The sequence below is a fragment of the Emydura macquarii genome, unplaced genomic scaffold (assembly GCF_026122565.2).
Source record: "Emydura macquarii macquarii isolate MOO-44397 ecotype Brisbane River unplaced genomic scaffold, CSIRO-AGI_Emac_v2 contig_3517, whole genome shotgun sequence".
NCBI lineage: Eukaryota > Metazoa > Chordata > Testudines > Chelidae > Emydura > Emydura macquarii.
Genome location: NW_027133654.1, coordinates 9,717,229 through 10,000,000, shown reverse-complemented (window position 1 = coordinate 10,000,000; position 282,772 = coordinate 9,717,229). Strand labels below are relative to the sequence as shown.

At 40.3% G+C, this 282,772-nt stretch overlaps 2 protein-coding genes and 1 long non-coding RNA gene across 6 annotated transcripts in view; 2 read left to right on the top strand and 1 right to left on the bottom strand.

Annotated features, from left to right (window-relative positions):
- The window catches only part of LOC137145209 (sulfotransferase 6B1-like), a 29,440-nt gene extending 13,804 nt beyond the window's left edge, over positions 1 to 15,636 (top strand). Inside the window, exon 7 of the mRNA XM_067535898.1 lies at positions 15,617 to 15,636. Coding sequence (XP_067391999.1) covers positions 15,617 to 15,636 — 20 coding nt within the window. The remainder of the gene's footprint in view (positions 1 to 15,616) is intronic.
- Positions 15,637 to 39,411: 23,775 nt separating this feature from the next.
- On the top strand, positions 39,412 to 219,385 carry SMOC2 (SPARC related modular calcium binding 2). 4 transcript variants are annotated; one of them, XM_067535904.1, is made up of 14 exons: positions 39,412 to 39,724; positions 101,729 to 101,900; positions 119,686 to 119,792; positions 121,016 to 121,115; positions 133,434 to 133,481; positions 140,265 to 140,315; positions 141,110 to 141,184; positions 164,735 to 164,921; positions 172,693 to 172,775; positions 206,543 to 206,645; positions 209,730 to 210,004; positions 212,227 to 212,307; positions 214,267 to 214,307; positions 217,738 to 219,385. In XM_067535904.1, the coding sequence occupies exons 1-14, from the start codon at positions 39,647 to 39,649 to the stop codon at positions 217,759 to 217,761; spliced, it is 1,425 nt and encodes a 474-aa protein (XP_067392005.1). In that variant the 5' UTR covers positions 39,412 to 39,646; the 3' UTR covers positions 217,762 to 219,385. The 4 variants fall into 4 exon arrangements, with proteins under 4 accessions (XP_067392005.1, XP_067392004.1, XP_067392007.1 ...); XM_067535903.1 differs by having other exon boundaries at positions 140,232 to 140,315; XM_067535906.1 differs by lacking the exon at positions 212,227 to 212,307.
- Positions 182,845 to 185,075, bottom strand: LOC137145216 (uncharacterized). The gene is made up of 2 exons (XR_010917603.1): positions 184,989 to 185,075; positions 182,845 to 184,689 (listed from the first exon to the last, which is right to left on the bottom strand). It is a non-coding gene; the product is annotated as an uncharacterized lncRNA (long non-coding RNA).
- Positions 219,386 to 282,772: the final 63,387 nt, after the last annotated feature.

The following is a 282,772-nucleotide window of genomic DNA, read 5'->3' as shown; positions in this document are numbered from 1 at the left end:
AGAACAGATCCAAGGACCAACTTGTCAGTTATGTTACCAACAATGGCCAGTCATGGATGCATGAGTGGAAAATCCCAGCTACAATGCCCCTAATTTTGCATTCGTGCATTACAGGGTGGAAGAAAGAAAAAATTCTTGACCACAGCCAATTAGCTTGTGCTGTGTAACGTTAGGTGATAGAAAATGTAATGCTTTATTTTTCTGCCTCTTAGCTCACCCTCGGACCTTCATTATTTTTTAAATCAAAGTATATAAAACTGGGGCTTGAATAAGACTGAATATATTCCTTTCAAAATCAGAGTGGTACTCATTGCTGACTACTGACACTTATTAACCAGAACCTGCTGCTTGACATATGGCCAGGTACAGTAAGGGTGTATCTGGGAACTTTTTCACTCCCCACATTGTGCACATGAGATTTGCCTCTCTGTGGTTCAAATGGACAGTGCTTGCCACAAATACAGAGTCCTTGGGAAGTGATCCTGGGTTTCTCTGAGACAAAGTCTGACAATCAAAAGGAACTCTGCTGAATTATTTGATTCTTTGTGTGTGAATATGTGTATTGAGTTTTACACTACTTTGCACTCCTAAAGCACTCTCTGAAGATCTCAGAGAACTTTCGAAATGTTAGTACAGCTACACTCAGGGCTGTTGTGAAGTTAAGTATTATTATCCCAAGTTTACAGACAGAGCACAAAAAAGTTAAATAACTTGCCCAAAACTACAAAGAAAGATTGTGGAACAGCCAGACTGGCCCCCCACTCCCCTGACTGGTAGACATGTGCTTTAACCACCAGCCCATCTTTTGTTTCCCTAAATACCAGTTTGTGGAACTACTTTCTCCATTTTGGATGAAGCAGTGACTAATAGTCAGTATTCAGTCTGAAAATAAAGGGTTCTCCTTATGGAGTGTGTCTACCACGAAATGTGCCAATGTGAAAATGGAATTGTCTTGCTCAGCAGAACTCCCTTTGAGTATGCAGTAGTATTGCCAATCCCACGCCTTCCAAAATCACGAGTCAGGCCTCAAGAAATCGTAGGATTGGCTTAAAATCATGATTTAAAAAATAAAACAATACATTTGTGGTTCTTTTGTTTGCCTTCTGGTTTCTCAGGGTTTAAGGCTCACCCAGGGCACATTTTCTAGTTTTTGTCTGAAACTATGAGGGCTAGACACGTTTATTTATTTTTTAAATGAAAGATGAAATTCTCACATAATCACTTGACTGGGGGATCTGGGGCTTTAAGAAAATCTGAGACCCACAATCAAATTGCTAGAGTTGGCCACACAGTGCAGTTTCACGTCTCATTTTTGTACAAAGAGTAACATTTTACTGCTGTCAGCCCCCTTGAAATAACACAGAAGAGAGAGTGAATGGGATCCTTTCCTGACTCATGGCTCATTAAGAAAACTGGTATCTAAGTTTCTTAGAAGGACAATCTGTGCAAGCCCATCATTCTCCAATGTTGTGCTCTGTCGCACGTGTGCAACCCTACGGATGGGCAGAATGATGCAGGTGGAACACAGGGCAGAATTCTTGACCAATTAAGTTGAACATGTTGAAATGAGAGCAGCATTTGGCCTGCAGAATCTTTAGGTAGGTGTTGTTACATACCAGAAAGAACATTGTTTGGATTTCAGAACACAGGCTAACCTTGTAGGTCATTTAACACCCGCCCCCCATGCTGTTATTTAAAAACGCTGCAAATTTGATTTGGAGCCACAATAAGGTCGCAAACCTGCAAACACTCACTCTCTTTAAATGTATGCATGTGAGTAGTCCCACCGAAATGACGGCACTACTCATGAAGTTAAGGTTGTGTAATCCTTCATACAGCAACATTTGGTTTTTAAGTCCAAAGACAGGGAAAAAAGCAGTGGGGGGAGGTATGGATTTTTGTCTGAATCCAGGGCAGGGCAACTCAGCTAGAAGAGTCCAGAAAATCTAGAAGTAGGGTGTAGAAGTTATTAGATACGCTCAGTAATTGTTTCGGAAGCTGTGTAGAAGGTTTCCAGTTCTGGTGCTTAGTGTAATAGAAGACAGGGAGGTCTACTAAAGGAATCACAGTCTACGTAAAGGGATATTACCCAATTCCTATATAATAGAGTTGTTCCCACTTTACATAATAGGGATACCCTCCGTTGAAGTAACGAATGGTCCACCATGGTGTATTTTATGGGTGTAGAGGGAGAATTGGAGGGGAGCATTTGTCACACCTTGAGGCTACAGAGCCTATTGAAATAACACTTGGCTTTTAGCTAACTACTTTCTACTAAGATTGTATCTCGATTAAAGAGAAAAAAATTAGAGATCTGGGAGGTGAGCATCTGTAGAGCTGTATCTGACATAGTTGCATTCGTGGGGATAAGATAGTGCCCTATAGAGTGAAAGCCTTATAGACATCCACAGGAAACTGATATTTTACACACTGATCCCAATACCTATGCCACTCGGGACCCAGGCTACAGATTGCCTCTCTTTCCAGTTACCGAGGAGCCAAGGCAACTATTAATCCAAGGACTGAAATGCTGCTGACTGTGAGAATTCCCCAGGCTTTTGTTTGCTGACAAGACTGCAGTGTTTGAGAAAAAAGAATTGAGATGTTGCCACTCTTCTCAAGAGGATCCCGGTGACAGATACTATGTTTTAAGGCCACACTGTAGAGAATTTATTTTCTGAAAGAAGATCAGAGGGAATATATTTATGTACGTGTGCTAGCGTAATAGAAGTGTAAATACTATGTTGGAAGCCTACATGAAATATATGTAATGGGAACAGAGGGAAAGAGTGTTTAAGAAACATCAGTAGATTTACTACTCGATAGCTTTTGTTTAAAAGTTTATCATAAGTATTCCAAATATTGTTTACAATGTTTTTGTGTTTATAAGAGGTTTGTTCACTAATCATTGTGGGGTATTGGCTTGGAAGCTGTTGGAAGCACTTGCATTCAGGGTTCCACAAACAGTAACCCGGAGGTTTAACTCTGTGTAATGCTTTCTGAAAAGTCTTGAAAAGGCAGAAATCTGATCTGTGCTTCAGCAAAGAGTTAAGCTGAAGTGCAGGAAAGGGGAGTGTCATAGAACGATACATAATTTAACCCAAGTACCTGTAACACAAATGGCACCCAAACAGGGACTACCTCTTACTATATTTGCATAAGTGTTTGCAATACGATGACCTGTATATGGAACCCCATGATACTAAAATTGCTGTGCAGGTAATACTGTCTTTTAATGTTAGTAATTTTCATAGCATTGCATTTTTGCCTGGCGTAACAGTGAAGAAACATAAAATAAACGAGAACATACATACTAGGCTCTTAAGGGAACAATCACTAGATGGCACTACAGGCTAAGGTAAAGACTCATTATTAAAACTCAGTCTAAGAATTGCCTTAGTTATGTTCACTTGCATGGGAGAAGTCATTTCTCATTTAAAAATAAATTTGAAATAAAACAGCTACAGTTTTTGCTTATAATACAGAAATAGAAAAAAAAGCTGCTGATTCTAATGCTATTGATTTCTATTTGTTTTTTATAGTATACTCAGTGTTTCTCAATAACTGGTCCATGGACCGGCACCTGTCTCTGAGATCTCTCTGACACAGTTTAGGAAGGCAGCAAGCCAGTCTCTGGTATCAAAAAAGGTTGAGAAACACTGGACTACAGTTTTTACTCAGAAGGATCACAAACAATTAACATTGCAGATATATACCTATTTCAGGATCACCTTTTTTGACAAGCATTTACAGAATTCTCTCTCCTCCGATTTGGCAACCCTTAGCTTCCTTGACATTGCTTGTATCAATAAGAGTTGCTTGATTTACATTCCCCACTTAACATGTTATTTCACTGAACAATATTTTTAAAAATGCAAGCATCTTGCAGCCAAAGGCAGAGGTGTACAAAGGAGCAGGTGCTCCAGCAGGTAGCATGCTCCAGCATAGGTGTTGATGTACATTTGGGAGAAGGGGTGCACTTCTCTACATCACCCCACATTTCCTTTCTTGTCCCATCTTTCTTACAATTCATCTTGCTAACTTCCCTCCGCCCCCCTCCCCCCACACACACCTCCTTAATCGCCTTCCCTTCCCTTTCGTCCAGTGCAGTATAGTTTTAAGTGTGGTCTAAGGTGAGCAGGAACATGGGCAAGATGGAAAAATGAATATGACAACTATGAACTTCTTTGTACACAAAGCAAATGAATGGACAGTAGTTAATGTCTAGATTTTTTTTGTTAATTCACCCATCTGTAATGAAGAAAGGGCAGCATGGATGAAATGCAAAATTTGATCACTTTTGTTGTTGTTGCTTTCTTTTAACAAATAATGGTTTTCTGTCAGTCACCCCCATAAGGCCTCACATGCTTTTCTTGGTGAACTCTTGCTGTGCTACATGAGCTTAGCTGAAATGTAATGTTTTGTATTTACTTTTATATTTATTAAATGCATCCAAATAGTCTTTGGCTGTACAAATTTGAAAACAAAGTAGCTTGTTGATCTATGTCAGCTCTATGTAGAATCCTATCCAGAATAAACTAGACACATTTCCCACCGCCACCTCCGCAGGCAAAGGTCTGAGTAAATAGATGAGCCATGCTCCCTGTCCAGAAGGTCAACAGACGTGCATTCTGTCAGGTCAAGAGAGGAAGTGAATTTCACAGCAGACAGTTCTCCACTGACAATTCCCTGCCACAAGTGCCTAAATCTTCAAAACTAGGGGCTGTTTGACCCAACTGAGCTTGTGCAAAGAAAGAGAGAGGTAGTCTTGAGGTAGTTTAATATCTAATATGCTTTGTATCATTAGTAGGGGAGGTTAGATGCCTTGTTCCGCAAACCCATACTCACAGGAATAATTCCATTGAAACAGATGGGATTATTTATTCTGAGTAAAGATTACTTATGTAAGGAAGGCCTGAAAGATCTGGCCATACATTGTGCACTTGTAGGAAAAGTATGACCTTCTAGATCATCATACAAGTGCTTTTCCATTTCTAACTCCTAGGATCCTATGAGCCAATCTGAGGGAGAAAAGAGAGAAATATTGCCTAATTTTCCTGATTTACACCTGTGTAAGTGACAGACGAAACTCCAATTTCATGAATGGAGTTATGCTAGCATAAAAGCAGCATGAGAGGAGAATCAGACCCCAAGAGTGATTGCACGATGGCCAAAATATTTTGACCCTTATTCAGTGTCAGGTTAACTCCATTGACTTGCACCCACCTACTGAATTTAGCCCATTATGAGTGGTTGCTAGCACGTAACAGAGCCGTAGGTAGATAGCTGTAGCTCTGCTGGATCAAGCCAAAAGAAACTGTGTGATATTTATAATATCAGTTCCCAACAGAACAATCCATCAACTTTGTATGTATTTAAACCATAATTAAGGCAAGCTGGTATATGACAAACAATTAGTCATAAACCATAAATAGAGAAAAGATTGGGTATACAGCTAATATTAGGTGACATCTTTTCCTTGCTGACGTTTTGAGAATACATTAATTTAAAGGTGAGCTGAGGTGAAGTGGAAAGCTTTTTTTTTAAAGGGTTTAAGAGCACGAGTGGAGTGGTTTAAGAGTGTGTATGAGCACGAGTGGAGGAGAGCATATGGTGCATACTGATTTATTTTTAGCACAGTGTAAAAGGTATTTTCCTCTTTTACCTACCTGCCAAGATCTTTGTTCAGGGATGTATTACTCCTACCTGAGCTGAATAAATCACAAACAATGAAAAGCAGACAGACCACTTTCTTGCACTCCCTGTATGGCAATGGTTACCAAACATATTTGTTAAATTGTTACCTTGTGACTGATTGACATTTGGACCTCCCACTGCTGTTCATGTCCCCTCACTCTTGGCCACCATCTCTCCTTTTGTCTTTCCTCTTTCTTCTGTTCTTTCTTTGTTCTCATCTTTTCTCTCTCTCTCTTTCCCCCCTCCCGCTATCTGATTGCCTTTATTTTTTCTCCAACCATTTCTTCTTCATCCCAGCACAAATTCTCCTGCTCCTAGGCCCCCTCCTATTTCCAAACCCTGAAATGTTTTGAGTCTTGTTTAAGTGAAACCCAGGCCTGCTTGGTGTGGTACTCTGTCCCCCTCTAGTAGCATATAGACCAGCTAGAGATTGAGGAGTCTGCTACAGCCTTGGATAGAGATATGTATCCTTTGGCTCATGCATTAAGCTCTCGAGGTTCTAGGTTGTTCTGGCTGACACTGATCAGGGTCTCTCGGTATTACATAAGCATGCACTAAAACAATAACTCTGGCCACTCATATTCCCAAAAGCTCATTCTGACTGCTACACAGAGGTTAACGGGACAACATAGATGCCTCCCAACATGACATCAACAACCATGGTGAGACACACAGACAAGAATGGTGGACATCCTATTTTGAGCTACTGTAAGCACTGATGATGGACAAGCCACCCCATCTTTCCTGCTGTTATGTGACAGCAGCCCAGCAAGCTGGAAGTTCTGAACTAATAACTTCAGAAAGGCCTGTGTCTTGCTTTGGTTTTAGCCGAACCAGCTAGAGCAAGAGATGTTGACCCAGTGTCACAGAGGCCTCTCCCTTGGTATCAGCCCAGTCAGATAGAGGAGCTGAGCCAGTGACCTCACAAAAGCCTGTTGCTTTTACAACAGGCACCAAACCAAAGGTGCTGAGCAAGGACTAAAGCAAGAGGGAGCATGTGTAAGGGCACAGCCCTTGGCAGCCCCCTACCCCCCACATGCTGAGGAACGAGTTCCCCTCCTCTTCTCTCCAGCTTGGGTGACTTCAGGAGAGCTCCCTCACCTTCTGCCTCTTCAATGGCTGGTGAAATGACAGCTCATGAGGTGGGAGAATCAGAGCTGGGATCAGAAGGGGAAGCAGGTGCCTGGCTGTGGGAAATAGCTGTTAGAGTCATTCCTGGAAGTATGTTCTTCATTTCCATGTTAAGTGGCACTCTGGGCCTTAGCATGCTCAACAACCCCCCTGTGGAGTTTATCTTAGGGGGCTACAAGCCTTTCCAACAGCATGTAGAGAAGAAACGTCCAAGGTGGACTCCCCTATCTACATTCATTTTTCTATTCTCCTGCTGGCTTTTCCTCTTGGGGGAAAAGAAGTAGAACCTGCCACCCGTGACTCCCCTTCTTTCCTGGGGTAAAAGGGGACCCTGCTCTCATTTTGCCTATCAGAGCTAGAATGGCAATGGTAGAATGACAATATTAGCTCTGCCCCCTATCTTGGCTTTCCACAATGGGAAGTGTGGATGAGAGCTCCAGTGTTGTCCTCCATTCAGCTCCATAGTCTGTATTCACAAAAACACCCATACTATTGTTTGGATGGCTTTTGAGGGACACAGACTCCCTTCAGACACATTTCCTTGACTCCACTCTCTATCCCATACCACTTCCCTTCGCACAAGACAATGCAATGATATTCACTTCAAGACCTCAACACCCATGACAACATCTAGCACAACCACCGAAACCAGTCACCTCCACACTCCTATTTTGATCTATTTGAACCTCTTTTGCCAAAGATTGGTGAAACTGACACAGAGCAGGCCTCTCCCTTCTGAGGCCTTCCCCTTCTCCTAGCACACTAAGGGTGCAAGTCTAGAGGGAATGATGTCAATAAGCTAATGAGACACGCAAAGAGAAATGCCACATGCTACCACTAATTCCAGTTCTTCCCATTCAATCCCAATTCTTCCTCTCTGGTAAAATGCACAGAGACTCCATTGCCTGTCAGAGGCATGTTTGGCCATTTGGCTGTCCTCTGCTCCCCCCATTCAAGTGCCACCCAGTGCGTCTGCTTGTCGCATTATACCAAATGGGGAAGGAGGAGTCACAGAACATACCTGGTCCGTGGCACAGCTTCCTGATGTGATTGATCTTGTACTCCCCTCCATCCCCTTGCAGTATGTGCACCTTCATTTTTGATGAAAGCTTGAGTTTTGAAACTACAATCAAAATAAAGGAGTGGGAACCCTTGAAAACAGTTTTGCTTAGTCTTCTCCCCTGTTTTTGACCAGCTCTAATTGTTTGTAGAAGTGAGCTAATACTTCACAGTAAAGAGTTTATTTGATGCATTAAACTTTTTTTTTCTCCCTGTTTCTAAAATTTTCACAAGAAGATCACAGGTTCCTCAGTGATAAATGTAATTTGCAGAATATCTTTCTGAACGTTTTATTCTATGGCTTCATTGTTTCCATTCAAAATTTGAGCGGTATTGCCTACTTGTTACTGGGTATTTAAGTCACATGGTATTATTTCATTCCCTAATTCTCACTTCCTGTGTGAATTGTTGCATGTGCAAATTTATAATTCAGCCTGTGTGAGAATATTCACACAGACAACTTTAAAATTCACTTTCTCTCAACATTTATACCAGTAAAACTTGATTCCTTGAATGTTTAAGGAAAGGCTTGCAATATTTAAGGGGAATGCAAAAATTTCAGGAGCTTAGCCAAAGTGAATGCATTTCACATCAGTTATAGAAGATTTTTGCATTATTCTTCCAGCTCTTATATTCTGGAATTTTAAACATATTAATAGGTTTTTTATACCCACCAAGAGGGAATCCAGTTGTAGCTGGTCAAACAAGTTCCAAATGTAATTTTCTTACAACCCTTTTCAAATTTTACATTTTCATCCAGCTCATCAATGTTGGAGTCTATGGGACAGGACTAGGAAAGAAACTGTGGGGCTGATACACAGGGATCGTAACAGTATTGAATTCAGTGGACTTCTCTAATGTATACAAGTGTCCAAATATCTCTATTACAACCATAGAGAGTTTCTCACTCCCGATCTCTATGCTTCTTCCATGATGTCCCTTCTGTATCCTTGTCCCATCTCTTATCTTTGGACCTTCTACCATGTACTCGTCTTTCCCTCCTTCTCCTTGTTTGGCAAATGGCCAACCTCTCTTCATTCAAATTATATGACAGGGTTGCCTGTGATAGCAGGGACTGGACACAGTGATCTGGAAGGTCCCCTCCAGTTCCCAAATCACTTCTTAATATCTACACAGTTTAGAGACTGTACTATCATTTGGTGACTTGATGTATTATCAATTTTAGACCTGGAGCAAATAATGGAACAAATATCTTCAAATATTCATTTGAATCTGACAACAAATTTCAACTCGGTCATTTAATGGCCCTTTTGTCTCTGCCATTTTGTCACTTGAGAGTTTGATGAAATTTGCAAATTTTTAGCCTGAATGTTCACTGCGAGTGAATTTTGAAATTGCACATTCCATTGTAAAATCTGAAATTGGCTGTTCAGATGTGTTGGGTAATTTTATAATCAGCTTGGTACAAATTGAGAAGTGCAAATTGTACAAATGAACTTGCAATTAAAAATCCATGCTCTGCTAGTTAGTTATAAAAGAACATATCTGCAAATTTGCAGATGATTTCCCATCTGCTTTGTTTAGAACTTTGACTCCTGAGGCAGGAGAGACAAAACAATTGGTTACAGCACTTAACATTAGGAACAGAGAAGACTGGCACATAATGGAATGGGGGGGGAGTTCCTGAGGAGTGAAAGCTTTAGAAGGGTATCTGCCATCTCTCTCTTCTCTCTATCCCTTGCAAGATAGAGTGGAGGGAATTTAATGCTCTGCAGGAATATTCCTCTACTACAGCACAAGGTGCTCATCATTCCTTCCTCTGGGAAATTCATTACTGGTGCAACACAATGGTTAATGTAACTTACAGACTAAGTTTGATATACCTAGATGCTGTTTTATTGATGATCCCATTAATAGATGGTGACAGTGGGAGAGTGAACTTCCACAGTTCACAGCCTTTTATAAGACCTCTTCTGGAATATTTCTTTCCACTGTCATCACTCAGACTCCCCCTTTGACCTCTTTATCAGTCAGTGAGTGGTACCAGAGGCTTAAAATGCATACTCACAGCAGTATACCATGTGCACTATTCACAGCAGCACACCTAGTGGGAAGAATTAAAATAGCCCAGATGTATAAAATAGACATCCTTGAAATGGTGCCTATTAAATAACTCATAAAGCAATAATACAATCATTTAGTTTCACAGTCTCCTCTCACGGTTACCATGACTGCATTCATGTTTAAATTTATAGTTATAAGGCCTGATTCAAAACTCTCCAAGATCAATGGCAGTCTTCCCATTGGCTTTGGATCAGGCCCTTAATTAGCTCATGGCATGGGCTCCTATACTTTGTGACACCAAAGGCAGCACTGGCTACTTGCCATGAGACTGAAAAAATGCAACCATGCTTGCTTTGTTTTTATCTTTCTTAAAACAGGAATAGAAATTGCTGCTTGTATGAATTCACCAGCATCTGCAGTTAATCATTTTTTATTATTGCTAGTATCACAAGTGTGCTCAGTGCTATGCAAAGCATGGAAGACATCAGGGCAAGGCGTAAAGGGGCACAACACTAACCAACTTTTTGCTGTTCAGCACAGAGAATCATGTGTATGTACAATGGTTACCTTGACTTCAATTAGCGCCTGAAAGAATATCTGAGGATTTTAAAGCCTGCCAAATGTTTCAGAGCCCTGCAGTTAGTCTTGAGCACAAAGCTATCCAAATAAAATTGTGACACTATTGGTGATTGTAAGAGTGAAAACAGGAGGAAGGGCTGTTGCTCAGTGTGAGATAGGAGAAGACAAGACATTAAAGATCATTAAACTGTCTCTTGGACTTCTTGATTTTGCTCCTTTTGACGCCTCCTGTTTAACATCTTTGCAGTAATTTGCAGCATTTTCTATTATTTAATTTGCTTGCATGTAAAGTCTACATGGGAGTTGTCATACCAGACCTGGCCATTTATTCAACTAGTCAAATATCCTGTCTCTAGCAGTGACTAAGACAAAATGTGCTTTCCCCCTTAGTTTCTAATAATAAATAATAACACTTAGCATTAATATATAGTGCTTTAAATATTCAAAATATATTACAATTTTGAGTTTTTTCATAAAAGTCAAGAATTCATGTTAAACATCTCTTTTCATAATTAAAATAAATCAATTCAGTTACTTTTAAGTCTCATTTTCATAGGAACGATAAGCAGCCATTTTGCAGTCTCTCTATTATTTTTTTTAAGCCTGGTATCATGGAGATTGCATGTGTCACATATTGACATGTTTAGTTTTTTAATGTATATATAAGGGCATCTTTTAAGGTTTTGTTTTCATACCATAAGAAGCTAAGTAATCTGTTTACTTAGTAAAATATGTATATAACCCTTAAGAAAACTCTGAAAGGTTTAACGTGCTCCAAAGCATCTAGAACAGTGGTTCTCAATCAGGGCTACACGTACCCCTGGGAATACGCAAAGGTCTTCCAGGGGGTACATCAGCTCGTCTAGATATTTGTCTATTTAGAACAGGCTACATGAAAAGTACTAGCAAACTCAGTACAAACTAAAATTTCATACAGACAATGGCTTGTTTTTACTGCTCTATATACTGTATCAGTGTTTCTTAACCTGGGAGTCATGCTCTATTTTATAATTATATGGTAAAAATGAGAAGGTAAGCAATTTTTCAGTAATAGTGAGCTGTGACACTTTTGTATTTTTATGTCTGATTTTGTAAGCAAGTAGTTTTTAAATGAGATGAAACTTGGGATAGGAAAGACAAATCAGCCTCCTGAAAGGGGTACAGTAGTCTGGAAAGGTTGAGAACCACTGATCTAGAGCTTCTAATTTAATGTAATGTTAAGAACTTCTCTGGGTTTGCTCATTCTTGCTGTAAAGTTGGATGAGCTTGGCTGGGTCAAAATACATGAATGTATGAACAGCGTTCTTTAATATCTGTAGCACTTTTTGAAAACTCCTGTGCCTGTAGGTTAGTGGTGGCTAGATCATTTAGTAGAGGCCACAATTTGAGATGGGAGTGCAATGATCCTCTCTTTAGGTGTAGGTGTGCTTAGCAGAGGAGGGCACCCTTGACAGTGTCCTTCAGTTCAATTCTGTTACTGCCATGCAGTTTAGTAATAACACCCAACACTTCAAGTCTTTACACTGCCTTGAAAAATGTACCCAGTGGGGGTAGATATAGTTATTACCCCTGTTTTCTGCAATCGGCCAAAACCCCAGTCCCTCGTTCTCTGTCCATGACCACAAAGAGGATCGCCAGCTAACTACATCTCCAGACAGAGCCAGTGGTGTCCTCTCATTCGATATTGCCAACTCCTGGATTCTGGTGAATATATGAGACTCACAGTTTTCGTGAACAAAACCCAAGGGAATAAAAAGAAGCTCTTCAAAACACAGCTCATATTTTTAAGTTAATCTCATGATTTGGGGGGTAGAGGGGAGAGGCTGGTTGGCTCATGATTTCTGAGCGCTTGGGGTTGGCAGTACTGCTCACTGACTGGCAGGGAGAAGCCAGAATGACTCTCTTCGCCTATGTAGTGAGATGGCAAGCAGATAGGAAGGTTCTTCTCAGCAGCAACATTAGGGGGATACAGAGCAGCTGCTCAGAGCACTCCTTGCTCACACAGAATTAGATCCTGCAAGCAGCTGAACGCTGTGGTCCGTTCCAGTGAAACACTTAAGTATATGCTTAACTTAAAGCATGTGAATCCCACTGAAGTCAAGTCCACAGAGGCTATGATAGAAATAGTGGTGAAAAGGAAGTGAGGCAGCAGTGACCCTACTGCCTTTCTTGGGCAAAGGGCCTGTCTGCAATCATCCTTTTGGGTCCTGGAGTAAAACGATCACATAGGTTAACAGGTCAGTGATCTGCTACTCAGTCTCTGGCCCAGGCCCACGCTTGTATAGTTTGTCAGTAAGATGTTATCACCTTTGATAAGACAAAGCTTTGCTTTCAGAAGTTTTGACTTGTGCAAGGCATGTCACATTGTGGATTGTTGGTGGCAAAGGAGTCGCTCCCTGTGTTTCTTCCTATTCCACTGTTCACAGCAGTGACAGGTTTCCCTTTCTCCCTCAAGCTATTGCTCAAAAGATTCCAGTCCCTGGCTCTGCATGTATCAAATATGTATTCCCAAAGTCAATAGCAAATGTGAGGAATAGTTAGAACTGACAGTGTGGTATCAGCAGATAGCATAGTTCTTGCACTTTTCAAGACTCATCTGTCAGAGGAAAAATATCCATCATGATCAGTAACATTAGATAGAAGGGCAAAAAAGATTGCAGAGGCTGTGGCATTTTAGGAAGCTATATAATCAATATTGAGCAAATGAGCTAATCGCCCAATGTTGCCGCCCAGGACCAGCCCTTCCCTGTTACATTCAGTGCCTTTACAACAAATGCTGCCTGGAGCAAAATGATTACACACAACCACCTGAAACCACAGGAGTAATTCCAAAATCACCTCTTCAGTAAGATGGAAATAAAACTGTAAAAAACCTTTCACTAAAAAAAAAATCATTCAAATAGGGGAATTATTTGGAAAAATTGGAATCTGAGAAATGGATAGTCAAGGTTCAGTTAAAAAAAATCCCACAATAACTTGAAAGACATTTTCAAAATGCCTCCTTTCTCTACCTTTTGTTAAGCTCTTTGGGGCATGACCAACTCTTACTGTGTTTGTCTGTCTCTGTCACATGTGTGTAACTCATGGTGAATGTGTGTTACATGTTGCCGGCTGTGCCAATCCACAGAGGATATGAGTTGTTACAGCCCCCACCTATGGCAATTCAATTGCTTAATTCATGCTGTAGCAATGCATGCTTTTAGCGCCGGAGGTCGCCGGTTCACCCCCAGGTGTGTTGACCAAAATGGCAGCTGTCACATATGTATTGCACAATGGGGCCCAGGTGTGACTTTAACCCTTTAGGCTACTGCGGTACAAATGATAATAAATGTATAAGGCATCTCCACTGCATCCCCATAATGAAACTTTGCACTTAAATAAAGGCCTAAACAAGCACCTCAAAAGCACTTTACAAACGTTAAGTAATCAATCCTCACAACGTTCCTTTGAGGTAGATAACGTATCCATTTATCACATGGATAAATTGAGTTACTTGTCCAGCATCATGTACATTGCCAGCAACAGAAGGGAAATGGGCACAGAACCCAAGAGTTTTGACTGCCAGTTTGTTTAACTACTGAACATGCTGCCCGTGTTAGAAAACAATTGCCCTCTGACAGAAAATGACAAAATCCCAGAAACGTGTTATCCAACAATCAGAATGAGAAGTGGTGGGGTCATGTTGACACACTTGTTGACAGTTTTCATTGTACAGGGTTTTTATTGGCTCACAGAACCAATCTTGCACCATACACGTCCACAGTAAAGCTGCTTGAAATATATTTGTCTGAATTTTTTTTTCCCAGATTGAAAATGGCTTTTTGGCCAAATTGAAAATTTTTGTGGGAAATTTTTCAGTTTGGTTGATATTTTGTTTACATATGTTTGTATATATACATATATGTTGGCCTGTCTGTATGTGTTTTAAATGTTTGGCTTTCAAATCCTTCCCCTCCAATTTTTTTTTCAGTTTTGATTTTTCATTGATGAAATAGGAACATTTCACAGGAAATACATTTAAAAAAAATGTCCCAAGAAAAATAATTGACATTTCCTGATTAGCTCCCACCAATAGGAGCTTCTCATGGACTTCAGTGGGTACAGGATTGGGTTTTAGACAGTTTGTAAAAATTCAGACCAATTTTGGTATGTTTATGATAGCAGGCTGGAAAACATTTACTTCAGTGATGAAGTCAGTGATAATTCACCAGTTTGTAAAAAAAACCCATTTCACTGTTTTACCTCCCCTCAGTAGCACATACATTTTTTCTCAAAATCTTAAGTCTTTACAGGTGACCACCTTTTTTGTATTAAAAATGACAGGGTTTTTTGCCAAAAAGCCATTGCACTTTTTGGTAGAAATGGAAAAACTTTGTTCAAGTCCAAAATCTCATATGTTCACAAAATCCTATCAAATTCAGATTTTTTTTTCATGAATAAGTTGATGATTTCATGCAGCTCCAATGAGCAGTTACACTTTAGGTTATTAGCTGACACTTTCAGGAACTATGAAATATATGCTAGGCCAAACGCACATAGTCTCATTGATTTCAGTGGAGCTACCTGTGAGAGTAAGGTGTCCTCTTGTGGAATAAAATAAAGTAGTGGGGTTGCCAACATTTGGTTTCCAAATTGATCCGTGATCATATGAACAAACCCATTGAAACTTTAACAGCGCTCAAAAGCTCCATGCACTTTTCAGCAGTTCCAAAATCCGCTGTGGAACCCAGGCTTCATTAACAAAGAAAGAAAGAAAGAAGTATTAATAAACCATGTACAAAATGTGCCATGACAAGGAAGGATGCAACCTACAACACAAAACCAAAAGAACAAAAGGTAAAGCAACAAAACATGAAAAGATTCAAATAGCCCATTAAACCAAACCCAAATGCTTTCAAATATTGCAGCATCCTTCCTTGTATGAAATTTGATGTCCAGTTTCAAGTAGGAGTGTATTATTGATGAGGTATTAAATAATTGAATATAGAGGATGTTGACTTATCTAACCTTTTGGATTGTTTCAGAGATCACCACAATCTTTTAAATATCATTTTGAATCAACATATATGTTTCAGAAGTGAACACTTGTCCGTTATTTCCTATTTTTTTCTTTGTTATGTTTAAGTTTTGTTGCGAGAGATGTAAAACAATGGGAGATGAACAAACCAGTGTTCTGTAAAAAGTACCTCTGAGCTCTGGAGGATGCAAAAGTGGACTACCAGTCTGTGTATACGGACAACTATATATCTGTCTCTGCAGGTATTCTTCATTCCACAGTATTTCCAGCTGTAAAGTAAAAATGCCCAATAGCCCTAGGACATGCAAACTGAAAATTGACACCCACAGACAAAAAGATCTTAATTTTTCAAGTAAAAGACTATATTTAGTGTCTGTGACCTATTTATTTGTAGCAATCTAACCAACTGTAGTATCTGAGTACCTTATCATAAATGTAATAGTGAAATCTGATCATTTGATTTGTGCCTCTTGTTTCTTCCTCCTAATCTGAGAATGCAGTAAGAAAATTATGTCCTCACTTTCCTCCAGCATCATCTATTGTTTTAGCAGTATTTTTTTAATCTTCTTCCTTTCACTCCTCTTCTCCCACCGCACCTCTTATCTATCTAGGCCTACAGAGAGGATGGACTGGTATTATGGTAGGAAAACTATGGAGATGAGATGTTTCTTATAGTGCAGCCTGAAGGCATCAAGATTTGATACAATTTTAATATCCAGTGGCAGGAGGCCCCATTGTTGTGGGCCAGCCACTGGGAATGAGGTCTGCTGCACTTAAAAATCTCACCTTCATTGTTGACAATTTCATTGGTCTTGATGACCACAATTATCACAGAAGGAGAGGTGTCCCTTGAGTTAGCTTGAGTCCAGGACCTTGAAGGTTTTTTAGATCAAGACCAGGACTTTGAATTTAATCAAGAATTACACTGGGGGACAATGCCGTATCCAGATCACTGGGGTGATGTGTTTGTAGCAGTGCAAGAAAATCCATCCCATTCATTCCCATGTACAGAGCATTGAAACATTTGACCTTGGAGATGACAAATGTTTTCCTTTTCTTATCATCACCTCCATCTGGTCTGGGCTCGATTTCAGCCAGCATCTTCAGCCAGATGCTTGCTTGCTTGCTTGCATCCATCCATTTATCCAAGAGCTGGTCAAGAACTTTTCAGCAAACATTTTTCCCCTCAGAAAATGCTGATTCATTGAAACTGAAATTTTGCAGAAACATATCAGTTTCAACAAACAATTTTTCAGGAAGTTGTCTTGGCTACAGGATGGAATTTCTGGTTAAAACCAGAGAGAGCGGGAGAGAGACCTACCGCAACCCCAGGTACTCACCTGAGTTGTGGGAGACCCACATTTAAGTCCCTGCTCTGCCTGATTCAGAGCAACCCAGGTGAGTACTCTAACTTCTGAGTTATTGGCAATTCCGGACTGGGTCTCTCTCTCCCTCATTTTCCCCCCAAAAGCTTTTTGTTTCCTTCCACAATGGAATACAATCAAATGTTGAAAATTCATTTTTCATCAAATGAAATTCTTATTTTCTGGCGAGCCCTAATATTTATATCAGTGTGTGTTATGGATTAAAGGACTTTACACACCATGAATTTTCATTGTCCGAATAGTTCTGATGAATGGCGAAGCCATGAATGAGTCATGCAGGTCATCCCAAAATCGATCCCAGTAAACCTTTATGACACCAACATGTGACCATGTATTTTGTTTTCTACATTTTAGATAAAATATTTAAGATTATACATTCAGAACCTTTAGGCTCCAATCCTTCAATGAGGAAAGTTTAAAAAAAAACTGGGCTTGTTTAGTCTTGAGAAAAGAAGATGGGGAACCTGAAAACAGTCTTCAAATATGTTAAGAGCTGCTATAAAGATGATGATCAATTGTTCTCCATGTCCACTGAAGGTAGGACAAGAAGTAATCAGTTTAATCTATGGCAAGGGAGATTTAGGTTAGATATTAGGACAAACTTTCTAATGATAAGGGTCATTAAGTTCTGGAATAGGTTTCCAAGGGAAGTTGTGGAATCCCTCTGTCCCTGGCGGTTTTTAAAAACAGGTTGGACAAACACCTGTCAAGGATCATCTAGGTTTACTGGGTCCTGCCACAGCACAGAGGGCTGGACTTGATGACTTCCTGAGGTCCCTTCCAGCCCTACATTTCTATGATTCTATGAAACATACAAGAGGACCCCTATTCCTGCTCAGAGTCCCAGTGACTTTCCAACATGCTGTTCCCATTGCAAATCAGGGTGTTTAACCAGAAGGCCTTAGTTACTAGGTACAGGCCTCCTGAAGTGACAGAAAAGGGAATGTTAGCATGTTTTCATAGTCTGTACACATTCTCTAAAATATATTTGCTAACAGTCATATTGTTGAGATTTTAGGAGCTGATTTCTCCCAATATGCTGGCACTACAAATGGATGTTGTCACTGCAAACAGAGCCAGGCTCTCTCTCTATGGGTGGGATTTTGAAACAATATTTTGCTCTCTCTTCCCTCAGAACATAAATAGCTCCCGTCCACGGGGATGACACACCTGTACAAAGGGTCTGAAGATTTATGGTTAGCAAGGTGATGCATTGGGGCACCCACAAACTCACTGACTTATTTTATCTGTTATGCGCATTTAGTTTTATACACAATGTTCATCACTGTAGTTATCTGAGAAATTCCTTTTACCATGAAAAGAAGTTGGAGGAGGTGAGGACTGGAGCCTTGAGGCAGCCTCAAGCTTCCTGCTTCAGGAAAAGTGAAGCCCAGCTTCTTGTGCTGGGATCTGGTCTTAGCTGCCACCATTTTAAAAAGTTTTGAATGGACAATTGTCCAAAGAAGCTTGAGTTCTGGGAGTCAGAGTTCCTCTGTCACTGGAGAGAAGTGCCTGCACTCTACTGAATTTTAGCTGTTATACAGAACTTTATATATATTACCTAAGTGATCAGAAGAATGCCCCTAAGAGACAAGTACACAGTATTATTACCATTGCAGAGAAGAGAAAACTGAGAAATGTTACATGATCTGACTAATACCACGGAGGAGAGTCAGTATCAGAGACAGGGCTGTTTATAGAACTCTCTTGGGCCCAGATCCTCAAAGATATTTAGGTGCCTAACCAGTTGAAATCAGTGGAAGTTAGGTACTTACATACCTTTGAGGAGCTGGGCTTTGTTCTCAGTTCTGTGCTTAGTCCACTAAACCATTCTGACTCTTTGTGGCCAGGGATCACATTGTCCACTCAGGAGACACGCTGTCTGGGAAGGAGCTTTCAGAACCACCACAACTAACTGGGCGAAACTGCCATCACAATCACAAATCTGCCATGGGGCCAGTGATGATTGGTTGTATGGACCTTAAAGGCTGGCTCTGGGCAGCTGCAGGTGGGAGTGGAAATAATCCATAATCTTTCAGAGAAATTAGGGACAAATTTTTCCACTCTACCAGCCAGTTTACATTTGTAAGGCTAGCTTCACAAAGAGAAGGGCAAGGAACTTAGACAAAAAGCTGAAATGATTCTTGATATTTCTAGTTCCCAAAATGAGAGAGGAGGTGGCAGGAGACTGTGATTACAGAGCCCCCAAATCTGGCTCTGACCTCAAAAACCTGGAATTTCTGCCATCTCTAGGAGTGTAAAGTAGGTTTCAAAATATAAGATCTTAAAGCTGCCAGAGGTAGCAGACTGAACAGTACCATTGCAGTTACTCTTCAGTCCTCGGTTTTCGCTATCTAGTCTGCCTGCGAAGGACTTTCCTTTGTTAGCATGGTAGTTAGCCTGACAAGAAACCACTGATGACTAAGCATACCAAAGGGAGAAGGAAGTGAGGCAATAGCATAGACTAGAGCAGTGGTTCTCAAACTTTTTAAATGGAGCCCCCCCATGGAATTTTGTCTAACAATCGTGTCCCCCCCCTTTCCTCCTTCTGAAAGGAGGGTGGCCCTTTCAGAAAAAACAGGGGAGCGCTTCCTGCACTGTAGGCCCTGTTTTTTTCCTGAAAGGGGGGGGTTTGGGGGAAAGGGGAGCATGATTATTTGGGGGCGCTTCCCACGCAGTAGGCCCTAACAATCGTCCTCCCCTTTCAGGAAAAAAACAGGGCCTACAGCGCGGGAAGCAGGGAGCGCGGCAGCAGCAATGCGGAGAGCAGTAGCAGCGGGGAGCAGAGAGCACTGGCAGGAGCGCAGGAAGCGGGGGCAGCAGCTGCAGCAGCAGTGCAAGGGCAGCAGCAGCACGGGGAGCGTGCCTGGCAGTGGCAGGGGGCTGCTGCTGCTGCAGGAGGTGGGCGACAGAGACTGCTTCCGTCTCTGGGGAGCATGGAGCTGGACCGGCTCTGTCCCCCGCTCCACGTCCCCCCATGATCCGTCTTGCACCCACCTCCCCCAGGGGGACCCACCCCTGCTTTGAGAACCACTGGTCTAGAGGGAATGTATAGTCCCAGAGAACATTCCCTTAGATTCATGCCTTTTGGGATGGAAAGAAATGACACAATTGACATGGATATTTCAGAAAGAATAAGATTTGTCTTTTTGCTACAAAAAGGAGGAGACAGCATTAGGTTTGAGAGAAAAAAGCCATGTTACCAGCATAGGAAAGTCAGCTTTGCCAGTCTGGGGATGCTTTCCAGAGTATTTGTAGAAAAGTGTTCATTTCTACCTCACATTTTTAATTCTTTCCATATGGCTGCATAACAGCTGTTGGAAATGGGTCTTAGAGCCAGTCGCTTACAGGTTTCTCAGAGAGAGAAGCTAAGTTTTGCCTTCTAGTGAGGCAGAGTCAGGAGTAAGCAACTGCATAGAATAGCATAAAGGAGTAACAAGGGCCAGCGTGAGGCCACAAACAACTGAATGATCCTCAAAGGTACAAGACACTGTCGTATCTGTATGCAGCAGTTCGCTGTTTGGTATCCTCTTCATGATTTGATATTGAAGATGCTGATGTATCTCACAGATGCTGCTGCTGTTGGGACAAAGCTTACACAAGCCTTTCACGGGGACTACAATACAAACGTTCTTTTCCAGTTGCGCCATTTGTGACTCTGTTTTCACTTGATACATCGATATAGCAACATGTATCCTCATGACCAAGAGGCTCGGCCATTGTAATTCACTATTTGCAAGGCAGCGCTGTCCCCTGTAGCTATGTTCAGACTACATACAATGACATATTTTCTTGCTCTTTTGTACTTCCATGATTATATCATAGCTGCTGCAATATTCTTTACAGTGGCTTCTTATAAAGTGGTGGATTGGCTTTTAGAACATCACGATTGGGTTTTAAAGACCTTGGTGTTGACTCTAGTCTTTGACCATTCAAGAGCTTCTCCTTGATCATTGTGCTGATTGGATTGTAGTCTCCCCTGTCACTTACCAAAATAAAACATCCCACCATTGGATCAGCATGCAATCACACTTTTCCTACTGGAAAGATCAGTAGCACTGAACTTTTTTCCCATCATTTCATCCCTCCGCCTTATAAAACTTTTTTCATTTTTTTTTTCCAGAATAGCCATTTAATTGTTTCTCTGTTTGTATTTTATTATGTTTCCATTAAACTGTATGTATTCTTTGTGTATTGTATTTATTTTCCTTTGGGTTGTACAGAGCCCTGAGTGCTTTGGCAAGGAATAAATGTTACCTGAGTAATAACAATAGTTCTATAAAGATATTGTTTAGCGTCACAAGCTCTTGAACAGAGTGAGTGATAGACCTCTGTTCAAAATTTAGGGGAAATGAGTATTTCCAAAGGATACAATCTATTCAAATAGCCACATCTCTTTGTAAACAGAAGAGACCTTGTTCAGCAGTAGCTGATATCAGAAAGAGAATATGTTCTTTAATTTAAGGGGAAATCATCTTGCGTGAAGGCAGATATCTCCACATGAAAGAAGGAAAACCTATGAGTTAAAGAGCAGGACCATACAATCTTGGGCCAAATTCTGCTCTCAGTTACACTCTCAGTCAATGTGATCGAGAGGGATAATGGAGAGCAGAATTTGTTTCTCTCTTTCTGAACTGTCATTTGGATACTGGTTGCAGATGGGAGCAGCTGGCTGCAAAAGGGTCTGTAAGATGATTTATTTTGTTGCATGGTTTGCCTCTGTAATTAACTTTACCATCAGCCCAACTCTCCCAGAGCATTAATCTAGGTGTGTAACGCATTTACACATCTTATTTTTAAGGTTTTCTCTGTTTCTGAAAAATTGGGTATAAAACTTCTTGTGTGTAAGCCAGGTGTTCTCAAAGTCTTTCAAAGACCCAGTCAACACTACAAAGAGTTTACTGGTAAACCTGAGCAAAAATTCTCAACCACAACTCTTTTTTGGCAACAAATGCAGATTCGGGTCAATCAAAACATTTCATGAATTTGTGTTGAATTTGCCAATTTTTTTCAATTAAAAAAAAAAACTAAAATGGTTTGCTTTGATATTTTCAAAATGAAATGTTTTGATTTTTCAATTCAAAACTTTTGGTTTTGAAATGTTCTTCAATTTTATTTAAAAAATTGTTTTGTTCACCTCAAAATAATTTTTGAAAAATCTTTTTGGAACTGCCAAAACACCAAAAAAAAAAAAAAAAAAAAAAAAAAAAAAAAAAAAAAAAAAAAAAAAAAAAAAGGTTATTTCAACAACTCCGTTTGCTGGTAGAGAGCTATGCCAGCAATTTCCTCCCAACATCCCCCAGTGGACACACAGTTTATACTGGCAAAAAGACTACATTGGCTACTGTAGTTTACACCAGTTCCCAAAATGAAATAAGCTATACCAGCAAAAGGATTTTTTTGCCCATATAAACTGTCTACACTAGGGTTTTTTGCCTATATAAAAATGCCAGAGTCACATCTCTACCTGACATTGCTATTCCAGCAAAAGTTTCTAGTGTACACCATTGCGTGGATCACCACATCTTATCAGAGCTATTGTCTCCAGTCATCTCCCTTTCCATGCCAGATCACCAGAGCCTCTTCTCCTCCCCCTATCAATCATATGCATGTGGCAATGATTTACATGGAAAAATATTAGGAGATCATTTAATATATTTTAAGCTTATTTTAATGGAATTTAACAGCCAGAAGCAAAGAGGAGACTGAGCAATATAACCAACAGCTCCCTTCAGACAACCATCAGGTTCCATGCAGCCCACCAGGGATCTATGGACCACAGTTTGAGAACCACTGATATAAGACAATCTGAACTGGACATTTGACAAGTATCTGAGATAGTTGCTGAGTCATGCACTCCTCTTAAACCATGAAATTATCTGGCCCCCTTAGAGGGATAGCCTACACTCACAGGCTAAGAGATGGCTGTGGACTTCCTCTGAAGCAGTGACACAGAACAGCTGATGAGATCTGTTGTGAACACAGAGAGGACTAAATGATCTGAGGGAGACAAGGTGCCAGTTACAGATAGTGGTTCCTATTTTTTCAGAGGAAATAAGTCTTGAATGCTTTTTTCCCTTTCTTTTTTCTATGTCTCTTCCATTCCAAAGGACGTTATTCTCCCAGTGGAAACCAATCGTTGGCTAAATATTTAGTGTAAGTCTCTCTTTCTCTCTCTCATGTGGGCCAGTGTTTATACTTCAAAAGCAAGAATCTTCCTTCTCATGCCATAGTCACTCCACAGAAATAAATAGAATCCACAGAACAAACACAAATCTTTGGTAAGGCACAAAATTTTAAACACCTTATGGATTAATGTTTATGGAACCTGTCAGAGAATTAAAACCACAAAGAGAAGAAAAGGTTGAAAGCAACCTTTTGTCTAACATCAAACCAAGCAGAGAGAGACTCTTGGCAGGTTGTTTATCTAAGCAGACAGGTCGTCATTCAATTGTTTCTGACTTTCTTTCCACTTACTGTTAACTATAAATTCTTCTCTTTGCCACCCTCTTTTACCCTTCACCTTGTTGTGCTTCAGAGAAACATACAGCCAGCAGCCCACCACTAATTCTACCAAGAGAAAAAAGCCAATAGTGCAGGCCAGGCAGCCGAAAATGATGACAACTTTCCACTCTTTGCCTTACTTTAAAACAAAATAAAACAATAATATTGTTTTTGCTCTAAAGTGGTAAAACATCATATGCCTAAACAATGTTTTGACATTACGTTACATGGTCTTCAAAAACCTTGGGTCTTATCAGCATGTTCTTTTTAAAATTATTCTTTGTTTTTAACTAATGTCGTGATGGTGATGAAACTGATGGCACTAGGTGCCTGATCCAAAGTTCACTAATGTCAATGGAAAGACTCCCATTGGTTTATCTTTTGATGAGGCCCTAAAGGTTGAGGACCTAGCAGCTGAGGCAGTTGATTAATCCAAAGAGCAAGTACAGTTTAGGAAGCAGAAACAGAAGCTAACTCATGTTTCCCCTGACTAACATGCCTTTATCCTGCCTCAGACGGTCACTGGACATATATTCACAGTTAATTACTGCTGGTCAAAAACAGGAAAACTGTTTAGTGAAACATTTCAAGGTTGTTTCCATCTTGCACAGTTCAAAATCGACCCACTTTCCATTATTCACACAAATGTTCTACTATTTTCTCCCCCCTGAAATGGTAACAGAAATTTTGATCAAAATGGTTTTTCCTTTACCCCGTAAGGCAATGTGGCTCTTGGTGAATGAAAAATGTTGATAACAATTTTGAAAATGATATTGTAAAAATGTTGGTAAAGAACAATGTGGAAAATTTTTTGCAAAACCCAGAACATTTTGATGACGACCATTTCTTGTAAAAAGTTTCATTCGTGAAAAAAGGCCATTTTCAACAAAAAGTGTGTGTGGAAAATTTTGACAAGCTTTTCTACTAATTTAGGTGTACTACAATTTAATTTCTAATTTTTAAAAAAAATAGCCATTAGTTGGAAAAAAATAACAATATAGAGTAACATGTATATCAGAGAAGGAGCACAGAACCAAGTGCCACTCAACAGCTACAATATAGAGCTCTCGCTTACTGTAAATGTATTACAGTACTGTACCTGTGTCAATTCAATACCTATATTTACAATCTCCAGCTAGAGGCCTTTGCAGCCATTGCACATTGAAGGTACGATGGGATTTCCAAAAGCACTCAACATTGCCTTTACTCTGTTTCTATTGAAGTCATTGACTCCCATTGGCTTCCGTAGGAGTCCTACCTTAAATACTCCTCACATTGTCCCCTCAAGATCCATGCATTACACTCCCAAAGGAATGCAGTTATATTGTCTTCTTCTTCATCCTACATCTCCCACTGTCATCATCTCCTCCTGTTGTTCTCATACTTAGACAGTGAGCTCTTTACCCATATTGCATTGCTAAGGGCCTTCATAATGCTATATAGAAATAACAACTGCACAGTCTTTACACATTTTATACAAAGCCCCATGTATTCCACGCATCACATGGGAAATTCCACTGCAATTTAATCGGAATTCATTCTAACTTTCATTTAATTTCATTTGAGGGTTTTAATTAATTAAACAGAAAATAGACAATAAATCAGTTCTGTAGACCATGTGCTATTTATTTTGCTATAACACTTAGTTTACACTGACTCCACATTTTTGTTTTCATTGTGCCACAGATTTTTGTATGGACAACACTCAAAGTTTCAGGGGAGAACAAAGAGGTTTGGGCAGCTGGATAGGGATAAGTTGGCACATTTGACATCCAGGGAAGTATGGGAGGCTGTTTGGGAATAAACACACAAACTCTCCCTGCTAAAGAATGAAATACAATAGTTAACAATGCTGGCATTTAAATAGTCATCTTTAAGTTTCCGAGTTAACATACAGACACCAACTGGGCACTTCACATCTCCCAGAGCTTTACAGGTTTAGGCTGGTTAATTTACCACTATAAGAGGAACAAACATACTTTAAAAGAAATAAAGCCTTGACTTTGCAGCACGATTCTGCCAGAAGGGGTGGAGTCTGGAGCAAACTTCATGGCTGTAAAATGCACAAGAACCCTGACAACACACTCTTTATACTTGAGAAATGGAGGCCAGTGCAAATCCAAGTTTCGCAAGCTCTTCATCCCTTTGTCTTTCCTTTGACACCCCCTCCTTCTCACCCTGCTACTGCGTATTTTTAGAATGCTCAGCTCCTACAGAGATGTGACTAAAATAAAGTGACCCAGTGGTGGATTTTTTTTATTTTTCCTCATTGAGACAGAATTGCTCTTACAGGATCCTAAGGAGTGCACACTGCAGCAGCAGCTCTGTTACCTTTTCAAGGGGTGCAGCTTGCCATTGCTTTGCCTCACATGGTTCCCCCATCTCTTTTCAGACAGCTGGAACCCATGGGGAGTCTAGTAGAGAACAGTGCCTGCATTTCACCCAAAGGATTATGATCAACCTCTGTGCAGGGGTGCAAAGGGTGTGAGGCTCATTCCTCCTCACTTCCCTTGCACACCCTCAGCTGAGCCCATTATTTGCTGTGCCCAAACATGCCTTAAGTTCCCATCTGGCATAGCAGATTTATTTCCACTTTGTTTGGAGAGTCTTTGAGGTCAGGGAAAAGAAAATACAGCCCTACTGTCCTGTCTGACCATTATGGTTAACTATGGTTTTGAGGGGGCATGGCTAACCTTTGTTTGTTTATTTTCTACACTTTTTTTAGTGAATTAGTATTTGTGAAAGGTGCCAGATTAACTGCCCGGGAGACTGAAACCCTCTGTGTATGCACAAAACAGGTACACCTTGGGTAGTGGCAATGGAAACTTCCCGACATGGCTCTGCCAATCTGCCTCAATCCTGTCCTGGGTTGATCTCTTAGTGGTGAGGTTGTACCTCAGTCCCTATCCCCGTATAGACCTTGGCACCTGTGCTGAGATTGCTAGCAAAGGTGTCAGTTGTGGTGAGAGGCTTTGCAAAAGTCCTTGTCCACGTGAGACTGGCTCAAGACCATTTTACAGAGGGCCAATGAATAGCCATTAGATGGTAACGATTTTGGGTTACTGAAGACCTGAGCCAGATTTACAGATCAAAGTAGTGACCAACTATGTAACATGTATGTCAACATTAGAAAGTGAAAATAACAAATATACATGTACATTGCACAACCACTTCATACTCCATGGTTTGGGGCTTCAATAACTTTCTACCACCTAAATGCCAATGTAATGGTAGCCATCTCTGCTGAGCCCCAATTCATTTAATCAATATCCATATTGATAATACATTTACACACACACACACACACCATATACTTTTAAATAACGTGTCCATTGCACCATAAATATGTTCCAGGAACATACAGTAGAACTTCACTAATTTTCACTTTGCTAACCAAGAAATCTGATCCTTTTAAAAAACAAAGAAAAATCTTGTCTATCTCACCCCATTTCTCAGCACAGATTTAACAGAAAAGTGTCACAGAGAGAACTCATTCTTGTAAGATTTCATTATCTTTACAAATATGTGACAGTATGTCCACTAGCATCTAAAAAATACCACCAAAAATAAAAGCAAATAGCTCATCAAAATAAGTTAGTAATCTACATTTAGGTCTGTATTATCCTTGTCTGTTTTTGTGTGTGTTATGTTTGCCTAACAACTAATTTGCAAATATGGTAATCAACAGAGTATCTTGGTAATTAATTAACATAAATTGGATTCCACAGTAGAATTAGCACTATTTTGAGACTGACTGCAAAATAATCCCAGCTTCTTAAATTATATAGCTATCTTTCTCAGTATAATTCTTTTTGGAGATTTGAGGTATGTCTACATTGCCAGTGCTGCACGGATTGATGCAGCAGCATTGATTGAGCTGGCAGTGGAGACCCGCTCAATCGATCCCAGAAGTGCTCTCCGGCTGCCGCAAGAAATCCACCCCCGCCCCGAAAAGAGTAAGGCTGTGTCAACCGTAGGGCATCTCCTGTTGACACAGTGCAGTGGAGACGCCGTGGGAAGGGAACGTAAGTAAGTTGACGGGAGATATGCAAAGTACAGTAGTATGTAGCTTATGTATTTCCCGTTGACGACTGCTGGCAGTGTAGACCGGGCCTTGGGTGATTGTCTGTTTTCAAACAAACTTACACTCTATGTTAGTTCTGGGGCTGTAACAATGAGTATATTTATTAAATAAAAAATGTGCAGAACAAGGAAATGTCTAGATCCTTAATGTTAGCATTAACATACTCATAGTCCTTACGGAAATTCCTCTTGGGGGAGGATGGGAGCCCTAGGGTGCAGTAGCCTGAGGAGAGTGGGAGTTATACTATCAACGGCTGGGTAGGGCCAGGACCACTGCAGGGGCACAGGACCCAACACTGCAAAGATAGGCCTTTGCTACCACAAGATATGCTGCTTCTGAGAGCCAAACCCCCAGCCACCCCCATTGTTGTTGTTGGGAGAGGAAGGCAGAGAGAGAAACTCTGTCTTCAAGAGAAGAAGAATTCTGTGCGAACTCCACAAGTGGAAACTCAGAGGAACTTTGCAGGAATAGCCCATGTAGGGGACAACATGGCCCTTGTTTAACAAAATGTTACATATTAATTCAGAGAGACAAGGTGGGTGAGATAATATCTTTTATTGGACCAACTTCTGTTGGTGAGAGAGACAAGCTTTCAAGCTTACACAGAGCTCTTCTTCAGGACCTCACCCACCTGGTCTCGAATATCCTGGGACCGACACGGCAACGACAACACTGCATACATATTAACTCAGTCATTTCTCACAGCCTTTTCATTCCACTGACTACTTCATAAGAGAGACTGTCTCACTGACCCACCTCCCCTTCTGACACTTCAGCCACCCCACGTATGGGTCTCAAAATGTTTCTTTGTATGGGTTACCAGCAATGCGTGCTTGGAGCACTGGTATTCCACAGATCACTGTATGAGAACCACTGATTTAACAGAAATAGCAAAATATAAAACAAGCCCTCAAACAAGTCCTATCTAGAGACGCTGGGCCATCTTCTCAGCTGGGTGTAACTGAGCATAGCACCACTGTAGTCAGGGGAAATAAGCCAATTTACACCAACTGAAAAACTGGCCCTCCTACTACAGCATTTTAAACAACCCAGTTGCTGTATGGAAATGAAGTAAAGTCAAATGTTTAATGACTGGGTTGGTTATATCTGATGTACATTATCATAGAATCATAGAAATGTAGGCCTGGAAGGGACCTTGATATGTTATCTAGTCCAGTCCCATGAAGTGAGACAGGATTAAATATTACCTAGATCATCCCTGACAGGTGTTTGTCTAACTTGTTCTTAAAAATCTCCAATGATGGAGATTCCACAATTTCCTGAGGTAATTTGTTCCAGTGCTTAACTACCCTGACAGTTAGAAAGTTTTCCTTAATGTCCAACCTAAATCTCCCTTGCTGCAATTTAAGCCCATTGCTTCTTGTCCTTTCCTCAGTGGCTAAGGAGAACAGCTTATCACCCTCCTCTTTATAATAACCTTTTATGTACTTGAAGACTGTTATTGTGTCCTCCCTCAGTCTTCTCTTCTCCAGACTAAACAAACCCACTTTTTCAATCTGGCCTTATAGGACATGTTTTCTACAAGGACTTTAACCATTTTTGTTGCTCTATTCTGGATTTTTTCCAATTTGCCTACATCTTTCTGAACTAGACACAGTACCCCAATTGAGGCCTTATCAGTATTGAGTAGAGTGGAAGAATTGCTTTTCCTATCTTGCTTAAAACACTCCTGCTAATACATCCCAGAATGATGTTCGCTTTTTTTGCAGCAGTATTACATTGTTTACTCATATTTAGTTTGTGATGCCCTATAATCCCCAGGTCCTTTTCAGCAGTACTCCTTCCTAGGCAGTAATTTCCCATTTTGTATTTGTGCAATTGACTATTCCTTAAGTGTAGCACTTTGCATTTGTCTTTATTGAATTTCATCCTATTTATTTCAGAGCATTTCCCAGTTTGTCTGATCATTTTGAATTTTAATCATACCCTCCAAAGCACTTGCAACCCCTCCCAGCTTGGTATTGTCCACAAACTTTATACGTGTAGTCTCTATGCCATTATCTAACTCATTTATGAAGATATTGAATAGAATCAGACCCAGCACAGATCCCTGCAAAACCCCACTCAATATGCCATTCCAGCTTGATTGGGAACCATTAACTATTCTCTGAGTATTCTTTTCCAACCAGTCATACATCCTCCTTACAGAAGGTTCATCTAGGCCATATTTCTCTAGTTTGTTTATGAGACGGTCAGGTATGACTAACATCAAGATATATCACACCTATTACTTCCCTCCTATCCACAAGGCTTGTTACCCTGTCAAAGAGGGAGATTAGGTTGGTTTGACAGGATTCATTCTTCAGAACTCCACGTTGACTCTTACTTTCACCTTATTTTCTTCTAGATGCTTACAAATTGATTGATTATTTACTCCACTATCTTTCAGGGTACTGAAGGTAAGCTGACTGGTCTATAATTCCCTGGTCTTTATTCCTCTTTTTATAGACAGATACTATATTTGCCCTTTTCCAGTCCTCTGGGATCTTTCCTGTCCTTCACGAGTTCTCAAAGACAATTGCTCATGGCTCAGAGATCGGTTCAGCCAGCTCTTAAAGTATTCTAGGATATATCTCATCAGGCCGTTTTGACTTGAAGACATCTAACTGGTCTAATTAATTTTAACTTATTCTTTTCCTATGTTAGCCTGAGATCCTAGCCCATTTACACTGATGTTCATTATGTTAGTCATCCAATCACCGTTAACCTTTTTAGTGAAAACTGAAACAAAAAATGCATTTATCACTTTGGTCATTGCTGCATTTTCAGTTATTGCTTCTGTTATCCCATCTGTTATGGGGCTTCATGACACTGCTGTAATATTAAATAGTAACAATAAAAAATCAGACTACCACAAATTAGCTTCCATAAATGACTTGAAATCAAGTGACTCATGAACGGTTATGAATTTGCTAACGGGTGAACATGTTTTCACTTTTATCAGCCTCATTATAGCTTTGCTCATGACATTTAAACAAATCTCCATGTCTCAGAATAATACCCATACACAACAGTGAAGACATCATCACAAATACATGCTGGCATAATTTTCAAAATTACATTCAATAGTGCAAATTAAATGATACTAAATAAATCGATCAATCTGGCAGTGAAATTTATTTATGATACTGTTTGGTATTTTGCACCTATAGACTGCAGTTTTTACACTTAGATCTATCAGACTGTGGAGCCATCGCCCAAGCAAAGTGGGAGCTGCCCCTTGCTAGGAAATTTTAAAAGTAGACTGTAAAGAGCACTAGAAACTGTATTTTAGAGAACAATCCCACACTGACAGAAAAATGGACTAGACATGGTTCTCTTTCATCTTTGAATTCAATGAGTAAAATCCTTACCCTATTGAAGTCAATGGGAAAACTCTCCCTGACTTCAGTCGGGTGGAGATGTCACCTTATGGCATGGCAAATAAACAACACTTAGATAAATGTGATATTAAACAAAGCACCTCCTTTTTTAATATGCCCTGTTTATACCACATATCTTTATGCATCTCATGTTCAATCAATGTTGACCTCAGTGCTAAAGGAGGAGAGTGAACCAGAATGTTAAGTGTGTGGGCAGCGTGGGGGGAAATGCTCAGTGTAATTGAAAGGTTTCTTTATTACAGTATCACCTTTCATTACTTTTCTGTCTGCATGACTTGCATCTGTGTGGTCCATGCTGCCAAGTGCTCCTGGCAAATTGTGTGTCTGTTGCCATTTTTAGCAGTACAGACACAAGTTGGTGAGACCTCTCAGTAGAATGGACCATACAAAGAGATTTGTTCATACAGAGAAGGATTAAAGGCTGTAAAGAATGACACATTTCTTTAAAGTTTGTCAGGCAGCAATTTGAATTTGGAATGTCCCCCCAATCACAGGTGCTTTTTAAATCACTCACTGACTGATTTTTCAGGGTCTGCGACTGAAGTTAATCACAGTGAGCTTAAGTTTGCACTCAGGTGCAATGAAGGAACTCCACCGACTACAAGAGAGTTAGATTAGTTTTACGCTGGTATAACTGAGAGAAGAATATATCCTATGGTGAATATATTAACAGTGACAAAAATGTCCATCAGAAAAAATGTAGCAAGTATCCCATCTTCCGCTAGGAAACAAAAAATAACATCTCATGATGTTGGCAGAGCACATATTAATATCTCTGGTGTCATATGGGCCAATCCTTCCAGTTACAGAGCAGCAGCAATGAGGTGCTGTGTACCTCCAACTCATATTGACCAAACAGGATCAGGCCCATAGCTTTGTACTAGGACATCATAAAAGTTGTGAGAAAACTTAAGACAACTGACAGGATTTTAACCAATAAGAATGCAAAGGGTTAATAATCTAAAATCCAATCAAAAGATCAGATTTTCAAAAGCACAAAGTGCCTTAGAAGCATAAGACTCATTGAAAATCCATGGGATTTAGGCATATAAGGCCCTGATGCTACAAACATTTACACACACATGCTTAACTTTGTTTCTATGAGGAGTCCCATGAATTCACTAGGTCTACACACCACAGTCAAGTTAAGAATGTGGATAAGAGCTTGCAAGATCAAGGCTTCATGTACCTCTGTAACTTCTGAAAACAGGATTTAAGTGCCTAGGTCACATAGGCCCTTTTGAAAATGGCACCATAAATTTTGTATGTCACAGAACCCAACTCAGCAATGAGCTATTTGGTAACAGCTATCTTGAGAGCAAAACACATATGAAAAGATATCTACAAAGGCCATTTTCCCTATAAAACCAAACGTTTAATATATGATATTTTACACTCCTTTCCCCTCAAAAAATCACAATAAAACCAGTACGAAGGCAAAGAGACATTTGTCTATTCCTCCAGATTTAAAAATTCTGGTTATAATTTGAATTAAATACCCATACAAAATATAAAAACTTATATGAATAAGCTGAGGCTGAGAGTACTTCGTAAACAACTGAAACTTAGGGCCAAATGCTGCTCACATTTCACAGGGAAGTATTCACATGTCATGGGAGCCTTTCCATTGATTTGGAATCATAGAATATTAGAGTTGGAAGGGACCGCAGGAGATCATCTAGTCCAACCCCCTGCTCAAGGCAGGACTAATCTCAGCTAAATCATCCCAGCCAGGGCTTTGTCAGGCCTCAGGTTAAAAAACTCTAAAGATGAGCTTCAGTGCATGTATTTTGTAAGAACCAAATTAGCAGTGCTTAACACAAACCCATCAAGAGGAAGGGTAGTCTAGTGGTTATAGCACTAGCTTAGGCTGTGAGAGGCACCTTAGGTTCAATTCCCTGTTTTGCCTTGTGTGAGCTTGTGCAAGTCACTTACTTAGTCTCTGTGCCTCAGTTCTGCAAAATGGGGTTAATAGAACCTCCCTATCTCATGGTGTGTTGTGAGGATAAATACAGTAAAGACTGTGAGGTGCTCAGATATGATAACGATAGGGACGGGGCATTTAAGTAAGTAATGTAGATAACCAATAGCAGCACAATGTCCTATTCAGTTTTAGAATGTGATGTTATTTATTTGTGCTGGCATCTGTAAATATCGACATATTTTCTAAGTGCCACAATAAGTATCTGTTAGAATGATAATATTAATTCCTCTTACTTCTGAAAATATTGACAAATGATTACACCTGCATTATTCCTCAGCTGAGTCTGCAGAATGCATTTGTTTTTGGAGAAATAGGCAAGGAAGCTGAGCTTGCTTTGGAACTGTTTAAAAGAGTATGCCAGGAGCCTTCATGAAAAAAATAATCTCTTTTGAAGAATTATATTCTCTTCTGCCAACTAAGGGCATGTCTACGCTGCCCTGCAGTTTGGACTAAGGTAGGATGACCACCTTTTCAAACTGCGAAAATAGGACACAGGAAGAGGAGACCCCCTATTCTGTGGCCCCACCCCTGCTCCTCCTCTTCTCCCTGAACCTCCACCCTCTGCCCCTCCTCTTCCCCTGAGGGTCCAACCCCTGGCCAGACCGGAAGCTGGAACCAGGCTGTGGTAAGAGCCGCCTAGGGAGCCTGGGTCACTGTGGGGAGCCCCAGACCCTCCACTTGCCCTGGGCAGGGGGCTGGGAGGCCGAAGAGCAGCCCAGGCCCATGTTCCCGCACCCTGGGGTGCATCCAGGACAAATTCTGTCCCAGAGTCATTCAGAGCGGGACCAGGAGTTGAAGTCTACATGTTGGGACTGTCCCACCCAATTTGGGAGAGGTGGTCACCTTAGACTAGGGGTGTGTGAATGGCAGTGCACACCAAAGTGCTGTGTTGCAATTCCCCTGGATAGACTGTGTGCATGACCTAGAAGGTTCCTAGCTTGCATCAATGTAATCCTGTTTGAAGAGGGCTACATTAATGCAATATAGGAACCTTTTATTTTGTGTCTGTAGCATCCGCACGGAGAAGTTACAGAGCACCACTTTGGTGTGCACCCCCCATAGACTGAACTGCCAGGCAGTGCACACCAGTTCTAAGTCCAGAGTTTTGCACCGAGGAACACACAGTCTGATGCACCCTTGCATAGCCCCAAACAAATCAATTAGACTCTGAACACAGTGGTCCATCTGCATGATTTCAGTGCAGCATTGAGGCGTAAGGTAGTTTACTCGCATGATTCTTAGCCTTTAAGAAATGAACAATTGTTTCCTTTCCACAGTTGGTACTGGTGGATTTCCCATGTCCCCATCACCATCCTTCATGAAACACTGCTATAGAATGTACTAAAGAATGTTAAACTTTCTATATTCTTTTAAACCAGCCCAGAGAATTGTACAGTAGGATTATAATTCCCTATTAATTTATATGGGCTAATTTAAACTTTCTATAGAAAGATTCTCATGCTTTTTAAAATCCTATCAAATTTTAGGCATTTCCTATAGAGCCATATTAGTTTCATTTCTATTACAGTAGACCCTCAGAGTTACGAACACGTCGGGAATGGAGGTTATTCATAACTGAAATGTTTGTAACTCTGAACAAAATGTTAAGGGTTTTTTTTCCAAAAGTTTACAACTGAACATTGACTTAATACAGCTTTGAAACTTTATGATTCAGAAGAAAAATGCTGCTTTCCCCCTATTTTTTAGTAGTTTATGTTTTACTGTACTGTATTTACTACGTTGTGGTTTTTTTTGGTCTCTGCTGTTGCCTGATTGTGTACCTCCAGTTCCAAATGAGGTGTGTGGTTGACTGGTCAGTTCATAACTCTGGTGTTCATAACTCTGAGGTTCTACTGTACATTGTATGGGAAGTGCCATAAGGTATAACTTGTCTAAGCAACGTGCATTTATTTTTTAACACTTTCTGAATGGGCAGTCCTGAAATGACAAGAGAAGGAAAGGGAAAACATGGTCTTGTGGTTAAAGCATGAGACTAGCATTCAGCAGATCTGGATGCAATTTAGAGCTGTGCAACTAACTGATTTTTTGGTTCAGTGGTTGTTCCAAAAAATAATTTAAAAAAATCATTTCGGGTTGACCGGAAAGTAACATTTTTTTAGTGAACTGTTTTCAGTTATTTATAACTTTGTCAAAATGTAACTGTTTGGGCTGAAAGTTTCCATGTCAGGTATCTGACTCAGGCTGATTTTTTTTTTTAATTTGAGCCCAAATGGGTCAGCCAGTTCTAAGGACAAGGCCAGGAACAAATACGTTTTGTCCATGATAAAACATGCTGGTGGCCTCTTCTTTGAAATTTGACATAGGTGGCCTTTGTGTCAGGCCTTTGCATCAGGTAGCCAAATTTGTCCAAGTTATAAATCTTTGAAAAATTTCAGTTTGAACATGCTCAGTAGAGACTACTTAGATTTTGGCAGCTAAATTCCTTGAAGATTCTGTTCACACTGAGCATGCTCCAACCTGGGGCTGAGTAGGACTTTCCCTCCAATTGCAGCTCTGGGCTGTGACAGGTTGTGCTGGGTCTGGGCATCTGAACCGAAAGCAGGAAACCTCTCTCTCTCCTGTACTCCCAATAACCGCCTGGCTGGGCTCAGGAAGTGTGGAGGACAAAGGTGCCTGATTCAAATGCAGAGGGGAAAAGTAGGGAGCTAGAGCAGTAGATTGGGATAAGGAGCCTGGGAGTGAGATGGGGAGCAGAAACTGGGACTGAAGTCTGGCAGCGGGGAGAGAAAAACTGGGACTAGGAGCTATTGGAGGTGGAGACAGGAACTGGGACAGGGAGGTTGACTGGGATTGCATGCTGGAGAGGAGGGAGGGGAACTGCAATTGGCTGATCAAAGAGACTGGGAGACAAAGAGGGAAAGGAGGGAGGTGGGAGCCAGTAAGTTGTGGGGTGGCTGAGATTAGATGAAGAACCAGCGGGAGACTGGGACAGGCTGGGCAAACAGACTGGGAAAAGGATTGGGGGAGGAGCACACACAAATTGGAGGAGCCCAGGGAGGGAGACTGGAACTGGGAGCCCCTGCTGAAGGGAAATGTGGGTAGGGGGTGGCAACTGAAAACCAGAGTTGGGAAGAAAGAGTTGGGAAGAAAGACAGATTGGATGAGGATCTGGGAGGGAGGGAACTGGGACTGGCTGGAAAAAGAGACTGGGAGAGGGGGTACGGAACGGTAAGACTCGGTCTTGCTGGACGAAGAATCTGAGACTGCAGTCAGATGACTGAAGAGTGGAGATTGGGACAGCCTAGGTAATGGATTGGCAGTGGGAGGAGGAGCCAGAAGTGGGAAAGAGACAGGATTGGGACTAGAAACAACTTTGAAGGAGCAGGGCCAGAAAGGGTCAAGCTAGGAGGCAATGGGCAGAAAAGTCTGTGGCCACTAGAGCACGGTCCCCTCCCGAGCCTGGGATGGAATCCAAGATTCCTGAGTCTCACCATTCCTTTGCTGTCAGCCCACTGGAAAAGTGTTTCATCCCTCTCCAGTGCTGGTCCACACGGAGGCCTGGTCTACACTCATGGCAAAATTTGGCAGTAGTCGATGAGAGATACGCAAGCTACATGGAGTAGCTTGTGCATCTCCCGTCAACTTTCTAAATTCTAATTAGCGCGATGTCCCCACTACACTGCGCCGATGGGAAATGCCTTCTTGTCAACGCAGCGTTAATTTTTTTGCGGGGGTGAATTTATTGAGTTGACTTCCAGATTGATTCACTGGGTCTCCACTGTCGCTCAGTCGATCTCGAAGAATCGGTCCAGTGGCGCTGACAGTGCCACCATGTGTGAAGACATACCCTGAGAATGATGAGCTATTGCTGATATCAATTACTCCATTATCTTAAGTGGTTCCAACCCTGCTGATGACCCAAATGGAAGTCAAGATGACACATGATTGAAATTTCTGTTTTTCCATTTGCTTTTTTAAAAATTTAGGTAATAACACACACACATACACACACACTTAAGATTGCAAAGTCAAGCACTCAAAAGTTAGGAAATATCAGAATTAAGGTTGTCGGTGCAATTTTAATTTGGTCTGCATATGCATTATACATTCTTCAGTTATAGCTCTTTTTTCCCCACAGGACCCCTGCTTCATTTAGTGCATGGGATGAACCTGCTCTGAGGATAAAGTAAGTGTAGTAAGGATGGCTGTTGTCTGTAGAACCCCCCATCTCATTTGTTGCAGAAGTGAGAAGGTGTGCAGTAAATGACTTATGAGGAGAGGCTGAGGGAACTAGGCTTGTTTAGGCTTGTTTAGTCTGCAGAAGAGAAGAATGAGGGGGGATTTGATAGCAGCCTTTAACTACCTGAAAGGGGGTTCCAGGGAGGATGGAGCTAGGCTGTTCTCAGTGGTAGTAGATGACAGAACTAGTAACAATGGTCTCAAGTTACAGTGGGGGAGGTCTAGGTTGGACATTAGGAAAAAGTTTTTCACTAGGAGGGTGGTGAAGCACTGGGAGGGGTTACCTAGGGAGGTGGTGGAATCTCCATCTTTAGAGGTTTTTAAGGTGTGGCTTGACAAAGCCCTGGCTGGGATGATTTAGTTGGGGTTGGTCCTGCTCTGAGCAGCGGGTTAGACTAGATGACCACCTGAGGTCCCTTCCAATTCTGATCTTCTATGATTCTATGAATAAAGCAGGGGCCTACAGGAAGGGAAAGGATAGTCTCATAGTTAAGGCAGATGAATGGTGCCCTGAAGAAGTAGTCTCTATCCCTGCCCTTCTCACAGAATTCCTCTGTGATGCTGGGCAAGTTACTTAAACCAAATTTTCCACAGATGGTCACTACTTGTATGTAATATTGAATAGCCACTCATGAATTGAGCACCACCTGTCCTGTACACTGAATGAGGCAGTGTTCTGATGGAAAAAATAGCGTGTGAAAATCTAATTAAAGAGGGTCATTGTTTCCATGCACAAGGGGGCGAAATTAAATTTGCACAGGGAATCTTAATTCTGCCATTCCTTAACTTTTGAGTGCTTGATTTCACAATCTTATTAACGTTCTTTTAAAGTTGTTCTTTTGTGTATCATACCTATGTAGCGTGCCCAGACTGCAGATACTAACTGCAGATGCTAGGATACCACCAACAATCATTATAAATGGCTTATTGTTTCAATTAGCGTCTGGACCATTACACCATGGAGATAGCTGCACGCTGTGAAACTCAGAGACATGCTGCTTGCTACGGGCTCACTCCAGTAAAAAGAAAGATGGTGTGGAACAGTTTCTTTCACCCAAGCCGCAGTAAGGAATCCTCTGTTGGTTTTAGGAGGAGATAATAAACAACATTCCTTTATTCCGCTCCCAGAAGATAACCTACAAGCATGCAAAGCGAACGCTCTGTTAGTTTAATGTAATCATCAGGCATTTCTCGAATTCATACTGATAACCAAGCAGTTATACTGTATTTTCCCCAACCAGGGCAAGAAATGTTTGGTCCAAATGCCTTCTTCCCCTCTATGGTAAAAGGCCTTTCCAGTAAAACGACAGCCAATTGCCGCATTGTTCTCGAACATATTAAGGCCTTGGTTTTGTGTGAGCCAGCCAGAAATATGTCCTCCCCCCCCCCCCCCATGTAAAGTTACAAGCCAAGGCTGAAATATTCCAGCAATGTTGCATTGAAAACGATGCTTTCCAACGTCAGGGTGCAAAGGTTCCGGCAGTAACGGAGCAACCACAGAAGATGCCAGCGGCTCTGAACTGGACAGCAGAGAAGACAATAGCTGGGACACTGCTCCGGGCTCACCCGAACCTTTCTGCATTGCAATCAGGAGAGCGCTCCGCGGCTATAAAGCAGCACACACAGCCGCTCGCCCGTCGGCACGTGTGGCACGCCGAGCCACTGCTGCAAAGCCGAGAACTGAGCGCTGCGCGGAAAGAATCAAATCTAGGCGGCTCCTTCCCCCTGACCCCTCAGCTCCCCCTTCAGCTCCCTTCTTTTTTAAAGGGTCTGGTGGCCACGAAGATGACGGGGGGCGTGTGTGTGTCCGTCCCCTGGAGCTAAGCCGGCTGGGTTAATCAATCAAGCGGCAGAGGAAGATCAGTGGGAGGCGGGGAGGAGAAACTGGCGGCTGGGCGAGGGAGAAAGGCACGGCAAAAGGGAAAGGAGAGATTCGGGGAGGTTCGCCCAACGTCAGCGGCAGCTCCCGGGCTGCGTCCCCTGCAGCTCCCACACCGCCAGCTGCGGCAGAGCTGGAGGGCACGTGTGCGCCCGGCGGTGCTGCGAGCGATGCCTAGGGGAAGACACATCGGAAAGGGGCAGGCTTGTTTCCCGTCCTCTCCTTCCTTCTGATTGCCCCGGCCCCGCGGCGGAGCCAAGGGAGGGAGAACCAAGCGCAGCCGAGAGACCTGGGGCAACATCTGGGCCGCTCCAGGGAAGCCGAGAAGCCACAGCTGCCGCCGCCGCCCCCGGCAGGGAGCCGCAGGCGAAGCAGCTTCCCCGCAGAGCTGCGGGAGCAGCGCGCCTTGTGCGGCCGCAGGAGGAGACCCCCGCATCACGCCTGGGTGGGGAGGCAGCTCCTAGCCAGGGGTGGGAAGCGCCCGAGCAGCCGGCGAGGGGAGGAGAGGAGAGGGGAGGGAGATCTCTGTCCCCCAGCCCCGCACTTCAGGGGGTGGGGAAAGCAGCCCTGGGCGAAGGAACCTCCCCGCAGGAGAGACTGAAAAGGAGCCAGAGAAGGGGGGGAAGCGAGAGCCCAAGGAAATTCCCCCTCCTCCCGCGCCGGCAGAGACTTTGTGGCCGTCCCGGCTCCGGATCAGGATGCGCCTCCCGCTGCTGCTGCTGCTGCTCCCGGAGCTGCTCCTCCTGGTGCCGGCTCAGAAGTTCTCCGCGCTCACGGTAAGGCCCTGGCGGGCTCTCGCCTCGCCTCGCGTCAGGTGTGCTTCCAAAGCAAGCACGGCCCCTGGAGCTCGGGGTCTGCGTCCAGCTCGGGGAACCAGTGTGAACGGTTTGGGGCCGCGCCGGGCGCGCACAGCCCCATCACGGACCCGATCTCTTCCCTCCCAGGGCAGGCGAGTGTGGAGGTGGACTGAGAGAGTGGACAGGTTTTCGGAGATAGTGGGTGGCTCAAGAGGACTCTGCCCCCGGGGGTGCTAACCTGTGCTAGCTCCTGAGATCAAATCTTCCCAGCCTGTCCTCTCTGGACAAGGACTGAGCGATTGCTGTATAGTTCTGCAGTGCGGTGGAGACAGCAAAGGAGACCCTCACCCTCGCTTCCTTTCCAGCTGACGGTCCCTCCTGTCAAGAGATCAGGGAAGCGGGCTTTAAATCATGTGGATAAACACAGCACACTGCATTTGTGTTCACCTTGCCCGTAAAACGAGCACTGGTTTAGACAGAGACCTAATCCGGGTAAACTAAATAAGAAACTGGCTAGTGGGTGATGATCACCCCTCGTTGCGAAGGGCGAAGTGTGCGAGTGAAAGTGATTGAGTCTAATAGGGAAGTATCGAGAGAATTCAGCGCTTGAGTTTAGCCATGTATCAGGTTGAATTTTTGCGAGACAAATTTCTTCCCCTTTGCTTGTAATTTGCTCGGTTAAGTGCTGCTGTGGAAATGCTTTTCCGAGTCTCTCTGAGACAAGATAAAGTGGTGATGGAATAAAACCTCTCCCTCTTCTTGTATCTAGTTTAGATTGAAAACTCGTCAAGGGTTGTTTTTCTGTGAGTATTGTACAACACAGAACACAGTTACTGCTCCATAAAAAATACACCATTTGCATTTTCCAAGGAAAAGGATGAGCTATTAAATTAATTAATTAAATGGAAGTTTATAGTAGGTCTCCACAGAGTTTTAGTCTAATATTATTGCCTTTATTATCCTGCAGTGGAATAACTTTGCACTGAAGGCTGTATTTGGAAAGTGTGGATCATCTTTGGTTGACCAGTTTGTTTATTTTTTTAATTATAAAGCTATATGAAACAGCCCTCCTTAGCTATTCTGGACCCCATGATGCTAAACATGGGACTATGTATGTCGATGGGTGAGCCAGTTCATTAGGATTGTTAAATAAGCCATATCCACTTCTCTAGCCAAGACCTGAGGTTTGCAGCTAATAGTTCAGTTCAATCTTCTTGTAAGAGGTTGCAGTATTTGCTAACCTATAATTAATGCAATCTGTAGAAATAAAAACATATTCCTTAACTGTGTTTTTAAATGAGTGCTTGAGTAAACATCCAGGGTAGCATACCTATTTTCAAGCTGTTTTGGTGAAGGTTATACTGTTTGAAGATTTGCAAAGTGAGATGTATTCTATTTTTATCCTAGTCTTTAAGAAATGGAGCTTTTATATGAGATAGTAAACGTTACACAGTAATATTTTCAGGGGTTTGGGGCTGTTGCTCATACCTGAAATTCTTCAGAAGAGGTCTTGCCTCCCTGTTTAATTTCTTGAAAATTATTTGTAAATTAGAAATTAACTGAAAACCATAAAGCTCACTCCAGGAATTTTATAGTGTGTGACTTTTGCAAGCACAAAACAGATGAAATCAAGTGGATTTTTATCTTTTTTACTCCTGGAATACCATAATACCACTTGGAAAATCTGGTTTTTAAAGTGTTCTCTGATAGAGGAGATTTTTTTTTTTTTTTGGAGGTGGAGGGAGGGAAAGAGCACAAGGTGATTTTTGGCACTGAATTCCAAGTTTGCTTTCATAAGCTCATTAGAATTTCAGTTGGTTAGTTACGTGAACAAGGTTTACCGAGACCAACACATTGTCTTCTTTCTTTGGCCTTTTATAAACATTTTAAATGACTGAATTAGAAAGGCTACCAATCTTTGCTGTTCCATGTAACAGTAACTTCTCTTATAGAACACATTTTGTCCCAAAAGATTCTAAAGCATTTTACCATTAGATATATACACTGCAACTGAAATGCAGCCATCTATGGGGAGATGGATGAGGATGACAGTTCTACAGAAGCGGAAAAAGTAAAAGTTTGGCCAAGGTTGTTAGATAGGGGTGGGTTCTGAGTTATTACAGAGAATTCTTTCTGGCTGGTGAGTCTTGCCCACATGTTCAGAGTTTAACTGATCACCACATTTGGAGTCGGGAAGGAATTTTCCCCCAGGGCAGATTGGCAAAGGCTGTGGGGTTTTCTTGCCTTCCTCTGTAGCATGACTCATTTGCTAGTGGATTCTCTGTACCTTAATGTCTTTACACCATGATTTGAGGACTTTAATAACTCAGTCATAGGTCTCTGACAGGAGTGGGTGGGTGAGGTTTTGTGGCCTGTGTTGTGCAGGAGGTCAGACTAGATGATCATAATGGTCCCTTCTGACCTTAGAGTCTAGAAGTCTAAGAAGACTGGGGCAAATCACGGCCTTACAAAAATGTAATATGTCCATACAAGGCAAATAATACTTTGGTTTCACCTGAAAGACCGCTCCCCCAAATAAACTATATGGTACTCAATTTATATATCTTGGAAGGATGAAGACCTGAGTCAATCCTGATTAATTTGAACCTGTCCTTCCAGAAGGGTATTGGTATTTGAAATTTGACGCTTAGGTCTGATCTACACTGGGGGCTTCTCAATGGTGGCAACCGGCTCTGGGATAGCTGCAACAGTGCTAACTCCTACCATAGACAGTGAAACTAAGCCAGTTCTTCACAGCACTCCCTGGGGATGTGCTCTCACAGAGATGGCCAGCAAACATGTGACTGTTTACATTAGAAACATTTATTCCATAAAATAGGCAATAAACACCTGGATACACACAGTCTGCAAACAAAGAATATGTTAATCTTGTAAAAATTTCCCATAAAAATAAACCCTGGCTCGAGTTTTGGTACCAGGGGGAGGTTTATTCCTCCAAAATATTTGGTGACATTCCTTATTAAAATAAAAAGTGAAATATGACAGCAACAGGTAGCTCAATATTAAATCATTTTGTATTCTTTGCAGCCATCTGGCTTGTAGTTCATAGTGTGTATCAATATGATAGTTAATTTTCTCCATGGTTATGTGTTCTTCCTCTCTTATTTCCTAATACTTTAGGAATATTGACTTCCCTGAGACACTGACACAAAGGGATACATTTTCACCTCTAACACCTGTCAGAAATGTTAATAGATGTTGTGTGTGAGTCAGGGAGAGAACAGATGTTAGGGTGTTTGGTATGAGTGAAGAAAAGTGTTTTTTACCTGCTGCATCATTCTGTAACACTACGTTATCTTTCCCTGCATATAAAACACCCATCTCTTTTCCACATGGCAAATGAAAGCTGCCCGCCAACATCATGGCTGGGAGAGTAACTAACAAAGACCAATATTTTCAAAGTGGCCACAGATTGTGGGTATGTAACTTGACACACCATAATACTGAGTACCAACAATTCCAATGAACTCAGTAGGCGTTGAGTATGCGCAGCACTTCTGATAATCAAGCCTCAGGTGTTTTAGGCAAGAAGTGGAGCATGCAGAATCAGTGGCCAGTTTTGAAAATGTGGCAACATGGATTGGAAAATTCACTTTCCCTCATTCAGATTATGAGCAGCTCTAAGGCTCTAGATTTAGAAGAGAACTTGACAATGTTGAGGGTCAGTTTTTATGTCTGGATCTGGCAAAGTAGGAGTTCTGGGCTGCTGCCTTTTGTTTTAACTTATTTCCCTGGTAGCCCAAGAAGCAGAGCAAAAATTACTTTCAAACAAGAGTCTAGTGTCTGCTTCCATTTAATTAGGAATACATTCTTCAATTAAAATTCCCTTGGGAGGAAATAAAAAGACCATGGCTTAAATTCAAGGGGAAAAAAATGATTTTGCAAAACTTGAAAGGAAAGTGTTCTAAAAGTTTTACACATCTCATAACTCCAGTGGGTTCTCCAGGCCCTGGCAACCAACCTCATTTGTGGCTCCATTGCTGAGCCACAGCTGGCCTATAGTCATTGCGTTAACTATGTGGCTTCCTACTGCCTTGACACTAGCAGCCAAATTGATTTCTGGTGTGCACAGAAGTCAAAGACTCCATAAATGTATCCAAAGTTATAATCTGATCCTTAAAATTATTTCAGTCTTGCAGAGCTTGTGGCCTCTTCTGGTCCTAAGACTGCCTTTGCCAAGGTTGCTCCTGAACTCTTGTTTCCTGTGAAGCAGTATATTGCAATGCCAGCTGAGTATGAATAAATGGAGGGAAAGATCTATCATATGAAAACACTGTCAACTACTAGCTGAGCCACTGGGCTGGGCAGAGATTTTTATGAACAAACATTGAAAGCAGAATGGATTCGATTTGGAGGGTGGTACTCAATTTAACTCCCACATGGCTTTCTCCCCCTCCCTCCCTGTCAAACACTACTATACACAAAGTCCTTACCGTCCAAAAAGAAAAACTAACTTTGTTCTGGAAATACTTCTACGGAAGGATAGATGGGTTTCTGCAAATCTTGCAGTACATCAGTAGAATATTTTCATGGTGTATTACTTTTGTTATGGCATATGTCCATATGATATTTATTTAGCATCACAAATCTCACATATATATCCTTACTGAAATATATTGGGAGATGAAAGAACGGAACTAGATTGGCATTTCCAATAAGGGCAGTCACATGTTATGGATCTAGGTACTTTTATGTTGAAATACAAAGCTTAATGTATACTCACTCTTTCCCTAGTTTAAGTAACACTTAGGTTACTGCACTGATCCTGAACTAAAAACATGAAGCACCTTTTACAGCACATTTTTAGAACTATCAGTGCAGCTTTTATCTCAGCTGTTGTTGTGTGGGTGTGGATTAATAGGATGCAAGTGTTTCTTATTTTAAAACATTTGCATTACTCATAATTTACCATAAATATTTAATTATATGCCCAAAAGACATGCAGAACCATGTTTGTCTTTCAAATGAATATCGATCTTAGATCCTAGCAGAAAATATTTTTATTTTTATTTTTTTTGCGCATCTGGAGAAATCTCTTACTGAAATATACACATCAGCCTCTCAAAACTTCCTTTCATCAGATGCTGAATATTTCAAGGAACAATTGTTTTCTTTTTTCTCCCTTGGCACATGCTTCGTGAGTATTCAATAGCATTAATGCCCTGGATAGGTTCCACAACACTCACCAGCATGAGATGGACCACTAAGGTAGTTGAGTAGAGGGAAGCTAAACACATTCAAAGCTTTCCATTGAATGACGCCGACACAACCCAAACATTTGGAAAAGTTACTTTAATTGCGACTCAAAACCAAGACCATAAATAAAACTGTAAGTGCCTCCAGATCCTAACAGCATTGTTAGAGTAAATGGGCACTGGTGCACAAAGGGTACACCAGTTCCGAAAAGAAAACACTCTCAACAATGCTTCCCTACAATAAACTTTAAAGACACTTCTCATTGTAAAAAATGGCAGTTATTAAAAGAGTCAGAGGAACTTTAGATTGTGTGTTAAAAGTCATAGCTATGCATGCAGCCAACATAAATTGTACCATTTAATGGGAGGTGACTAATGTAGATGTCAGGTTGACTGCACACCAGAAGTGTTTTAAAATTGAAAAAAAGGTATATAAGAAGATACATTTATGGAAGGCCCTTGGGCCCATTTTACTGCTTTCATTCATTCCCTGTTTCCTGAGAAGATAATCCAAGGAGCCACAACACCAGTGTATACTTCTGAACGATGGGCAAACCTCCAAAGCTTTGGAGGCTTGGTTCATTTTGGAGAAGCATTCAAAAATATAAATACTTATTCAAAGCTTATCTGAACCTCAATGGTTTGGAAATCAGTCTAGAAATCACTTCAGGCTCTGGCTTGCTCAGGAGTTTGCTAGTGTTTCCAGTATTTTGGCCAGGCCAGAATTACCACAAGAGCAGCTGTTTTCACGATATTTTAGTATTTCACCTTTCTGTCATGCTCAAGACAAGGAAGTATAGAGGCGCCGGAAAATTAATAACCAACCCAGGAAGTCAAGAGAACTTTTTTTAGACCGCAAATGAAGGTTTGAGTTTGGTTCAGGAGTATTGATTTTTATCTGAACTGCTTCAAATGTTCTTAATGGAGCTGTGCGGAGGACGGAAATTGGATTTCATGAAGTATTTAGAGATTTCAAAATCTGGTTTTGTTCTGATTAGGAATGAAATCTGAAAATTTTGAAATTCTCTGCATAGGAAAACTCTGAAAAAACATTGTCAAGGTCAATCAAAACTTTTCATTTTCATTTAGAATTTTTTAGTTTATATTGTAATATACAAAATAAATACATTTTGAAATGAAAAGTTGTTTCAAAACAAAAAATTGAAGCATTATAGTAAAAAAAAAAAAGTCAAAATAGAATTGTAATAGTGTCAGAATATTTTTTTTTGAGGGGGAGGAGGTTCAAAATGAAATTCCAGCAAAATTGACCCCATATTTCAACGTGTTTTGATTTCAACAGAAAGTCATATTCCAATAGAATATGGGTCCCATCAAAGTTTCTCTTACCAGCACACCTGCCCCCTTCATTTTCACTTGCAGGACTGAAAGCACCTTCCACACACTGTCATTGATTCTTGGCTCTAGAAAAGAAAAAGCTTTGAGAAAAGCCCATGGTCTGTTACATACTGACATTACATGACATAATAGGTACTAAAGACAAAGAACAATGACTGAAAATGCAGGAAACATTTAGAAATGTTTGTGCAGATTACAGATCAGCAAACAGCCCTCACTGGCATATCTTTATTTAGGAGAGAAGAATTGGATTGAAAGTAAAGTTGGTATAGCAACAATAGCACTGCAGTTTTTCCAGAACTGCCTGAACCTTGATCTGGATGCCTTGGTCTATACTGGTAATTTGTCCCAATTATAACCATCAGTGTAGCTGCACCAGTGCAAAACCCAAGTACGAGCAAGGAAAGCTGAAATTCACACGGTGACATTTACAGTGGAGCTCACCCAAAGTGAAAGTCACTGGTGTGAATTTCAGCTTTCCTTGACTGCGTTTGGGGTTTGTACTGGTGTAAATCATGACTTTTGCTCTGTCCCGTTGGGGTTTGCACCAGTGCAACTACAAAGCCAACAATGGCTGGGTTAGGAGCAAATTCTCAATGTAACCAAGGCCAGAAAGGCCACCTCTAGGGAGAGAGGCTAGTGCAATCTCCATGACCATTCATTCCTTGGCCTTGCTGTCAAGTTATCCATGAAGAATGTCAGTTGATAGGGAATTTTGTGTGATGTGGTCAGCTGATTGCTTGGTATTGGACTGAGTTTTCTGACATCACAGCCCCAAATAATAAATATGCTTCAGAGAAGCATAGGTAACAGTACCACTCTTTGGCACAGAATCACTAGGATTAGCTTCTTAGGGCCGTGGGTGAATGAGCAGTCTGAAATTGTAGTCAGCATTTGCAGAATAGATTTCCTCTTTTGTTTTGCAGACATTACACTTAAGTGAGGTCAGTTTATTTTACTTAAGACAAACTGTTTTTTTCATTTTTAGTTTTCAGAGACGATGAGTAGGTATTTTATCAACTGATGATAATTCAAGATAGTAGACAGTGCATCACAGAATCATTGTAAGGGTGGCAAGGAAAAACACTGACTGAAGGTTATCCATGCTAGCTTGCCCTTGGAATTCTAATGCATTGCTCTGCCCAAAAGTTCACTGAAGAACATTACCTAGTATCTAAAACTTCTCTTCCTTTGCTTCAGGCTATTGATCCTTGTTCTACCATCTTCTGAGGCACTGAGTAAAATGTCCTTCCTTCACATGTATTACCTTGAAGGTATTTTGAGACACCAGTATCATTTTTCCTGCCCCTTGGGTATTCATTTTAAAACGCTATCTGTTAATTCTCATTTTCCTCTTAGATCTCTTCCTCTCCATCCTAAAGCACCTGAAGTTACTAAATGTAATTAAAAACAAATGGGAAAATTCTGCTGCTGCACAAGACATTTTGTATTGATGATTTATACCGTGTCATAAACATGCATTGTGTTTTACAGATCATTTCTCCTGGCCAGGCTCGAGTTCAGACAGAAATTATTTCAGGGAAATTCTATGGTCTGTGTTATGCGAAAGAACAGACTAGATGATCACATTGGTCCCTTCTGGCCTTAAAAGCTATGAAGAGCTTACAATGTTTTGTACACTGTAAATGTCTTAATTATATTTTTTGTCTGTGTCCAGCAACTGTCTGAATCTAATGCTCCCTTAAAGGGAGACACCACCACTAAATAAGCAGCAGTAAGGGTAACAAGAGCTCTGTGTAGTTTTGCCCCTGAAAGTGGCAGAACGTGAAAGACTGTTTAAATAAATACGGAACGGTGGATGATGGGAAGATCTTTCTCTGAGACCCACAGTCAGAGGAGCCCGAGATGGACCAGTGAATCAGAGGCAGAGTAGCAGGCTGCTGCACAAAAAACAACTGAATCTTGGTGTGAGGCGTGTGTGTCACTTGAGGAGTTTATTTTCTACTGCTATCTGGGAGGGAGTAAAGGGGTGTGAGTGTAGGGGTTAGTCTCAGCAGAAAAATCTGGGAGTCTGCAAATATTATGGGGGCTGAGGGGAGACAAGCAACACTTTGGTGGATTCATAGCCCATTTGACTTTAATCCACATCTGCAAAGAAAAGTGAATTTACCTAGTGCACATGTACTGAACTGTCACAGCGATGGGAAGGTGCATGTATCCAGTGTAAGCAGTACCGTATTTTCTGAATACTGAATGCAAATGTTCAGTTGCACATACAAGAAATTCTTTGAGATTGGAATTAAGGTTCTAAAATAGGGAATTTAAAAAGTAGAAACTTTTTAAAGTAAAGCCCTTGTAATGTGTAGTGCAGACTGAACTATACTTTGTTTGCTTTTCTCATTTCCTACTGTAATATGAATACATCTATTCTCCCTTTTGAGAGTTGGAAGTGAATTTAGTGCTTTTGAAAGAAAAAAAACAGATAGTATTCAAGCCAGGCATAGCCAAGGAAGATACAGTATAAAGTTTTGCTACGTAGCGCCAACAGGGATTTAAATCCTAATCAACAGCGGCCCTGCTATCCAAGTCTCAGATGTCACTTAAATAAAGACTGCCAAATACACTTAGTTGTGTAATTTTTATTTAATGTGCAAAAATTTAAATTTTGACAGCCAAAGCACAAAAATCATTTGTTTCAGGAAACCAAATAGGAATCAGACAGTGCCTCTTAATGTGAAGGGTTAGTGCATTGCCAGATGGGGCCAGATTTATAACTCATTCAAGCAGTGGCCACTGCAAATCCAAAGTAACTCCAGTGTATCTGGTGCATGGTCTCTGCAGGGTTTTATTTAATGAAATACTGCCCTGATGGACACACTGTGTGGCCCCTTTGCAGTCAATGGTGCTGCACAGTATTGGTCCAGGCAAAATATGCCTATTTGTGCTGAGATTATATATGAAACTAATTACTCTGATCATGTTATTTTTAAGTCATAATTTATCAAATAAATGTTTAGATGAATATTATCCAACCAGTTCTAATTACAGCAGAAAGACAGTAATACACATTTTAAAAAACCTGTACCTTAAAATATGTTTAGAGATAACTATAAAGAGGACTGAGACTGGAATTTAGATGTCTATGTGTTATATTAGTCATCTCTGCTATATTTAATGGGATTTCATTTTGGAGGTAGATGTCAAAGACCTCAGAGACTCAGGATAAAATCCAAGTGGAGTGTGATTTTTGTACACTTCTTTACATTATAAGACACCATTTCCTCTCTTCTTACCCACTGCCTCCAAAAGAGCCACGTGGCATCACTTATCTGGTATCCTAAAGGACAGGCAGGTCACACATCTTCCTTTGAAGCCAACATCTATGGCACTTCATGAATCAGCCACTGGATGGAACCCAAGAACAGCATGATCAGCTCAGTCACCTGTCTGGGTGCTGACAGCGTCCAAATTCCTCTCTCCACCATCTACAGGAGTACCAGAGACACACCTCATTGTGACCCTCAGTGCCCAGTGCTTGCACCTCAACTTGCCATCAAGTGGGACGCAAGATGACAGACACAAGAAATATAGTATTGAAGGAATCTTGAATTTGTCTATTTAAATAGAAGATCTTCTTCTGTAACTTTAGTGCCCCACTTCCCCCTAACACGAACCATTTACAGTATTAAGAAGGAGCTAACAGCACGCTAGCATGAAACACAGGAGAATTATGGTCAGAACTAAGAGCTGTCCCTGATACTGTGCTCCATTTTGAGGTGTTCAGCCTACCAAAAAGGCATTTGTCTGGTTCGTAAAATGTTTATTGCATGTATCATTTTGAGTTCATTTTGAAGCATTTAGTTACAGGACTTTTAGTGAGTCTGGTAAGACAAAGGGAACAATTTCCACACTGCATTTAATAGGATTATGTTTCAAGCAGCATCCTCTCGGGAAGGCAGGTTTCAAGCATGTCAAAATTTTTGATGGATTTCAGTTTGAGTGGATTTAGTTGCAAATCTGAACTTTGCAGAGGAGGGTTTATCTTTCCATCGCTTTTCCAAAGAGGCTTCATAAATTACATTTCTGAAAGAAACAAAGATTTTTGAAAGGAGAGTTCATCTGGCAAATTCTTCTTCTGTTTAAGTTCCCCTTTCCTGTCGTGACATGCACTACACAGATAGCGACATAAGCAGGTGCTGAAGGATTCTTGAAGCAATGCTTCTGTCATTACCTGATGATAGAACTTCATAACACAATTACAGGGCTTAGTCATCCTTTTCATCCTTAAATGAACGCAAATCCCAATCTTTATTGCTGATAGCACCATGTCCTGGAAAGAGGGAGGCATTTACAAGAAGTCCAGGGTAGGAATGACCACCATTGTGGTCCCTCTTTGCCAACGAGGAATGCCATTCCAGATTCTACCAAGTCACCAACCTCCTGCCAATGACAGATCATCTCCCCACTCAGAGGAAATTTTTTTTTTGGTCGTGTGTGTGTTGCTCAATCCACTCTAAGCCTTGAATACAGACTGTGAGCTTCATTTTCTCATTTAGCAGACACCACTGATATTTTTATTTCCAGTGATGACGTTTTGAATATAAAGTTACTGATGGTGAAATGGATTATACCATACTATATAGAATGTATAGATGAAAAAAACCCATAGGCTAAGTTTAGTTCTGCTGAGTCACTACTAGTGGTAAATCTACCTGGACTGGAGGCTTCAACAACTCAGGCAGCCTGTAACCTCTAATCCACTGCTGGCCTGGAGGTGGCCATGCAGGTGAGGTCTGGCCCAGGAGATGACAGTGGGATCCCCTGATGTCGTTCCTCTTCCAGGAAGCTTCTGTTCTTGGGGCTCCTACAGAGTCCTGGCCAGATTTTAAGGTTGCCATCTATAGAAAAATCTCCAGGGCATGAGGAATACAAATTGCCCAGAGATGTAATTTGGGTCCAACATGTTTAAGAGTACTTGCACAGTGTCTTCCGTAGCCAAAGTTGTCTCCTCAAGCCGGAAATTACACCTGCTGCACCAAGTGGAGATGTACACTAATAAAGATCCTCCCAAACTGGTTGTTTGATTTGTTGAGAGATTCAGTCCTGTGCAGAAAGAGTTAGCAAAAGGCCTAGGCACCAATTAAGTCATATTTCAGGCCTAAGTGGGACTTCAGTTTTGCATAAGTCTTGAACGGCCTCCTTCGCACAGGGGCAAATTTCACCCTTTTGGAATTTCCTGACTTTTGAGAGCTTGATTTCTCAACCTTATCACTGCATGGATGTGATCTGTCTGATCTCTGTGAGAAGTCAGGTATTATTAAAAAGCATATTCCTTGTTAATACAAGGACTCCAAAATGACATTTGCTATCCTTTGTTTGTTATGTCATCTAATAGCATGTATGCAAGAATGCCATCTCCTCTCCAGGACAATGATTCCAAATTTAGGTTTGAACATACCGTGTGTATTTTACACCTCTACATTCTTGTGCAAAGTTTTACTACTCATTTTGCTTTTCAAAAGTGATGGTGGGGGCAGGGAGAGGATAGACGACCCACAAAAGGCTCAGAGGTTCCGTTCAGCCAAACATCCAGAACTTAAGATTTTTTCTTTGAAGGTTATCCAAATTATCTGAAACATTTTGGTCTAAGAATCTGTATGGGAATCTCAGAACTGTTTTTATTTGCCAGGATTTTGAAAGTACCTGAGTTTTAGCCAAGGGAAACAGTGAAAGAGCAGTTGTGTTTATTAGTCAATACATTTGTAGAGGTATCTGAAATTTAAATGGAAACTCCTGACCCCATCTTATCACTCAAAACAAACAAACAAAGACTCAGATCAGGTTCACGTCACGATTAGGCTAAGGCAAAAATTTGATTCTTATTATATTAGCATGTTTGTCCATCATCCTACATTTCCAATGAGTGGAATATAGCATATGGTATTATTGGCTGGAACTATACAATGTACAGTACCATAGGTCACACTATAGGAATAGCCAAAAGTTAGAGTCTCTATGCTTGCCTGCCTGCAAAATATGTCATCTCTTGAAAGCTAGTTTGTGTCTCTAATACCCAGCGGGTGAGGAAGCTCCAAAGAGAGGTTTGTTTTACAACTGTGGCAGGAAAGAACATTTATTTAATACAAGCAAGAAGCAATTAAATGTTTTCATTGAAATTAGATGGGTACAAATAGGTCTAATCATAGGTGAAAATTCATTATTTTCATTTGACAGCAATTAAATCAGTGTCATGTAGATGCTAAGTTCAATCCCCTAGGGGAACTTTCTGTAAAACAGAGGGACATATATACAAAAGAGCATGTATGATGGATGGAAAGCCTGAGTGAAATGTCAAGCCCATCAGAGTTTAAGAGGTCATAGTTCATATTCCATAGCTAGTCTCTGGCATGCAGGATGTGTTCTCAGAAAGAACCCTGAAGCAATCAGTGCTAGGCAGAGGGAAAGCAGGTGTGCACTCCACTCATGTTTGAAAGGGGTAGTGCTAATAATATTCTTTACTTCCCTTGCTTGGCCTTTCTTGTTCCGAATTGCTTCATGATTTTTAAAGCAATACACAATTAAAAAAAATTTTTTTTTTTGCAAATGACATTGCAAGTTACTATAGCTACATGTAGAAGTTCTTGCAGATGAACAATGGTAACTAGTTATTTAATCTTTTATCAATATTTTGTAATTATGGCCTGAAGACCAACCCCACCCACCCACACCCACTTCATATGTTAAATTGGAATTCTCCAGCAGTCCGTCAGTGGGCAGTGATAGAGGAACTACAGATGGAGATACTTGAGTTTGAGTGACTGCTGTAGAGTTTACACCATTGCAATGAAATTATTTGAGTTCCTTCCTTTTGTTTAGAATGGACTCAGCAAAACGTTTACACTAGAGTCTGCATTCCTTGAGTACCCCAAGTGCCCATGAAAGTCAATGAGAGTTGTGTGTGTGTGCAAGCCCTGCAGAATCAGTCCTCTAACCATGTGCTTCTGGACAGTAAAAGCTACCCATTTGAGAAGTAAGTGACCTCTGAAAGGAGATAAACTGCTGAGATGAGCTAGTTCTTTCCTCAGCATTACCTCTTCTCAGAGAAACTCTGCAAAGATATTAGAATGTGTAATTCAAATTGGGCTTGAGATGAGAATTGTTCAAATGGACTGAGAATTAGCTGAATCAAATAATCGTAAGTAAAAGTTAATGATAAATGGCAACGCCATTGATTTTTGCAGGGGGGATAAGTCATGGGATAATGATTTTATTTAACATCTTCATAAATTGAAAATCACAGTCATTACATTTGCAGATGTTACTAAGCTGGTGTGTTCCAAATACTAGTGAGGAGACAGAACAATTTTAAAAGGGACTTTGAATGGTATGAGACATGGGAAAGAAAACAAAAAGAAAAATAAGCTAAACCTGGAGATACTCCTACTAAGTCATTAGAGGAGAAATATCCAAAGAGATATTAGGGTATTTGTTGGAAGGAGACACCTGGAAAGTGATGATAGTGCTGAAAGAGACTGAGGAATGACAGTAGACAGCAATTTAGATATGAGCTTCCAGTGTGTTATGATAGGGAAAAAAGACAGATCATAGGCAGAGGTATCAGATCACAGATCCGGGAGGTGATAGCCCTTCTCTTATATATGCAAGCATTGATAAGACTGTACATGGAATAATACATTCAGTTTTGGTCATTTCTTTACTAGAAAGATATTGACAAGCATTGTCAAATTGAGAGAGAATTGAGAGAGGAGAGCACAGAAATGATTAAGTACACGGAAGGGTTAACTTTTGATGAATGAGTAAAATAACTGAACATATGTAACCTGTTTGGACAACGCACACCTAAACAAAGACATTTGTAATATTGAAAGAAAAATAGTTTCCTTCAGAGGCCTAATTTCTAGCATTGACAAGATCTTTACCAATCTGTGTGTGTTATGTAAAATATAGTTGGTGGGTCATCTTACACTCATTTTCTGGAATAAAAATAGAAACCTGCTATCAGCCGCCTGCATTTCTATAGCTGGGAGGCAATATCAATCAACAACAAAATACTAGTCTGGCATGTACTATATGGAAGAAGGGATCAGAATCCTTCACCTTGCTCTGCAGGCCAGCATTAATATTCTGAAATGATTGATGTCTAGTGATATACACTTGGTTTGAATCATTCTTATACCATCTTACTATCTATACACAAATGAAAGGAAATTGAATTGGTTGTCTATTGAAATGAAAGACAAACCCCAATCTGATGAAATTATACTTGATAAGATACTATTATCTACCTTTCCTTCTACAGTGCAAACACGGCTTATTCTACTGCTGCCCAATTGATAAGCCAAGGGTTCAGATCCCACTTCCATTAAAGTCATGATTTCTAAGGTGCCCAGCCCAACTTTCAATGAAGATCGCATTGTTGGTTCTGACAGCAATGGTAGTGTATCTTTGGGTTATGGCCACTCATGAATTTAAGTGCGCCATGTAGTATGTGTTCTTCAGAGTACAATATGCACCACAAATATTGTGAAATATGGGTTTGGTACCTTGAGAGAGAAAGAACAAGGGATGCAGAACCCCCAGGTAGAGATTTTCAAAGGTAAGGAAGCTGCAAAAAGAGGGGAGGAACCAGGGTCTATTGAAGGGAAAGAAGGGAGTTGTCACCAGTCACCCCAAAACGTGGGTAGAAAGCAATCCAGGTCTTATTTTTTTCCAAAGCAGCCAGCTTATCCCTGCATAAACTGAACTGATTTTTACAGAGCTTTTTTCCTAAAGTCAAACTATTACAAGTTCTTTATATTACATCAAAATTATATTAATTCCCCTAACCCAAAAAACTTAGTTAACTTAAAGCTAAGGTTGCACAATCATATTGCATATTAATGCCATACCTAACAAATGTCAAGGAAATCACCCGTTAAAGCATCATGAACACTCAAGCAACAGCTACTCTCAAAACTGCATTATACCCAAGCACACTCAAGACTCTTCAGTTCCACAACAAACTCCGTTTTCAAACCCACATAGAACCAACTAAAATGCACCCATCCATTTCATGGCAATTACACCCAAATGCGTATCCTGAAATCCAGTCTAACCAGATTCTCAACTGAAGTCCACTGAATTCAATGAAGCTATGCCGATTTATACTAGCTCAGAATCCACCCTATGGTCTAAAGGCATAGATGTATATTGTTAAAGTCTATGTGTTATAGTAAGAATTAAGGTGTTGTGTCTCCCCCAGCCTGCTTTCCCCCTGTAACTGTATAATGCACTGAAACAGCTAACAGTACATTATTTAATCTAGCAATGTAAATGTGTCTCATGTCAATTTACTTGACACTAGTTGGTGGAAGCATGAAATGAGGGAAGAGCCTGTTACTCTGAGGGTGACTCATTTTGTGTTCAAAGGTGCACCTCCATGAGAGCTTTGGCCTTGTCTATCACAGATATTTCAGTGTGATCAGTTGCTTTGCCTCTCTCAAAGAGCTGTATAGCATATGCTGTATTTCTGAAAGACATTAATTTTTTGCACAGCTTGCATGTCAAAGGTGAACTCTTGCACTGTTGCCTGTACATCTTCCAGCTACAGTAGGAGATGTGCCATATGAATCCATTTAACTGCTGTGGTGGAACAGAGTTTTTTCAAATGCGCTGCAATTTGGATCAAACAGAGGCAGGTGTAGACTGACTGACTGTGAATCCAGATGTTATCCCTCTCCCAGCTCACCACCTAATAAAATTTAAATCCAATAATTTGTAACCCTTATGATCATATACCATCATCATTCAAAGCCATTGTGGAGCATATCCTGCCCTCCCCTCTCTGTGGCTGTAGATGCTCCCGATTAGCAGGAAACCCAGTGCAGCCCACTGTGCAAAGTAGGTGCTGAATTTGGGGGGGTGCATATGCTCTGCGTGACACAGAGCTCAGCTCCTGAATGCCCAAACACCGAGAACAAGCTAAGACAGGGCCAGAGCCAGCCATGTCAGAGATGGGTCTGGGTCCCGAGGACCTTCTACTAATGAACCCTCTCTGTTCTTCCCTTTCTCACCTCCATAGATCCTGCCATCCTTCCCACCACTCCATGAGGGGCCGTGGAGGCTATTGAGGCTCCAGTAGTGGCCAAAGCAGCTCTGTAACCATGCTAAGGGCTGCATACATGTCAACAGCACTTCATAGTAATAACAATGGATAGATTTAAATGAATGGGTATGGATAAATGATTCTGATCCCGCACTAGAAAGAGGCCATCAGTGATTACCGCCAGCACATTTCAGTCCACTACGTAGGGCTAAAGCCAAACTGATGGAGCTGAAGCAAATCCAAGGTAATGCAGGAGCTGTTTTGTCACCACATGCTCACCTTACCACCTGATTTTGAATTACTTATATTCAGCAGGGGGTCAGAGGAAACAGAGTTGATAATGAGGATGCTCCGCTTACCTAAGAGAATCATCTGTCAAAAGGTCTTTGAGACCTTTAACTGGAGTACAGACGTCTGCCACAGAATGGGCTGAGCAGAGAGAGAAGAAGGAGTCATTCTAGGTGTCAAAAATATGTACACATATACTTGAAGGATCAGAGAGATTCACTAGAAAAACATGTTTTAATTAAAATCATATACAAGATATCCATCTACTTTGGAGTGCTTTGGAAAAGAATGTTCACCTCTTGTTCAAATTCTGTACATGCACTATGTGCTCCCTTTGTTGTTTTAAATTAATACTCTACTTTCCTGGATAAGCAGCTTTTTATTGTCCAGGGTTTAAACATAATTGTATCAACAACATGACAAATGGAATCTCTTCCAACCAATCTGAATAGCTGGACAGCTAAACTTTTTTTTAATGATAACAATTACATAAATAAATCTACAGCTAATCAGAAATCAGATGATCATAAATGCATTGTGAACATTTAAAAAAATATAGTGAACACTAGATAAGCTAGGCACATAAAGCTCATAAAGAGAAATTAGCTAAATCGATAATGGTATAGTATTGAGTATCTGTCAATTTACAGCATCAGCAGCTTCCAATTAAAGATCAAACACATGATTCTTCTTCTAAGTCCAAACAGTCTTCAACAGGAAACAAAAAACAACAAAATTTTGGACAAATTTAAAAAAAAACCCCATTTTTTCATGAAAAATTTGTCAAAATGTCCTTTTTCTTTTGAAATACGAAAAAAAAAAAACATTTGAAAAGTTTCCACTAGTTTGAAAGTCTGTTGAAATAAGTAGGTTATACCATAATGTTGGTATTCTTAAACAAACAACATCAGAATTATGTTCTTTGTACTGTACCCTATAAAGTACAATAACTAAAGGTTTGTTTTAGGGCTGGTAAAAAAAGGGGGGCTTTTTTTTTTAGTTTCAATTTTTCTCAGAATTGAAAAAAATTCAGTCAGCTTCATTATTTTTCATCTTTAATGTAACAAATGGAACTATTGGCTTGTAGAGGTCTGTGGCCACCCGTCCCTGACAGTTTCGGACGGAGGCCACACCCCATCACTATCACATATCTATAACAGGGGAATTAGCAGTCTCTGGCTCTCTGGGCAGGGCAGAACAATAAGCAGTCTGTTGCCTGGCCTCCACCATCAGGTCACCAAAAATCCCACTGAACACGCTGACCAGGATTCTGGCAATACAACCAGACTATTGTCAGGAGTCCCTGGGCAACTTCCTACTTCTTCACAGTGTACCTCTGTCTCGTGGGGTTCCTCCATCTCCCCAGGGAACAGGGCCAGCAGAAATTCCAGCAACTCCTTTATGTTTTTGCCAGTCAGCAGACCTGGCAACTCTTCCGAATCCTCAGCACTGGAGCGTTCAGTCTTGGGCTCAGGGCTCAGCAGTGGGCGACAGGCATCTGTCTCCTTCTAGAACTCTTGCACAACAGAGCTGCAGGGCCCAGCTTTTAAACTTCCTGTCCCTCCCTTCTGCTTCTGGTGGGATGGATGTGGCTTGCCTGGCTCCGCCCACCAGCAGATGGAGAGTGATTCCTCTCTGTCATTCTCAGAGAGAGGCCACGCCCCGCGCCACAAAGCTAATCATAGTTGTGTGTGTGGTTTTGTGGTATATCAGTTACTGTAACTACACTGTAGTTAATATACTTTGAAAAGTTTCATGAACTCAGACTAGTTTTGTGAACCTTTTCAGCTCCAAAAGTATTTCCAAAAACCTGCAAAACCATCTTGTGTCGGTCGCAAACCAGAACTCCCTGCCAGCATGGATAGCATTGCCTTTCCTTTTCCCCCAGTTATTCTCCTTTACTTTCAGAGTGTTCATCCAAAGTTTGATTCATGCTACCACTCTGGTTTTGGATAAAAACAAAGACTAAGTTTCTCTTCCTCTGATAATGGATTTAGCAGACGGCATAGACTTTGTTCCTTAAAAGCCAGTATGTTAGATCAGCTACACATATACTTCAATAGCCTCCATTACTGAGATTTGGGGCCAATTTTTCAAAGTTTGTGTAGTGCAAGAACCACTCCGAAGGCACATTTCACTTGATGTGTAGGTAAAATCCCACTTTTGTGCATGTAATCTAGAGGACTGTGTGAATAAGCAGGATTTTGTGCAGGCAGTTACCCATCTTACATGTGCAGATGAATATTTGTGCACACGGTGTGGGATTTTGCCGGGACTTCAGTTGTACATAATATTTGCATGCCTCTGCCACTGTGCAGCGTTTGAAAAGTTTGGCCTTTGATGTTATTGGTTAGTATTTTTCTGGTGATTACCTTTTGCATGGTAATCATGGTATATAACCTCACTATAGAATAAGAATTGGTAATTTAGTCTACACCCCTTTCCTTCATTTTTTACTTTTCCTTGATTGCAGTTCAAGTTAATAGTGTAGAATTATTGTGCACTCTGCATCCATTGGATGTAAAGAATGAAATAAGGTTTTACTGACCTACTGTAGAAAAGATGCTGGTGGTGGCTGGCACACAAGTCTTTTAGCTATTGTCATCTACACCAGCTTGGAGCAGGGTTAGGCAATGTGGTGAGTTAAATGCCAATAGTCTGCCTGCTCTACTATTCCTGCCATTGAGACGACCAGTGAAGATGCACCAAAGTCAGCCATCGTGTAATGCCAATGGTTTTAGTAGATTTTCATCAGGGATTAATTTGGCCCAAGACGATATTGTTAATTAAACAAAGCTATACCGTGTGGGCCAGATCCTCAGCAGTACTAAAAGTGGAGGTGGTGGGAGAAAACCACTTTTACTTTTTCCTGAGTCTGGGGACAAGGGCAATCAAAATGGCCCGTGGCATATATTTCAGAACAGCTTAAGGGCTTCTCTAAATTATTCCAGCTGGAGGAACCCTAATAATATTGGTCTCCTGGGTGAAGACTGACATGAGTGCTCCTGCCTGTGACAAGCTTCCTCATAAATGTTTCCCCTGCCACCCTTGCAGAACACAGTCCTTTCTGAAGAGCAGTGCTACCTGTCAAATCAGTTCTGCCTGCTCCCCACAACCTTTGGGGGGGGGGTGCCAAGTGACCACAGGGGATTAGGGACAGAGCAGTCACTGCACTCCCTGCAGCACCAGGACTGCAATTCTGCCTGCAAGAAAAGATTTGTCTCCCCACCTAATCTGTCCTAAGATTAAACCAATGGTGTTAACTACAGATAAATAGCACGAGCAGGAAAAATCAGCTCGTATAAAATAAAATCTTTCCCCCTTCCACTTTCACCCCTACAAGCATTTGCCCCAAACTTGATAGAACCTCTTTTGACATTTTAAAAGGTTCAGATAACTTGTAAATGTTATTTCTTATTTTTATACTTCTCAGCACTTCCAGGTTCAGGTCTGGACTAGCAGTAGAAATGCCAAAATGCCATTAGAGAAGCAGAACTGCTCCAGTATTACAGACCCAAGACTTTTTTGTTTTTGGAGTTTGGATAAATGTGGTAATCATGCCAATGTTTGTGTTCTTAAATATATTAAACCTCTGAAATTCTTCTCCCATCACTAATACGAAGGTTGTTTCACTTAATCCAGATCCCCTTTCTCTCCTCTTTCTAGCCTTCAGAATTGTTTTTGGGGCTAGTGGTTACTAGTTAAATTCTCCACTGCTTTACACCTTGTGTAGTCCTTTATACCAGTGCCAAGACACTCCCTGACACCCCCTTCCACGTACCCCAAGCAGAGTTTTGATCCTGTAAAGAAAGAAGGGTCAGAGATAGAGATTACATGAAGGCCACAATGGCTTCATTTTTGATTTTACGTGGAAGGCATTCAGATACTATGGTGACAATCATCAGTATTTAACCCTAAGATACCAACTTTATATACACTTTATAAAGCTGTAAGTGACAACACAATGTGCAGGGTAGTGGTGAATCAAGACCTATTTTATATCCTGTTTTATTCTGGGAGATCTGAAAGTGCTTTATTATTTATTTAATTACTGAGTGATGACACTGTGTTCCAAGTTGTACATGCATAAAAGGGGACGCAATACCAAACTTAAGGAGCTTAAAATCAGACAAAGATAAAACAATTCATATAAACATGCTGCAAGCAAGTGGTGGCACTTTAAAAAAAATTGTATTGTGTACATACAAAACTGCATAGGACTCACCGATTCACTTCTGGAATTCATCCACATCTGGAATAGACAGCTGTAGCCATCTGTACACTCAAGCCTATTCAAACTCAATGGCTAAAAAGCACTAATCTTTGAGGGACCCCACGGCCCATCAAACATATTTCTAAAGTACTAGTCACTGTACTGTTGAACCATCTTAATATGCACGAACACACCCAACTTGCTGGCTAGCATTCAAACAAAGCAGACCCTTCCACAGTTTTATCTGATGGCAGCAATGATCTACAGCAGGAAATGAATAGCTACTCTCCTCTCTTTGGAAGCTGCACCTTGGCTCCATGTCCTCCGTTCCAGTTCTCATGAATGGTCAAAGTCAATAGATTCTTAAGAATTCATGGTAGCTTGCCGTAATCAGAGAAGTTGCAAGCAGGAGATGACCTTGCATATTTTTTATATTATATGTGCATTGTATGGTCATGGCGTGAGCAGGATAGTCTGTATACTGTGCACCATGCTTCAGAAGCCTTAGGCAGCCTTGTTAGCAGTGCTACAGAGAAGCTTTTCAAGCAGGGACACGAAGACGAAAATGGAGGAAAAGACAGACGTTACCAAAAAAAAAAAAGTTTGCTTCGAAAATGTTCTTCCCGTGAATGCCTGAGTAGGACAAATTTCCGAGATCTTGAAAGTCCTTCCCAGGAGTATCTGTAGGACCACAAGCCTCTCCAGGGAAGCTTAAACTCTCAGACTCATGAAAAGATTGAATTTCATACTTCACAGCTGCACTCGTGAAACAAAGTATTCTTGCCAAAACCATCTTTTGAGAGACAACAAGAAGATTTATCAAGACCACTTCCTCCTTCACCACCACCATCAAAAAAAAAATAAACAAACAACAAAAGAAATCCTTTCCAACTTCTTGGCTTATACTCTGAAAAGTGTGTTTTCCCACACTTGTTCTTAGATTTTCTTCACTTTTTTTCCTGCCCTCCACAAGGAACTCTCTATATCAGAAGTATTTGCATCTTAGAATCATAGAATCATAGATTCATAGAATATTAGAGTTGGAAGGGACCTCAGGAGGTCATCTAGTCCAACCCCCTGCTCAAAGCAGGACTAACCTCAGCTATATCATCCCAACCAGGGCTTTGTCAAGCCTCAGCTTAAAAACCTCTAAGGATGGAGATTCCACCACCTCCCTAGGTAACCCATTCCAGTGCTTCACCACCCTCCTAGTAAAAAACTTTTTCCTAATGTCCAACCTAGACCTCCCGCCCTGCAACTTGAGACCGTTGCTCCTTGTTCTGTCATCTGCCACCACCGAGAACAGCCTAGCCCCATCCTCCCTGGAACCCCCTTTCAGGTAGTTAAAAGCCGCTATCAAATCCCCCCTCACTCTTCTCTTTTGCAGACTAAACAAGACCAGTTCCCTCAGCCTCTCCTCATAAGTCCTGTGCTCCAGCCCCTAATCATTTTGGTTGCCCTCCGCTGCACTCTCTCCAACTTGTCCACATCCTTTTTGTAGTGGGGGGCCGAAACTGGACACAATATTCTAAATGCGGCCTCACCAATGCCGAATAGAGGGGAATAATCACTTCCCGTGACCTGCTGGCAATGCCCCTCCTAATGCAGCCCAATATGCCATTAGCCTTCTTGACAACCAGGGCACACTGCTGACTCATATCCAGCTTTTTATCCACCATTACCCCCAGGTCCCTTTCTGCAGAGCTGCTGCCCAGTTCGTCGATCCCCAGTCTATAACTGTGCATGGGATTCTTCCTTCCTAAGTGGAGGACTCTGCACTTATCTTTGTTGAACCTCATTAGATTTCTTTTGGCCCAATCCTCCAGTTTGTTTAGGTCACTCTGTATCCTATCCCTACCTTGCAGGGTATCTACCACTCCCCCCAGCTTAGTGTCGTCCACAAACTTGCTGAGGGTGCAATCTACCCCATCCTCCAGATCATTAATAAAGATGTTGAACAAAACCGGCCCCAGGACCGACCCCTGGGGAACTCCGCTTGTGACCGGTTGCCAGCTAGACATGGAGCCATTGATCACTACACGTTGAGCCCTATGCTCTAGGCAGTTCTCTATCCATTTTATAGTCCATTCATCCAACCCATACTTCTTTAACTTGCTGATAAGAATACTGTGTGAGACAGTATCAAAAGCTTTGCTAAAGTCAAGGTATATCACATCCACCGCCTTCCCTACATCCACAGAGCCAGTCACCTCATCATAGAAAGCAATCAGGTTGGTCAGGCATGACTTTCCCTTGGTGAATCCGTGTTGACTGTTCCTGATCACCTTCCTCTCCTCCAAGTGCCTTAAAATGGATTCCTTAAGGACCTGCTCCATGATTTTTCCAGGGATTGAGGTGAGGCTGACCGGTCTGTAGTTCCCTGGATCCTCTTTCCTCCCTTTTTTGAAGATGGGCACTAAATTTGCTTTTTTCCAGTCCTCAGGGACCTCCCCCTGTTCCCACGAGCTTTCAAAGATAATAGCCAATGGCTCTGAAATCACCTCAGCCAACTCCCTCAGCACCCTCGGGTGCATTGCATCCGGCCCCATGGACTTGTGAATGTCCAATCTTTCTAAATAGTCTTGGACCCGTTCCTTCAGCACTGCGGGATGTTCGCCTCCTTCCCATTCTGTGCCACCCAGTACAGCAGTCTGGGAGCTGATCTTGTCTGTGAAGACAGAGGCAAAAAAGGCATTGAGTACCTCAGCTTTCTCCACATCCTCCGTCACTAGGTCGCCCCCCTCATTCTCTAAGCGGCCCACACTTTCTCTAATCTTCCTCTTGTTGGCAACATGCCTGTAGAAACCTTTCTTGTTCCCCTTCACGTCCCTTGCTAGCTGCAACTCCAATTGCGCTTTGGCCTTCCTGATTTCATTCCTGCACGTTCGAGCAGTGTTTATATAATCCTCCCTAGTCATCTGACCAAGCTTCCACTTCTTGTAAGCTTCTTTTTTATGTTTAAGTTCGCCAAGGACATCTTTGTTAAGCCAAGCTGGACGCCTACCATATTTGCTATTCTTTCTGCACATCGGGATGGTTTGCTCTTGTGCCCTCAATAAGGTCTCTTTAAAAAACAGCCAGCTCTCTTGGGTTCCTTTCCCCCTCATATTAGCCTCCCAGGGAATCCTGCCCATCAGTTCCCTGAGGGAGTCAAAGTCCGCTTTTCTGAAGTCCATGGTCCGTATCCTGCTGCTCTCCTTCCTTCCTTTCGTCAGGATCCTGAACTCGACCATCTCATGGTCACTGCTGCCTAGGTTGCCACCCACTTGTACTTCCCCTACCAAATCTTCCCTGTTTGTGAGCAGGAGGTCAAGAGAAGCACGGCCCCTAGTTGGTTGCTCCAGCACTTGCACCAGGAAATTGTCTGCAACACTCTCCAAAAACTTCCTGGATTGTTTGTGCTCTGCTGTATTGCTCTTCCAGCAGATGTCAGGGTGATTGAAGTCTCCCATGAGAATCAGGCCCTGTGAACTTGATTGGGATTAAGTATTAGCATGTCTGGCAGTAAAGATGACATGAGCTGAGACCCAGTTTCAGAATGTGTGGTTGGACCACCATCCATAGTCCATCTCTGGACTCAGATTGGATGAGTAAAAAGATGGGAAAGAAACTCCCAGGATTCTCCATGAAGTTTCAGTGGGGGTTGTAGTAATTTTCTGCTATTGTAGGCCAGTGTTACCTCCCAGACCAAAGCCTTTAAATTGAGACTGGCTATCTTTCTAAAAGATATGGTATAGCTCAAAAAGAGATTATAGGGTCGATGCAGAAATTACTGGCTGAGGTTCTCTGGCCCATGTTATGCAGGAGGTCAGACTAGATAATCATTATTGTCCCTTTCTGGCTTAAATATCAATCAAAGCATGCTGTTCCATCCTGGAATTGCCCTTGGCAGCATAGCAGTGTGCCACCCCATACTATGGGCTGTACTCTTGTGACAAAATCTAGTTAGCTCCAAACCTTTCAGTAACACATGGTTAAATCTCTTTGAACTTACCCACTGTTGGTTGAGACATTGAATGTATTGACATACGTCAACCTAGGGAGATCAGGCATATGCTGAGGTGAGCCTGAAGATAGGGGAATAGAATGACCAGTACGTGCAGGAACTATAGGTTCCACAGCAGTGGTTTATTATTGATCTATTTTACACTGCATGTGATGCTTGGATTTGATTTGATTTGATCCCAGTGCAATGCTTTTGGTTAGTGATTGTCATCCACAAACTGTCAGCAGCACATGATCTCTGACTACTTGGGTAAGTGTTCAGGTTAGAAAAGGAGTACAAAAAGAATGAGACTTTTAATGGTTCATGTAGAAACAAACAGTTTCTGTTTTCAAGATGGGATTCTTCTTATAATTAATTAGTTTGCTTAAAACTGAAATAGGGACCTCCAACTTTCCCCTCATTTCATTAGACCTTCCAAGAGTTCTTGAAATAGTGCTAGCCTTAAGGTTTTTAGTGATCTAGGCATAATGGAAAGGATCCTCTTCTCGTAAGTCAACTATTTAATGCTTTTGAAAGCTATTTGCATAGTCAATCTGGCACTGCTTCTGGGATGAGGATGGACATGTCTGGAGTAACTCAGTTGATGAGTTTTCCATATTACACTGTTAACTTATCTGCTCTTGGAGAAGCAGTCAAAACTCATGGTTGCCCTGTAACAGCACCTTAACGTTTTGTGTTGAATCAGGACTGCATTTTCCTTTGATAAGGAAAAATGGGGAAGAGATGGAATGATTTTCATTGCTAAACTCCTTCTGCGTAGGTAGATTCATGCAAAGATGATGGTACCTTCCTCATCTCTGATTAACTGAACAGTTCTCTAAGATATAAAAAAGCACCAAACTGCAAGATGAAAAATATGGATAGCTAGTGAACATATCTGTCTGGTGGTTCTTGGGTACAAGAAGTGATGCAAATTATTCACTCATCATGTTCACTAAAGAGAAAGATACATTTCTCTTGGAAGAATTTCAGGGGCTTATTCTAATACTTAACCCTATTTAATAAGATGTATAGCATAGATGTGTGGGAAGATGTGTGATTTATCTATTCTGGGCTCTGCCACCGTCTTGCTTTGTGACCTGGACATATCACTTAAATCTCTGGTCTTTATTTTACCCATTTGTAAAATGCAGATAATACCTACTTCCCAGGAATGTTGTGAAGCTTGCTTTATTGGAGACTATTGATTTATTATCAATATGAGTCCATGGGAGATGTATCCCTCAGAACACAGGTTCTTTAGATGCTGCAGCCTTAATTGTCACTATGCTTCTGTATATACCACCAAATTATTATTCTCCATGGTACAGGACTAGAAAAATTGTGCATCCGTGAATAATTCATGATTGAAGAATTTTCCAGTTCAGTTATTCCTGCTTGGAAACTTAGCCCACTTCTCAATTGTAGCAGGGTAGCTTAGTGATGTAAAAAGCATCAAATCTGAAACAGTGACGCTCCCTGAAAACATGTTGAAATCCTGGCTAGTTTAACTGAGTCCTTCATTCTTCTGAGGTACGTAAACTGACTTACATGCACTCCATTGTGCGTAGGTCTGTTGTGTGAGAACTTGTGTATTCATGGCTTTATAGCTTTATCTCTGCTAGTTAGTGATTGCATGTATTGAATATCTCCATGAGTGTATTGCTGTAACTCTCTCACCACCTTCTCCCTATTCTTTGTCTCCCTCAGTCATTGTCTTTGCGGCAGGGATTGTGCTTACCACAAGAATAAAGCAGGTCTGTACAAGAGACAGAGCTTTCTTGGGTTGCCGTGTAAGACTGTGAAATAAAATTTCATCACAAACCTTACTACCTTCTGCTCTTAATATAAGGTGCACTTTGACCAGCTCAAACATACACAGTCTGTACATATGGGGGAAAAAAAAACAAACCTTTCTTCCAAAACAAAATACTCCACTGTATATAGTATACAGTTCTCCCTCTGGGAAGCTGATGAGAGAAAGAACTATGAATAAGAAGTATTTAGTCACATCACTTAATGCACTCACGGAAGGCACTCAGATATTATGTGATGAAGGTGACAGAATGCAAAGTTCTATTCTATTCTATTTAAGTTGTTTCTTCTAAGAGGCACTTAGCACAAATCCAGGTACTATAAAATCACTTTAAAACCATGGACACATCTGCTCTGCACGGAGGCTAAAGATTATGGAACTTTTCATAAATCAGAACGTTTGGCATTGTTGTAACAATTTATATGTCCAGAGTACTGAACAGACATTAATTCTCACAACTTTCTTGTTGAGAGGTAGGGTGGGTAAATATTAACCCATTTTAGAGTTGGGAAAACCATTAAAGAATGTTGAAGTGACTTGCCCACGGCCATACAGTGAAATAGTGGTATGTGCAGGATTAGAACTCTGGACCTCCTAACCCTGTTAACGCTTGAGTGACTTTGTCCAAAATTGTCTTTCCCCTGACTGTGGTGCAGCATGGGCAGATATGTACTTGGCTCAAGCTGCTGCCATTTACTCCCTATCTGACTGTATTTCATTGGCCCTGTATGTACACTGGGTCATATCATTCCATCTATTTTTCAGCAGAAATACCAACTGGAATCTCTGGGTAGTTCTGCTGAGAAATTGATGGATGATATGGCTCCATCATTTAGATCTTTCATGATGAAAACTGCTCTATACACACATCAATTTATTAATATTGGGCCAAATTCTCATCTCAGTTACACCAGCACAACTTTATTGAAAGCAGGGTGGTTGCACCAGTGTAACTGAGAGAAGAATTTGGCCTATGGTGTCTACAAATGGGCTAAGAATGGTAGCACACGGACATCTGCTATTTATTATTTGCTAGAACTCAACCAGATGAGACTATATTAAAAGGGTATACTCTAAGGAAAACTTCTTACAGTGAATCTTGATGTACCCCCCACAATCCCCAGATTGTTGTCAAAATGTTCAGCTGCGAGAATGAAATCATAATAATAATGTAAAAACACTCTAGGGCATTTCAACAATTCCCCGAAACACTACGGATTATAAGGTGCTTATGATATTTGCCATCTTTTACTGTGGAACACTATAATTTTTTTTTTACATTTCAGGATGAAGTGTTCAGCTTTAACAGAAAGATATATTGCTTCAGGAAAGACAGATAACACATTCCAGCCTGTGTTAACTGCTTTTGAGATTGTGAAATGAAGCCTACAGAGGATTGCATTTCAAATGAGTCCTCAGAAAGCAACACCAGTCCCTTCAGTTTTCTTGGTCAGTTAAAAACGCCACAGAGATGCACATTCAATTGGTTCATGAAGATCCTAGCCATTGAAAAACAAGGCACAATTGTTAACACCACTTTGCTGACTTTTACAAACTGGATTGGCTTCACTAGCTCAGAAAAACACTAAGATTCTGTCCAGCACATTTTTACATTCATAGAATCTAAAGGCTTAGAAGATGGATAAAATAGCAGTTTAAAAAAATTTTCTGGGCTGCAAGTGGAGTTCATCGAGTTATTATTATTATTATTACTATTATTTACTTCTATTGCCACAGCACCTCGGAGCCCTAATCATTGATCAGGACCCCACTGTGCTAGGTGCTATACAAATAGAGAACAAAAAGATGGTCCCTTCCCCCAAAAGCTCACTCTAAGTATGACAAAAGAGAACCTGGGTACAGATGGGGGAGTCCAAGGAAACAGCAAGACTATATTGGTCAGCAAGATAGGCAGTTGTCTCAGCACATCAGTAGCCTAACTACTGTCAAGTTTTCTGTAGGCATCATGGCAAATAAGTTTTTGGTTTGTTTGTTTGTTTGTTTTTTTTGGGGGGGGCTGCTAAAGGAGGATAATGAGTTAGTTTTGTGGATATTAACATTTGTAGCACAGGCATAGCACAAATTCAAATCCACTATAAAGTCAAATCCATTAATACAGTTTGCAACAGTAGGTAACCTACCCATGCTTCATTTGCATTATGTTTACTGCCAAGAATGTTCACAGCAGCCATTTACCTCTTATCACTAATAAATGGTAATAAAAATGTGCAGAAAGGACTTTTTAAAAGCAATATGTAAAACAGAATTAAATATTGTAAAAGCAAAAGTAACACCTATGTTCTGAATTAATAGCACAGAGAAGGACCATAGATGACAAGTTCTTGGCCTCTGCTGTGATGGCCAGCAAGGTTACTGGTGGTGATGCTAACACTTGTCCACCTGGACCTGCAGTAGACTGAGCGCTGGTCCACACTACAGCATTTTGTCAACAAAAATCAGCTTTTGTCAACAAACCAGTGGAGGTGCATGCACTGAAATGCTCCTCTCGCCGATGTAACTCCTCTGCTATGCCGACATAATAAAACCACAGAGCTTATGTCAGTGTGGTTAGGGCAACACCATGTCAGCGTAGACACTGTGTTCCTTACATTGGTGGTTGGCTGTCAATTTCTCGGAGCCATGAAATTAACAAGGAAGCTGGGCAGCTAGAGTGTAGCTGCCCCCCGCTTCCCTGGAGAGCTGAATGGCTGGACCCCACTCCCAACTGGGAAGGGAGAAGTCCTGGGTGGCTTCCCACAGCTCCCTGGTGGGGAACAGGAAGTGGGGGTGGGTCAGCCCGCCAGGAGCCCAGGAGCCTGTGTGGCAGCCGGGCTCCCGGCAGGGCTTACCAGCGAAGCAGAGAAACCCGGCTTTCAGTTCCCCCTACTGCCCCTCTTCGGTTGGTGGAAGTGGACAAGTTGATTTCAGACAAGCCACTAAACAACTATCAGATGGCAAAATTGTCTGGTCACTGATTTGGACTGGAAGATTTGAACATTTGACCCTGAAGTGAAAGACTCTTGAGCTCTCTCAAGCCTCTGAAGCTGGGAGGTTTGCCTTAAATTAGTAAATCATCACAATAAACATGCACCAAAGAACAAAACCATGTATCTGGGATAATTAGCTACTCCTTCACAATGAAGACCTCTAGTCAATTTCCAAAACCAGATTAGCATAGCAGCCAATGAACTAATCTGGCCCACAACACAACTTCATGAGCAATGGGCTATTTCCTATGGTGCTGCTTGGGACTTATGTATTTTGCAAGGAAAAAACCGCCATCATCATTTAAAAGGAATTCAAGCTGTAAAGTACATTTATTTTTTCTATTACGGTATAATTTGTTAAAAAATTCAACCCACAGTAACAATGAATTTTCAGTGATGGGTCATTTTTTGCCCATTACATTTGGCAACGTGTTCTTCAATTTTGACAAAATATCAACTCTTTTGCAAATGACAAATGCCCAAATATATTAGACCCATTTCAATCTGAGGATTCTTAATCAAAGCATGACGATAGGAGTGGCCCCTATTTCCAAAATAAAGAATGCCACCAATTTGCAGTGACACAGAAGGAATATTTCATTTCATCATTGTATTTGTACGCATGGAATACTGATAAAGGTTTGCACAATTTAATTTGTACTCATCAGTCATGAACATGGCTGGGATCCAGCTCCCTGTTTCTATGAGTTATCAGTAATAGACCACAAAAAGGCTTTTGCTCAATCAATTACTGTTAATGTGTGAATTTATCCACCTAGCTCCTGTTGCACAAGAGTATTAAGAGTGTGCCCTTGATGGCAGATTGAAAAATCATTAAGAAACTACTTGGATTTCTTTAAAAATCCTTATCACATTTAAATACAGAAAGAAAATTCCAAACAGCTACAGGTCAGAAATATCAGATTAGTCATTTCCAGGAGACAGTATTTGGTCCGTGCTGCTTTCATGATGTTCTCTGCAGACATGCGCAGGTTGATAGATGGCCCCATTTTGCTCCAATTGAAGTTGATGTCACAATGGCTATGAACTTTCAATATTGAAAGTATTGGATTTTTAATTAAATTCTGTAAGAGTAGACTACTAGTTGCAGCTATGTATCAAGCTTAGATGAATCCAGCTATTCTTGTCTACAAGAAGCAAAACAGCTGCATATGCTGTAATTAACCCATGTGCAGTAGACTCAGATAATTAACTCAGTTTGCTGGATTAACTGCCAGTGCAAAACACATATCCAGCAACCCCACTTCCATTATAAACACGTGCTTAACTTTTCTGAAGATCAGGAGGAACAAGATAAATAAGTGAAAGGAACATGAAGAATTTTTTTTTAAGTTAAATTTACTGATGGGACAAATTGACAGGCTTGGAGACTGAAATCTTCTCTTTAGAGTCGTATAAAAATCACAGCATGATGATATACTGCCTAAATAACATGATTCAACTCTCACTTAGAAAACATACCCAGTATCTGTAGTCCAGTCTCCATGCCTATTCAATCCTTGGCATCTTTCCTGAGATGTCCCCCACAAATGCCATTGTGATGGCACTTTAGTGTATTTCAACACCTATCCACTGGGTTTCCAGTGCAGTGCAACATGCAAGGATCAAACCAGCACTTATGCACATAGACTGATGCTTTAAGTCAATGAAAAGACACAATACAGCTTCCCAGATTTCAAAGTGATCAGTTCATTACTGCGAAAACTGATGAGCATTTGAAGTGATAGATACTGTAATATTTACAAGGCTCTGGCAAAGCAAAGTTTCTTAACATGGATTAATTTGAGAAATCAGATTTAGTTTATGGATACATGGGAACAACTCTGGCTTTGGCAGTTTTCCCATCCATATGCTCCAGGCTCACAAATAACTCTTGCCATTAGTGTGTAAATGCAGAAGAACATGGTTCCAGCTCATTTCCCTCCATTTATCTCCCCTGCAAACAAAAAATTAGGAGGCTTGGTATTGATATGTTTCGATATTCTTATCCAGCACATGTGGCTTTGGTCTTGTGCCATTGTTACAGAATCACATGGCACTTAGCAAGGGAAGTGGGAAGTCCTAATTTCTTTTAGCTTAGTGCTCAAAAACCCAGAACAGCTGGATCAACATAACAAAGAATGAAAGAGTGAATGGAAACCCTTAGAGCCTCATTCAGAACGGTCCTGATTTTTCTGACGTGGATGACAGTAATACCCACTCCTGTCAAGAGAAGAACATTTGCTGGCTGAAGCCAATGGAGTGGACCTTTCACTTGAGGCCAATTAAGACCCAGCCAGGTGCCTGATAAAAACCCTCTCCTCCAGACAGACAGGGCACGAGCTGGAGTGGATGTGTGCCGTGCTGTATGAAGGAGCCAAAAGGAATTCAGAGTTGTGTGAAGGTAGTGGAGGAGTTCAGAATTGTGTAGAGGAGCAGAAGTGTGCAGAGAAGGGTACTGGGCCCAGGAGGAGAATTTTGCCCAAGCAGGACTGTGATAACTGCTCCACTTTGCCCCCCCAGCACAGGGGCCTGGGTAAGGAAGATCAGCCCTAGGTAGCAAGGGGGCGGGGCCTGAGGAGCCAGAAGGACAGAGGGGGGGAAAGTAGCCCAGGGGAAAGACTGCAGCTGTGAATACAGTGCCAGCAGCACAGAGTTGCTACTCATAGGGCCCCTGGGCTGGGACCCGGAGGAGTGGGCGGGCCCGGGTCCCTACCCCGTCCCCCCCGGGGAGACAGGGTAACTGGCGACACTCTGGCCCACTACGAGAGGCAAAAGCACGAGACCCACTAGGGTAAAGCCGGCCATTTGCCACACATTTAATTACCAATACTTCTCACATCAGTTGGTTTCAGTAAGCAAAAAGTACCTAAAAGCTGACAATTTCTTTTATTTATACAGAATTTGTTTATGGCAAGAGGAAAATATTTACATATCCATAGATACATAAGCCTTGATTCATCCCATTTATACTAAAGATCCTGTACACCACTCTGGCAGTGTAAAGGGGACTTAAAGTGAGTTTTAATTTAATTTATGCTTAACACAAGCCATAAAATGTTACCTAGCAATTCCTACAGTGGAGGGAATTATTCTTGTTACTATGTAAGTGAACATTATTGAGTCCAATAACTTGCAGTTGAACTAGAACATCTCTTTTAGAAAGGTATCCAATCTCAGTGGAAAGACTCCAAGTATTAAACTTTTCTCTGGGTGAGGTTTTCCAGTAGTTCATTATCCTCACCATTAAAAAGTTGGGTCTTATTTCTATTTGGAATTTTTCTAACTTCAGCTTCCAACCACTGGACCTTTGCCCAACCCAATGTTAAAGCAAAATCATTAACTGAAAAAACTATTAACTTGTTTCATGTTATGTGAAATATGTCACTGAACAGATATTCTAGGCATGTATCCCATCTATTCTGTATTTGCATTTCTGATGCCTACAGTCGATATATTTCATGAGGTTAACAGAGAACAAAACCATACGTTTTGACAGATAAACTTGAGAGAAATAGAAGTATGACCATGAACTCCTAAGTGTTATTACTGCAGAAATATTTTTACCATGACCCAATGCTAGGTGAATAACTGATTTTTCAGTTTGCTGGCAGTTCTGAAAAAAAATTTCAGTTTGGGTCAACCAAAACTGAAAACTGAAAAATTTCAGCAAATCAACGAGGTCAACAAAAAAATTCATTTTAGTTCAAATGAAACATTTTGTTTGACCCATAGCATTTAGTTTTCAGGCATTTTAAAAACAAAAGCAAAGGAAATACTGAGTTAGATTTGCAAAATGTCTAGAGGAGGAAGTAGTGTCACCTTCTTTGCAATCTTTAGGTGAGTGGTTAAGCCACTCATCTAGGATGTGGGAGATCTGGATTCAATCTGCCCCCTTTTGCCTGACATGCAGAAGGAATTCCAACTTTGGTCTTGTGCATTGCAGGGGGGTGCCCTAACTACTGGGCTAAAAGTTAGAAAGGAGCTGCCACCACGACAAGCTCCTCCACTTAAATCCTAATTTTTTTCTGGCTGAAATTATTCAGCAAACGTGTGTTAAATTTGATAATAGTTTTGGATTGACCAAAACGGCATTTTTTTGTCAAATAAACCATTCACCTGACCAATTTCACCCAGGTCAATACTATGCTGAAGATCTTCATGCTCTATGCGGCAATTCCCAAAGTTCAGCGGTAGAATAATGAAGTTTTCTAATTATTACGTGAATATACTTTTATCTTACACATGAGCATCCACTGCCTCACACACCCAGTGAAAGTTGGTATTGCAGTTGGAAATAAACTGGAAGTTGCCTTTTGACAATCTATTTGTTTTCCATATTTTTTAAACAAGCATTTAGTTATTGTATATTTTTCCACAATCTAATTTACCAGTTACCACAAAACCTGTATATTAACAACTTGATGTTGGCTATACAGTAGGCTATATTGGTATAAATCACAGCATACTGTGAATTATAACAGGGTGCATAGAGGGGATCCACATCAAAACCTGGAACTGACCACCCCCAAACTTTCGAAAAGTTTTGATGCAGATGCAGACTCTGTGGCTTGGGCTTTTCTTTAATCACATGATGTTACTGAAATTAATTTTGTGCACATAAACAATCCCCGCTGTGCAGGGAATTTCTGTGCACACTGTGGGCCTCATTTTACTCTCAGATGGGCATAAATCATAAGTAACTCCATGGAAATCAATAGAATTGGTGTAAAAAAAACAACCTGAGAGAGATAATTCTTTGTGACTTATATTACCATTCAAATGGGGCATATGCCCATTACATAAATTCTGGAAGAAACAAATATTTATGCCTCTTTACAAGCAGCATCCTGGCTGGTGGTTCTCGCTAGATACTCCAGTGTGTGCAAGCCTTATCAGAACAAGAATGCTAGAGATAGATCAATAAACAGGATAAAATATTGAGCTTCACTCCACAACTGCCTCTCTAAGAAAAATAAAAAATACTTTAATTATAACTTCAGCTGAGTTCCAGCCAAAGTCTTTATTTAGATTCAACAGAGTTTGCTTAACTTATTTTGTTTTCCATTACTTTTGCATGCACATCTAATTCTGCCTAAAATGTGACTGTTTTTATGGTATTTCTGTCCTGGCCAGATGCAGGAACTCCTGGAAACTTTGCTAGAAAATCTTTTCTTTCAAGAGCCTTTGCCCAGTTTTTCAGACTCCCTGAAATGGAACTTTGTATGTTTTGAAATTAACACATCACTAATCACAACTTCAGTGAATTTCTCATCCCCTTCATCTATCTCTTTACTTTGGACATAAAAGAGGGAAGTACAAATTATCAAGGAGGGGGCTTGATTCATCATTGTTAATAGAAAGAGTACAATTTTCATCCCTTGGTCCCAGCGGAGAGCAGCTGCGCTCCAGGACATTTCACTTCCCAAGTTACAATAAGTGGCCTTTGCTCTGTTGCCTTCCTCTTGAGTTCTCCCAATGGAGCATAAGAGTTTTAACTTGCACCACTGGGAATCAGCAGCAATGCAACTCTGGTTGCACCAGCCAAAGACAATATAAAATGGGACGAATCAAGGCCAGAATCTGTGCACTACAGGATATGTTACCAGGAGCTGTTCAACAACAATATTTAGTGTGTGAATGAGATTATTCTCCACAAAGGGATAATGGGATAAAACCACAGGACAGGCCACTGAAATTATTTGTTTTGGCATTTTGTCTTCTAGGAAGGAGGCATTACTGAACTAAATAGATATAAGAAGGCAACAAATATAATGAAACAGGAGGCAATGAGGTGTGTGGCGCTCTAGACACTTCTTTCTCAGTGAAGTATGAAAGCGTTGGGACTTGGCTTGGCAACTACAAGTCGTGATCCTCCTCTCAAACTCGCCATTCAAACATGTTAGTTGTTTTGCACAGGGCCAGGATGAGCAATCATGGACTTCCTTCCCTTAGGAACGTCAGGTTTCTGTAGCTTGGACCAAGTGTAAATCTTCCGAGGAATGTTCAGAATCTTATTTTTATTTTGTCAGTAAAACACATTTCTAGAAAAGCCTTAGGATGGCCTGTGGAGAACACAGCCCAATAGTTATCAACTCTCTAAAAAACATCAAAGGGAAGGCAAGTTCCTAGTCTTCAGGTTTTTATCCTTTTTTTCTGTTTCACCAGAGAAATGCTCACCTTAGAACCAATATTATAGTTTATTCTGAAGCAAAACAAATCTGAATACTATAAAAAACTGAGTTAACATACAGACCATTACCACAAAGAGGGGTTTGAGCAGTAAGCCAACTGGGAAAACTCCATAAACATCCTAGTGCCTCTTAAATTAGATGGTTAATTTGTGGTAGTGAGATAATACAGTGCGCTCCATCAGTCCAAGAATTTCTCTTCTGTGGAAATAGTTGGCTAGAAGTCTGCTTTTACTCATCTCATGAATACTGGGGCACTCCTCGTTAAGTCTTACGTTAACTAAGTCCTACCTGTTAGTCAGCCAATCAGAACACTGGGGTTAAGGTACTAATGCTCCACCTGTTTTATAAGAAGTATTCATATTGGATATTCAAAACTCGAGCATCGGGCTCTAGTTTTGCCAAGTCCTAAGAAAAGCATCCTAGTTTTGTCATTTTCTGCACTCTTGCTTTGCCTCCCCTGAAAGAGGTTGGAGCAACCCTGGGTTGATCAGCTTCTCAGCCTGAGAAATGGGTCTTTGGGTGAAGGTCTGGTGACATGGAGGATTAAGTCCAACTTTCAAATATTATGAACATGATGTAACTACCTAGACCAGTGGTTCCCAGCCTTTTTGGCTCAAGGCCCCAGATATCATTGTTATAACCCTGAAGGGCCACCAGTCTCTGCAAACAGTCCTCCCTCCATCCCCCCACTGCAACCACACAGAAGGAGTTCAGCAAAGAGGCTGCTTCCCTAATCACTGATCTACTGTCCCCCTGGCTGCAGCAGGGAAATGGCAGGCGTCCTATAGCCCCATGCGCTCCACCTGGGTCCCTAGGCAGTGGCTCCTTTCTGTAGTCAGGGGGATGGGAGATCAGTGCCCCCCGCCCGCTGGATCCAGCAGGGATATCAGCACCTAGGGACCCAAGCGGAGAGCTTTGCCATGTTCCCTGCTACAGTCAATGGGAGGGGAGCACTGATCTCCCATCCCCTTGGTTGCAGCAAGGAGCCTGCACTGGTCTTTTAGCCCCACGGCAACGCATTCTGCCTGGGTCCTTAGCCAGCGGCTTCCTTCTGTAGCCAGTGGGAGGGGAGCGACGGGCCACTTTGAAAGGCCCCGCAGGCCACTTTTGGCCCACAGACCACAGGTTGGGAACCACTGACCTAGACAGAAAAATACCATATCTGCCTGTTGGTATGTTTTTGTGTACAGTCTGCAGGGAAGCTTGACACAATATTGCAATTTCATATATGCAAGGGTGCAATGCTTTGGAGTATGCTATGTCTTTTCTGGATTGCTCTTTCATAGATATTAGGAATGAAACATACTGTAGCAGAGAGCAGAGTTTTCATTGGACATATTTAACAGTAAGCATGAACTGTTCTTTATCATATTAATATCAGAATTGGCTCAGGTCACTTCGCCTCCCCAAGCCAACATTGGTTGGTTAAAATTATATCCAAACCAATCATAATTCACTAGTGAATCAGTAACAGAATATTTTGGGCTGATATATAAAAACATCTCTTATTCCATATCTAGTTTGCTTGGATTATATTGTGGTTCAACAATATTTTTTAAAACACAAAATTGTCTTAGCTCCAAGTTGAGTCTAGTTTCCTTGATAAAACTTTTGGTACAAGACTGAAGTTGAGATTAAGGCCTCAGCTAATGTAGAGCTGCATTCCTCATAAAGCAGTTAACACAAAGACACTAATTATATACTCTCTGACTGCAAATTGGTGAATAAATGGGGATTTTCCATGGTCATTTATTTTCATTAACTAACAGGCAGTCTGATAGTACAATCCAGGTGCGTCGCAGATAAAAGATAAAATTACTAAATCATTGCTGTGATAGAAAAGAAGAGAAAAGGAGATTAAAATATATGTGCAGGCTAAAGAGTACATCTTCTGAGCTTTAAATATTTTCTACTTGAAATCATGGAAGATTCTTAAATCACCTTTCCATTTACAGGCAGGAAAATGTATCTGAGACATAGCTACCCAGAAGAGGGGTGGTACCATATATAGACAACTTCAGGTGAGCTTTAGGACTTGGAACAAATACTCCTTAAAGACACCTCAAAATAAACCTTCTGCCTCAACATTTCCATAACAGCTGTGTAGTAGTGTTAGTTACATCAAGTCTAGTTTTTGATGGAATGGAAATATTACCAATACTGTACATTATTGTTGCTACACTGCCTTAACCCAAAGACTCCTGAGTGCTACACAAAGAACACAACTGAATGCTGAATATTTCTTAAGGCTCATAAAACCCAATAGCTAAAACAAAACACTGTACTAGGCTAGCATAGAAAATTCTAGTAACTCACCACTCAGCAACTGACAATACACAAACTTCAGTCAAGTCTTTGACCTTATCCAGAGGGTGGCAACAACCTGTGACTTTAGCACTCACGTAAATAAAGCCCAGCTCTTATATAGAATTTTTCCATGCATAGAGTTTACAAACGTGGGCAAATAGAATGATCCTGATTTTACAGGTGAGGAAACCTAGGGACAAAGAGGTGAACTGACTTGCCCATGGGCATTAAGTGAGTAAATATCAGAGCCAAGAAATCAGTTCTTTTCATGTGGACTCTGGTGCTCTGTTTTCAGGATCACACTGGTTCCTACCAAGGAGAAAGTATATTACAGAACACCTATTACACATATAAAATTTATACATTGCTGGTCTCTTATCCTCTTTTAGGGCTCAAAAGTGGAGAAAAATTGTGTGGCCCTGATAGAACTTTGAACCAGGGACCAGGGTGCTGGAATTAGAGGAGCTTCGGGTGCAGTAGAGCCCCCTACGTTGAAATGGTTTCCATCATATACAGGGTTTAAAATTTTGTTCAGTGACTTTCAGCACACCCCCACTATACAAACTGTTCCAACGCCACTGCTGGGAGGCACTCCCTGAAAGATGCAGAGATGTCAAAAAACCAATTCGGAGCTGATTTAAAAAACAAAACAAAAAACAAAACAAAAACAAAGATTCTTTGGCATGCAGATTCACAGCAGCTGAGTTCAGCCCCAGCTTCTCCCTTGAAAACCCAGCCCTTCTCCCATTAAAAACACATTGCTGCAAAGAGATCTTTTATGGAAACCAAAGATCCTAATTTTTGTTTACAAAACATCCCTAAGCTTTTTTTTTACAGGAAAATTTTCATGCCAATTTTGAAAGAGAAACTTTATGAGTCCTTATGACTATTTCTCTGCTTTGCTAATGAGCTGGCCTATTCCAGCCACAACTAACCCTTCTACAGGGAAAAACCTTTGGAACGAGGATCTTGTGGTTAAGACACTAGACAGAGCTTCAGGAGACTGGGGTTAATTTGCCAGTGCTGCCACAGACTTCTTGTGTGACCTTGGGTAAGGCACAGGCTATGTCTTCACTGATGGCAGCAAATTTTCTACCGTCAGATCGACTTATCTGGATCAACTGAGCGGTCAGTGAAGACCCGCTCAGTTGATCCAGAAATTGACGTATTAAGACCATCTTCTCAAGTAGTGCAGTGCAGTGAAGACAGCGCACAGAACAGAAGCAGAGAAGTTGACGGGAGTTACGCAAGTTTTTTGCATAGTTTGCATAACTCCGGCTGACTGCTGCCGAATCTCTGAGGTAAGTGTAGACAAGCCCACAGTCTCTGTATGATCAAATTCCCCATCTGTAAAATGAGAGTAATGGAATTTCCCTTCCTCAAAGGCAAGTTGTTATTTATTATTTGTATTGTGGTACTGCCTGGCAGCCCAAGTCATGGACCAGGACCCCATTGTGCTAGGTGCTGTACAACCAAAGAGAACCAACAGTCTGGTAGATCCATTAACGTTTATGAGGCAGTCAGGTACTCTGGTGATGGTGACCATATAAATCTCTCTTACTGATATATACTGTTTATGGTGGTGATTTTGTTGTTGTTGTTAAAATGTTTGGATCAAATTTATTTTCTCACACTGAATAAAAAGGTAAATAATTTTTTTTGCTTTTGACTGATTTTTTTTTTTAAAGTTGGATTGATCTGAAAATTATTTAAAGCTGTAACCTATTTAACAGATTTTTTTAATAAATGAAGGTGAGTGGAAAATACCACACTATGAATAGATCTATAATAATAATAATTTGCACTTTTGCAGCTCTTTCCAGATGAGGAGCTCAAAGATGTGAATTAAAGTAGCTTCACAACAACTCTGTGAAGTAGGGTAAAACTTGTAAGTTGGGCAAACTGAGGCACACAGTGATTAGGACTTAGCCAATGTCTCACAGGAGGTCTATGCTGGAGCCAGTAAGAGAACACAGATCTCCAGGTTTCTAGTCTTGCGCCCTAACTACAGACCATCTGGTGGGCCAGCATTGGGTCAAGCTCAATTGGATAAAATAACAGAAGTGAATCTTCGCTCAAAGTTCAAATGGATCCCAAACTCAACCCCTTTCAGGTGTCATCATTTGATTAACTTTTCCATACAAAGAAAGACTTTTAATTGGGTATACCACTTCAATTACTGCTTCATGGAGGTCCTGGTTTTCAATCTCTTGAATTTGGCCTCCAGGGCCTCTCTCTTATCCTTCCCTATGTCATTGGTACCTACATGTACCACGACCACCGACTCCAGCACCACACACAAGTCTGTCCAGATGTCACGAGAGATCCGCAACCTTCACACCCGGCAGGCAATTCACCACGTGCTTCTCCCGTCATCACAAACCCAGCTATCTATGTTTCTAATGATCGAGTCCCCCATTACTATTACCTGTCTTTTCCTAATAACTGGAGTTCCCCCTCCCAAAGAGGTATTCTCAGTGTGAGAGAATACCATGATATCACCTGGAAGGAGGGTCCCAACTATGGACCCTATGTTTCCCTCTGCTCCAGTTTAATGTTTTCCTTCCGAGACTTTCATCCTCCTCAACAATACTGAGGCTTTTATACTGGTGGTGGGACCATTCTACTGTGTCCTGGAAAGTCTCATCTATGTACCTCTCTGTCTCCCTTAGTTCCTGCAGTTCAGCCACCCTGGTCTCCAAAGCCCATCTCTGAGGGCCAGGAGCCCTTTGAGTCGAATGCACACATATGCCACCCACCCATAGGGCAGGTAATCATACACGTTGCATTCAGTGCAATAAACTGGACAGCCTCCACTTGGTTGCTGGATTTCTGCCTGCATTCTCTTCTTACTCCTGAAGCTCTTTTATTGTTATTTGTTCTTTTATGGGGGGCATGGGGTGTGGAAGGTTTATTGTCTTTAGTTTACAGAATGTTAATGAAGTATATCTATGTCCCCACTTTTAAACTCCCTTGCAAAACTCCTCTGTTAGATGCCCCTGGTTGCTAGCTCCTTTGGTTGCTTAGGAGTGAGTTTTTTAAATCCTGGTTCTCTTTGAGTAGCCCCGCTCCTTGGTTAAGGGTTGATGGGTATTAAAGGGCATGGGAATCAAAGCCTGGTTAAGAAGCTCTCAGCCTTGCTCAGCAGGTTGCTAGGATCAGCACATGGTCCCCCAAACAAACAGGCCACATGACTGTAGTCCAGGACCTCCATGGTAGTATTCTCTGAAATGCTTCCAGTTCCACACGCAGGACCAGTTAGACAGGCAGAACTGCAGGGTCTCAATGCGTGGATGAGACCAGGGTGTAGGGAGGAAGGGTTTAGATTTATTAGGAACTGGGGAACCTTTTGGAAAAGTGGGGAGCCTATACAGGAAGAAAGGGTCCACCTAAACCAAAATGGAACCGGATTGTTGGAACGTAACATTAAAAAGGTCATAGAGCAGTTTTTAAACTAAGGACTGGGGGAAAGCCTACAGGTGCAGAGGACACATGGTTTGGACAGAGACAACCCTTACGGGAGGATCTATTAATGAAGATTCTCTATATCCTAGTAAGGAGGAGAGGATGGAAAAGGATAAAATGTGGGTAGGATCTGATGAGAAACAATCAAATGAAAAAAAATCCCATTCAATTACATCACATAATGGCAGACACCTAAAAAGTGACTTTTTTTTTTACAGTGCTTATATACAAATGCTAAAAGTCTAAATACTAAGATGGGTGAAATTAAGTGCCTCATTTTAAATGAGGATATAATAGGCATCACAGAAAGTTGGTGGAATGAGGATAATCAGTGGGACACAGTAATACCAGGGTACAAAACATATCAGAAATACAGAATAGGTCATACTGGTGAGGGAGTGGCACTATATGTGAAAAAAATCAGAGTCAAATGAAATAAAAATTTAAATGAACCAAACCCTGTCATAGAATCTCTGTGGATAGTAATTCCATGCTTGAATAATAAGGCTATAGCAGTAGGGATATACTACCAACCACCAGACCAGGATGGTAATAGTGAAAGTGAAATACTCATGGAGATTAGAAAGGCTATAAAAATAAAAAACAATAATAATGGGGGATTTCAACTATTCCCATATTGACTGCATACATGTCACCTCAGGACAGAATGTAGACAAAGTTTCTTGATATCTTAAATAACTGCTTCTTGGAGCAGCTAGTCCTGGAACCCACAAGAGGAGAGGCAATTCTTGATTAGGCCTATGTGGAGCACAAGATCTGGTCCAAGAGGTGACTATAGTTGAATTGCTTGGTAACAGTGACCATAACATAACACTTAACATCCCTGTGGGGGAGGTGAGAAACACCAAAGCAGCGCACCAGGGTAACATTTAATTTCAGAAAGGGGAACTACAGAAAAATGAAGTTAGTTAAACAGAAATTAAAAGGTTCGGTGTCAAATGTAAAATCTCTGCAACCTGCATGGAAACTTTTTGAAGACACCATTATAGAGGATCAATTTAAATGTATATCTCTAATTAAAAAGCATAGTAAGAGGACCAAAAAAGTGCCACCATCACTAAACAACAAAGTAAAAGAAGCAATTGGAGGCAAAAAGGCACTCTTTAAAAAGTGGAAGTTAAATCCTATTGAGAAAAATAGAAAGGAGCATAAACTCTGGCAAGTGAAGTGTAAAAATATAATCAGGAAGATCAAAAAATAATTTGAATAATAACTAGCCAAAGACCCCAAAAGTAACAGCAAATTTTTTTTAAGTACATCAGAAGTAGGAAGCCAGCTAAACAACCAGTGAGGCCAATGGACGATCAGGATGATAAAGGAGTACTCAAGGAAGATAAGGCTATTGCGGAGAAACTAAATGAATTCTTTGTATTGGTCTTCATTGCATTGAGGACATGAGGGAGATTCCCAAACTTGAGCCTTTCTTTTTAGGTGACAAATCTGAGGAACTGTCCCAAATTGAGGTGTCATTAGAGGAGGTTTTGGATCAAACTGACAAATTAAACAATAATAGAGTCACCAGGACCAGATGGTATCCACTCAAGAGTTCTGAAGGAACTCAAATGTGAAATTGCAGAACTACTCACTGCAGCATGTAATCAATCATTTAAATCAGCTTCTGCACCAGATGACTGGAGAACAGCTAATGTGACGCCAAATTTTAAAAAAGGCTCCAGAGGTGATCCCAGTAATTACAAGCCGTTAAGCCTAACTTCAGTACCAGGCAAATTGGTTTAAATTAGAGTAAAGAACAGAATTATCAATCACCTAGATTAATATGATTTGTTGGGGAGGAGTCAACATGGTCTTTATAAAGGGAAATCATGCCTCACCAATGTACTAGAATTCTCTGAAGGGGTCAACAAGCATGTGAACAAGGGTGATCCAGTGGATACAATGTACTTAGATTCTCAGAAAGCCTTTGACAAGGTCTCTCTTTGACAAAGGCTCTTAAGCAAAGTAAGCAGTCATGGGATAAGAGGGAAGGTCCTCTCATGGATCAGTAAATAGTTAAAAGATAGGAAACAAAGAGTAGGCATAAATGATCAGTTTTCAGAATGGAGAGAGGTAAATAGCTGTGTCCCCCAGGGGTTTGTACTGGGACCAGTACTGTTCAATATGTTCATAAATGATCTGGAAAAAGGGGTAAACTGTGAGGTGGCAAAATTTGCAGGTGATACAAACCTACTCAAGATAGTTAAGTCCAAATCAGACTGCGAAAAGTACAAAGGGATCTCACAGAACTGGGTAATTGGGCAACAAAATGGCAGATGAAATTCAATGTTGATAAATGCAAAGTAATGTACACTGGAAAACATAATCGCAACTATACATATAAAGCCCCCTGACTTCAAAAATGATGACAAATTGCATATAGGCCCAAAGAGAGGTAGATATTATAATTGGAATATTATTTATAATGGGGACAGAGGTTAGAGGGATGAGTGTGTGTGTCCATGTCAAAAAATATCTTGAGTAACAGAATCCTTGAATATCAAAGCTAGTTGAATAGTGTTTATTTATGGAAGTTTTACCTATTCCCTACAAAATACTATGAGAAAGGCTGTTTTTATGGTATTTCCAGAATGATTAGAAGCAGGAAGTACCAGTGACTTCACAAGGAGAGGTGGTAGTCCAAAAATTTGCAGCCCAATTTTATGGAATCAAGATGTTCAGATAAAATTGAGATAAACATCTAAGCTCTTTGAGCCCTAATTCTTCACTTCAGGGTGCAAGAAACTCCCATTACAGTTGATTACCTGAACCTCTGATTTCTGTTTCTTTCATTTCTTGTGTTTCCAAAGTGCCTGGCACTATTTATCCATCACTGACTGAAGGTGACCCTACTTCCTGGTCTCCACAGTAATGTTAATAAGGAAGGAAACTGCTCAGACTGCAATTCACATCACCTAAAACCCTATACTTTCTCATGGTGTCTTTGATATTATCAGAGGCTCCCACACAAATTGAAATGGGCCTCGTTCATGCCCATTCTCAGCTCAGGCATGCTTAAAGAGGCAATAAGCCTTTACTCCTGGAGTGCAATACCCTCTTCTGTGTTGGCACTCCTTGAAGCAAGTCTGAGTCTTGTTCCTTTACCAGTGTCTGTAGCATCTACCAGGTTATACCCATACTTTTATCTTCTTGCTGCCATTTTATAGAACTGTAATACTTAAATACTTATTTTTACAGGTGTTATAATATTCTTCACTTACAGGCTGCAGAAGCTGGAGTATTAAGGCCCACCCTTCAACCTTCTTTCTGTCCTGTGTTTGTACAGAACCTATCTCAATGGGATCCTGGTCCATAGCAAGGTTTCCTAGGTGCTACCACAATACATATAATAAATAATAATCAACTCCCCCACATTCTGTTTTTATGGGCAAGTTTCATTTGTTTTGGATCATGATTCAAAAGGAATAGAATAGGCTGACATGATATGTTTCTTTTTCCTTCTTTGATGTCGCTAGAGAACACTTATGTAAGATATCAAAGCCACAGGCCAGTCTGTATCTTCAAGTCTGAAAAGTGCAGCAGAGAGACTCATTTTACCAAATTAGGAGCCCATTTGAAAACCATAGAGCTGAGATTAAGAACACAACTTAAAACTGAGGTATGAAGTCTGTTTGGCTCTGGTAAAATGCAAGTTCTGGCTGCTGCATGTTTTTGTTTTATAACCTCTAGTAGCTCTAGAAACAGGACACAAATTTATTCCAAAGACAAGATTTTGTTGTTTTGCAAAAGCACAGCCTTCAATTTCAGTAGAAATAGATTGCTTTTTAATGACTTTTCCTTGGAATATAATGGTTTAAATTAAAGAGAAAAATGTTTTGTGTAACACAAAAAAGTTCCATGTAAACAAAACTCTGAAGGAAAATAAAACCCCAACCATGACCAGGCTCATGCATCCCTAATGGAAAGGGGGTTATTCGCCAGATTATAGAACACTTATCCAGTGGTGCTGGATTGAAACTGGCTTGAAGTGGTTTCCATCATATACAGGGTTTACAGTTTTGTTCAATGGCTTTCAGCACCCCCATTATACAAATTGTTCCAGCACCACTGCACTTATCTTTCAAGAGTGTTATGTTTATTTATCTATATAGTTTCAGTATAGATTTTTTTCTTCCATAACAAGACAATATTTTACATCTACAGCATATAGTTGTAATTTAACCCACAATACTTTCAGTCTCTTGTTGCTTTGTGTTTCCTGCATTCCAACCTACTTTGTCCTGAGAGAGATGATGGCAGGGCTAAATGTAAGAGAATAAGAACTTGAGCCATCTACAATTATATTCCATGACCTCGCTTTATGGGTGGCCTTCAAGCCTTTAATATAATTCTCTTCTCAAGTTTCTGCCTGCATGAATCAGTTGCTTATTTCTTTTAAACCAATTTTTTTTAAATGCTTGCTTGTCAGATTGGCTTTTATGGGGTCTTCATCTGAGATGCCTTCTCTACCCTCTACTTCCCCAGAGAAGGCAAGCAGCATGTTTAAGGTGGCCTGGCTGTTGCTCAAAGGTTTTGACGGTTAGTAAAGAGATACACAGAAATGAAGGTTTTGTTCCCTGCAGTTCTGCAGCACATTGTCCAGTTTAATTTAATTTTAGTCATGCGATGGGGCTTTCACAGTTTCCACAAGTAAATGATTGAATAGGCTAATATAGCTCTTTAGTAGGAAATTAGGACCAAATCATCCCCTGAAGTTCTCCGGGAAAAGGGAAACACAGTCTAGTAGATATAAAGTCATGAGAGAGAAGGGTATCAGCCTAGTCTCTTCTCCCACTTTTGGAAACCATGGAAGCTCTGGTTATAAAGCTCCATCTCCCCTAGGGAGTGGCACAAGTGGGTGGAGCAGGGGGGCCAGATACTTCCTGTGTCAGCATCTCCTGCTGGTGCTATGGATTTCTGATGACAGACACAATGAGGAGACACTGATGCTTGTCACTAACTCTTGCTGGGTCCCCCTCTTGGGTGGCTACTACAGTGTTACAGGGGACTCTGCCAATGGCAGCATAGCTTCACATTGCCAGCAGTGGTAGCAGGGGGTGGGAAAGAGGACAAATCAGCAATAGGTATGTGAGGAGGTCCCTTCTCCATGGATCCCAGGAAACTGTAGCATTGGGCGGACATTTCTCATGCCTCCTCTTCAGGGATGATGGTTTGAGACAAGATCTGGAAGGTGATCTCCAAGGTTTCCTGGGACCTATGGGACCTTTCAGCAGATAGGGTTGTTTCTGGTCCTTAGTGATAATTTTCAACTTTACTGTTTCCCATGTTCAGTTGCATCCTATTACTCATAGTTGTAACCCCTTTAGGAAAATGTATGGCTATTCCTTTGTTCCAAAATGAAAATTCGATATGTAAATTTTATGTTCTGACAACTGGATTTTTAAAAAAATATTTTAAAATAACATTTTCAATATTTTAGAAATCACAGAGTATGTTTCATTTAAACAGCTTTAGAATACCTTGATTTGGGTAATGCTTAAAAGTCAAGTGTGTCAATCTTCTAGAATCATAGAGGTGGGAAATAGAGAGGCAGCATAAAGAAATTATCCCCCCTTTCAGTAAATTAACTAACAAGGGCTGTTGCGTGAATCCAGTTGTATTCTAAAGAATGGGCCAGGATTCATGAAAAGATTGAGTGAACTAGAGGATAACTCAGTACAAAGACAATATGGCCTACTGTTTCTCGGTTTACTTTCACTGTGTGATTTTTGGCAACTGAGACTGATGCTGCAAATGACAGCAACCTGTCAAAGAAAAAAATCATGAAGAACAATATCACAAGAATGAAAGGGCACAGAATTACCAATATTTGGGGATTATGATTCACAGTGTTCATATGACACTACGCTTTGCTTAGGGAACTAGCATATTATGAGATATACAAACTAGAATACTCTTTTGTCTGAAAACTGTTTTGGCTTGAGTTCCAATATCAATGCATGATGGATTGTTTTGTCTACAGTAGTCCAAAACCCATTTATCCATAGAAGCCAAGTGGCTGCCATGATTTCATTATCCCTAGGTATTTTACTGTTGACAATACTCCAAAACCAAAGTAAGAATGCCACCGATCTAAAAATATATAAGCAAGAACTATATATTTGCCGAAGAAATAAAAAGGTCAGAATCTCCCCAATTAGTGGTTGCTTATTCATACAAAGGACATCACTCTACTGATAAAAATTGGCCTCTTTCTTCACCACATCTATAACAGCGCTTCACTGCAACACTATACTTTAGTTCTGTCATGCTTTCCATCCTAATCCACAGTTTAATTTTACAGACAGCATATCACAGCGGGCTGAAGTTTGGCTGACATACCAACAGTTTGCATACAATTTGGTTATTTTTGAGAAAAATGGTGTAAATCACATAAGCCAATTCTTTGTTACATAATGGCTCAAAATAATAAAATAGATAATACAGGAAAGGAGTTTTGATAATAGAAAAACTGAATTAGATTTTCTGTATGACAAAAAACTTCCAGTCTACAGTCAATTTGTTCCAACATTGTACCTGCTGGTATTTTTAAATATCAATGCTCTAAAAGAATAGGCTATTTTCACCTACTGTGTACACACAAGGTCCAATTTTCAAATATGGGTGACAATGGAATTTGGGGAGCTCTGGTAGGAGCATAGGGACCTCTAACAAATGTTTAGTGTGGATGTAGGTTTTCATCACATTGTGAAACTTGAGTGCCCCCTATATTTTATAACTTGTTCTCTTTCAACAATCTGGGTCCAAGGCCAGCAAACGTCACACAGCATGGGACTGATTTTCAGATCCTGAAGCTCCCATTGATTTCACTTCAAGTGGGCACTCAGAACGTCTAAAAATCATATCCTACAAGCAGAGGACAGGAGTGAGTGAAAGGTCTTTCTGAAAGGATAATACACTGAGTTTAATTCTTCTTCCTCTGAAGCCAATAGGAGTTTTGCCATTGATTTCAGGATAAAGGCAGGAGCAGATCTTAAAACTGTGCTGTTCAAAAGAACAGCACCTTCTGTAACTGGAAGGACTATTAATGCACTAACTTAGAACCCAAACTCAGGACAAAAGCAATAAAAAATAAAGCAGTGGAGACCCCAACTAAGTGTTCCATCGAATCTTACAGATTTCCTTATATTCCTCCCTTCAGATTGCTTATCCACCCCTCCAGAAACAAAAGGGAATCAGTTCTGCCTTAAACTAATCAATAACAAACAGAAGCAGAAGAAACGTGATTAAGTGGCACTTTTGAACCTTTAAAATGTTCCATTTTTTCCTCTGTTGCTTGTGCCACTTTTCTTTTCCTCATTGCAAGGTCTCTCCCATACAGACTGGCAACACTGCTAAGCATAGGTCAGATCCTTGTGTACTCAAAGCCCCCACTGAAGTCAGTGAGAGTTGCCAGTGGAGATTTTGAGGGAAGAGGGAATTCAGAAAGTTGGGTCTGGATTGATGAACAGTTAATTTTTGTCCCTTTCTTGAAGCAGGATTGAAAAAGCATATGTCACCAGGTTTGATTTGGGTACAGCTCCATGCATCTGGTCCACATAGATAAGGAAGCCGGGGCCCTTGCCATTTTTACACATTTGTTGAACAGCAACACAGAAAGAAATGGATTTGCTGACATTCATACTAGCCATACATCCATCAATATAGCATAACACAGCTCACTTAACTAAATGCCTGTTAAAGCAATAAACATTTTTTAAAACAACACACCAAAGCATAACATATCAATCAAAGCAGAGCCCTATTTAACAATCAATTTACTGTGCCGGACTTAACAAGCTGATACTGTAGTTTAGTACATTTTCAAAGCCAGGGGAATGCAACAAGCCTCTCTGGAATCCCTGAACTGCAGGCACTGATGGAGTGAAACAAAATAAGGTCCTAATTGATAGGCAACTTGGAGCTGACCTTGGGCCCAGTGCCAAAGCTGCTCTACAAAACCATCTTGACTAAATGAAATTGCATACTGTAGCTGGTTTATCACTGACACAGCTCGCCTGGAAAAGGGGTTGATGGCTAAGTCACATCTGAAGAGTTACATGAAATGTAATGAGGTAAAGAGGAGTCTGTGCTCAGAAGTTTAAAAGGGCCCCTTTCAGCAAGACCACATTTTAGCAAACATTAGAAAGACCAGTTTATGGAGACCCCTGGAAACCTTCTGTTAAGAGAGGATTCTTCAGGAGTAACTACACATTTTCTGTTTGTCTTCTTGAGATATTAGCATGGAAACAGATTTAACACAGTGCAATTTAAATTAGAACAGCATCACCATGGTGCTAAAGCCATCGCTTTACTTCAGGGACTTCTATGCCAGGGCAATGACTGAGAGGCACATACTACCTCCTCAAGAATAAACAAAAGTGAAAAGCATAAGAAGAGCCAAGAATACTCACTGATTTGAAGGATTGAAGTTAACCTGCAGCATTCATATACAAAATGGCCGACTTAGGCCTGCAGCTGCTTCTCTCTCTTGCATTTAAAGGATCAGCTCTGAAACAAGCATGCTGGGAAAGACTCCTATCAAGATGTTGAATTCCCCTCCACCTTCCTGACAGTTGCGCAGTGACTAGGTAATTTGGGAGTAGCTCCTAGGGAAAGCATTGGATTTCTGTCTTTTTGAGGGCTGGAGATATCCAATGTGGTAGAAAACTAGAGTCTGATGTGTAAGTTCTTTCTCATCTAGCTAACTCCAAAGCCAGGTCATATCGCTGTAATAGGATTTGTATTTCTTAAGAGTTCAGCTGCTGCTGCTTATTCCCCTCTATAGAATCATAATCGGGCTTCCTGCATCCTAACTAGTTGTTATGTAGATTATTATGATGCCATAAACAGAGAATTATGATTTCATTTGAGGTCCTGTATGAGCAGGAGCGGAAAAAAATGATTTTCCAGGCAACAAGTGTTCATTTATAAATATAACTGGACATTAGAGATCAGATTCTCAGCTGGTGTAAATTGGGATAGCTCCACTGAGCTCAATGGTCTATCTTATTAGTCACGTGACTGACGATGTGTGTGACTGGAACTATGCTGATATACATCAGTTGACAGCTTGTTCTGAGGATAAGAGAAATACAGAAATTACTGGTTTATATCAGTGGTTCTCAACTGGCAGCCCAATCAGCACAGAGCTGTGGCCCATGTGACATCCTTGGGGCCATACAGGTCATACTGCATGTTGCCCACAATGGTAAATAGGTTGAGAGCCAGTGGTTTAGGTTCTTCAATAATGCAGCTGTAAATCCACATACACTTCCCTGATTTTACATTGGTGTATAATTCCAGCAGAATTTGGCACATTATAGGTAAGCAGAATAGCTTTTATATAGAATTTCCTATGCGCTGACTTTTTATGTTCCATCACAGAGCCACCTTTTTTAATTGGGGATCCTCAGAGAAGCTGTCTTATGTGTTTGGAGAGAACTGCATTATTATCTACAGTAGCAAGCTCTGAGTTTGCCATCATTGTATTAATGAAGGATTATCAGCTGTAGTGGGGTTGTTTAAGATCAGCTGTTCTGTGGAAGACATATTAAATCCAGCAGTTACTTGGAGCTTGCCTTTTGGACGTTAACTGTGATAATGTGGCCCTAAATCATACAGTAATGAAAATGAACAGTGGTAAAAACAAATCAAACCAATTCTGACTCTAAATCCTGGCCCCTCAGAGTGAATCCTGAATTCAGGGTTTCCATACTGTAGATAATAAATTATAAGACTATTATGGACTGCTCTCTTTCTGGCTGAGACCCATAGGACTTAAGCACCTAAATACCTTTAAGTATCTGGGCCTGAGATGCTACCCTATGTAAAGAAGCAATCTGGGATTGTTTGTTGTGTAAATGTCTCACATTTCATCACCTATCAGGTGAGTGATAAAATTGAGGTCTTGTCTACACTAGGAAAATGAATGGGTTTTGTAGTAAGAAGCGAGAGCTTAAGGCCTGTAAAACAAGCTAAGGCCTAAATGGAAAAAGCCGAGTGAACAGAAGTATAAGGGGTCACTCAAGTTAACTGAGACTGGTATAGGAAAGTGCTGATTCTGCAAGGTTGTAAGACTGCCAAAATATTACTAAAATATGTAGTGGGTATAAGAGGTACCAAGATACTAACTCTCTGAAATGACACTTTCATGGGTAGAAATGATACATGAAGTGGCGGTGCCCAAATCAGCCAATCAATGGAAAAAGGTGGTATTAGACTACGTCAGGAGGGTGGCAACTACCTACGTGAAAGGGGGTAGACCGAAAGTGTATGTAACAGTGTATAAAAGAGGGTGTCAGAGGGAATACCAGTGTCCGGTCTAGGGGATAACGGAAAATCCCGCCGTTGGGCCGAGACCATTGTAACGCCGCCAATATGAAACTGACCCAGAGATACTCTGTAAGTCATTTCTCATTGTGCCGCACGCAATAAACCTCGCTTGGGCGCCTTCGTTACTCAGCTAATCTGTGGTCGTGTCGACTCGTTCGATCGTGAGAGCCGTCTCAGTTTCCTGGCCAGAGCTGGGACAGCATCTACACAGGGACACACGCACACAGCCTACACTGATAAACACCGGTGACCAACACACCGAGTACCACAGGTTTTAAAGCACATTAGCTAAAACAGTTACGTGATCCTGGTTAGTCTCAGAGTAGACCACGACCAGCTGACATTTTTAAACACTACTGTCTTCATCTTCGCTAGAGGCTGAGTGGTGTTTAAAAATCAACTAAACATGCTTGCTAATACATTTTAAAACACTGCTTATTTTGTCCAGTCTAGACAAGTCTAGAATGGGGCTAGGTTGGAGATTCCCACATCTGTTTGTCAAGCAGATATCACACTAAGACTGGTGTGATCACAACAATCCACTGCAGTTTTCAACAGCACAGAGCCCTGAGTTCTATCAGTTTAGAACACACTACTCCATAGTACAAATACAGACCTCCGGTGCCTGGACTGGGGGAGTCAGAATAGTTCATTCAAAGCCCTACAGTAACCAGATGCAGGATAAAGGAATCTCCTTTCAAAACTTTACTACAAAGTGGTTGGCTTTTCCAAGGAGAACAGTGGGTTTACTCCTCTCTCTGTCATGCTTGGTTCTCACGTTTTCTGCCTGACGACAAATTGCCCACCTTTTGGTTAGGCATAGTTGGATTTCATTTTATACCTTAAAGGACAAACTGAATTCCATATAATTGTGCACTTTCAGCTCTCTGTTTTCCCCAATGGACAGGCTCCATACTGATACCATTAAAGACAATGGGGATTTTGATGTCAGTGAGAGTAGCAGCTGGTTCTGTGTCTAAGGCTTTGTCTACATGAAGGGCTTACTTTGAGCTGTGCCACTATCAGTCTGACTGGGTTCTTGTGCAGCCTGTCCACGTGAAGGGTTTATGTTGGTGTAACTAAATCACTGTAGTTATAAATGGGTGCACATTTTCTTAAGGTAGATAAGGCTTGAGAAAAAAGATATTCTTCTTCCCTGCCTTGCTCAGATTAGAATCAGACACCAGCAGCTGCTAAAACCAAAGACATCTGTTTTTCCTAGGATGATACAAAATATATGATTTTACATTATATCACAAAATGTAGTGTAGAATTTTCCCAGTTACAATTTAAAACACTATGAGCCAGATCCTGTGGCTAATCTTTACCCTTTGGTTTACACCTTCCTGTTACTTTTCCTGCTCTGACCTATAAGATGCAGAGCATCAAACAACTGCTTCCATGCCCATAGATTGTAATATTGGCCTCGGCTGCTCTGCCGCCTTGCACATGGGGCTTTTGACAAGTGGATGCACCTAGCTGTGGACTTACTGGCCATGTACCATTTTTCCTCCACTCCAGGAGGTTCTCTGCAACCTCCTCTCTGTTTTACTCCAGAGAGAGGTGCTGCATAGCACTGCTCTGCAGCGTACAAGGTGTGTGAAATCTCCATGCCTGGTCTCTCTAAAGTCTGCCATCTTTGTGCAATGGAATTGTAGTAATTCAACTGCATTTGAATACCTTCTGTACCCAAGAGGTGAGGTGTAGGCCGGAGGTGTCCCTATAGGAGTGAATCAGGATTTCTCTGTAAGTATAGAAAATCTAAGCTAAATAGAGAATATGTGTTATGAGACCCCGGTCACAGTTAATGAGTTTATGAAAAATTGTCTCTTGATAGACAGTTTAATAGTGCAGTCAAGTAATAACCTAATGCCTATACTTGAGATATTGGAAAAATCTTTCTAATGGACTGGAATGCTGCTTGTGGTTGAGGAAATAAGCATCCCTACCTTCCAAAGACCAGCTGTGGGACCACTGCCAAGCATGGGTTACCAAATCAAACTGAGAAACAAAGCAGAGCGGGAATGCAGATGTAGAAATAATTTTCTCAATGTAAACCAAGGTTTAGTGTATCTGCAATTTCATAACCCTACAGTTTTAATGTTACTGAATCACAGCAGTAAAAAAAAAGAAAGAAACATAACCAGCACACTGAAGGAAAGCAATTTACAGCCAACATTAAGATCCTTTAACACAAGAAACAGTGAGAGAGTTATATTGGAATACCATGTGCTGGGAATACAAGATGGCAAATAATGGCATTTCATCATTGCTCATATTTACAAAATGCTTAAATGCAATTTTAAACTAAAATATCCCACTGTGAGTTGATTTATAATGGAGACCATCTGTTGTATTAACTGAGGTACACTAAAAGACTCAAGAGGTCTCCAGATCTAGTACCATCTTCATCATCTCTTCTTTGTAACAAATGCATAGGCTATACTAGAATCTGCAGTTTCTCCAGCACATTGTAGAATATTTGTATACTCGGCAATTTTAAGTTGTAACATACAATGTATTAGAAAGATGAGGCACTATTTTCTGGAAGATTCAGATACAAAGATTTTATTTAAAGAAGTGTGTGTTTTAAAATGTAAATTAAAAATAGCAGCATTAGAAAAACAATAACCTTCATTTTAAGGAGTCAGATCTGTTAACCTACAGCACAAATGACAATGATTATTTCTAGCTTAACACCTCCAGGAACTAGACTACTGTTTGCTTCCAGGCTATCATTAGCAGAACACAGGCTGTTAAAATCCTCACCCTGCCCAGTTTTCTTTATAAAGGGAGATTATCCATAATCACCCATCCAAAAGGATTAAACTCCTTCTCTCACTGGTCAAAAATATAACAACACTTCAATTTGACCAATCAGAAACAGCAAGTGGCCACTCAGTCACCTACATTTTAAGAGGGGTATAAGAATCAAAGCTGAAGTTCATATTGCCCACTTCAAACTATGCATTATATTCTGATACTTGGTTGCCCATTTCATTTCAAGTAACCACCTCTATGTGTTCCCCTACTGCTAAACAATCTGTCTCAACTTGTACTTAGCTCAGACACTCTGCTTGCCTCCCCAGATCTGAAGAAAAGCTCTGTGTAGCTTAAAAGCTTGTTTCTTCCCCCAACAGAAGTTGGTCCAATATAAGATATTACCCTAACTACCTATTTATGTATAGACAGCCCCAGTGGTTGACCATACAGTGCTTCTCTTCTGTTATAGAAAGCTCTAAATAACCAAGACATGCAGGGTAATCAGTAGTTTCCTATATCACTCCTGGCCATGTTATTGCATGAGAAAACACACAATTTATAAATATGCAACCAGAGAAGCAATACAGAATAAGATAAAATAAATACATACATTGGTACATTTTCCATCAATTTACTGTGGACTGTATAATATAGTATTATCTATATAATCAGTCTCTTTTCATTATCCTTCTCTAGACATACCAACTAATTCCTTTTCCAGGGAGAGTCCCTGCCACATGGTAAAATTTGCGAGTCTCAGGAATACTTCAGGTTAAGAAAAATGAAAAAAAATCTATTGGTTATTAAAGAAAAATCCTTTCACACCCATTCTGTCATATCTCTTTACCCTCCACATTGGCAGCGACCTGTATTTTTCATGTATGTTGCTATGTAACCAGTCAATACATGTATCATAATATTTAAAGCAAAAGTTTAAGTTGTGCATCATCAGTACTCAACAAATAATAACTAGTAATAAATTATAAACAATTCCGATCAAGCTAGCAGCTCCCAGGCCTCACAGGATGCAAAGCAATGCCAAAGTAACAGAGAGATTATTGTGAAGGAATCAGAAAAATACAATGCCACATTATCTCACAGAGCAAATTCATATCTTCTCAATCCCCTGCAATCTGAAATGAAGCAACAGAAAACTGTTAGAATTGTACAAATATGGTTAATATATATTCTGAAAACATGAGCTTTTCTTATGAAGAGACTGCCACAGAAGAGCAAGAGTCCTGTGGTACCTTAAAGACTAACGCATTTATTTGGGCATAAGCTTTTGTGGGCAGAAACCCACTTCGTCAGATGCATGGCTTCATGCATCTGAATAAGTGGCTTATGCCCAAATAAATGTGTTAGTCTTTAAGGTGCCACAGGACTCCCGCTGTTCTGCTAAAAACAGACTAACATGGCTACCCCTCTGCCACAGAAGAATCGTTATTTAAAATTATGATTGTCACAAAACTGTTATTTGAGGCTTGTCTTTCAATGCATCACATGATTTTATAACAACTCTTTTGGTTTAAAATTATCTTAAAGTTAGAGGTAGATGATCCAATTGCTTCCAGCTACTGCCAATAATCAGTTTAGGTTGCATTCTGGTCCCCTTGCTCCTATTTAGTATTGCCTTACTCCATAAGATGTTCCAGTGAAATCAACAGGACTGCTTGTAGAGTAGAGTACTGCTTGAGATAAGAGTACCACAATCGAGCACTTTTCACATAAATATGGTACCAGCTTCTGTGGTACTGTCTCACCCATTAAAACAGGCAAACAGGCAGACATTTTAATTTAAGGCCTGATTTTATAGCTCTTACTCACATGAGTATTTCTGTTGGGTTCAACAGTATTTATCAACAATATTTCTGTTGGCTTCTTGTGAGTAAAGGATGCAGGATTGGACCATCCTGCCCTGCTACAGTAACAACTACAGTGTATTCTTTTTGAATGTCTTTGCATTTCTTCTATTGGTTTTCAACCGACAATAAGTAAACATAGTAATCTGCCTCCTCCGTGCTATCTTTTCTGGCAGTTTTTTGTCTTTCCTACTCTTAAGACCCTTAGCTTGCTAGCTTGGTGGAAACTATTTAAATATACAACACAAATTCTCCACTGAGGTTTGGCTAACAAACAAGTTACTCAAGTGGCTTTGTCTCTGCTTTTCCAGGTTACTCCAATATCCTTGAACCTATAATTTATCATAATCTCATCTAAATGCTCTGAAATGACAAAGAGCTTAAATAACACTTTTTGGCTGGATGCCCTCCAAAATGTATCTTCATCAGTGAACACTCAGTATTCCAAGAGGGTGGGTTCTGTTATTCAGAGTTTAAACAGTCTTGGAGATTTTCAGTCTAGTTCAGTGTTGTGATATTGATGTTTGCCCACTGTAATCAGGCATACTGACTTTACCTCTCTCAGCAGGTTGGTTGCTTTGGTCTGCCTTGACGCCCTTTAAGATACAACTTTCCAGTAACATCAAAGTAATTTGCCTTCAACACATTCTCTTGGGCAGTATTCCAGGGACAGATTGTGGTGGTGGTGTTGGGGAAATGTTTTTTTTTCCTGGTTCATTTCTAAACTTTCAGAACATGAAAGGGGACAGGGAGGCACAAGAAAAAAATGAAGTGACAAGTCTAAAAGATTTCACAGTTCAGGTTTCAAATGAATTCAAAGACTGGTTATGGCAAAAAAGGTTTAGCAAAAGCTTGCTAGAAAGGTTGTAAATTATCAGCTTCCCCACTACCTTGAAGCCAAGGCCCAGAAAGTGTGGTAAAACATGAGCTGGGGAGTGCAGAACTTGGGGAATTGGTGATAGGATAATAAATTACTGGTTCAAATCCAGAGCAGGTTGGAAATGACCCAAATGTATTGTAATCTAATGGCTGTTTAGTGCCCATTTTAAAATGAGTTTGGTAGTTAATAGTGGCCAGGATGTCCACATTGATATTGACTCTAATTTTTCCCTTTGTAGGCACTCTCCATAGAGAGGTCAATGACTGAGGGCCTGAATCAAATTATATTATTTAATTTATTTGTATAATTGCAGCATGTCGATACCCCAGCTGAAATGAGGGTCCTAGTGTGCTGGTTACTAAACAAGCACAAAGTAAGAGGTAGTCCCTGCCGTGAAGGGCTTACAATCTTAGCAGAAAACAGAGGGAAAGAGCGGGAGAAGAATGGTCTAGTTGCTAGTGTGGGACTTGGATTCAATTTCTTGCTCTGCCATAAATTACCTGTGTGACCTTGGGCAACTCACTTAGTTTCTCTGGCCCAGATCCACAAAAGTACTTAGGTACCTAAATCCCAGTTTTAGGCTCCACTGCGATCCACAAAACTCCCACTTGGATGTCTAACTTTACTCATCAGCTAAGTTTTTGCAATTAAAGTTACCTTTGTATCAAAGTTTCTGCCACTGGGCATGCACTCAGCTGCCTCCCTCTAGGCCCCTGGACATCTATCTCCCACCTAAGCCGCAGAGCAATTCACAAAGTGGGGGAAGATATGTGTTCATCCACCTAACTTGTGTGCAAGGTCCTGACTGGACCCACCTCCGTGCCCAAACCACCAAGCTTCAGAGTCATTCTTGCCCTCTTTCAAGCTCAGTGACTCTTTCATTCTTTATCCACAGTGCTCAAATCCTTTCTTCCCCACACATGTAGAGGGGGCAATTGAACCCAGGTCTTCCATGCCACAAGTGAGTGTTCTCACTACTGGGTTAAAACTATAGGCTGGGCACCATTTCCTCCTCTTGCGCAGAGCAACGAATAGGTGCCTAGCTCATTCTTCCAAGAAATGGTATAGATGCCCAAGCCACCAGACTCCAAGAGAGGGGGTCCTGGTTGTGGATCACAGAAGCCCAATCTTAGATGCCTATTTTCCTGGGAGGAGTGGGGCTTAGTAAACACCCCTCTTGTAGCATCTCCTATAGGCTATCTTAGGCAGCTTCCCATCTAGTGTTCTGGCCTTTGTGGATCATGTTCTTAGGCACCTCTCTTTCCCAGCCACAGAGCCTAGGTGCCTAACTCCGGCTCGGTGGATTGCAGTTTTGTTCCTGTGATTTTCTAGGCACCTAAAAATTAGACACTGCAACACTCAATAACGCCTAAGTCCTTTTGTGGGTCTGGGTCTCTACATCTCAGTTTCTCATCAGTAAAATGGGGATATAGTACTTCCCTACCTCACAGGGTATTGTGAAGGTAAATATGTTAAAGACTGAGACTTACTCAGATGTTACACTGGTGGGGGCTATGTGAGAGCCACTGATAGAGAAGGGAAGTATTATCCCAATTTTATAGATAGGGAACTGTGGGACAGAGAGATTAATTGATGTGGCTTTGCCAAGGTCACACAGGAAGTCTGTGGTAGAGCAAGGTATTGAATCCAAATCTCTCTATTCCCTCTCAAAAGCCCCAAACGATTCTTTTTCTCTTGGAAAGTCTTGACATTGACTTCAAGGGATCAAGTGCTGGATGAAGATGGAGACCAAACTACCCTCTAACCTGTATCATGGTCAGGGTGGAGGAAGATTGCATTAAGCTTTTGCTGTGAGTCAATAGAGTAAGATTCAGTCTCCACAACTCCCACTCTATCTAGTTATTTATATGACTGTCCCTATCGCCATAGTATCTGAGCACCTCTCAGGAGAAAAGAACCACAAACAACTATTGGAGAAAAAAACTATAGCTAAAATGCAGACACGAGGCATAGGTTTTCGTCTGTCAGCTGACTCATCTATTCCTGAAGCTAATTACCATTAAAAAGGAAAAAGAAAAACAGTGTTGTGAGCAGGAAAAGAATGCTTTCATTGTTTGTTCCTGTGCTGCTAAAATATGAAAATTACAGTCAAATTCCAACCATATGAATATTAGGGTGTTGTTTTTTTAAATTAAAGCAGTAAGGTTGTCTCTCCATTTACAGAAAATGATAATTATCATGTCTTACCCTAAGGCATCTGTATTTCCTCACTTTAAGTGCTAGGAAATGCAAACAGACCACAGTTTAAGCATGAAAATTAAGTGGATTTATGACTATTTTTTCACTAAAATAGAGGAGAGCTATATATAGCCAACACTTTCCTCCTGAAAAGGGAGGTGTGCCAGTCTGGAGGCTTGTGTACTTTGGATGCACAAATTCTGCTTTTATTTCTCTTCCTTGTTCAAAGCTCTCATTAGCTTGGGTACATAATCTAAAGCTTTACACTTTCCTGTATCTGAGATTAATGGTAATGAAGCAACATTGCACAGTTTGTAAAACCAAGGAAGGCAGCATTTCAGCTGGTTGATGACATTTTCTAAGATCCATTTTTCTGAGACTTGTAATGCCCAGGAGAGCGATTATCTACTGGTAACTACATGCCTTTCATACCTTATTGCTTTTTCAGAAAACAGTAAAAGGATAGAGAAAATAGTTTGAGGACTCAGTGGTTTCACTTCTCCCACAGCACCAGCGCTTCTGTTGCTTGGAAAATAAAATGCCTTAGTGCTCACTTCTGGCTGAATATGACAGTAACATAAAAACTAGTTAGGCTTAGGGAAATGTGTTTCAGTGCAAGCAGATCCCACTTTTCCCAGTTCCAGGCACTACAGTAAGTTTATATTCAGCTGGTAGAAGACTAAGATCTGAACCAATGATCATTTAGCATGTTCAAAGTGATGAGGGGAATTAAATTAGAGAGAGAAATATTTTTTCTCTCTAACCTGTTGTAACGCATAACTAGAACAACCTGACAGAGAGACCTCAGTCATAGCCTATATTTGTTCCCGTCTATCTCCATTACTGGAGGAGATTGGATGACACAGAAGCGGGGACCAAATGTTGTTCTTTGTGGTCTCTATCCCAGTGTGCCTGCAGAAACCACTCCACTCCAAATCTGTGGGAATAGACTCTGCAGAGCGGGATAGGGTATGCTTGGGTTGGGGTCATGGAAGAAGCCACAATCCATTACATGCCTCTTTCCAATCCTGGCAGATATATATATCCTGGAGTTCATGCTGCATCTAGCAGGCTGACATTTTACTCTGTGCAGTAAGGCCAGAAAAAGACCTCTGTACCACTTAAGACTCACATAACCTTTTTGAGAACTTATGTTGGATGTTGGTAGCATATAGATCTGTGCCGGCTGCTCTGCAGTGATGAGAGGGTTTTGTACAGGAAGGCCAGTAGTAGCAAGGCTCCCTTGCAGGAGGCAGGTCCAGCCATTACCACTCAGATGCACTAGGAGAGGGGGGGCTATAATTTTGTAATTTTAAACCTAAATTTATCAGTTGATTTACTAAAATACCTATCACCATGGGATCTAAGCATTTTATACACGTCTGCTCTCTAGTCCAGAGTCTTGATCTAACTTCGAATGTTCTCCCTTTATTCAGGCATCTTTCATTGATGCCATTTGGAATTCTGTGGACATAGTTTGAGCAGAACATTGAAATCAAACCTATTAGAGCAGAAATTCTAGCTCATGATTACAGAATGAGTCTCATATTTTAATAGAAGAATCCAGACTTAATCTGAACCTTCCAAAGTTTTGAGGTTCACCCAAGGCTGCTTTAAGTAGTTAATGGATGACAGTAAATCCTCATGTCTGTTTTGAAGGGGGTTTCCATTTTTGCAATATCAGAGTTTTTGCCTGTAAAGTCTCTGAGCAACTTCCTTTCTCTCTGGAGTGATTGTTTAATGTTCAAAGTTTCCCCAGTTAAACTAATAAATTAAAAGTATACTGCCGAGATGTTTTAATTACTGGTATTTCACATTAGTGGCTGAGCAATCCAAAACCAGAAAACACCAAGTTATCTATTATTTAGCATACAATGAACATACGTTTTCTTTTCACTTTTTGGAGCACACCTGCATACATTCCCTGGAGTAGGTGATCAGGAAGTGCTTTTCATGTCATTGATAACAGTTGACTGGCGGAGTGAACTTCCCAAAATTTCATGCCATTTTGTTTTGTGGTTTTGTTTTTTTTCTAGTTTTTGAGAGTGGACCAAGACAAAGACAGAGAATGCAGCCTGGACTGTGCAGGGTCCCCTCAGAAGTCACTTTGTGCTTCTGATGGAAGGACTTTCCTGTCCCGGTGTGAATTTCAACGAGCAAAATGCAGAGATCCTCAGCTGGAAATTGCATATAGGGGCAACTGCAAGGGTAAGCACTGCAAAACCTTGAGTGTTCATAATGTAAACTAAACTAAACTAAACTATTGGTGTTGTACCCTGATAGTCAGTGGGAACATTTTGGTTAAAACCATTCCCTTAAAACCCCACTAAACAAGAATTCACTGGAATATCTCTAGTAAAGTATGGGAGGTCTATCCTATTCTGAACTCTGCCATTGACTTGGAGCATGATGCAAAGCCTGTTGAAGTCAATGGCAGTCTTTCTGTTGACTTCAGTGGGCTCTGAATCAGGCCCATACTGTATGATCTTGGGCAAGTGAAGCTCAGTTTACCCATGTATAAAAAAAAACAGTTAATTGATGTTTGTAAAGTGATGAGATCCTTGTCTGAAAGATACTATTTTAGGGCAAAATATTATTTTTATCACCATCATTTATTATATATAAAGATTCATCAGCCAACACAATAAAAATAAAATAAAACCAACTCCTTACAAAGCAATTGATCTTTATTTATTACATCAGAGGGATAATATAACGTTTGGTCTGGATTCTGCAAGTTGTCTTTTGCAGGTGCAGATGTCCACTCATGCAGTACAAATTTCAGGATCAGGCCCTTTGTTCCAGTGTTTTATTGGCTGATGAATCTTCACGTGAATTATGCTACAATGAAAATTCACTAAGGACCATTTCCATGAGTAAATATGTGTCTTAAGCAACCATTTGAACATATTCCCCATAGTTTCCAATACAAAATGGTTACATGCTTTAGTTGAAAACTCACCTCTGCTACAGTATTTTGGTGGTCCCCTGAGAAGGTCAGGCATCCATGTGTTTTGCAGGGCTGAGCATCATTTTGTTTAACAAGAAAACCTAATTTTGTGAGATTAATTCAAATGTCTTTTTCTTAAATCCCTAATTTTAAGAGAAAGTTGTCTTCTCCTAGAGTTGGACTTGCAAAAGTACCCAAATAACTTCGGCACACATATCCCATTGAAAATGTACGGTACTTGCACTCCTAAATCACTTGGGCGCTTTTGAAAATAACACCCACAGTCCCTATGTGGTCACCTGTTTAATCATGTGGTCATTTCTTTATCTAGGGCCTGATCCAGTTCTCATTGACTTCACTGGGAGTTGGATTGGATCCTCACTGTTACTCTCTTTGGCCTGATGCTGCAATATATTGTGGGTGGGTGGACTGCGGTGCCTGGAAAGATCCCTGTGGAAGTTGGTAGAGCTCTGGGCAGGTGCAGCAGTTTGCCTATATGCAAGAAATTTAGGATTGAAGCCTTTGTTTATTTCCCTCCAATTCTTTGAATTTTCTGGAGCAAGTGTTTTTACACGCTTTGCATATTTAGACATATAAGTGCACCTGTCTTCAAGCCTGATTCTGTGAGGTGATGAGCACCCATAATTCCCTTTGAAGTAAATAAGAATGGAGAGTGAGCCAATCCTTGCTGGACTGGGTCCACAGTTAGGATTCTCCAGCGTTTACCTTCGAAATAGCAACCAAACAGATTCCTGTTTGAGGCTTCCTGCCTACTGCCTTCAGTACTTTCCATTAGGGGTGAGCAGGCTTGTTCTTCTACTTCCTAATTACATTCCTTTCCCTAGGAAAACATTTTGGTTAGTTGGTTGTTTTGTTTTGTTTTGCTTGCTTGTTTGCTTAATTGAATCACCCTGGAAGTAAATCCATGGGTTTAAATTACAGGAAAAAAGGCTTTTAAATTTGTACTAGTTTTGAAATCCAACGAACTAGTTTGCAAAGGTGGCAAAACCTCATTCTCCTTCCCTAGGCACTTCATTTGTTCTTTTAGTTCTCCTTCTGCCCTAAGTTTAGAGACACTGCACAATGGGATGTCTTAACATTTCAATTCCATCATTTATTGATATAAGACATGCACATTTTCATTCCCCCAAATGCTACTCATAGAGAATGTGGGCTGGCATGCTTAACAAAATGTTGACATGCTTCCTCTCTTAAATGCAGAGCTTGATTTCCTGCGCAAAGCTCTGCTTTTTAAAATATAAGTATAATGGTGATCACAAAGATTTACCTTCCCTTACTCTCTATTTAAAAAAAAAAAAAAGATGAGACCACACAGATTCAACCTCTAGGAGACAATTTTCCACTTCATCTCTCTCTATTAGCTCCAACAAGCGTCTAAAGCACCAAGATTGCTTTAAAGAGACAATCTGTCTGTTCCTCCTCCTAGATGAAACATCAGGCTAGTTCTTCATTTCTTTCATAATGTGCCATTGTATTAGCTGATGGATCTACTTCCTTATATGAACGAAGATAACAATGTACTTACTAGAGCCAAAGTGCCTGTTGCTGCCACTGACAACAGGAAACATTATTGTAAACACTTTGTGTTAGTGCACTGTACATATTTAAAACACCGTGCACTCGGTGAAGTAAAGTGTTATGCATACTTTTTTCTTGATTATTTTTTGTTGCAATCTACCAAATGCACTGACAATGGCAACTCCAGAATATTTTTTTCATAAAAATAGATAGCATTTCCCAATGCAAAGCCTGTGGGCATCAGTTCTAGCAGTGCCTGCAACTTTTGCTACGATTGATTGATATATAAAGTTTGCTGAGGTATTCTATTGCTATGTAACCTATAGCATTTTAGCACAATTGTAAACCTGGCATCTCACCTCCCAGCTCTGCTTGGGCAGCTTAAATGTTACTGTTAGTTGCCACACACAGCACAACAGCTCTCATGTGAGCACTAAATTCACTCACAACTTGAAATTTTATGTTTTTATATAGGTGGTATATTGTTTTGAGGTGCAAGTGCCGGTTGTACACCTGATGAATATTAATGAGAAAGAGACTAATCCTATTTTCATATATAATTTCATATTTAATTTAATCAAAACAGCCTTGGCATACCACTTCACTCCTGCCCATGGCAGCAATCCTCTGAAATAACGCAAGCTGTGAAAACCAAGTTTGAGAGCAGAAAAAGGGAGACCAACTGGTCTCACTGTAGTTTCAATCTCTGCCTCCCCTCCTGCTACTCTGTCATCTTTGACAACCCCAATCAAACATTCTGCTGCAGGTGCTGAGGAAGACTCCACTTCAACCAACTTCCTATGAGGAGTGGTACTTGTTGTTGCAGGTGGTAGATTGATTAGTTAAAGAGCAGAGGTTTTTAGTAGAGCTGACTGAGAAGATTTTTGTGAAAATGGAATTCTGTTTAAATGTCTGTTTTAGGATCAAACCCTAAACTTCTGGATTCAGGAAGGGAGGCAGGTAGGCCTGGACAGTGGTCTGAGATTTGGGAGACTCGGGTTCAAATCTTTATATTACCTGATTCAGAGCAGAGATTTTCATCCCAGATTATGCTGAATCAGGCAGAGTCGGACTTTGAACCTGAGTCTCTCTCTTACCCCCTTGGTCAATAACTTCCCAGTTAAAACTTTGGCAAAACTGATACATCTCCATGAAATGTTTTGCCTTTGATGAAACTTCATTTTGTCCAGAATTCTGACCAGCTCTAGTTTTCAGTTCAGCATACAAACTGAAAATCAAGTCACTATAGCAGTTTATGCCATATAGCGTCTCAGAATAATTTCTAGTCAGTATTTTTTCTCAAGCCTTTTACATGCCTGTTTACACATTCATCCACTTGGGTTTCTTTACATACATAATAAAGTTTGAAAGAAATTCAAACTAATGTCTCGTCACACTCCTTTTTCCAAATATTAGCCCAGATACATCTCTACTCCCACAAAAGCCAAGAGTTCACAGTTACTTTTTTCTTTGGCCAATTCTGTTATCAATATTTGCTTGATATATTTATTTTGTGACTGTCAAAAGACTGGAATTACAGAGATATCGTTGTCTTAAAGGGCTAATCATTTTCTCTGTTTTTGTTAATTGTTCAGGTTTCATTTACCAGGAAAAGTTGACTTTTAAGGGAATTCCTTAACACCATAGGGGAAGCTACTTTTAAGATTTGGATTTGAAACATGACAATAAAATCTACTGACAGAACTTCAGTCCCAGCCTCCTTTCTCCCACTCCTATCCCCTGAGCCCGCATGGCTATAATAGGCATTTAAATAATTGTGCGTGAATTTTTGTTTTTTAAGATGATAAAGTTAAGGGAGGATGAACTGGTCTGAAAACAGGTATCTTGTAAGCCCCAAACCCACCTTTGACCAAAATTAGAACAAGTCTAATGGACTCTTTTAATGTTACAAAACAACAGCCCTGCAATTCATTTTATTCTCTATTATTTTTCATTTTTGTGCACTTACGCTTCCAGCAAGGCTGGAACTAGATGCCAAAGTTTTGGAAACATTATGAGCATTATGAGTCTGATTCTTGTAATATTTCCAGCCCACTTTTGTAGCTTCAAGAGGTTCAGCTAGTTTGAATAAACTTTAGATGAACAGCCACATTTTTTGGATGCTTTTCCAAACTAAACCTAAACTCTGAACCTCCCTCACTAGAAACAGACATTTGCTTGTGCAAGAAAATTTCAGATTTAAGAAGTACAAAAAATGGTGAAAGTTGAAAAGCATTATTATTTGGGTTACAGTTCAACTGAGAGGCACTAATCATGATTGGGAACCAATGTATGTATACATAGCAGGAAACAGCCCCTGCTCTGAAGAGTTACAATCAAAATAGAAAATATAGATGAGGGTGGGTGAAAGGAAGTTTATTATCCTTATTTAACAAATGGGGAACTAAAACACAATGAGATTAAGTGACTATCTGAAGGTCACATGGGAAATCCGTCACAGAACCAGGGATGCACCTAGATTTCCTGGGCAGTAGTCCTGGGCCTTACTCACAAAACTGTCCTGGTGTACTTCAGTTAAGCCTACTGTTATGACCAGTATAACACAGAACTCTAATCTGTTGAGGCTTGATCCTGTGAGGTTGAGGTGTCTCAACTTCTATTGAAATCAGTGGGATTTGGGGATTCTTGGAAACACACAGACGGGCTCAGTGCTTTACAGAATTGACTCTTGATGCTCTGTAGGTAAACATGAACAATATGAACTAAAATTTCCTGACCCCCCCAAAAAATGAGTGCCTAAGTACACACAAATACTGCACTTAAAAATAATTGGAATAGAAAAGTCAAAGTGGTTTACAACCAACCCCCCAGATCCTGTCATCTGGACCCCTGCGTCACGCCGAGCTCCTTTATAGTTAATGGAAATTTGAGCAGCACAAGAATCTGTTGTCTCGGCCCAAGGCTGCAATTTTATAGTTAATTGGCGTTTTGCTCAACTAAGAACTGAGCCCAGATCATCCCATAGGGTTTGCACTTGTGGAGGGATCAAAAGTGAAAATGCGGAGTTGTACTGGCATAATCTTTAATCCCCTCATAAACTTCACAAAGACCTTGTGTTATCTTTGGAGCTCTGTGGTGCCTGAGGAGTGGAAATGTGCTGTGGAGGAAGGTGCTAGGGCCATGCAAAACATCTCTATGGCTTTGTTCTCTGCCAGTTCTGCACAGAACTCCTTTGCGTTAGATTGCATGGATACTTCTTCCACCCACTGAAGCCCCCCTGAGTGTTGCAGGTGGGGCTCCCGTGGCGTCAGAAATCCACCAGAGCCATGCTGCCATGGAGGGTAAGGAGGGAGCCCGGGCTAGCCTTCCTGCACGCTTGCCCACAGTGATACACCTTTCATCTTGGCTGAGCCCTCTATTTCTCTCCCCCAGGTTTTTCTTTGCATAACAAACAAACACTGAACATAAATGTGTTTTGCCTTTTATAAATCAGAAAATAAGCATACATTCCTCAGACTTAAGTGATTCATGATAACGATGGATCTCCAGAGTTCAAGTGCTGACTTCTTTCCAGGCTGCTTGGAGAGGACCTCTCTTTCGAATCCTGCTTTATTCTGCTCAATAGCATTTTCACAGTTGAAGCACAAAAATCTTGAGATTTTTGAGGCAGACTCAGGGGGATCAAGAGCAGTCCTGAAAAATCTCATGAGAGGCTGATATTAGACAATAATGCCCTCCTTCCAATCCCCACACCTGCGTGGGCTTCTATCTGGTGCTCAAGTATGCTCTGCACTCCAGCCTTTTGAGACCAAGCTCCCATTTCTTCCTGTTTTATATATAAAGGAAGGAATATTGTCTAGTAATTAGAGCATAGGACTGGGAATAAGACTTCTATATTTTGTTCCTGGCTTTGCATCTACTCTGAATATGACATTGAGTAACTCAGTGTGTCTATGCTTCTTTTACCCATCTGTACAATGGACACCTACCAGTATCTAATAGAGATGTTGAGACTTCATTAACATGTATAAATTGTTTTGAGAGTCTTGGATGAAAGATTCTGTATAATAATAAAATAATAATGGGTCATAACCTGAACCTTTTAGTCCTTACTCAGGCAAAACATCCATTGCCTTAAGTGAATGTTGTCTAAGTGAGGACTTTGTGATTGGTTCATCGACTTCAGTGAGTGTTTTACCTCAAAAAGAATTGAATAAGTACTTCAGAGTCTGGAGCACAGAACCAGCTAAACAATCATGTTTTTAATTACAAGCATGTGAGTAGTCTCTTTGACTTCAGCTATAGTGCTCACATATTTTAAGCTAAGCATGTGCTTACACGCTTTGCTGGATCAGGGCCTTTTCCTTGATATTTAATTTGTATTTATTTATCTGTCTGTCAATACATAAGGCTGTGTGTTTGTGGCAGAAACCGTGCTGTATAATAAAATGTGACACAAGATTTTTTCATAAAAAGTCATGGCCTTTTCCTTATAGAAAAGTCCTAAGGGAAATTATACATTTTCTACAGGTTTTTAGAACCATCCTGTAGCATTTAGTAGATAATCATATTTCTGCTGTAAAATTCTATTACCTGATTCAAAAATATATTTAAAGGTTATGCAAATTCTCTAATAAATTCTTAAGGGTTTTAGAAAAATTTCTATAGAACCCTATTAGTTTCATCTCTATGAAATTTTATGGGACTTTTGCAGTGGGCTTGTTACTCTAGTTAGCCCATTACTGAACATGGCTCCATCCATGAATTTTGAAAATGTGGGTTTATATATTTCTAGTATCATAGTTTTCTAATGGTTTTAGGCTCTTCAAACAATTTATACTGTGAAATAAATATTTGACTTTTCACAATTTCCCATGATAAACAATAAACATATAATAATTTTTTTAAAACTAAAGTTGTGAGTGGGGGGTGGAGGCTTCTGCTGCAAAACCTTTTCTTCCATTTTTTGGAGATGTCAAACAACCAGCCTTAGTCATAAGTAGTTTAGTGGGACACTTTCTCTATTGTGAGAGGATCAATGCTTTATTTTCCAGAGTCGAGAAACTGTTAATGTCAATTGAGAGTGAACATTTTAGTACTTGATGGACATCTCTTCAACTGACACCCCAGCATCTTCAAGTTTCAAGTCTTCAAACACTGCCAGTCTACTGTATCTTGTCTCAAAGTGAGCAATATCTAAAACAGAACTGTCTAGTGGAGAAAAAGCAGATTTTTCTTTCTGGTGTATTGTCAAGAGGATAATGAATAAGTTGACAGCAGCAGTTCATTTCTCAGTTTTACAGATGCTGTAAGGGTGGATTGGAACAAGTAGCACTTTGCTAAACTGATCAAGGCTGAAGTGTTCTTTAACATTTAAGGTCTCTCTACATAAGTTCTTGGAGGGTCAGGGAATTGGACGCGAGGAAGCTGAAGAGAATATGCAATGTTTGCTTTTGAATTTTGGACACCAGCAGAACTCTCATCTTGGTTGTCAGTGATGGTACACAGAAGCTCATATTGGGCCAGATTCTGCAGTGCTTACTCAGACAAACTTCCATTGGCTCTAATAGGAGTTTTGCCTGAAAAGGAGCTGCAAGATTTGCAGGGTGATATCATCACCATCATCATCATCTTGCATGTAATAATAAATAATAATAATTGTTCTTCAAAAATAGCAAGAAAATTCTCTCTTTTCCTCTTTCAATTTATTTTTAAGTTAATGTGATAGACAGAGATTGACTAATAGTATATATCAATTAATCAAGTTCATTCTGGATCATAGCAAAGCGAGTGTGCCTATACAGTCCTGCCCATGTGCCTCAACCCTGTCCTAGACTTCCTCGACACACCATGGGTGAGGCGGTAGTTTGGGCTCCAGGCATAACAAGTATAGCTCTATTCATTCCTTCCAAAGGCTATACCTGTAGTGTCTTACTGCTAAATAAGCACAACCCAGACAGCCATCACATATAATACTGTTGCTATTACCCTGTAATGATGTAGAATCCTTTCTCAATGGGAAACCCTATACAGCTTATGTTTGGCTTAACTAATTTATGGTATCTTAAAGAGCCTTGCTGTTTAAAAATGCCATCCTTTTATGAGCTATCATAGACATAACAAAAGGTACTCTCTTCATTTTCAGATTCATATAAAGAATGGGAACACATAAAAATATGTGTGGAATTTCACATAAAATATGTTGCTGTTTTCCCTGAAAGAGGGACATATGGCATTTCAAGAACCTTAAAAGAGTTAGAGATTTTGGAAGTGGTGGAAAAAAGTTTGTCACTCTTACTTATTAAACTATTAGTTGTAGGATGCACTTCTTGCAAGTCTCCAAAGACAGGGACATTTGCAGCATACACTTCAGTTAGGAATTAAGGTAAACTTTTCTCCTCAGATGCTAATGCTACTACTCAGTTGTGGCACTCCCTGTGTAACAGGGCTGCACTTACCACACTGGCACCTCCAGCTGGTCACCTTGGGGATTAGCTCTGCAGGTCGGTATGCCCTCTCCTGGTGGTGCCTTGCCCTCTGTCACTTCTACCCCTGGACCCACATCACTCCAAGGACTGCGGCATCTCTTTTTATATGGCCCTTCTCATAGCACCAAAAGCAAATCCTTTGACTCTCCTTGGCCATGGGATTCCCATTGTCCTCCCTTTGTTCTGCCCTTTTCCCTGAGCTAGCCTTGACCCTCCCAACTCCTGTTTGGGCACTCCCTCTTCAGATGCCCTTGTTGCCCACAGGCCCAACACATCCATCCCCTCCCTGTTCTCCTCACAGGTGGGACTCTCTTGGGTGCTCTCTTCTTGTCCCTATCTGGGTGAGGCTCCTGTCCCCCAGCCCCATAGGGGCACTCCTTCCACAAGGGTCCCAGTCACCCACAGGCGTAACATGGCCCTATCCCAGCCTCCGGCCTCCTGGCCCCGGTGCCTTGCTTCCCCTCTCGCTTTCTGCAGCTTCTAGTTACCTCTTCCTGCATGAGTTCAAATATATACAGCTGCTGCTCAGCGAGCTGGGCCAGGTAGGCCTGCAAGTACTCCTGTGCCTCCCACTGTCTCTGTTGTGTTTCGAGTAACTGCAGCAGCAGGGACTGAAGCCTCCTTTGCTGCCTGTCAATTCTTTCCACAGGGGCACTGACTCTGGAATCCAGCCCAAGAGGGCACAAGAACCCTCTGCAAAAAAGGCCTCTGCCTGGCTCCATTGTCTGCACCTTCAGTATCTTTCAGTCCCTCAAATCCCTGGGATGAGCAATCATCCCCACAGTCCTCTCTTCCCCTCATATCAGGGAGACCGTGTGCCCGCATTTTTTTCCACCGTGTGTAACGGGGCCTCACTCACCACGCTGGCACCTCCTTCTGGTCACCTTGGGGATTAACACTGCAGGTCAGTATGCCCTTTCCCAATGGACCCTCATCCGCTGTCACTTATGCCGTTGGACCCACAGCTCTCCAAGGACTGCAGCATTCTCTTCATGACACAGCCCTCTGGCCGTGCCACGATCTGTGCGCTTTCCTTTCAGGGGCGAGTGCTGCAGTTCAACTGTTCCACCACTTCCCCAGTGGAGACTGGGGTGGTGGGATCTGGACCCACCCACTTCTCTGGATCTCAGACCAGGCACCCTGTAGATAGCAGCCACGTGATGCATCCTCTCCAACTCCTCAGTACATTTCCTGGAGCCACTTCCCCATGGCCTCAGCACCTTCTTTACCCTTGCCTCAGAGCCTCAGCCTGCCAATCCCAGCAGCCAGCCAGAAGCTCATTCTAACTAACCTGGCCCCTGCTAGTAGCACTGCTTTGTCCAGGATGCTAGCTGCTGCTTCCTACTGCCTGCCAGGCACCCAGTCTTCCCTCCTTGAGCTCCAGGGAGTAAGTGGTGCTGCTCTGCGGCCCCTTTTATATGGGCCTGCTGGGTCATGATTGGCTGCCTCCTGCACAGTCTCGCTAGGGGTCTGTTAACCCCATAGAGACCAGAGTGGGGCTAATGCCCCATCACACCCTGCTTGTAGGGAAAGCAGGATATCCCTACTGATTTCTGTGAGAATGTGAATTTTATGCTACTACTTTAACATTATGACAAAATAAATTTGGTCGGAGCCATTCAGCCTTATCAATTCTCCACCTTCTGCTAACAGCCTGACTAAAAAGATAAAACTTGCTTCTTGGCTTGGTAGGTCAAACAAGTCAGGCTTTGCTGAACCAATAGGGGAATTCCAAGACTGAGGGCCCTCCAATGAAAATACTTTTGTCTGTAGTCCCACGACAATCAAATGTAGGAACTCTTAACTGAAGTGCTGCTGTTCCCTGTTAGCTGAAGAACGAGGTAATAGGGAGAGGATTGGTCTTTGAAGATCTGATTCTATTACCATTGAACTGACTGGACATAGGATGGGGCCCAGATAGGGCTTGGTAGGTCATAGCTATCACCTGGTATATCAAACTGGAAGCTTAGCATATTTTACCAAGCACAGATGTAATATACTTCACATCTTGCCTTTTTCCCTTCTTTTCCCCCTCTGTTCCTTTTACTTTGTTTCTCTCTCCTTCCACCTCTACCCTGCCCCGACACCCAGTATTCTTGGGGGGGAATCAATTTTTAAAAATGACTGGGGGAGAAAGGAAAAATCAGAAAATGAAAAATATATTTTAAAAGTTTCATACAAAACTTGAAAACAAATTTTTGGGAAAAAAGATTTTTTAAAAAGGAATATTTTTATATGAAAAAAGGTTTCATGCATAAAATGTTGGACAGTTCTTTCCTATTTTCCTATTGGAAATAACTTTCATCTGTAAGTTGGGGGAAAATTATGGAATTCAGATTCTGATTCAGATGCAGAAACTTCTCTGTATTTCAGGGGTATCCGGACTAAATTTTGATGTTGGTTCATCTCAAATATGTCATCTTTTTCATAATAGTATAATTCTATGCAGAGATTGTTAAAGCCAATCAGAATGCACAGGAAAAGGGAGTGAAAAAAACTCTCCTTTATAGTCAAATGAACTTTCAGCTCTAACTACAGTTCTGCAAAGTTCAACAGTTCCACTTAGTAGAGGTTTGTGCTAATACTTTCTACTGGTTTCAACTCCTGTAATTTCATTTTGAATTTCTGGTTTTGTACAAAATTAAAATCTCAAAGCAAAACTAAAATGAAACTATCAGGACTGAAGACACAATGCAGCGATGAAGACTTGAAACCACACATAGCTGTGAATTTTTCCTGATTTTTAGATGTAGAATCATAAATGGACCCATATTCATATTAACCTGGGTCATGCTCATACAAAACATTTGTGAACCTTTGCATCTTTTTCAGAATGCCTCATCTGTGTTTTGCGTTTGTAACAAACCCCAAATCAAGATTGATTTCTGTCATTTCAGTTTTTACTGTGAATACTTGGTGCGGCTCTAGGCACATTGTATCTATTCAAATGAGACTGCTACAAAAGAGAAATGGATATTTCTCTGCCAAGGAGGATTCCAGCACAACATTCCTTATTTTATCTCAAAGCTTAACTATCTAAGTTGCTGGGTGGTTGCAAATGTGAAAAACACAGTGCCTGCCTCCATTAGATGCCAAGAGAAGAGGGTTTCAGTGAAGATAACACTGTCTTCTTGTTTAGAACCAGAATGCAGCAACAAAAATGAAAAGACAGAAATCATCAGATGATCATTACCAGCAAGTAGAAAGTCTTTATATTGTGAATGTTTTATATTAAATATGTCTGCGGCCATCCATTCCAACCCCATCTCTACCCTCAAAATATGGATGGTCTTCAGTTCTTTGAAACAAGGAGACTGAGGCACAAGTGACTTGTTACACATTTCCTATCACTCGAATACCAATACATATGCCTTTTAGCCTAGTGGTGATCTGCTCTTAGGGCTACATACAGCCCTAGAGCCAGTGTCATTGGCGATTCCTGCATGGACTAAGGGCAATATATACCTTTACATACCAAAGACAAGCATGTTACACTGAAAACACTTTGAGCACAGAACTATTACATTCACTGATTAATGCATTTAGTCCCAAAATTAGAAGCATATCAAACACAAAAAATACATGCACTCTACCAATTAGCAAAAGAAAATTATAGCAGGGGGAAAGAAAGGGGGGGGGGAGGGGGGAAGAAATTCAGCGAGATACATAAGCATATGGCTAACTTTAAGCATGTGAGTAGTTCAATTAACTTCAATGAGCCTCTTTGCATGCTTAAAGTTAGGCATGAGCTTAAGTACCTGGCTCAATCAGGGCCTCAGTGGCTGCTGATATCTATATAGTGATATACTGTACACTTCCAGATGACAAACAGGGGACTATTTATGGAAAAGTAAGATTATCTGGGCACTCTGCAGGATAGCAAGGGCCAGAAATGGGAACCTTTGATTAAAAAAGAATTGTCTAGATTATGTGTTTCTATGCTAGATCTACTTGTTCAAATCTGCATGGATCTAGGAAAGCTTTCTGTTCAGCACAAGAACAGCTAAACATCTGTGCAAAGCCCCGGTGATTTTTCTCTTCAAATAATTAAGTTTAACCATTTTCTAAGTAGTTTTAAGAAAGTGATAAATGTTACCATCTGTTCTGTGGGATTTTCAATCTATAATAAAATAAATAACAAACAGTTATAATATTTTATGCCTAAATATGTAACCTATGTCAAATACAGTAAATTCCCCTAAAAGAAAGTGAAGGCTGCTCAGTGGATTGGGGAAGTTACATGTATAAACACACACATTACCATCCAACAATGAAGAAAAAATACAGGATGGACTAAATCAAATCCTCTTTGAAGAAGATGTATTTATTTACTTATTTTGGCAATCTGTTTAATTTCCAGTGAGGGAATCTGGATTAGATCTTCCTGTGGAGCCCAAAACTTGCTGTAAATTTAATTCATATTGGATGTAGTTGTAGAAATAGTGTTTGCATCCCTGTTAAGATTGTGTCATTATTTCCATTATAAACCTCATTTTTTCTGGCAGATTTTTTCTCCCCAGGATAGATTATAGCAGAATTAGCCAGCTGTATTAATGGTAATAATTTTCCCCTTCTTCTTAAACTGCTGGCATTGAACTGTAGTGTTGGAGGCAGGACAATGGATTAGATGGGGGTAACAATCTGTTCCAGTCTGGGCAATGCCTCTGTTAACTATGACATTAATCCTGTGTTAAGAAAGTCCTTGCATACTCCAAATTCTCATTGATTTCAGTGGTATTTTGGTTGCACAAGGAATGCAATAATATAAGGCCCAGTGTTTCTAATTTTCAAGAGTTTATGAGAATTTGGTGCCAGATCCTGTAAATATGCACATGCTTTACTTTACTCACAGCAGTAGTTCCATTGAACCCAATGGGTGAACTTCTGTGCTGTGCCTTTACCGGTAGGCCTACACTCCATTATAAACCTGGGTCTGTGGGACCTGGGCTTGTGGACTTGGGGTTTCCAAGCCTGTGCTTGAGCATCCACATTGCATAGTAAACTTGGGTTAACAATTGCTAGACCTGGGTCTTACAGCCATGCGAATACGTCCATATGGCAATACGCAGACCTTCTGATGCAGGTCTGCAGCTTGAGCTGCGTCCACACAGCAAAATGACAGAGCTTGGACCGGATTCTCAGTGAGACTTGGGCTGTGACCCACACCCCTACCAGGGTCCTAGGAGCCAGGTCCTCAATGGTTGCTGACCCCAGTCAGACCGATCTGTGTGTGGATGAAAGGGGGACTTGGACTCAAACCTGAGTCAAAGCCCAGGCTTAGTGTGCAGTGTAGACATATCCTGAGAGGCTCATCACAGAATTGGAAGCTTGGGGAAATAGTGGCTAATGTGGCTTTAAGCCATCTGTGCAACTGTGGGTTGCTCCATGGGCTAGAGTGGTCATTGGGGTAATTTAGACAGCACTGGGGGGCTAAGTTATGGCAGCTTCCATGGTCTGCCCTATGGATTACACCACTGCCTGGAATCTCTACAGCACTGTTTGCTGCTGCCCACTCCCAGCTATGCTTGCAAAGGGTTTCTCAAAAGACAGTTTGCTGCTGTCTTTCTCAGCTCTTGTGCCAGGAGAATTCTCTCCCGGACAGAACCAGAGATTTTAGGCACCCTTTATGCTGCTGCGGCACACTTACCTAGTATTCAGGGGCCAGAGCAGAGATAAAAATCGCCCCCAATGACACAACTCACATGATTTAAAATTACACGTATGGAAGCTGTTTGCAGTATAGGGGTTTCAGATCAGTATTATTGGTCCAAATCTGGTCAAGTAAGGTCTCAACATTTGACAAGTGCTAGAACCAAACGATCTTTCATCCACTCCACATACTGGACTCCGGGTTGGGCCTGTGTATTACTCTTGGATTGATTCCCAATCCATACATGAGATATGAGCTAGACTGAGTTCACTGGGAAATCACTCACGAACCGGCACCTGATTCAGGCCTTTAATGTTAAGAGAGGATTTTTCATTAAATGTTTTCAAAAAGTTTAAATGACAACAGATTCTTTAAAAAAAAATGTTTCTCTTTGTAGAGCTGGAAACTCAAATACAATAGCATTGTGAGGGTGTGAGATTAGTTTAACAACGATACTTAGCATTATATGATGCTTTTGATCTTTCAAGTGCCTCACAAACATTGACTTGATTCTGGTCTCACACTCTTTTACACCAGTAGGATACCATTCATGTCAGTAGAGTTGCTTCTGGTTTATACTGAGGTAATGAGTAGAACCAGGCCCATTACTTAATTAATCCTCAGAAGACACCTGTGAGGTAATTGCAATAGTGTTTGAATCTAGGTTCACAGTCCAAGATAGGTGACTGCTTAAGTCCAAAATCACCCTGTTGTAGCTCAAGAGAAAGGATGATTTTGAGTTTAAGACACTGGACTGGAGGGGCAGGAGACCTCAGCTTTGCCACAAACTTCCTGTGTGATCTTTGGCATGTCATTTGACCTCTCCGTGCTTCAATTCCCCCTTAGTAAATTGCGGATAAAAATACATCTTTGCTCCCACTTTTTGTCTGTCTCATGCTGTGGCAAGGACTGCCTCTTACTATGTATATATACAGCACATTGCACTTTGGGAACCGCTTTTTGGCCAAGGCGTCTAAGCTCTACTGTAATAACACTTAAACAATTTAATAATAATATGACTCCAATGAAGTTGCACTTGAAATGAATTTAGCCCACCTGTTTTGATAAAATAATGTGTCATTGGTAATACAGATATGATATTTTTATATGATTTTTATCTTGACTGTCCTTTTATATTTCCTCACTTTTATCACTTTGTATCACATCCCAAACTTTACCTGAATCACATTTTATTTTATGTGCTATAGTAAATCTTGATAAATCAATAAAGCAGAATAATTTACAAGGATGTATCTGGAATAATATTTTGACTGTGCATTGTTTCAGCAGCTTAACTTGATAAGAGAGCTTTCTACCAGGTTTGTTTGGAGTTTGAATAGGCAGTGTAATTCCATGCTACTAACCTTCAAATGCTTTCTATAGCTAAATAATTCAAGAAACACTTGACTTCAAACCTGAATTTTCTATTCCATTAAAGCTGATCGCTGTAAAGTCTAGCAGTATTAGTTTGACTGCAAATATGAAGGATTTAGAAGACAGAGATGTTCAGGAACAGGGTGGCAGACAAGTTGTTTGGAGAATTTATCTCTCTCTGGCATGCTTCAATGATAATTCAAATATTAAAGATAATTTATAACTCTATCAGTATTGTAGTAAAGACCTTATGTGCTGGAATTTATATCACTTTTCCTTTTAGACATTCAAACCACATGTTGTGCTAAAAAAATGAGGACAGAATTCCACCAAAGGAGTGATTTATTTTCAGTTAAAACACTGGCTACATTAAAACCACATGTAAATAAGCACTGTATAACCAAACCAAGTTCATAATAAGGCTTAAGGCACTGAAGATTGGTAAATATTTTTGATTTTTAATGTTGGCAGTGCATAGACTAACAAACTCTACCTAAGCTACACAGTACATTAATGAGAATGGAGATGCAAATTCCCTTGGTGAAAATCTAACAAATTATTAAAGTACATGTACAAAATAATTTAGTCTCTTTTTAACTAACTTTTCCCATGTATCTGTGGATGGTGGAAGGTTTCTGTCCATTTTTAGGTAACTTATTGTGTCTCTGCAGATGTCCTTTCTGAAACATCATAACGATTCAATGTTTAATCTTAATACTTAACTGTTTACAAAGTCATAGTGATTTGCACTTCTAGTAACTTTAGAAACTTGAACTAATTAATCCTCCCAACACTCCTGTGATGTAAGTATGATCATTTCCATCTTATGAATAGGTAAACTAACGCACACAAGGGAAGTAATTTGTCCAAGTCCAAAGAGTAAGTCAGTATGAGAGCTAAGATTAGAACTAAGAGACTCTTAATTTCTAGGCCAGCACTCAGATAACTGCTATTACTTTATACTTATTTAGCACTTTCCAGGCCAGATTCTTTGGTCCTTTTATAGCAGTTTTGTGCTAGTGTCTCAGCACAGAGCTCCCCTAAACCTGGTGGATCTGGCCCAGTGAAGAATCTGCCCTGTGTTCAGGAATCCTGCAGTTGCATAGAGCCTCTGTAATGGCTATAATGCCCATCCCCCACACCAGCCTTTAGTACAGAGGGTGGGTCAAGCAAAAAGGGGACCTGGCTAGGGTATCCCAGTTTGCCAGAATGGCTCCTGGAGAACTGTTGGATGCCGGGGTAATTAAAGCAGGCTTCATTTCTCTCTAATCCCATAAACCACAGCTGATTTATTAGATATATTTTAGCATCATAGAAATTAGAAATAGAACAATTTATTAATTATTAAACTCACCCCTTGCAAGTGCAATAATTACTCCACATATTGAATACTAGATTATTATTATTATTTATTTGTATGACAGAAGCACCTAGAGTAGTGGTTCTCAACCTATTTATCACTATGGTCTGCATATGCAGCTCTCTATGTGTTATGTGGGCCGCATTCACACAATATATATACTACCTGTGTGACCCTGAGGATGTCACATGGGCCACAGCTGTGTGCTGATTTGGCCTCAAGTGGCCTGTGGGTTGAGAACTACTGACTTAGAGACACAACTAAGATTAAGGCCCAGTTGTGATAAGCAATGTAGCAATGTGCAAACACAGTATAAGAGAGTCCCTGTTCCAAATAGCTTGCAGTCTAAATAGACAAAGGTTGGGAGGGAAAACCTAGTAGTAGATGTACAGCTTGTAGACATACTACCCTTGATAGAAAATAGATACATTTGTTAGATAGATGTATTATGCAGGATTTTAACCAGAGAAGCAGCCATGGTAGAACTCTTTTGATTTTCTTTCATTTTTCCTATTTCTAAACATTCAGATAGCAATACATCATCAGGGATGAAAGGACCTATTTCTTTATTTGGGTCTCTGATTCTTCTTCCTTATGTATACTTTGGGCTATCACCTATACTCTCTTTAATGTTGCATTATCAATCTTGTTTGTTTTCTCCCTTTCCTTAGATGTTTCCAGGTGTGTGGCAGAGAGGAAATACACTCAGGAACAAGCCCGCAAGGAGCTTCAACAAGTTTTCATTCCCGAATGCAATGACGATGGCACATACAGCCAGGTTGAAAAGTTTTGGCTCAGTATTTGTATGTCTTGTTGTTCAGCATTCTTGTGTGTTTGTGATGCAGTGAGGGAATTACACTAACATGGAAGTTTAGAAGTGAGAGGATAGTTCACTTTTTCATACCAATTTAGTCCTTGGCTTCTCTTCAGAAATGATCGACAAAATAGCTGAATGTAATGTTGGTTATTGTGATGTGTACCCCATTCCACTAGGCTGAGATAACCATGTCACTTCTCATAGCTCTTTGACGAGTCATCAGCTGGTATAATGTGCATAATTTCTGACCTGTTCCTGATCCAAACCAGTAATCTTGTGGTAAAAGAGTCCATATCTTATTGCCAATGTCGTGAGTCATATAGTAATCTTTCCTAACCCAGTCTGAATCTCGCTGTTCAGGCACTAAAACTGAGTTAATCTGGCTAGGATTTAGAATCCAGGGAGGGGTGCAATTTGAAGTTTATCACAGTCAGATAATATACTATGTACTAAGATATATACTAAGCAGGATTGTTGTTCGTTTCCATTATAATAATACGTTTAAAAGGTAGAGCCATGCAGAAAGTTACCTTACTCATTTTTAAGTATAGCTAATAGTTCACATTTACTGTATAAATATCAGTATAGTAGAAAAAGTGACAGACTCCAGGGGAGATGTTAAAATGTTTGTATTTATAAAGCAGTTAATTTAAATTAGGTATTCCAGTAGTTTGCTCTTTGAGAGCTTGGGACATGAATAATGCTGGAAAAAGAGGTGTATCCTTTAGTTACTGTGCATGAGATGATACATTGTCTATCTGGAAAAAAGCTAGAGAGGGCTTACTTCAGAAACAGAGACAGTCAAATCCATGTGTCCCCCTAGGGAGCTTTTATGAGCTTTGCATAATGCCTGTATCTTATTCTGTCAGTATAGAACATAAAACAAGCAAACACACATTAATAGCTTTCTCTTCAGTTCTCCACAGAAGCACCTACAGCACAGTGCTTGAGGGAAGCTCTGCTTTTATGCTTAATGGATATTAATCAGACTTGAATTATGATCTATTAGTGGATTGTCTCACTAGACACAGCAAAATATGTTTGATATCTTTAAAATATGTTCTATTGGAGGACTCCATTGTACTCAAGAGACATCTCAATATATATCGTATGTGCCATGAACATTTTGAAATGGTCAACATATGCCTCATAGATTTCCCTCACTTGATGTCATTTCCTGACAGGTTCAGTGTCATAGTTACACAGGATACTGTTGGTGTGTCACTCCCAATGGACGTCCAATCAGTGGTACAGCCGTAGCACATAAAACTCCACGGTGTCCAGGTAAGTCATTTACTTGGTTACATTAAAACACTGTTATAGAAGTAACGATTTAGTTTATCAGTGACATCCATCTATTTTATCTACCTGTCTCGGTTTTTAGGATTTTGTACTGTGCTCATCAACATGATACCTATGCACCAACATATGGTGCCATGCAATAGCATTGCTGAAATGATTATTCCTATAACTTCCTTGTAAACTCCCTGAAAACATTCCATAGAGTTTTACTTTTTAAACATTATAAGAATTAAGAATAAGTTTGAAAAGCCACACCATTCAAGTTATGGTATTGTGAAAAAGAAATTCTCATCAGTGGCCAAATCCAGAGGGAGGAAGGGAGAGAAACAAATCATCACACACACTTTTCAATAAAGATGAAAAGTAGCATTAAAATCAAAGTTAAACCATTGTTTGTAGAAAATGAACAACCACAAAACCAAATAAACAAAAACTGCCATTCCCACAAATTTTACCTTAAACCAGTGCACGTGAACACATTAACTAGTTTTTAGAGACTGCCTTTTAGCCTCATTTCAAACATGTCAAAAAGGTATGATAAAATCAGAATTGTACAAACAGCTGTACAGATTATTCTTCCAGGTGTTTTAGTTCAGTACAACTGCTCCCTTTCTACAGAGAGAGCACTAACAATATTGCAGCTCCGTGACCTGGAGCAGCACTACCCCCTGCTCTTTTAAATTTCTTTCAGCTGGGATTAATTGACTCCTTGGTTCCCTGGAAGATAGGCAGAGCTGAAGAAACTGAGCTAAGGCTTCTGGTGGGGTTCCCTTACTTGAACCTGGCCTGTAGTGAAGCAGTATTTTCAGAGCAGAAAACCTTTATTGCATGAAAGGAGAAGATCAGAGTAAAAGTGAATATGTAAGAACAAAAGAACATCTAAATGTCAGGCTGCTTTAATCCCTGTATGTTTTAAATTGTGTGCAAGTGTTCTGTCCTCGGGTGGATTTTACCCCTGGATATATAAAGTTAAATTTAGTCCAGTGATCTAATCAATTTAGCATAAATGCTGAAGAATCACTTGGGAGTGAAACAGAATTGCCAAAAGCTACATAAAATGTTCACAAGTTTTAATATTCAGTAATATGCACAGAAGTGTATCTTAGTGTCACGACTGATACAAACTCTGACTCAGGACCACATTTAAGTGCGTAAGTGTTGTCCTGAATAGGGATGGACTTAAGTGGTGCTTAAGTGCTTTATTTAATTGGAGCCTCCATCAGTAGTTTTGCAATATCAATGATATTCATGAAAGGTAGTAACTCCCTCAATTTCACTAACCTCAACAAAAAAGGATTATGCATGTACTGAAATCTCAATAATGGTCTAATAGCTCTGTCACAATGTGTGGCATTAATTTCTGGTCCACAGTTCTGCTGAATTACTTACTGGACATGTAAATTCATGTGATTTTTCATGTTCAATATAATCAAGAAATAGATGTAGTTAGTTTCAGATGCTTTAACTGATGATTCAAGACATAGAAATTGTTCAGTTTCTTCACTAACACTGGTAAAGTGCTTGCTTTGTTCAAACAAACTCATAATGTGAGCCAGAAAGCCATCTTTCTTCTGTATTCAGGACCAAAGCCCCGATTTTGCAAAGACTCATGCATGTGCTTAGCTTTACACACAAGAAGTAGTCCCACTAAAGTAAATGAGACTACTCACAGTGCATAAAACTAAACGTGTGCAAATTTTTGCAAGATCAGGGACCTGTGTACAGGACTGGATTCTACACCATTAAAGTTAATGGTTGATTTTCCATTTATATCAGTGGATGCAGAACTAGGTTTTTAGTGTCTCAAACATCTGGGAGAGGATTTTGAAATGCTAGTGATCAAGAACACAGTCTTACTTAAAGAGGGCTACGCAATTACCTACTGCAGTTCAGGTGACAGTGCTACAAATTGTACAAAAAGTTACGAAGCGAAATAACACAAAACCCTGTGCTAATTTTGCAGAATGACATTCTTGCTGAAGCAGAGCTGCAGCTCTAGTCTGTTTTCCAGTCTGCTTCCAGGATTGCCATCTGTCAGGACTACAGATATTTTTTCCAGAAGGAACATTGAATTTTTCCATGACATCTATTATTTGCTTTTATGTTTTTTTCCTTTTGTATCATTATGCACAGGAATGATGTCCAAAATATTATTTCTTACACAGAGTTCATACGTGCTCCTGTCTTGATTAATTCTTTTGGGAAATTATAGACTCTTATTCAAGCCAGACTAATAAACTGTGCAGCTTCTTGCCTGTTCTCAAAAATTCCCTCACTTTTACTTGATATTGCAAGTTCACATCTTACAGCAGTGGAATCTGACAACTGAATGTTCATGTATTCTTCAATTGCCTGGGGACAGAATGTTGTGGCCATTTACAGGGAGGTCTTTGATTATTTCACCATTTACAGCTTCATCATTTTGACTTTCATATGAGAGCTTCTATGATATCATTGTTATCTGCTATTTCATGTGACTTACTTTATGGAACTTTTGCTACAAGATGTGTTTCTTCTTTATTTAAGGGTATGGATTTATCTGATATGTGGATTTACTTGCATATGGATATTTGGCTTTCAAACAAAAATACTTAATATCATACAGTAAATATCTCTCCTAGTTTGATCTTTTGTGGTAGAATATTTCATACTGAGTCCTGAAAAAAAGAACACTTTTTCCCCCATTAATTAGGAAAAGTCTTGCATTCCTATTCATATTTATATTTCATCAAACTGAGCCTGGATTTTGAAGTCTTTGATGTTTGCTTTTTCACATTTTTTTTGCAGCTTCTATTTACATGTTTAACCATTTCACAACATATAATCAGAGAAGTCAATACTCAGGCATATAGTATTCTAGATGCGACCTTTGCCAGTCCTGAGCTGCAAGTGCCATTGCTGCTCTGTGTTTCAGTTATTCCCCATTTATGCAACCCAACGCTCCAGTGGCTATCTTTGAATCAGCCACAAATTGCGACCACAGTTTTATGGCATTCCTCATCACTACTCTTAGAGCCTTTTTCTTCTGTCTTACTTAACTCAAATATATAACACATATTTCACTTATTTTTGGTTCTCCCCAGGTGCATCCCCTTGTTTTGCATGTAACAGTAGAGAAGACCATCTTCCAGTCATCTGCACAACTCCTACCCTGACTACATCTATGTTCTCGTTTCTTATTATATCTTATTATATACCTTTTTCCTTCCCTCCATAAATGAATATGGTCTCACCAATCCCTTTATTTCCTTCTCCCATGCTCCTCTTCTGCATGCTTCAGTGTCACCAGTTAAATTTGGAACACATTCCCTATCCCAGTGCTCCAGGGGTGCAATCTCTGCAATAGAAATCCTTTCAGAAAACTTACTGTATTTCTTCCAGAAGGCCTAAAACTCTAACCAACACCTCACAATACAGCCATCACCACTCCCCTCTGTAGCTAGCTAAATTCGTTATGCTATCACCATCTGAGTTTTCTAATGGGTTCTTATCTGATCTTTGTCTGTTTGTTTTGATTGTAAATTGCTTGGGGCAACTACTATTTCTTTTTTCATTTTTGTACAGTGCTGACCACAATGTCAGTATAATAACCCCCACCACATATGATCATCAGGGTTTATACCTGCTACCTTCGACACCAAGCCACAGACCTTTATCATTAAGGGAGTAGCTCCATTAGCTGGCAACAGTAGTAGGCTATTTTCCTCTTTGTGCACTAGCTATTGGAGAGAGACAGGATACACACTTTACATGGGTGTTATATCAACACTTAACAAATTATTAATAAAAATGCAGCTAGTTTAATCTTCCAAATCCTTAATAAATATGTAAATTAGGATTAAGCCTGGTAGATTTTTTTTTATTTCTTTGTATGAAGATTTATTGCCATTAATATAACTTCCTGGATACTTTCTGTTAATGTTTAATTCTTATTCTCCCCATTTTCATTTTTTTAAATCTTTTGTCTTCCATTACATGTGTGGTACCCTATTTGAAATGCAAGTAAACCATATTCATTATAGAGTCTTTGTCCACATTATTTGAACAAATCAATCAGATCAGATCTTATACAAAATAAACAGAGGTGCACAAGACTGTAGAGATGGCTTTTTTCAGGTCAGTGGCAAGTGGAAATAGATGTGGTGATTTGGGTTTAGATAAGGTCCAGGAGAACTTTTGATCTCCAAGCAGGTAGAACCTGAGTAGAATCTCAAGGTGACAAGTACAACTGGTTTGGAAGTTTTCATCACCATAGTTTTCCAACAGGCACTGCATTTCTGGAAAATCAAATTTTTGCCAAAAATTTCCAACGTGCAGCCACACTGTAAAAAAGGAGTAATAGAAATCTTGTACTAAAGACGAAGAGTCAGGTCTCATGGGTTCATTCCAGTTCAGTGTGAACCCAATTTACTGTTTGATCTTGGATAGGTCAATTAACCTCTTAGTTCATGCATATGTTAAATGGGTATATTATTATTTCCTATCTCACAAGGTTATTAGGAGACTGGCTTAATTATTTGATAAGCCGTTTGACATCCTTGGATAAAAGTGCTATATAAATGCAAGTTGTTATCTAGCCATGGTATCCATCTACTCATTTCCATGCACACCTCTTATTACAGCTGCCTCATTTACTGTGGGCAAAAGACATGGAAGGAAGAAAATGCTAGGAAGAATTTCAAAATGTCTGACAATGCCAAAAAACCAAACAAAGCCCAAACACATGGTGTTACTAAAACATACATGACACCCTAAAAAGCTCCTCACCACCACAGAAGCAACTGCCACTATTGCAAAAGCACTGGGCAACTTGGGAGTTGCAGAGTACATCAAATGCATTTGCATGATAGCACAAAGAAGAAAGCGCCTTAAAATGATGAATGCCACCCCTATATTCCATCCCCTAAAGAACACCAGATGCAAAACTAGACATTTTTACAGCTTCCTAAGTCTGTTATCAGTTCTGCAGGGAACTAAGGTCATTCATAGCCAGAGAGACCTGGGAAATGGGTCAGAAATTTAGAAGCAGGTGTTAAATTATTATTATTATTGGAAAATAAAGTGTCCTCCTATTACAAGCCTAAAGATTTGACTACAGATGAACACTACTAAGTTGCTACCTAACAGTTCTTTTATCATACATTTGGAATTGCAGAGATGGAGCCTTTTGCTTTATTGTGCTCCTAGATCTGTTTGCTACCTCTCAGTTAGGGTACCATAATCGTCTCAAATCCAAAACACAGAGAACACCTTTAGAGATTGTGAACTCTTCTCATTCATCAGATAACATAAGGAAATGTAAACAAACTTGATAAGGCACTGTTGGCAAATGTTTTATTCTGGGCTTTCTTCGGTCAACATCTGTGCTAGGAAAGCTTAGTTTCTCAAATGTTTTCAGAAGATGAACAGACAAGGGCACAAGCATGTCAGAAGCAAATTCATCCAAAAATCAGAGTGAATATTACAACAAAATTTCCACCAATATGGACTCAAATGAGCTAAAAATTGCAAGCTGTGGTGGAAAAAAGAGCAATGATTTCATGTGGCAGGAGGTCCTGTGAACAGTGTTTTTGATTTTCTATACTCATCAGTTTTGTTTTAAAATTCAGGCTCAAAAATCAATTGAAAGAGCTGAATTTCATTTGGCTTTTCATCAAAATCGTGTGAAACTACACATTTCATATTGTAGGGATGAGAGAATCTGAGGGTGTTCTGATGTTTATGAATCCTACAGAGCCTTTGCTTTTTTAGGTTTCGGGATGTGCAAGGCTGTTACAAATTTCACAAAGTACTTTTTCTCTTCTTTTAAACTGCCTTGATTTGAACACACGTTTCAGTTCCACGTATGAAACGGATTCTAGTAGAGGTAAGGAATAGACAGAGGGTCTCATTCTCATTTACACAAAAGCCCCACAACATCACCCTTACAGTGTAAAGGGGCCTTATAATGTATTTACATTGCATTTACATCCATGTCAAGTCTCTTTTATACTGCCAGAGTGGTGTAACTGGAGTTTAGTGTAAATGAGAATCAGGTCCAAAGACTCTGAATGAAATCTGCAAGGCATTTTACTGTTGCAATCCTATGTATCAATATTAAAATGGAGGAACTGCAAAGCAGGCTGCAGTTTTATGAAATCTGGGGCTAAATCCTGCTCATCTTGCTCTCATGAGTAATGGTCTTTAGTGTGATTAAAGAACTCTTTAACTGTACACATGATATTTGTTATTACTGAAGCAGCTCACTTGAATCCAAGGGAGGTCCAAATCCTGTAAACAGATTCATGGAGAAAGATGCTTGCTCCCATTCTAAATCCCATTGACTTCAGCCCCTTTGACTACCACAGGCATGGCATGGAAGTGGGAGTCTGCCTTTACATATTCAATAGCATGGTCCTGAGCCTTGGTCAGTATTTCACCCTATTTAGAGGAGATTTTTCCAAACTTTCTTGGCTATGCCTGCTACCATGATGGTGGAGTCTTTTTCTGTGCTTATGTTTTATTGAGGTAGCTACTGTGAAACCCATAGAGCAGAGATCCTCAAACTGTAGGATGCGCCCTCCTAGGGAGGTGCAGAAGGGCCTGGGCCATCCCCCCTGAGGGGTGGGAGGGAGTGCCACCCTGCCCTGCTCTGTCCTGGGCTCTGCTCCAGCCCCCCAAATGACACTCCCGCCTCTGGTCCCAGCCCCGCCTCCGAGGTCTGGCCACCGGCCGCTGTTCCCGGCTTGGCCTGTGACCCCATTCCCAGCCTTGGCTGCGTCGGCCCCAATTGTGGTCCCACTCCCAGCCCCAGATGGGGGGGGGGGGAGGGAGGGAGGTAAAGTCAGGAGGGGCATGGACAGAGGTATTAAAGGGTATGACAGAAAAAGTTTGGGGACCACTGACATAGACCTTATTCATTCACCCATAATGCTGGAAAAATACAGTACCAGAAACTCCTGCTAATTCCTAAAATATACCAGTATTCCTCATATGAACAATTAAAACTGTAGCTCTTCAGAACCTAGTGCCAGTTTGCTGCTCAGCCATTTATTTTCTGTTTTGGAGGCTTTCAAATCTGCATGCCAGATTTGTGACGTCAGATGGTTTTTCTCAGGCAAACTTCCTTATCTAAACTTCATGTTGAAGTGGTCATCAATTCAGTATGGTAAACAAGACGTTTGACACAGTGAGTTCACTTATTTAAATCCTTATTGTAGATCAACAAAAACATGCTGCAAGATTTTTTTTACTTAATTTTAATATAAATTCTTGGTGAATTTAGCACTTCTGAGGGGAACTGAACGGAGACAACCAACTCATTTCACATAGGCTGCTGAACAGCTGTTAGATGGCAATGGTTTTTCATTAGTACAGGCCTGGGTGACGAGATTGTAACTGGTGAGAACTGATAGGCTTTATATTTCTTTAACAAAGGAGACTGAGAGGGGAATTTATCACAGAGCATAAGTACCTTCACAGGGAGAAAATACTATGTACTAAAGGTCTTATTGATCTAGCAAAGAAAGGCATAATAAAAACCACCAGCTAGAAGTTAAAGCCAGACACATTCAAATCAGAGATAAAGCACACATTTTTAACAGTGAGGGTGATGAGCCACTGGAACTAGCTACCAAGGGAAGTGATGGATTCTCCATTTCTTGGTGTATGTCCACACTGCACTCGTCTTTTAGTGTCCCGTAGAGAACATACTCGCGTAGCCCCCTTAGCAACATGTATAAACAATACATAGCCAGGAAGGCACCGCCTAGGCAAGTGCAGTAAAAGATGTGACTTAAGGGTGTGGGTATATATGCAAGTACATACCCTACACGGTCTCTACTTTCTACTCACCCAAGCCATGCCTCCCCATCTACATGGCTGTTTTTAGCCGTGTAGTGTCCAACTGCCTCCCCACTGTTGAATCCTTTTCTTTCCACAGGAAAAAACTCACCCAGCAGGGAAAGACTATGGCAGGTGAGAGGCAGTGGAGGGAGGCGTGGGCAGCTCCCCACTGTGGTATCTTTCCCTACTACAGGAAAAGACTCTGCCAGCTCCCTACTTCTGGAATCCTTCTCCTGCCACAGGAAAAGTATCTGACAGTGAGGAAAAGCTCTACCTGCCTTTCCCCACTGTTTCTCCCCTACCAGAGCCTTTCACTGATCTACATTTAGTACTATATTTAGTAATCTACATCTATTTACTACTTTAGTAAACTATTATCCTTGTGTGTACTAAGATTTAGTAATCTACATTTAGCTACACATGGTATTGTGGACGCTTTTCACTGTAGCGTGCAGCTACACATACACTACAAAACACTAGATGTAGCCTTGATGTCTTCAAACCAAGACTAGATGCCTTTCTGGGAGATATTCTTTACCCATTCACAAGTTATTAGGCTTAATACAGGAGTTATTGGGTGAAATCTAATGGTCTGTGATATACAAGAGGTCCGACTAGATGATCTAAAAATTTTCTGTCCTAAAAATCTATGAGCAAACCTCATAGTTGTCTAGTTCACTTCATATTGCTTTTTGCAATCACAATAGCACCACTAGTAATAATTGTTAGAAACTCCAGCTGGGATTTTGAAAGATGCCTAAGGGATTCAAGTACCCAACTCCCATTAAAATTCAGTAGGATTTGAACATCTAATTCCTTAGGCAAATCCCAGACTCCAGTCTTAACAAACAAAACAAACCAAAACAAACCAAACAAACATTAAGACAAATCTCAGAATCTCTGTAAATGAATCAGCAACAGGCAATTCTTTCTGAAATACACTTAGATTGGCATCATGTTTGACTAATGCAGCATCACATTCTGTTGCTTCAGAATGACTGAATTGAGTAGAGTTCTTAGTCAGCTTTGAAATGGTACTAACTTTATTCAGAAATTCTAGTTTGGTTAGGGAAAAAAATCGACATCAGAGCTGGTCAGAAAAAGAGTTCTTTCACCATTGAAAATTTCAATGCAAAAAAAAGAGAAAAAAATGTTTTGGCAAAATTTTGGCTTAAAATTGAACATTCCTACTGGGAAATGCCACTATCACCATTTAAACCAACTGAGGAACTGTCCCTAGTGTTGTAATAACACCCCAAACTAGACAAAAATCATGTTTTAATCTTGGGGTTTCTTCGCTATAAATTTCCAACTAATCCACTTTTCAAGGCTTTTTATTAGTGATCTATAATATTCTGTCACTGTTTTTTGTGGTATGACTTTCTGAAAATGCATGGTTTCTCAGTGTTTTCTGCTAAGTAACAAGACAATAGATATTTAAGTTGCTAACTCCATCAAATCATAACTTAATTTAAATTGAAGTTGTCCCCACTTGTATAACATTCTAACAGAATAAGACTGCATGTTATGATAATGACTCTTAATGGACTGCTCCATTTCTTGTTTTTAATGTATGTTCAGTCTGACATCAAGAAAAAAAATCAGATTGAACCCTCATTTTATTCTGAAACTATTTTTATAGAAGAGCAATAATAAAGCATATAGTAATCTTCAGCAGGTGTTTAATGACTGATACATTGGCTCAACTAGGGCATGTTTCAAAGCTCTTTGAATTAATGGGATTTAAAAAAAATATATCATATAGATAATCTGTTTAGTTTAGGGGTCTTACTGCTGCCCGTCACCGTAGTATCTAAGCACCTTCCATGTAAAATCAATAACAATAGCAAAGTCTGTAGTGGACTTCATGGAGCTTCTGGATTGCCTCTATTTTCATGGTAAAAACTCTGCTTAAAATATTTTTGTTTGCTTGTTTGTTATTTATTTGGGCTCTTTTAGTTAATTTGTTTGTGTTACAGGTTTTTACTTCTATTTTTAATTATAAAAACCCAAGGGATGTTGTTTATTTGGGTAGAGGGGGCTGTCAGTACTGTTAGTATCATTCTTGCTATGGTAGGAAGGCTTTTTCAGAGACAAAAGTTTTGCAGTGTTTCTTAAAGCTGGCCAGATTCTTGATTTACCTAATGTGTGCAGGAAGTTTGTTCCTTAACCAGATCCCCTTGACTAAAAATGTGATGTCTCTGGCTCTCACATGCTTCATGCTGGGCTTTTTGATGCCGAAGTTAGCTTGTACACAGGTCTGCTATTAATTCCTTAGAGGACAGATCACTCTTAGGTCCTCCTGCTTCTGTTAAAGTCAATGTTTATCAATGACACTACACTAACATGCAGGAGCAACAATTTTGAGTTATTTTGTTAATTGCTTGCAGTTTAATTGGGATGACAGAATTTGCTGTAGCAGATTACATCCAGTCATTGAGATACCCTTTCTCTGGCAGTGGCTGTTATCTGATGTTTCAGAGGAATCTGGAACTGTTACCCTAATGTGAACCTGGCCAACTATAAAAGGCTGTACATGTGTATGGGAAAAATTCTTCCTGACCCCTGTGGCTATCAGTTAACACTCTGGAGTATGAAGTTTATCTTTATTTTATATATTTTAATAGTAACAGATGATACGATTTTTTTATACAATTTCACAGTCACAGGATCTGATTAAATTTTCTTTTACTTATGATTAAGTTTATGATATGGTTATTTTAGATTTCTCTGAGCAAGTTATTTGCAATATTACATTAAAAAGATGTTAATGTTATTTAGGTTGTTATTTAGGACGCAAAGTCAAGCACTCAAAAATTAGGAAATGGTAGAATTAAGGTTGCCTGTGCAGCCTTAATTTTGCCCCCTTGTGTAAGCATTACGACAATCTGTAATTACATGATAACATACTAGTTTTCCCCTAGCACCTATGCCTCATTCAGCTAGCAATGAGGTTTAGTTACGGTTGGCCTGGGCGTGATTTCAAACATTTTTCTAGGGTGAACGATTCATAAATTCATAGATTTTAAGGCCAGAAGGGACTAATTGTGATCATCAAAAGTTTTCATATCTTATTAGCAATCAGTTCTTCAAGCCATCGAGTGCCACTATTTCTTTTTAAGAGGAAGGACTTCCTCTCATTTTTATTACATGGATGTTTGATAAAAAGAACTTTTGCCTGTTTTAATCAACCAATTTTTCAGTTTTATCAAAATTTTGCTATCCCAGAATTTCCATGACAAAGATCAAGAACTGCACTCCAATTTAAAAAGCCTACACTGGAAATTAAAACAAACAAAAGTAGTTGCAACATAAAACATAATTGTGCAGTACAATTTATAATTTGCTGTTTCTTATTTTTTCAGTTGTGCAGATCATCACCCTTTGATCCATCAAGCTACATAATTTGCAAACACAATTTAAGTGCATTTATATTTGAAAGTATAGCTGTAAGTGTGTTGTATAGGATTATGGACACTGAACAAGAAGAAACCAGACTAAATATTAAATGCCACAACAATGAACACATCTTTACAAATATTTTGTAAAAAATGTTGTATTTATTTTTTCATTCTGTTTCCTCCTTTACATATATTAAATGTGATTTATGTGAAGTATTCAACTACTGTCAATATGGGGTCCTGGATTCTACAGTCCATCAAATTCACTTTGTGCTGGTTACGTGGTACCAAGTGAACTTAAAGCAGCCAGAGATTTGCCCTTTAGAGTTCCCCCTGTGTAGGGGGAATCTCCACTGATGAAAAGCTAGTGGAGATGGCTGCATTGAAGGGCATGTCGGGATCAGAGTGGAAGCAAGGCAGAGGGGAAGAGAGATGGCATGGTGAAGCAGTGCTCTGCTATGCCCATTTCTCCACCAGCATAAAGTCCCTGGGAGGGCCTTACATCAGTGATATAAGTTAAAGCTGCCTCTTGCTACTTTAGTGTATGACAGGGCTGGTGGATGAGATCAGGTAGCCTTGACTGGCTCTTATCAGTCTCCCCTCTCTGCTGTGCCCAGGCACAGCTCAGACACCATGGACAACAAACTGTCTATATAAAGGGTTTGATCTTGCAAATGGAGCCACGTGTGGGGCTTCTATACCCAAGCACAGACTTATTGAAATCAATGGAATTTCACACAGGTGTAAAGGTCTGCTGCATGGATCTGATTGCAGGATATGGGTCTATGATTGTGCAGCACGAGTGTTTTCTTGCATGTGTACTCATCTATTGTGCATTGATTCTTCCTTGCTTAGGTGAGATGGTGATCAAAAACAAACACCTCACTCTAAGTTGATGACGAGTAAATGTCAGTAGCAGGCCAAGCCAATATCCATTGGTTTACAAAGGGAAAAGTGTCTAGTATTTATGGCTGATATAAACAGAAAGGAATCATTTAAACTAATGTGTGTTAGTATGAAGGCAAGTTGATAATGAAAATAATTTTTTCTGGTTTACACTTTTTCCCACTTCTAGGTTCTATTACTGAGAAGTTACCACAAAAAGAAGGTGCAGGAAATACAGGTAAATATCTTAGAATGTTGTGAGATTTTTAAACTATGGAAATTAACATACTTGCAAGATTTGAAACCTTGGTCTTTCACAAGTTTTAAATGTCAGTGCATATATATATTTTTTTTTTACTTGTCCAGACTTATCCCTAGAGATTTTGTGCTCTGAGTTAACTGGAAAATAAATTCCTTTCACAGCCCTCTGCCAGCCTTCCAGTAAACTATTGTTAAGTTTTTCATTGACTCTAATATTCTCTTGCCCTGAATGGCAGCCTATTCTGTCTGTCTGGTAGACCAGCACTGTCTAGCCCTGAGATCCAGGGAACTGGTGCCATTGCTTCATCTCCATGACAACCAGGACTTGACTCGTCTCAGGCCTGGCACTTTTTTCTCTACAGTGATGAGTTCAACTGATGGCTCACATTCATAGCCAAACAGTTGCAGCTATTAAAGATTCATCCTCATGTATGTATGCTATAATAATTCATATTCCTGGAGCAAATTAATATGTGATGTGACTCCACCATGGTTGGTGGAGTTATGTCAGGGATGAATTTGTGCCTTTGACTTTATTTAAGATAAGACCAAAATAGTCATTCTAAAAGCAAATGACCAAATAATATTGACCAAATTATATTTGACCAAATTATATTCTGTGTAATGCTGGTGTAAATGGACTTCAGAGGAGTCCCCTCAGATTTATGCCAGAATAAATAGAAAGATTATGTGGCCTAATGCAGCTGTAGTTGATTTCTGATTTTACAGGAATTTTAGCAACTTTATATTGTACCCTGAATTTAGTTTGACCAAAGTAAGTGGTGCTATTATATTGAGAAAATCAATAGCTGTTTGAAAGTTAGTTATTAAAAGATACATTAAAAAACAGAGGAAAATCTTTCTTTTGTATGTTTACTAGATAACCTCTGGGCTCCACTGACCTCCAGTTATCCATACACTTCTAGGGAAGCTTGCTGTGGGCCATGAATTTCATTCTTGGCTGTGAACTACATGAACTACATGAACTGTACCATGTAAAAAAAACTTGCCTGGGTCTTGGAAACCTTTATTTTTGTTTGTGAGCCTTCCTTTGGAGAGTTGAGCAGTGATGAAGATTAAATAAATGAGTCTTCCTGTCTATATTCAGCTCTGCCTGATATATATGGGCTGAACCCAGGCATGAAGGGAAATGATTTAGAACACTGAACCATCAAGCCGTTATTTGCTGTTGATGCCAACCAGCTGCCAGTACTTCTCTGGCTAAAGATGCTAACTCTTTCTTAGTTTACATACCTTATTATAGACATATCTTGGGGTCCTATTTCTCAATCATGCCCAAAGTGTTCTCCTCCTGAGGTCCCTTTTTTATTTTTTAAGATTTTTAAAGATTTTATGTAAGTCAGCCTTCAAGAGTACCTGCTGCTTATCACCACAAACTCTGAAAAGACTTCTCAGCATGGGTGAGATCTTTCCCTTCAGAGATGAACTTATTCTCTTCATAGCTCTGAGGATGGGGTGGGGTGGGGTGGGGTGAGGTGGGGAGAGAGAGAAAAGTGGATCTTCATCTGAGGTGGATTTTGATTTGCGGACACACCTTTGTTTTAAATATATATTTGCTTACTTCCCTCAAAAACCCAATGCATTGATGGGTATTATCATCACTTGGGAGATGTTCTGTTGTGAGGTGGCAGTCAGATTTTAAGTTCCATGAAGCCAATGCCACCGAATGCCAGAAGCTTAATGATTATGGCTGAGGATGTGTGTGAGAGCTAAGTTGCTTGCAAAGCCTGAATGAACAACACCTATATAACCAGAGGTCATAGATAAACAGTGTGTATGTGTTATGTTGCCTTCCTCATCGAGAATGCTTATTTGCTTTTACCATTACACAGTTACTGTTCACTTGTGCCTGTTTTTGTTCACCAGCACAATGTCAGCACAAAGTGCAGATGTTCTATTTCCCAGGTGGCTTCTGGTTCTTCCTTCTCAGTAGCTGAGTCATTCCTTTTTTCTCCTACTTTCAAGCTGTCAGTTCTTTGCATTTTGCATTAAGTAGCATTGTCAAAAACATCAGAAGAGATCTAGAGAGCACTACATAATTTTACCACTGGATGAGCTACAGGAACTTCAGATCCATCTTTGGTTTCACAATCCATATGATAGAAATATTGTATAGTTTAAGTGCACTATAGCAATGGAGCCTCTGGGACAGTCCCTTCCTCCAGGAATTCCTTTATAGAATCATAGAATCATAGAGTTGGAAGGGACCTCAGGAGGTCATCTAGTCCAACCTCCTGCTCAAAGCAGGACTAACCTCAGCTAAATAATCCCAGCGAGGGTTTTGTCAAGCCGCAGCTTAAAAACCTCTGAAGATGGAGATTCCACCACCTCCCTAGGTAACCCATTGCAGTGCTTCACCACCCTCCTAGTGAAAAACTTTTTCCTAATGTCCAACCTAGACCTCCCCCACTGCAATTTGAGACCGTTGCTCCTTGTTCTGTTATCTGCCACCACTGAGAACAGCCTAGCTCCATCCTCCCTGGAACCCCTTTCAGGTAGTTAAAGGCTGCAATCAAATCCCCCCTCATTCTTCTCTTCTGCAGACTAAACAAGCCTAGTTCCCTCAGCCTCTCCTCATAAGTGTTGTGCTCCAGTCCCCTAATCATTTTTGTTGCCCTCCGCTGGACTCTCTCCAACTTGTCCACATCCTTTTTGTAGTGGCGGCCCCAAAACTGGACATAATACTCTAAATGCGGCCTCACCAATGCCGAATAGAGGGGAATAATCACTTCCCGCGATCTGCTGGCAATGCTCCTACTAATGCAGCCCGATATGCTATTAGCCTTCTTGACAACCAGGGCACTCTACTGACTCATATCCAGCTTCTTATCCACTGTAACCCCCAGGTCCTTTTCTGCAGAACTGCTGCCTAGCTCATCGGTCCCCAGTCCCCAGTAGTTGCGTATGGGATTCTTCCGTCCAAAGTGGAGGACTCTGCACTTGTCCTTGTTGAACATTATCAGATTTCTTTTGGCCCAATCATCCAGTTTGTTTAGGTCCTTCTGTATCCCATCCCTACCTTCCAGGGTATCTACCACTCCCCCTAGCTTAGTGTCATCTGCAAACTTGCTGAGGGTGCAATCTACCCCATCCTCCAGATCATTAATAAAGATGTTGAACAAAACCAGCCCCAGCACCGACCCCTGGGGCACTCCGCTTGTGACCGGCTGCCAGCTAGACATGGAGCCATTGATCACTACACGTTGAGCCCTATGCTCTAGCCAGTTCTCTATCCATTTTATAGTCCATTCATCCAACCCATACTTCTTTAACTTGCCGATAAGAATACCGTGAGAGACCGTATCAAAAGCTTTGCTAAAGTCAAGGTATATCACGTCCACCGCTTTCCTCACATCCACAGAGCCAGTCACCTCTTCATAGAAAGCAATCAGGTTGGTCAGGCATGACTTTCCCTTGGTGAATCCAGGTTGACTGTTCCTGATCACCTTCCTCTCTTCCAAGTGCCTTAAAATGGATTCCTTGAGGACCTGCTCCATGATTTTTTCAGGGATTGACGTGAGGCTGACCGGTCTGTAGTTCCCTGGATCCTCTTTCTTCCCTTTCTTGAAGATGGGCACTATATTTGCTTTTTTCCAGTCATCAGGGACCTCCCCCAATTGCCACGAGCTTTCAAAGATAATAGCCAATGGCTCTGAAATCACATCAGCCAACTCCCTCAGCACCCTCGAGTGCATTGCATCTGGCCCCATGGACTTGTGTATGTCCAATCTTTCCAAATAGTCTTGGACCTGTTCCTTCAGCACTGCGGGACGTTCACTTTCTTCCCATTCTGTGCCACCCAGTGCAGTCGTCTGGGAGCTGACCTTGTCTGTGAAGACAGAGGCAAAAAAGGCATTGAGTACCTCAGCTTTCTCCACATCCTCTGTCACTAGGTTGCCTCCCCCATTCTGTAAGGGGCCCACACTTTCCCTAATCTTCCTCTTGTTGGTAACATACCTGTAGAAACCCTTCTTGTTCCCCTTCACATCCCTTGCTAGCTGCAACTCCAATTGCTTGAACTCCTTGAAGAGTTAGAATCCACAGACCAGACTAGACTAAACTAGAAAAGCTGGCTGGCCATATATAGATGACCAGCAGGAGTCCTGTGGTATTTCTAAGCCCCACAAGAATGAAGCTTCTCTTCTGCTTTGGCTGTCCCAAGAGTGAAGCGTAAAAGGAGCAAACTTTCAGGCCTTTGAAGGTTAGGATCTCTACTGGACGGAGGTTGTGTTTCTGTGGTGCTTTTAAACTGTGTGTTGGAAAAAAGCTTCAGGAATATTTCCTAGTCCACCTTCCTACTGGCCTCACAATCCAGAAATGTAACCTTTTTCCCCGCTCAGGGGAAAAAAAAAGTCTAGCTTATCTGAAGAACACTTATCTGAAATAAGGCCATATCTTCTTCCTCTGATTTAGCTGAGGGCATGGCAATGTTTTAGATAAGTGAGATTTGAGTAACAGAGCAGTGTTTAAAGATACACATTCACCATGATCTGTATGAAATAGCGTGAATTTTATACACTAGTTAATTTAACTTAAATTAGAACATCTCTGTATTTATTCAGTGGTGACACCATATGGTTCTTAGTCTGAAGAATTAATGACTACATATCTTCATTCCAAACACTAAACGTTTTTGCAAAAACAGGTGGATCTGAAAGAGCGAAAACAGGAAATTACTGGTGTCCCAAGAGTTTTTTCCCATTCAAGTTAGATATACCTCAGGTATGCCTGTTGCCTTTCCCCCACTTCTGGGGAGAGCTAATCTTTTTCAGATATACTGCCATTCTCAAATCATAATCTGATTCACTAATTACCAGCAATAAACTTCTCTCTTTTCCTAACCTGGTGCCAATTTTTGGACAAGGCCTTTTTAACCCCTTAGCTCCTGTAAAAATATTTTCATGTACTAACATCTTAAATGCCACTTGAACAAAGATATTCAAACAATGCTACCACGAGAATATTTTTCACTGGACTGCTCATCTATAAGATTTCCAGTAATATAGCTGAATTTAGGCAATATCAGTTCCAAGAAAAAATGCCCTATCTAATGAAAGTGTATGGTGTAATACAATTAGAAAAATATAATCAAATTAAATTAATATCTTGGTATTATTTATTATTCACTCGCCACTCCATAATCTGGAGATTTTTCTGAATCAGATAGTGGTTGACAATCGGATATTAGGTCTTGTTAAGTAGGTCTTATTCATATGTAATTACATGCATTTGGTGGCCTCTCTGAAATGAGCCTGTGGCTTCAGTCCAGTTCTCAGAGAACATTACAAAAACACTGGTAAAACTGACAGTAACATACACTTTTGTGATCCATTTCAACATAGTGGCCAAATATTGAATGGATATGGAAAATGAATGGCTATCTCATCTAAAGAGAGAGTCCCCCACAAGTTTGGGTTGAAGCTTATTGGTTGGGAAGCTTCCACTGCTGCTGCCTTGCGTTACCTGTTCTGTGGAGAGAGGAGTTTAGGATAGCATGGCTATCAATCTTGTATTTATCAGCAGCACTGTGTTTTTGAGGAGTAAACTGTGGCCTCATATTGGGAAGGGACAGATTATTTTTCACTCCTTGCATGATTTACATAAAGGCAACAGAGAGTGGCAGCCTGTGTGGTGTGGACATGGGACGGGAGCAGGAAGAGGCCACTATTGAGTTGCAGTAGCTAGGAGGTGAATGGTATAATGCATTTTCACTGCTTCCTGAAATCATCCTAGTAAAAATAAGTGCATGAAAAAGCTCTGCAGTTCTATTCTGTTATAGCTTCTATGCAAAATATTGGGAAAACAATCTGGAAATGAGATTGGAATCCAGAAGTGATGACTTTAAGGAATTCTAGCCAAATGCCTACACAAAGGATATTGTTTCTGGTGGGGCAACATAATCTTGGAGGTAGTTCTACTTCACAGGAAATGCCAGCAACTAGCAGATATGTACTAAGAAGTTATATTGCGTACCAAGACTCATTCAATGTATTAAAATATATAAAAAGCCCATCCGTTCAAATAGTTAAAAATTGAGTTTTGGATTGAAAGTATGTACTACTGTTTCCCAAAGCTTGCTAATTTGAACTATTTTTTATAGGGAGATTTTCTAGCTACCTGTGTTACTTGCAATGCTTTTGAATAAATTGAAGAATTATCCTTACTGTATCATTTCTGGTACATTTTACTCCCTCTTCTCTTGCAGTGATGATTGGTTATAGAGGATGAGGATGGCTGACTGAAGTATGAGAGCAATGCAGACAATTATCTCGTTCTTTAAACTAAGGATCTTGCTTGTGAAAACAGCTGGTATATCAGATGAATTTTGCTGTGCAGAAGAAACTCTGATTTTGTTTTAGGCTGTCAGAAGGACTACATCCACTCACTTGCCCAAATTGCTTTTGCTTTCACAGGGCTTACCTTTTCTATGCCTATATCAATTTCTTCTTTTCAAAATATTTGTTAAATTAGTTATGTTCTATAGGAATCAATGCATGATGTCTCAAAGACCTTGCACTCAGGTCGTTCATATACATAAACAGTAACAAATGCAACAGATTTATAATCTGCAATCTGTGTGATATAAATATGCTATGTATTGTATATTAATAATACTTATGTTGTTTTTTAACGGGCCGGGGCTATGTGCAAATCATTAGCATCAGCCATGTATGTACACTTATTTAGTTTACTCTCATAATTGTAGTCTCCTTGCAAATCTTTTCCATTCTGAATTCAGATGATGCTTCAGCTCCCGCGCTGGAGACTCAGCCTCAAGGTGATGAAGAAGGTGAGCATCTTTAGGAATGGTAACAGAGTAACGCTAAAACAACATATTATATACTGTATACTGTAGCATAACTGTTACGTTAGAGCAAGGATATTCAAACATTACAGGATTGAGCACCCTTTTGGTGATTTGCCAAGAGGCTGGAAGCTGCCGTACCTGTTTCCAAGTGGGACAGCCAGAGTACAGCAACCTTACTCATAAAATGAGCAAATTTCATATGGATGTTACAGAGACACAATAACTATGGAATCCTGCAATGGCATTTTCACTGTCACCTTTCAGAGTGGAGATGCACTTCAAACTTGAGCTTCTGTTAATTTTAAAGCATAAAGGGCCATATTCAAAAGTTAAGGACCAAATTCTACCCTTGTTATGCCCCAAACATCCCCTCTGACAACAGGGTAAGGTCCGTATTCTGCCACACTTACTCACCTTGGGTGATATTCAGCCCTGTGCAGAAGGCAAGTACAATGCCTACATGCCACGTCAGCCCTATTCTGCTGTATTGTGTCTATACTCAAAGTCAGTTAGTACTCACTGTGCGTAAGGGTTGGCAGAATCTGGTCTGATGTTATTAAATACGTAGATGAGTATTATTTTTCTCACCGTTGCTATATGCATGTATTTAGCTGTTCTAAAGTACCGCAGTGTGTCCTTTTCTTCATTAGACATGTTCCATAATATGTTGTCAGCCTTATCTTGTTCATTGACCACTTAATGTTTGTTTGCTACAGGGTTTTTTTTAGTTTTTTAAATGGTACTAATGTAAATGTTGTCCTGCTTGGTTTTTCTAGATATAGCTTCTCGTTACCCTACATTGTGGACTGAGCAAGTAAAGAGTAGGCAAAACAAAACCAATAAAAATTCAGGTAAGAATATGGGGGGCCCTTTCTTTGAGGGTGGGGGGGCCTGACAAATTCCGTGAATGGTAAGGAAGGCACGACTGGAAAAGTTTGCGCACCACTATTCTAAGCAATTGCTTTCCATGCTGGAGGTTTATTTTATTGTTTCTCTATCTAACATCAGCCAGAGAGAGCAAAATTCTTCTGGAAGCGTAAAACAAAACAAAAAGAGTCTCTAGGAGTACTTCATTTTTAGGGGTATTTATTTCATTTTGATGATATTGGAGACCAACTAGGGCCAAAGCAAAAGAGTTACGGAGTTTGGAACAAACTGTAGTGATTCAAGACTCGGAGATGAAGAGGAATGGGAATTCACAAAAGAAAAAGTTGATGAATGTTACTGAATGTTAATGAGAGTCCTTCATGAACAGTGAGATCCAGTACATCTAAATTAGAAGGAAATATTGCTCTCTCTCTCTATTTGCTTCTATTACCTGTACAATTATGATTGTACTGATGAGGAAGCTTCAAACTGTTTAAAATTAGCATACTTATTAGCTGTGTTAAGTATTGTCATTGTTCTAGCCTCCACCTATAAGCAGCACAGCACAGGTATGGCTTCACTGCAGAATTAGTCTGGGCTATAGACTGTGTGTTGCCCTTCAATAGAAAATATCCTCTAACCTGGCTTTGAGAGTGCATTAAGCCCAAGCTGGCAGACAGGACTGTCGGTATAGGATGAACACAGGTTTTACTTCAGCCTAGGCTAGCAACCCACCTACTTGCAGTGCTTTTGGTTTTCCAGGCCTATCAATTCCACCTGGGCTGTATTTTCTTGATTAACTCTTTCCTTCATCTGCATTGTGTTTTAGCCCCACGTTTGGCAGTTCCATTTCTTTTATACTTCCACAGCACTTGAACAAATGCCCTTCAAGAAATCTCTTTCCTGTGCTGCCAGTCAGTCCAGAAGCTGACACCAGCCTTCTGGTAAAGCTATGGTGTACCCATAAGAGCATTTTCACAGAGAAGTCCTGGAAGGACAGACAAGTTCTCCCACAATACACTGCAAATGAATTCATAGAGTGGCCCAGTTTAATGCATCAGTAAGAATCATGCAATATCCTGCTAGAAATCCAACCCAGAACATAGGCTAGTTCAGCAGCATTGTGAATGCAGCCATATAGGTCTGGCCAAGATAGGGCTTTGGAGTGTGGACATTGCACTTGGACTAGACTACCCTGGAATAACTCTACAGTGAAGACATACCTCAGAGGTCACAGCATTTATGTCTTCTTTTGGAGGCTGTCTCTATACTACGCTTCAGTAATGAGTTTTTTTTCAGATCCCTAGAAATATAGATTAATTTGCCTCCCATCCCTGCTAAGATACCAAGCCTATTAACTCCTTGACTGGTCTCAAACCTTTCAAACCTTTTCAGGTTGAACTTGCCTCTACACTACTAAATGTACTGCATATGGCCACATGATTGAGTCCAATGTGATGTAAATGAAAAACAGCTGCAGCATAAGATTAAATATAGATCTCTTATTTAGTTGGTTTGTTTAGCAATCCCTGGGAGTCCAAACCTGTTTCCCTACTTATCTGAGGAATCCTGTTGAAATCCTGCTGCAACCTATTAGTCTAAGAAAACTGAGCAGGATTTAGGCCTAGATACCTATAATTTACGTATAAAACAAGAGGTGAAACCCGATTTATGGATAATAAGCCAAATATCTTTTGTTATACCAGTGTAACTCCAATGGCCTCAATGAGATTGCTCTGCTGTAAATGACAGAATAATCTGTCCCCCTATGTGAAAGTTTAGCAAAATTGTAATCAATGCGGGATGCAAATATAAATATCTGGTAAAACCCAAGTTTGTACTTACAGTCTGCGTGGGACAGTGGTCTGTGTTGTTTTGTCTCTTTTATATTTTGTATTTACTTACATGTTTTGATGTGTCATGGTGGAAGATCTATGGCAGTAAACAAACTTGCCTTGACAAGAGAAATATATTCATACATTTTGTTACTGTAATGTAAGCATATGTGATTTTAAAATTATGTGCCATTCTCTGCGAGAAAGTACTGACACTTTTGATTGGTTAAGGACTACAAATGAATACATTGTATTTATTGTACATTACCCATAACTGGGTTGTAAAACATAGGCTGTTCTGTAAGTGACTTGCCACTTACAATGAACCAATAAAACCAGTGTTGGCTTTTAGTAATTGGGGGATTTAAAATAATGGCTCAGGAAATTCCAGTTTATGAGTTACTCAATGCTATAATTTGATTTAAAAATGCCTAAATGAATTTAACACAAAGATTTGGAAGATTTAGAGATTCAGGGCATGAAATTACTGGATTACATTTCAGTATTATATAACAGTTTCTGGAGCATCTTCAGTCTATTGGTTTGGGGAAATAGACCTTAGCTAGTTAAAAAAGGCGTTTGCAAAGTAGTGTTTCATCTATTAACTTTTGATGACAAAATGCTACTCCTGGCAGCAAACCATTAACATCAGGTTTTATGATGATGACTGTGATTAGAATGATTTCTGCGATTAGAAACATCTGAATATTTCCATTTTAGTTGTGTTATGTTGAAAATGATTTTCAAAAATGATTTTCTTCACAATTTTCCTTCCTGGTGGCAGAAAACATTTATCTAATTTTTTAAAAGGCTTGTATGTGCTGAGGTTATTTGTTTTTGAGATTCCTTTCTATGGCTTAATAAAAAGGCCAAGAAAAGGGCTTTTCATGTGTTTTTTTTCCTACATTTATTAAAAGTAGTGTTTTTTTCCATGTGAGATTGACCAAAATATGAAAGGTCAGATCCTCAGCTGGTGTACACTAGGGTAGCTGCACTGAAGACAATTTACAACAGTCGAAAACCTGGCCAACAGTGTTTTACTATAGCTATTCATATTCTGTAATGTGTAGCTGTCAAACAGCATATTCCAAGACATTTTGGGTCAGATCCCCAGTTGGTGTAAATCAGAGTAGCTCTATTGACTTTTTATGAAATTATGCCAGTTTACATCAATGGAAGATCTTACCCTCATCATCATTAAACCAAAATCACACTCCTCGTTTGAAGTATGTAGTTTTGTGTGCAAAAATACAGAAGAGTGACTGAAAGCCTGTGTAACTGAACAGTGAAGTTTAGCATACATTTTGTTAGAGTCATGATTGTTGTTTAGATTTATTTTTTTCTTTTTTTTTTTTTTGGGGGGGGGGGGGGGGATTTTCCATAGTCTGTTTTGGAAGCAGTTCTCTGAGAAGGTAGCTAAGGTGGATTTTGTGGAAGATACTACTATTGCCTAGAAAAAAAAACCCTCAAATTATTAAGTAATGTAGATGTACTGTACCACACACACACAGCAGTAAGTATAAATGATTCCCAACTGCATGTAATTTCACTGGCTGCAATTCAGGAAAACCTCCCTAATCGAGGATGCACTTAAGCACATGTTTATGTTGTTTGCTGAATCCTGACCATCGATATCCATGTACTGTAAATCAGAACAGTAAAGCCCAAACAATAGGTCACTGAGTCCCTACATGCAAAACCACAGCCTGATAAATGTATAGAATTAATTTTATTTATGTATTAATAGTAATAACTTTGTATTGGATTTCATTAAGAATTAAATAGTTTATTGTTAGCATAAGCATTTGAATGTACCTTAGTCAATAGCATAATCTAGACTTTTTATAGAGTGATTTTAAATTATTTTTGTTGACAGTTTGGTACTATCAACAAAAGAGATGCCTGAAAGAAATTTTATTTCTTTACCTGTTAACGAACTTGTCATTGATTTACATGCCTAATTTTAAGCACATGAGTACTGTCATTGAAGTGAATGAGTGAAAATGCTGGCGCCATTGAAATTAATGACAAAACTCTAATTGAATTCATTGGAGCTAGGATTTCACCTTATTTGCTTAACTTGGGGCCATTGTTAGTTTTGCATATGCACAGGGAGAAAAAAACACGTTTGACATTTTATTTCATTTTCTGAAATAAAGCACTGATATTTGATCAATACCATTTAACATCATATTGTCAAATTCAAAGCTATAGAAATCTCTTATTTATAAGGCAATATCAATCATTCATCAATCAATCCAAGCAGCTTCATTCACAAAATTCTGTCACATAGTGCAGCTACAGGGTATATGGCCTGTAGTAGATATAAAAGTATGGACTGTAATTAAATACAATATACAGTACATAGAAGGTGTGGTATCATATCTACTGTAAATAGGTTTTTACATGTAGAAAAATAATGTTTTTAACATAAGTTGATGCATCTCTCTCTCTCTCTCTCTATATATATATATAGGGTAAGATAGTTGCTTGTCTTACGTGCCTGTCCTGTCTGAATCTATCAGCAGAGGCTGTGAGTGAGTGCTTAACGTGATGAATGGGTATTAGTGTCTGACGAAAGCTTTCTTTAAAGGGTCATTTCTCCAGGATTGAATAACACTTATGTAACTGGTTGCCAATGAATTTTTTTTTGGTGGTGGTGGTGGTGATTATTATTACAGAAAAGCCCAAAGGCCCTGATTCCACTTGTAAAATTCACTCTGGTACAAATGGCCCCACAAAACTTATACTACATTTAAGTCCTTATACTGGCCCCCTCTGTACAAGGCTAAAACTTTCAAAATGAGTTTTGCAGGTCTGAGGGCTTCAGGATAGGACCCAAACTAACATTGTATTTCCTTTAAAATTAAGAGCTTGTTCCTCTACCCCATTTAATCATTTCCAATGGCCACTCCTCTAGAAAGACCAGGAAAATAAGTAGCTAGTAGACAGGAAAATGAAAAATAGTTCTGTAACTTTTTACTCATTCTCACATAGTTTCCTTTTCCAGATGTGGCTCGTAATATTAATTCAAGAGTAGGTTTGTGCAACTAAATATGTGTGATTTAGCAAAAGAAAACTAGATCCAGACAGCTGAGTACTTCCAGTTACAGGTGTCAAGAATTCATTAGGAGTGTTCTTGATCTATTTGGAATCTAATATTTTCAGACTAATTTTGCACCGTGGAGAATTTAGGTGTGTAACTCTGGTTAATGTGAGCAGGAATTATACATGCACACCTCGTGAACTGATATAAGAACACACATTGGAAAGGTGAAATGGAATGTTTTCAAATCCATATATGATTTAAAACATTTTTTGAGTTTCCAAATGGTTACAACTGACTACAGAAATGGAACCCAGCTGCAAAATTTGCATCCAGATTCTACCTTCCCTCAAATTTGCAGCATGGTTCTGGTTTAGTTTAAGTCCACCAGAATACACATATTTAAAGGGCCAGATTTAAAGGGCTAGATTCACCAATATAGTTGGGAGGCGTTGTGCTGATCCACTGAGACAAAGCAGCCATAAACCCAGTTCAAATGACCTGGGTTAACGGGATTCATATAGTTGCTTTACATCACTGGAGCAGTGCAAAACAGCCAGAGTTGTACTGGTGAATCTGACCCATTAATTGCAAAGGAATATATTTTATATGTAAAATAAATTGGTTTTTATTTTTTTGCTTTGCCACTACCTGGATTTAGGACTTCGGGGTTTTGTGTTTCCTTGCAACAGTTGAGGACATCACTGACCTCCAAAGCAGGGAGCTGCATTCTCTAAGCTGTATTATTATTGGTGCCATCAACTGTAGCAGGAGAAATGTAGAACCCTGAGGGCCTGAACTCAGGTCTTGGCAGGTAAATAGAGGAAGGAGATGCTGATTTTAAACAATTTCCTTGTAAAACACATTTGTCATTTTTTAGCCCACAGATGTATCCTGTTAGTGGGATCTCAGTCCATTAGAGATGAGCCTGAGCCAAAACCTAAACCCAGGATCCAAACAGTGCCGAACTTGGGAAAAATTCAAATCTAGAAACAGATCTGAACTTTGAAGCTTGGGCCCATATCTAATTTAAACCACGCACACAAAAAACATGACTCTTTTCTACATGATATGGCTGAAATAAGAACATTTTGTGACTGCCACAAACCTAGCTTTAGGGACTGGTGAAACTCATGGCTCTTATAAGACCATCCATTCATGGAATACCTAGCTTGGGCTGCCGCTGTCTGTGCAAATTTATGGTGGAGGGAAGAGAAAGAGATTTTGAGGGGATCTGTGGAGGAGGAGAGGTTGAGATGATGGAGAACTGGAGGCTCCCAGGAACAACTGCATTGAAGCCTTCCCAAATTCCTCACACTGTCCCTGATTGGTAATTTACTCAGTAAATGTCCATCATGGTTACCTTGAATTAACTGATCTCCTTGGAGTGCACTGTAATTTATTACTTTTATTTGTTGTAAAGTCAGCATTTTAAAGAAGCTGTAGTGGCGTGTATGAGCCATCCTCATATTTTCTTATACCTCAGACCTTATTTTACATGTTTATGGTGAGTTATTTTGAAATTCTAGGGATCTATTTTTTTAGCTTTCAGTCAAGAATCAGAAGGTTTTCAGAATAAAAATGTTCAGTTACAAGTCATGTCCTTCCAGCTGAAAGACAAGCTGCTTGGTAATGGGTTGGGAATGGGTCAGCAGAAACTTTTAATCGAATATGCCATTAAGGAAATGCAGTATATTGGCCAGCATGGGTTCTTTGTGGTACACCATTATCCCGGTTGACACTGGTAATTTTTTAATGCAGCCGTAGCTTTCGTTTAGTTTATTACACAAATGGGACATAACGTTCTCCAGCTTCCTGATCAGGGAAAACAATTAGTCTTCGTCCTTTTTTTTTTTTTTTTTAAGTCCTAAATTGGGTAAAGAAAAATCAGTGTTTTCTTTCTTCTCTCACAGCCTCTTCCAAGAAGATAAACCTTTCCAGACCTCCCCAGAGAGCTTGTATACTATGACGCATTCTTAAATTACAGTCTGCTGGATTATACTCATTACAGTATTCCCTATCTTAAATGAAAATGCTTGTAAAAGAAGGATTATTAATCTTCATTTTAATTTTACATATTATCTAAAAACCCTTGTAAGCCCAAAGTTCTGGCATCTCTAGCTTCTTCCTCCCACCATGGAGAAAGACCCTCCTATTCTAAGCCATTAAAAAGAAGCAGAGTTCTGTTTGACATCCAGTTGATGTCCTTTATGTTCAGGATGTTCCAGTTTTATTGGACCCCCACAGTGGGGGAAAAAGAAGTCTGCTTTATGCAAGGTTGATAATTTCTGTTTTACTGCATATGTTAAAATTTGGTGCCAAAAGATACTAATCTTCACTGAACTATTTTTAATTATGTCATATTGCTTTCTGCAGCAACTCTTGACACAACAGCCATGTCTTCGTTCTTTCATTTTCAGATGAACGTCCATTCCGCCCCCACCTTGCCCTGACAAAGCTAACCAGACATCAGATTGAATAACCATAAAAGCCTTGTTAGGCAAAATAAATCCAAGCTGCATGTCTGTCTAGCTGTTTATGTTTTAATAGAGACATATAAAAGGTGCATGTTAATGCAGAGATATGTATTTATCCATGGACTGTATTGTATCCAAATAGGTTAATTTACCTCATTGGGAGATGGCTTGATCTACAATAGAGAGAGTTTGGTTCTGTCCCTGGCTCTGCTAAAAATCTGTTGTGTGTTCTTGGGAAAAAGACTTAGGACAACATTTTCAAACTGTTTGAAACAGCATTATGTTAAAGCACACTAGGGAACTTTTAGTGAACACCAGCAGGGTCTGCACTGACCAATTAGTGTGCAACACATTAGTGAGTTTTAGGAATCACACGTTCATAGTGTGCACTGCTGTACTGGGTAGACAAGCCCTGAAACTGCTTTGAGATCTCCAGCTGGAAGGTGCTATAGAAGAGCTAAGGGTCATTATGTTATTATAAGCTTTCTTTCTCCTCCACTGAACCCACTCCCTCTCCCTCTCTTCCTTACAACTGTGTTCCACATAAGTGTTAGACTCTGAGTTGCCACTGCATTGTACAATGCCTGAAATATTATTAACTGCCATTGTCAGGATGTACTGGCTGAAGAGTAAAGCTAGTGTTTTTCATTAAGCTGTTTCTCGTACCTGTGTTAGTTTAAAAAGGGCAATCCAAATTGCTACATTCAAGCACAAATAAAGTCTTGTTTATGTGAATTAAACTTCAGGTCTTAATTTCTGTTGTACAAAAAATACAAAGAAAGAGAGAGAGGAAAAGAAATTAACATCTAGAGTTGGTCAGAATTTTTTTTTTCTTAATTTTTAGTGAAAAAATTAAAATAATACATTTTCACTGAAAATCTACATTTTTTGGCCTAAAACCTAAACATCTGGCTGAAAACCAAAAAAAAATTGATTTGTAAATGTAACAATGTTGCCTCATGGAAGTTGTAGTTTGGATTCCTCATGCCCATATCCTCCTCTATGGGCTGGGCTGTTTAGTTGGACTACATCTCCCATGATGCATTACAGTTTTCAGCTAAAAAACAAAAACTTTTTGCTATATACATTAACTATTTCAGAGAATCAATTGTTTTCATGGAAAGCAGACACATTTAATGAAAAACATTTAGTTGAGAATCCAATTTTCCATTAAAAACAGTTTTAACAAAAAAAATTCAGCTAGCTTTATTAATATCACTAACTATTTTTGTGTCATTTAGGAGAGATTATGAACCTAAGTAACAAATTTCTTTGGGTTTTTTGGGTTCTAGTCAGATACTAAACGTTATTTAAACTCTAGATTTATTTTTCACTTTCATTGTCTTTTATTAAAAACATCCTTCTTGGGGTCTGAAGAGATGCTAAAATGGATTGAAATGCTTCTGAAAATGTAAGCCTCAAAACCTGTAAAATTTTAAACCATTAACATAACACATTTGAAAATGTCACCATGGTATGACATTTGTTTTAAAAGAAAGCCAAAAGGTTTTATTTACCTGCTAATGTAGTTCTTGCTTCTTTTGGAAGACCTGATGGTGTCACACAAGCAACTAAAGCAGCACCAAGAGCTGCTTTCCATACACTGCTTCAAGTGTTTGGGACATTTATCAATTTTTTCAGAAGAGAAGTAGCCCTGAATCTCCCCTGAATTGAGGTTGCTTTCTGCCATTCCACTGGGGCAGCTGTAAAGACAACAAATGGGGATCCACCAGTGTAGCAGAATTGACACTGTGGCCCCTACAGTATTCTCATTCCAAGTGGTTGGCACAGAGGACATTCCTGTGTGGAGGGTGTGCAGCCAGGACATCCCTGTGCCCCAGTGATTTCTGGCAGCCATAACTGCCCCCCTCAGATCCTTGCCAGCCAACATAATTTAGCAGTTATGCTGAGGGACTGGATCGGTGCAAGACCGGTCCGGCATCAGGGGAATGTCCAGGTGGAGTAAAGCCTTTCCTGAGACGCACTGAACACTTCTCAGCTAGAGCTGAGGACCTGAGCCAGCAAAACTCGAACCTCAGTCCTGGCAGGAACATAAAAGAGAAAACGATTTGGGACCTAGTCCTGAAGGTCTTACTCAGAGCCTAATCCTGAGAAGTGCTGAATGCCTGCACGCCCACTGGAGTTAAAGGCGAGGTTCAGCCCCTAGGCCAAGGACAGAACTAGTGGCAGTGAGTAGCTGTACTGGCCCAAGAGTTGCTCTGGGGAAGAATTGTGTCTCAAAGGGGTATCAGTGATTCCCTGCTGCCCCCTTCCTCTCAGGACAATTAAGTTACTTCTCCCTTTTTCAGGATGCATCTTACTGTCCCTTAGGTTCCTGGCCAGCTATTCCAGTTATTGAGGGGTTTGGCTGTAGAACCAGCGCTCCTCACACTTTGCATTCCAGACTGTCCCTTCCTCTCCTACTTGTTCACAGGGGATGATACTGAGCAAATAATTTCTGATCTCACTCCCCTCCCCCCCTCCCCCCAGCTGGAGCCACAATCTAGGTAGCAGACACAGGGTGAACAAGGTAATAAGGGGGAGCCTTGCTCCCCACTTCTTTGTGTGGAGGCCATAGAAAAAGAGCAGAGCAGAAGAAGTCAATATGATTATCAATTGTTTGAAGAGTAACTTCTTTCCTTTCACGGAAACATCACAAGGATGGAGCAAAATAATCACACATCCCTTAGTTTATGCCTTTAAAGTAAACAGTTTAGCGTAATAATAGCAAATGACTATTAGAGAGGACTGTTTAGTTTCAATAGACTTGATTGCCTTCTCGGTTATGCCAGTGTAAAATAGGACTAACTCCACTTGAGTCAATGAAGTTATTCCACTGTAAAATTGATGACATGAGAAGAGAATCAGGCCCCAATTTTTTGTAGTTTCCATTCGCTTTTCCTTTGAATAAGGATATTTAAAATATTAAGTATTAAAATATTCAACTCACTCTGAGTACTTATCGGTGCTACCAAAATGCATATTGGGCAGACTAACTAATTTGCAGTCTGAGAATGTTTGTTTCCCAGATACCTTTAATAAATCCTGAAAACGTTTATGAACCTGCATATTCTGTGATATGCAGTTTTTGCATTATCAGGAGCAATTAAGAAGCATTCAGCATCAATGCTTCCAGTAGAGAAAGAAATTTATCTATAGCACCATTGCTAGGAAGAGAAACAAGAGCAAAGCTGTGAGAAATAAAAAATGAGGCTTCTTAATGATGCTTTGTCTGTCAAATGGAGTCAACCGAATTTCCCTAAATCAAGTGACAGCAGTGCATATAGCTCAGTCCTGCAGCCACTGCATAATAAAATTCCTTTTGACTTTAGTGGGAGTATTGCCTACATCCAGTTTGACCTTTAGCTTGTGTATCCAGCAGAAAGAGAGAACAAAGACTGATATTTTCCTCTTCATTGCCTTCCTGAACACCTTTATCCTCTGATGTGTAATAATGTGGAAGTACATTAAATATGCTTGGATACTTTTGCCCCACCTCTGATGCTGATATTTGTTTTTAAAAATTTTCCCCATGTAATATATTTTGTTGCTGGTGGTTCTTGTTCTAGAGCTGTCAGTGTGAGTAGAGCTGGTCAAAAATGTTTTGACGTAAATTTTTTCTGTCAAAAATTCTGTTTTGGGGGAGTATGTTGTGGAAATGGATCGGTTTAAACAAAAACATTTTGTGATTTTTGTGGGGGGATGGGGAAAGGTAGTGTGTGAGAGAGTGCAGACCCTCTCCCCAGTTCCAGTTGCAGAATTGCCCAACCTCCTAGGAGCGTCATGTGCTGTGTGTGCTTCATTTTCCTCTTATTTTCAAACAATCAAGAAAATCTTTAATCTTCCCAAATAACAAAATGGTTTGAGTACTTGCTTGGGAGAGACCCTACTTCAAGTCTCTACTCCACTTGAATCAGCACCTTCAAATTTTAACTTCTTAGGGTTAATGACCCTTTCTGTTTATTCCTGTTAAGTGCTATGCAAACTTTTATGATGTCATATAAATATGAAATAGAAATCATAAAATTAGTCAAAATGCCCATCACTATCACAGCTTTGACATATATCCTATGCCCATTTTTTTTCTTCATCAGGAAGTCATTGATGAGAAAGTTTAAGCAGCTTACAAAGCATGGTATGTGAAAGCATCTGACATTAACTACTGCAGAGAGACAGTGTGGTCTAATGGCTTAAATGCATGGCTGGTAGCCAGGCACTCCTGAGATCTAATCCTGCCTCTACTTCTGGGAGGGCTGCTGGAGTTTGGACAGATTGATGAAGGCCTGAGTAAAAGTTTCAGCAGAGGAGTGGTTGCGATAATATCTGGTATAGGAGATGTATCAAATACAACAGTAAGCAGATTTACAAACCTGGATAATATAGGACGCACAAGAGAGTGTGAAACTGAGTGAAATGCTTAGGTTCCTAGCAGCAGAGAAGAATGTGAAATCTGAAGGTAGTAATTGTATTTTGATTGTGGATGGTCTTGTACTTTCTAATTAATATGAGGAGGAGAGGTGAGGAGAATATACCTGTTTTTTCCTCTTTGTGTTTCTCAGGCCTGGTCTACACTTACAACAAAATTCGGCAGCATTCCTAAATTCTAATTAGCTCAATGTTCCCATTACTCTGCGCCAATGGGAAATGCCCGCCCACTGATGCAGCGTTACTCTTTTTCGGAGGAGGGGGGTAGGGGGGTTATTGAATGAGCTTTCAGCTCGATTGAGTGGGTCTTCACTTTCACTCAATCGATCCTGGAGAATCGATTCGGCAGTGCCGAATTTGCCGCCATAAGTGAAGACATACCATCAGTCTCAACTTCTCCCATCTACTCTTTCACCTTTTTTGACTTGCTTCTTTTTTTACATTCATATAAATAATGACAACGCGTTCACTCTTTTCCCTTGCAACTGACTGGGTGTTTCAAAGAGCCCACCCCCAGAAAACTTCACAGTGTAGAGTAGAGGTAATATGTACATAAAGTCTGATACAAACCAAACAGTGGATGTGGCTGTGATGTGAAAGAGAGACTTTGCAAAGGCTTGCAAAGGCTCTCTTCTGTGCTATCCACTTCCAGGTAAAATCGGATGAGTAAGGCATACTCCCAGCTAATCCAGGGCACTGGCTTCAGGTGGAACTGTAGTTACCCGCACCCAGGATCAAAGACAAGCAGGTCTGCAAATACACAGGCTTTTGCATCCCACTTTGGGCTCATGGAAATAGTCCCACTGCTAAAGATCTTTGCAAGGTTCATTAATCATGTCAGTGGCTAATCAGTCTTGCACAGAATGCTTTATAACATTATGCAGATTTAATCTGCAACAGACTGGTTTCAAAACTGCCCAACCTCCTACAAGTGTCATCCGCTGTGTGCGCTTCGTTTTCTTTTATTTTCAAACTATTAAGCAACCTTTAATCTTCCCAAATTAATCAGAAAACAAAGCACAAAGAGTAATATATAGAAAGAACAACAGAGCTGTCTTCACATAAACTGTAATAAAACGTTGCCTTATTAGGTGACTGAATGCCAGCATCACTACTTCCTGTGATGCTGGTTAGCTGGAAAAGTTAAATATTTAGAATCTGTTTTATTTGAACAGTTCTGCCAAAACCAGCCTTTTGGATTTTCTCTCCTTGTCACAAAGGGCTTCAAACTAAACACATGACTCTGAGTTCTGAGGTAGGTGGCGGCGGGGGGGAGAGATGAAAATATTTGTGGGAAATGTGCTCAGCAAATACGTACAGAAACAGCACTTTCTGAAATATGCTCCCTTCCCTCAGACACCATGGATTATTAAGAAGTATTTATTTATGTAGGGCTTTTTCCATTGATATAAGTTATTTCCGTGGCTGGTTAAACACTTAAAAGTAATTATCCTCTGAGCGGTTAGTGTAATCATATGAAACACTGGGCTGTAAAGGATTAAGGATAGTAGTTATGCACCCTTGAAAGCTATGATTTAACTGATTCAAGAAGCCTTTAACCCTGTTACTATGTCTAATCCCAGACTCCTTTGAGAAATAGTTCAGTGCATGCCAGGGGCCAAATTTTCTAATTGTACAAGTTGGCATAGCTCCGTTGTAGTCAATGGAGTTGCACCAGTTTACACCACTGAATGTGGCCCAAAATCTTCAATAGGCAAGTGACCTGACATCTTTCAAAAGGATGTGGGAGTTTTACTGATGCACTATATTCAACATTACCCAGGCTGCAGGGAAATGTTCCTTCTTTTCATCAGTTAAAGATGACGGTAGGGTGGGTTTGGGTTTTTTTATTCACATGGCCCTTGTTTTACTCACCAAGTTTTAAGATAGAGCCAAGCCAAGGGTCTGGCTTTGCTCAGGAAGCCAAAACACAAGACGAGCCATTTGAGCTGACTATAAACACATGAAAAATAGACTGCATAAAACTATATTAAAAAGATGCTGGAGCTGAAAGGAAGTAATCTTAGAATATTCACACTGGTTTTTCTCGTCTCTGGCTCATCCTCATGCCTGGACACAGAACTTTGCCAAAATCAGTCACCCATCCCTAATCGGGTTTCAGTTTGTGTTGATTTTCCTACCTCTACAATTAGGGTCACTAACTTCCTGTGATCTGGATAGTGCATTTTGAGTGAAATTCGTCCCTGTGCAGAGGGCCAGCATGAGACCTCTGCACCACTTAATCTCACATAAACCTTCACAGGATGCATAAGCTTTGTGTTGGTCCTCTTCACAGGGACAAAATTCACCCTTTATACAGAATCCCCCACTGATGGTGCAGTGTTTCAGAGGGAGCATTGAGAGGCTTTGTGCCTCAAAGAGAGACGACGACTCTCAGAGCTCCTTGATTGTACTGTGGAGGGAGGGTGAATCATTTGCATCACCTGGCTTCTCACGACAGCAGTTGGTGTGCCCATTCTAGAGTCCACCCAGAGAGGAGTTGTGAGGCAAAGCACTCACAATTTCCGCTCCACCAGGGCCTTCAGCATGCCAGCATAGCCCCCAGAATTAGCAACTTTGAGCAGAAAGTGTATCCAGGGACAGAGTATCCATGTTGCGTGCTGAACCAATGCAGCACTTAGATAGCCTCTGCTAGCAGTAGAACTGCAGCCACAGGTTGGAGCTGTTCTGCCTGCCATTGGAGGTCCCATGGCAAAGGATGGAAATGAAGACACTGTCTGTCCTCCCCCAGAGCTCCCTTTGGGTTCAGTAGAATTTCTCTCCTATGCCAATGCAATGAGTTGAGACTAGTTTCTAGATTGCCTAGACTGACAGTCCAGTATATTTCACAAGCACCAAAATGCATACTGAAAAGTGTGGTGAAATAACCACAAAATTTAAAATGATTATTTGATTATTATTTTAGTCCCGTCTTGCAGGCTGAATCAGTAACTGCCTGTGTAGAAGAGCTGTCTGCAGTGTAGTTGGAAAGCAGGTGGTGGTTAGAAAATAAAATGTAGATGGAATGCTACCACCTTGGATTAGAACTTCAGCAAGAAGGCTGGAAAATATTGAGTAGTGCCAGAACCCTTAGCATTGTGGAGTGATGGCAGGAATGTGGCACCAGCTACAGTAAGTGGTGCTTCTAGGCAACTTTGAAATTAAAATAGTTTAGATGCCTAAAGTTAGGCCCCAAATCCGTACTCAGGCCAGATTTCTATTGATGCTGAGCACTAACCACTCTTTTTGTATTGAATAGAAGCTGTGGCTGCTCAGCATTCCTGTAAGTTGGATTGCTTGTGTAAGTGCCTAAATATGGGCATAGGAAACCAAGTTTGAACATTTTGGCTGTGTTTTTTGGTAGAGCTACTCAAATAAATTCTCACTACCAGCTCACCTGGCAAAGAATTCTGGTTTCACTTCTAAAATGATGTACAAGAGCACCGGGAGATTATAATTCTGTCTTTGCTTATCTTGGGTCTGATCCCACTGAGTGATGGGGACTAAAGGCGCTCATCTCCTCAGAAGAAAGAACCTTTTGTGACAAGAGCTTTTCAACTACTTTGGATAACTGTTGAGCCTGATGTCACGTCATTGACCAGTGGGCTAGAAGAGTGTATTATTATTTTATTTTGTATTGTGGTAGCACCCCAGGGCTTCATTGTGGTGGTGATGTGTGAATACACAGTCCTTGTCCCCAAAAGTTTTATAACCTAATTAACACTGATTCTGTTTTACCAAGAAAGCTTTCTTTAGTTTGCAATTTGTATTTCTATAATTTGCAAAAAAAAAGTTTGGCAAAAATGAACTATTGCCTTTAATTTCTCAGATGTTATATGAAAAGTTTGATCTCAGACCTTCAGGACATAAGATTTACCTTAATGCAAAATGGCTTTTTGAAAGAGATCAGATTTATAAGCTAATTTATAAATACTTTGAAGTTTTCAACTATTTGTATTAAAGTATCAAATGATAATATTTCAAACCATCAGAATCAAGTTATGCCAACCTGTAAGGGATATTTAATTCCACATGGATGAGGAAGGTGCCAGAGAAGCCCTTTGAGCAGGGCTAGCCCCTCTCTCTGCAGTTCTGTCAGTCATATTTGATAGGGAGGAGGCCTTCAAAAGGGAGGAAATTTCAGTTATCTGGGGTGGGGACTGGCAGGATTGCCTTAAACAGCAGACTGTGGGAGTGACTACTGAAGCTATGGAGGAACCTTCTAGCCTGGAGACCTTCACCCTGACCCTATAGAGAGTGTAGTGAACTCCCAGGGTAAACTGGACAGACTAAGCCTGACTCAAAAACCCAGCCAGGGAGATTTCTTAAAACCCCTATGTGGGCACTGTATTGATGGCAGTAGTATGGACTCCCCCCCACTTTTGAAGGGGCCTAGGAACGGGGTACCCTTGAATGTGTAGGGATTTGTGACGTTCCTTTTGATTCCTCATCTGAAGAGACTTAGGGAAGGCCGATGAGGGGCAGGTCCCTCTTATAAGTAGTAGGGAACTGGGGTGTGTGCTGGAACCAATCAGAGGAAATAACTGATCATTGTCAGCATCTCCCACCATCTGGGTAAGGAATAGCAAGGGGCTCTGTTACATATCCTTACTCTCACTGAGTAGTTGCTTATTTTGTGAGTGGTTCCATTATTTTCAGTGGGACTATTCACAGAATAAAGGTTTACTCAAGGTAAATAAGGATGGCAGAATCTGGCTCTGATTTTTTTGTTTAAGAAGAGAGTCAGTGTAATAGATAATTTGGTCTCTTACAAATTGTAGTAATATATGATAGTGTGAAAACTCTGGAAAAAATAGCAAAAACCATACTTTTCAAGGGAAGTGCAGATCTTTAAAATTAGTAATTTAAATTAATTATGGCTGGTGACAGATAAACTTCAGATGTTTAGATACTTATCCTAATATCTTTGATCTAGAAATGGAGCTGAAAATCTTGCAAAAACAGGCATTAAATGTATAGTGTGCCTTGCTCCCTCCATTTCTCACAGTATTTCTGAAATTTCAACTTCTAGCTGAAATTTTGAATTGCAGTTGTATGCAAAAAAGAAAACAATAGATGAGACAAACCCTTTTAAAAATCCCAGTAGAGATGTGGGCTTGGATTATGGACAAAGAACAAGCTGACTTATTCTCATTTAAGATTTCTGTTTTAAGGTCCCCAAAAGCCTTGACCATGGGTATTACAGGAATTCATATAGCATGAACATTTTGATTTGATCTACTGCCACTAGATACTCACACAAAGTTACACTAGAAATAAACACTGTTGATATGGGAAGTCTCCCTGGCCTGTGGGGAGTGATTATGTGATGTCAACAGAAGGTTAAAGTGGGTTATGAATATCCTGCTTTTAGCACTTTGTTTGTATAGGCTCAATGCATTTCCAGATGATCAGCCTTTATGTACTGCACTATCACAGCATAGGAAACCGCATAGATAAATGACATCTGTATGTAATTTAGCCCCCTTCATTCAGTGGAGTGAAGTAGTACACAAACCAGTCTTCACAGCTGTGTTCAAGCTAGAGCCCACAAGTATGCCCCTAAATTCCAAAAGTGCAAAATAGTGACCAGCGATACGGTGGGAATACCCTGTATACACAAACAAAAGGGCCTTGAAGGTTTGTTTCCCACATGTTCTCATAAGGAATAATGAGCAGGGGTAGGAAAGCATCCAACCTGCTACAAGACTGGCTGGATATACATTTCCATTGAACCCCATTGCTGATGTCTCTTTGAGCATGATGTAAATCAAAACATGGCACCATATGGGTATTAACTCTGTAATTCAGTCTTAGAATTTGGTTGTCATTCAGATACTGGACTTGATTGTTTTATCTATTTTTCCATGATTTAAAAAGAAAAAACAACAACCATCCTTCACAGTTGACACTTGATCCATGTACAAATATAGGGCCTGATCCTGAAAATACTTATGCACGTAGCTTTACTCACTTCAGCCTTGATCCAATGCCCACTGAAGTTAATAGGAATTTTTCCACTGACTTGAATGTATGACTGTGCCTATGAGTAGTCCCCATTCAGTTATAAATATAAGGTTTCAAAGTAGTTTCAGTAGGGACCGTTCATGAGAAAAGTTGGTCATGCATTTGTTGGAAGCATTGGGTTGCACTGAGTTCCACTGTGGGCAATTGTATTTTCACATGGTCATAAAGGTCCATGCAAGCAAATGCTTGCAGAATTGAAGACATAATTCTTAGGGAACAGATTGTGCAAAATGCCCATATCTTGACCAAAGGTAGTCAGCAGAGAATTTTCCCTGCATAAAGGAACTCTCCACTGGTATAAAGCTGGCAGAGGCATCATAACCACCTCCTATACTAGCTGTCTGCTCCACCTCTGACAGAGACGGCATATCGGGGGAGGGAAGGGGCATACTGGTGGTAGGGAGTGGGTCTTGGGGAATGGAGGTACTCCTATCCTTCACTGATGTAAGAGCATTTAGGGACCTTATGTGAGTACCATAATTTAGGGCAACTCCTCATCTTATGCCAGGGCCAGGGCCACATGCCACTGTTTTTGGGATATGCAACTGGCTGAGTTGCAGGACTGAATCTACACTTCTGTTCTGAGGAGACATTTTCTGGAGTTAGGAATAACAGTCAAGGAAATTATTATTTGGAGTGAGAACCCTCTTTCTCTCCCAGATCAGCAATCCAATCAACATAGATTCATCTTTAGGAGGTCTATGGCTTGTATACAAAGCATATTGAAGCCAATTGCCCTACTGAAGTGAACATTTTAACCAAAGGTAGAAATAAGATTTGGAAGATTAAGATATGAAACTGAAATGGAAATTAATTCAATGAAGGATGAATAACATGATAAAATAAAAAGAAAAATACATTGTAATCAGCTTCAGCAGTATATGTTACCTCTATCAATTCAGAGAAGGTTAATTATAAATTAATAAGCCACATTTTTGTCCCAGTCCCACTGGTGTAAATGAAAAGATTACTTGGACCATCATACGCAAGACTTTAGAAATATACAAGCATCAAATCAGATGTAAACATACAAAAAGCATTCTAAAATATTTAAATTAAATTAGGTTTAATGAACTGGGATATTTTGATTATTTTTATACCATTTTGACTAGTAGAATTTAGTTTTCATGCCATTTGACGTGTCAGTATATTGAAAGTTGTCTGTGAATATCTGACTTCTGTATATCCCCAAATAACCACCAGAGCACTACAAAATTCCCTTTCTTGAATGCTAGACATACTAATACTGCTACTCGAGAGTTGCTATCGCGTATCAATTTGCAGGGCATTTTTGTTCATGGGTTTCTTGTTACTGGCTTTCTGTGGAGCACATTGAGTGTCAAGGCCCCAATAAAAAGATCCTTTTGCTCTGGAAACCAGCCCTGTCTAATTGTCTTTTCATGGCCCATTAAAGTAATGAGAAAAGGAGGGAGGGTGATATGAACTGAAAATAGAATTTCTTGATGTGGATTCTGTTTGTCATGTATATGTTGCTGGGATCTAGGAATTGAGAGAAATTTTCTGTCATGGCAGAAAATGTAAAAGTAGCACACCGGCACGCCTTTGTAGTCTTCTGCAGATTTGAGAACTCATCTCTGCAGAACACACTGAACTTCAGGCATATGGGCATACAACATTTCACATTCAAGCAGAAGTAAACCAGGCATGTTTGAAACTGGGAGAACCCCATATGTTCAGAGAGAACTCTGATGCGGTATGGTTCATGGCCAATGAAAATTTAGGAAGTGAAGGATTGAAATATCCAATATTACAACGGTAACATGTTGTGTTATGTAAACATCTAGATAATGTGGTGATAGGTGCTTTACAACTACTAAAGACTGATGGACAGATAAGTATTTCTCCAGGGTTGCTCTCAGAAATGAGGCACTGCTCATTTCCCATCTTAATATCTGATCCTGAAAACAGAATGTGAGTAATCCTTGCTTACATGAAATAGACTCATTGACTTCAAAGTGACTAACTCACATGAATAAAGATTTTGCAGCGTTAGGCTATGGAGATGTTTGCATGTGAATGCTGACTACATTACTTTGACTGCAGTCAGCTTTTAGGTGTTTGAAATTAATAATTGGCAACAAGAACTAACCCATTTTGACATTGTCTGATTTATTTTCCCCCACTCTTCTTTGCTTTTCCATTCAAAACAAAATTCTGGCAAAATCAACCTGATTTTGCTAAGGCTTTCTGTCTCAAAAAAACTACATATTTCAATGGAATGCAGTTCTACTGAAGCTTCTCTGACCAGCTCCAGTAATGATTAAAGTATTTACATTACTTTTATCATGGTATAGATTTTGTTGTGATGTTCTTTTTATGATTTTCTGGCATCCATCAGCTGCAGTCCCTAATCCCAGTTGTTGTCAGATTGTTTGGATGAACTGTCAGGAGCTTTGTAAACAACTACTGACATTTATCTCTGATTCTGCTAGCAAACTAACGTTTGTTGACCGATATTCTTCTGACATTAGAAGAAGAATTAGCTGAAATATGTTAATTATATGACAAAAACCCTTACCAATCATGAGGGAGGAATCCTTCAAGTTCTCCTGTTCTAATAGCTACAATAACTGGAGAATGAGTTTGGATGAGAAATGAACAGTTAACTCAAAGACGAAATTAAACTGAGGTGTAAAGCTGTGGTCCTGGGGAGAAGGGCAATGAGTGAAAACTTTCACAGTGCTATTGATTTCACTTCTGCAGCACTACTTGGAGGGAGGACAGGTGAAATAGAAGAAATAATGGTAGCAACAAAGTCTTTTGAAGTGTCAAAGCTACACAACCATAAGAACATCCATACTGGGTCAGACCAATACTTCATTTAGCTCAGTACCCTGTCTTCCAACAGTGGCCAATGCCAGATGCTTCAGAGGGAATTAACAGAACAGGGCAATTATCAAGTGATCCATCCCCTCTTGTCCACTCCCAGCCATTGATGGACCTATCCTCCCTGAACTTATCTAGTTCTTTTTTGAACCCTGTTATAGGTTCATCCTTCAGAACATCACCTGGAAAAGAGTTCCACAGGTTGACTGTGCGTTGTGTGAAGTACTTCCTTTTGTTTGTTTTAAACCTGATGCCTATTAATTTCATTGGGTGATCTCAGTTTTTTGTCTTGTGTAAAAGAGTAAATAACACTTATTCACTTTTTCCACATTTTACCATTTATGATTTTACATACCTCTATCATATCTCCCCTTAGTCATCTCTTTTCTAAGATGAACAACTCTAATCTTTTTAGTCTTTCCTTGTATGGAAGCAATTTTCCATATCCTTGATCATCTTTGTTGCCATTTTTGGAAACTTTTCCAATTTCACTATATCCTTTTTGAGATGGGGAAACCAGAATGAGACATGATATTCAGGATGTGGATGCACTATGAATTTATATAGTGGCATTTGGATATTTACTAATTGAAGTCAGTGGAATGATTCCAAGTTTACATTAGTGTAAATGAGAGGAGAATTTGGCCCAGTATATATCAGGGGAGTGTTAGCTCTTCCTTTACTACAGTAGCACCACCCCATTTGGTTATTTTTACTTTATCATACGAAGAGTTTAAAATATAGAAAGAAAACAAGTGAACACCCAGGCTAAGCAATGTGTTTTCCCGGGGTGCACCATCTAGTAATGCAATAATCATCATGATCAAGATTCACTGAGGAAAAGACTTATTTTGATTTTATCAGTGCACATGCTGGTAATGGATTTCAAGTCAGTGAGACAGTAGCTATTTTAATAAGTATTATAAAAGTGAAAATAATTTTCTACTGCAAAGTTTTTAAACAGAACCTCTGTCCAAACCATATAGATCCTCTAATTATAGTGTGATGTTCGAGTTTCAATACTTTTAAAACTATTTGCTATCAATTTATCTTAGAGCTTAGATCTCTTAAAGGACATTGCAAAATTAATCAGAGCATCAGGAGGCTCTTGCTCTCCTGTTCACATGCCATACACACCTAAAGGGACCTTAAACATAAGACTGAAATAAACATAAGTATTGTGCAATCAAGTTGGCAGCTTTAGCTTTTCATATTTGCTGGAAACAATTCATAGTATTTTTGGAAGTGGCTCTCTCAAAGCTAGACTTGCCTGCTAAATGGGGTATCAAGGTGAGATATGAATAGAATTTGCTGCCTTCTTTTTCACCATGCCAAAGTCCATCTTCATGGTGGCTGTTCTAAGCCTGTCTCTGAGCAGCAGGAGGGCAGTGATGGTGTTAGAAGGATAGCATTTTGAACCATAAGTGCCAATTTTCTCTAGATTCTGCATCCATTTGATAAAGTTTTTCATTCACACAATAGATGACACTAAATAAGATTAGGTTGAAGCCATAACCCATTGTAGGCTGGCTCAAAAATCCAGTCAAGGATAGTTAACTACAGCAGTCACAGGTTAAATTGTGAAAAGTAGTTAAGTTTGCCATAGATTGAGAGAAGAAGTGTGTCCTTCAGTTTCTTAATTCACTTGAAAAAGGAAGGAAAATAATTTACTATGTATTAGATTTCTGTGGCCACCTGGAATAGTGACTGGATATTTCACTGGACATAATTATTAGTTAGTTTAGGACTGTTAGAATTTCAGTCTGTTTTATCAGGAATTCCTATGATTGTAGTGCACTTACTATATATGTTTTGAGCATTCTAACTTATTCATTGTGTTTAAAGTGTTTTTAGTTTTTGTACACTAGATTAAGGCAGGAATAGCACAGAGCTAATACTTTATTAACCCTTTAAACTTTGTGGGATCATGCTCCCAAATACAGCAGGACTTTAAAGCTCCTGGAGGACTGAATAGCTCAAGTTATTGGCAATGAGATATTTTGGTTCTTCAAGTCTGAATCTGGAGCAGTTTGGTAGTGATGAAATATCATCATGTAATAGCTCTGTAGTGGCAAATATGAAATACATTGGTTACATCAGTCCATTTTCTAGTGGGCAGCTGTCCACAAACCACACCCACTGTTGACCCCCTTGTTCACAGTTTCAGCAGAAAGGCCAAGGACTGAATGGGTATGAAGACAGAGTTATCCTCATACTTGCCCAAAGTGTAGTTTCTCCAGAGGAGAATTGTTGCTGGTGCAGTGTGGGAGGTTTGTATTGCCTCTCCTTCTTATGTGGCTAAACAGCAGTATTTGGTCTCCAGGACTACTAATACATCACTTTTCACCAACAAGAAAGAAAGGAAAATAAATCTGCAATTGTTTTTAAGTATCTTTTTTCATTCCTTAGCTGAAAGCAAAGAGCAGAATATAGAAGTGGAAAAAAAGTTAATTCATTTACTTGGAATTTGAAAAATTGGATTCTTATACACTTCCCACTGATCTCTAAAAAGAAAGTTTTACCCACCTTCACTACCCTTTCCCCCCAAAAAATACATTCTAAAAGGTTTCAAAGAATGCTGCAGTAATTAAGAATCCAAGGATTCCCCTAGCAAAGGGGAATCCCAGGGTAATGTAAAGCTGTCCTGGATTTGGGGTGGGGTGAGGGCATGCCAGAGAAGAGGGGGGACAAGGCAGAGTGCAGAATGCAGCTGAAATTTGCATCCAGTAAGTAGAAAGCATTATTGCAACAAGTCTTATCAAGCCAAGTCCTTAGATGCAATAGCACATAGCTAGGGTTTTATCTAACAATCACTCCATCAATCCAGAGCGCACTTTCGATGTCCTCATTAATATTTCATTTATTTCTTTCCAACAGCATCGTCATGTGATCAAGAACTTCAGTCAGCACTGGAGGAAGCTAAACAACCCCAAAAAGACAATGTGTTCATTCCAGAGTGTGCTCAAGGTGGCCTTTACAAGCCCGTGCAGTGTCATCCTTCCACAGGATACTGCTGGTGCGTCCTTGTAGACACAGGACGTCCCATCCCTGGTACATCAACTAGGTAAGGCATCAGGGGTTGTGATGTTTTAAATTGTCCCCAGATAGGCTTATGGGGCCAGCAACTCATCTGTTGTATCTTGGCATCACTCCACTGGCAATGGAAATATGCTGATATACACCAGCTAAGGATCTGGCACTGTGGACTATGAAGATTAAATAAGACATCTTTAAGAGCTGTCAAAGCGTTAGATGAGGTGTCCAACTGCTGACTCTGACTGTGTCGTGGGCAGCATGTGGGTATCGCCAATCTTCCCTTCCCCTTCTGTCTTCTTATCAATGCTGAGAAACTACAGGCTGAAAGCTGGGAACGAGTCAGCACAGAGCAAGCCCCACTTTCCAGCTGTATGATGATGAAAGAGCCAATTGCCACTGTCCACTGTAAAAGCCAACATCAGAAGGGTTTCTTATGTCCCCACAGCCATTTTCCTCTGACAGGCTTTATTGGGACAACTGCCTTGAAACCAGTAAAGAGAGGAAATACCATTTTGGTATGTTATTAATAGAAGCTTGGAATTCACCCATCCCAGCTGAGCCGAATACATGGTAAAGCGTTCTGAGCCACATTGAGCAGATGCATGCACAGTAAATATCAGATTCCAAAGGAAGTTATTTAGGCCAGTTATTGAGGTTTGGCTCCTGTAGGAACACTATAGAAGCTCATTTATAAACAGGGCAATGTGTACAGCCTGATGCAAGCACTGATCTTTTCATGGCTTGATCAAAAGTTATTTTTTGACCTTTACATAAGATGTGTGGAGAACAATGTTTAGGAAACTGCTTGCATTGCATTGCATTCTTAGGGGAGCAAACCTTTCTGTGTTCTTGGAGCACTGATTTATTGACTATGTATTGAGTTGTTTTGATGTCTGTTTATGCAGTAGACTGCACCACGCCTGCAGAGTGCAGACTCTTAGCCTATGTGGGAGGAACCTACGGTCACTGGCAATCTCCTATTTCTCATCCCTCGCAAACTACGATCCTTAAACTGTCAAATCGAATTACCAAGATTGGCCCTGGAACCATGTGATCAGCACTTATAATGTTCCCACAGAACCTGTAAACACGTAGTCTGCTCCGAAACAACCCTACTCCTGCTCTCTCTCTCTCTGTTTCTTGTTCTCATTAAAAATCATTTTGCCCCAGTCCACTTGTTGATGACATTTGTGTTTTATTTAACTTTGGGGCCAATGCAGCTCTCTTTGCCTCAGCTCATACACGCCATTCATTTCACAGGACCTTCTTTATTGTGCTCTCCAGTCAAAAACTGAAGTTTCTACACAGCTTTGGGTTCAATTAATCAAACCTAATCCTTCCTGGATCTTTCTGGCAAGGCTTAATGGGCCTTCTGCTTCACAGGGTAGCCCTTACATTTTATTCATTTTGCTTCCTTTCATACTATATTTTTCCTGTAACCAAATATTTTATGCAAATCTCTCCTCTTCCCCCATCCATGCACCTGCTGCAGGCTCACAGTTTTGGTAGGAAATGTGCCTTTTGTATCTTTCAATGATACACCTATTGCCTTTCTGGGGGAACTGCACTGGCAAAACTGACAGTTTGCAAGGTGGGGATCCTTTTCCTCCATTGGTTTGTGGGGAATCTTCAATGAAGTGAGCACTATGAGTGATCAGGAAGAGCTGAGCAGTAGGGTAGCTTTCTTTATCCCATGATTTTCTTTCTATAGAGTGGAGGGGGTTCAATATTCTTGTAACTCAGGAAGGAGCTTTTTCAGGGGCACACAATTAGGTGGGTCGCAAGGAATTGTGGGAAATGGTGCATCTTATCTTCCCCTCAAAGCTTTCCATTCAAAATGCAAATTAGAGGAACAACTATCAGAAAGAAAAAATAGACATCCAAGACAAAGGACTAATACCAAGGATAGCAGGCAAGAAAGAAAAACACTCTTTGAAAATCTGTAGCATTGTCAGTGGAGAATAACACAGAATATACAGGAGCCGGCAGTTGTTGACATGGCAACTTGGGCCTGTGCTTATCTGTGATCTGAATACAAGAGCATGTGAGTGAGTGCTAAAATGTCTTGCCGCTAAAGCACCTTGTGTACTTTGGTGACCACAATAAATAATAGTCCCATGAAATCTGTCAGACAACATGAAGGGCTGGGGGTGGACGCACGATACTCCCAATGATTGTAGCATTGTTGGCATTGGTAGCTAACTAACTGGTAGCATAGGTAGCATTATTGAAATAAAACAAAGATGGTGGAATCAGTAGTGCCCTGGTAAAAAAAAAAAAGGGAGGTAAACTAACCTACCCTAAATTCCATATTCCCCAAATTTAGATAAAGGGAGTTTGCCCATTACTGATTTACCCTTGACTACGCTAATGGGTGGAATGGGAAAGTAACAAAAAACATCAAAGACAAGAGCTTCCTGGTAATAACACCAGTAAGTCTGCTGTAAAGAAATTCAAAGGAACTCTGTGAAGTTGAATATGTCCTAACTTTTAGATTTTGTAAAAACAAATTTTTACAAAACCTAAACACCTGTGGAAATGTCTCTGGGTTAAAAATAAATAAATAAACCCAGTGTAAACAGGTTTTTTAAACAAATAAACATTCCCCTAAAGTTCTTTTAACCCAATCATTAAATAAATTGTGCTAATGCCTGAAAACCTGAAATGAAAGGGATAACAAAAGACTGTAAGCACATGTGGAACTGACTACACTATTACATTTTCTACATTGAGTGAAATTCACATAAAAGAAAACAAATATCAACAGTGAAAAAAGACCCTGATCCTGCAAACACTTACTCACGTGCTTAACTTTAAGTAACAGAGTAGAACTTCTAATTTATGATTTTTAACCTGGCAATGCCCCTTTCCAATATAAACCTGTCATTCTTTCCCTCTGTCAGCCTCTTGCCCTCAGGTGTTGTAACTAATATCTTTCATTGGGTCTCAGTGCAACTCAGCTTTTGGTGATAGAGTGTCGTTTGGTGATGGAGTGTCATCTTCTTTTGTCAATTTTCTTGTCTTTCAGGGTTCAAGTCAGACATTTCATGCTACAGTATTTTAACACCTATTTTGCTTTATAGATTTAGGTTCTATGCGAAGAACTGCATTTGAATTTAACATAAACATAAGCCAACAGGGCAAACGTGCAGATGCCAGAAAAGAAAGTGTAGGCACAGAGCACTAATAATAATTGGGCGGGAGGAAGAGGGAATGCAGAGTGGGGTATCAGATTAATTAGGGATCAGGCTGGTTGCCAGGTACTACATTAGTGTGCACCACACAAAGATTTCTCTTTCACTCTTTCCCTGGCCGATAGAAGAGGTCATCCATCAAATAGGTGAATTCTAACTTTGCCATCAAAGCAGCTTCTATTCTCATTGTTCAATAAAAGGTGCCTCTCTCACTCACAGGACACACACTCATAGGGGCATGAAATTGCATTGCACTTTCCTGGAGCAAACACTTTATCTGATGGGCCACTGGACAATTCAATAAACTTTCATCAGAACTGTGAAGATAAACTAAGCACTGAAGGGGAAAAAATGTCTCACTGTTTCATCCTGTCCTATTATTAAGAGTCAGAATGGTTGTGTGTTGTTCCCATGTCTAGCAGAGCATCAGATCATTGCAAAGTGTGTGATACTTGATGAAAATCAGATAAGTGCATTTCAATATATGACTGTGTATATATGGTCACTGGGTGCATGTGTAACATGGGTATTTCTAATAAGTTAGGGAACCATATGTAGTATTAAATTTAAATTCTAGGGAGGCAAAATGAGTGTGTGTAAGATGGACGGGAGAGATGAAGGAGAGATTTTTACAAAACTTCCTATGGAAAGACATGTTTGTTTGTTTTTTAGAATTTATGCTTTCCCCTGAAGTACTGTAAATTCAGATGCTGCAGCTTTGAGCTAATGCATGAGAACCTGAAAGTGTAATTCCTCAGCAATAGCCCCACTCTAGTTTCTAGGAGCTGAGTGAAATGCAAAAAATTAAATAAAAAGAGAACACAATAAAAGATGAAAAGCATATTACATTTTAAAAATTCTTTAACTTTGTCATCTATGAACCTATTAGTAATGATTTTTTTAGAATATGACCTTCAACCTTACCATGTCTCCTTAAAAACAAATAAAAATAAATATAATGAGATGGATGGGATATAAACTAACAAAATAATAGAATGTATGGGTTAAGGCTGAGCAACCTTAATATCAGCCTAGTTATCCCTTGTAATTGCAACCTATGGCCTTGATCCTGCAAACACTTATACACATGCTGGCATTTACTCACATGAGTAATCCCATTGAAATCTATGGGACTATTCACATGTATAACTACTTGCAAGGTTGAGGTCTATCTGATAACTATTGAGAGCATCTAACATGATCAAAGGATTTTACCAATTTTTGGTGATTTTTACAACTAGACAATAGTGAATGAAACTCAAAACAGTTTGTGGGTTCAATTCAGACAAACACCAGAAGGTTCTTTGATCACAAAATGGTGCTGAAAAATCTACTGAGAACAGGATGGAAATATCACAAGAAGAAAGTTTTTCGCAGTGTTTCAGTACAGGAGAAACCATTAAAATATCAACATGTGCCCATTATCACACAGATACTAATGATGCCTCCCATATTAACTATGGAGAACAAACGAGGTGACCTCAGACACACCCAATTGTTATAAATGCTAACTTTTTTTTTTTTAAATGAGGACCACTGTACTTCCTCCTCCACGTCCCAGCTGAAACTAAGAACTGAAGAGGAGCATAAAAATGAAAAGAAACCCATATAGAAAAGTCCTCTAGAATACAGGGATGAAATCAATAGGAGTCTGTAGAAGTGTAATAAGGTTCTACAGAAATTACCCTATTACCCTATCAAATTTGATAGATTATATATTTATTTTCTAGAGGTTTTGTGAGCTATCCTATCAAATTGTATAGCCTGAGTATAGTTCTCTACTAAATTTAATAAGATGATGCAAACAAAAAATATAGAAAAGTGATCGTTATCTATTAAATTCTAAGGGATTCCCACAAAAGAAAAAAAGTCCCAGAAAATTTTTTAGCTTTTTATGAGCCTTAATAATGATTCAGTTTCGGTTCAATTGAAGGCCTGTTTTATTGTACCACAACAGATTTTTTATGAGTGGTTTATACTTCAACCCAAATCTTTGGCATCAGAATAATCTATCACTGGGAGGAATATGCCTGAGAAGCAAACCATAAAGTGGCATGAAATTAAATTATTAGACTTGGTTGGGCTGTTAGAGCCTCTAGCATCCTTCATTCCTATTTCGGCCACCTTTGCAAATCAATACAAATAGGGCACCAGACAGCTGTAGCTGTATCACTATGCAGGTGCTGGTAGTTTCCCATGTGCTATGGAACACCCAGCAGAGCTGAAATGCCCTTTGTTAGGTACTGCATGTTTGTGGGAAGCTGGCTTTTTAAACTGTTGGAGCAGCTTTGGTCCCAGTGGTGCTTACATTGTGACTGTTTGACAGGTATCATTCCACCCGATTAATTAGTAATCAGTCTATGGTAAAAGCAGTCGTCTTTCTTGTCACAGCTCACATTTCTTGGATTGTCATTTATGAAGGGAGACTAAATCTCACAGTAAATGCTAGTGAATCAGGTCTGACACTGATATGTAATCCACAACCAGCAGCATGATCAAAGCTCCATTTTCTTATATTGTCTATGAGCTTTCACTTATTAGGATTCCAAGGGCACTTCAAGAGTTAAAGACTGGTAAAAGAGAAGCAGAAAGAGAACATCTTTTAAATAGAACTTAGATAAGATTCTTATCTGCATTTTGTTTAATGCAAGTACAATGGAGTGATGAAATCACACAATCAAAACCAAAAAGCAGAGGACCCGATTCTCCTCCGCCTTGCACCCAGTACAAAATGGGTGTAAAATTCTACTTTTCTGATCTAGTAGGGCTTTACATCCACTTTCCACATGTATAACTGACTACACACCGTGCAAGGTAATGGAAAATCAGGTCTAGTTTCTTTGAGAGAGAATCAGGAAATTGTAACCCCAAACCTGCAGAGTGCTCAGCTAGTACCATATGCTCTGAGGCAACAAATAAAATAGCTTTATTGTAAACTCCACAGTACAACCACAGTTTTTTCTTTAAAAAAACAAAACCTAAAGATAACAGCGCTAGCTTTCGACATTCAATTCTTGTGGCAATTCCTGTAGCACAGGAAGACCCTTATGAACGGTTACAGAGACCCAACAAACGTAGTTTTCCTGTTGAGTATGATGGAAATTCTTTTCCTGTTTGATATTTCAGCAATTGTGTGCCCCGCAATCCACGTACTGGGAGTGTCTTAAATCAAGGCACTGAAACTCCATAGGGAGGTTCATAAAATACAGACTTTGTTTATCATAATATCATATTCACCAAACTGGCCTCGATACAAAACACTAGGTGGATTTATTAGTATTGATTCTCCATTGCCTTCCCCTTGTGTTGTCATTTACTTTCCAAGCCGGTATACAAGGCTAACAACTCAGAATAGTAATGAAAGGTGCAAGGCAGGGGCGAATCATGCTTTGCATCTTCTTTGCTTATTCCAGTGTTTTGGTTAAGAATCACCAGAGGTTGCCCCCAGGATGTTATTCTGAATTTTTGCAGGATGTGAGCAGGGTGAGAGTGAGGGCTGATAACATCAAGTGGACTCAATCTCCAACTGAGTCAAATTTACACTCAGTACAGCTTGGGATGGAGAATTGGAAGGTGGTTCTTTGCCACTGCCACCTTTCTGCTCCCCTGATTCTGGATTCTGGACTACAGAGGTGCTCTAAGTTATATCACCTGCAAGTAGAGACTGTAGTGGCTGAGAATCTGCTAGTGGGCTTTGCCATGCTTCTTCCTATCATTGGCATGCCCCTCCCTACTACCTCTGCAAAGGTAATGGTGGCAGAGGCATAGATTCAGCTATAAGTAATTAAGTACAAAGGAGCCATCACATTGACAACCCAAATATTGTTGACATTACAAGGCAGTGGGAGACACAGCACAGTCAGTGGCATTTGATAAAGCTATTTGCAGAAGTGATACAAATAGCACAGGGTTTCTTGTTACCATCTGTGACAAACATACTTGCTTTAATTAAATGTCTAAGAGTCAAAGATGCATCGCACATAAAGCAGTACCCGAAGATCAGCTGAGTCCATTCCATTCTCCAGTTTAAACCATCCCAGCACATCTCCTCCTCCTCCAAACTTTTCTCTAACTGCTAGTTATTAGTGGTCAGCCTCTCTTACATAAGCTAACGTTTGTTCCAGTCATGATACAGTAATATACAATTTTAGTACTGTAATATTTAGCGAGCATAGTAGCAGGTTGTTGGAGATGGGGAAGAAGGAGTTAAAATGGATTTTCAGGAACATCACAATCTGAATAACATGCCTGCTGCCAAACTTGTTATATGGTTTATAGTTTTCTACATGTGTTATGGCAGGTGGGAGGACCCTAACTATCTTTTTGTATTGGGTTTCCTATTGTTTCTTCGCAGCCCTGTTTCCTTAATTCCCCGATCTGTATAATGGGCTCACTAATACTTTCCTGGTGTTGTGAGGATTAATTAATTAATGTTTGCAATGAAGTCTTTGGAAGATAGTCAGTGTATCATTTCACTTCTGTCTATATCCTTGTGTATGACTGAGAAAAAAAATGACACAGCTCACACAGAGTTTGAAAGAAAAATAAAATATAAATTAAATTGGTTTCAGCTTGTTTTTTCTTCTCTCTTTGCTTTCTGTGTAGGTATGAACAACCTAAGTGTGATAACAGTGCCAGAGCTCTTCCAACCAAAACAAAGGATTTGTACAAAGGACGCCAGCTTCAAGGTCAGTGTAAGATGAGTTTTGCAGCATATGTTTCAGTGCTGTTTAACCACAGCAATAAACTAGAAGGAGTTTCTTACCCTTGGTCTAAATAAATAAATAAATGTCAGTGTGTTACTATGCTGATTTGTCATTGACTGACACCCAAGAGTAGAGTTTTGAATTGAGGTGGCTGTAAATAAGGGTATAGACATGTTGTAAGATGCAGTAAGATTTGCTTTCTTAGATCCTGATTCTGCTGATATTGACATCAATACACATTTTCCCACCGATTCAGGATCAGGCCTTTATTGTATTTGTGTAACCATAGGTCTAGAAACTGGTTTTCACAACACAGATGCTGTAAATGGAAATTGTGAATCATTCAAAAGTAGGAGAATCAGAAACAAGCAAATAATTTGGGGGAGATTTATTTTTGTGCACGCACACGTGCATTGTGAGAAACTTCTCCCTTCACCACCCAGAGAAATTTCTCAACATTTACTCTGAGCTAACAGTGCCATTCAGTGTTGAAGTTCATCTTCAGTGAAGTGTGCATTAATACTGTCTGTTGAGAAAGCAAATGTAATTGCAAAATATAATTTGAAAAGAAATAGGAGCAAGAAATGCAAACTATATCTGGTTAGACTATAAGTAATTATATGTTATGTTCTTTATGGAAGAGAGTAGAACGTGTGCTCTTATAAAACATGCATGGTATCTCTCTGTGGTACAAAAACCTGATCTGCACTGCACTGAAATTTCAGCCTGGAGTATGAATTTCATGACTCCTTGCAAAACACTCCTGCTCTGTTTCTTTTACGAAAACGAATACTGCATGCCCAGTTTTTAGATGGGAGCATCTATATGTCACATAGAATAAAAACACAGAAATTCAGCACAAGGTCCTTGCATGGGACTTTAGTGGAATTACACCAGGGATGAATTTGGCCCTACAGATGATATTCACCACTGTGAAGCTGGTCAGCCTAAGGCCTATTCACCACGTAAGTCAGTAATTACACCAGGAATGATTCTGACCCATAAAACTCACTATCCTGCCTCTGTTGAAGCCAACACGGGACTGGTCATTGACTTCAACGGGGCCAGAACACAGATTAGACCAGTGACTCAGAAGAAATTAAATTTGAAATAACATCACACTCCTCCTTCTCTGCTTGTAGGTATAAAACTAGAAAAGTTAGTAGATGGTGTGTGTTAGCATACTTTGTTTATGTGTAAAGAACATATTTCTGGATAGCTAAGCTGAAGAAATGGATTTTGTATTTAGTTCTCTGTATTGTGGACTTTGGTCATTCAGATCTCTTGCAAAAATCTTTGAAGAAACTTTTGCCAGGGGGGATAAAGCCAGGTTTCACACTTCTCTTCTTTACCCAAATCAGCAGTGTTTTTATGCAGTGGAGTAATAAAGATTCGACCAAAGACAGGAACTTTCTGCCAGTGAGGCCATTTAAAAGTGCTTTCCATGCTGTACGCTCCTACCTGGCAATTTCATTTTGGTTGAGTAGTCAATGAGCTTTTGATTCTTTCCTTCCACCCTACAGTATTTTGCATTCTAATAACTTTAATCCCACAAACCACTGCTGCAATGTGAACTCATAATTACTATGGATTGTACGTGACAGAGATTTGGTCGCCTATATTTATGTTGCTTACCCTTAAATAACCTTTGACTTCCAAGTGCTTTGTCCTATTTTAATCCAAGGCAAATAGTCCTGGTGAAGTCAGTACAACTACTCACAATGTAAGGCTAGCAAGATTTTAACAGTTGCATTGCTATTCATTTTCTCTACTTTTGTCAGATAAATTAGCAACAATTGGCCTCATCCTCAGCTGGAATAAATCCAGATAGCTCCATTGACTTCAGTGGGGCTATGTTCTTTACACTTGCTGAAGATCTGTCCCTCTATTTTTTGGGGTCAAATATTTCTAGCAATAATTTAAAAATCAAAATCCAGTCCTTCATAAATATTAATCACTTTTCATATAATTACTAGAGAGCAGCAAAATTTCAAGGGCAAGGCACGAACTCTTGGCTTACTTGAAGTAAGTAACAAAACTCCCACTGAATGCAACAGGGCCAGGATTTCACCTAACACCTGAAGTGTTGATTCAAAGATCCTGTATCTATAAAAGTGGACTGGAAATTATATGAGAATATTTTGTCTCACTAGATTTCTGGTACTTCTTTAATTTTCAAACTGTTTTTATGAGATTTCTATTTGAAGGCCCTGATTTTGGCCGGAACCAGAAGATGCATGAAAATGAACTCCAAATACTTTATGCTAATTTGGAGGGACTTCCTCTGGTTCACCAAGAAGAGTTAAAGCATACCACATAGCTACCTCTCCCATTGCCCTCTGTTTCCCTTCTCCCCACTCCCCCCTGTTTTCTGGGTTTTCCACCACTTTTATATTCTCCTTTGTTCTCCTGTGTGCTATGCAGCACAGGGCAGCATCCAGTATTTTACTATCAGTGATAAATGTGTGTGTTCTTCTTGGAAGACTCTTGAGTGCTGAATATTTTGAGGCTACTTTAAGGACTGTGTGTGTTAAACAGAGATCATTCAGTTCTCCATGCAGATCCATTGAGAGCTGTTAAATGGGTACAAAATAAAGCCTAGCCAAGGCCACACTATATTGTGATGGAATGAGCAGAAATTCCTTTGGTAATCTGTCACAACAAAGATGTAATTATCTGGCCTGTACCTCTATGAAAGTCCTACTTCTTGGCAGCAATAAATCAAAGTTAGGCAAATTGCAGAAATGTCAAAAAATCACTTTCTGTAATTGTGCCTCTTCCAGGTTGTAAGTACTGAGGTAATTTCAAGATTTAGATACCACAATAATTCTTAATAGGGAAAAAAACAATTATATCTTAAAATAACCAGCTTAAACAGTCCATTTTGGCCAAGACTTGAGTACTTTCTCTACCATCTTTTCCACAATCTTGTAAAAGGCCATTTCTGCTCACCTGTGAGTTGAGATTTTTGAAAGGGCAAAATTCTCGATATTTGAAATAGCTGAGCATCGGTTTGTCAGGGAGTTATTTTATTTAATGTGCTCATCTGGCAACATGTACAGCATTTGAATGGAGGAAATTACAGACAGCCTGAATTCTTAGTGTCAAAGTTTTATGCAGATCATATGTGGAGCTACGCAGTGATGTTGTAGCCATGTTGGTCCCGGGATATGAGAGAGACAAGGTGAGTGAAGCAATATCTTCTATTGGACCAACTTCTGTTAGTGAGAGAGACAAATTTGCACAGAGCTCTTCTTCAGGTCTGGGAAACATACTCTGGCCAGGTCTATATCAGAAAATTAGGTTGGTTTAACTACATCACTTAGGGATGTGAAAAAAAACACATTCTTGAGCAGCATAGTTAAGCCAATCTAAGTCCCTGTCTAGACAGTGTTAGGGTGATGAAAGAATTCTTCCATTGACCTTGCTACCGCCTTTTGGATTACCTACGCCAATGGGAGAAACCCTCCCATTGGCGTAGGTAGTGTCTACATTGAAGTGCTACAGCCTTGCAGCCGTGCCACTGTAGCATTAAGTGTAGACAAGCCCTCTCAGAGTCACAGCTAAATACAAGGTGGAATAGATTGTTTAGCATGTGTACTTAAAACATTTCAAGGGACTATTCAAGGTGAAGTTGCCTGTTAAAACCCCTCTAGTCATAGGGGGGAAAGGAAGAGAAAGATAATGAAAAAAGGCAGCTTATGGGAGGGGGAGGTTGTTAGTGGGGTACAGATTGCTGTAATAAGCCATAAATCTGGTGTCTCTATTAAGTCCATGATTTTTAGTGTCTAGCAAAGTTATGAATTTAAGCTCTTCAGGTTGTCTTTTGAAGATGTTGTGCAGATTTCCTTTGACAATGAGAACTGAGGGTTGCTAACTTTGTAATATTTAAGAACCGGACACTCCAGGAGGAGTGCCGGAACCTCCTCTGCCCCACTTCTTGCCCCAACTTGCTCCTCTTCCTCCTTCCCTCCAATTCTGAATTGTACTTTCTGCTCTTCCCTGCCCCCCACCAGGTTGGGAGGGACTTGCCGGCTGGGAGCTGCAGCTGTCCGACACAGGGAGGAAGTGGCCGTGTCTGAGTAGGTGCCTCCCCCACCCGCAGTAACGGGACTTTTCGGGTCCTGTCTGTAGACCTGACCAGATACTCAGGTCCCCTTTTCTACTGGACTTTGCAATAGAAAACCAGGCAGCTGGCCACCTTAACTGAGAGGTGTCAGCAGAATGCAAGCAAAAAACTGATCTGGTGCTTAGATACCAATGTTTTACGGTTCTGGAATCCTATGCATGGGTTGATAAACACTGCAATTGAAAGACTTGTACTTAATATTTGTTTTTAAACATGTAGATCACAGGGATAGTGGATTTTTTTTTAAACTAGCCACTCCATGCAGATCTGAAGTTGCCTGACCTCCAGTTGCCTGCTGACTTCTATGCAGATGCACCATTCCAAAGCAGGGGTTGCCTCAGAGTGGCGAGGCCATGCAACAGTATAAAGCTGAGGGGATCTAGAACTAGGGCTTTAGTTCAAACTTTCTTAAAAGAATGCCAGTTTTTACATTTCAGCGTTTTCTCCACCCACTGTTAAGGAACGTCTATAGTGTACCTTGACCAAGCATAGAACTTACTTAGGCTCAGAGTTCATGTAATTAAGGGAGTGATGATGTCCTTGAGATTACCACATAGGCCTAGGTTGGTCAACTGACCAATAGATACTTTTGCTGTCCCTAATCTATTTCTAAAATCAGTTCCAGTAGGCAACAGCTCTCCACAACCAGCCCCACAACAGAAAAAGAGACTCTCTTGATACCAGCTGTCCCAGAGATGACTCGAAGAAAGACACTGCTCACTTTTGCCAACCTTCCCAAATTTGCCATCTTATGTAGCTGTCTATTCACAACGCTAGCCCTGTGTCTGTGCCTACCAACATGAAAAAGGAATGTACTTAGATGAGACACAAAGTTGGACCTTGTAGCACATGGAACTAGTGCCAGATCATTGCAGGCAGCTGGCCTTTAAGGGCCTAGTTCTGCTATCCTTTCCTTGCTGAGAATTTACACAAAAGTGTACTCCCATTGAACACAATGGAATTATTCTTGGAGAAGTGCTATTTGGTGAGAGTAACAACAGTAGAACGGGGCCCTTTGTGAGTATCAGAGAAACTCTAATCCTGTGTACAATTTTGTAAGATGTATTAGTTTCATCGCACAATGTTCTGCCTTTACATAACTTGTATTGATGTCATAGGGGCCTAGGACTGGCAGGAACCTCCTGGCTCACTAAATCCAGTTCCCTGCTATCACAGGCAACCCCATTGTATAATCCCATTCATAATTTTTCAAACTCCATTTTAACATTAGTTAGGTGTTTTGCCCCCACTATTCCTACTGAAAGTTTGTTCCAGAATCTCACTCCTCTTGTGGTTAGAAGCCTTCTTCTGATCTCCAGCCTACATTTATTCATGGCCAGTGTATATCTATTTGTTCTTGTGACAACATTGTCTTTTAGCTTAAATAGCTCTTCTCCATCCCTGATGCTTGTCATTACATGTGCCCAAAGCCTTTTGATACAAAGGCTCCAAATGTGACAAGTTAACTTTTCAGAATCTGATAATGAAAGAAAAAAGAGTAACTATGATAAACCATATAGTTGTGTTAACTTGCTAACTCATTCAGGATGAGTCCTTAAGTAATCTCATGGACTAGTGCAGCAGCAGTGTTGTAACTTTCTATATGCGGAAGATTCATGTTCAGTGTGTTCTTCACAATATCATAGGAGTTGCAGGAGTGGAAGCATCTATCATTTACTGGAGCTGGGAGAATGTTTGAGCAGCAATATAAAGCTGTCCAAAAAAGTTGTGTGGCAGATTCCAGTACCAAATAGTCTGGGCTTTCAAAGTTGGCAGATGTATGACATTACAGCTGAGCATTGCTATGGGGAATGAGCCCTCAACGTGCTCATTACCAAAATGTGAGTGGCAGAAGCCTTAACAAACTTAGAACGGAACTCAAACCTGAAGTGCTTTAGTTTTGCCTATCTGCCAGTCTCAACATGAGGTCAAGTTTTATCTTCTTCATATGGATTTATGTGGGACATAAGATGTGCATAGTTTTTGTAATGATCCTCAGTATAGGAATGAATTTTGTCCTATGTGAACACCTACTAGCTTGTAATAAAACACACGATAATGTGGAAAGATGCTTCTGAACACAGTGGATTGAAAATTTTCCATCAACACTGGTTTTATGTTACAAAATTGGGTCTGACTACTTGCCCCCTCACCCGCCCCCACCCCCCCCCCTCCAAAAGCAACTGCTTTCTGTGGAAATTTGACTTTTCATCATTAGCATCTGAAAACTAACAAGCAAAAAGGTACATCACAGGAGAGAGAGAGTCTGGCCAGGATTACATTTTTTAGCTAGAAGTACCACTATCTGATGAAGGAAAAACAGTAAAATTCATGGGCATGAACTAGAAAATGTAATTAGCCTAGATTTTCAGATTACTCTTAATATCTATGGTTTTGTGGCTTTAAGTCAGACCATTAATATTGTTTACATTTAATTTTGGTTCGTTTAAATTTCCATTTTCTTTAACACTATATTTTAAAAGTTCCTATAATCATGATACTTCCTCTCATAGCAAGGGCTAATGGGGGGATGGGTGGGAGGAGATTTTAGTTTGAAAATTACTGTAACTGTAATACTGCATCTGCACATGCACTCAAAGATTGTAAATCCATATGCTAAAAAATCCTGAAGGTGCCTATTAGATTTGTGCTTTAATATTTTAATCTAATTCTTCATCTCCAAATATTTCCTTAGGGCCAGATGATCTCAGTTACACCAGTAGAAATGAAGAGTAACTCACCAACTTCATTTCAATTAGTCTGGATTATTACTGGTGTAAATGAAATCAGTATTTCACCTGTAATAGTTTTACCCTTCCTGCCTGTACCTTGGCTTTCCTAGAAGACCAGCTCCAGATGCTTCCTGATTAGGTATCAGGTTAGTTTGAAGAAAGGATCCTATGACAATTCTCAGAAAAGATCAATATTTGTCTCTAGCTAGAAGTGGATTAACTGGCACCTGAACGATTTAGTTTTTAATATGCAGAGTTCATGCAAAGTCACAGTATAAGAAGGATCTGATCTAGTAAAATTTCCATCTCTGATTAGTTCTCCCTTAGATTAAATACTGGATTCATAGCTGGGAAGTGAAATGGGGACAAGGGAACATCATCAGGGCTGAAAAGCTGTAGTTCATATTAATTAAAAAGACAACTCTTGGCATACAATTTCAATCATGCTAAAGATATGAAGCATTCTGTGATTTAATTGAAACCTCCTCCTAAAGCATCTTGATTTTTTAAAAAATATTGAATAAAAAATGCTATTTACAAACTCCTTTGAAAAAATTGCCTTGCTTGAGTTAGAGCACAAATGTTTTCCTACCAGAAGGATTTTGGGTTATACATGTATATCTCCAAGTCTTGTAAGTCCTTTAAAAACAAATGTGACAAATGGCTTCACCTTTACACCTATCTTAAATTATCTGTATTCAGTACTTTTACTGCTATTGAAAGGACATATGGTATTTGTTTATACAGAATATAGTCCACCTGTGTCTTATGCATCTCCTCAACAAGCCATTGAGATGAATGCTGTGCTTGGATTATCTGATGAGCTTTAAAAACATTTGAGATGAAATAAGGATAATCAAATCTCTTGCTCCAGAGTGTAAATTGATCATGAACGAAATTGAAATCCCATGTATAACATTACATAATGGACAATGCAGTACTGGTTGTTTTTCATTTTTTTCTGAAGTATCAGATATTGACCACTGCTGAAGGCAGAATACTAGCTGTCGGATATGTAGAAGAGAATTTGAATCAAACTAACCTGTTTCTGATGAGCTTAAACAGGAACCTGCTAAAAAGTATTAACAGAATCATAATACTGATATCTGCCAGAATTTTAAAATTTGCTTTATACCTGCAGTGCTACTTGTTTACTTTGAGTGTTTCTCATAGCTGCAGAGTTTATTCAGAATTAAAATGTATGCTTTGACTACATGACCTTTTTCATAACAAATTAAATATTAAAATTCAAGGATACATTTTAACAGATCATTATTATACTCAAAGATGAGGGATTAAAATAATTTGATGTCCCTTGGAAAATACATCAGATGTGTAATGAAAAGTTGCTTGACTATCTACAAACACACCCTGGATCAAACTCACTGGGGGAATACATTAGCATACCAAAGCAGCCATAACCTCAGGTTAAATGGCTTGTTAAACCAAGTTTATGGCTGCTTGGGTCACAAAAGTGGCACAAAACAGGTACAGCGTACTGGTGAATCTGGCCCCATATGTTAATTTGTTCTAAAGATTACTACAGGTTCCCTTTGACCCTAGTTGAGCTGTGGATATGGCATCCAAGGATAAATATTTCCCCATATACTAATGAGAGCTATTCTGTCATACTCTTTGTTACATGTTCACCTGATATTTAAAGTAGAAGTGACTAATGGCTTAATTTTCTTAACATTTTAATGGTTTAATTTGCTTAACATTTTTCACTGGATCTACTGTACTAATATGGTGCTTCATATCCTAGCCCTGAACAATTTAAACTGCGCAGAATAAAACTCATGATTTGAGTTTTGTAGGAATGCTGCAGAGCTAAGTACAGCTTGTTTTTGGTTGTTGGCAATTCATTTTCTTCTTTAATTCAAATTTTTTTTAATTTGGAGATTCACAAAGACAGCTGATGCAAGATCCTCAGTCAAACAGTCCTCATGTAAAATCAAACACCCTATAGTTCTGTTGAACAGGAGGAAAGGCCATTAAAAATAAAAGACTAACTGAATTTGAGGTATTTTTTCCATTACAACCACACCAGCATGGGATTGTGATCTCATCAGATTTCACAAGACATTAGACCCTGTTTCCAGGCCAAAATTCTAACGTACCCCAGAATTTACTCTGTCAACCTAACATTCCATCATGTAGTTTCACAGGGATAAGTTAGTCTTCACTTCCTCTCCACGTAGAGTGGTGCCAGCATTGAGTGGCAGTCAATCTTCATACACATTCTTAAATATTTTAATGCTTAATACTTTGCTTATTTTTAAAGGCATTAAGTGAATATTTCTGAACATAAAATATAGTATATTCCTATATTCCCATGAGCCTCTGATTGTCAAGGCAATTGCTCAATTGGCACACTTCTTTCTCCACTGAATTGTGAATTTAAGAGGATTATATTTTTATGATGTAACCAACTTTTTCACTGAATGAGTTAATATTTAAAATACCCCTTTCTGTTACTAAGTCTTAAGACTGAGGGACCCAAAGAAAAAGTTCTCTGGCAAAACAGCCAGTAAATTTTGAGGAGTGTTTTGCCTGAGCCCTCTAGCTCTCTTAGCAAGAGAAGAACAGATAATTTGCATAATTGCTAAATGCTGTCTGTGTTTGAGTCCAGTCTATTCATTTAGAAATTGAATCCATATCTATAAAATGTAGTGATACAAAGTGAAAAGCTCTACCCTTTACACACATTAAAAATGGAAACAAAAATCATATGAATGGCAAGTTTGGAACCCAACACAGTGGACAAAAGCAGCAAGATAGGTATGAAATATATGGTTTGGTTGCAGAGGCATATGAGGGCTGTGGAAATTATGAATGCAGCAGAATAAATGATAATTCATTGCACAGGGCGGGGAGAACATGCAGAGCCTGCACAGAGCATCCATACTTCCGGGTGGGTGCTATGAGCATTGCTCAGCAAAGCTCCATATACTCTAGTACAGAAGGTTATTTGGAGAGGGACCAGTGATGGGGAGGGGAAGTGTGTGGCCTGAGGCAGGTGGATCTGTGATTACATTAGGGTGACCACTTTTCAAAAGGCAAAAATGGGACACATGCAGGAGCCCCACTCCCCTCTGTGGCTCCACTCCTTGGCCAGACCGATGCTGGAGCCATGCAGTGGTAAGAACCACACAGGGAGCCTAGGCTGCTGTGGGGAGCCTTGGTCAAGAGCTGTTAATGCTTCCAGTTTATTGACAATTTGCTGAATAATACAAAGTGCAATTTACAGTAAAAGCAATTCAGCTACCAGTAAGGCACCATTGGAAGACATAGCTGTGCCAATGCTAGCAAAAGAGAAAAGCTGGCTAATTAAAATGTGATATTATTGGCTTGGCTACAACATTTCATTCACTGCTCAGTTAATATTAACTTTTAATGTCATGTATATTTTAAAGGGCTAAATTGGGAGCAATAAATTCTGACTGCATTTGTTTTTCAGCATATTTTTTAAAACTTTAATCTATATGGAGCGAGGCAGAAGCTTATAAATTCTGCACTCCCACCTACCCAGAAGAGCTTTTCATACTTGACCTCCGGCTGAATACTGCGGTCTTCCCAAATGTGCCGCTCTAGTCCATAGTTACTATGTCTATTCTGGAGGATAACAATGAGTTGCAGGAAAGTGACCGCACAAACAGATGAGTGTGCTCATAGAGGAAACCTTCAGTCATTTATTTCTCCTTTAAACAGGATGGTCTCCCTGTGAAATCTTGTATGCACCAGGTCTACAGATGTGATCCCTCACATCATCCTCACCCCCAGCCTCTGACAAATGCGTTTCTGGTTGTATTTTTGGCATAGTAATCAAATTATGGTTAACAGAGTGTTATTCCTGAAAAAAGAAGGGCCAAATGTACCTCACTGATGCTCCATTGAAGTAATGGGTGCTACGCTGATATACAGCAGTGGAATGTAGCCCCACTGAAATCAAGGGGAATTTTGCCATTGAGTTCAGTGAGGCCTGGATTTCATCCCCAATATCTTTTGGGTAGGGAGAGGAGTTAGTAGCCCTGGACTTCTATGATAAAAGGTCTTGTAGCGATCATATGCAGCTTATTGCTTTTTTCCTTGGTGAGAAGCACGGACTAAACCCAACAAAGCCTCTTTTGCAATAAAACTGAGGCATAACTGCCAAAAACCAAAACCCTGAAACAAAACAAACGTGGTTCTGGGAAATTTCTCTGTGAATGTAATACATTTAACTCCAGAAACTTGAAAACAGTACAGGAACAGATTTCTTGTTATCATTTTAGATGAGCACAGGCTATCTTCCTGGAAAACAGTATGGGGATGTGCATTTTTAGAGCTGGTCAAAAAATGTGTCAAATTTTTCCCTTTTTTTTTTTTTTTTTTTAAGGGGGTAGGGAGTGGGGAAGGGGAGTAATTGAAATTTTGAAACTTTCCAACCATCTCTGTTAATTTATCCATCATATTCTGCAGTTGCCTACTTACACACAACATAATCCTGTTGTATGAATGAGTTTGGGTAATCTGATTTACTTGTTACATCTAAATGAGCACTGCCATTAACATCTATAAAAACCAGTATTTTTTTCCAAATCAGATAATGGCACAGACGCATTATTATGTCATGGCAAATCAATCGCTAACAGGCTGTAACCAGCAACCCCCACAAGCTGTACCCACGCTGTACATCACTAGTTTAGCAGCACACAAAAAGGTCTGAAAATACCATCAAACAAATGAAAAAACAAATGCATTCATTCAAGAAGTAGAGAAAGGAGAGAAACACCTACACCTGTTGAAAAGGGGTGAAAAGTAGCTTTCAAACTATGTAACTGAATGATCACTAAAGGTGGAGATCATCAAAACTAACTTCACTGTACTCCACAAGAAATGAGAGAGAGCCTGATGGTGCTCCTACTGAGATCAGTGAACTTCAGGTGGGAACTGGATTGAAGCCAATGTCTCTTCCTGCAGCACTCCAGTGATGAAAAATTAACAGCCAGCTCTCCAATGGAGGGTTTTTAGTGGAGAAATAGTTCCAGTAAACCTAAAGAGGCCATTAAAGTGTCTATATATAAAAAACACACTACTATAACTGTGGCTCTTTAAAAAAGCATATTGCCTACACCGTGGGTATGGGGGGGGAAGGGGAAAAAAAGGCCCAAAATACCAGCTTAGTCTAATGAAGTCTTGGATTTCACTCCCCCTAAACCAGCACTTCATGGAACCCACTTGGCACTGTGTGCTGATGTCTAATACTGAGCCTTAGTGCCTGTAAAAATACTTTTGACTTTAAAAAATTCCTGTTCCTCAGCATTCAGCTGCCTAAACGCAAATAGCACTTACCTCTTTCTGGAGATAAACAAAGATACTTCTGAATTCAGGACACTGATCCCCTCACTTGTCCTGCACATGAAATTTGTCCTCATCATTGTCTATAATACAGAAAAAAAAAAGGAAATGAATCATGCACACCTGTTTCTATAGGAAAAATCTAAAAATTAAGGACTCCTAGGGAGAGGAGAAAGTGCAAAATAGTTCGGTTTTTTTTTTGTTTGTTTTTTTTTAAAGGGCTCAGAGGAGGACATCTGTGGTTATGGGGAAAACCAAGATAACTCTTTTTCTTTTTTTAAAGAAGTCTGTACTAGAGAGTTAAAGGACCATGGAGCCTTTAGAAACAGCTTCCTGGAAATATGACTGTATATACCAGGGCTCATCTGTGCTGGGCATAAAATCCTAGTGCAATCAGAGTGAACGTTTGAGCACACTGGAACCTAAAGGAAATTAAAATATTTCCTCCATCCACTGAACAAACTTCGACATTCTTGAGAAATGCAGAAAAAGTTGAAATAATTTCTGGTTCAGTGAATACATGGGAGAGGTATCTGATAATAATCAGGGGCAACTAGACTGCAATTCGTGGGTGAAGAGTGGAAATACAGTGAAAGAGAAAAAGATGCTGTCTAAACAGAATGTTTTCTGCCAAATAGATTGAAATGATTACCATTGGAGTCTGGAGAATGGCAGGGAAAGGTGGTGTGACTTGAGGGGAAAATACAAACATTTAAATCAATCAGTGTGGTAATCATTATGAAAAATGACCCCTGCAGCCTTGTCAAGACTTCTTGAGAGTCAAAAAATAAGAGGTTTTTCCTTTTAAGGGGCAGGGAATGGGGCTTCTTCATATCGGATAGTTATTACAATGTGCTTTATAAAAATAAGTCATTGATTGATTTACAAGGCTGTTGTCTGCCCATCAAATGCTTTGAATTGCCTTGTTTTGATACTACAAGTCCTGTCTGCTGTGACACCTTATGCCAATAATTAACGTTCACCTAAACTGCTTACGTCAGTGTTCATCACACAACCAAGTTTGAAAATCTTGGCTCAGTATATTCTTTTTTGAAACGTTGAATCATTGCATGATTTTTCACTTCCCCAGCACTTTAGCTAGTTTAACACCTAATGCTAAAATGACCTTGATTGTGTCTCTTGACTAATGACATAAAACATCATGCAATATGGTTCGGGAAGTTCTGTGTTAAGAGAAATTAACTAGACCATGTCCTAAGTAGATAGCGTTCAGAATTTAGAGTAAGTGTATTTTTCCAAATGAAACTTTTGGATTCTTACCTGTTGTCTTAATTTTTACATACATTCATAAGACCTCCATCACTATAGTTTTTGCAGCAAAAAGCATTTTCCCAAAGAGAGGGGAGCATATACGGTGCTCCCATTCTCTACAGACCAAAACAACTAGATTGAGGGTATGTCTATGCTGCCGACACTGGCGGCAGTGCAGGATCAATTCTGAGGGATCGACTGAGCAGCAGTGAAGACTCACTACATTGAACCCAGAAGTCAATGCCGTTAATCCACAATTACTGGTTAGTTAGGCAATTCAAAATTAGCTTTTGGCAAATTTTCAAATGCAAATCAAATACTGATTAATCAAATTAATTTCAAATTTGGAATAAATAGATGATATTTTTCCATTAAGCCCAGCTCTGCCAGAGTTTTCATGATGGTGGAAAGAACCAGTGAGCATACCAAACCTAGATTTTATAGCAGTTCAAAGTTCTGATAAGGGGATGTAAACTTGAGTGGGGCAAATTTGTTCACACAAAAATAAGACATTGAATTTATTAATTATTAGCCAATATTTAAAATCAAACTTTTGTGCAAAAGCAAAGTCTTTATATAATTCTTGACTATTGCCTATGTATGTATTTAGCTATATCACATGTGAAGGAGGTAGCACTATAAAAAATCATGGAGCCATGTGATAAACTGCATTATCCCAAACCTCTGACCAGTTCACCTGCATTCTGGCCATTATTAATCTATTCTCCCTGGATTTATTCCACCATTTCAAACCACTGAGCAGCTTCAAAGAGTTGCCCAAAACAAACCAACCACACACTATCAAAGATATCCTCCCCACCTCAACCGGGCAATATTCAATCCTGCATTAGTGACAGATACAAAGTCTGAGAATTGACTGGAAACAGGAGCTTTATGCCACTGGAAAAACAGTGATACAAACAGCATTCATTCCCCCTGGAACTTCTCAACATATTGGACAGTGAAGACATGAAGTTTTTAATGCATATAAAAGCTATTTTAAGTCATTTTTACACATTACATTAATTATACTTTTTCTCTGCCTCTGAGCCCTACACAGTGGAACTCACAAAAACTGGAGGATTCAAAAATTGCCATGATAAAATGCTTTAAAACACTCTCAAATATTTACACAGTAGGGTTTTCTTTGTTCAAAATGTGTGGCATGTACACAGTACGAGAGGATAAAATAGTATAGTAGTAGTATAAAATTTGTATTGGCATTTGTTTGAGATGATCTATACTTGTAACTTCAGTACTCATGAGTAGTATAGCCATTGCTGATTTAAAACCTTTATATCACACTATACGTATCATTGTGTGTGTATATATTTGTTTACACACACGTAGACAAAAATACACACACAGATTGTTATACGTCTTAATTCATCCACAAACGAAAAGACCCTCAAATTCTTAAACCTATTCTGATAATTCACAAACAGAAATCAGTCTAATAAAAAGGAATTTTCTCCTGAACTTGACTGAATTCATTATACTGTATTAACTGATCTACTTTATGTACTGACCTATGAGAAAAGATTTAAAAACTGGATATGTCTTGAGAAATAAAGACTGAGAGTTGGGGGGACTGATAAATTGTCAGATATGTTAAAAACTATTATAAAGAGGACTGTGATCAGTTGTTCTCCATGTCCACTGAAGATAGGTCAAGAACTAATGGACTTAATCTCCAGCAAGGGAGATTTAGGAAGTTTTTCCTAATATCTAACCTAATTATAAGGGTAATTAAGCTCTGGAATAGGCTCCCAAAGGGGATTGCATCATCCCTATTGTCAAACCTGTTCTTAAAACCGCCAATTCAAACACCTGTCAGGGATGGTCTAGGTTTACCTGGTCCTGCCTCAACACACAGGACTGGACTTGGTGATCTCTCAAGGCCCCTAGCAGCATTACATTTCTATGATTCTATGTTATTTCTCCTCTTTATCAAGTAGAGTTGTGACATGCTTTCCAGAAAGATATCTACAGATTTTCTTTATCTTACTCAATTTCTTAGCTGAACGTATCCATCCAGATTTACATCAGCTTTTTACAAAAGGGCTTATATATAGGATTTTTTTCCCTTATCAAGCCTTATTTTGTAAAAAATAGGACTATTTCCTCTAAATCTACTTAACATAATCCACTTCATTTCTCAACTCCTTTTCCCTGTTTTCACAGGATCAGTGTCCATGATTTTTTGCCACTAATCATGGCATGGGTCCATAGGTCTTGGAATTCCAGTCCTTTTCTCGTCAAACCTCTCTTGGCAGAGCTTTTCCACCTTATTTTTGGTCCTCCATGCACTTTCTTGCCATCTTCTTCATCCCATGCTTTCTTTGCTTGTCATTCTTATCACATATCCATCCCATCTCAAACGTGCACTTTTCAGCCTGTCATTCAGAGTCCCAAGTTTCTCTTCCCCCTAATTTCTTCCATGCCCACTCTGCTTACCTCCATTCTTCTCAATATACCATTGCATACTACTGTATCTTCTTTTCTTCCATCTCCATAAAACCCACCATTTCCAAACCATAGAGCAGGTAGGGACAAACACTTTATCTTTCAGTTTGTTACTTAGTTGCAGGTCCCACAGTACTCCTGCCACCTTCTTCACTGCCATGCATGCACAATTCTCCATGAATCTCCAATGGCACTAAGTGTACTTTCCAAGTACGCACATTTTTTCTTATGACTCTGCTTCTCTCCTGAATCTTTAATCAACAGCTCTTCTTCCACCTTCCCTACCTGCACAACTTTGGTTTTCTCTGTCTTTACCTTTAAACCATGATCTTCAAACACAGAAGCCCACTCCAATGCCATATTTACCTATTCCTCTTTGCTGTCAGTCAAAAGGGCCAGATCATCAGGATACATTAGTTTTCTCTCCCTCCGCACAGGCTCAGTTCTTCTACTAATTAACTCCACAATGAGGTTGGAGAAAAGTGGACACAGCACCCTGCCTTATTTCAAACCAACCAACACCTTGAAACTCTCAGAAATTCCATTAATTGTTACCACCTTAGCTCTTGACCTTATGCCCTAAATCCAAATGATTATAAAATGTATAGAAATGTGTGCATCGTGCATGTTTGTGCATAGGCTTAACAATACCTTTGTAATCAGCTCACTACATAGTGGTTTACCAGTATGCTTGCTAGTTACCTGCTTTCAACAAGCTTTTTATTTCATATAATCCACCCAATTTGTATAATCTTCTTATTCATTTCCACAGCTATAAAAATGTAAGAAGTATGGGCTGACTGCTGCTTCTGTTTACAATACTCTGAATTGAGAATAATTCCATTATAGTCAGTGGTGTTGCTCATGCTTTACACTGGTGTAAATGAAAGCAGAAATTGGCCCAATATATGCAGCCCTCCACACCAAGAGCCAATTATAAACAGCGGAGTTTGCTGAATCCGCATCTTTTTTAAACCGTTAAATATTCACAGGAGGCCAGGAATAAAGGGGATCATTTTGTGCACCTCCAATGGCAGCATTTGCCCAGAATTAGACGTATACAAAGCAAACAGTGCCTTAAAAAAGACTGTTTTTTTTTTTTTTTTTTTGTGGTGGTGGCAGCAGCGGCGGCATTTGGAATATAAACTCAATTTTCCAAGATTTAAATATACTGGGCCAGATTCACACTCAGAGTTCTGCCAGCTTGTCTTAGCAGAAATCAGCAGACTGGCCCCTGACAGTGGAAAGTCTGCCTGCAGTGGGATTATAGCAATACAAACCAGCCACAGCTCCTGCTCCAGCAGGGGGCTTGGAGCCAACCAGCACTTGTTCCAAATATGGCTGAAGCCAGCCTGGAAGTGAGCAAGGCCAGGCTGGTTGAGAGATGCACTGATTGCGGTGTGTTTTCCTGGGAGCCTCAACCAAAGGGGCTCCTTGCAGCCCTAACTTGGGAATTTAAGATGCTTCCCCACCAGGGAAGACATGGGAATATCATAGCTTTCCTGCAGATGCCATTGGGTGCACATTGAAACCACTTGTTTCTGAAGGGATGAATCTGTCCCAGTAGTGTTTATCCTCTCCAAAGTACAGCTTGAGTGGTAGAGACCTCTTAACAAATACAGGCACATTTAAGTGTGAAGGTGAATTTAACTTTCCAGTCCTCACTGTGGCTTTTCAACTTTTTTTGGTTAGAAGCCAGGACCATGTTCCCTAAAAATAAGGTTTGATGCTTCTAATAATAATCGGTACGTTCTGAAGGAAGAATTTTTATGTTCAACATGAGGCCTAGTAAACTCTTGGCTCTCAGCTAATTAGGAATGTATCATAATGATAACCCTCCCTCTCTAGTCATTTAATGGGATCAAAGTTTTCATAACTGCTTGGACAAAGCATATTTCAGTATAATTAGAATGCCAGCTGGAATCCTTGAGACAGAGATTATCTGAATGACATAAACAGCACCTAAGGAGAGTTCATGCTCTAGATGTCGTTGACATTGCCGTATTGATTTTAACCAAAGTCATGGATAAAAATAATTAGCATTGAATATACAGTCCTGATGTCAGCTTGATTCAGCTCCCATTGAACTCCAAATCCATTCCTAGGCTTTCCTACCAAAATCAGTTTTTGTTCCCTTAATTCCTTTTTTCTCTTAATTTTTTTCAGGAAAAAAAATGTTCTCACTCTAAACAGTAGGGTTGACCTTCTTACTAGTTTTGAGTGGGCAATAAAGGATAGTGAGAATTGTTGGAATATATATTTCTGTGTGTCAGCAATCCTCCTCTTTCTCAGATATGTTATATATTGTCTTCCTTCATCCCTAGTTTTCTCCTCATTTTTGTTTTGGTTTCTTTTTGTTTTTTTAAGAATTGGGGAAAACAGAGCCATCAAATTCATGCATCGCTTGTTTATGTGGCCAGTTCATTACTTTTTAGCATTCTGCATGTCTAGTTTATATGAATGCTTTAGAAAGGATCTATAAATGTTTTATTGGCTGGCGGAAGGGTCTGGGGAAAAGGACAGATTAAGCACACTGGATATGGAAGATTTTGTTCAGTAAATATGTTGTCTTTGGGAAACGTTTAACCCAGTTGGGACTGCACAAAATATTTGTCTGAAGTTCCCATAAGAATGAATCTCTTGAAATACATATTTTGACTCCTATATTAACATTACACACAGTTCTATGGGAGTGAAACTGCTGCATCAAATCCTGTATTACACAGACTTGCAGCTAACGTGGCAGCTGAATCTATAAAAAAATTAATGGACATTACAGTGGCTGTGAATGTAAGGTCCAGAAGCCATGTTTTTACTTATAGCTTTCATTATGGCTTGTTTAAGAAAAAAATGCAGTACTGTGGTGCTGGCATTTCCAATGTTTATAAAAACAGAGCTTGCTGTTCATCTCAAGTTGTATTTACTTTTGAAGTTCATTAATTTCCCTGACAGAGGCAGGTGGGTTGGTGAAACCAGGGTCATATGGGAAGTGAGAGTGTTCTGGGAGAATAAAAACTGGCTGCTTATTTTACAGTGAAACCTTGTTTTGTCAAATTCCTCAGCTGCTTGTGCTTTGAGCTTGGAGACCTCACTAAGCATCTGGGTGAATGCTTTATTGTTGCTATCTATCATTCATCTCTAGCTGTGGGGTGTCGTGCAGGCAGACTTCACTTAATAGTCACTTCATGTGGAAGGTTGGAGGGGGAAAAGGCAATGTGAACAGATGCACATGGGTCTAAATCTCTAGGGTCAGCCCAAGCAAAATCACCCCTGGAAAGTAGAGAATAAAACCACAGTATACTGGAGAAAAGCAGCATGTATTTCTTTTAATACTGTTACCTGAATGGATCTCTTACATCTGGACTCCTGATTCCAAAGAAAAGCTTTGCAAATCAGGACAGAACTTCATGAAAAATTTGACCATTTGGGCCTGACTCTATAAAGCTTAACAAATTCCTTAATGCACAAGGACTGTTCAAATACATAGGAGGCTAGCTCACTGTACATTAGGTAAGGTGCAGTACGTGCCTTCCCCTGTATATAATCAAATACATTCAGACGTGAAACCACAACAAAAAGTGGGGCTCTGTAGTGAGAATTGCAGCAGCCTTGAGGGAAAACCAAGATGATACATGTTCCCCTCATCTCCTCCAGCAGTTGTGCCAATGAATACATCTATTTGTCTTATATGTTTGCGTGTAAGTGAACTTTTTGTTTAAAATAAGAACTAACAGCATCAGCTTGTGCCATACTTGGTACAAGCAGGCATGAGGCAAATTTTCCCTCAGAGCACCTGTGCCTCAGACCTCACCTATTTACATGACTATCTGCTATTTGACTTCTGTGCTTTTTTTGAGCAGAGCCCAGTGACACCAAATTGTGTGGGTCTGGGAGACACTGACAAATGGGAATTAAGATTACACAACTGGCTTGTGGCCAAACCAGAATTTGAACTCAGTCCTCCAGAAGTGAAAAACTGCTTCATCAACTGCCCACCACAGCCATCCACAATCTGTTTTCTCTCTAATTATACATAAGGCAGGCCACTTTAATGTAGCCAAGATAACATAGTCCCATTTTATACCATGATTAGTACAACGTGATATACAGGTAAACAGGTAAAAGATTTGTAGAACAGAAGATCCATTTTCGATTAAGGTCTGCTTTAGAAGATAAAGATACAGCACTTGTGTAGTGCCTTCCTTCTAAGATTTCAAAGCACTTCATAAATACTAATTCAACCTCTCAAACTCTTGAGAAGTAGGTCAATGTTATCCTCATTGTCACAATTTCCTCATTTGTGTAAAAATGTAATTATTTTGCCCAAGGTCACTAGGAAAGGTTCTGGATGAGTTGGATTTAGAACCCAAGTACCAGTCCTGTGTCCTTGTTACTAGGCCATGCTGCCTCTATTTTTATATGCCAAAAGCCCCACATTGGACTCCAATCCAGCAAAGCAATTAAGCAAATACATTGGGACTACCCAGGTGCTTAATATTAATCATATATTTAAGTACTCTGCTGGATCAGGCCATTTAAATTCAGGTTGGGTGAAGCTTATGAAGTTGGTTTTGCAAACCATTTTTTCCCTGAACTCTAAAACCATGAATACTTTTCCAAGATTGATTCAACTAAATAAGCCCAGAAGGGAATACTGTGATCATCTAGTGTCACCTCCTGTATAACACTGGCCATAGAGCTTTCCCAGAATAATTTAGAAGAACATCCAATCTTGATTTAAAAATTGTCAGGATGAGAATCCACCACAATCACTGGTAAATTATTCTAATGGTTAATTACTCACTGTTAAAAATATATGCCTCATTTCCAGTCTGAATTTGTCTAGTTTCAGCTTCCAGCCATTGGACTGTCTTTCTCTGCTAGATTGCAGAGCACATTATTAAAATATTTGTTCCCCATGTAGGTACATGTAGACTGTAATCAAGTCACCCCTTAACCTTCTCTTTGTTAAACTAAATAGATTGAGTTTATTGAGCTTGTCAATATAAGGCATGTTGTCTAATCCTTTATTCATTCTCATAGCTTTTCTCTGAACCCCCTTCAATTTTTCAACATCCTCCTTGAATTGTGGTCATCAAAATTGGACACAGTATTCCAGCAATGGTTGCACCAGTGTCAAATACAGAGATAAAATAACCTCTCTACTCCTACTGGAGATTCCCCTGTTTATACAGCCAAGGATCACATTAGGCCTGTTGGCCTCAGAATCACATGGGAGCTCATGGTCAGCTGATGATCCACCACAACCCCCAAATCTTTTTCAGAGTCACTGCTTCCCAGGCTAGAGTTCCCCATCTTGTATCTATGGCCTGCATTTACATGTAGCCATATTAAAACATTCTTTGCTTGTGCCCAGCTTTGCATCAGTGACCTATCCATTTCATTATTTATCACTCCCAATTTTTGTATCATCTGCAAGCTTTATCAGTGATTGTTTTCTTCCAAATCATTAAATAAAAACATTAAATAGCTTAGAGCCAAGAACCAATCCCTGCAGGACCCACTAGAAATGACTCCTCATGAAACAGGTGTCTTATCTAAAATTACATTTTGAGATTCATCAGTTATCCAGTTTTTAATCCATTTAATATGTGCCAGGTTAATTTTATATCTTTCTAGGTTTTTTAAAAATCAAAATGACATGGTACCATGTCAAATGCCTTACAGAAATCTAAGTATATTATACCAATACTATTACGTTTATCAATCAAATTTATAATCTCATAAAAAATAAAGTTAGTCTAACAGGATTTATTTTCTATGTTGATTGGTATTAAATGGGGGAGGAAGGGGTAACAACTCTTTATTAATCAAGTCCCATAACAGCTGTTCTATTAATCAAGTCCCATATCAGCCTGGGATCAATGTCACACTGAGATGCCTTCAATTACCTGGGTCATCACCGTTACCCTTTTTAAAATATTGGTACAACATTAGCTTTTTTACAATCTTCTGGAACTTCCCAGTGTTCCAAGAGTTATTGAAAATCAAGTCCAGTGAGCTCCTTAGCCAGATCTTTTAACACTTAGATGTAAATTATCCAGACCTGTTGATTTGAAATTTTCTAACTTTAATAGCTGCTGATTAACATCTTCCTGAGACACTAGTAGAATGGAAAGAGTTATCATGACTACATCTTCTGTTTTCTTCCTAAATACAGAACTGCACATTTCTGTCTATTCAGCATGATTATTGATAATTCTATGTTTTTCATCTCGTAATTGACCAATACCATTATTAAGACCCTTTTTGTTCCTAATATACTTAAAAACCTCTCTCATTGTCCTTAACTCTGCTGGCCATAGATTTCTTCTTCTGTCTCCTTTCCTTCCTTATCAATTTTCTACAATTCCTAGCTTCTGATATATGTTCATTACTGTCAAATTCCCCTTTCTTCCATTTGTTAAATATTATTTTTATTCTTTTTAGCTGACTTCACTTTCTCTCTAAACCAGATTGTGGGTTTTTTTAAAAAAATATCATTCATATTTTTCTGATTAAGTTCTTCCTCCTAGTTGATTGAGTTGAAAGGATTAACATGTTATCAACGTTCACACAGCCAAGCGTGTCTGTATTAGAACACGTCAGTCTGCTGAAATTCACTTGGAGCTCACAGCACTTCTCTACCTCTTTTACTCCTCACTCTTGCTTTCTATGCATGCCTCTCTCTCTTCTTTTGTTCCTTTGTCTTCCTACTTCCTCCTCTTACTCTCCATCATCTCGCTTTCATACTCAATTATGACACACCATTCTCTTCTCCCCTTAATTTTAATCTGTTTACAAACAAATCAATTTAAACCATTCAAATTCCTCACACACTCTTATATTGGTTTAAGATTGACTTGCCTCTAATTTGCAGGCACAAGCTAAACTAAACTAAACTAAACTAAAATAAGTCAGGCTTAAACATGTTTAAAGGTTTAGAGGTGTTTTCCTAATTCTCTATTGCTTCTGGCACCTTCAGTTTTTGACCAAGGAGTAGTTATCTTTTGACATTCCACAATCTTGGGTGTAAACATTCACTGCAATTTAAACCTGGTTTATATTGGATTAGCATGCTCTTGTTATTTAGGGCTTATGTACAGGTTGAAAGTAACATCAGCAACAATAACCAAACTCCAGCATGCAGATGGTTGTGCTGTAGTTGTATACCCAAAGGAGGATCTACAAATAGCCCTTAATTGCTTCTCTGAAACTTACAAAAGCTTAGGGCTAACCTTGAACATCTGCATAAACCAAAGTTCTCCACCAGCCTGCTCCCAGTCAATCATCAGATCCAGCAAGGAAGATCTACATTGACAAAGAGGAACTGGATAATGTAGAACACTTTGCCTACTTTGGCAGCCATCTCTCACAGAGGGCAAACAGACATCTGAGATTCAGCATAGAATCCTCCACTCCAGTTTTGCCTTTGGCAGATTGTCTTGCTGGGTGCTCAAGAACCACGACAAGAATTGGGTGACGTACAGAAAACACCTGAAAAACCTGGAACGCCAGCACCAGCACTTTCTCTGGAAGATCCTCAATATAAAGTGGGACGATCGCCGCACTAATGTCTTCAGTGTTGAGGCCCTGATTATCCAGCACCAGCTGAGGTGGAGTGGGCACTGCATGCACATGCCTGATACATGCCTACCAAACACAATTGCTGTACACCACTTCAAAGGAAAAAGGAAAGGGAGAGGCCAAAAGAAATGCTTTAAAGATACCCTCAGAACGAACATCAAGAGTTGTGGCATTGACATCACATACTGGGAGACTATAGCCCACGATAGGGATAATTGGTAAAGACTTGTCATAAAAGAAATGATCACTTCTGAGGAACATTGCCTTGTCCTGGTAGCAGAAAAACACCAGAAAAGAAAGGACAGACAACTGTCATGTTGCAATCATGGCCCAACCCTGCCTCCCAACACCACTTGCAATGTCTGTCAACGAATCTGTGGCTCAAAGATCGGACTCCTCAGTCACCAGAGGACCCATATAAAATAAAACCCGTGAAAGAGATCATCCTTGACCACTGCCACCACCACCACCAACAAGCTGAATGGAACCCAAAATATCAGTTGTAATTCACACCCTGAATTATTTCAATTTAAGTGTGTGTGAATACTAATTTTGGTATAAAAATGCCTTTATATTCATTTAGTTAAGTTGGTAAAGGGTCAATGTCAACTAAATGAAAAGCATTTTGTACCAAAATAAGTGTGCCGTTCTTTCATGATTTCTTGGTCCTCCACCCCCATGCGGAAGGCCCAAGTTAATTTTCTCCTTCTTGCTTTTTCTTCACTTCCTTTCCCTCAATACTGTTGGATTTTGTACCTGCCCAATAGTACCGTTTGAAGGTGCCACCAGTTTTAAAACTGCTACTGTTGCTGAAATTGTTGGGAAAGTGCTATTGTGAACACATGCAGGGATAAGTGCAACGATTGGTATTTCTGTAGGACATTCCCTTTGAGACAATGCAATTTGAGGCACGGTTAAGATGAAATACCAACTATCTTGTGCTTTAAGCAAACATACAGATTAGTTCTCCAATGGAGAAAGCAACCTAGTAATTCATAAATGGATCACCATCATGTAATCGGATCAGCCTACTGTAATACTATCCGAGCTATTTAACAAATAAACTACACACAGTAAACGACTTCACAGTAAGTCAGCTGCACTGCAGCCTGGCTGGCATACACTTAAGAACCATAATTACATTCATCTCCATCTTTAATTTACTATATTGTACTTCTTTCATTGCAGGATCTTAGCTGCCTAATAGTATGTATCCATTTCCTTATTACTTCTTGTACATTAGCCAAGTTAAGGACAGTGTCAGATTTAACTCTGAATTTCCCTTCTTTTTGTGGGTTGAAGTCAGACACTCAAAGTGATTGGAACGTTAGTTTATTGTTTAATAAAATACACTCTATTACATTTGGCTGCAGGGATCCAGTCCCCACAGATACTAATTTTCAAAGGCTAGTTTGAAAACCCAACACAACTACCCTGCAATACCCTGTTAGGGCCCTGCAATAGTGACTTCGGTGCTGATGGGTTAGAGTTGATCTTCCATTTTTTCAAAATGAATTATCTACTGATAAAGTCACTGATCCCATAGCATGCCAAGGCATCCTCAAGTCCCTCTGATCTCAGGAAGGGTTGAGGTAGTCTCAGCACTGCATAGGATCACATCCTATAAAACCACTGCCCTGAGCGATCGTAAGACTCTTTTTGTTCCTTTGTTTTAGTCATATCACAGTCTCTTTTCTTTAGCTAAAGGTTAGCTACTGAGATCTAAAACCACAATCTGTCAAATTTTAGTGGCAGGTATCCCTGAAGGTAACAAATGCCAAGGCTATATATATATAGAAAGATTTTCATTGCCCCTGGTTTCCAAGGATTAGCTCATTCCATGGTATTAAAGTAACGTTTTAGCAATTCCTGCTAGCTCTTGCTTTAGTTCAGTTTCTGTCAGCATTTCCATTTTGTAAACCTCTGTTTTAATCTGGGCTGTAAAAATCCACTCTGGATTGAATTCAGTCTATAACTCACTGGCCTGAGAGCAGTGTCCCCCACACACCCTGCCAGCTATGATTGAAATCCAATTTCCAAATGTATCATTTGCAGAACATGAGGGGAGTGGAGGATTAAGTTTCAGATGTCTTTTGGTCTTAGAAATGGTTTCAATTAAAAAAAAAAATTTGAGGAATAGATTCATAATGTGAATGAATTACTTGGACTATTTTAAACATTTTAAAATAAATTAAACTTAAATACCCTAGCCAACTTTTTGTTTATCAAGTGACTGATGGCTGTCCTTCCCTTCTTCCTCCCACCCCTGTCACTGTGTGGCTAACATATTTCCTGTCTCACAGCTCTCCTCCCCAACTCCTACCCCAGCTCACCACTACCCCATTCCTGACTATTCCTGTGCAATAGTATGCTTGGAACCCACTTGGCACAAGGTGTGAACACTTCGTTGTCTGCTAAAATCCTCCTTTCACTTTAGCAGCAGAAATGCACCCATTTTGCTGCATCTGTGAAACTCTCCATTTGTGGGGTTGGGGAGGATTTGCCTCGTATCTGATTTGTAGTCACAAAAAGGGCAGTTCATATATAGGTCTGAAAAAAAGTCTATAAAACACACCCAACACTGCTGAGGTATTGCGAGGTTCTTTAAATAGTGGCTGATCTTACATGCCAGACTGTACTGTGCTGCAACACAGGGGGATCATAGTCTAACGGGAGGCTTCAGTTGACAAGTATTTCTAGACAGCACATCTTGAAAAATAGCTGCTATATATGCAAGTGTTTCTGGGCTGAATCACTTTGAGAACTTTACTCTCAAGTTCCTTCATTTTGTTAGTTTAAAGTCAGAGGATTACTAGTATCTGAATACATTCTTTTGTAGCTTGTGTTAGGTAAAGGTGGGTGCTTTTGGGATTCTCAACTGCTGTCTACAGTAGGAAAAAAAGTCTCACTTAATCAGAGATATCCAGGAAGGTAAAAATATATCAGTTTGCAGCAAAGACCACATTTTTCCTGAAGGTTTCCAAGGAGTAGTCTGCTCAGTCTAATTAATTAATGTGAAAAACATCCCAACTAAGCATTTCCTCACAGTTCCATTTGTCCTTTTCCCTACAGAACTGTGCACCTTGCTATTCATGTCATTTCCAGAATTACAACATAGTGTTTTATAATTGATTTTCTTCCTCAGTGGACATTTAAATTGTTGTAATTTAAGGTGGTTATTTTGTACCTATCTCCTAAAAATAACTGCATGAAGAAAATAATTTACTACTTTCAAGTTGCTCAAGTAACTAAATTTTAATTAAAAACAATGCATTGTAACACCCAAAAATAACATTAACAACCATAACAATTGTCACTTAGGATGTCAACACAGAGGCTCAGATGGTGTGGTGCTTTTAATTAAACTGAATTTAGCAAGCTTTTAAAGAAAGTGTGGTTATGGTCAGAAATGGCATTTGCATACTTCAGTGAGAGATGATTTTGAAATACAGTATATCAGACAAATGTAATCCTGTAAAAATGACACCTAGTTATTTTTCTTTTGGGGGCCTTAAGATTCTTCTGTATCACATTTGCTTAGTTTACTGACCTACTTGCCAAGCTGTAGCTTAAGAAAAATAAACTGCAGTCCCAATTGTGCAACTGGATCCCTGTGGTAGATTGCAGTTTATATTCCATTTAATACTGGATGAACCTCAAAAGGTTAGGAGTTAGGTTTAGCCAAAATGAACCCAAAGCATTCGAAATTTCAGCTGCTTTGTCAAACTATCCAGACCACTTGGGACTACAAAACTGGGCGGGATACTGTGTGGGAAGTGACTCCCCCAAACAATTTCTAACACACCTTGTTTCTGATCAGGAAGAAAGTACAGCAAGAACATTTTTTCCTCTGAGTAGGTCAGTTCTTTTCCTTCCATTCCAAACTAGAACCAAGGAGACAAAAGTCCACAAAAAAACCAACAAAAAAAACCCCCAAACAAATAAAGTCAGCCAAACTTTTTCAAGTTTTGCTTTGAGTTTTACATGATGGCTAAGAAGATTCTTATATTCAGCTCCATTCACCTATACCGAATCTTCAAAACTATATCCCTGAAAAAAGTCAGACAGTAGCATTGCTAACCTTCCACAGCTTATAAGGCAAGAAAACAGTTTCACTCTCTTTATTGTATTTTAAAGATTCTTCTTTTATTGCATAACCAGAATAATAATAGCACTGAAATACTTTTTCAGCAAACTTCTTTTGCCATTATCAAAAAAGTCCTAGTCCAATTTAAGCATTTTATCACCTGCAAAAAAGCTATTTTAGTGGCTCATGGTCTTCTGCTATGTCCTTTACCCCTTAATTTTAGTGCATTCACCCATATAAGCAACAATTAGACTTAGGCTACTACAACTTGGATTTACAAAATTTGACGTACACACACATGCACACACACGCGCACGCACGCACAGAATAACCTCTAAATATTTCTTATTTTAATATATGGGTCTGAATGACATTTCTTTTACTACCTCTTGCTTACTATGCTCTCTGATTTTCTTAAATTAAAACAAAGAAAATTCACACAAAAAATTCCACATAGGTTTTAATCGAGTGTTGAAATCTACATCCCAGACCAGGGTCAGAAATAGCCATCCAGCCTGTCTGCACCACATGTGGGAGGTACTGGGGCAACTGGATTTATGGAACAGTGGACCGGTAGCCTTCCTCTGGCTCACCCCCATTCTATCTCATTGCATCCTTCTGCACCGGGCCATGCGGGGCTGCCACAGGACCCTTTCAACAGTGCCCAGCACACTTCTAATGTGGTCCCTCTACAGGGCTTAAGTGCTGAGGATGATCTTGTCCTGGCCCTCTGCACCACCGCCACAAATGAACTTCACCAAGAGGGAAGAAGGATGGTTTTGTGGCTAAGACATTGGATCAGGACACAGAAAATCAAGAGGTGCTCAAATACCAGGGATGAAAGTCATACAAAGTTCCTAGACAGACAGGAATTTTCCATGACTTACCTGAACAAACGCAAACCTCCAATCTTTTATACAAAACTACCAACACTAACAAACACACTCTGCTAAATTGTGCTCTTGGTTACACTTGTGCAACCCCTCTGAAGTCAAAGGGGCTACACAGGTACAATTGAGAAGAGAATATAGCCCATTGTTTAAGTCTTGTCACATGAAAAGTATTTATAATCTTCAAAGGGATTTCAGTAAGTGTTGGGTAGTACCTTCTATGGGCAAGATTTAGCCCTATGTTAATATTAACAAACAGAAAGGAAATAAAAATCCACATGCTTAAGTTAAATGCTATCAAACTTAAAATAAAGACTAGAGACAGTTTCTTGAGTTGCTGACGCAGAGGGAGGGTTAGTGTGAATACAGCAAATATCTCCTCTGGCTAATTATCCTTTTTTGCTGTTTAGTCACTTTTACAACAGTGAATGAACAAACACTTTTCTACTCATTCCTGTAAGTGGGCTGAAAAAGACTCTCTTTTGAGATTGAGAATACTCTTAGCTCACTAACACCAGTGCTCCACAGAGCTAATTCTAAGTGGAGATATATTTATATTGAGATGTGTGTGTGTATGCATAAATATAAAATGAAGTTTGCTTGATTGCTTTTACATTGTTGGGTATCTAGCTGAAGTGAGGTGTTTGTGTGTGTTCCTGTCATGTGTGGTATGTATTTGATGGTTTAAGGTTTCTAAGGCCTATTCTATGTTTGACTGGAGAACATAATTGTGGGTAAAACTATCCCTAAAGTAAACACTTAATTCTGTGTTACATCTCTGAACCTGCAGTGTAACACCGTGTGGTTTCAAATTTAACAACAAATTATTTATGTAAGCTGTCAAAGCCACACAATATAGGCAGCTGTACGAAAAGAAACTGAAGCAAGTATACCATAGTAAAAACTATAAGAGCTTCATAACAAGTTAGCCTTCCCTTTCTGCATGCAGTCTCCTGAGAGTGAATTATTCATTACAATCCAATTAAAGCTCCCCCTAGCTCTGCCGTTTTAGCCACAAGCTTGTGGAAAATTAGAGCACAGCATGAGGCTGCCAGAGAATTATTCTGAGTTGATAACACCTGCAGAGAACAGAGGTTTCACTATGTCATAATTACGGTGTAACTGCACTCATGTCAGCAAAAGTTATAACTGGGAGAAACTGAATATTTGCTCTGTGCTGACAGGGTGAGGATTGTGTGTGGTTTTGATTCACAGTAAGTTGCAGAGAGTTATAACTGAGAATGTTTCACAGCAACAGGTTATTTGTTTTAATAGAACTTGTTATCAAGAAAAAATATCTTGTTACTATCCAACAGCTCTTGCAACTTTGTGAGACACATAATTAGGATCCCCACCTAATTTTAAACAAGATTTCCTGTAACTATAAGAGATTTAATTTTTTGGAATTTCTTGTGAATTAAGAAATTGATTTATTTTCTTGTCTGGCTTGGTCTCACATGACTTGTGAACATCTGATTTTTAACATTTTTATGGGTGTACATTATGTACATCTGACAGCTGGATGGACAGCCAGTGGAAAATACGCTCCTTCCAGGTCTATCAAAGTTCTTACTATGTGACATGACAAATTGAAATGTAGCTCCTAATTTGGGTATTAAAAATAAGCCAACAGGAGAGAGAGAAAAAGTCACATCATCTCAGTCCATGGTTTACTGTGCTCATTTTTATTCCTCAGGTGATCTTGTTTGCCACAAGCTCTGCAGCAGTTCTCAGCTTGTTTTCAGTAGAATGCTCAGTGAAACTCAGAAGTTGAGAGGTTCAGTAGGCATTCAAAAGCAGAAGGACAAGAAAAACTCCCCATTACAAATTAATGGGGCAGCAGGGGGAAAAAAAAAATAGGCATTCCCAAACAGAGGCTATTAGAACAGGATCCAAGTGCAGATTTTTGATCCCCCATTCTCTGAGGTTTGGGGTGATTATAGTCTTACTCAGGTTTTTTTTTTTTAAATGCCTCCATACTTATAAGGTGGGCAAGCCCAAGGATACCAAACAAAACAAGATCATAATGCAAAAAGGGGAATACCTTTGTCTGCCACCTCTCTGAGGTGCTGCCTTGTTATACTAGCCGGGGGGGGGGGGAGCAACCCTTCCCCAAACAGTCCATTGGTATGCTTGCTTCCCCTTTCTACAGGGGAAGCAGCTTTCCACTCAGGAGAAGCCTCTTTGGCTTTGCTGCTCCTACTACAGTTTATCTCCCCTTTCTTCTTTCAGGGGGTGGGAGTGTTAAAGGTCACTGGAAGCCCTTAATTGGCCACAGGTGTCTCTAATTAACCTGAGGTAACCCTTTTCCAGCTCATAGGGAACAAGGCCTTTACCATTCTATGGCTGATACATCTGTCAGGACTGAGTTTGTCACAGTGGATTAACTATTCTTGATTAGTTCCCTGTGTGGATAATATTATTCTGGAAGAAGAGTGCTTCATTTCAAATTAGCTTAATCCACTTCCAACATTATTATGCTTAGCCAAACATTATTTGAGTCTTTTGTGTCTGTAAAATTGGGCTGAAAATCTTAGGGAAACAGCTCTTCTCCTGACATTTTGATACTTCTGCTTTTGACCTCATACCGAAGCTCAGAGACTTGGGGGAATGATAGTTTGGTGATGGGCATATTAAAACAATCCCCGAGAGATGAATAATAAAAGTAAATATAATGGTATGTATTCAAACCTCATAAAAGGTTCAGGCTGAGATTTAGTTTGAGTCTTGGGTAGTGCTTTGGGTCAGTTCTTATTTGATCTGAACTTGCCACGTTAGAAAGTAGAGTGCAGTGGCTTGAGGGAAAGAATTGCAACATTCCTTCCCAGGCTTTGCCGATTGACGCTTGTTCATTTATGGTGAAATTCATGTGCGATACACAATGCAAGCACACGGCTCTAACTTGAGCCCTTGATTGGGACTATATGGAAAACCAAGGAAAGAGCAGACAGGCAGGCAGGCCTCTGTGGTACCTGGCCAGGACAGAAGATTGCAATGGGATGGGGCTGCAGTATTTGTCTTCATGTGGATCCACTGGGATCAAAAACTCCTCAAGTGGTACTGAAGGGCTCTAGGTATTATAGATCATAGGCAGGCATACTGGCAGCGGGGAGAGGAGGAGAGCGGTGGGGGAATTGCACTGCAGTCAAGAACTCTAGTCCAAGGCTGGGAGTGGACTTTGCTGCCCTACCCCACTGCACTTCTCCTAGACCCCATCTGCTCTGTCTTTATGTAACTGAAGCGCATCTAGCCTTAGAGTGTGCAAAATCATATTCAGCTTTGTGTGATGTATTTAAGATTTGAATTCTCAGGGAACAAGAACCAGGATTCAATGTTCTGTCTGATCAGGGTTTCTCACCCCAAACAACAAATGGTTATGACTGTGCTGATTGCCTCACTCAATTGCACTATGCAACTCACATAGTTACTTGATCTAAGGTTGGTGGTTCTGAAATGCCAGCATCCTCTTTTCGCTGGAGAGTGCCAGCACTGCTAAGTTCCTAGTGAACACTGTCATGAAGAGCATGTCATGGAAGCAACTGATAGTCTGTCTCCTCCACACACACCTCTTTTAATATAACTAGAGTGCTAGTCTTGCTGCCTTTATGCTTTGGACTTACGCTTATAGTCATGTTTGCTTCCAGTTTTCATTCAAGCAAAGTGGAGAATGACTGAAGCAAAGAGGAACTCTTCTAGGAGAGTCACATCTGGTTTTAGATCTTTGCCTTTAGTAGAGCGGAACTTGCTTCAGTGAATTCCTGTTATATGTATCTGACATGAGTAAAATGGTCCCAGTGCTAAGGGGAAATATATGAGACAGGGAACTCATAAATGTGTTAGACATAATAATGTGCAGTGGCTTCTGCTTCTGCACACAACAGTCAAACAGCTTAACCCATTCTGACTGGGCCACAGCTCAGGGCTAATATCACAGCAGCTCATTTCCTTGTAGCAACAAGGGACATGTTAAAGAATAACTTGCGAGGCAGGTTGAGCTTTTCAGTCTTAGATAATTCCATCTCCTTCTGGAAGAGTCATTGTGAAGTGTAATAAAGTAATGAATCCCTATTGACATGCTAATCTTTCTTCCCCACAAGCTTTCTAAGTATGTCCCTCTTCTACTTTGTGGAAGAACTCCAGAGTAACTAGGCCTCCATTAAAGTATTTTCCATTAATATACTAATGACAGGTTTGAGTTGCAAAACACAGATTTCAGCCTCCTGTCCCCTCTGCAAAGTTTGTGGGTATTTGGATCATGCTGGAGTTTAGCTCAGCCCTTTACAGAGATAGGAGAAAGCAAGAAATTTGAATCAGGATCCGGGGTGTGTGTGTGTGTGTGTGTGTGTGTGAGAGAGAGAGAGAGAGAGAGAGAGAAACAGGTGGACTGTGTAAGTGGAAAATCAACCTGTCAACAACTGTGAGATTATCAGCTGAATCTCTATGGTCCAGCTGCATTGCTTTGAGATTGGATTTTTCAGTGTATATTTGCCTGGTGTTTTATGTGTCTGAAGTTCTGAACTGTGCTCTCAATTCATTTTAGAGTATTAGCTCCCTGAGGCAGTGATTGTATTTTTATTAAGTAGTATCACAGTAGCACTTAGAGGTCCCAACCAAAATCAGGGCCATGTTGTGCTGAGTTCTATATAGGAGACAGTCTATGTCCCTGAAAAGTTTACAATCTAAATAGGTGAAACAGACAGAGGGTGGGAGAAAAGAAGTATTGTCCCCATTTCACAGATAGTAAAGTGAGACACACAGAGTTTAACTGCAGACCGCAGTGATGATGATCAATACGTGTAAGAGTAGCAAAAGAGGGCATCTAAAACCAGGGTCATGCTGCTTGGCTTGTACCCTGTATTGGCAAACTGTCTGATGGACAAACTTCAGACAACTGGTTTTTTTCAATGCATCACACTAACAGAGAACTTACATTACAAAACAGAAAAAAAATCTTGAGATTAAAGGAGCTGCATTGAAATTGTGGGGGCTGGATCTGAATCCAGACTCCCCCGATTTCAAGGATCATTGGATCTGTTTTCTGATTCTGATCCATCATACAGAGATGGACCTGAGTCTAGAAGTTTGGCTCTAGACCAATATCTGAACTTCCTTAAAGTTTGCAGAGGGTTTAGCTATGGTGTTCTGGTTCAGGTCCATTTTTTAACAAAGAAATATTTTTGGAGTTAAATTACTATGTGGAAAACAAATCAAAACACACAAAAAAAGAAACTTTTTTGCCCTCCTAGGTTGTCCAGGGGCCAAGAAGAATGAGTTCCTGACCAGTGTACTGGATGCACTCTCCACTGATATGGTCCATGCAGTCTCTGATCCATCGTTGTCTTCCAGCAGGTGGGTTCTTTTTGGGTGATGGGAAATGGATCTGGAGTGTGCACTTTTAAAAAGAGTTCTGATTGCATTTGGAAATTTAAAAAATAAAAAAAGCTTTCAAGCAGCAATTCTATTATTCCATGAAATGCAAACAGATTCCATTAGAATTGTTAGGGAATGTCTCTTGCAAAAATATCATGGGCAGAAATCCACAGGGCAGAAACTTAAAGCCTTTTTGTTTTGGTGTCTGAATTCTCACCAGCAGTACAGCTACTGGTCACATAAATCACCCCACTACTAATTTTTGTTTTCTTACTAAACTTCACTTGAAGAAAGTGGGTGATTTTCCTGCTTTCCATTCTGCCTGTTTTTTGTCCTAAAAATAGATGTCTAAGTACTATCAATCTTCATGCTTCTGGATACAAGCTGCTTGCCTACTAGGAGTCAGGAAGGAATTTACAGTATTGCACTATTCAAACACATTATGGGGATTGTGTGCTTTATTTAAAAATGTCCATCATGTGTCACAGCTGGAGTCAAGATACTGGACTACACTGACTATCTGATCCAGTAAGCCATTGTGTTTTGATGTTGCACTCCTTTCCATGGTGACTTCCTTCACCCTTTTATTACTATCTTCAGATTTTCCTTAGTCTGCTTCAGACTAAATTAGTGGATTAGGACCATATCTTGCTAACCAAAGTCTCTTAAGCAAACTAACCAGTCATTAGATAAGAGGGAAATTCCTCTCCTGGATCAGTAACTGGTTAAAAACTTAGGAAACAAAAGGTAGGAATAAATGGCCGGTTTTCACAGTGGGAAGTGGTAAATAGCGGAGTCCCCCAAGGTCTGTCCTGGGACTTGTGCTGTTCAATATACTCATAAATGATCTGGAAAAGAGGGTGAAGTGTGAAGTGGCAAAATTTGTATGCAATACAAAATTACTCAAGACAGGTAAGTCCAAAGCTGACCACAAAGAGTTACAAAGGGATCTCACAAAACTGGGTGATTGGGCAACAAAATGGCAGATGAAATTCAGTGTTGCCAAATGTAAAGTAAGCCATATTGGAAAAAATAATCCCAACTAGACATAAAAAGCGATGGGGTCTAAATTAGCTGTTACCACTCAAAGATCTTGGAATCATCCTGGATAGTTTCCTGAAAACAAATGTGTGGTATCAAAAAAGTTAACAGAATGTTAGGAACCATTAGAAAGGAATAGATAATGACACCACAAGTATAATAATGACACTGTATAAATCTATGTTATGCCCACACCTTGAATGCTGTGTACCATTCTGGTTCTCCCACCTCACAAAAAGTATATATTAGAATTGGAAGAGTTACACAGAAGGACAACAAAAATGAGTAGGAGTATGGAACAGTTTCCATAAGAGGAGAGATTATAAAGACTGGGACTGTTTAGCTTAGAAAAGAGATGATTAAGGTAGAATATGATAGAAGTCTATAGAGTCTTGAATGAGGTGGAGAAAGTGAATAGGGAAGAGTTATTTACCCCTTCACGTAACACAAGAACCAGGGTCGCCCAATGTAATTTGTAGGCAGAAGGTTTAAAACAAACTTAAGGAAGTGTTTCTTCGCACAATACAGAGTCGATCTATGAAACTTGTTGCCAGGTATGTTGTGAAGTTCAAAAGCATAACTGGGTTCAAAAAGGATTAGATAAATGTATGGAGGACAGGTCCATCAATGGCTAGAAGCCAAGATGGTCAGGGAAGCAACACCATGCTCTTCCAGGTGTCCTTAAATCTCTGATCGCCAGAAGCTGCGATTGGACTACAAAGGATGGATCAGTCGAAACTGCCCTGTTCTGTCCATTCCCTCTGATGCATTTGGCACTGGGCACTGTCAGAAATGGGATACTGTGCTAGATAGACCATTGGTCTGATCCAGAATGGCCATTCTCATGTTCTTGGTTATACCCTGGCAACTCCATTGACTTCAATGGGGCTTCCAAAATGTAACTGAAAGCAAAACCTGACTTTCAGTCTAGAATTTAGCATGCAGCATCTTGAAATAGCAATGAGAGTGGGAGATGCTAAAAGAATATAATGCTCAAAAGCAAAAAAGTCAGTTAATAAAGCACCTCATTTGAATCTCTGAGGTGGGGATTTTAAAATAAGCTATGGGAAGAAAAACGGTAACTTCCATTTTTCACTGTAGCATTTGCAAGTGTGAAGTTTCAATTCATAAATCTTAAAAGCGGCTTTTATGCCAAGTGGAACACTGTTTCCTTTCTTTTAATACAATGTAATCTCCTGCCGTCCATACACCTCAGATGTATTTTTTAGCAAAGCAATCATTCTATGACCATTCCTCTTCTCTCTGGAGAAGCCAGAGCTATTCTAAGACACCATGGCTTCCAGCCTCTGGATTCCACAACACACTCATTCAATATTTTTCTGCGGTAACCATGTGTCTTCTGTGATTGTATACTGAAATCATAACAGACAAGAGTTAATTCCTGTACTTCTCCTTCTTTATGGTAGGAAGATATTTTAGCAGCAGCATCTTTCCTAGAGAAACAGGAAATTATGTATATTTCTCTTTATTCTCATCTGCCTGTCTGCATTTTCTTTCTGACACTGGCTCCTGTTAGTGTTCTTTGTATCATTATTGGCTTTGTGTGTATTTGTGTAATGGTGCCCTCTAGTTGCTGCATCACAGAATATAAGGGACCTGCTATTGTTAGCCTCTGTGGAAGTTCTTCTTTAGTTTAAGTGGTAGAGACTTGGAATTTTCAGCAGAACCAGAATTCCAGTCCCAGCTCCCCAATGTGTGATTTAAAGTGGTCATATTTACAATGTTTGCACCAATATGAACATTTTTACTGGTATTCACCATCTAAGAACTTTCAAACCACCAAAAAATTTAAGCGTGATCACTGTATAATAATGGTGTTCATTTGCAGTCCTTGTAAAACCTGCACTTCTCAGGACATCAAGAGCTAGTCACAAATGATTTCTCAAGTCACTCTACCTCACTAAAATACTCTTATCCACTAATACTAATCTAACAATTCATAAGCCACATAAGAGGACTGTGTGATCAAATGTAACGCTTAATGTTCTGTTTGCATTGCAGGCTTTCCGAACCTGATCCAAATCATACTCTGGAAGAGAGAGTGGTCCACTGGTATTTCAAACAACTTGATAAAAATTCCAGTGGTGACATTGGCAAAAAGGAAATCAAGCCATTTAAGAGATTCCTGCGAAAAAAGTCAAAGCCCAAAAAGTGTGTGAAGAAGTTTGTAGAATACTGTGATGTGAACAATGACAAATCCTTATCAGTTCAAGAATTAATGGGTTGTTTGGGAGTAACAAAAGAAGAAGGTAAAGCAGACACAAAGAAACGCCACAGTAAGAATCTTTTTTAACTATCCTTTTAACTAGACTTTTTAATCAGGCAGAGATTATTGCTGTATTTGATAGGACACGGCCCTTGGAAGCCCTGCAAAAAGTATAAAAAGTGCTATGGCAACAATGACTTGCTAATAGAGGTTCTTTAATTCATGTGGTAGGGTTGGCGCTTTTGTATCTGATGGTCATCAGTTCAAATCTCATCAGAAGCAATAGCCTCACTCTCTGAAAACTACATACTAACTTGTTGACGTTATTATTGCATGGTAGGAAGGCAAAGAAAGTAAGTTAGTGCTAGATTCCACTAGAAGGCCAGTCCAGCAGAATAACAACAGCATGTTCTAAGTTGAAAATACATTTGCTTGTTCTTTGGTGCCTTGCTATGGAAGGAAGTATATTATTTCACTTTCTAGAAGCTATTCAAGCCATTTCTAGAGCACCACTGAAAGGTTCTGAAGAAAGTGTGTCCATTCCTCCATCAGGGAAATGGAATGGTTTCTGGTACACTTTGAGAATTGATGGAGAGAGAATAAAATAATTGAAGATCCTTGGGGTGCTGAGGAATCATCCACAGCATGCCTGAGGATGCTGGAATGTCAGAGAGAATGTCTCTATTGATACTTATTTTGCATTGTAAGAGGCTGTAGTTAAAAGGTGAATGGGGGTGTTTATACAATTTGCTTAATATTTTTAAAAACGTAGAAGAAGGACCCCTGTCAAAGACCGTAAACAAAGCTCTTACAAATGTGATAAGGAAAAAGAGGAACATGCTGAATGGGAAACTTCTGTCAAAAACAAATTTTTCCCCATACTGTTTTTATTCGTGACCAGACACTGTAGGTCAGAGAAAATAGGGTAACAGCAGTAGACTGCACTCATAAAGGAAACTGACTATTAGCTGACAAATGGGAGTTTTTAAAACATACCATATCCAATATGTTTTCTCTGGGTTTAATAAATAAATAAATAAAAATGAGGGCTTTTCATCTGTACAACAGATCGAAAAATCGCTGAGCAAAGGTGGAGAAGTATCATTATCCCAACCTTACAGAGGTCCAAATTGAAATATGTTAAAGTTAACAGTCTGGTTCTCATTTACACTAAGGATGCTATACACTCCTCTGGCAGTGTAAAAGGGCGCAAATGTAACAATTTACCCATTTACATCTACTTTAAGGCCCCATTGCACTGCCTGGCAGTGCACAGCAGCCTTAGTATAAATGAGGATCACTAAAGCCAGGTCTAAACTATAGACCTATATCGATATAACTGAAAAATCCACACCCCTGAGTGACGTAGTTATACCGACCTAACCCCCCATGAAGATAGTGCTTTGTTGATGGAGAGCTTCTTCTATCGACATAGCTACTGCTTCTCAGAGAAGTAGATTAACTACACCAATTAACTACTCTCAAATATAGAAGCATCTTTATTAAAGTGCTACAGATGCATCAGTGCTGCTGTAGTGCTGTACATGAAGACAAGCCCTAAGTGATTTGACCAAGGACACACAGCAAGTCCTTGACAGGGCTTGGACAAAAGCCCAGTTTTTCTTATTCAGTCTCCTATGCTCTGCCTAATGGACCACTAAAGACCAGACCATCAGTAGGTTGCCTATTTTAGCGTATAACAAATAGTCTAAATGTCAGAGGAGACAGATATGAGATGAATGAAATTAACTATATATCACATATATAGCCAAGCTCAAATTTATGCCTATAAAGAATAAAGATTTTTCATAGATCTCTCCAAAAATCCTCATTGAAAAACCAAAAATGTTAATGAAAGAAAAATTCCATTGCTATAAAAGAAAGTTCACTTTTGCATTAGAACACTGAAACATTTCCATTTTAAAACCATATATTTTTGGATTTTGGTTGCTGGAAACTGAAACTGTTGGTTTTCTGTCAAATCCAAAATGCCAAAGAAAATTTGACAAAAAAAAAAAAAGCTGAAATTTTTCATGGGTGAAAAATAACTTCCCCACTAGCTCTAATTATCTTAAGTTTTTGTTTTTAAAAATAGGTTCACCCTTAAAATTAAAAAAAAAATTAGTTTGCACAATTTGGGGAACATGTCCTGGCTGATAAGCCAGTGGCTTCACTGAAATCAGAGTTACACTGGCGTAAGAAAAGGGAATCAGGCCTGATGTGTGCAGGTGATTCCATAATTCTGAATGGGAGCTACATATGCCATATGGGGGCCATTTCTTCTATCAACAGATATAAAACCAGAGAATCACAGTTCCTATCTTGGTTCACCTTGGCTCCAGAAGGAAGCAACTTCCAGCAGCCATTTACAGGGTGCATGTTTCTTCCCTCTTACACCAGCTCAGCTCTGTTGGTCATCATGTTGCGAGTTAAAACCAAGGTTCCATCTATTCCACACCCTTCTCCATCTACTCACTTCCGAGGTTGGGGGGAGTTGAGGTCCCATGAAGCTTTTCTCTCTGCATTCAGATCAGCAGTCTGGATATATGCTTCTGCATTGGCACTTAAGGGCAAGTGACATAATTGCCCTTTATAAATTAAATCATAATAATCTCTGCTGGGTGGTAGGGCAAACACTGTTGTGTAGTGTTTAAAAGTAAAAGGAAATGGCTCCAGACAACCATTACTTTTCCGTGCTCTTTGTTCTTGAGGGAGATTAGAATAAAATTCAGAGTAATAAATAAATGAGTTTGAGATGTCCAACATCAAGTGAGTAGATGACAACATTCACTAAACAAATATCAGATAGTTACTGGGAAGGAATCCAGTTATTCAGCTCTCAAGTCACTGCAGTAAAGAGGCAGCTTTGTTATTTCTCAATAAGGAAAATAAGGGAAAGAAGAAAATGCACTTTGTAGTGAGATGTTGGAAACAGAGGATCTCACTTATGAAAAAATATTAAGTTATATTGCTCTTAAGTATGACATTTCATAATGAGGGCTTCCTACTGTCTTAGAATGCTCTTATTTTTGCCATAAGCAATACAAGTGAAAATACAAGTAGGCAAATGAAAGGGAAAACATTTTCATGTAACATTATTGAACTAGCCCAATGGAAGTTCACTGATTTATCTCCATATGTCTGAAACTAAACGTAACCTTATCACTAGTCATAGTATCAGTCAAGAGAAAAGTCACCGCATAATATTGTGTAACGAAAACTAGGTGCTTTGTCCAAGATCACACAGAGTTAGAGTTAGCAGTGGGATTAGTAATCAGGAGTCTCCTGCTGCTGTGACCACATTGCTTCTCTGTCAAAATCCATCTGAACAGAAAATTAGTGATCAAGTCTGTCTTGTAGCCAAAACAGTTGTTCAGCCACCTGGAAAGTTTGTGATGCAGAGCATATCATTAATGATTCCTCATTGCTCATAAACACCAGACTATGGCCCATTTCCAACAGTTCCTATTGGTTAAAAATCAATGATTCTACAAAGTTTTTCTAGGGTCTCGTATGTCTTCACTGCCGGTGGCAAATTTGCCGCCGTCAGATCAATTCTTCAGGATCGATTGAGCGGAAGTGAAGACTCGCACAATTGATCCAGAAGTCGATTTAATAGATCCACCCCCAGAAAAAAAGTAACCTGTGCCGATGGGAGTGCATTTCCTGTCGACGCAGCAAAGTGAAGACACTGCGGTAAGTAGAAGTTAGGAAGTCGACAGAAGATATGCAAGTTACACAGAGTATCTCCCATTGACTGCCACCGAATTTCCCAGTCAGTGTATACCAGGCCTCTGAGGAGATGCCAGGTTTCTTCTCCACCCTATCCCTCCTTCATCTGTGTTACTGGGTATTTTCATAGTGCTGCCAGTTTAGATGAGACATTCCACTACATTTTGGTTTCGTCTTTGAGCCCTGTTCCTGTATTCCAAATTGTTGCATTGGAGTGGACAAGAAATACAGGATTGGAGTAGGTGTTTCAAAGGCAGCAACTAGAATGGATACAAGATTTTGCACTGTGGTGACAATTCTTTGATCAAATTTACATTGCTGTACATTGTAGGCAGACAGCCCAGTAAAATCTCCATTCCACTTCAGCTGCATTCTCTAGCCCTTATAAAGCAACCATTGCAATATTCTGCAGGAATGTGCATCACACTGCTGATTACCATGTTACTGTGGTGGTTTTAACTGGAGAGCACCTTAGGGTGTTATTTCTGTAATAGGAGAACATCATTTAGCAACTAACAGTAAGTAAAATGTACTCAATATTGCACAGAAACAACATGTATGCCATTTTATGACTTTTTTTCTCTCTCTCTCCTCTACCAGCCCCAAAAAATAATCCTGAAAGCACTTCCTCCAACAGGCAGGTCAGTAGTGAAAAGAGCTGTTTCTGTTCTACCTCTTCATACTGTATTTTTCAGCTGTTATCGTTTCAGCCTTAATGCTACAAATACTAGCCAGTGTCATCTGACACTGTGACCCGGTTGGAAGGATTCCCCATGGAACTGTTCAGCAAACAGCCTTGTTAATTAGACTGGTTGAAATTTTCACTTGTGCAGTGAGCCCACACAAAGCCTATGCACTTAAGCCTCATTTAGGGCTTATCTTCACTAGCAAAAAGGTGTGTTTTTAACCCACCTAATGTAGCCAAGGCAGTTTTAGTTTTAACACATTTGCTGGTTGAGGTAAGCCTTAAGTGGGAACTGTGACCAGCTGACACGTTATAACTACAGCTTCCCTTGTCTACAGTAAGATTGTAACAAACGCCAATACCACACTTTTTTCCTAGTGAAGAAAAGACCAGTCAGGGAATAAATGAGGCCTTGGTCTCATGAGTTCTTAGCACCAGGCTGAATTCTACTGCCAGTGGTCTGAACACCAACAGCTTAAGTTCTTAAGTTCTGACAGTGTGCTTGGTGTTGTACAGGAAACAAAGTTATAGACTCCCTGCCCAGCAGACATTACAGTCAAAACAAGACAGACATTGAACAAACAGAATGCACTGGAAAGGCCAGGGGAGGGAATAGAAGGTTGCTTTTATGTATTTGTTTTTTGCATGCATTTATATTTATATATAATTTAAAATTAACAATTCACTTCTTGAGGGCATCATGGATAGAACTGCCAGATACTTCTACATCAGAACACCACAAGACAGAAGCCATGTAACCATTTTTAATGCACACAAGACAGAAGCAGATGATGAACTGGCTTTTAAATTACTAATGAAAATACATTATTTAAAGTAATGATCCAGGGAATTAAACAACAGCATTAAATCAGACATAATGATCATTGTCCAATAAAAGGGGCATAACTGTGGTTAATTAATGACCACTTGCCATCTATTAGAGAGCTAGATTTGTCAAAAAACAAAACAAACAAACAAACATCGTGAAATTCCTATGGCATTCTCCAAAGCTATGTCAGATCTCTTTTATTGCTACTAGCCAATTTGTTGCTTATTTTATCTCTTGATTTGTTTGATGTTAGGCGCGCACTTCCTAAGGCAAGCTCCACATTTGCTGTGGGTTTTACCAGAGATCTCCGACTCCTGCCTTTGATGGAATGTAAAATGTTCTCACAGCTCAAGAGATGTGATAAGCTTCCATTTGTTTAAACAAATGTTCATAGTCTTAACTTTTTAAATCCTGCCCACAAATCACTTACATTTTAAACAGGGCAGCCTGAAAACAAGGACTATGGCAGAACTCAAAAAAATGTTCAAAGGGCTATTTTAATTACATAATAGCAAATATTGGCACGTGTGTGACACTCAGGGCATAATGTGCCTTGCTCTCCCCTTTTCCTGTAATTTGATTCTAACATGTAGCATCTATAATGAAAGCCCTAATGTTTCTATTTTAAAAGCTGCTGGTGAGAAATGATAGTCTTGAATTAAGGTTGCCCATGCAAGCCATCTGTTGGCAGTTAAACACTACAACAATGCAAAGCTACAAATGCACCTCTTATGCAAACAGCGGCTTTCATCACAAAAGCTTGCACTTGAAAGGAAGCCATTGGAAATGAACTAATCTGGTTAGGAGCTGCTCAGAAGAAACCAACTGCCTAAAAGGGAATGATCAAATCAGCCACTTGGGAGATGGGTAATTGAACAGGAGCCATCATGGGAAGGACCACATCATTGCCCTTCTTAGTTTTTTTTTTTTTTTTTAAATTAGAAGAATGAACAAAGCATTACCCTATATTCAGTAATATACATTGTGTGTAAGATACAGGCACATACACCAAAATCTATGTAGTTTCATGTGTGATTTTTCTATCTGAAATAAAATATTAATAGATCTCAAGGAATTAGCTTAGTGGCCACATATCACTTTCTTTATTCACATTACTCACACACACACTAAAGTCAAATATTCTGGGGTGTATTAACAGAGGTGTCATATGTAAGACATGAGATAACTGACCTATTCTACTAGGCACTTATAAAGCCTCAGCTGGAGTATTATGTTTAGTTTTGGGCACTACACTAAAAAAGATATGGATAAACTAGAGTTGGTCCACAAGAGAGTAATAAAAATGATTGAAGGTTTAGACGACCTCCCCTATGAGGAAAGGCTAAAAAAAACCCTAGGTATGTTTAGTCTTGAGAAAAGAGGCCTGTGTGCGCACCTGATAATTTTCAGAGATGTGAAGGGCTGTTATAAAGAGGACCATGATCAATTGTTCTTCATGTCCGTCCACCCAGAGTAGTTCAAGAAGTATTTGGCTTAATCTGCAGCAAGCAAGATTTAGGTTAGATATTAGGAAAACCTTTCTAACCATAAGGGCAGTTAAGCACTGGAATAGGTTACTTAAGGAAACTGTGGCATCCCTGTCACTGGAAGTTACACAAACACCTGTCAGGGATGGTTTAGAATAGATATACTTGGTCATGGCCCAGCACAAGGGGCTGGACTAGATAACCTCTTTAGGTCCCTTCCAGTTGGACATTTCTATGAGTCTATATCAGTTAGAACCATATTAGGAAAATATAAACATTACAACTCCACATTTTCTTTAAAAGGACACATGGAGCCTACAGGAATTTACAGTGAAACTGCAACTGGTACATAAGGCACCTGCCAGTGGTCCATTTCCTATGTGGCACATGCCACAGAAAGCAAATTACAGGGATCTGCAACTTGCATTGGTGGGAAGATTCATTTCCAGCTTGTAGTCCTGACTTACTAAACTCTTAGTAGGATAGGCCCACACTATCTCAGAAGTCGTGTCTTCTTCCAATGTGAAGTTGACTGGTTAATGAAGCTTAGAGAAGAAACTCAACACCATAGCTGTATAAAAGGCAGCACAATATAACAGATAAAAATATGGGCAAATAACCAAGAGAAGCTTCTAAGGAAGAAACCCAACAGTTCTCTCATTTCTAACTCTTGCTGCACTTGCTCAGAAAGGAGTTCTCCAGAGCTCTTTGCAAGAAGAACAGCAGCCCCTTAGCCATGTAGTATCCATATAAGGATCCAGATTTATCCCACCATGACAGCTGTTATCTAGAATTTTGTGTTTAGCAGAATCCAAGGATGCCATAGATAGAAAGTTGTGAAGATGTTGCTTTTGCCACTCTACAATATCTGCATGGACAGCAAGACAGACTGTTAACTCTTTGGAGTAGGGACAGTTTTTTCATGTGTGTTTGTACAGCATCCAGCACAATGGGGCCATTATCCTGACTGGGGACTATCACTGGAATATAAATAATAAGTGTTTGTATGTGAATGAAATTACTTGCAGGCATCACTAATAATATAATCTTTTAAAAAAATATCTTTTCAGCAAATCTCTAAGAAGCAAGGGTGAACAGCTTACATATCCAAGGCAGATCTCTTTGACATGTGGGAGATTTCCTCACCAAAAGGCAATAAAAAACAACCATAGTATTTGCACTTTGTACTTTAAAAATGTAAATTCACCTTGTAGAAATGAGGTATTTAAAACAGACTTTTTTTTTTTAATCTGTGAAAATGTAACAGCTAGTTTTGAAAAATTATCACATACAATGTATGTGTCTTCTTTTGTCGTATGAAATCTGTATGTGTTGGAGATGTAAAAGTTTGCATTTAAACTTTTTTTTTAAGCATCTTTCTTGCAAACACTAACATAGAAACTTAACTCTAGGTATCTTGGTTTCAATAGTATGCCTTGTTTTTCCTTACCAATACAGTCATTTAAACATAGCTATGCTGAAAAACTGCTTAATTTAAGATCTGCTGTATTCACAATTTTGTCCAAGCAGTGTTGTAGATTTTATGTTTCCAAGTTCAAGGGAAGTGTGAAAATTGCTGTCAACTCATTTCTTCAGCCTCTAAGTAAATGGATATTTCCCACTGGTGACATTTTTTTTTTAATTATCTTGCTTTCCAAAGGTAATGCAATGAGAATGCAACCACTAAAGGAATCCAATAGCTATTCTACAGTTAGGACTCTTGTAGAAAAATGTATTTAATCCCTTTGAGGTGCCTTCCATTATAAATTTTGTTACGGTTTTTGTTTGTTTGTTTTGGGTGTATGTGATGGTGGGTTGGGGGAGGGGAGAGGTATACCTTTTGCCTGAATTAGTCATGCAACCAACTGAAATGCAATATGATGGATCATCATGTCACTCAAATTAGGCTCTGCAAACATGTCAAAATAAGGCAGCAAAGGGGCATATTTGTTCAGTATTGTAAATCTAATTATGAAGAGACAAGGAAGGCTAAACTGACTTGTCTGTCTTTTGTTTTCCTACACCTGGCTGAGCTCCCATCCGCTCCTTGGGGTGCCACAGGGGCCACTAGAAGGTAAAGTTATCACTCAACAAATTATGAATAGTTGCCTTGGGCATTCTCCTTGCTTTCTGGGAGAAGTTCCTACAAGTTTCCATACCTTTTCTGTCATGTTTTCCTCTCTCACTCTTCTTTCTTTATTTTGGAGTGCCTTAAGGGAACAAGAACTTGCAGATGTGAACTAACAGGGAAGTTGAAAAAGGCTCAGACCTTGAACAATTAATTATAAGTAATTGAATGGATCAGTGTGTTGGTAAATGGACTGCTGGGCATCTAAAAAACTTAACATGGAGGGGTGGCACATTTCAATGAGCAGCAGTTTTATTCCATTTTGTTAAAATAAGTTGTGTGGGACCTGCCTTGTGAGCAATGTGTAGATTGGCTCGTCATAACGATGATCCGACTCAAACTCACATTTGAAAATTCTTTGTTGCAGAAACAAATGTTTCTTTTAAATTCATATGTGAATATATGCTGAAATATTGCTGCAAGACTGTGCATTAAGAAAGTGCTAAGGTGGTTTTTTTTGGGGGGAGGGCAAAATGCAAATGTGTGTTATCTTTGTAAAAGCATTTTTTTATTCAAAATTTGATATTCTTTTATAAGGCTAAACTTTGAATTTAATCTTTTTTTAGATTAAAGCTTATTATGCTATCAAACCTGTTCTGCTTGTTTTTCTTCTATGACATGAATAGCCTTCATCTTAAGAGACAACAGAGGCTAATGAAGTAAATCATTTCAAATCTTTCCTCAAAACCCACTTCTTTTCCACCATTGACCCACACTCTCTACCTACCAATCAAGATTCTCAGACATTCCCCATCTCTGTGGTTTCTACACACCTTCTGATGCAGCTTAATAAGAACACTTAATGATTAAACAGAAATATAGATCAAACACATTGATGTTTGGTGTATAATGTTGACATTATATACAAACATCAATGTGTTTGATCTATATTTCTGTTTAATCATTAAGTGTTCTTATTAAGCTGCATCAGAGTTTCCATTTCAACTTCCTTTTTGTTCCCGGGTTCCTTGCGCTTTATTGGTTCATGTCTTATTTACACTGTAAATTCTTCAAGATAGGAACTTTTGGCCAGATCTTCAGCTTGTCTGTAAAATGCACACTTGAGGCGGTGTATAAGTAAAAATAATAGACTCAGTGCTGGAAGGTTTTAAGTACTCAACAACCCCCAAGAAAGCTCTGCAAGTTTGGGCCCAATGCTTCTAACAATAGCATTTGTAAATAGGAATCTGAAACTACATCACTGCGCTCTTTAGAAGAGATATTATGTGTATGTAATGGAACAATCTTCCATTAAACTTTCCATGACATGACTTTTTTTTTTTTTTTAACAAAAACAGGGGTGAGAATTTTTCACTAGCCATTTAAGTCAGCTTGTTTGCAGAATAGTTTTAGGTGCTTTTAAAGTCTTAAATAAATGTTATGACTGTTATTCTAAATATCCAAAGAGTAGTATGGGATCTAACAACATGACTCTTATGAAAGTCAGTGACTAAATCCTCAGAAGATATTTGAAAATGTAAGGGATTATAGTCATGTAAATATTCGCCTGCCAGAACCGTAGTTTGGTTTCAGTGCCCTGCAACTGAGCCATTATAAACAATACATAGTTCTTAAAATTGTATTTAGAGCTCAGCCCAAACCAAAACCCATGATTGGTAAGATACCTGAACATCAGGGAAATTCACTGCTGGTCCCCCATATATCTGTTTGGAGACAAGCCTAGACCCTTAATGTATACATTCACAAACTGGAGTAATTCAGTGTTGCTTGGGCCCTCTAGCTGTAACCAAACATGTCCTTGATCCAACAAAGGGATCCATGTGGATAGATTCTGAGGCCCCCACACAGCATCATTGACTTCTATGGGACCCCATGTGGCTCTGCGGGGATGTCTACACTTTGAGCTGGAGGTGTTATTTCCAGTTTGAGGAGCCATACCCGCACAACCTTTCATCAAGATAATGTTATAAAAACAGAAGTGTAGCCATCCAGTGCAAAGGGCTAGCCTCCCAAGTATATGCTTAGCTTGTGGGATGGGTATGTATTCAGCTACCACAGAGCTAGCCACCCGAGTCCACACCCATCCAAGATGCTAGTCATGTGCTGGGGAAGCTAATCTCTCCCGTCATTTGCACCATGGCAGCTGAGTACGTCTGTCCAAGATGTGAGGTCTGTACTGGGGAGGCTAGCCCCTCCCATTGCTTAGGGGGCAGTGGCTACCTTTCTATTTTTAGAGCATTAGCTTGATCAAAGTTAGGATGGGTAGATCTCCTCGAGCTGGAATTTACACTTGCAGCTCAACGTCTAGATAACCCTAAGAACCTGCCTGCATGGATCCTTTTGCAGGCTTGGTGACTAGATGTTTGCTCGGAATGATAACCCCCTGTAGCAAGTGCAAGATTGGGCTACAAGACAAGAGGGGCGAGAAGAAACATCAAGGCACAACTATAGGTAGCAGAAGGAAGAGAGGTTTTAGGACAAGATTAAAAATTAAGACTGAAATCCTGCCCCCATTGAACTCAATGGCAAAACTTGCATTAACTTCAGTGGAACCAGGGTTTCACACTAAGGCTATGTCTGCTGTAGCTGACAGCATGCTTCCCTGTGTGGGTAGAAAGACATGCACTAGCTCAGCTTGAACGAGCATGCTACAAAGAGCAGTGTGGCTGCAGTGGCATGGTCTGGCCACCCACATACATACCCAAGTGATTGGGTGGGTCTATACTCGGATGGCAAGCCCGAGTCCCTGCCCATACTGCCGTGGCCATTCTGCTATTTTTAACATGCTAGCGCGAGTAGAGCTGTCTACACACATGGAAAAGCATGCTCCCAGCTTCAGTGTAGACATACCCTTAGTGAATGAGAATAGCAAAGGGAGAGGGAGGGATTTCTAAACAGCTGCAGATGGAAGAAAAATAATATTAAAGTCCATTTGGAACATTGTTAGAGACATTGAAAAGTGTCTGGGGTTTGAAAGATTAAAATAAGCAATTTAGATAATGGGTTCCTTTACCAGTAGGTAATAAGAGGTGGATTAGTGGAGGTTAAGAAATCTTTGTTGACAATGCTAATTTAGATGTCCATCTTAAATATTTACACTAGGGTATTATGTAACTAGGTTTTATATGAACTGGTGTCAGGCTCTCTAATGTGGGAAATGAAAGGTTTATTACTTTGTTTTCTCTAAAATGGCAAATCGATGTCATTTGGGAGTAATTACTTTGACATTAAATGCAAAACAATTAAGTTTATTGAAGTCTGAGGCATTAGACTGATTGCAGTAAATTACTGATACAAATTGTATTCTTTGCCCTTTTTAATTGTTTCAGTTCAAGTGAAAATATGTCCTTTGTTTAAAAAACTCAACTATTTGATGGCATTTTTTTCCTAAATAAAAGTTTATGTGGAAAGCATTCAGCAAATAAAGCAACATATTTCTCTACCTCAAGCCATAGAGCAGGAAAAACAGCCTTCAATTTTTAGCTGTAGCAGAAACAAAAATATTTGCACAACGACCCCCTCTCAAGTTCCTTCCTCCACATCTTGACATAAGTCCTATCCTATGGCTAGTGTCACTGCTGAAATACAACCCGCTCATGTGAAGTGTCTATTGTCAGATGAATCCATTGTGAGTACATGAATGATGCAATACTTCCCAGTAAAATATATTCAACTGTAGGTATGTTTTCACCAGAGAGCATCTTTTTTTTTGGATATCCGTGCTGCACATAAAGTTTCTTACTGGTTTCTGTGTGTTGAATGATTCTCTGCTCTGATGTAGTGTCCATTCCCTCACTCCATGGATAGTCTTCAAGACCAAGACTTTCCTACAACGCAACCCATTAAATAAGATTAATCTATTTTAAGGGAAAAGCTGCAACTTTATTAAAGTGTAAAATTTCTAGTATACAACATGTAAAAATATATCAGTATCTCCTAAAACATTTCATAAATATAGGGGGTAATTCACTGTCCTGAGGTCCACACCATTACTAGAAGTACACCCATGACGATGCCTGTCTTGCTATCCCAGCGATCTTTATGGCCCCTATTACTCTAGTATCTGAGCACTCATTTGCTTCAATGTATTTTTTCCACATAACAGCCCTGTGAGGTATGGAAATGCTATTATCTTCCTTTTACAGATAAGGAACTGAGTTACAGAGAGACTAAGTGGCTTGCCTCTGTTCACACAGAATTCTGTGGCAGAGTAGGGCATTGAACCCTATCTTCCGAAGGCCAGGCTAGCACCCTAGCCACTATACCAACTTTCCTTTCACCAGTCAGACTTTACCCAGACTACTGACTGCTGTCTGACAAACTCTTGTCTGACCACAGCACAAAGGAGCAGTTCTGCACCCGTAAACTGAAAGCTGATCTACAGGAAGTGTTTCTGTACCCAGGGCTTTATGCTGAGGCCCATACGTGGACCCAACTATAAGGGACACGGGGAGAACAGTGTTGTGAGCTGTAAACAGGAAATTATTCCATAGCATGGGTTCTCATCATGGGAGGTTGTGACCCAGAGGAATCGCAAACAGCTCCAGTGGGGGGACGGGTTGCAACCATCCTTCCTTTCTTTGTGGCTAGGTGGGAGTGGGCTCCTAATACTTTGTTGCAACACAGGCACTTATGGCACGGCAAAAAGCTCGAGAACTACTCTTTCGTAGTACAAGTGACAAAGTCTAAACTCTCAGTTTCATGGCTCCACATTTCTGATCCACAAGATTTTCAAGAGAGGTGACAGAGCTCCATGTTTGAATGGGCTGGAAGTAAATATAAGTCTCAGCTGATGGGTGCTTGAGAGATACCATGTAAGTTCTGACGTTCTATCAACAAATGCACTCTGCTCATGTCAGACACTGAACTATCCTAACAGCTATTCCGTCTTCACAGTACCCTTTGATTGCATGCCATCTGCACAGAGCAGTCTTTTCATATCCCACAGCTGGGAGCCTTGTTCCTTTTATCTCTCTGTCTATATTACATATTTCCTAATGTTACGGAGCTAGCATAGAAAGCAAGGAGAGGGAGCTCATGCCCTAGCTCAAGGTACTACCCAGCTTAACCATGGAGATGCTGCATTGTAAATAGTTTGTTATTTTTGAATGTGTGTGTGTTGGGGGGGGGGGGGAGTGAAATAAGTAAATCAGAGAGCAATGGGTAAAGTGAATGACAAAAAGAATGAGAGTGATAGAAACCAAGGGGACAGGTGGGAGAGAGGTTTAGAGATGAGGAGAAAAAGTCAGGCAGAGAGACAGAAAGAGGGCGGAGCCCAGAGAGGGAACACACAGTCAAGTGGAAAAAGGAAAACGGAAAGAGCGAGCAGGAAGAATGTGAGAGTGAGAGAGAGAGAGCCAGAGTGAGAAAGACAATAGGTGAGAACAAAAGAAGATCAGAAGGCAAATAGAGACCAGAAGGCAGAAAATAGAGGAAAGAGAAAAAGAAATGAATAAAGAGCAAGAGAAAAAGAGGGAGAGCAAAGGGGAAAGCAGGGCAGGAAATGAAAAGTGGCAGTGGAAAGGGTAAGAAATAGAGCTCCAAGAAAAGTACAGAAAATGACAGAGAGAGTGAGAAACAGAGAGGGGGAAAGCCGAAAGAAAGGAAAAGAGAGTGAGAGACACATAGGAATGGGTTGAGTCCCAGGAGTTCACATCTCCTAGGTCCAGAAACTTGTTCAGTGGCCACACATCTACTTCCTGATCTAGCCTAAGGGGTCCAAACGGACTTCACTGTCTGTACACCAGGAATAGATTTGGTCCCATGAACTACAATTGGCCGTGGCTCTTAGTTTGAAGAGACCTTTGTACTCGTGGCCAATTCTGAGCCATCCCTGGATCCAGGAAGTCTAAGCAATATTTAATGAAAATTTGAATTCAGAAACCAACATATATTTCTAAATTAGGAGCAGATTTGGATAGGATGAGGAAATCCTAACCACAACAAAGATGAATTTCCTTTTGTGTTTTTTTATGCAGTAAAGCTTCAAGCAAAATGTAATTAGATTTTTTTATTTAATTCATTGTACCAATAGATCCTCTCAAGGGTTGGCTGATACCCTACAGTTTAATATTTTCTTCAATCAACACACTGACAGCAATAGATTACAACAGAGCACTGGTGTTTGTGGTTGCCTTTAAGTTCACTCCTGCGGTGGCTGAAAACTAGTGATTTAAAGACTTTTCAAAATCTTTAATCTAGGGATTGCAGTTCAGAGTGTGTGAAATGTGTTCAGGGAAACTTTGGAAGCCACTGAAGCATCAAAGGCTTCAACTGGAGCTCTCTGGAAGGTACTGGATGCCGTGATAGTTGGACTGTACCAGCCAAACATTGTTATACTATCCTTCACTGCTGGCATCATGCAAATGATCATGAAAATAGCTAATACCAGGAAATGCCTCCCATTCAAGATTTTCAATAGTGCCATGGAAGGTGTGTGTTATCTATAGCACACAACACATGCAGTTCTAATGAGAATAGTACACTGAGTTGTGTAAGTGCCCGTGTGTCAGAAATAGCTGGGAGAGGGCCAGAAGGGGAAAGGCAGGCTTGGAAGCATGCAAAAAAAGACAAAGACACACATCCCCATTAAAGGAGGATGAGGTAAAAGAGAGATACTGCTAAGGGTCATCAGTTGAAGGTATCCTTTCTAGAAATCTCAGTCCAACCAAGCTGTCTTAGAATCTTATATTTCATTTTTGAAGAGAGATTTTCATTGCATTCTGATAAACTGTTGTATCTCTTGCCCCAGTGTGTCTCAGAGACAAGTGGTTGAGGTAATATATTTTATTGGACTAACGTTTGTTGGTGAGAGAGACAAGCTTTCGAGCTTACACAGTCTTTCTCTCCAATAGAAGTTGGTCCAATAAAAGACACTACCTCACCTACCTTGTGTCTCTAATATCATGGGACTGACATGACTACACCACGCCATATGACACTTTATCTCGTTAGTTTCACTAAAAGTCTTGCTGAAAATGTCTAGAGCTCCAGTTAGAAACCTATTAAATATTTATATCCTGGCAGTGTCCAAAAGCCCTGGCTTGGCTTGAGGCCCCATTGGGCTGGGTTCTGTGCGAGCACAAATCAGAGACAATCCCGGCGTTGTGGAACTCCCAATCAAAAGACAGAGATTAAAGGATGTAGATACAACCCCCAGGTGAATGAATATGGTAAGTTGGTACAGCTTTGTTAATTATATGTATTATGGGGTTGGATTTTTAAATTTTTATTGGGGTTAGAGGTAAGGAGGAAGAAAAAAGAAGGTGGCACAGCTTGTCACCTCTTCAGCTGGTCAGCCAGCAGGGTTTTGTAGGCACTGTGGAGGAGGTGAGTCTTTAGGAGAGATCTGAAGGAGGGTATGATAATGACTGACTCTTATTAGGGAGCTTTCCTCATGCATTAGGGGTCATGAGGAAGAAAGGGTGGGTTGGTTAAGGAAAAAGCTGACTGATGGGCAGTAAAGGCAGGGAATATTGGCAGAGTGAAGATGGGGGTCAATGTTGCAATAGGTTACTCAATCAGCTAGGTAGGGTGGGGATAAATAATGAAGAGTCTTAAAGCAGAAAGCTTCTTTTTGATGCAGAGGTGAAGGGGAGCCAGTGGAGGGACTCAAAGAGGTGATGTGATCAGAGCAGTGAGCCAAGATGATTTTAGCAGCAGCATTCTGAATACGCTTGAAGGGAGCAAAGTTGCAATAGTCAAGACCAAAAAGTGGTAATAAAGAATGAGAAATTTCCATCCCAACTTAAAATTAAGTAGGCCTTCATCCTTCTCTGCCTCCCACACCCATGCATGCAGAGAGCTCGCCTGTGCGGCAGATATGCCTTTCCAGGGCTATGCATCTGCTCCATCGTGAGGCAGGGACAGAGGCACCATGAAATATGTAGAAATCAGGTCATACAATCCCCACCTAAGCAGAACTTTGGGCATAGCTGGCTCAATGCCATAGACCCTCAGCTAGATTAACTGAGCCCGTGCCCCCTATATACATTTCTCACCCAGACACCATGGTGGCTCTTATTACATATCAGATGCTTTCACAGTACTTTTTAGTGATTTGAAAATACACACAGTTCAAGACCATGAGTTCCATATTTCTCCTACAACAGAACTAAAGAAATGTTTCAAAGGGTGGCCACTGAAAGACAACAGAAATTGTTCTAACTTTGGCTTTAACTAGCAACAGATATATGATACCCAAGAATAAGAATTGTATTATCATATTTTCCTTCTTAATCCTAGTATGATTGTTGATGTTATTTGCTTCAAAAATCAGCCAGCATCGCATGAGCCATAGAAATGAAACAGTGATGATGTCTGCTTAATTCCAGAGATATTTCCACATATGTGTTGTTTTAGCTTGAATTGGGTCTCCAGTGGAAAATGTAGATATTGTCACAAGGGAGATACATATACAGCCTTGGCTGATTGCATCGATTAGTGCAACTTCCCTTACCCTCTACCCACTTCTCTCCCTCCACCCTCTTTTTCCACTGAGGTCCAAATAGAGCCTGTGATGCTATGAAAAACTGAATTCATACTAGTTGCCGCCTAATGAATGATACTGCCATTCTTCCTTTGCATAATAGAAAGCAGAGCTGGAAGAAACCCATTAAGTCTCATCCATCCTTTTGAAGATCCAGGATTGTTCCCTCCTGTATACTTCTGGCAAAGCTTTGTGGAATGTACTTTCACATTTTATGCTTAATGCATGCATAATACTGAGTTTCAATTATGTTTCAAACAATCACTTTATTTTAATTAGAGGCCGTGGAAAACCAAAGGAATTCCCTTTGTTACAGGAAGGCTAACAGTCACATTCTGCCTTGAAAGTGTTCAGAAAATGCACATCCTGTGAAGCCCCATTGACTTTAATAGTACTCTGCATGCACCTCCCTGGGCAAAATTTGGCCTTAGCTGGTAAATATGTGGTTTAGTTGTACTCCAGAACATTACAAATTCGCTTTTCACCTCTAGAGTGCCTGTCTGAAAAGGCAAATGAGTTTACGGGTTTCATCTTAATCCCCATTTGTCCATAACATCACAAAACCAGGAGATCATTTGCCATAACTGACAGCCTTTGCTTGGAAGAGACGAAGAAGTGGAATACAGATGGTGTTGTCGGTCAAGATGGAAGTTGCAGTCTCAGAGCTATCCATTGCACAATGCCTCCTAATGCATAATTCCTGGGCATAACGTTCACACGGGGAAATCCCATTTTTGAAGCAGCTCTCACACACCAATTGTGACGAAGTGGGAGTTTCCTTTAAAACTGTTATGAAGCCTATATGAATGCCTCAATTTCCCTCTGTACTTTGCATTGCTACCCAGTGAGAGAAAAAGCATTAAGTCTGCTGTAAGGCAGTGCAGGAGACATGAGAGGTGTGTGTCACCTTGCTGTCTGGGCTGCAATGAATGAGTCGTTCAGAAACTGGCTGAAAGCAACCTAGATCAATACAGAATCCAAAAGCGACAATGGGATGCCCCAATGACCAGAACGTTAATCAATGATTAAGAGGAAGGAGGTTCCCTTCCCTCTCTTGCCACCATTTTAGCAGGGAAGCTGAGTAGAGACCAGCTTGAGAGCAAAGGACTGAGAGGTGACTGGCAGGGGATAAAGGGTTGGCTTCTGGAAGAGGCAGGTTACTCTCATCTGGGACTGACAAAAGGTCAGAGAGAGACAAAACCTGGAGTGGAGTCCTTTACAGCTCAGCTGGTGGATTGCTGTGGCTTGGCCAGATGGACCATGTCTTTACGTTTAATTATCTATACTAATCTACAGGACTTCCACTGCTGCGTTCCAACTGACTAATAAACCCTACTGGAAAATGCCGCTTGGTGTCACTGCAAACCTTTGCAGAAGTGCGTCTCTGAGGAGTGCAAAAGTCTTTGACTAGGCATCTATATCTGTTGGACTCACTAGGCAGAGCTCATGGTGTGAAGCTGGAGGTGCTGGAGCCCAGAGGCTCAGTTTCAGAGGTGGTGAGAGCACATGATACTACCCTGAAGGAGGAGCGAGACCCCTTAGTGGTCTGCACACTGAGAGGGTTCCTCCAAGACACTGTTTAAAAGTGGGGCATAGCACAGGTCCTATGGACCCATGATACTCATATGTTACATTTACCTTACGTCTTTTCACTTCCAGACTGGGTCAGGTAGAGGCATGAGCAAACAGAGGGGCCTTACTCTGTACTTCAAAGTTGTGAACAGAGAGGAGACAAGTGATGGTAGCCACTCATAAATTAGGGCAGCCACTAGACTGCTGTAATTTACACCAAAAGACCAGACCAGTGCATAGCTGGCCCCAGACACAAGTGCATATATAGTTGTGCTTATTAGCTAATTTCTTGGGGGATTGAGAAATCAGTGAGTCTGAGGTAGGGATTTGAAGGACAAGAGAATAATGGCTTCAATGACCAGATTTTTTCTGTGGGCGTGGAGAGGATCAAACTTCCGATATGTAATCCAGACACCAATACTGATGTAATGGTCTGGATGATCATCAGAAGGAAATACATGAGGATCCACATATTGTGAAAAGTCAGCAGCTTGGCTGATTCTGTGATGGATGAATCAAGAACAAGGTCAAGATCCAAAATGTAAGAATTAAACAACTCCGTATATGTTTGCTTATACTGGGTAAAATTCACCCTTAAGCAGAGAGCCCACAGAAGATATAGGCACCACCTAAATCCCATTTGAGCCATTCTGTGGGCTCGCTGCACAGGGAGTTAATTTCACCTTTATTGATCATGACTTCTGAAAACCTCTATCCAGTAAGGAACAAGTTTGGCAGCACAGACTATAAAAGCAGGATTTGGGCAAATCTGCAATTCATATCAGGAAGCTGTGGTGGCTTATGTGTGTTCCAGTAACCCGTGGGTAGTAATTGTGAAGAGAAATTATTAGTGTAGAGTGCTTTAAAAGGGATTTGAATCTTTATTTAGTTATTTCCTTCAAAACCAGGATTCTTACAGAAATCAGATAGAAGAGATGGAGGGCTTGCCTGTGAGAGTTCTGACCTGTGAGTGAAATTCATGTTGCAGGAAAGCTAAAGTTACCCTTTGCTCATCCATTCTAATAGTGACTAATGCAAGATCCGTGGTAGTGAGTCATTTGTGGCCTTACAGATGATATGTGGTACACTGTTATTTTAAAATGAAAAGTAGGGTTCAAGCTGTGTACAGACAACAATTACAGCAGGGAGATCCTACTTAAAGAGACAGATATACATTTTTCCTAGCGTAAGACTTGTTTTTTAACCCACTAATTTTGTATAAAATCATCTTTCATATCACAGCAGCTTTGTAATTCAGGCTGTAATATTTCCCTCAGTTACACTCAAGCCTCTTTACACTGTGAATGGAATTTACTCCCACTTTAAGGTATTTCTATTACACTCCCAGAGCAGTGTAAATAGACCGCTGTACCACTCAAAATCAAGCCCCAAATCTTAGTTTTCCACATGGGCTGTATCAGTTTTTAAGCAGAACTTCCTGGTGCTGAATGTTATCCCTTCCTCACCCATTGTCTTGTCTCCTTAAATTGTATGCTTTTTGGTGGCAGGAACTGCCTGTTATTTGATTTGCACAGTGCTTAGCACAATAAACCTCCATATACTACTGTAATACAAATAATAGCGACAATGTTTAATGCTACCATTTATCACTTTACCACTCATTTTCATTTGTTAATTTGTATTCTGTACTTTGTACTCATTTCAAAGTATTTATGTACTTCTAATAGCTGTGAACTTTAGTTGAAGGTATGCTAACATACTTCAGGTCTAGTTTCTCCTCACTTACAAAATATTGAATCATCAGTTCCTCATACAACCAAGCAAGTTTGCTTTCTTCCTTTATTATAGCAACAGAGATGTTGGTTATTGCTAAGATTACATTTAGTCTCAATCAATCTCTTGTCTAACTAATGCATTACTCAAAGCTTTGTATAGTGACTGAGTCATCAACCAGCATAACTTGGGATGCCTAACACAAAGATATGCAGACAATGTCCTGAAGTATGTCAAACTCTTAACATTACTACTTGAAACTCTTCTCAGACAACTGCTTAGCAAACTTACCTGGAACGGGTACTGTTTGGGTAGTAGGGATCTGGTTAAACTTTGACATTTTCTTCAATATTGCTAGGGTTTCACCCTTTAAATCAAAATTGGGTTTTTTCCTATGCACTAGCTCAGCCACAGATATGGGCATGATGCATAATTCTTTGATGATCATAATGGTCCATTCTACCATAAAAATCTATTAATTCTAAAATAAGATTTTACATATACAAGATGGCTTTTGCACTGGAGATGACGGAGGAAGGTGGATTAAATGCAAATAGCTTCAACTGCACCCTTAGCTGTAATTTTAAATTGTAAGTCGAGACCTATCTCTAGTGTTCAGCTCTGCCACTGGAGCTAAACATTGCTAAAGTGTACTTTTTGTTTTGTTTTGAGGAGTGGGAAGGAGAGTAGGGAAATATTTGGATGCAGGATTTTAGTTCAGTCCATTATATAGATTAGGGGCTCAGTTTAGATTTCAGATCCAAATTTCCCCCGTCTTCAAGTAAAGTGAAATAAAATTCACAGTCAACACATCATAGAATCAAAGAATCGTAAAAGATTAGGGTTGGAAGGGACCTCAGGTGGTCATCTAGCCCAACCCCTGCTCAAAGAAGGACCAACCCCACCTTAATCATCCCAGTCAGGGCTTTGTTAAACCATACCTTATCAACCACTAAGGATGGAAATTCTACCACCTCCCTAGGTAACCCATTCCAGTACTTCATCACTCTCTTAGTGAAAAACTTTTTCCTAATATCCAACCTAGACCTCCCCTGCTGCAACTTTAGACCATTGATCCTAGTTCTGTCATCTACTAGCACTGAGAACAGCCTTGCTCCATCCTCCCTGGAACCCCCTTTCAGGTCGTTAAAGGCTGCTATCAAATCCCCCCTCATTCTCCTCTTCTGCAGGCTAAACAAGCCTACTTCCCTCTGCCTTTCCTCGTAAGTCATGTGCTCCAGCCCCCTAATCGTTTTCATTGCCCTCCGCTGGATGCTCTCCAATTCATCCACATCCTTCCAGTAGTGGGGGAGCCCAAAACTGGACACAATACTCCAAATGAGGCCTCACCAGTGCCGAATAGAGGGGAATAATCACTTCCTTTGATCTGCTGCAATGCTCCTACTAATGCAGCCCAATAAGCCATTAACCTTCTTGGCAATAAAGGCACACTGACTCATATCCAGCTTCTTGTCCACTGTAACCCCCAGGTCCTTCTCTGTCAAACTGCTGCCTAGCTAGTCGGTCCCCAGTCCGTAGCAGTGCACGGGATTCTTCCATCCTAAGTGCAGGACTCTGCACTTGTCCTTGTTGTGCTCAGCATCACAACACCTAACTGATTCAGGAGCCTAAATCTCAGTTTCAAAAGGGATTTAGGGCTTGACTACAGTAGAGAGTTTTGTCAACAAAAGTCAGCTTTTGTCGACAAAACTTCACAGCTGAGCCATGAAATTAACATGGCTGCCCTGTTCCTGAGGAAAGCGGAGAAGCCCTGGACAGCTTCCCCAGCTCCAGGTGGGGAACCAGGAGGGGAGAAGTTCTGGGCTAAGCTGTGAAATTGACAAGGCTGCCTGGCTCCTAGCAGGAAGCAGATGGGGGGGGGAGGGGTGAGGGAGAAGCCAGGGCAGCTGGACCCCACTTCCCAGGGGCAAGAACCCCTGGGCGGCTTCCCCCGGGAATGGGTATGGGGGAAGCCACTCCCGGCAATGAACAGTAAGGGGAGAAGCTGAGGGCTGGCTCCTGGTAGGGAGCAGGGAATGGTGGGGGGCAGCTCACCGGGAGCCCATGGGGTTCCTAGACGGGACCTTTGAGGGGATCTCTTAGGTCAGTGGAAGTGCCCCTCTTGGGTCCATGGAAGTGCTTCTGGTGAGGACGCACACCACCAGCCCAAGGAGGGAGTGTGGACACCAGCAAACTATTACTGTGGTGGCTGTAAATCAACCTATGTTAGGGTGACTTGTTTTTCTAGTGTAGACAAGGCCTTAGACAGATGATGGGATTAGATTCCTAAATGCCTTTTGAAAATGAGATTTAGGCCCTAAATCAGGAAGGCAGTGCGATGCCGAGGGCAGCAATCCCTAAATGTCTAAAAACCAGATTTTTAAAGCTATTTACTTAAGTGTTTTGCTGAATCAGGGCTTGAATCAATATGGAAGACCTAGTGTTTCAAAGCTAGTCAGGCCCTATAGTTGTACTCAATGGAGCAACACCACAATATGAGGCTCTGGTCCAATGTCTAATACTCCTTTGTTTTAGTCATTCCCCGCATTTGAATGCAGAATGTTCCTGACACTTGATAGTGAGATGAACCAACTTTCATGATGTTACTGATAGAATTATGATAAAACAGAGAATTCTGATAGGCAGTGGGAGGGAAAGGATTAAGGGGAAAAGAAAGAAAAAAAGAAAAATAAATCACATGAATGAATAAAGGCTAAAGTTTTCAGACTTGGGTGCCTGAAGTCAGGCACCTAAATAAATGGTCCAATATTCAGAGATTTAACCATATGTACCGCCCATTGACTATAATAGCACACACATCACTAGAGATGGGGAAATTTTTCATCAGAGTCATTTTTTGCTAAAAAAATATAGATTCACATCCACCAAAACAATTCATTAATTGGGGTCATTTCAGTGACTTGTTTCAGTCAAATAAAAACATTATGGAAATGTCAAAACAGTTTATTTCAGAACTTCTGAAATGAAACACGGACGTTTCATTTTGGAAAGCTGTTTTGTTTCAGAATTCCACTCAATTTTATTAAAAACATACTTTAAAAAGGTTAAAAACCCTCAAAAATAAAATAAAACATTTCATTTTGGATCAACTCAATCCATTTCCCTCCCCTCTCCCCTCACATACACACACACACACACACACACACACACACACACATTTTTCCCCCCACCAAAAAAGTGAAAAGATTTTGTTTCTGATTGTCCCAAACCAAATTCTTCTTCAATTTTTGGGCTCAGACCAAATGGAAAAATTGGTTATTTGCACAGTTCTACTCAACATTCCTAAATTCAGACGTTTTATTATATGCCTAACTTCAGGCACCCAATTTTGAAAATTTTGGCCTAAAATTTAACTCATTCATTGATTGATTTTGTAGCAGTATAGTATTACTCAAATAGTCATATAGTGCTAATAACAACATTAGTAATACTGCTTTCTGGGATTCCTTCCAGCTGAAGCATATGGCTTTTTTCTTAGTCCTAATGACCATAAAATGAGCCATCAATCACAGGCTCTTATTCTCACATATGAACTTCATAGATAAAATACATGCAAGCTCTGATTCTGTTGTGGTTCAGATTATTGTTTTAGTTATTGCTATTAAGTGTTATTTCCCAAAGAGGACTATGAAGCAACAGTTGGCTAGGACGCTATACTGTTTAACATGCAATTGTTAGTGGGATATTCAAATGATAACAGCAGTTCCTCAAAGTTTATTTTTAGTCAAACTGTGCAGGATCTTTTACATTTAGCTTATGCTATAACTGCAGAGGCTTCTTTAAACTAATGTCTAACTAGTTGTAATGTAAACTAAGAATTTTTAAAAAGGCATCTTCAAAGAGAAAGCCTACTGCTGCTGCTGTTTGAATGGTTGGGAGCAACTGGATGCTCATAAAGCGCTTGTAATTTTTTTTCAAGACAGTAGAGCATTCAGTACCTTATGATTTTGCTACAAAAAGTCCACCCTTCGCTCCCTGCACCACATATCCCCTCCGCACACACACCTATAAATTTAGATTTGTGACAAATTCCTTCCCAATTTTGTTTATTTCAAAATTTCAAAAACATCTCTACATTCCAACGTTCTTTGTGAAACTCCTTTTCAAATGTTGAGGAGGGGTTTTGCCCTTGAAAGTGGGGAAGATCTCACTGGTGGATGACTTTAACATGAAACATGCTCTGCAGTTATATCTTCGTGGTAAGATTCAGTTCAGAATAACTGGACACCTAACTTCCCTAATTTTTAATGAGGCTGTTCCAGTTCCTAAGCTGGTGTTAATGGAGTTATTCTGATTTACACCATCCAAGACTTGAACATCATGGGTGGAACTGATCCCTGTTCAGAAATGCAATACATCATTTAAATCCTATTTTAAAGATTTAAGTGAGACAGGTAAATGCTTGTGCTTTTCCCCTTCACATCAGTGAATTTCATGTTGTGGGATGAAGGGCCTGATCCTTTTTCTCATTAAAGTCAATGATTGACTACTGATTTTAATGGGAGCAGGATCTGACCCCAAATTCTATTTGCCTTACTTATGCAATGCAGTCAGTGGGGTATTTTACATGGCTAAGGTGAGCATGCTTTGGCTGTACATGGTATTTGCCAGTCTAGTCCTGACATTTTGCACACTTCTATTGTGTTCACCTAAAATATTTCTTCCAGGTGCTAATCTATTGTTGCAATTTCTTGTGATGCTTGAGCATACTTGATTTCCCCTACCCGCCACACTTGAAAATTCAATAAACATTTAACAATAATAAAAAACATAGAGTTTTAAAGTAGCTTTTTTTATCATTACAGTAAAATGGAAATTTTCCCTGAACAGCTCATGAGATGCCAGTAACTGAAGAGAAGCTGCCTAGCTAAATTAAATGAAACAAACAAGCTACAATGGCATTGTTTTAATTAAAGATACTGAATCAGGGATGCAGCCCACAAATGCAACATAAGGGTTTTATTCATTTGAAATGATCCATGACCTTCTATTCAGCAGAAGTTACTGATCTCAGCTACAGACCAAGCTGAACAATGTATCTGATGCTGAGCTGGTCTCTTGTATTATTTTTATTTATGTTTAAATTTGAGTGGTGGGTCGCTCACCCTTACTCGATTCATTCATGAAGACAGGATTACCAACTCAAGAGATCAGAAATCATGAGTCAGATCCCAACAAATGATGAGAATTTGAAAACATCAAACCATGTGTGTGTGTGATGATTTCAGGTTGAAAAGTCAACCTTTAAAGCACACAAAAATGCACACCTCTCTGGCTGCTCAGATGGAGACACTATGTACCCTCTCTTCAATCCTAAAAGGAGGAAACTATCATCCATTTCCTATTACTGCTGCAACCCCCAATCCTCTGCTTCCATTCCCAACATTTCTCCTCTTCCCTGGACCCAGAAGCAGCACCTCCCCAATTCTTCTCTTTCCTCTGCCATACAGCCTACCAGGGATTCTCCTCTGCCTTCTCACGTCATGGCCAGAACTCCTCCTGTAGGCACCTAAATCCCCTGACTCATGAACAGCTCCTGAGATTTGGCAACACAGCCTCACCCTGGCTGCTAGTATGGGATTCCCCCTTGCCCACTCTTGCCCCCTGGCTCGAGGAACTGCCATCCCATCCCCTCCATCTCTCACCCCACCACTATCCACTGCACCCCTCAGCCTTCCTCCTGCTCCCAAATATCCCTGAACTCCCCAAATCTGCCCCCTCACTCTTCCCTTTCACAGTGTCTATGCGCTCCTCACAGCCAGTGTCCTGCCTCGCCCCCACATTTTGCCTGTGGGTGTGCCTTCATCTTATGGAAAACAGCAGGAGGTGGCAGTCAATGTCATTAAGGGCACTCTCACTCCCACATACAGATGGACTGTAGTCATCTTGCCAGCTTTAGCCCCATTGACAGTAATAGGAGATGGGAGCCATTTTGAATAATGGAAAATTTGTGAGTTGGAACCTTTCATCATGTTTTCAGGAGTCAGGTTAAGAAAACGCCCCAAAAATCACTCAACATCATGATAAAACATCACAGGCATTGGCAAAACTGTGAAGGCTACAACCAGGCCCTCTGGCTACGAAGAACAGCTTGTGCACCAAGTATCCCTCCGGCACAAGGGGAATTCCAGTGCAAAGGAAAGTACCTATATCCATCAGTCACTTTCACTCCAATAGGAGCTTTTTGCATGAAGAAAAGCTGCAGGATATGGAGCTTTCATAGACTGGATGCATACAGCAACAGCAAGGAGACTTGTGGAAGGAGAACCGACAGCAGGACATGGCAAAACAAATTTGTTTTGAATGTAATACTCAGCACGGATTTGAAAGTCACTGGGTTGCTTTAATCGCTTGGTTGTATTGTGTTACTACTTTCACCAAGGAAAAACTATTACTACAAATAACCCTCTGCCCCCTAATAGAAGAAGTGTTTCATTCCATTCTGAGGGGGTGAGGGGGCTAAGGATTCTCCACACAAACCTGCAAGTCTTGAGCGCTTTAGAGGAGCAATATGCACAACCTGCAGGGAAGGGAGGAGAGAGAGCAGCTAACATCGCTCTAGGATGAACCCCTCTTGCCCAGGACTAGTGGCATTGATGAGCATCAGAAATGAGCCACAACCAGACCTCCTCGGACAAAGATGATCATGCTATGACAATGAGGAGCATCTGCAGGGAAGTGGAGCAGTTATGAAGTGAACACAAAAGTGCTTCACTCATATTTTTGTAATAAATTCAGCCAAATGAGTGTATCAGGTCTCTGCTTACAATGGACCAAATTCAGACCTGATGTTAGCATCAGAGAGTTGCATCTACTCATACCTGAATTTGGCCCATCTAAGCTAGGTGAATTTTGTTTTTGTTTATTTATCTATCCCTCTTGTAGGTACACTAGATACATATGAGAAAATTCGCAGTTCTGCAAAGTCTCAAAGCCCTTGACAATGAAAGTAAATAGGACTACACACTAACAGGGTGCTCTAATCACCACTGGACTGGCAACTCTTGCTGGTTATCTAGGGATTAGCTCCAGGCTGACACCTGTGTCCGGGGTTTGTGTGCCATCACTCTCCTGCTGCCGTTGGCCTGCAGTTCTTCCTGCAGCCGTTCTGGACTGCAGCCTCCTCTTCCTAACTCAGCCCTCCAGCTGAGTCACAATCTGTGTTCCCCCCTTCCAGGGGAGGTTTGGTTTCTTGGTAGTCCAGCCACTTTCCCAGTGGCAGCTGCAGTCTCATCCTGCCATTCCCTCGGTGGTACCTGCAATGACTTGTTCTGCCACTTCACAGAGGCAAGTGTGGGGTGAAGAGGGACCCCGCCTGCCCACTACTCCTGGTCCCATGCCAGGGACCCTGTGGATCACAGCCTTTTCCTGCATCCCAAGTTCCTCTTCCTGCTGCTAACTCCCTGGGCCACTTCCCCCCAGCCCTAGCACCTTCATCCGCTCTCAAGGTTGCCATTGCCTCTTTTCAGCAGCCTGCCAGGAGCTCCTCTAGCTCCCCCAGTCTCTGCCAGCAGTAGCTCTGCCTCAGTTGCCACAGGCCTCTCAGCCTGCAGGAGAAACAGCCTTCCCCACTCAGGCTCCAAGCCCTGTCTGGCATGCTTTACCCTGAAGCTCTTCTTATATGGGCCTGCTGAGCCCTGATTGGCTGCCACTCACAACCCCTCTCCTATTAGCTGCTTCCCATGCAGCCTCCCCAGGGCTCTGTTAATCCTTTCTCTGAGGTTGTCGGGCAGTTGGCTCATCACACACACATACTGTGGGTAGGTAAATAAATAAAGAGGCCAAATGACTGCAAGTGGTACAGTTGGGTCTAAACTGTTGGTTCTCGTTTACTTGCTCTAGCCACTAGACCATCCTCCTCTTATCCATTGATCAACTTTTAAATCATATTTTGGTACTTGATTTTGTCTAGAGTTGGGTCCCCCTCTCTGCTCGTCCCCCCAGTGTTTTTGATATGCTCTTAATAGTGCTGTGATGTTACCTTTTGTACTGTGCATAGAAAATACGATACGTACATGGAAATAAATGTAAAAAAATGCCTTAAGTCTATGGAGGACATAGTACATACATTTACCCCTTTTCCAGCCAAAATAAACCACAGGAAATTGTATAAGTTTATGTTTTGTTGAGGCAGATGGTGGACAGTCAACTTAATGGTTCTTTCCCATGCAACAACACTTTTTTTTTCCAGACCTTCTATCAAGCAGCTTTGGCAATTCCCAAATTACTTTTTTTAAATACAACTTCTAAAAATAAGATGAATTTAATGCTCAGAAAAGTAAAGGCCTGTTTGCATTGGTGACTGTAAAGAGCCTGTCAAAGCATTGACAACACTACTAATCTTTTCCTATCTTTTCTGAATACAGGATCTTAGATGTGTTAGTGTTATACTAATAGTAATGTTTTTCCATCATGTGTGCTCTTAATTTTCAAGCCTGGATTCCATAAAATATATTGAGTTGTATTCATGTGCTGTGTGGTGATTTATGAATTATTCTACCAAGAAAAGCTATATCTTTATAGAAATACACTATGCCTGTGAAGAATGTAGACCTGGAATAACCAGGTGTATATTATGAACATGTGTTGCACAACCTTACAAGGTTGATTACAGATGAGACTTCAAAACCAGGCTGTTTTTCAGTCCCAAGAACCCAAATTCATGATTAGTAAAATCTGAACTTTGCCAACAAAGACATCTACTTACAGGAAATAGGTTGCTCTGTGTTTTGATATTAAAAAAAAAAAGAAGTCAACCAACTACAAACAGTATTTAGCATGAGTTATGGCAGTGTTAGTTGTAAATGGGATAATACCTGACTCCCCTTCCTGTTCTTAAGACTTGTGTTACATTAGATAATGTCATTATAACTCAAGCATGGGAGTGGATGCCTTCCTTGCTGCATTCAAAAAAACTTTCATTATTGATTTCTTGTGTAACAATCCAAACATTCACAACACATGAAACAAGGCAAAAATCCAAAGGAGCTGCAATAAGCTAACTAATATATTACCAAGAGTATAACATCAGACAGAGCTCCGTTACCTCTTCCTAAGCAAAATCCCTAAGGAGACCCTGCTAAACCCTGTGCTGTGTTGTGAGAATGTGCTGGGAAGAGAAAGAGGAGAGGATGCATACTAGAGCTGTGCAAATAATGGCTACCTTGGTTCACCTATTTCTGAAAAATAGAAAAAAATATGTTTCATTTCAAGTTGAGCCAAAAACAAATCATTGATTTGAAAAGTAGAAAAAGCCATTTTTATTTTAAGCATTAATCAATGGTTTTAATTTTTAAAGAATAAAATTAAAGGACATTTTCAAACAAAAAAACCCCTACGCATTTCATTTAAAAAATGTCACAATAAAATTTTGATTTTTTTTCCAGACTTTTTTTTTGGGGGGTGGGGTATTTCCTGTCCCTCCTAACTTCAAATGAAACAATTTGGCAAAATCCATAGGGCCATTTCCCTCAAGTACTGCCCCCCTCTCTAGGGGCCCATCTCAGAAGTTAAACCTGGCTCCTGTAGCTTATTCCTCTCTTTTCCCCTCTGTCTGGGTCCTCCTTCAGTCTCTCCACCCAGAAAAGAAGTTTCACCCTGCCTCACCCCTGGGCCTTTTCTTTAGGAGGGGACATAGGACCTCCTCATCTCTCTCAGTTTCTTCCAACTACTATTCTGGGTTCCTTCCTTAATGACTGCCACCCAGCTCCTCTTCAGCTGGGTCTGAAACTGAACTGAGCCTGCCTGCCCTCCACGTGCAATAAGGTGGGTTAATTAGGCTCTCAGCCCCCCCCCCCTTCCCCCCAACTCTTTGTTAGCCTGTATGGCATTTCTACACCCCATCATAGGCAGAAGAAAACAATCCTTGGCTGTACTCATTTTATTGGGGGGGGGGGGGGGGAGACGACTCATAAACATTCAACATTTTGAATAATGGCAGGGGGGGTTTGAAAAGTAAATAAAAAATTGTTTCATTGAGATTCTCAGAAATAAAAAAAAGAAAGAAAGTGACATTCCATGCAAAGTGCTTGACAAAATCCTTTTTTTTTTTAAACAGAAAATGTTCAGTCAAAAGATTTTCACCAACTCTACCCAACCGCTTGAAGGTGCCTCCAGCCCAGAGTTCTCTTGCATACATATAGTACTGGAATTAAGCACATACTGCTCCTTTTTGAGTGTGTTCTAGACTCTACATTCTCACATTGGCAGCTACTCTATGCTGGCAGGATGGCTCAGGGAAATTTTATTGAGCCACACTGTCCTCTCACCACACCTTGAGTCTTTAGCAGGATTCTGCTCTCCCTCCCTCCACCCCCACCACCAGGATCTGGGGGAGGTGTTTGTCAGTAATTAGTTAGGACACAGGAATTCTTTTTGTGATTCTGCTACTAACGCACTGTATGGTAGTAGGCCTCATCCAGTACAAGTTTTTGTGTGTCTATTCATCTGCGAAATGGGGAAAATAAGTTTGAGCTACTGCACAAGGTCCAATGAATTCTTGCTTGTAAAGTGCTTTGAGATGCTCACCCTGAGAGGTGAGACTAAGAACATTTTACACAAATGTATTAATCAATATATAAAATTCCATAGCAAACTCCCAAGGATGATCATGAAATACCACACAAGAGCTGTACAGTGAGTATCATTCTGGAATCCCTCAGAGCCAGAATCATCATTTGTACTGCTGTGCTGCATCGAGTTTGGAAAAGATAAATTTACTCCTAACATGGGGCAGGCTGTGTGCCTAAAGCTCAGCTCCTTCACAGATGCTTGTCAGAAAGTCAGCTCACCTCCCTAGCATCACAGAGTCAGCTCATCTCTCTACCTTCCAGTGTCAATACATTAACTCCCCCATCCCTTTCCTCTCTCAACAAATTGGACTTTAGCCCCCAAGAAAAAGGAGAAGTCTTCCCCTTTCAAAAGAAGCAAAGAGCCAATCACAGTCCAAATGAAAACAAGACAAGCAAATCTATCAGCCTGCATTTGCAGGGCGTCTATAGTCTGTTCTCTCCCTTGGGGCAGGGACTCTCCCTTTAATAACAGGTCTAGCTGTTTTTCACCACCCCTAAACTAAGTCCTTCCTCTTACCTTGCAAAAGTTTCCATAATCCTGTCTATTCCTATCAAAAGATCACAGCACTACCTGCAGGAGGCAACAAACGGAGGCCTGCACCATTCTTCCACTACACACTCCAGCCTTGGGAGCCTAAATGATCTACCCTAATCTCAAGACTACCTTCCTCCACTATTTCCCAGAGCTCTGTAAAATTTCAACCCCTAGTCAGGCCTTATCCTTGACTTTCCCAGGCTTCCTTAAGGAGAAGGAGAAGCCAAAGCCACATCCACAGCTCCCTCTATATCCCAAAAGGCCTGGCTCTCAGTCACATGCTCTATCGTGTGATTCCTGCTTTCCAAGACCTGTGACCTAGGAGGAAACCAAGCACAGGTCACATCTGAGATTTGAACCATTTTAAGGCCCAAGCTAGCTAGTAAAAACAGCTTTAATACAGACCACATATGTTCAATATGCTAGAAAAAGGATTAGATGCCTAGAATTTACATGCATTAAAATCTATATTAGAATACATGCATAGAAATTATATTTAGACCCTTTATACTGAATAGCTTTCAGAATTATGATGGATTCTACAGTACATCTACTAAAGTCAAAGAAAAACAAGCCGTCTTCACACTAGAATGATAAAAATAAATTAAGATTTTACAGTCACATCCAAAACCTAGACAAGGTTGTAACTTGCTTCCTGGTGGTAGTTCACTAAATTAGATGAGCATAGCTTTAGTGTTTCCATGTGTGGCAGCAACCTGGGAAATATTATACTTAATTAGCGCTTCAGAATACTCAGCCTTTGAATACACTTCACTTTCACTAAGAGTACTCCATCAACCTGACCCCAGTGACTCCCTGATGCCAACTCTCTCATACATAAAGTCTAGAGACGCTTCAGATGTTCGTGGAGCGCAGTGAGCAACGAGCCTTCTTCTGTATCCTGTTATGGTGGCTAGGTTTGCAAATCAATGCGTCTTTTTGTACCGTTTCTGGCAGAAAAAAATCCTGAGGACATCACCTCTCACTGTATTTCTTAGTTTCAAGTAGATGGTTTTTATTTTACGCTCTTACAAGAACACTGCTTCTCTCAGTCTTTCCAAATGAGAACCACATGCTGGTAAATGGGATCACTATGAGAACAGGACTCACAGTTTCTTACTTAGTACGTTTGGCTGTTTGCACTGACAGCTATCTCAGGGGAGCCGGAGAAGGAGTGAAAAACTCAGAATGACAACTGCTGAGCCACAAACATTAGGAATTTGGGAAAGAGTTTGGAGGGGAACAAAATATGCCGGGTGAATATAATTTGGGCCCTTTTAAAACTGCTTTTTATTTCAAAGAATTATGAGCAGTCAAAATATATTAAACAGACATAAACCAAAACATTGTTTGCAGTGTTGTTCTAGCCATGTTGGGCCCAGGATATTAAAGAGATAAGGTGGGCGAGGTAATATCTTTTATTGGACCAACTTCCAGCCCAATAAAAGATATTACCTCACCTACTTTGTCTCTCTAATAGACCAGAACAATAATTTACATTCCAAATATATAAAATATCCAGTCAGAGGTGAGAGACAGAGCTGTTTCATGTTCACAGAAGAGGAGTGGCAGCCAGGATGCCTGGGTTCCATTCCTGATCTGATTTATAGAATCATAGAATCATAGAATATTAGAGTTGGAAGGGACCTCAGGAGGTCATCTAGTCCAACCCCCTGCTCAAAGCAGGACTAACCTCAGCTATATCATCCCAACCAGGGCTTTGTCAAGCCTCAGCTTAAAAACCTCTAAGGATGGAGATTCCACCACCTCCCTAGGTAACCCATTGCAGTGCTTCACCACCCTCCTAGTAAAAAACTTTTTCCTAATGTCCAATCTAGACCTCCCGCCCTGCAACTAGAGACCGTTGCTTCTTGTTCTGTCATCTGCCACCACCGAGAACAGCCTAGCCCCATCCTCCCTGGAACCCCCTTTCAGGTAGTTAAAGGCCGCTATCAAATCCCCCTCACTCTTCTCTTTTGCAGACTAAACAAGACCAGTTCCCTCAGCCTCTGCTCATACGTCCTGTGCTCCAGCCCCCTAATCATTTTGGTTGCCCTCCGCTGCACTCTCTCCAACTTGTCCACATCCTTTTTGTAGTGGGGGGCCCAAAACTGGACACAATATTCTAAATGCGGCCTCACCAATGCCGAATAGAGGGGAATAATCACTTCCCATGACCTGCTGGCAATGCCCCTCCTAATGCAGCCCAATATGCCATTAGCCTTCTTGACAACCAGGGCACACTGCTGACTCATATCCAGCTTTTTATCCACCATTACCCCCAGGTCCCTTTCTGCAGAGCTGCTGCCCAGTTCGTCGGTCCCCAGTCTATAGCTGTGCATGGGATTCTTCCTTCCTAAGTGGAGGACTCTGCACTTATCTTTGTTGAACCTCATTAGATTTTTTTTGGCCCAATCCTCCAGTTTGTTTAGGTCACTCTGTATCCTATCCCTACCTGGCAGGGTATCTACCACTCCCCCCAGCTTAGTGTCGTCCGCAAACTTGCTGAGGGTGCAATCTACCCCATCCTCCAGATCATTAATAAAGATGTTGAACAAAACCGGCCCCAGGACCGACTCCTGGGGAACTCCGCTTGTGACCGGTTGCCAGCTAGACATGGAGCCATTGATCACTACTCGTTGAGCCCTATGCCCTAGACAGTTCTCTATCCATTTTATAGTCCATTCATCCAACCCATACTTCTTTAACTTGCCGATAAGAATACCGTGAGAGACCGTATCAAAAGCTTTGCTAAAGTCAAGGTATATCACGTCCACCGCCTTCCCTACATCCACAGAGCCAGTCACCTCATCATAGAAAGCAATCAGGTTGGTCAGGCATGACTTTCCCTTGGTGAATCTGTGCTGACTGTTCCTGATCACCTTCCTCTCTTCCAAGTGCCTTAAAATGGATTCCTTAAGGACCTGCTCCATGATTTTTCCAGGGATTGAGGTGAGGCTGACCGGTCTGTAGTTCCCTGGATCCTCTTTCCTCCCTTTTTTGAAGATGGGCACTATATTTGCTTTTTTCCAGTCCTCAGGGACCTCCCCCTGTTGCCACGAGCTTTCAAAGATAATAGCCAATGGCTCTGAAATCACCTCAGCCAACTCCCTCAGCACCCTCGGGTGCATTGCATCCGGCCCCATGGACTTGTGAATGTCCAATCCTTCTAAATAGTCTTGAACCCATTCCTTCAGCACTGCGGGATGTTCGCCTCCTTCCCATTCTGTGCCACCCAGTACGGCAGTCTGGGAGCTGATCTTGTCTTTGCTGTGTAACTTGGGGCTAGTCATTTTCACTTCTCTATATTGAACTTTACAAATCTGTAATAATAATTACATAAACAAAACAGAAATAAAAAGATTGTTGTGGTTGCAAAGTCAAGCACTGAAATTTAGGAAATGCCAACATTAAGGTTAGTTTCCAATTCCTTAATCGGGCCTTCTTGAGCATAGGCATTATGATAGTCTTGCTCAGCATCATACTGGAAGTATATAGCAGAGCCAGAAACAGAACCTAGCTCTCCTGAGTCCCAGTCCAGTACCTTAAACAGAGTAAAACACCCTTTTTCTTCTCGCAGTCCTCCGTCTCCTTCCATGTGGAAAGTTTCGACAAACACCTTTTTTTCCCCCTCATTTAATCAACATTTTCCACAGAAGAAAATCCCAGTTTCTGACCAGTTCTAGAAATTGATATAGCTCTGCACCCTTCGCAGGCAATAGCACCAGTAGCTTTCAAAAAAACTCCACAGGCAACTGGAGACACCATGAGCCCACATAATATTAGGGGCCCCACTACAGAGAAACCAGAATATGTTACAGAATATGTTACAGGTATTTCTCCAACTGTCCTGCTGGTGATGTGGGGTTCCTGACCACACTCAGCAGGAAACATTGAGCCCACAGGCATTAAGAAAGAAAGATAAGAGATAGGCAGCTATCTACTACTCAGTAGTGATCTGGGAAATAAATGAGGTGTGTTAAAAAGAAGAGATCCTTTGAGAGAAGCAAGTTTCAGGAATCAGCTGACAAGTTAAGTGGCCAGTGAATTCCAGTATTAACAAATATCATCCTGCAGTGCTATGCCCTGTCAATAGGCCCCATAGCAGCCCTCACTGGGCTGGTATCGCCTATGCCATGGAAACTTCTGGAAACACACAAGACACAAAAATGGCACAATAAAACTTTAATTAAAAAAAAAAGGCACACAGGAAAACAAATAAACGTTGAAATGTAAACAGGGTGTGTGGAGTTTCCTGTTCAACTCCTGTTCCAACAAATCCCCCGTAATGTTACAAAACAACAAAGGAAAAAAGCAATAGGAAAAAGAGAAAAATGAAAGAAACGGAAGGGGGGAGGGGTGGGAAGCATGCAGTCCTAGTGGGCAGGATTAGCCTAGAGCTGCACCAGATGAAATCCTGGGCACCACTGAAATCAGTGGTAAATCTCCCATTGACTTCAGTATGGTCAGTATTTCACCCCTAGACTCTGGGCACTTGTGAGAGAACAACAACAGAATATACAACAATAAAAGATCCATTACAGTGAAAGCCACTGAAAAATCGCAAAAGCAGAAGATGTGTCAGTGATTAGGAAATTAGGAATCATAACACCAGATCAGACCAGTGATCCATCTAGTTGGGTATCCTGTCTCAACTGTAGCCAGAATAAAATACTTCAGAGGAAGGTGCATGAAACCCCGTCATAGACAATTTTGGAACAAACTCCCCATACGGGAAGTTTCTTCCAAAGCCCTGACAGTCAGTGGTTGACTAATTCTGAGAAGCATGAGGATTTATACCCCTTCTACATTTCTAATGTTTTATCTTCTCTTGTGTAACTGTAGGTGTTCTCATTATCCGTATAAACATCCAACCTGGTTTTGGTACTGGTAAACTCTTGCCCAGTGATATCCTGTAGAAGGAAGTTCCATTGGTAAATTAAGCTTTGTGTAAAGAAGAATTTTCTTTAAATTTGTTGCATTTTATTGAAGGTTCCCTTGTTCTTAAATGATGAGAAGCTACATATTAATTCAGCCACACAGTTTATAATAATGTCTGATGACCTGAACATCTCACAGCATGTAGTAAGTAGGCTGATTCATAACTCATTTGTTTCCACATGCACATAGCATATTAAGCCTACATACACATACGATCAGAGGAGTAGATGCTGACCAAGTCATGATGTAATTATACAGCTGGCTGATGCAACTGCAAGATGGAGCTTGCTTTCATCTGTGAGAGGTGTGGTTTTGGTGGCCCGATTCAGACTGGACACATTGAATTTTATCACTAGCAAACATAACTGCCTTGTGTCTTGCTGAGCAATGGTATGACTTTCCATGCGGATTAGACCAGGAGCCAGGAGCCAGGTCTTTAAGAAGTAAGCACCATTTCTTGCTGCATAGGAACACTAGCCCAGATCCACAAAAGGGACTTAGGTGTTGTGATGCTCAGCATTGCAAGTCCTAGCTTTTCGATGCTGAGAAAATCAAAGCGCTTGTGGTATAAACTAGGCCTCAGGGCATGCAAACTCCACTAAAGTGCAGTTATGTGGCATACAATGATTGAAAAACTTAGTGATTTGTTCAATGTCACAGAAAGGAGGTCCATATCACAGTCCGGAAGAGAACAAGGTGTTCTCACTCTGACTTCCCCAAACCACTCAAACTTTCCTATCATCTCTGTTTTAGTAAGGAGTGTCTGCTGTTTCCCACTGGATGGGTTACCAGCATTCAATGGTTCAGTAAATAATCATCTTTGCATACACAACTGTGTGGTAAATGCTTTGTCTTAACTATGAATGTTGTTCTTGAGGCACAGACAAGACAATGAAAGCTAGACAGGAAGAAACAATAGACCGCACAAGAAGAATATTACAGTCTGCTCTCTACTCAGCATATTTGCTGCTGGAGTTTCAAATATTTCTCTCTCTTTTCTTTGGAGCGGTGGGGTGAGGGTGGGAGCGACTCCTTTGAAAATATAACATATTTCATGAATAGAGACACCCACAGATATTTAGTAGAGTTGATAAACAATGGAAAACCAAGGGACCAATCTCAATTTATTTTTATAAAAATAAAAAGCTCTCCATGTTTGCCATTTCGGGAGCCTCAGGCCAGCTCAATTAAAGCTAACAAAGGCATCATTAGGATAAAAGGCACTTGGAAATGGTGTTTCAGAGCTTGTCTACATAGCAACTTATGCCCATTTCACTAACGGTATGATTTTTAAACCACTTTAATTAAACCAATGCAAAAGGCTATGTGGACACTTATTTCATAGCTGACAAACAACTGAACATGAGCTCCCCGTGCAATTCTATGGCACAAAGGACTAATGCAATCCTTGAATGTATAAAGCGGGGAGTAGTGAAGTAATTTTACATCTGCATTAGGCACTCTGAGATCAGAACTGGAATACTGTGTCCAGTTCTGGTGTCCGTATCTTTAAAAAAGATGCTGAAAAATTGGAAAGGGTGCAGAAGAGAGACAAAAATGATTTGAGGGCCGGAAAAATGCATTACAGTGAGAGCCCAATCTATTTAACTTTTCAAAAAGAAGATTGAGATATGACATGATTACAGAATATAAGTACTTCATGGGGAGAAAATACCAGATACTTAAAGGCTCTTTAATCAAGCAGATAAATAAGGCACATATTTTTAATAGAAGCATGATAAACCATTGGAATAAACTACCAACACAAGTGGTGTTTCCATCCTTTGAAGTCTTCAGATCAAGACTGGATGACTTTCTGGGAGATATGCTTTAGTCATGATGAAATTCTATGGCCTTTGTTATATAAGAGGTCAGAAATGATGATCAGATGGTCCCTTCTTGTCTTAAAAACTATGAATCTATTAATCTATTTTTGTTTAAACCAGAATTATTTTAATTTAGCCTAAATCAATTAGGACTTTTCCACATTAGGAATGGATTTTAGCTAAACTGAAATAAAACACTGAAACTAAAATAAGCATCCCCACAGGTGCTTGCAGTAGTTAACTAAACTAGTGCAAGTTTTTGTGCACATGCGGACTCAGTTATGTTTTAGGCTGAAACTAAAAGGCCTTCCAGGTGACATATCTTAACTTTTACTGTGATACATTCTCTTCTGCCCCCTTGCCCAAGAATTCCAGCAACAGTTAAGTGAAGCAAAAAAAAATTTAAAAAAAATTAAAGCTTTTTTCTGTGTTTTTTATTTGTTTACATTGTCCATGTGACAAAGCTTCATACGTCAGTTTAACTGTTTCCCCTTACTGGTCAGTTAGTCATTTCCCCCTTTTGTCTGTGTGGGTCAGTGTTTCTTAACCTGGGGGTTTAGAGGGGTCGCAAGTGCAGAGCTGGTATTGGGGGTGGCAAGAAAGGCAATTGCCTGGAGCCACAGGGGCGCCATGAAACTAAGTTACATGCCTCAGCCCTGTGGGGGTGGGACTCAGGCTTCAGGGGTACAGTAGTTTGGAAAGGTTAAGAACCATTGGTGTGGGTCTTTCACTCAGTAAGAGACAGGAGTCAGAGAGGAATTAGGTGGTGTTTTCTATTTTTCCATCAGGAAAATATGGTTGTAAACTGACAAAAATTGGCAGAGGAATTCAGGGGAGTGCCTGCAAGTTTTTCTAATTCATATGTTGAATGTGACTAGATTTCAAATTGACCAGGTCCCTTTAAACATACTTTTTGGAACTTCAAAAATGTTTATGGTTCTGGTCTGAGTTTTGACAGCAGTGAAGGTTGGTTCTTATTTTATCTGAACTAATTCATTTCTCCCTATTTAGGCCCCCAGTCCTGCAACTGATTTCATATGGGTGGATGTGTCCAGAGTTGGATGCAACATAGGTGCTGTAGACTTTACCTAGAGCACCACTTCTAAATGTCACCAATTCAAAATTTTCTAAAAGTTAGTCCACAACACTAGGTTCTCTCTAAAATGTCCTCCTCATTTCTGTTACAGACATAACCATGGGAGTGCTAATGTGGACACAGCCCCAGCGCTGGCTGGTGTTTTTAACATCTGTTATATATGCATCCTCTGAGCAGTGTTAGACAATGTGGCAGCCACTTATCATCTACACCAGTGCTCCCATGGCTGCTGGCCTCTGTGGAACTAAACCAGCGATAGCAATGGTGGGAAATGTCAAGACTTGGTTTATATCCACTGCTACCAAACTTAGAGCCTTTTATTTTCCATGACAGCTATTTTTCATAGTAATTAGACCTTTTTTGGGGGGAGAGAAAACATCATGTTTCCCCAAAATACAATGAAGTCTGTTTTTTGATTTATCATTCATTTAAAAACATGCTCCAGAAAAGACGTAGGACAAATGAACATGTTTCAGTTTTATCCTCCAAAATCTTAACTGGTCAAAGTATATTTTAACATGTGGACTTTGTGTGCTGGGAACCTGTCCAGATCAGGAAAATTGCCTGGGAAAATTCCATTCAGAATTAAGAAACCTGTGCCAGCACAGTGGCTTAACATAAAATAGTGTTGGCACATTCAGCTAGTTCGCTATGTTTGAGAGGCAGTGGTTTGACGTGCTGAATTCCCGCTTGGTTTGGGAAACATGGGATCTACACGTCAGCGAGGTCTATTTCCAAAAATAAGAGTGAATTACTCAGGTGCACACATTTTTCCCTCACAGGCCTTAAGCAAGGGAACAATGGGAATGGCATAGTACACATGAGCTTACACAAGGCATTAGGCAAACATGTGAAACCAAATATGGGTCAAAAAGTTGCTGCTCACGTGTTCATACCTGGAATTTATAGAAAACCATCTTACATTTAAGTGTGTGCCTTCTATTTCTGGAAATCCTGTCAAAGCGGGTAGTTGCCATGAGTTTGCGACGCTGCCCAAGACAATTTCTACCACCCTCTTCACCTTCATCTCTGGAGCCTTCAGAAGGCTGTTGAGATGGTGCTGCCTTGTTCCCACCATGTGCCCAGTCAGCAAAATGAGCTAATATGGAAAAGCAGAGCAGGGTCATGCCTTTGCCTCCTTGGTGCCTACTTTAGGGTGCAATGTGTGAGTAGAGGTTGACAGAGAAGTGAATTATAATCACAAATTCCCCATTCCCCAGAGTGGAACAATGCTCCTGGCAAGGGGAAAAGAGGGTGGAGGGACTAAAGGCTTCTTGTGCTCTCACTCACCCATTCCCACAAGGAGTAGGGAAAATCTGATGCTCATTCTATGGCTACATAAAGAGTTTACAGTGGCGCAGCTGCACCAATGCAGCTGAGCTGTTGTAAGCTCTCTAGGATAGCCATTCTAAGCTGATGGGAGAGAGCTCTCCCATCGACTTAATTAAACCATTCCCAATGGGCGGTGGCAGCTCTCTACCCAACATAGGGCTATCCACATCAACACTTTGGTCAGTGCAATTTATGTCACTCAGGGGGGTGTCTTATTCACATGCCTGAGCACCATAAGTTATACCAACGTAAGTGGTTGTTTAGGCATAGCCTAAGTATCTGCCAGGAGGAGATGCTGTTCAGCCCTCAGAAGAGAAGGCAAAGTTGTGGCAAGAAGGCAAATTTCAAACTAGAAATTTCTAGAGGTTGACATTTCATTTCTGCTTTCTTTTTAAGAGGCACATTTCTTCCCTCCCTGCCTCTTTGCTCTGTTCACCTCCACTGAGTCTGCTGTACGCAGCTGCCTAAAGCACTTGTGACCCCATAGAACACAGGAGAAGGAGTCTTAGACATGATGCTACTTGAGGGGAATCTTGAGGTGGGCATTATTGATACAGTAAACAGCTATGGGGGACATGTCCCCCTTATCCCTTCAAATGGTTACATCCGTAACTCTGAGGCAGGACTGGGGCACATTGGCAGGGCATTGTGGGAACCTGGTCATGTGCTGGAACCCATTAGCCCCACCACAGACCAAGTGCCATGAGCATTCTGAGACTTGGAGCCATGGATTTTTCTTTGCAGTGTTGACATACCCTTAATGAAGATTTCAGTGGAGTACATGATGCTTGTCTTTAAGATAGCGCATAGCTGCTACTTTTTTAAGATTCAAGAATGTCCTTTAGGTGGTATTACATTCACTCTGTGTCACTTTGGTAGCAAGCAAAGAATTCAAAATCTTGAAAATAAGAGGGCCTCCTTTAAGATCTGTTTTAGTTTTTCTTGTCATGCTGAATTGTCTTTTCAAGTTGCTGGCTGGAATAAAGAGGAGGTCCCTCAGGGTAAGCAAAATACCTTTTGATAAGAAGTGGCGTTGCTCATTTGCATTACAGAGAAGTGGCAATAACTTTTCATTCCCAGCAGACAGCCTTGGGACTGGTGAATTGATTAGGGGGGGTTGCAAAGAATTGTCTAGCAATACAAATGAGCAAATATGTGCTTATACTGGTAACAGAAGAAAGGATGTAAGCCAGTGTGGCAAAAATCAAAACTTCTGTGACATTCTTAATGAGACAAATGTTCTAGACAAACTACATTTATCAGACAGCATGTGAAGTTTGTGAATAGGCTGGAAAGTGGGGGAGCTTTTCAGACTAAAATATAGAGATACCACCTTCCTAAAAAGCTTGCCCCCAACTTAAACTCACTGTTGAGGTTTGAAGGCAGTTGATATACAGAAGGCTGCAGTTCCATGAGAAAACGTCTACATGTGGTATTTTCAGGCCTGTCAGGAAGCAGAAAGTGCTAGGATACCATGAGGAAGCTTGTTTTTATAAGATTTCCAGCCCAGTTCTACAGAAAAGACATTTAGATAATTCAGAAAAGTTTCAGCTAAACTTAAAAAATGTAGAGCTCATATTTCAACTAAACCTGAATCCCAAATCTTGTATTCTACCCTATGTGGGAGTTTCAACTTGTAGTTTCCTCTTGATTTTGTTTGGTGGCTGGGATTTGCTCCACTGTGGAAAAAACCAGAAGCCTCGGAAGAGTCACCCCTTAAACTTGGGAGATCCACAGGAATACAGAATTTCTTACCTCTTCTCAACTGCCAGGCCCCAATGATTCCTGAAGAATAGGCGTCTTGCATGAGGCATATTTGCAGGAGCAACATGCCTTCCCCCTGAGTCTCATAATGGGAGGTTCCCAGCCTGGATAGAGAAGCCGACAATACACATTGTTAGAGCCTCAGCTGGCTCCTCTGCTTTGCCACCAACCTACCCACTCCAGGTCCACAGAGACTGGACTGCACAGAACTACAGAGAGCCTTCTGCAAGGTCCAGTCTGAAGGGGAAGCATGAAAACTAGTCAGAACTTCTCTCTTTAAAGAGTGCAGACTAGCCTCTACATGTGAGCACAGAAGAGAGCAAGGGCTCTGAGTAGAAGTTGCCTCCTTCCTTTTAATGGTCACTGTTTACTTATTGTGCATAGATAACCCTGAACAGTTCCACATAAAATCCATTCTTTAGGACATCAACCAATCCTTGGAGAAGGTGGGGAATCTGGTAGAAGTTTTACTTTTTATCTGTAGGCTTAACATCATATTCCTCGTTGATGCATAATAGTTATATCTATCTGTATTATGTAATAATACTAGTCCCAATCCTATGAAACTTTACTTAGATGAGTATTGTAGTCCCTAATCATGTAACTAAAACTACTTATTCAATTGGATTAATAGGAAGAACTACTCCTGCAAGTAAAGATTTGCAGAATCTGCTCCTGAGAATCAGTAATTAATATTGATAACATTCAGCATTCATATTCTTTAGGAAGATGTCTACAATCCTATCTTCCTCATGAGTCTTAACAGGATACAGATCTATCAAGATTTGATTCCATTCAGTAATACCAAATCTTGAACTTAAAATGTGTTCAGAACAAAATATCTAACGCTTAGTAAATAAATAAAACACTGTTTAAAAATATTTCATTTGTAAAGAAAGCAAAGCTAAAGTATGTTTTTTAAAACATACCAAAATAGGAATATGTTAATCACAACTAAATTAATTTTCTTTCTTTAAAAAAACCAAAGATGAAATTGCCTGCAATAAAGGAAAATCTTCTAGGAGGGCAATGCAAGTGCAAGCCCCTAAATAAAGGGTGCTTTGCCAAGAAAAACTACCTTTGAGCTAATCCAGCAACAACAACAATAAGCACAAACCAGTAAGAAAACAAATACGGGCAGAATAGTGTAAGGAAAAACCTTCAGAGACTCAGAAAACGCAAGGGTATAAAATAAAACAAATGACAGACTAACTGCCATTTTATAAATCACTGTGCTTGAGAAGAATGATCAAAGGTAACAGCTGCTAACCATATTCTAACATAGTTAGTTAGTCCCTCATTGGAAATCCATTGTTACACAGACCTACAGACAGTATGTAACAAATACAGTGAAGGAAACAGCAGTATATTTAGTCCCAACTCCTGCAATTACATAGGAGATGATTGGGTCACTATGCAAAGTTCCACTGAGTTGCACTTGTGAGCATCCAATTGCAGGTTTGGGTTCGTAGTCAGATACCTGATCCTTTGTGGGGATCCTATCTGGTACTAACAGCTTCTGACCTTATCTGCAAATAGATTCCAACTATGTTTGCACGGGTAAGTCATATTGAACCCACTTTTGGCTAATGCATGCAGAACGCACACAATAACTGAACAGTATACATCTCTAAGCTGACATGCCTTATTAATGTATATTATTAAAAGGTGGTCCTTCTGGGCAGGGTGCAACCTCAACAACTTTTAACCAGCACTTCTGATACTGCAGTCACTGAGTGTTGCCAACTCTTGCAATTTTATCACAAGTCTCGCAATATTTGGTGTTTTAAAGCCCCAGGTGCCTATAGTCCTGTGATTACATGGGAATCACAGTTGCCATTTAAAAAAAAATTAAAGTTTCTAGCCCTTATGGTTGCAGAAGAAAGCTTGAGAACATGAATGCTAACAAATGGGTCAAAGATGGAACCAGAGAGGAAGATGACCCAGTGGTTAGAGTGCTAGCCTCAGATTTGAGAAGCCTAGATTCAGTTTCCTTCTGTGTTTCAGGCTTCTTGTGTGAACTGTGTAAGTCATTTAGGCTTGGATCCACAGAGGGACTTAATATTGTGACACTGAGTGCCTAGAACAGCAACAAGAACGTGATCCACAAAGCATGAGTCAGGCACCTAGGCATGGGACAGATAGGCATCTAACAATAGATTCCACAAAAGCCAGCCTGCATGGCAGGGAGCTGCCCAAGGTAGCCAGTGGGAGATGTTGATGAGAGGGGTGCGTTCTAAGCCCTGTCCCTCTCACAGAGCTAGGTGCCTATCTCTGCTTGCAATCCACAGCCAGGAACCTCTGTCTTGGAGACAGGCTGTTTAGGTGTCCAACTCATTTCTTGGCTTATTCACACTCTTGAGCTACATAAATTATACCAAAGAAAGCGCTAGTGTGTACAAGCCCTGGGGTTCAATTCCCCCTTTGCCTCAGGGCAGAAGGGATTTTATCAGGCACCTCCCACCCCTTGCGAGTGAGCCCTAAGAACTTGACTATGGGACAGTCTGATGTGGGACTCTCAATCTCTCCAACTGAATTTGTTCCATTTTAATTAACTAATTGACTATTAAGTGAGCCAGGGAAAGAGTTAGACTCACTCTGTAGTGCACTAGTTAGGACAGTCACCTGAGAGGTGGCAGATCCTTGTTCAAATACCTTCTTTTCATCAGGTAAATGAGCACTTGGACTGGGGATCTCCTACATCCCAGGTGAGTACCCTAACCACTAGGCTTAAGATTATAAGGGAGGTGTGTCTCTTATCCCCTGGCACTGTTTTGGGTAGAGCTAGGCAGCCTCTGAGCACCCCTATTGGTTCAGGCCCAACAGGGAAGATGGGTGGGCAAATGCCTGTCCTTTCCCAGCTCACGGATCATGCTAGGGCTTAGGCAGGAGCTCGGTGTTTGGAAGCCTGGAGGGAGGCAGCCGTGCTCATGCTCAGAGGTGGAAACGTAGTGAGCTAGGAAACTTCTACAGCAGAAATGTAGGCACTGCATGAGTTCAGGCACTTAACGGGGTAGGTGGCAGCCAAGCAGGGGTTTTGTGGGTCACTGTGGAGCCTGAATCTGCATCTTAGGTACCTAAATCTGGAGTGTAGGTGCCTAAGTATCTTGGGCCTCAATCTCTCTGTGCTGCCATTCGCTATCTGGAAAATGAGGGTAATAGACCTTCCTGACCTCACAGGGTCTTGAGAAGATAAAAACCAAAGATTAAGAGGTGCTGAAATATTATCCTAGTGGGGGCCAAACAAGAAATGAAGTTAAAAATAAAATCCCAGCTCTATTACTTTAAAAAAACAACCATAATTAAACCAATCTCATGATTTCTGAATTCTTCGGGTTGGCAATAAAGCTTTCAAAAGCACCGGTGGGGGAATATTAAGGGTGCTGCTTCTGTCACGCCCAAAGATTCACTTTGGATGCAAATCGGCCATTCTTAGTCATCTGAAGTACTACCTTACCCTGCCAGTCCGGTTCAACACGAGTAAGAGAGGGACAGAAATTGACGCATGCTAGATGGGATAAAATCCCCATGATGAGCAGGACTCAAATCTTTGGGAAGGTACCACTTTACCCGTCTACACTCTTTATAGTTTCCATGTTTTTCTTTGTCTTTTGCATTTTAGATTTGAACAGTCTTTCCTACTTTAAAGACAGTCAAAATGATTCCCCCGTTTCTGATTCCACGGTCTTATAACCAAAACCAGGAAAAATATTTCTTCCTGCACACAGTAGTATATATCATATCATTTATCGTTTGGTTTTTTTGCTAGCTAGCAAAAGAATAATACAGTAATAATAATACTTAGCATGTATATAACTCTTCAGTGTAAATGTTGGATAATTCAGTAATTCCCAGAGTGTGGTTAATGCATCACCAGTGGGTCCACAGAGAGCTGGCCAGTTGCATGGTGCTGACTCTCCTTCTTTGCAGCTGCTGCACTACATTAAAGACAGATTAATATATATATATTAAGTAGTTTTGCATGTGAGTAATTGTTGTGAGGTTGTATGATCATGAATTCTGAGGAGAGAGAATCTGAGTGACTACAAATGGGAGGACAGAATGAACCAAAATCTCCCTGTTAAGATGCAGTCTACTCTGGAAAAGCTGGTAGCCCCTGAACCACTCAGTAATCCTGTGAAACTTGCAGATATTAGTCATCCTCCTTTTACAAATGGAGAAATTTAGCACAGAGATTTTAAGGGTCTAAAGACTTGTCTTGATTTTGACAGGCTTTGGATTGGGCCCTTTGTGATTTGCCCAATTTTCTCAAGTGTAAAATGAAATAAAAATATTTTTTTGTTAACTAGAAAATTCAAAAGATAATTTTTAGAGCTGCACAAATACTACAAAAACAAACAAAAGATACCCACAAATATTCAATTATTAAAAAAAAAAAACCCAAGTCATTTTGATGATGTTCATGCCTCTTTTGTTTTTGTTGTCTACAAGTATTTTTGCACAGAAATATTTACTGGAACAAATACTTCAAGAGAGCAAAACTGAAGATAAATTGGCTGAAGATTGCCTGAGAATTAAGTTTGAAATGCACTACTAACCAACAGTAGGGCAAACTCTGAATTGTAATTTTTCCAGTTGAAAATTCTATTAAAAATTCATGATGTTTTTAAATATATAAATCACCCAATCAGAGCATGAAAACAATACTGTCTGGATTTTGCATCTAATTAGCAGTGTCACTTTTAAAGGCTTAACATTTATAATGAACTATTTGTAAATGAGCTGTGGACAGGAATTGTTAGCTGATTAAATTTGTGAACAATGATGTAAGGATCCAGGGACAGAAAAACGTCTCTGCAGAGTTTGGATCAGCTGACATTCCCACAATGCCATCATGAGGACATACAGCACTACAGCCAGGAAGCACTGTCCAGAGTAGGCACCACAGGAAGTACCATCCAAGAGCCCAGAGTACAACATTCTGTGGCACTCTGATTGGCCAAGCATCCTATTTAACCCCAAACAGTGCCCCAGGAAGTTGTCTGGTCAACCACACAGATTTTGGGCCTGCTGTGACTCTAGACACCATCTTATCTTCTGACCTCTGGCTTCTGATCCCAGCTTGACTCTGACTCTGACTCTTTCCGGCTACTGCCTTTGGTCTCTAACTCCAGCCTGACTCTGGCCCTGATTCCTAACTCCTGATTCCCACTTTGTACTACATCTGATATCTGGTCTCTGACCCTGGCTTGACTTTGATCCTGACCCTTGCTTACTGAACCTGGCTCTAGCAATTACTCTGACCACTGCTCACCAACTACTATCTCTGATGCGTGGACCCCAGCCCACTTGGAACTGCTAGGTTGGACTGCTCATGTGCTGGTCCCTTAGAAATTTTGAAAAACAGTCTAATTTAAAAACTTTAGTTTGCTTACTATGTGCAAATGGAGACAGGTGCAAAATTCATCAAAATAAGTTACTCGCTATGAATTTTTCATTCTACTAATTATGCAGCATATAATATTTGCTAAGTCGCAGAGAAGATAGTATCCTCTTTCATAGAGAAAAATATAATTTGTTTCCCTGCAGCAATCATTGTGTGAAATTCTATGGTCCATGTTATGCAGGAGGTTAGACTAGATGGTCATATTGGCCTGAAAAATCTATGAAAATGAATACATCCATACACTGTGCTTGACACTCATTGGAATATGTTCTCCACAGCATAGGTAGCTACATTTCAGTGGTGGCATAAGTACAGAGTTTACTAAGCACATTGAGATCAGTAGGGTCACAGGACGGTATAAAAACTAGAACCTCAACTGTGGACAAGTAGTGCACAGTATTTCTTAGGAATGGGAGTGCAAAGGCAACCTTTGTACTCTCCTCTCAGCCCTCTCTGTACTGGATCAGTCCCTTTGTGTATGATGGCTACCAACAGGTGGTGCTAGTAGGACATAGGGATGACCCAGCCACCACACCGTGAGTTAAAGTAAGGGAGCACAGAACAAGAGCTCCCACTCCTCTCCCTGGCTTGGAAAAGAAGAACACACTGACAATTCCTCCTCCTCCTTGAGTGGTGCAGTGAGAGCTTCCCCTTCTGCTTCAGTCTACTTCAATCAATGTTTCCATGTAAGCTAACAGCGGAGTGGGACGAGCTGCAATGCTGATTCTGGGACCACATAGGGTACTCCCCTGTGGGCAGGACTCTGTCTTCAAAACTATAATTTGCCCATGGTGCAGTATTAAGCTGCCAAATCACACTGGAATATTAGAGCCCACACATTTAAAATACTCATTTTATGTTTAATATTTTTGTTTACAAAACTACATTACCTAATCTTGCAGTCTGAAATAGTCCTTTTAGTCTTTTGGGTAGAGAAGAGCTAACAACTTGGATCCTCAAAATTAGGCCAGAAATCTCATGAGAACCAGCTCTTTTGTGAGATTATTAATACTTTCATTCAGGCCAAAAATACCACAAGAGCAGTCTTGGTCATGATATTTCAGCACTTCTGATACCAACCAAAATCTCCGAGGGTGAAAGATGTATGAAAATGAAAACCAGTTACAGAAGAACTCAACTATCAAAATTGGTTCCAGCTCTCAAACATCTTAATGCTCAATGGTCTTCATAAAACGTATTTTATTCCAGTGGCTACCATTATAGAGGTGTTTGAATCTGGGAATTGGTTTATGACCATATCTAAAAATAATTAATTTTGAAATTCCATAAAATTTAGTATAGGCTTGTGATTTGCAGAAAGTCTTTGGAGATGTCAAATTTTATCTAAGTTGATTTGTCCAACCCCACAGTGGATAGAAAATGTTTATTACCTATATATTAAAGCTGCTCATAAAATTTCCCCTTCCCCACCATGGAAGTTTTTGCCTTTCTGGTGAAAATACAGTAGAAAGTGGTTTTTCATGAAAGCGAAAAGTTTTAGGTTTTTCGGATGAAATGCCAAAATTTTATGTGGAAAATTGATGCTTTCTGCAAAATGTATTTAATTAAAAATCCAATTTTCTGTCAAAAAAATTGACCAGTCCATATTTTATATCTATATCTACAGATATATATCTTTCAATCCTTTACAGAAATTTTGCAAGCATATGATTAATTGAAATCTGAACTATGTTTGAATTCCTTACTATAATAGGCAGCCAATTTAGCAGGGCTTAGAAAAACCCCTATTGACAGGTGTGGAGACTTGAATGGATTAAAACCATAGACAGGAGATGGTGAGGGTGGGAATACATTGGGGCTGGATGGAACCTTCTTTGTTTTCAATGGTATCATTTAGCACATTACTATTCAAAAAAAGCTGCACCTTTAAAACATCTACTTCAAGTCTCTCCTCACCCCTGGAGTCAGTTCTTTTTAAACCCTGGGATTAGGAGGCCAGCAGCCTCCTGGAATGCGTTCTAGGACGCTATGCTGACAAATTTGCTATGGCCATCTGGCCCTATGGGCAGGTGCAACAGGCCTTTATTTGATTTTTTTTTTAAAGTCTGTTCATTGTTCACTTTGATTTAAAAAAAAAAAGACATCTCAGTTTTGCATCAATAAAAGTACTGACAGGTGGATAAGAGCAAATGTTCTAACTATTTAATGACATAAGGCAATTTTTTTGTAGAGGTGAGGGGGGCACTTTAAGGCAGAAATGGAAACAACCAGAAAACGATAGACGCTCACATGATATTAACACCTGGAGAAGCAAATCAAGTGAACTTTGCATTTACTCATCTATGTATTGAATACATCACCTGAGGTCCTCTATTCCTGCTGGAGGTTTCTATAGAGGAATTTCAGGGCCAAGCACATTATTTAATCTAATAATTTATGAGGTTTGTTTTAAACCATGGTTTTTCACCTTCCTCTGTAGCATCGGTTATTGGCCACCACTGGAGGCAAGATACTGGTTTAGGTGAATTCCTGTGGACTAGATGATCTACTAAGTGCTTTTCTATCTCTGACTCCTCTGATTCTACAGTACAAACTATTAGTAGATCAGTGTTTTGCATTTGAATCTGAGCCAATCTCTCACTTAATCCAGTTACTCAGGGAGTTAATATCTTGGCCTGGTTTCAGACATGAATATGAACTGAATCCAAGTATGAAATGAATACAAGCCAGGTGGAAATACTTTTTTTTATAAGAACACATAGAATCCCTTAAGGACAAGTCCTATGTGATTTAACAGACAGTTAAACATTTTGGAGAGGCTTTTTGAACTGTCCTATATAATGTAATAAGGAATTATATGCCTACAAAAAAATTCCATACAATGATTTAAAACACAAATCTTTAGAAAGGACATAATTCAATATTAAGTTCTATATGTTTCTCTGTACATAGGCTATCTCTATGCATCTTGTAGTGGTAACTATTACCATAGCATCTGAGCACCTTCTCCATAAAGGAGATTGACCAATAACTCATGCTGCAGAAGAAGATGAAAAATGGGGGTTTAAAACAAACCCCATAGGTAACTGGATTATATAATGTTAGTTTGCCAGACTGACTTGATTGACAGACTCAGAGTCTCTGGGGAGTTATACGGGACAATGCAATTCTTTTCTTTTAATTAAACTAACAACTGATTTCAAAACACAAATGCCTTGTCTACTTTCATAGATGTTTTTGCCTCACACCATATGCTTGACCCTGAAATCCCTCTATAGAAACCTCCAGCACAAATGGAAGATGTTAGGGGATATATTCAATACATAGTTGAGTAAATGACCTCATGGAGTCTCTTGTTCTTCTTCATTAGATTATGGAAAGATATGCTTGGGGAGGGTGTATTCCTCTTCCTCCCTTAATATTTATAAAACCCTATTACATTTCTTTAGAATTGTATAGGTTCCTAAAATCCATAAGATTCTTTCATATGGGAATTTCTGTAAGCTAGGTTAGTTATCAAAATCTATACTGAGTAGACAACATTATTCAGAGGGCAATTACCCCCATCGCACACATACACAAGGATCAGTCTTGTCCCTTGTGCACATCGCTCCCCTTTGTCCTCATATGAACTTCTTCATTTTTTTTAAAGCCATGTTAGGCTTCAGTGGATGTGCAGTACACTGAACAAAATGGCATTCCCAATGGCCCAGAATGAAAATGATCATATTAGTACTTTGCACTTAAAATAATAAAATTTGGCATTTGTATGTCACTTTACATCTCAAAAGATCCCAAATACCTTAAAACTTACAGCACAACTAAAATGCAACCATCTTTGAGGAGAGGTGAGTAACCAGCTAGACAACCAGTGCACAGCAAAGTGGCAGAGATTATCAAAGTATTTATAAATATTAAGCAGATTATCCTCACAGCATTCTGGAGAAGGTGGTGTTATTTATCCGCATTTTATGATTGGGTTAACTGAGGCATACAGGGATTAGTAAACTCATGGCAAGTCAGTGGTAGAACCAGGAATAGAACTCACAGATGGTGTCTTCTAACACTCTTGTCTATCCACTAAAGCAATGGTTTAAGATAGTTACTCTTTGAAAACAAATGATGACACCCTAGAGTCTGATTCAAAGCCAGTTGAAATCAATGGAAGTCTTTGCACTGATTTTAATGGGCTTTATTTGGATCAAGCCCTTAGAAAGTAGGAACCCTCAAATTGGTTCCCAAGGAGTTAATTATACAATAAGAAGGAAAAATAGGGGACAAAATAATATTTTCCTTTAAATGTCACAATTAAAAACCTCAACATGACTCTCATATTTGTACTCGTATAAAAAAAAATTGGGTGGGGGGGGGGAGGAAGACGGGCTGATGGAGACCCCAATGTTTAGGCTGCCTAATACTTTCCATTCAAAAGGAAAAAAAGATTGTTGTATTTTTAAGGCATTGTAGAATCATTTAATCATAGAATATTAGGGTTGGAAGGACCTCAGGAGGTCACCTAGTCCAACCCCTGGTCAAAGCACTTATTGGTTTTGCAGCAGGCCTATGGAATAACCTATAATTGTAACACCTATAGTTTTTGCAGCAGGCCTATGAAATTCAGCAGGGACAAAGTCCTGGGGCTGGAGAACTGTTTTTGCTGTATCCCATAAAATTCCATCCATGTTTGACTGAGCTATAAACTATTCAAAAAAGCCATTTCACTTCTGTCACTTGTAATTTCAGCAAACATTTGGTAGCATGCCAAAATAACACCACAAATATTCTAAAGCTGAGCCCACTCTGCCCCCCTCTGCAGCAGTGTACACTGTGCCAGGACATCTGGGTGGGGAGGGGGGCTGCCAGAGAAATTATAACAGCATGGGCAGGGCAGAAGGATGGCAAGCACTGATCTTGGCTCACACCCCCAACTCCATCCCTCTCTATGGGCACCACTGGTAGAAGCATCCTTTTTTCCCCATCCCCTCCTTGGGAGTATGAGAGAGAAAGTTGGTTGGGATTCCTCAATCAGCCCGCGGAACCCAGCATGTGACACTAGTGGCCTATCCCCACTTCTGGGCTGAAAGCACTCTACTGCTGCTAGTTAACAGAGTTAGTCTTGGAGCTCACATGATAACAGCCTGTGTTGAAGGTTTGAATCCTGATTGAGAATGTATGATGGCTTGTTACATTTGATTTCTTTTTCACTATTTTCCGTAAAAAAAAAACCACACTGTTCAAAAAATTATTTAGGTTGCGAAGTCGAGAACTCGAAAGTTACAAAATGCCAGAATTAAAGTTGTGTGGGCAACCCCTCCCCTTTGTGCATATGCATTATAATACAGTCTTTAATTACATGATGGCATGTACTTTTTTCACAAGACCCCTGCCTTATTCAGTATTCAGGAAGAATACACAGGTGGGAAGAATTAAGGTTGCACAGGCATCTGTTAATCCGCCACTTCTTATGTCACCTATTGCTCACAAACAGCAAAAAATGTCACATGATCTACCAGTTCCTAAAATAACCAGTCATTTTCAGAGAACAGCATAATGCTGTATATACACATGCATAAAATATATATAAATTGCTGTGGTAGCAGTGACACATATGTCTTCACTTTTATTCAAAATGTTTAGAATAATTCATATATGCCAGGGTTTAGACCACCCTGGCTTTTTAGCAGTTTCCGTAACTTTGTGGTGAATATTAGTTCCAGTCTATGCAGTGTACAAGATAAAAACATTTTGGTGAATCATGGGAACTGTTACAGCATACAAGAAAAGTTTATTTCTTTTCTTCCCCCCTCTACCTCTATAATTGTCCTAACATTATTGTCCCAATCTGATTTCTTTTTACATAAACAAAAGCTTTTGTGTTGGCTTATCATTTTCGTTTCCAAACATTTTCCCTTACATTTATGGCCATATAAATGGATGTAGCCTGGAAAATTAGAAGGATTTCCTAAATAACTCCATCATGTCTAGAGGGGGGGAAATAATCATTCAGAAATCAAGAACTTTGTTCATTTTATAACTTTCAAAAGCCACCTATTTTCATCATAAATGAGGACTTTACAAACAGTATATTAGAGGACAGCTAGAGGCAGGGAGAACTGTAGATCTTCTTTGGAGAACTCTAGATTATTGAAAGGAGATTTCCCACAAGATATTTTTGTCTGTGATATGTATTGGATGGGGAATTTATTTGTGTATGTGTACATATGCGGGCATCACACACAAACACGATGGTCTCTGAAGAATTTAGGCCTTATATAATGTTGGTGCTCCTTTTTTCCAAATGGATGAGTATCTGTTGAAGATAGACAACATGAATGGCTGGCCTCAGTACGCTTCACCTGACTCGAGGTATGTATCTGGCATTTTGCTGTCTTCTCTACTGACAGTATAATACCAGTGGCATCTCCAAGATTAACATTACAGCCTGTGAGTTGCTATTCAAGCAGCATAGGAAATACTGTCACCTTGTCAATCAGCTTGACTTTGTGTTTTCCTTTCATCTCCTTTGCAGTTCTCTTTGAAAATAAAACCCAATATCTCTTTCATGATTCACAGAAATGGATTATCTCTGCTGTGACAACGTGTGAGTGTTCTTTCAGATTAATCAGTCAGTGATAGCCCAGTTCCCATAGTTACAGCAGAATCAGCAGTCCTCTGGGAGTTCCAAGTGGACCTGTGTCTTACACACACTTTAATGCTCCCTGTATAGTGGAAGGAAATATCTTTGTGTGTGTGATGATTAATACATTTTTCAATTTGGAAGCCGCATAAGAATATCTGCCTGGTGCTCTTACTAGATGCAAAAGAAAAAAACAATTAACAACAAATATGCTGTGTAAGTAGTAATGATGATCAAGTAAAAATCACAACTATCACAGTAAGCATAGTATTTAGGCCTTCTTAACAAGATACAACACCCTACATGTATTTATGTAGTTCTTTTCCAACACTCACAGTCTTCTCAATTCCCCTTTTCCTTTATGTTATAACAATGAAAAAAACACCATGCACATGAATAATTAGGAAAATATAGTGGGAAAATCTGCTTTAAAAAAATCACTAAATTTTACATCTGCAAAAGATTAGAAAAATCTGCAGGCTCTTTTTTGTTTCTAAAGAATGTATCTCTTTGTGTACTTAGTCATGGCACAACTTGAGAAATGAGCCATGCCATTTTCAGAAGTCCAATGATTTCAGTGGAGATAGCTTTTGTTTTATGAATAGGTATACAATAATACTAATATTGGGCATGAAGGAAAAAAGCCAGTACTTTCTGGAAGTATTGTTACCCTTTCACAGGTGTATGGATACCATTTACAGCAGCCTACCAATCTACAGATTGATTATGCACATTGCATAATATCTGTATTAAGGTGGGATTTGATTCACTGTATATAAACTGTTAGGTTAAATCACTTGGCTCATCTAGGGGAGAGAGAGACATCTGAAAAGAAGTAGAAAACTAAAAATATCTAGGAATGCTAACTCTTTCAGCATAAGGAAAAAAGATATCAGCAGGGAAAAAAGTATACTTACTAAAGCTGGTTAAAAAATAGAAAAAACAACATTATGAAAAAAAATTGAATTTTCAAAGTGGCTTCCATTTTGCAGAGATTGAAACTGAAGAATTTATTTTCTCCCAAAATATTTTTTTGTAAATTGAATTTTTTCCATGTTCTCCATTTTTTTCCTTTTTGCTTCTCTGTGCAATATCTGTGTTAAAGCTTTTTTTCATCACTTTTTCCTTTCACTGTTCTGTAACTTTTCACAGGATACAGAGTTGCAAAAAGAAAAATGAAGCTTCAACTCTGCTACTATGCAACGTTTCAAAACTTCTTCAATTTTTGAAAAGTTACAGACTGTCAGGTAGAGTTTTCTTTTTCCATCCTCTAATTTTGCCAAATCTGAGAAAGTTTTGAAAAAGTAAAGTCCCAGAAAGAAAAGGTAAAAAGTAAAGGGAAATTTAAAAAAGGACATAATTTATTCTGCTGAATTTAATGGAAAATAGGAATAAAAGAAAGAGTAGGAGAAAAATTCAAAATTTCAATTATTTTTGGGTTTTTTTATGAAAAAAATTAAAAGCTAGAAGTTTTTCATGTGAGTTTTCAGTTTAGAAAAATAGCCATTTTAATTGAAAAAACTTTTTAATAACTAGCTTCAATATTTAGTATATCTTGTCAATTCTGACGTTAATGTGCAGGTGATAAGGCAGTCAATGGCTGCACTGGGAATGGTTATCAACTGTACAGCTGCCCTAATAAGTGAGTTTTTGATTTAGCCAGCCAACTGAAAAAGCAGGGGAAATATCTGATTTAGTTCCAAAAGCATTCAGAATTTGTCAGCAAATTGGAGAAATCCATTTCAGGCTAGCAAACTGACGTTCTATGACCCGTCCTTTATAACTTTTAGACCAGTGGTTAGGACACTTGCTTGGAATGTGGGAGACCCACTTTTGAACCTCCACTCTGGCACAAACACTTGAAACTCAGGCCTCCTCCGGCATTGTTAAATGCACTAGCCACCAGGCTATAAGGTATTCCAGGGTTCCACTTTATATAAATACTTAAATATTCTTTCGGTCAAATAGCAAGTGAGAATGACTTGATAGCTCGGTGATTAAGACATTCCTCTGGGAGATAAAGGTGGGATTTGAATCAACATTTCCTGAATCAGGCAGAAGAAAGGCTGTTGGCCTCTCCATAACATGATGTTCGCCATGGCTGAAGTTTACCAGATTGCAAAGGGGCCAGAACACAGTCTATGCATTAATTAAGATCTTTTCAAGACCTATTTCCAAAGCAAAAATAGGTCTTAGTTGGTGAATAGCTCTTGTCTATGCAAATGGGTGAGATATATTACCCCTGCAAAGAAAGATGTCTGAAGGAAAAAGGAAAGATACAGGCAGCCTACTCTGTAGGTATGTCTCTATGTTTTTCTTTCTAAATTCAGTTAAAAAAAAAGTATAAAAGCAACTTCAATAATACCATAAGCTTCAATTATTTACTTAAGAAATCCTCTTTAGTATCAATTTTTACATCATTATATACTTGGATATCAGAAGTAAAATTTGTCTTTTTCCTCTCTGGAATTACTGGAATGGATTTCTAGAGCTGACACCATTTATTTGCAGTCAGCCAAAAAGCACTGGAGCACTTCCTCTCTCCACATCTCTTTCTTTCTGGATAATCTATGGTTAGATTTTCAAAAATGGCTGGTGCTTTTGGGTGCCAAACTTCTGACTCTTTCCTGGGTCCTCAAGAGAGGGTGCTCAGCATCTTCTGAACCTCTGGCCTTTGGAAGGTATCAAGCTCAGCACCCAAAATTTCTAGTCATTTTTTAAACTCTCGGTGTGTACCTAAACCTTGTATACATGGGGATACATATGTACACATATGTGTGCCTGTGTGTGTGTGAAGAGAGAGAATACATGATGGTGTAGCATAGAAGAAAGGTTTGAATCAGCTCCATTATAAAGGCAACCTAAAATGAGAACCAATAAGCCCTTTATATCACACCCACTGTCACAACCCCTATTTATATCATTAAAAAAATTAGAAATGTTCTAGTACAACAAAAATGTTTTTGGTATTATTTTCCACATCTGTCTATAAGGCTAGGTTACAAAAGGGAAGAGGTTTTAAAAAGGAAGAAAAAGTTAGAGCTCACTCCTGCCACTTTCCACTTAGAACACTGGAGGAAATCATGGTACCAATAAAGGCTGGCAAACTGGTTTAGAAAATGTGAGACTCTGAGCCCTTCATTTGCCCTCCAGATTGTATCCAGGTGTGCAAGTCTGTGCTGTGCCTCTAAGAGGTGCAGCTCAAACCTCACAGCACTTGGAAGCAGGAGCTAAGGTGACGTAAGATCATCCAATCATGGGCTGCTCAGGGGTCCATAGCCTAATTTGGATAGCCCTGGAGGCATAAATTACAGCAGCCTCCCAGGCCTGCCCTAAAGGCCACAGTGCAGCTTGAAATGTCTGCTGCACATCTTGCTGCAGCCCTATCGTTGACATGCTCCTCCCACTCCAACCCCTGCTCCTAGCATGCCTTCTATCCAGGGAGGGTTTGCCACAGGGTCCTCAAAAGGAAGCCTTACAGCTGTCTTCTGCAGTGCCTTTGATATGCAAAGCCTTCCAGAGCTGAAACTGTGGTTGTTAGGGCCCCTTGACACCATTCCGGCCCTTTTGTGCCACATAAAGGGGATGGAGTTGCAGTGGGGATCTGATCTCCAAACCTTTTGCAAGTTCTTATTATTGCAAGTAAGAATCCAGCTCCCAGAATCCCTCCTCTTCCTGTGGTTTCTTTATTTATTTGTAATTGTCTCATTGCCCCTTCGCTTCTATCAACACTTTCCTTATTTGCAACTTTCTAATAGGCCCTAGTTCTTTCCTTCAGAACTCTCCAGTAAGCCCAGATTTTAACCTCCTGCAATTCTTTCACCTCCTCCTCCCCTCACAGAGCAAACTATTCGGTGTTGCAAGATTTCTTGAACAAACATTTTGTAGTTATAGATACATATTTTTAAAAAACAAACGTTTTGATTGATTACATGAAAAACAGGGACATTTCAGGGGCTGTGAAAATGTTCTAGTGTCACCAGGGCATCATATGAAAAACCAGAAAATATGGCCCATTTTAGGCTGCTGAATATTAAAAATGAATTGTGCAGAAGTTCTGTCCCATTTATATGAGTTAGTGTGCAACAGGAATGCCTACCTGGAGCACAAAAAGAGTGCACCTTTGTGCATTGGCATGGGAATAATAAAATGAAATAAATAATAGCACTTCTATCTGAGGATCATAAGGTGATTTCATTGTCTACTTCCATTTGTTTTTATAATAGAAGTGCAGGCAAAGAAAACATAGTTCTTCCACTGTGATTACAATGGTTTCTTTGGAGAATACTTGATCTCAAATGGAAATATAAAATACTTTCATTATAGTAGAATCAAAACATTAGAGATGGAAACAAAGTGTATAAGCCATCACACACACATACTACGATGAAGAATGTAGCATATTTTCTGATGGTTTGTCCTTTCTAGTTTCTGAAGCCTCAGAGGGTTCAAACCACTGGATTTCCACCATTTCCCTTGAAACCCTACTCCATAATCCAATAGATCTCCTAGTTAGGAAGGTTTTTCCCCCTAATATGTAGTCCAAATTATCTACAGATCATTAATACAGACTTTAAGAACCCTTCTGAAGTTATCATCGAACAGTGCTTATTTAGAAAAAGTAGACTCACTGCACAGAAAAGTATGAAGGGCTAGTTTCAGTGTGCCTAATTGCTTTATTGAGCTTTGCAAAAAAGTAAGGAATTCATTTTTTCAAAACTTCACACAACATATTTTTCTATTCCATTTTAAGTGATTTTGCTCCTCTCAATTTTGCTTTACCACACATACTTTGTGGCAGAGGAACAAAGGTTATTAAATATTTAATTATTGGAACGGCACAAATAACTGATGGATTCAGTTGGACCAGCCAAGCTGCATTATTTCACCACACTGTGGCTGAGTAAGATTGACATTTGGCCTTCATTCAATGTTTTTCATCATTCCACCAGAAATAAACACAGTGGGGCCTATTCTCAATATGTTTATGCATCAGTAACTTATATTACTTCTGGAAACTGTGAAATTTTTGCCAGTTGGTTGTAAAAGAGAGTACAGTTTGCTTCCCCCACCACCCTATTCCTGCAACCCAGAATCAATATGCACACAATTTTCCTCCTTCTCACACACATGTTATTCCAGGGATCATAGTCCAAGAAATAAATGGACATAACCTCCCCTCACTTACAACCCATCACCATAATGAGATTTTCTGTCTCATTTGTACAAACTAGAAATGGGCCTACAAGTAAAATTAAGATGTAAATCTACACTTGATCCAAACAAAATGTGCTAAGGTGAAGCATTTTGGTTCAATCTAAGATAGAGATAGGGCCCTGCCTCAGCATTTGGATCTGGATCCAGATGTGAACTTTCACAAAGTATGGAGGTATTTAGACCCAGGCTTTTGGTTTCAAATCATCTCTAGTATAGATATAGTTGACATGTTTTGATTATGTGTTTGTGTGGTGCTAGTTTTTAAAGGGCTAGTATTTCTAATTGTGACCTTTGGTAGACTGAGAATTACTAAGGCCACATGTAGTTGAGTTTTTTTTTCTTCAAGTTTCCTGCCACTTGACTATCACCAGTGCAGCTCTGCCAGTGAGTAAGTAGGAACACTAGTGTACAAAAGGAAATGGTGCTCACTGACATTCTTTCCACAACATCATCTAGACTTATTCTAAGCAGGATTAGAGTAGACAACATGCTGGCAAAAGTACCAGTGCCTTGTTACACTGGAGTTCCCATGATCGCTACCATTGGTGAAGATGTGCCACTGTTGGAGCAATACGGGGAAATTTTAGGGGGAAAAAAACTTAGTGTGCATATAGTCTGCATGAAACAGGTTTTGAGAACAAGTTGTATAATAGTGAATAATGTTCATGGAAACGTTTTTGAAAGTGGCTGAGCTCACTCACACTCCTGCTCCTTCTCTGCAGGGCAGTAGTGCAGAAACCTCATTAGAGGCTAAACAAATTTAAGCTGAGAATGTTTTGTAGTATGGTTTAAAAATGGTAGTACAGACAAGGTCTGATTCTTCCTATAAAAGAACCCTTCTTTGAATAGACTCACATGAAAAATCTGAGGACTTTTAATGTGAAGGTTACACTCATGTTTTCACTTTATTCATTTCCTGAAAGCTGAAAGGGGTCTAGTATATCCCACACACCTGCTAGTCCCTGATGAGATGTATGCCTGTGCCTGTCCTGGCATAACGAAGTAATTTTCATAGCTGCTTGATCTATTTACTTACTACTCCCAACTGGCATTCTATCTGTGCATATTGTTATTGGAGCTCCTCTGTCAAACTGATTAATATTATGTGTTCTATTTGTCTGAATATTGAGTTGTTCATTGTATGCGTATAAAGGGTTAATTCAAGCAGGATTTGGCTGCATTTATGCAGGAGAGAGAGAGAGGCCGGATAACACCTGATCTGCAAGTACCTGAATCAAGGCAGAACAAACTGCTTCAAAGCCTATTTTTGAGCCTGGTGAAGCACCTAAACTGGTTTCATAAGGCTAAAGAAACACAGGAAAGAACAAATGACTTCGGCTGGTTTTAAAAGGAAGCACACTCCCTGAAGAAGGAGGCAGGGTTTGGGGCAAAGCTGAACCCAGACTCCAGGGTTTAAGGGTATCTGGGGTAAGTTAGAGCTACCTAGGCCTATAGCTAAGTGTAGCCGGAAGGGGGGGTCCCCCTCTGAGAAGGACCCAGAGGGGGAGCCAGAGCCAGACCCACCCTGGCTGATAGAATGCCAAAGGAGAAACCCTGACCAGAAGCAGGTGGGCTTTAAAAGCCCCAGGGACACCACCTGACCGGAAGCGGGGGGGGCGGAGTCAGGCCTTTAAAAGCCAGGCCTGCGAGCCCAGTCAATAGAGGATGGCTGAGAGAGAAGGATGCCTCTTCTCCTGAGTGCCCAGCTAAGGCCAGGCCAGACCAGAGACCCATGCTGAAAGGGCCCACCGGGGTTCCCTGCGGCCTGGGAGCCGGAGGAGGGCCCACCAGGGTTCCCCGCAGCCTGGGAGCCAGAGGAGGGCCAGCCTGAGCAGTACAGAGCCTGGGACCTGGAGAACTTACCAGCTCTGCCTGCAGCCTGGGGGCCGGAGGACCTGGAAGTGCTGCCCTCTGAGGACAAACCCATGGAGCTGCTAGAGCTGCCACCCATGGATGAGGAGGGCCTCGTAGAATTACCATGCCCCAGCAACCCGAAGGAGGCAGGTACCGGGGGTTTCGGGGAGGAAGAAGCCCAGGGGTAGCCACAAGTTCGTGGCTGAGTCTGGGGCAACCCGGGTGGCGTGTTGCGGCAGGAGCCCCACCGACCCTGTGGCAAACACCTTTTGCCACTGCAAGGGCCCTGGGCTGGGACACAGTGGAGACGGGTGGACCTGCATCCCCCTTCCCTAACAGCCTTGAGAGATCCTCACCCTCCATACCGCTCCGGAGAGTGGCCTGCTTGCCCTGCCAGCCCTGCCGGAGGGCCAGGCCCTAGACTGCTTGCCCTGCCAGCCCTGCCGGAGGGCCAGGCCCTAGACTGCTTGCCCTGCCAGCCCTGCCGGAGGGCCAGGCCCTAGACTGCTTGCCCTGCCAGCCCTGCCGGAGGGCCAGGCCCTAGACTGCTTACCTGGGAAAAGGGCTCAAGACTGCTCCCAGCGGGAGGTAGCCGGGAGGGGTGGTCCCCTCCCCCCCCGAGAAGGACCCAGAGGGAGAGGCCTGGACGCTGCTCCCTGCTTCCAGGGGCCCATCCACAGTAAGATAGACGTGAATAGCCTTTTCTCGTGTTAAAAAAAAATGATTTCCTATACTTTACCGTATCCTTACTGTTAAGATTAAAGAATAGTGTTTTTTTATGGCACCTGGCAGGTTACTATATTAACCACTGGTCACAACTGCTGGTTATGACAACATATCACCAGAGTTCTTGGAGGACCTCAGGACTCGTGCTCACCAATGGCTGGCGCAGTTCTTCATGTGAGTGGTCAATGAAGAATGACTTCCGAAGACATGACTGCTCTCCTGAAACCAGGGAAATACCCACATAATGCCGCAAGCTATCGACTGATCTCTGGTGTCTATGCCATTTAAGGTGCTGGAGTGTCTCATTCTTCAGTGCATCTCCTCAAAAGTGGAGTCAATACACTGAATCAAGTAAGCAGACTTGCAAAGAGGTTGGAGAACCTGTGAACAAGTGCTACTTTTGAAAACATTAATCAAAAATGGTTTTCAGAAAAAAACTGAAGACGGGAGTAGTATTTCTGGACCTGACAGCAGCATGTGACATGGTCTGGCACACAGGGCGCTTAGTTATATTGTCAAGAGCACTCCCAGTGCTGGCAGTCAACCTTGCTGACCTTCTCCACAGCAGATGTTTCCAAGTGCACATGGAAGACAGAGTTAGCGCATGGAAAAGGCAAACCAACAGTATACCCCAAGACTCTCTGCTGGTACCAATGCTCTTCAACCTATACACAAATGACTTTCTGCTTCCCCAGTCCTGCAAGTTCACATATGTAGATGACATTTGCTTAGGCATCCAATCATTCCCAGAATGTCATTCCCAGAACTTTAAAACACCCTAAATGTCACCTTGATTAAGATGGCTGAATACTGTGGTCAGTGGTATTTACAACCAACTGTGACCAAGACAGTGTTGAGTGTGTTCCATCTTTACCACACTAAAGCAGACCAAGAACTGAATATCTTTCTCAGTGGACACCCCTTGAAACATGAATCCCACTCATCAATCTAGAGTTACTCTAAGATAGACTATCTTATATATTTTAATCACCTGAGGAAAACTGTGGCTAAGATGAGGACATGTAAAAACCTCCTAAGCAAATTGGCTGGCACTTGAGGAGTAAACACTCAAACTTTCCAATCATCAACTTTAACCCTGTTATTCTGCAGCAGAATACTGTGCTCTGGTCTAGCTTCATTTGTCTCATGTCAGGTTGGTTGACACACAACTACATTCAACCACGTACACTGTAACTGGGACAATTCGACCCACACCAGTACTGTGGTTCCCTGTATTAAGCAATAGCACTCCCCCCACATCTGTCGTGAGGAAGATACAGCCAGAATGGTTGAGAAGATCAGGATAAACCCAAGCCTACCACTACAGTCCTCTTCAACCACCCAAGTGTATGCTTGTCATTGAGGCACCCATTGTGGGCCCATTTGCCTTGCCCAGATGTTGATGTGGCATAAAGAATGGTCTGCACCTTGATGCCAGAAACCAGTGTCTTATAAGTGACCTGACCATGCAAGTGTGACATACAGTCCAGACAAATGAGTGGCTGGGTCACCCCTCCCTTCTAACCAGGAGTGCCCTTTACAGTGCCATGCTACTGTAACCTCCAGCCTGGACTGTTCATAACCAGTCTCCAGCACACAAGTCACCCTCAGCTATGTCTGGGTGTGTGCCGCAGCCAGCCAGCCACACCTTGGCTATTTCCAGCCTCGGTGATATTGCAGGATGACCCAAACACACCCTCAGTCTTATATATTCCCTCAGATACATATATCCTGTATTGCCCAGCTCTCTTTTTTTATAGTTCCAGTCCCCCTCTTGAAAAACAATTCCAGCTGAGATTCAGAAGACAAAAAGCGTATGTGGAAGGATGTTCCCTGCTGGCTTTTTCCCCACCTGTTTGAACTTCTTTTGTCTCCCCTTCCTGCTTGATGACACTGTTTACTGCTTAAATGAAAATTAAGCAGAGCACACTTTGTGTTTTAGGACAGACCTGTTTGCCAGCTTCTGCTTGGGTAGGCCTGTGAGGTTTGGAACGTGTTAATAACATCATACAGGGAAATCTTATAACTTCACATACAATGTTGCCATACACATTTTGCCACGACAATAATGACCAGCAAATTATAAGTTTTCAAATGATATTTCACAAGATGTTCTTTGTACAAAGATTATTACAGTACTGTGTAAGGTGTGAATATGGGGGTACATTCCATCATATCATGTATCCAGCTTAGATTTGCCACATCGCTCCTGGGCCCTTCTGAATGGCTTTTGAATGGGCCAGGGTCATTGTGCAGCCAGCCTTCACACCTGGGGCCAATGAATAGACACCACATGTGGCTGTGGCCAAAGACTGGCAATGTCACACATCACTGACAACTGCCCCCTAACCAGATTTGATGGTAGCCTGAGTTCTGCACTTTCTTGATGAGGAAATTGGTTTGGCAAGCTCCACATCCAATAAAAAGAACAACTGGTCACAGATCCCAAATGGGAGACTTGCAGGTGCCAAGCCAAGTCGGGCCTGCTGAGTTCTCAAGGTTAGTACACAGGGGTGTGTGGCCTGGGATCCAGTCTGAGACTGGGAGAATTGCGGGATTCCACAGGTGAAGGCAGGAGGCCTGACATCTGAGGGGGTGCACTTAGAGACCAGAGGTGCAGCTAGCCCTGTAACCATGACACATTTTCTTTGTATCAATCATCTTCAAGCCATTTCTTTCTGCAATGGATTCATTCAACAGACACTCAAGATAAAATTATATATTGTTTTTAAAACTACTTACTTCGTGTAACTAGTGCAATTACAAATTGCTGAAGCTATTTTTTTACATCCAGTTTACTGTAACTCAGAAATGATGAAAGTTTGTCATTTCACTCACCTGCAACAATTAAACACAGATAGTCAATTTCATATTAAATTTAAGCCTTGATTCTGCAAACATTTACATATATGCTTAACTTTGAAAGCACTGGTACTCTCATGTGCTTGAAGTTAATATGCATCTATGTAAGTGTCCACAAGTTCATAGCCTGCATCAGTCATGTATTAATACAGTGGTCTTTGATTTGGGTTTCCAGCACTGCTGAGGAATGTTTAAAAATCTGTTTCCATTGATCTTATTTAAAAAGCCAACCACAAAAACATATGTTATTACTATCAAAACAATACTTCCCCTTAAAAGAATCTGAATTTTTGGTTCCAAGCTACTTGACGGCACGTCTCCCTTTCAGCACTAAAATAGTGAAATCATAAATAAGAACAGCTGATACCACTTACTGCATTTAGTTGCATACCCACTTTAAGGAGGTGCCACTAAGACTCAGAGAGTTCAGAACTAGGAAACACATAAAAAATAAAAAGCAATAAACACAGGATGTTCTTGAAACACTAATTTATTACAGCAAAGAAAAGCTGTAGAAATTAGGACTGTTAATATTTTAGAATGCTTCAGAACCTAAGTGTGGCTCACAAATATAGGAAGGATATGACAATAGAGGTGCTCTATGTTAAAAGTGAGTGGTGAAATGTTATGGTAATGCTCATCTTTGCATGCCACATTTTACAAAAGATAGCTATGATATTATACAGCAAAACTTCATTCAGTATATACTTTATGTGCATCAAGTCTTTGTTCCCACAGCTTCATAAGTTCTTATCTCTACAGATTTATGATGTGTTCCACCTTGTGCTTCTTGCTCCATCGCAGTGCTTTTTTTTTTTTTTAAATGCCACCATTCCAGTCTTGTGCTCTCTCTGTCTCATACAAATGCTGGGAATAGCAAAGGTTAAGAGGTGTGTAGCTAATGTAAAACAGCTGAGAGGGACACTGTGAAAATGGAATATAGGATGAAACAATATATCCCCAAGATATTAACAAAAATAATTGACTAGTTAGTTTGTTGTTCCAGCTTGTCCTTCTCTCTACACCTGACACTCCTTTGGAAAGTTCAGTTAATGCGAAGTGCTAACTTCAATCTCAAAAACAAAAAGATCTGTTCACACACACTGCCTCTGATCACCTCTTATTTAGGCAACACTTTTCTTCACAAACTATCTTTTGTGAACTCAATATCTTATATAAGAATCTACAGTGCAGCCACTGTAATTATTTAATGAAAATAACTTCTTTTAATCCCTTTATTACGATTTCCATTGAATCACTTCTCTGTGGTAGTTCATAGTTTTAGTAAAATCCTAGAATTGTATCAAGAGCACAAGGAGTCTCTTTGGGGACACAGTTCTTTATTCCTCACATGTAGTGCAATGTGCAAAATGCTAATGCATTAAGGGCCCCATTCCACCCACACCTCTGTAGTAAGGATCACTATGGGATATATTGCCTAAGCCATTTAATTAACTTAGTGCATTTTTAAAATTATTTTGGATACATTCTGAAAAAGATTTGCCTCACAGTATCATAGCAACTGGACGTGCAAAGACCTTCTAGATCATCAACTCCATGCCCATACTACTGCAAGCCAGTTACTTATAATTTATACTTGTACTGCTTAGCCAAATAAAGTTTTAAATGTCAGGGACAAGAGGAGTGGGGCAAGAGGAGATGGTTATATCATTTCCTTTGGGAGGCAGTTCTGTAATCTATCAGGTCTCACAGCTGTTGAACCTAAGCTGTCCTTTTTCAAATTTCGTCGTTTTATATATAGCCCCAATCTAAATAATTCTTATCCATTATGTTTCCTCAATCTCCATTATGTTTCTTCCATCTCCATTATGTTTCCTCAATCTTTCCTCCTAAGTATATGGGAAATCCACAATTTGTGGAACAGTGTCATTGCTTTGGGTTCAATAGTCGTTTAGGAAAAAAAATCACCTCCACATATGGAATAAGTCACTTTAAAATATATCTTATGGGCTACCACTAGTGACTACCCACCCCTTTCCTCCAATGATTATTGAAGGGGAGAGAAAAAAGCTATTTGTCACAAAATATTTACTGGAAATCTGAGGAACGCTGAACCAATCAGGAAGCTATTTTTCAACTCTCATAACTGCTTTATTGGTAATACTAGTAAATGATTTTGGGTAAATGCAGTATGGTTTTATTTATGACTAATAAGATTTATAGGGTTATTTAAAATTTCCTTGAAGTCCTCCTCCTCAAATTCCATTCACTATTAACCCACAATAGTCAAATATACAAATTCTTCACAAATATATTGTTTGATTGTTTAATGCTGCCTTCCTTTCATTTACTACGGTCTTCTATCACAGGAAGACCACTCTCAGTAATCGAAATATATCACTATGAACAATTATCTACAGCATAAAACTCTGTCACTTAAAACAGAGGACACATTCTGCACTACTACATCCATTTGTGCGGTTGTGCATCAAGGCAGAAGTTCACCTCTCTATAGCAGGCAAGCACAAATGCTATCACATAAGTCTTCAGAACAAGGTTTAAGGGATGAATAGTCTTTGAGCTGTATATCTACATGGGGATGAATTTTACTGAAAGTCCCAGACTTTGTAATACACCTACAGTAATTCCAAGAGACAGTGACCATCCACTAAGAATGAAGAAGATCTGTGGAAAAAGGACTTCACTATAAATTAGTTCCACTATTCTAGACCATTGGAAATTCTCCAATTGACTTCAACAGGCTTTGGTTTCAGTGCACAGGTTAGACAGTGAATTGGGCAGTCTGTGGCTAAAATGGTCTATCTAGTTTGGAGATTACTCGGGTGCCTTGGTTTGCTAAATTTAAACAGGTATTTGAGAGAGATGTGCTTGAACCAAAATAAAAATCAGAATACCCTCCCAACCTTTGGTGAAGTTCAGATCTAGATCTAGCTCTTTTCCATGGTGAGGGTGGTAGTATAAACCTCTAAGATATTCATTCCAGTGCTTAGACATAACAGGAAAAAGCTAGGAAAGAGTGAAATCCTCCTCTCTGATTTCCTTGCATTGTTGCTTCCAGTCAAAATGTGTAGTGCCAATCCACTATCTCTTACTCATGAAGGGTTCTCCATTGAGCTCAATTGAGTGATCTACATAAGGAAGGCCTGCCTGAGTGAACAAAAGATGGCAGCATTGCGCCTCCATGTTTATTTTTACTATCGATTTTTAAAATTAAGCTTTCCATGCATTCTTAGCTTCATTTTGTTTTTACTGTGGTGTTTTGTAGCTTTTCCAAACTCTCATTTTCCAAGTCTCATTGTAACCCATGCCTGCTTGGTGTAGCACTGTCTCCCTCTGGTGGCAGCTAGATCAGCTAGAGATTGATGAGCCTGCTACAGCCTTGGCTAAGAGAGATGCATCTTTTAGCTCATGCAGTAGCGGCTTATGCGTTAGGCTCCAGAAGTCCCAGGTTTGATCCCCACCACCCATGACCAGGGGCTGTCAGTGTTACACCATCACCATAGATGACAGGTAGCTAGCGCTAAATGGGGCTTAGCCTGCCTACATCAAAGCCACCTTGCCACCTGCACACGCCATCCAGCTTGGCAGGCAAAGCACTGCTTCCAGTGGTGCCAGGGACAGCTTGGTGCTGAAGTGTCTGGTTACCCCACAGCAGGTCAAGTAGGGAGAGTCTCTGAAGCTCAGTGGCAGGTAATGAGGTGAATCCACAGGACCCTGGCATCATGCTACAGGCACAGTCTGTTTTGCGCAAGCTAGCACCCAGTGAGACAGCCCCATCTCTGGTGCGGCAACGGTGAGCTCGTCCCACTCTGGTGCTTTTCTGGGCTAGTGCCACCAAGGAGGGGAGGGAGTGAGCAAGACAGAGGAGAGGACAGGGAGAAAGGGCTGGAGAGAAGGGAGTCAGACACAGCCACAGCCAGCGGTGACGTCCAGCACTGCCACACGGCTCCCTGCGCTCCCAGCTCTCAACTTTCCCACAGACCCCCCACCCAACTCTCCACCACAGGTGCCCCTTCCCACAGAGCTCCTCTCCCAACCCAGCCCGTCCACTACCTCCCCTCAGCCTCCCTCCCAACCTTCAAACAACCCCGCCCAACCCTTCCCCCAGCTTAAACTCATCCAGCCCTGTTTCACCATCCCCATATAAACCCCCCCCCCCAACCCTTAAATAAATCTACCTCCCTTCACCCCCAGATAAACCTGATTCCAACAAAACCTCCTCCTGCCACAACACCTCACCCATCCCACTGAGCCTCATCTCCTCAAATAAACCTGCCCCCCTGCCCCTTACCTAGAGTCCTTGTGCTGGCCCTAACACCCAAGTTCATCTACTCTGCAGATCTGTCCAAATGGCCCCAGCTTCTGGCTGCACCTAGCCCCTTCTTCAATTGCTCCAGTCCTCTGTGGCTCCTCCAGGAAACCCCTATAGGGCTCCTCACCCCTTTAACCCTAGCCTCAGCATCTCATTTGCGCTTTCCCCCTCCTCTGCCCTTTCCCTTCTTGTCATCATGGGCTGGCCCTCCTGAGTTGGAGGAGTCAGTCACAGCAAATCTGCAAGCAGCAAGAGCCAGTGGGCTGAAGTGGGGAGCCAGGCCCAGCCCCACCACAGGAGCCGCCACTGTGGGAGAGTCTCACTCTCCAACATCCTACCACCTCCCAGGGCCTCCCCTCCACACTGGGCTGGGATAGAGACAGTGACTTACCCCCACCCTACAGACATCAGAGAGTGGGTCCTGACAATTTTATTCAGACCCTCCCCCACAAGAATATTTTCAACAGCCACTTATATCCATCAGACAGATATTTTTTTGTCATCCTTGTTGTTGGTGAATATAGTACTAGAAGTTCTCCTGAGTGCTAAGCACAGAGGTACAGCCTAATGGCTGACAAGGATATTAAAATGCTGGTAAAACCATCCTGACATCCTTAGTCTCTAATAGAGGGTAGTCGCTGATTGGTGAATCCTGGCAAAGGTGTAAACACTGTTGTGGTACATCTTTATTCATTATACAGTCTGTTGCACTTCCATAGCCTCCCTATTTGGCCAGCTCTTGGTCTTGGATTCAACCACAGTCTCAGCTGGTACTAATTCCGAGGCTATCAAAAGCAGACGGAAAATAGAGAATGAAGACACAACCTTTAATATCCACATGACGCCTAACATAGCCCGGGAATGTTACTGTGGCTATATCTGTGTATGCACATAATAATTGCCATACCAGAACACAGACCTATGGCCCATCTAATCTGGTATCCTGTCTCCAACAGCAGCTAAAACCAGACATCTCAAATGAAGGCCTAGCTTCCCCATAATGCATTGAATTGTGCAACATGCTACTATGGAGGGAAATTCTTCCTGATTCCCTCTGTTGCTCAGTTATGTCCTGAAGCATAAGGAGAAATAGCCCTAGTGATTTTTTTGTCTCAGCTTGGGTAATTGCAGATGCTGTTGTTCTGCAGATAAATAAATAATCTTTTTTTGAACCTTATTAATATGGTTCATTAATAAGCTCCACAAAATAATTTTAGGTCATATAATTTTAAAAACAACCATGCTCTGGCCACAAGCATCAGATTTTAATGTCACTAAACTTTTATGATGGAACTAAAAGTATTTATGGAGGTAAAGTTAGGAATCTGAATATTATTGACTTACTGATTTATCAATTGTCCCTACCAACAGTTTACTGATATAGACAAATTCCACTCTGTTAGACCTGTGCAACTCCACTGAAGTCAATGAGACATCTCACTAAGGATACAAATGAGAACAGGTCTTGGCCAAAGTTAATTTATATTGCTAGTATTATAATAGTAGATAGCACATATAATGTATGCCAGTTTATGCCTGTGATATACAAGCATTAATTTCCTGGAGGAAGGACAACATTTTGTTATTTTTAAATGTGTATATAACAAAATAATATTTTACATGTGTCACTGTATGAGAGCCAAATTCTGCTCTTTTTTCTATCCAAATATATAGCAATTATGAAGTACTCATGACTGTACCATCTGGATACTAGGATACAAAATCTACACTAGCATATATTTGAATAGCAAAGAAACCCTAATTTTTTCTCCATAGATTTTGCCAGGTTATTTATTTTACCCCTTTCCTTCTCTTCCACGTGGTTCTTCCGATTCTGGAAAGGCAAAGAAGGAAGGTTTGGCAATGGGACCTGAAGATAGTTTAGCACTCTTCTAGATGTAATGTATGATTTGAATTAAAGAAGCACCTAGAGACCCAACTGACAGGAGAACCTCATTCTGTTAGGCGCTGTACAAACACAGTTAAAAACAGTCCCTGCTCTGAAGAACTTTCAGTTGAAATGCACCGGACAGACAAAGGGTTCCAGGGGAAACAGAGGAAGTGAAATGAATTACTGATGATCAATGGCAGAAGTGGGAACAGAATTCCCAGTGCTGTTCTATTGGGACTATACTGCCTCTCTGATTTGGAAGGGAATTTCTCAGACAGAGATACTCCAGCTCCCTAAAGTTTTCATCTGGAGCCCCAATAGCTCTAGCTTCTCTGATGAGCACTGCTGTCTCTGAGGGTCATAAACAGGGAGCTGGTCTATGATAGAGCCAAATGCCAATCTAATTAGGGCTTTAAAAACTCATGGCCATTACCTTGAATTGGACCTGAAAGGTTAACAAGAAGCCAAAGGGTGCCACTTAGGGCTGGAAAGCCGCCTTTCCTCTTCAAGAGGTGAGCTGCCCCAGGCTGTGCCATATGACGTTTGTGTTCCTTTACTGAGGGAGGACTAGCAATCCAGGGAGGACTCTTGAGTAATCCAGAAATCATCCAGTCTGGAGGTGATAAAGGAATCGATCATGTTGATTACGTTTTTGATATGTCAGGGTGTAATTATCCGGCAAGGCAGAGTCATCATGCAAGAAGTCATGTTTTGATACTCTTACTAGCAGAGTTCCATGGAACAGTGATTAATCTAATAACTCCAGGTTTTGTACAGTCTTGAGCCATGGTCCCAGTTAGCTCCTCAGAGTGTGTCCCTCTTTCTATAAGCACAACTTCCATTCTCCCTGGGTTTAGCTCAAGCTATTTGCTTTCCATCTAGGTAGAATGACATCTGTGTGATGGTGTTTATCATGTCTTCTGTGAAAAAGCTTTAAAGCTGGGTTTTGTCAATATCTTGGAAGCATTTGAGCCTGTGTACAGGGGTGCTGGAACAATTTGTATAGTGGGGGTGCTGAGAGCTATTGAACCAAACTGTAAACCTTATATATGATAGAAACCACTTCAAGCCAGGAGGTGCAGCAGTACCCCCTGCCCCTCCAAGTTCCAGCACCTATGCCTGTATAAGTTTAAAAGGCACAGACAGAGATCAGTCATATGTGGACTATACATATGAAGATATTGAGGATAAACAAAATCCCTCCCTCACCACTATTTGGGATATTTTCAGAGGAATGAAATAACCTAGCATAGTGCTACTGCATACTCTTCCCCTATATCTTGTTGA

Coding starts and splice junctions, on each gene's coding strand:
- SMOC2 (XM_067535903.1), top strand. CDS start 39,647: ATGCGCCTCCCGCTGCTGCTGCTGCTGCTCCCGGAGCTGCTCCTCCTG. Junction 39,725..101,728: donor AGAAGTTCTCCGCGCTCACG/GTAAGGCCCTGG, acceptor TTTTTTTTCTAG/TTTTTGAGAGTGGACCAAGA. Junction 206,646..209,729: donor CCATCGTTGTCTTCCAGCAG/GTGGGTTCTTTT, acceptor TTTGCATTGCAG/GCTTTCCGAACCTGATCCAA.